The sequence below is a fragment of the Globicephala melas genome, chromosome 11 (assembly GCF_963455315.2).
Source record: "Globicephala melas chromosome 11, mGloMel1.2, whole genome shotgun sequence".
Lineage (NCBI taxonomy): Eukaryota > Metazoa > Chordata > Mammalia > Artiodactyla > Delphinidae > Globicephala > Globicephala melas.
In genome coordinates this window covers 63,654,134-63,882,549 of record NC_083324.2, presented here as the reverse complement: position 1 = coordinate 63,882,549, position 228,416 = coordinate 63,654,134, and the positions used below count along the sequence as shown (strand labels likewise).

General features: G+C 43.9%; 4 protein-coding genes, 1 long non-coding RNA gene and 1 other non-coding gene across 15 annotated transcripts; 4 read left to right on the top strand and 2 right to left on the bottom strand.

Annotated features, from left to right (window-relative positions):
* Positions 1 to 15,649: 15,649 nt before the first annotated feature.
* Positions 15,650 to 15,722, top strand: TRNAG-GCC (transfer RNA glycine (anticodon GCC)). The gene has a single exon. It is a non-coding gene; the product is annotated as a tRNA-Gly (tRNA).
* A 9,954-nt stretch (positions 15,723 to 25,676) lies between these two features.
* On the top strand, positions 25,677 to 31,516 carry RPS10 (ribosomal protein S10). The gene is made up of 6 exons (XM_030871031.2): positions 25,677 to 25,792; positions 26,626 to 26,775; positions 27,003 to 27,174; positions 28,662 to 28,739; positions 30,725 to 30,780; positions 31,423 to 31,516. Exons 2-6 carry the CDS (start codon positions 26,626 to 26,628, stop codon positions 31,462 to 31,464), a joined length of 498 nt encoding a protein of 165 aa, XP_030726891.1. The 5' UTR covers positions 25,677 to 25,792; the 3' UTR covers positions 31,465 to 31,516.
* Positions 31,517 to 50,916: 19,400 nt separating this feature from the next.
* Positions 50,917 to 158,670, top strand: NUDT3 (nudix hydrolase 3). The gene is made up of 5 exons (XM_030871029.2): positions 50,917 to 51,304; positions 107,313 to 107,423; positions 146,060 to 146,104; positions 147,227 to 147,311; positions 150,443 to 158,670. The coding sequence occupies exons 1-5, from the start codon at positions 51,206 to 51,208 to the stop codon at positions 150,619 to 150,621; spliced, it is 519 nt and encodes a 172-aa protein (XP_030726889.1). The 5' UTR covers positions 50,917 to 51,205; the 3' UTR covers positions 150,622 to 158,670.
* On the bottom strand, positions 156,745 to 180,028 carry LOC115860816 (uncharacterized). Its single transcript, XR_004042545.2, has 4 exons — positions 179,905 to 180,028; positions 163,950 to 164,216; positions 163,454 to 163,537; positions 156,745 to 159,370 (listed from the first exon to the last, which is right to left on the bottom strand). It is a non-coding gene; the product is annotated as an uncharacterized lncRNA (long non-coding RNA).
* SMIM29 (small integral membrane protein 29) lies at positions 179,493 to 181,854 on the top strand. Of its 5 annotated transcripts, none has more exons than XM_030871034.2 (5): positions 179,493 to 179,617; positions 180,692 to 180,878; positions 181,073 to 181,098; positions 181,369 to 181,474; positions 181,651 to 181,854. In XM_030871034.2, the coding sequence occupies exons 2-5, from the start codon at positions 180,768 to 180,770 to the stop codon at positions 181,714 to 181,716; spliced, it is 309 nt and encodes a 102-aa protein (XP_030726894.1). In that variant the 5' UTR covers positions 179,493 to 179,617; positions 180,692 to 180,767; the 3' UTR covers positions 181,717 to 181,854. The 5 variants fall into 5 exon arrangements, with proteins under 5 accessions (XP_030726894.1, XP_060163930.1, XP_060163932.1 ...); XM_060307949.1 differs by lacking the exon at positions 181,651 to 181,854 and adding an exon at positions 179,797 to 179,860 and having other exon boundaries at positions 179,599 to 179,617; positions 181,369 to 181,639; XM_060307947.1 differs by lacking the exon at positions 181,651 to 181,854 and having other exon boundaries at positions 181,369 to 181,639.
* Positions 181,855 to 183,039: 1,185 nt separating this feature from the next.
* On the bottom strand, positions 183,040 to 191,425 carry HMGA1 (high mobility group AT-hook 1). 6 transcript variants are annotated; one of them, XM_030871035.2, is made up of 6 exons: positions 191,300 to 191,425; positions 190,944 to 191,057; positions 187,583 to 187,761; positions 185,649 to 185,732; positions 184,950 to 185,000; positions 183,040 to 183,628 (listed from the first exon to the last, which is right to left on the bottom strand). In XM_030871035.2, exons 3-6 carry the CDS (start codon positions 187,715 to 187,717, stop codon positions 183,575 to 183,577), a joined length of 324 nt encoding a protein of 107 aa, XP_030726895.1. In that variant the 5' UTR covers positions 187,718 to 187,761; positions 190,944 to 191,057; positions 191,300 to 191,425; the 3' UTR covers positions 183,040 to 183,574. The 6 variants fall into 6 exon arrangements, with proteins under 6 accessions (XP_030726895.1, XP_030726898.1, XP_030726900.1 ...); XM_030871038.2 differs by having other exon boundaries at positions 187,616 to 187,761; XM_030871040.2 differs by lacking the exon at positions 184,950 to 185,000.
* Between the last annotated feature and the right edge of the window lie 36,991 nt (positions 191,426 to 228,416).

Below are 228,416 nucleotides of genomic sequence, written 5' to 3'. Positions count from 1 at the left end.
ATGAGGAAACTGGGGCACAGAGAGGTGGAAGAGCCTGCCCAGGTCATGCAGGAAGGAAGCAGTGGTGCTTGGTCTGGCCTCACACTGCTGTACTGTCTCACATTCACAGCCAGTCCACGCCCCTCACGGGTATGTGATGAGTGGGCACGCAAGCCCTTTGAAGAGTCGAGTGGCCTGCAAAGTGGGAAATCTTTATTTATCTTGGCTGGGACTGAGTGTATTTCCCCAAGCTGACCCCAACAACAGCTCCCATCCGCGTGCTCAGCCAGGTGGTGGGGTCTGTTTCTCCACCTGCCTTCATTCTGGGTGCCCAGTGACTACTTGAGATGGCAGCTCAAGTGTTGTCCGAGCTCCACCCCCTTGTCTCTCCTTTTGCCCCCATAGTCTGGTGGCACCATCACACCATCTCTGGTCTTGCTGACCATGTGCCCTGCTGCCCCTAAGCCATAAGTCACCACTTTATCGCATCAGTAAGTCAACCAGTGGAGCGGAGGCTGCTTTGTTGGTTATCTGTCTCCCTGGGAATACTGGAAGCTCCTTGGGACTTGGCCTGTCCTCAGTGTGGAGTGGGATGGTTTGGCCCCATCATGTGGGCCCTGGACCCTTCTCCATCCTGCATCATTTCTCTCTCTGTCTAATAAAGTTCCTTGTGATTTTACTCATAGACTAACTAAGACACAAATACAGATTGGTAGCGTTCTATCCAAGCCATACTTCATTTTTTCCTTGATTCCATCTATCGAGGGCCTACTGTGACCCATGAACTGTTCTGGGTGCTGGGAACACCGTCATGAATAAGACAGTCAAAATTCCCACCTTCACGGAACTCACAGTCTGGTAGGAAGATAGATGATAAGCATATACACAAATAAATATAAAATAATGTCAGGTGGTGATAGTGCTATGAAGAATAGCAGGGGTTCAAGAGTTCGAGACGGCATATTCTTTGTAAGGGAGGTCAGTGAATGTTCTGAGAAATCATCAGTACATCAAAACTTGACAAAACTCACATCTGCAAAATTTGATCGGGGAAATTACACTTAGTTGAAATACAGCCACAAAGAAAACTCACAATTGCAAGACCTCTAAACAGTGGAACTTAATATGTACTCTCCCCCAGGAAAAAAAAAAAGGCAATACATCATATGGAATTTTTTAAATGATTAGAAAAGAATGGACCCCAATGACAATAATCTCAGCGTGGTAAAAATCAAAATGGAAAATTTTTTACTGCATGCTATAGAAAATTGCTCGAAAAATGATCTTGTGTTAATACCACTTACTCTGGAAAATATTTTCTCAATGAAAATTGACAATGGAAATAAATCTGTTTAAAATTTTATATAAAAAAAATAAGGTCAGTTGACAAATTCATAGAGACAGAAAGTAGATCAGTGGTTGCCAGGGGATGAGAAGGGGGGTGAAGAGGGAATAACTGCTAAAGGGTATGGGATTTCTTTTTGGGGTGATGGAAGTGTTCTGGAATTTGGCAGTAGTGATGGTTGCACAACATTCTGAATATGCTAAATGCTACTGAATTATATGCTTTAAAATGATGCATTTTATGTTATGTGAATTATCTCATATAATTTATTATGTTAAGTGAATTATATCAGTTAAAAATGGCAAAAACCAGTCAGATTTTTCCCCTACTCTTTTTTAATTAAAAAATGTTTAAAAATATTTTATTGAAGTATATTTCTTGTACAGTAATATTACATGTTACAGGTATAAAATATAATGATTCACAATTTTTAAAGGTTATACTCCATTTATAGTTATTATAAAATATTGGCTATATTCCCCATGTTGTACGATATATCCTTGTAGCTTATTTTACACCTAATAGTTTGTACCTCTTAATCCCCTCCCCGAATATTGCCCCTCCCTCCCCTACTCTCTTGATAGTGTCCTTTGATGCACAAAAGTTTTTAATTTTTTTTTTTTTTTTTTTTTTGGCTGCACCGCGTGGCTTGTGGGATCTCAGTTCCCTGACCAGGGATTGAACCCGGGCCCCAAGCAGTGGAAGTGCCAAGTCTTAACCACTGGGCCACCAGGGAATTCCCAAAAGTTTTTAATTTTGATGAAGTCCAATTTATCTATTTTTTCTTCTGTCGCCTGTGCTTTTGGTGTCATATCCAAGAAATTATTGCCAAATCCAATGTCGTGAAGATTTTCCCCTACGTTTTCTTCTAAGAATTTTCTAGTTTTAGCTCTTATGTTTAGGTCTTTGATGCATTTTGAGTTAATTTTTGTACATGGTGTTAGGTAGGGGTCCAACTTTATTCCTTGGTGTGTGGATATCCAGTTTTCCCAATGCCATTTGTTAAAGAAACTGTCCTTTCCCTATTGCATAGTCTTGGTACCCTTGTCGGAAATCATTTGGCCATATCCACAAGTGTTTATTTCTGGGCTCTCTATTCTGTTCCATTTGTCTCTATGTCTGTCTTAATACCAGTACCGTACCATCTTGATTACTGTTACTTCATAGTATGTTTTGAAATCAGGAAGTGTGAGATCTCCAACTCTGACCTTTTTCAATGTTGTTTTGTCTATTTGGAGTCACTTGAGATTCTATATGAATTTTATGATGAGTTTTTCTATTTCTGTAAAAAACACTATTGGGCTCTTAACAGCGATTGCACTGAATCTGTTTATCATGAAGCCCCTTTTCTTACCTCTTGGAGGCCCCCTGGCCTGTCCAGGAGAAGCCTGCACAGCCTTGGGCCCAGGTAGTCCTAAGCCCTCACCCTGGCCCTGCCACATGCTGGCAGTGTGAGCGTGAGCCTGGGCCCAGGCTGATCCCCCAGGGCTCAGCTTTCCCATCTGAAAAATGGAGCGAACAGCTCAGTTCACTTTGCTGTGTTGTCAGAAGGACTAGCAATACTGTGAGGGCAGAGTCGATGCTCCATAAAATTGCTCTGCTATTCGAGCAGGCACTCCACCTCCTGAAGGGAAGGATTTTTCTCCTGGAAACTTGGGATCTGTACTGGGAAGGAGAGTGTGGCACTTGCTGCAGAAAAGAGTCCCTCTCCCTTCTTTCACTCGTCTCTGCCTCTGGGTTCCTGTCCCAGAGAGCTGAATCTGCAGTAGCCCTAAGGGGAGGGAGGCTGGGCAGGACATAGAGGCGCTGAGCCCCATCAGTTCCCCTCACCCCGCTTTGTTCCCTTCACCCCACCTGCAATGCATCAAGTCAAGGAAGGAGCTGCAGACTCCGGGTCCCTGGGCCTGGACCCCAGGGACTGAGGCACATGTGACTGTGGCCTGGGAGCCGTGTCCTCCTCCTGGCTCTGGTGCCGGATTGGGGGGTGGGCTTAGACCAGGCATCTCCCCACTCTGGGCCTCAGTTCCCTTTGGGCAAAAGGAGGTGCTCGATTTTTGATAATCATGATATATGCATGGATCAAATGCTTTGTGATTATTAACTAATTTAATCCTTACAGCACTCCATCTGTGAGTCCCATTATGCAGATGAGAAAACTAAGGCACAGAGAGGACAAGTCGTTTTTCTAGGGTGGTTTTAGTTGCCCAACAGTTTGATTTCAGGGTCTGTTTTCTTTTCTTTTTTTAAAAAAATTAATTATTTTTGGCTGCGTTGGGTCTTAGTTGCTGTGCGCAGGCTTTCTCTAGTTGCGACGAGCAGGGGCTACTCTTTTTTTTTAAATTTTATTTATTTATTTATTTTTGGCTGTGTTGGGTCTTCGTTTCTGTGCGTGGGCTTTCTCTAGTTGCGGCAAGCGAGGGCCACTCTTCATCGCGGTGCGCGGGCCTCTCACTGTCGCGGCCTCTCTTGTTGCGGAGCACAACCTCCAGATGCGCAGGCTCAGTAGTTGTGGCTCACGGGCCTAGTTGCTCCGCGGCATGTGGGATCTTTCCAGACCAGGCCTCGAACCCGTGTCCACTGCATTGGCAGGCAGATTCTCAACCACTGCACCACCAGGGAAGCCCCGGGGCTACTCTTTGTTGCGGTGTGCTGGCTTATTACTGTGGTGGCTTCCCCTGTGGCAGAGCATGGGCTCTAGGTGCGCGGGCTCAGTAGCTGTGGCTCGCAGCCTCCAGAGTGCAGGCTCAGTAGTTGTGGCTCACGCACTTAGTTGCTCCTCGGCGTATGGGATCTTCCTGGACCAGGGCTTGAACCGGTGTCCCCTGCATTAGCAAGCGGATTCTTAAGCACTGCACCACGAGGGAAGCCCTAGGGCCTGTTTTCTTCACGGCATCTAAGACAAGAAATATTACTGGGCTTAAGAATTGCTTGAGGACTTGTTTAAAAAGCAGCTTCCTGAACCTCTTCTGTAGGGATTATGATTCTAGAGGTCTGGCAAAGCCCAGGAATTTGTCTTTTTTGTTTTTTTAATGTTTGCATTTCCAAATGTAAATGAGTTCCCTTTTTTAAAAAACTTGTGGTAAACACACACACACTCACACACAACATTAAATTTACCATCTTAACTAGTTTTAGTGTACAGTTCAGTCGTATTAAGTATATTTACATTGTTGTGCAATAGATCTTGAGAACTTTTTCATCTTGCAAAACTGAAACTCTTAAAAAAAAAAACAAAACTGAAACTCCATACCCATTAAACGCTAATTCCCCTTCTCCTCTCCCCCAGCTCTTAGCAACCACCATTCTATTTTCTGTTCCTATAATTTTGACTTCAGGTACTTCATATGAGTGGAATCATACAGTATTTGTCCTTTTGTGACTGGTTTATTTTGTTTAGCGTAATGTCCTTGAGGTTCATCTATGTTGTACCATGTGACAGAATTTCCTTTTTAAGGCTGCATGATACTCCATCACATACATACATACATACATACCACTTTCTCTTTATCCTTTCATCCACTGATGGACATGTGGGTTGCTTCCACCTCTTGGCTATTGTGAATAGCTGCAATGAACATGGGTGTACAAACATCTCTTTGAGACCCTACTTTCAATTCTTTGTGGTATATACCCAGAAGTGGGATTGCTGGATTATAGGGTAATTCTATTTTTAATATTTTGAGGGGGCTTCCCTGGTGGCGCAGTGGTTAAGAATCTGCCTGCCAATGCAGGGGACACGTGTTCGATCCCTGGTCCAGGAAGATCCCACATGCCGCAGAGCAACTAAGCCAGTGTGCCACAACTATTGAGCCTGCGTGCCGCAACTACTGAAGCCCGCACACCTAGAGCCAGTGCTCCACAAGGAGAGAAGCCACCGCAATGAGAAGCCCTGGCACTGCAACGAAGAGTAGCCCCCCGCTCGCCGAAACTAGAGAAAGCCCGCGCGCAGCAACGAACACCCAACACAGCCAGAAATAAATAAATAAAATTTATTAAAAAAAAATTTTTTTTTTGAGGAACCTCCATACTGTTTTCCATAGTGGCTGCCCCATTTTACATCACCACCAATAGTGCACCAGGGTTCCCATTTCTCCACGCCCTCACCCACACTCTGTTTTCTGTTGTTTTTTTAAATAGTAACCATCCTAACCGGTGTCAGGTGGTATCTCATGGTGGTTTTGATTTGGAAGCTGACATTTTGTAAAGCTCCCCACGTGATTCCTTGATAGCACCTGGGCTAGCGAGAATCAGAGCTGTAAGGTGTTTCCCAGTTCAAAACAACTCAATGACACCGAGTTTGGGGGGAACAAGCCCCACAAAGGGAGGAGGGAGCACGGAGCTCCCACAGTTCAGGGTGCTCATCCGCGCTCATCTTTGCCCCCTCTGATCCTCCTGACAACAAGAGCCTGCCGGCAAAGATATCTGGGGAGTTCTGGCAGGAGGAACTCCCTGTTTCTGCTTCTTAAGGACGAAAGGCATAGCCTGTGGAATCTGCCTGGAGGCAGAAAGTCAAATCTTCACCTTGAAGGCACAGAAAGACAGCTGGAACGGCTCTCCAATCTGCTAAAATCCACTTCTCTTGCTGAGGACGTGGAACTGCCATATGGCCTCAGCCTTGCCGGCGCTCCGAGCCAGCCGCAGAAAAACGCTGAGGCATCAGAGAGGAAAATGCCCTGCCTTTCGTCCATCACAATGTCAGGGCTCCAGGCGGACTTGTCTCCACACTCAGTCAGTAGGCTCAGCCCCACGCGCGGAGGAGCAGCGAGGTAGGAACAGAATCGTGACTGCTGGAGTGGCCCTTACATGTCGTCAAATCATCTTCCTTCCCTTTCAGCAGCCCCGGCCCTGCAGACCACAAGGAGCTAGTCTGCCAGGCGGCGTGGTCGAGGGAGGGAGCCCAGCCTGGACACTCCAAGGCCGGTGAACCGGGACCGCAGAGCTGCCACGCCGCCCGGGAGCGTTAGCCACGGGGTTGTTCTGCGCCTGCCTCCTGCTTCATCTGGCTCTCCCTGGCCGGCCTCCCGGCTTGATTTACCACCGGCAGGGCCATATGTCCTGCCAGCCCTCGAGGGCCTGTAAGTGACAGGGGTTGAGAGGAAAGGTGAAAGCTAATTCCTTTCCTTTGCACAGCGCTGGCCCCGCGGGAGGAGGGCCCCACCCATCCCCCTGTGCCCCAGAGCCCCAGGTGGAAACTCCATACCGGGTGAAGTTGAACACTGGAATTTCCTTCTGGGGCTGGCGGCCACCCATCCCTCCCTCCCCGCCCCACCCCTTAGTGGCTGGTGCAGGCCTCCGTTGGTCCCAGTCTCCTAAGGGCATCAGCTTGGGCTCCGGTTCAGACCAGCCGGCACCTGCTGCTCCTCCCATGAGGGGTGGGGTCTGTCTCCTTCCCTGGAATCTGGGCGGGTCTTGTGACTTGCTTTGATCAACCGAATGGAATGAGAGTGACCTTTCTCCGATACCTAGCGGCTTCTGCTTCTGCACTCTCTCCCTGGGAAGCCACCACCATGCTTTAAAGAAGCTTACATGACTGAACGCCCAGCCTCCACGTGGGGAAGGAAGGCCACGTGGAGGAAATGCCAGGTGAGGCCTGCTGGACCTTCCAGCCTAGCCCCAGACACCAGCCGAGGGAGTGACCCTAGCTGTGACCAAAAACCACAAACAAGGTTCACAACACAATGGGTGACAAGCTGTCTCCATGAAGCTTAAAATACAGGGGTGAGGACAAAGCAGGGACAGCCAGAAGACTTGCATCTGTGGGGGAAGAAGCAGAAGGAAGCAAGGGGGTATGGTGCAGCATCTGGTGACCTGGAAACAGGAGAACCCCAAAATAAGCAACAGATATTCCTGGTAAAGCACCGTGGCCAGTTTGAGAAGAACAGCTGACACCGGAGTGTGGCTCAGAGCAAGGGGCTTGAAGGGGCTGAGCGGTCGAGGTGCTATAAATTTCTGAAACAGCCCCAAGCCTCCCTGCCCTGTGAGGACAGAACCCCACACTGGAGAGAAACTGCTGCTTGTGGAATAAGATTGAGCTACAGAATAGGGACAACAGAAATGAAAGAAAGAGAAGAGCCAGAAAAAAGTGGATGTGCCAGTGATGAATATATTGCCTCTCAGCTCCAACACCCCTTTTCTTCCTCATAGCGGAGGAGCTCACAAGGAACTGTATACATTTCCTAGTTCTGTCCGCCAGAAAGCTAGACACAGTGATCGACCCAACAGCAATGAGCATCACTAGAGCCCAAAATGTAGTCTTGAAATACCATTTCCTATGAAAAGGAGTCAGGAGAAAAAAAAAAAAGAGAGAGAGAGAGGGAAAAGAAAAGAAAGAAAGAAAAAAGAAATTACAAAATTAAAAAAGAAGACAGGGCTTCTTAGAGAAATGCCTTTTTCAAGTCTGGAGCGGGAAGGTACAAAATACAAGATTAGGCTGGACCACCTTGATGTAGCAGCTAGCAGGAAACTCTCGAAGGCTAATAGGATGTCAAAAGGACTCAGAAGCCAGTTTGAAGAGACTCCCACTGGCCCATGTGAGCTTTAATAAGGATAAGAATTGCAATGGATTCAAATCAATCAAATATGTTTAAATCTGTGGTTCATAATGCTATTAAAAACTAATTGGTCATCTTGATAAGGAGACAATTTATTATCTTGGAAACAGGTAAATAAAAGAAAAGAAATGAATCAGGACTTCCCTGGTGGCTCAGCGGTTAAGAATCTGCCTGCCAATGCAGGGGACACGGGTTCGAGCCCTGGTCCGGGAAGATTCTGCCTGCCGCGGAGCAACTAAGGCTGTGCACCACAACTACTGAGCCTGTGCTCTAGAGCCCGCAAGCCATAACTACTGAGCCTGCATGCCACAACTACTGAAGCCCATGTGCCAAGAGCCCGTGCTCCGCAACAAGAGAAGCCACCGCAATGAGAAGCCCATGCACCACAACAAAGAGTAGCCCCCACTCACCACAACTAGAGACAAGCTTGCATGCAGCAACAAAGACCCAATACAGCCAAAAATAAATAAATGAATAAATTAATTTTAAAAACAAAAGAAATGAATCAAGCATTTATCCTGCCTTCCCAATATGACTTATGCCACTGGGTAACCAAATAACAGATAAGGGGAAGCATCTCTTTATAAAAGTATTGCAACCAGTAAATGAAATAATAGAATTAGGACATCATCATTTTGTCACCCTCTGTGAATTAACTGGTGTAGACATTGAACATCAATGGCTGCTAACATCACAAAAAGAGAGACAGCCAGACACCATGTGCCTCCCAAGGGAAGACCACGTCACCACCTGAAATGTTGCCAAAAGGATCCAACCTGAGTCTGATCAGTCCTCGGGGTCCAGCTGCCCGTTTGCCAGAAATGCAGGTGACAGAGGAGCATGTTGAACTGCACTGTGTGTGCAATCAGCAAAATCTAGACCAAGGGAAACTCTACAGGTCAAACAACCCAGATACTCCAACAAATTAATTGTAAAGGAAAAAACGGGCGGGGGGGGGCATGGAGAGTATGGCCAACATACCCTAACTGACCCCCCCAATGAGTTGTGCCCTTGTGTAATCTCTTCCTCTTGAGTGTGGGTACGACCTGCAACTTGCCCTTAACCAATAGACTATGGCAAAGGTGAGAGGATGGCACCCCCATAAGCATGTTTTGTTATATGACTCCATCTTAGCAGACTGGAAGGGGAGACTCCCCTGTTTGTTTGTTTTTTTTCTTTTTTTTTTTGACGATACCACGCAGCATGCGGAACTTCCCTGACTAGGGATCAAACCCACGCGTCCCCTGCAGTGGAAGCACGGAGTCTCAACCACTGGACCACCAGCGAAGTCCTCCCCTATTAATCTTAAATAAGAAAACATCCAGGCTATGAACAGCCTACAGAGAGGGCCACATGACAAGAAATTTGGGGCAGCTTCTAGAACTTAAGGGCCGTCTCCAGCAATCACTGGGAAGCATCTGGAGCCCACGGTCTTGCAGTTGCAAGGAAATGAGTGCTGCCAACAGCCAGAATGAGCTTAGAAGTGGATTCTTCCCTAGTTGAGTCTCCAGATGAGAATGCAGCCTGACCAACACCTTAACTGCAGCCTGTGAGCCCCTGAGAGGAGGATCCAGCTCAGTGGTGCCCAGGCTTTTGACCCATGGAAGCTGAGAGATAATATATGTGTGGGTTTTTTTGTTTCTTTCTCTTTTTTTTTGGCTGTGCCTCACAGCTTGCGGGATCTTAGTTCCCTGACCAGGGATTGAACCCGGGCCCTCGGCAGTGAAAGCAAGGAGTCTTAACCACTGGACCGTCAGGGAATTCCCTATGTGTGTGTTGTTTTAACCCACTAAATTTGTGATAATTTGTTACACAGCATAGAAAAACGAATACAGAGGGAGAACCTATAGATTAAAAGAGACTTAAAAGACATCAACTTTTTTCTTCTATCTCACTCTTTTTATTTGTGCCCTTTTTTGTGTGTGGATAAACCTTGAGGACATTATGCTAAGTGAAAATAAACCAACCACAGGAGACAAACACGTATGATTCCATTTATATGAGGTACTTAGAGTAGTCAAAAACACAGAAAGTAGACGGTAGTTTTCAGTGGCTGGTTGGAGGGGCAAATGGGAAGTTATTGTTTAATGGGTATAGAGTTTCAGTTTTGTAAGATGAAAAGAGTTCTGGATGGTGGTAATGGTTGCACAACAATATGAATATACTTAATACCATCGAACTATACACTTAAAAATGGTTGAGCTAGTAAATTTTGTGTTGTGTGTATTTTACCACAATTTTTTAAATTAAGGGGAAAATAGATGCAAAAAAACAACATCAAGTGTTTTTCTTATCTCATTCTTTTTCATGTGCACCTTTTTTTCTCTTTTTTCGTTTTTAAGTAGACCTTGTTTTGTAGAGCAGTTTTAGGTGGATAGCAAAATTGAGCAGAAAGTACAGAGAGTTCTCATGTACCCCCTGCCCCTCTCCTCTCAGCTTCCCCCACTATCAAATCCAGTACCATAGTGGTACATTTGCTACAATCAATATTTGTACAGTTTAAAAATTTTTTTATTTTGAACTAATTTTAGACTTAGAGAAAAGTTACAAGAATAAAGAGTTTTCTGATATCTTCACCTTGCTTCCCTTAATATTAATATCTATATAATCGAGAATAGGAAGTTAACATTGGTATAATATTATTCATTAAACTACAGACCTTACTTTTATATGAATTTCCCACTAATGTCCCTTTTTGCTTCCAGGATCTGATCCATGATCCCACATTGCATTTAGTTGTTATTTCTGCTTAGTCTACTTCAATCTGTAAGCTTTCCTCATCTTTTTTTTTTTTTTTTTTTTTTTTGCCACACTGAACGGCTTGTGGGATCTCATTTCCCTAATCAGGAATTGGACCTGGGCCCTTGGCAGTGAAAACACAGAATCCTTACCACTTGACTGCCAGAGAATTCCTTGGAATTTTTTTCTTGAATTTTTTTTTTAATTGAAGTATAGTTGATTTACAATATCATGTTAGTTTCAGGTGTACAGCACAGTGATTCAGATATATCTATCTATCTCTCTCTATATATATCTTTTCCAGATTCTTTTCCCTCTTTTCCCTTATAGGTTATTATAAAATATTGAGCATAGTTCCCTGTGCTATACAGTAGGTCTTTGTTGGTTATCTATTTTTCTTCATCTTTTATGACACAGATCAAAATATTTTTTTAATGAGCAAGCCAAAACAATTTTCTTTTAAAGGATGAATGAAGTTGGAAGACTTATGCTACCTGATTTCAAGTCTATCTATAAAGCAACAGTACCAAGAAAGTGTGCTGTTGGTGTAAGGATAACACTACAGATCAGTGGAAGAGAAAAAAGAGCCCAGAAGTAGAGCCACTGATGTGTGATCTATTAATTTTCAACAAAGCTAATTCAATGCAGAAAGAGTAGTCTTTTCAACAAATGATGCTGGAAGAACTAGATATTCGTTTGAAACAAAAAGAATCTCAATCCTTATACCACACACAAAATTTAATTTGAAGTCGCTCATAGACATAAGTGTAAAAGTTAAAACTAAAAAAATTCACAACGTTCATTGCAGCTCTATTTACAATAGCCAGGACATGGAAGCAACCTAAGTGTCCATCGACAGATGACTGGATAAAGAAGATGTGGCACATATATACAATGGGATATTATTCAGCCATAAAAAGAAACGAAATTGAGTTATTTGTGGTGAGGTGGATGGACCTAGGGTCTGTCATACAGAGTGATGTAAGTCAGAAAGAGAAAAACAAATATCGTATGTTAACACATATATATGGAATCTAAAAAAAAGGTCATGAAGAACCTAGGGGCAGGACAGGAATAAAGATGCAGACATAGAGAATGGACTTGAGGATACGGGGAGGGTGAGGGGTAAGCTGGGACGAAGTGAGAGAGTGGCATGGACATACATACACTACCAAATGTAAAATAGATAGCTAGTGGGAAGCAGCCGCATAGCACAGGGAGATCAGCTCTGTGCTTTGTGTCCACCTAGAGGGGTGGGATAGGGAGGGTGGGAAGGAGACACAAGAGGGAAGAGATATGGGGATATATGTATATGTAGAGCTGATTCACTTTGTTATACAGCGGAAACTAACACACCCTTGTAAAGCAGTTATACTCCAATAAAGATGTTTAAAAAAACCCCAAAAAACTAAAAAAATGGGAATCCCCTGGTGGTCCAGTGGTTAGGACTCTGCGCTTCCACTGCAGGGGGCATGGGTTCTAACTCTGGCCCAGGAACTAAGATCCCACAAGCCATGCCGGGGGTGGAGGGTGGGTACTAAAAAATCTTCTAAAGGAAAACGTAAGAGGATATTCTCGTAAGCTTGGGCTAAGCAAAGATTTCTTAGGACACAAAAAGCACAGGTCACTTAAAAAATTAACAAATTAGTCTATTAATAAATTAACTAATTGAAAACTTCTGGGGATAGCAGCCATCTTGCCTTCCATCAAAGGAGCCCCATCGTGCCCGGGGAAGGAAGACAGAAAATGAAAGAAGCATGTGAAACAGTGTCAGGGATCCAGAAACCCTCTTACCCTCTTCCCGTATTGTGCTTTCCCTAGAGCGCAGGGAATGTTATTCCATCTGTCTTTGCATTGTTTTGTGATATGAGGCTAAAGAGGAGTTGGGTAGTTGTTTGCCGTGTGTATTAGTATCTCTGGAGTGGTATTCAGAGACATTTGTGCCACTTTTATAAACGTAAAAAGTAACCTGATTAAAATAGCTTGATGCTTGTCAATATTAGATGTTCAGATTGAAATTCAATTTAAACAGGCAGAAAAAAGCCCTACATGTTGAACAGTATTCATATTCTTGCATGAATAAAATTATATCTTTGTGTTTAAAAAGAAAGAGAACTTCTGGGAGATTGGGATTGAGATACACACTCCTACACATAAAATAGATAACTAATAAGGACCTACTGTATAGCACAGGGAACTCTACTCAATACTCTGTAATGACCTATATGGGAAAAGAATCTAAAAAAAGAGTGGATAGGGAATTCCTTTGCGGTCCAGTGGTTAGGACTCTGAAGTCTCACTACCAAGGGCCTGGGTTCGATCCCTGGTTGGGGAACTAAAACCCCATGAGCCTCATGGTGCAGCCAAAATAAATAAATTAATTAATTAATTTTAAAAAAAGAGTGGGTATATGTATAACTGATTCACTTTGCTGTATACCTGAAACTAACACAACATTGTAAATCAACTAGACTCCAATAAAATTTATTTTAAAAAAAAGAAAGAAAGAAAGCTTCTAGTCTTCAAAAGCCATTGTTGAGAAAATAAAAAGATAAGCCACAGACTAGGAGAAAATATTCATAATATTTACATATATCTGAAAAAAGGACTGGTATCCAGATTATATAAATAACTCCTACAATTCAATATTAAGAAGCAAAATGATCCAGTTTTTAAAACAGGCAAAAGACTGAACTGTATACTTAAATATGGTTAAGATTGTAAATTTTATGGTGTGTATATTTTACCACAACTGAAAAAAAAAATTTAAATGGGCAGAAGATTTGAAAAAATCTTTCAGAAAAGAGGATATCAAAACATCAGGCCTTAGACCTTAAGTATATACAATGTTTATTTGTCAATCATACCTCATTAAAGCTGGGGGAAAGTTTTTTTTATTTAAAGTAATATTAATAACTGACTTTCTTGAGCACCTGCCATATGCAAGGCACAGCTCCAAACGCATCATTTATACAAACTCTTTGAATCCTTCCCACAACTCCACCAGGTTGGTACTGTTATTTCCAGCAAAGAAATGAAGAAAGCAAGGCACAGAGAGGCTAAGAGGCCCCACAGCTACAAAGTGGCAGAGGTTTGCCAGGCAGTGTAGCTCTCGATTCTGTGCTCTCAATTGCAGAGGTAAAGAGGCTCCAATGGGCAATGGGAGAGGAAACCCTCCCAAGGGAAGTGTGGCTGCCTTGCTTGTCCTGGTGGACTGTGCTGAGGAAGGAGGCCCAGCAGGAAGAGGAAATCGAGATAGACGTTTCAAAACCAAAATGCATCACAAGCTTCATTCATTTCCTAAAGAAATATTTACTGAGGCTCTCCTGTGTGCCAGGCACTGTCCCAAGCTGCTGAGGGTCCAGCCATCAGCACCACAGGCACAAATCCGTGCCTTTGTGGAGCTGAGATTCCAAACCTTCCCATGCCTCAGTTTTTCCAGCTGTAAAATGGGTACTCAAAAATGTATTGGGTTGGCCAAAAAGTTCATTTGGTTTAAATAAAAATAAAAGACACATTTTTCATTTTCACCAAGAATTTTACTGACTAATGTATTCACTAACTGAACAAACTTTTTGGCCAACCCAATAGTTAGGCAGTGAAAAAGAAAACGAGGGAGTATGAGAAATGCTCAGAGAGTTACAGGTGACAATGGATGAACCAGACCTTGACAGCAACATGGATCACCTCTGCAGGCAACAGATCCAACAGGCTGTCAACAGGTGGCATTCCCTGAACTCTGTCTGCAGTTTTTGCCTCCACATTGCTTATTATCAAATAATTCAGGAAAATAATCACGGCAGCCTCAGGCAAGTGAGGTCAGAGGAGCTGCCCCAAACAATGACAGGTAAAGAGGTGGTAGTCGATTAGGGAGAGGTCGTCTGCGGTGTGGTTTGCTCATGTAGAGGGGAGGGTCAGGCTCCATTTAGAGAATATCACACCCTCAGCCCCATGGCAACAGATGTGGGTGACGTGTGTGTGTGTGTGTGTGTGTGTGTGTGTCCGGGAATGTGTCAGCAGCCATCTACCTACAGATCACAAACTTGTATATGCCTTGGGAGCTATAAATGAAAATTCACAGCAGAGATGGCTCTTTCGAGGAGCTTTCCTCTGGAGTGGGAGGAGGTGTCATGCTACAGCATTAGGAAGCTATTCTAGATAGTGTCTATTGAGGACATCTGGTTTACTGTGGTCACAGCCAGGGCCTCACTGTACCTGGGCCCTAAGAGGGTGCCCTCCACTCTGTTCCCTGAGTCACAGAAATAGAGGCCACCATGCTGACCACAGAGGGCACTGCTCCCCAGGACTCCTTCCCTTTCCTCTGTGACCAGGGAGATTTTATTCAAGGCTCTGGAACCTCAAAAGAAAAGGAACTGCAACTAGAAAACCTCTACAAGGTAGTTTATTCATTTCCAATCTGGGGGGACTCCAGGGGGTCTCTGGGGACCTAGACCCTGACTTCCATTCTTCCATCTTTCCAGCAGCCCGCAGGATTTTATAGCTTCGCAAAGTCGGTGGTTCTCAATGTTGGTGGCTTTAAAACTGCTGCTGCCCATACCCGTGTTCACCAGAAAACATGTCGAAGTACATCCTTAGCAGTTTTATTTGTAAATTCTGGAAACCACTTAGGTGGAGGTCCATCAACTGGTAAATGGATGAACAAGTTGTGCTGTAGCTGTACAATGAAATGCCACGCTGCAACCAAAAGGAACAAAATACTGATGCCTGTGACGGGGATTCTCACAGACCTGATGATGAAGAGGGGCGGGTAGCCAGACACAAACCAATACGTACTGTGGTGACATCAGAATAGTGTGTATCTGGGAATGGGGGTGGGGCACTGACCAGAAAGGGAGACTTCTGGAGTACTGGTCATATCCTCTCTCGATCTGAATGGTAGTTAACATGGATTTACACACACACACACATACACACACACATAAAAATACATTGAGTTGTAACCTTAACATTTGTGCACTGTACTGTAAGTATACTACATATCGAGAAAAATTAAAAAGCAAAATACTGGGGGAATTCCCTGGTGGTCCAGTGGTTAGGACTCTGCGCTGCCACTGAAGGGGACCCAGGTTCCATCCCTGGTCAGGGAACTAAGATCCCACAAGTCTCGTGGTGCAGCCAAAAAAAAAAAAAAGACAAAATACTGATGCCTTGGCCCCACCCCCTGTGTCTGACTTAACTCAGTCTGGGGTGTGGCCTGGGTAAATGGATTTTTAAAAGCTTCCCAAAGGGTTCTACTGAGCAGCAGGCATGAGACCAAACCCTGCAAGAGCCAGAGCCCTTCCTCTCACTTTTCTGAACCCTGGGCTCTGGCTCCCTGCCCCTGACCTTGGCCCCAGGAGGAACACCCCATTGCAGAGGGGCAGCCCGAGGTAGCAGGAAAGGCTCCGGGCTCTGCAGACAGAGTCCAGTTCCATCAATTCTTACTTCTGCGACCTTGACCAAGAAGCATCTGTTTCTCTAAGCCTGTTTTTTGTTCATTTGTTTTTTGTTTTTTGGGTTTGTGTGTGTGTGTGTGTCTTTAACACGGGGCAGGTGATAGACCTATATCTCACGCACAATACAGCGCAGGAGTGGTAAAAATGGTGTTGGTCTTGATAACGGTAATCTCTTTAAAATATACATCTGATCCTGTCACGACTGCCTGAAACCTTTCCGTGGCTCTTCATTGCACTTTGAATAAAATCCTACCTCTTCCTGAGGCCACCATGCCTGTCCAGGTTCTCCATGCTCACCATGTCCTGGCCGCTGGCTTGCCTCTCAGTTCAAGCCCTTCTTTGCAGCAGGGCCTTGCACTGGAATTGTTCCTCCTGGTTTTTCTCAACCCAAGCTCTAGGTCACCACGCCCTGATCCTTTTCTTCATAGCTCCCAGTACATAATAGAGGTATTTGTTGCCGGGTGTGGGATCCGAGTGTGTTCTTGCCTCCACTTTTACCCCATCACCTGGCCCAGGGCCAGGTGCCTTGTGCCTCACTGCTGAATGGAATTCAGTGAACTCAAGGGTGCACTGTCATTTGAGAAGTCTTTTCTAAATTTCAGAGGGTATTATTATTCGTCCTCCTTCCTGACTCAGTAACCTCTAATATCCTCTGCTCACCATGAGTTTGCTGTTTACTCCTGAAACATTTAGTATCCCAATCATGTGTGAGACATCATGCTAACTGCTGGAGAGGACAAAGAGAGGAGCAAGTCATGGCCCCTGCCCACGAGAAGGCTCCATCCAGGGCTGGAGACACCACAGGAACCTCATCTGAGGATGAGCTGGGAAGTGCTGCAGTGTCCCTCCACATCCTCTTCTCACTCCACATCCTCTCCAGGTGATCTCAGAGCCTCACAGGGTCTTAGGTGATTCCCTGACCTAATGTAACGCAGCTCTCTCCCACAGGACAAATTCTGAGCTCTTTATCTAAAATCAGCCTGGGGAGCTCTACCCACCACCAGTTCCTCCCATCAGGAAGTTTGCACAAGCCTCTTAGATAGCCTCATCCACCAGAGGACAGACAGCAGAAGCAAGTAGAACTACAATTCTGCAGCCTGTGGAAGGAAAACTACATTCACAGAAAGATAGACAAAATGAAAAGGCAGAGGACTTTGGACCAGATGAAAGAACAAGATAAAACCCCAGAAAAACAACTAAATGAAGTGGAGATAGGCAACCTTCCAGAAAAAGAATTCAGAATAACGATAGTGAAGATGATCCAGGACCTCGGAAAAAGAATGGAGGCAAAGATCGAGAATGCAAGAAATGTTTAACAAAGACCTAGAAGAATTAAAGGAAAAACAAACAGAGATGAATAATATAATAACTGAAATGAAAAATACACTAGAAGGAATCAATAGCAGAATAACTGAGGCAGAAGAATGGATAAGTGACCTGGAAGACAGAATGGTGGAATTCACTGTCACGGAACAGAATAAAGAAAAAAGAATGAAAAGAGGTTAAGACAGCCTAAGAGACCTCTGGGACAACATTAAATGCAACAACGTTCACATTATATGGGTCCCAGAAGGAGAAGAGAGAGAGAAAGGACCCGAGAAAATATTTGAAGAGATTATAGTCAAAAACTTCCCTAACATGGGAAAGGAAATAGCCACCCAAGTCCAGGAAGCACAGAGAGTCCCAGGCAGGATAAACCCAAGGAGAAACACGCTGAGGCACATAGTAATCAAATTGGCAAAAATTAAAGACAAAGAAAAAATTATTGAAAGCAACAAGGGAAAAACGACAAATAGCATACAAGGGAACTCCCATAAGGTTAACAGCTGATTTCTCAGCAGAAAATCTACAAGCCAGAAGGGAGTGGCAGGACATATTTAAAGTGATGAAAGGGAAGAACCTACAACCAAGATTACTCGACCTGGCAAGGATCTCATTCAGATTCCACGGAGAAATCAAAAGCTTAATAGGCAAGCAAAAGCTAAGAGAATTCAGCACCACCAAACCCGCTCTACAACAAATGCTAAAGGAACTTCTCTAAGTGGGAAACACAAGAGAAGAAAAGGACCTACAAAAACAAACCCACAACAATTAAGAAAATGGTAATAAGAACATACATATCAGTAATTACCTTAAACATGAATGGATTAAATGCTCCAACCAAAAGACACAGGCTCACTGAATGGATTCAAAAGCAAGACCCATACATATGCTGTCTACAAGAGACCCACTTCAGACCTAGGGACACATACAGACTGAAAGTGAGGGGATGGAAAAAGATATTCCATGCAAATGGAAATCAAAAGAAAGCTGAAGTAGCAATACTCATAGCAAATAAAATAGACTTTAAAATAAAGAAATTTACAAGAGACAAGGAAGGACACTACATAATGATCAAGGGATCAATCCAAGAAGATATAATGATTATAAATATATATGCACCCAACATAGGAGCACCTCAATACATAAGGCAACTGCTAACAGCTATAAAAGAGGAAATCAACAGTAACACAGTCATACTAGGGGAGTTTAACACCCCACTTTCACCAATGGACAGATCATCCAAAATGAAAATTAATAAGGAAACACAAGCTTTAAATGACACAATAGACCAGATAGATTTAATTGATATTTATAGGACATTCTATCCAAAAACAGGATATTACACTTTCTTCTCAAGTGCACATGGAACATTCTCCAGGATAGATCACACCTTGGGTCACAAATCAAGCCTTGGTAAATTTAAGAAAATTGAAATCATGTCAAGCATCTTTTCTGACCACAATGCTATGAGATTAGAAATCAATTACAGGGAAAAAAAATGAAAAAAACACAAACACATGGAGGCTAAACAATACATTACTGAATAACCAAGAGATCACTGAAGAAATCAAAGAGGAAATCAAAAAATACCTAGAGACAAATTACAGTGAAAACACGACGATCCAAAACCTATGGGATACAGCAAAAGCAGTTTTAACAGGGAAGTTTATAGCAATACAATCCTACCTCAAGAAACAAGAAACATCTCAAGTAAACAATCTAACCTTACACCTAAAGGACCTAGAGAAAGAAGAACAAACAAAACCCCAAGTTAGTAGAAGGAAAGAAATCATAAATATCAGAGCAGAAGTAAGTGAAATAAAAACAAAGAAAACAATAGCAAAGATCAATAAAACTATAAGCTGGTTCTTTGAGAAGATAAACAAAATTGATAAACCATTAGCCAGACACACCAAGAAAAAGAGGGAGAGGACTCAAATCAATAAAATTAGAAATGAAAACGGAGAAGTTACAACAGACACCGCAGAAATACAAAGTATCCTAGGAGACTACTACAAGCAACTCTATGCCAATAAAACGGACAACCTGGAAGAAATGGACAATTCTTAGAAAGGCATAACCTTCCAAGACTGAACCAGGAAGAAACAGAAAATATGAACAGACCAATCACAAGTAATGAAATTGAAACTGTGATTAAAAATCTTCCAACAAACAAAAGTCCAGGACCAGATGGCTTCACAGGTGAATTCTATCAAACATTTAGAGAAGAGCTAACACCCATCCTTCTCAAATGCTTCCAAAAATTGCAGAGGAAGGAAAACTCCCAAACTCATTCTATGAGGCCACCATCACCCTGATACCAAAGCAGACAAACATACTACAAAAAAAGAAAATTACAGACCAATATCACTGATGAATATAGATGCAAAAATCCTCAAATAAAATACAAGCAAACAGAATCCAACAAAACATTAAAGGATCATGGGCTTCCCTGGTGGCGCAGTGATTGAGAGTCTGCCTGCCGATGCAGGGGACACAGGTTCGTGCCCCGGTCCGGGAAGATCGCACGTGCCGCGGAGCGGCTGGGCCCGTGAGCCATGGCCGCTGAGCCTGCGTGTCCGGAGCCTGTGCTCCTCAACGGGAGAGGCTGCAGCGGTGAGAGGCCCGCGTACCGCAAAAAAAAAAAAAAAAAAAAAAAATTAAAGGATCATACACCATAATCAAGTGGGGTTTATCCAAGGGATGCAAGGTTCCTTCAGTATATGCAAATCAATCAATGCGATACACCATATTAACAAATTGAAGAAGAAAAACCATATGATCATCTCAATAGATGCAGAAAAAGCTCTTGAAAAAATTCAACACACATTCATGATAAAAACTCTCCAGAAAGTGGGCATAGAGGGAACCTACCTCAACATAATAAAGGCCATATACGACAAACCCACAGAAAACATCATTCTCAATGGTGAAAAACTGAAACCATTTCCTCTAAAATCAGGATGTCCACTCTTGCCACTATTATTCAACATAGTTTTGGAAGTCCTAGCCACAGAAATCAGAGAAGAAAAAGAAATAAAAGGAATATAAATTGGAAAGAGGAAGTAAAACTGTCACTATTTGCAGATGACATGGTACCATACATAAAGAATCCTAAAGATGCCACTAGAAAACTACTAGAGCTAATCAATGAATTTGGTAAGGTTGCAGGATGCAAAATTAATGCACAGAAATATCTTGCATTCCTATACACTAACAATGAAAGATCAGAATGAGAAATTAAGGAAACAATCCCATTCACCACCGCAACAAAAAGAATAAAATACCTAGGAATAAACCTACCTAGGGAGACAAAAAACCTGTACTCAGAAAACTATAAAACACTGATGAAAGAAATCAAAGACGACACAAACAGATGGAGAGATATACCATGTTCTTGGATTGGAAGAATCAACACTATGAAAATGACTACACTACCCAAAGCAATCTACAGATTCAATGCAATCCTTATCAAATTACCAGTGGCATTTTTTACAGGACTAGAACAAAAAAATCTTAAAATTTTGTATAGAGACACAAAAGACCCCGAATAGCCAAAGCAGTCTTGAGGGAAAAAAATGGAGCTGGAGAAATCAGACTCCCTGACTTCAGACTATACTACAAAGCTACAGTAATCAGGACAATATGGTACCAGCATAAAAACAGAAATATAGATCAATGGAACAGGAGAGAAAGCCCAGAGATAAACCCACGCATCTATGGTCAACTAATCTATGACAAAGGAGGCAAGGATATACAATGGAGAAAAGGCAATCTCTTCAATAAGTGGTGCTGGGAAAACTGGACAGCTACATGTAAAAGAATGAAATTAGAACACTCCCTAACACCATACACAAAAATAAACTCAAAATGGATTAGAGACCTAAATGTAAGACCAGACACTATAAAACTCTTAGAGGAAAACATAGGAAGAACACTCTTTGACATAAATCACAGCAAGATCTTTTTTGATCCACCTCCTAGAGAAATGGAAATAAAAACAAAAATAAACAAATGGGACCTAATGAAACTTAAAAGCTTTTGCACAGCAAAGGAAACCATAAGCAAGGCGAAAAGACAACCCTCTGAATGGGAGAAAATATTTGTAAACGAAACAACCGACAAAGGGTTAATCTTCAAAATATACAAGCAGCTCATGCAGCTCAATATCAGAAACAACAAACAACCCAATCCAAAAATGGGCAGAAGAACTGAATAGACATTTCTCCAGAGAAGATATACAGATTTCCAACAAACACATGAAAGGATGCTCAACATCACTAATTAGAGAAATGCAAATCAAAACTACAATGAGGTATCACTTCACAGTGGTCAGAATGGCCATCACCAAAAAGTCTACAAGGAATAAATGCTGGAGAGGGTGTGGAGATACGGGAACCCTCTTGCACTGTTGGTGGGAATGTAAATTGATACAGCCACTATGGAGAACAGTATGGAGGTTTCTTAAAAAACTAAAAACAGAACTACCATATGACCCAGCAATCCCACTACTGGACATATACCCTGAGAAAACCATAATTCAAAAAGAGACATGTACCCCAATGTTCATTGCAACACTATTTACAATAGCCAGGACATGGAAGCAATCTAAGTGTCCATCCATAGGTGAATGGATAAAGAAGATGTGGCATATATACACAATGGAATATTAGTCAGCCATAAAAAGAAACAAAATTGAGTTATTTGTAGTGAGGTGGGTGGACCTAGAGTTTGTCATACAGAGTGAAGTAAGTCAGAAAGAGGAAAACAAATACCATGTGCTAACACATATATATGGAATCTAAAAAAATAAATAAAAAGGTTCTGATGAACCTAGGGGCAGGACAGGAATAAAGATGCAGAAGTAGAGAACGGACTTGAGGACATGGGGAGGGGGAAGGGTAAGCTGAGATGAAGTGAGAGTAGCATTGACATATATACACTACCAAATGTAAAATAGATAGCTAGTGGGAAGCAGCTGCATAGTACAGGGAGATATAAAAAGAAAAAAAAAAATCATCCTGGGTTTTTTCACCAGTGTGTCTCACAGGCACAAATGCAACAAAATCTAAAACTGAATCCATCTCTCCTAAACAATTTAGTGATATTTCAGATAAAAGCATAGCTTATTGAGGTAATGTTGCTGAGAAACCATCTTACCGTTTGGAGGGAAAATTTTTACACCAGAAGACATTCCAGGAGGATAAAAGATTTATTTTTTAATTAATTAATTAATCAATCTTATTTTTGGCTGCATTGGGTCTTCGTTGCTGTTCACAGGCTGTTCTCTAGTTGCGGCGAGCAGGGGCTACTCTTCGTTGCAGTGCGCGGGCTTCTCATTGCAGTGGCTTCTCTTGCTGCGGAGCCCGGGCTCTAGGTGCATGGGCTCAGTAGTTGTGGCTCTTGGGCTCTAGAGCACAGGCTCAGTAGTTGTGGCACATGGGCTTAGCTGCCCCTCCGCAGGTGGGATCTTCCCAGGCCAGGGCTTGAACCCGTGTCCCCTGCATTTGCAGGCAGATTCTTAACCACTGCACCACCAGGGAAGTCCCTAAAAGATTTAAACATAAACAATTTAGTCATGTAAAGACTTTGAATATTTTTGTAAGTGAACTGGGGAGTCCTTGGAGGATTTTAAGCAGAGGAGTGACATGGTCTGATGTTGTAGCAGGATCACTCTAGCCACAGTAAGGGAAGAGACCTGCGAGACTGTATTTCAGTAAACTGCATCCCAGAGCTGCTGCTGGGAAGTGAGCCATCACCCCTGTGTCTTCCTGCTGGCTGCTTTCAAGGTCTTCTCTTTGTCTCTGATGCCCTGCAAATTCATTATGATATGTTTAGGCATGGATCTGTTTTTATTTATCCAACTTGAGATTTGATGATCTCAGTGACTCTGAAGTGTGTTGTCTTCCAAGAATTCTTGAGGATACTGACAGTGTCTCTTTCCCATATTCTCTATCATTTTCTTATGTGACTTCACATAGACATGTATTAGACTTTCCCTCTCTATCCTTCACACCTCAAATCCTTTCTTTCAACTATCCCATCTCTTTTTTTTCCAGTTATATATATTTTTATTAAAATTTTTTTTACAGAAATATAGTTGATTTACAATATTGTGTAAGTTTCAGATGTACAGCACAGTGATTCAGTTATACATATATACATATATTCTTTTTCAGATTCTTTTCCCTATAGGTTATTATGTAATATTGAGTAGAGTTCCCTGTGCTATACAGTAGGTCCTTGTTGGCTATCTATTTTATACATAGTAGTGTGTATTTGTTAATTCCAGCCTCCTAATTTATTCCTGCCCACACCCACTTATTCCATCTCTTTTAATCTCTGGACTACATTGTGAATGTTCTGTTTTTTCACATCTATCTTCCCTTTCATGATTTTTCTCTTCAAGTGTGTCAGATCTATTGTTTATTCTTTTTTTAAATTGTTTTAAATTTCAATCATTTTAGTTTTCATTACTAGGAATTTTATTGTATTCTTTTCCAGATCTGCTTTACCAGTCCTTAGATTATGTTTTTCCTTCTTCCTTGTTTCTTGTTGTCCAAGATTTTTAAAAAAATTTTCTGTAAACATGTTATGAATACTTATTTTTTAACTTGTGACAGAATACACATAAAATTTACCGTCTTAACCATTTTAAGTGTACATTTCCGTAGCGTTAAGTAATTCACATTGTTGTGCACCCAATCTCCAGAATTCTTTCCATCCTGCAAAACTGCCAAATACTTATTTTTAAACAGTGAAACCACAAAAATACTTGAAGAAACTATAGGTGAATATTTTTAAAATTAATTTATTAATTTATTTATTTTTGGTTGCATTGGGTCTTCATTGGCCCCCGTTGCTGCGCGCGGGCTTTCTCTAGTTGGGACAAGCTGGGGCTATTCTTTGTTGCGGTGCACGGGCTTTTCATTGCGGTGGCTTCTCTTGTTGCAGAGCACAGGCTCTAGAGTGCAGGCTCGGTAGTTGTGGCGCATGGGCTTAGTTGCCCCTCGGCATGTGGAATCTTCCCGGACCAGGGCTCAACCCCACCAGGGCTCAACCCCGTGTCCCCTGCATTGGCAGGCGGATTGTTAACCACTGCACCACCTGGGAAGTCCCTAGGTGAATATTTATATGATATTCAGATGTGGAGTGACTTTTTAAGCATTGTACCAAAGTCTGAAACCATAAAGATTTGAATACAAAGAAATGTGAAAAAAAAGTGAAACTTCTTCGAAATACTATTTAAATTGAACAAATGAAAAAAAAACTGGGAGAAATTCTTGAAAAATATGTGACAAAGGGTTAATAGCTTTAATACACAGAGTAATTTCAAATCAATAAGAAAAAACTTAATAGGACAACAGGTAATGGAAGTGAATTTATAAAAGAAGGAACACAAAAGCCTAAAAAGAAAAACTATTTAACCACAGAAGTAATCAAGAAAAGCAAATCAAAAGAGCAATGAGATTAATATTTCTTATCTATCAGACTGAGAAAAATGAATATCCAATGTCGGCAGGGTTAATAATGAGGAAGTGAGCCTTGTTGATAACAGCTGACCAGAATGTAATTGATAACGCCTTCCAGAAGTCAATGTGGCATGTGTCAAAAACCTAAAAATGTGTACTTTGTTACTCAACAATTACACTGCCAGGACTTTGTCTTAAGGAAAATATTTCAGAAGTGTGCAGGTGTGTGGCATCGTTAGTTATAATAGTGAAAAAATTCTAAAATATATATCCAGTCATAGAGTGTTGATTAAACCATCCATCAGCGGACTACTACGTAGTCATTACAATTGAAGGTATTAATCAACAAGAAGAGATTCATGATGCATTAGTAAATGAAAAAAACAGGTTTCCAAACATCATACCATAACGTACATACAAAACATCCCATTTTTGTTAAAAAATACACTTCCTTTGAGTTTGTAACAATATATACCAAAATGTTAATAGCGATCCTTCGGTTGATGGGATTCTATTTTTATTCTTTTATTATTATTGTTATTGCAGTTATTATTATTTCGTCTGGTTTCTCTTTCCCCCCCTCAAAGAGCATATATTATTTACATAATAATAAGTTAAGTTACCGACGGGAAACAAAAGAAACACGCAGCGACTTTCTAAAGGGCCTGCCCACGCAATAAAAGTGACCATTTATTGATAAAGCACGCAGTGTCAGAAGCCCCCAGCGGCGGTTTCCACGTGCGTTCGTCCTCAAGGACGCCAGGGTTCGCGGTCGCCCGGAGACGCCAGTCCCTCAGGCACCGCCGAGGCCACCTCAGGCAGCGCGCGGGTCCTGACAGGGGGCGGGGCACGGCAGCCCGGAAGAGACGCCGCGCCGCACATACTCCTTCCTTTCCAGCTCCGGTCCCGGACCCAGCAGCCGTCGCGGTTAGTTCTTCGGGAGTTCGGGTTCCATCGGCCCCCATCCTGGCCTTCTCGCCGCCGTAGTCGTTGCTCCTCCCCGGGGTTGTGGCGGAGGCTGCTCGCTCCCGCTCCCCTCCCGTCCATTTTTGAGCAATGAGAGGAGCCAGGGGCGCACTTCGCTGGGTAGTGGGGCCCTGGCAGGCGAAGATTGGCGTCCCGATAGTGGAAGGCGGAGGGGAGAGGAAGATGAAGCTCTTGCGTGGCGGGGAAGATCCGGGCGAGGCTAGGGAGACTGTGCTCCTCTTGCACGCTCTTTTTCGGGGCAGAACCCCGCACCCTGAGTTGCCTCTTTGCCTGGTCATGGAAGTTTAGTTTGGGAGAAGAGTGGTAGGCTGTGAAGGTTTCAGCCCTTTGGTTTGGGGTCAGCGGCCTGTCATGAATCGAGGGCTTTCCTCTGGGTCATTCCCGCGCACCTGAAGGTACCGCCGCGCCCATTCCGCATTAGGTACTGTTGCTGATGGTCCCCAAATAGTCCGAGCGTACAGGGTCTGCTTCCCGTTTTATACCTTTGTTGTGAGTGTGAAAGTCTTGCAGCGAGTATGTACCTCCATCGTTTTATTTTAACGTCCTGGCAATTTCTCACCTGAATCGTGTTTTCGAGGGTGGGGGAGGGAACTAGTCACTGTTGGACTTACGTTAGCGGAGTTTGAATTCTTGTTTTTCATGGTGTGTTTGAGATTTCAGTCCATTGGACAGCGATTTGTGTGTGTGTGTGGTCTTTGGGGGTGATGAACTGGGTTACTGGCCCGTGGCCACACTGCTCAAAAATGCTCTTGATAATCGCTTCCTTCTTGCAGATGTTGATGCCTAAGAAGAACCGGATTGCCATTTATGAACTCCTTTTTAAGGAGGGAGTGATGGTGGCCAAGAAGGACGTCCACATGCCTAAGCACCCCGAGCTGGCAGACAAGAATGTGCCCAATCTTCATGTCATGAAGGCCATGCAGGTAGCGGGGGTGGGGGGGTGGCTGCTGGAGTGGGGTGCAGATGGAGGGATTTTCCGCTGGTGTTCAAGGCAAATCCAAGAAGTCAGGACAGCCAGAGCTGCTTGCTGCCTTGAAGGGCTGTGAGGTAGATACACCGTGAAAATTTGTCTACTGTGAAGTTGAGCTTCCCATTTGCACTGCTTTTCTAGCCTCTAGTTATGTCTTAACCGTGGTTTTCTGTCTTACAGTCTCTCAAATCACGAGGCTACGTGAAAGAACAGTTTGCCTGGAGACATTTCTACTGGTACCTAACCAACGAGGGTATCCAGTATCTCCGGGATTACCTTCACCTGCCCCCTGAAATCGTGCCTGCCACCCTGCGCCGCAGTCGTCCTGAGACTGGCAGGCCGCGGCCCAAAGGTATAGTGCCCACATAATGCCTCTGAAGGCATTCTCTGAAGTTGCTCTTTCTGGGGAGAGAGGTGAAACAGTGGTTTTTTTTTGTGTGGGGCATGGAGGTGGTCTTAGTAATATAACATTGGAATCAACTCTTGAGGGACTCTGACACGCAAGACCTAGGTCAAGTCCTAGAACCTTTAATGGAACTGGACTCAGGTCTTTAGGCAATCCCTAGAAATGGCATTAAACACAGGATATTAGTCTGTGGCAAGATAAATGTGATAGAGTATTACTGAAATTTTCTCCTGAAATTTTTCCAGTAGAGCGAGGTGCTTATACTCCCCAAGAAGTCCAAAGCAAAGCTGTTTACCATGTGAAATAAATGAAGAGTCGTCTAGAGTTTCTTGGCAATGGGAGCAGAAATAATCACGACAGATAGGGGAGAATAGATGTAGAGAGTGCGTGTGTGTATATTAGCAGTGTGCAAGGGGTCTGTGTGGGGAATTACCTTCTGACTCGAGGTCATTGTTGGCTTACAGTTGGCATTTTTCAGGGCTATGGTTCCTTTTCCTTAGGTTTTGAAAAAATTTGTCACTGGAACTTTGTAGAAAGAGCAGTTCATGAGTTTGATGAGGTGAGATGCGGAGATTCCTAAAAACAGATGGTAATCAGACTGTCAGGTTCCCTGGAATGGCACTTCGTGGAGCTCAGGAATCTGCATTTTTTATGAAAGCTCCCTAGGTGGTTAGGCAGGATTACATATCTTTAGAGCAAAGGTTCTTCACTGCATCTTGGAATCTTTGGGGGCATGGGAGTGTTGCCAATGCCATTGTTTGTTCCCACACAGATTCCAGTTTGCCGTAGGTGGGGCCTGGCGTTTATTTACTTTGGCCACGTACTACAGATTCAATCTAAAAAAGTCCATTTTCAAATCATGAACTCTATAGGTAATTTTCCAGCATAACAAGGTAGAGAGAATACTAGATTAACCTTTCAGTGTTCATGAGAATGTTATCCCACAGCCTAGTGAGACGCGAGGAGGAGCTAGAGGATTCTCAGTGGCCTCTGTTTTTATATATTTATATTGGAGGTGGGGCTTGCAGCTTATGGTGCCTCCTTTCCTGTTTGCACAGGAAGTTTTCCATTTCAGAGATGGGTCAGGTTCAAAATTTCGGCTATTCAAATGTTTGTAGAAATGGCTGGATTTCTTAATTTGCCAAGGAATTGGAAAATGTGTGTTTTTGCTGAGAAATACAGAAGAAAGCAAACTTTTTGCAGGTGTACGACATTTTAATTAAGATGTGCGTTTTCCTAGGTCTTAGAGGAGCCAAAACATCAGCGATGGCAGGTTTCTACCTGACTGTTATGGGTGTAGGAGTTCCTGTCCCCATTAACCCATCATAACTAAGTGTTGCCCAGTGAGAATGGAGAGCAGTTCGTTCTTTTGGCCTGAAGGGAACAGAGTTCCCACGTTGCCCTGTGTTCATACTGTGGTTTAATTTGTGTAGGTCTGGAAGGAGAGCGACCTGCAAGACTCACAAGAGGGGAAGCCGACAGAGACACCTACAGACGAAGCGCTGTGCCCTGTGAGTAGCATCATCTGTATCTGGGTATTGAGGTAGAATCTTGGGATTCTACTCTGGCTGGGGCTCGGCCCTTGTAGATGCCAAGGTAACCAGTAAAGATCCTTCGTTTCATCTCAGATCATCTCCAGCTGGAGTCCTTTGTACTTCTTGTCTTATGCAGGGATGGGGATTAGAAGGAAAGCCCTTTGAGCTGGGGACACTGAAGACTTTAGTTGAAGACCTTTAGAGCAAAACTGAAGACTTTTAGGAAAGCAACATGCTTTCTTTGTTTTGTAGTTGTGCTTGAGGGCAGGGCACACTCACATCACCTTTGTTGCTTTTTTATTGCAAAAATAGTGCAAAATCTTATTTTTAAATAGCACATGTTTGCACTGATGGGAACAGCAGACGTCTGTTCATTCAACAGATATATACTGAGTGCCTGTGGTATGCCAGACACAATTCTAGGAACTGGGGGGTTGGTAGTGTACATGAGAGACAAAAGGCCCTTCTCTTGTTGAACTTGCATTTTAGTAGTAGGGGGTGGATAAACAAAAATAAGTATATATCATGTCCATCGTGGGTGCTATGGGGGCAGGGGGTGTGCAGCTTCCAATTGGATTTTTAGGGAAGGTTCTGTCGAAGTGAGATTGAAGCAAACATTTGCAGGAGGTGAGGCTACCTGGAGGAAGAGCATTACAGGCAAAGGTCCTATGGGGAAGGCACCTGACTTGTCTAAACAGAAGATAGTGGGAGAGTCAGATAAGGATGTAGGTCTCATAGTTCTGTGGGCCATGGTATGACTTGGGATTTTACTCTGGAATAAGGTGGGGAGCCATTCAATTTGTTTTAAAGAGACTCTGTCCTTGCTGCAGAAGCAGTTAATTGTGACATAAAAGAAAGGTGTAAAGGGAATTTTTACTAACTTCTACTGCTCTTGCCTTCTACTTGTGGTGCTTGATTCTTCAGGTGTGAGAAGTGAGCGATTAACCTAAATAGCTTATAGGATAGTAGTAAGAAAGATTTCCTCCAGCAAACAGGCTCTCAGTTCAGAGAAAGTTCGTCATCGCTTTTATTAGAAGTCAAACCACACAAGGAGTCAGCCAGAGGATGTGACAGTTGGTCCCCAAGTTGAGGGTGGGGGAGTGAGCATTTCAGGGAGAGATCGGCATGGACAAAGGTACAGAGTTGGGGAGGATACTGTGGCTCTGGTCAAAGGGCCAGGAGGTGAGCAGACAGGAGCCTGTGGTGGGTGTGGTCAGAAATGGGCCAAAGGTGGGCTCCGATTTGAATAAGATTTACTGAAACCGCACTGACTATTAGCCCTGCCCCTCAAATGTGACTTGTAAAATTTCCTAGTGGTCACATTTAAAGCAAATAGAAATGGTTTATGTGGATATTAATTTTTTTTAATCCCAGGGTATTTTGAAATGTTATTTTAATATGTAACCTGTATAAACATTAATGAGATATTTTGCATTCTCTTAAGTCTTGAAATCTGATGGGTAGTTTGCATACATCTCAATTTGGGCTAGTGGCTGACATATAGGACGGAGCAGCACTAGATCTTTCATCTTGTTTGCCACTTTCCCTTGGTCATAATAAAGTTGCTTTTTGCTTCTGTGGGCCCTTCACCTCTTAGTTCCCCCTTCATTGAGCTCCCTCTGAGCTAGGTGCTGGTCTGAAGCATGGAAGTAACTCAGTGATGGGAAGTGCCGTATAGGAAGTGCACATAATCCAGACTTCATGGTCAAGGCAGCCTTCCTGGAGGAGGCAATAGTTTGGGCTGTGAGTTTTGTAAGGTGACTTAAGGAAGGCTGCCCCAGGAGAGGGATGGGGCAGAGGTGGCTCAGAAGATGTCTCCCCACTGCAGGTTGTAATTTACTTGTACTTCATGGTACCTTTGCTGACATGGCTTTTCTTACAAGGTTGGGTTGGGTGACTTGTCCTTGTTCTGTAGTGGATCAGATCATATGATGAATCTAAATCGGTGTTTCTCATTCCAGCTGGTGCCGACAAGAAAGCCGAGGCCGGGGCTGGGTCAGCAACCGAATTCCAGTTTGTAAGTATCCCCTTTTTGCTCTTCATAAGCAGTCACTATTCTGGTCTCAGCCCTTCGGATCTGCATATTCAGAGATGCAGTATAGTGTGGTGGGTCCCACCCCTCTTCCCAAGCACATATTCCAGATAGGTTTTTATATTAAGGCACAGTATGCAAACATCTGTAAATATATAAATTACTGAAACACGTCTCACAGATCAATACTACATGAGGCATAGTGGTATTTTCTAGTTCATTAATGGCCATCATAGGCTCCCTGGATTAGTTTCGTGAAACTAATTAGTTTCAGGGTTGAAACCTGAACACTGGGGATTGAGCAGGCTCTAGACTCCAGATGGTGTGATCTTCGGCAGGTGCCCCTCTGTGCCTGTTACCTCATCTATAAAGTAGTAGCTATCTCAAGATAGTTGTGAGACTAGTTAATCCAAGTAAAGGATTAACCCCGGGGATGGTGTATCACTGTTGGGACAGCAGCTGTCCTGGGCAGCAGGAAATGGGCCTAGGAGGTGAATGTGGCCCCAGAGCCTGTAAGAGGCAGGGCTGGGTTCTCTGAGCCCTTACATATGGGGACCTCTCCAGTGATGATGAGGCCTGCTGCCCGGCATACCACTTAATGCTGATGTCATGTGCTTTCTCTTGCAGAGAGGCGGATTTGGTCGTGGACGTGGTCAGCCACCTCAGTAAAGTTTGGAAGAGATTGTTTTGTGTTGAATAAAGTGTAGCCAGAAAAAATTAATCTTGTGTGCCCTGTTTTGTGCGTTATGTAGCCTGAACAGGACTGGTTTAAGGATCAGAGTGTTAAGTGGGGTAAGAGCGGATTGGTTTTGGGTGTTGTCTTTATCCAGGGTGACATCACTTGTTGCTGTTAGAGCTGCAGTACTTGGCTTTGACCTGGGCCCTCTTTGCTCCAGCATAAGCCTCCCTGTGGGGTCCTGTCCAGTGTGGTTAACCGTTCTGGGAGGTGGTTGGAAAGCTGGGCGTCTTTACCACACCAGTCATGCTGGCTCAGTTGCTATTCTGGACCTGGAATTATTAATCTTCAAAGCTCAGGGTTTTCAAGAATCAGGGAGAAAACATTGCACAAAAACACCCTAAAGGGACTGCCCAGCCTCCCGCCAGGAATACTAGACAACTGGAGGTCTTGCTATACCAGGGCTCCTTGAAAATAGGAAATCCACTGTCCCATTTTCCTGGGGTTTGTCAGTGATGAGCCGGCATACGACATGAGTACATGGGCAAGAACAGTGTTAGTTTTTCTCTTGGTGGGGCCAAGTGTCATGTAAGTATCCAGAGGGGTTTGATGGGACCATTTCTGTGGGCCTGCACTGGAAACACCACCTGCCTGGTGCAGTGCCAGTAAGTGAGCCTTGAAGGTGCAGCCCAGTAAGAGTCCAGGGGCACAAGCCTGCAGGCAAGTTTGCTGGCTGAGATACCAACTTTGACTTGCAGGTCAAACCTGGGCTGCTGATGGTTGCAGTAAATCTGCACTTCCTGCTCAGAGGTCAAAGCTTTTGAGGCAGCAACTCTGGGTCAACCAGCAGGCCCACCAAGGTAAGGAAAGCCAGCAAGATGGATAACTAATAGAAGTGGCTCTTCTTAAGGGGTATGGGGACTTGGGAATAATTTGTGGGGTACCATGGGCCAAGCATTGTATGGAGAAGGCGGATAATTAACCAGGTGAAACTGATAACTGATAAACAATCCTAAACTGCACAGGTGGTTTTGCACTGGTAACCACCTATTTCAGTCCTGACCGGCAGTTGTAATTTAGACCACGAGGTGGCAGCGGACAGCAGCCCTGAATGTGCACTTACACTTAGTCCTGGGAGGTGAGCTTTGTATTCTGAACTGCCAATGAGTAGAAGCTTGCTTTGGCAGAAGGAGGTGGTGTTGGGGGAAGCTGTTTCAGAGCAGCCTTGGCTGCCTTGCCAAAGATTGCTTTATATCCAATTTTTCTGCTGGCTCAAGTGATGTCAAGTGGTTTGCCCGTGTTCACATGCCTTGTGATTGTTTAACCTGGATTCTACTGTGAAATGTTAGCTCTCAGCTTTACTGTTTCCCACCGAGGCCAGCAAGTGAGCAGATGGGTTTCCTCTATAGCCTTGGTGATTTTCTAGCCCTAAAATGTCACTTTTTCAGCTACGGCTCTTTGCCAAACTTTTCCCTCGTGATTTAAATTAGTTGCAGAATGTGTTCTCCAAGATTACCCATGGACTCTGGGAAAACCCAAGGAATCTACAAAGTAGAGTCAGAGCCTACAGATAAAAATACACAGATGGAGGTGGTTCTTGCTGCCTGTCAGCCCCCCTCCCTCCCCCTACCTTGGTAAATTGAATGGCCCCTGCCAATCAATAATCATTGACTAGCTCCTTGGGGATCAATGCTGATAAATGCTCTGGGAAACAGAAGGCTTGAAATTTGCCTTTAAGGACCTAACTGTCCAGTTAGGAAGCAAAACCAAAGCTCTACAATTGGCAAATTCTTAGTCTAGAGTGAAAGGAAATGCAGGGCAGGGGCAGTGAATGAAGGCTGAAGTGACCCAGAGGTGGGGATGTAGAGCAGGGGAGGGGCGAGACCAGTCAGTGTCTTGAAGAGGTTTGATTGGAAAAATAAAACTGTCAGGTGGTGTCTGTGAGGTTATGAAGCAGATGTCAAAAATTAAGGCTTTTTTTTTTAATGAGTTTGGGAAAAACAAATGTTTGCTATTATGAATGCCTGAGAAAGTCACTTGGGGTGGGTGGAGTCCGAGGGGCAGAGAGAGGTCCCCCTGACCACCTGCATGGGCACATCCATCACCGGGCGAAAGCTTTGGAGAAGTTTCGGCCTCTTTTCCAGGGTTGGTTTCCAGGCCCATGAAAGCCTGGCATCTGTGCACCAGCCCCATATATGGCTCACCAGCTAATCCCCACCACCACTACCACCAAAAAACAGGCTCCAAAGGATTTTTAAGGGATTTTGGAAGCTGACAGCTGAAGGTACATTTTACTAATACAAACTTCCCTATATGGACGCAAATCCCCTTTCCCTGAAAAATACGGTCCCCTTACAGGGAGTGCCAATAACAGCTTTAAGTCTCTTGGTGGGGCCAAGTGCCATCTCACAAGTGCCCTGGTTCTTTAGAAGTCCAGATTTTGGTTTGATTAATTTAATAGACCTTTGAGAAGCAGCTACCACATGCCTACGTTAGGTGCTGGGAGACAAAGATGTTTTTGAGAAGAATACATCCTCTAGCCCTGAAGACGTGAGGGCCCACTTGGACCCTCCCTCCACGAGTGCCTGACCAGGCCTCCAGCAGCGCAGTGTGGGTCCTGGGAATTCCCCATCCCTACCCTTGTCTCCAGAAGCCAGGCCTGTTCAGTGAGAACTAAAACACAAGAGGCATGCCTGTGCCCAGACTGTTCTCCAAGCTTTGGGAATGCAGCCTGTAGTAGCCGCACAGCAATGCAGGGTCATGGGCTCCCACCACATCTGCTTTGATGCTGAGCCTCAAAATAGATTTATCAGTTCTTAGACCTGGGAGAAATGAGATGGGAGAAAGGAATCTTGCTGATAGCGCTAACTAGGGCAATTGTTTCAAAGCCCACAGATGAAGCAGACCTGGTTTAACCTGTCCTGGGACCAGGTTTGCCCAAGTTTTCAATGAACGTAAAGCACTCTTGGCTCTCAGAGGATGGATCAGTGACTGAGGTGAGAGATGGCCTTTTGAAAGGTTGGGCTTTCAGGACAAAGTCTCAGCATGTTATGGAAGGAAGCGGGGGTCTGCTGGCGGGTAGGTGACTAGGCTGGGTGTCGGGGCAGGAGTGTAAGACATCCTCCTGACCTGGTCCTCTGTCCTCCACCTTGCCTCGTGCCACCATGAACTTCCCCATAGCCAGTCCAGTGCCCTCCTAAGAGGTCCCCTGCCTCTAGCTTTGCCTTGATTTCAACTACTGTCCCCACCTCAGCCACAGTTATTTTTCAGAAACAGATGTGAACAAGCTACTCCTCATCTTAAAATCCTTCCAAAGTTCCATGTTGCCTTCTAGAGTCTTCTAGAATCTAGACAAATGCCAGGCTCCATGCATGGCCTAACAGTTTCATCTGCCTACCAAAATAAGGCTCCAAGTTCCAGAATCCAGCTACACTGACGCCCTTTCTCAACTTCAGGTTTTTTTGCATGTGGTGTTACACATGTGGGGAAACTCTCCCACCCCCACCGACTCGGGGCTCTTGTTCATTCTTCAGATTAAATATCTCCTCTGAGAAGCCTTTCCTGACGGAACCCACCTGACTGCAAAGCCTGGCTAGGGGTTCCTCCCGTGCGTGCCCGTGGCGTCTCAGCTCTCGCAGGCTGGGTGGGAACTGTTTGGACACTGGTCCATTTTCTCTCTAACACTGAGCCTCGCTCCAGTGGCCTAGCTCAGAGTCTCATAGGTAGTAGCTCCTTTTTTTTTTTTTTTTTTAATATTTATTTATTTATTTATTTTGGCTGTGCAGGTCTTAGTTGCGGCACAGGGGATCTTTAGTTGCGGCATGCGAACTCTTAGTTGCACCATGCATGTGGGATCTATTTCCCTGACCAGGGATTGAACCCAGGCCCCCTGCATTGGGAGCGTGGAGTCTTACCCACTGGACCACCAGGGAAGTCCCTAGTCTTCTTTTTTTTAACTTTTTATTATTTTATATTGGAGTATAGTCGATTAACAATGTTGTGACAGTTTCAGGTGTACAACAAAGTGATCCAGTTATACAATTTCCCATTTAGGTTGTTACATAATATTGAGCAGAGTTCCCTGTGCTATACAGTAGGTCCTTGTTGGTTATCCAGTAGCTCCTTTGTAATTGTTCACTGCATGAATGATGTCCTGGAGGGAGTTATCTCTGAGAAGCCTCCCCCTTCTGTAGAAAGAACACTGGTGGGGAAAACAAAAATCTCTGCAGGAGCCTGAATTGGGAATGCAAAACTGACTGTGACACATCCTGACCGTGGAGGTTCTGCCAGAGTTGGGGAGACAGACCTAGAAACATACACCAAGTGGTAAGTGGTCCAGTGGCTATGGTTGGAATTTAACTGGTGACTTCTGGGGATGAGGAAAGCAAACATTATCAGGAGGAAGTCCTCCCATAGTGGCCACTATGACCTTCTGAGCTGAATCTTACAGTTTGAACTAAAGTAGCATGAGGCAGGCCCAGGTGATGTCTCACAGAGTGACTGGAGAAGCAACCTGGGGCTCCCTTCCCCAAGTCTAGGAGTTTGTATTATTTTTATTCTTTTACTTACTTTCTTTCAGCTCTGTTGAGGTATAATTGACATGTAATAAAATACATATACAGACATACTTCAGAGATATTGCAGGTTCAGTTCCAGACCACTGCAGTAAAGTGAATATTGCAATAAAATGAATCACACGAATTTTTTGGTTTTGCAGTGTATATGAAAGTTATGATATGCTGTTAAGTGTGCAATAGCATTGTGTCTAAAAAACAATGTACATATCTTAATTTAAAAATGCTTGGGACTTCCCTCGTGGAGCAGTGTTTAAGAATCCTCCTGCCAATGCAGGGCACACAGGTTTGAGCCCTGGTCCGGGAAGATCCCACATGCCGCAGAGCAACTAAGCCCGTGCACCACAACTACTGAGCCTGTGCTCTAGAGCCCGCGAGCCACAACTACCGAGCCCGTGTGCCACAACTCCTGAAGCCCGCATGCCTACAGCCCGTGCTTCATGACAAGAGAAGCCACTGCAATGAGAAGCCCGTGCACCACAACGCAGAGTAGCCCCTGCTCGCTGCAACTAGAGAAAGCCCATGCACAGCAACGAAGACCCAACGCAGCCAAAAAAAATTTTTTTTAATTTAAAAAATTTAAAAAAGCTTTATTGCTAAGAAATGCTAACCATCATCTGAGCCTTTAGTGAGTCATAGTAGTAATATCAAAGATCACTGATCACAGAGCACCATAATAAATAATAATAAGAAAGTTTGAAATGTTGCAAGAATTGACAAAATGTGACAAAGACATGAAGTGAGCAAATGCCGTTTGGAAAAATGGCGCTGATAGATTTGCTTGACGCAGGGTTGCCACAAACCTTCAATTTGTAAAAAACGCAGTATCTGTGAAACGCTGTAAAACGAGATATGCCTGTATTTAGAGTGTACAGTCTGATAAATTTTGACATGTATAAGCCCATGAAATCAAGACAATGATTGGTAATCCCTCACCCCATCCCCAGGCTTTCTGCCTGATCTGCTTTCTGTCAGTATAGGTTAGTTTGCGTTTTCTAGAGTTTTATAAAAATGGAATTATACAGTATGCACCCTTTTATAGACTGGCTTCTTAGCAACATCGTTTTAAGATTCATCAGAGTCATTGCGTGTATCAAGTTCCTTTTTGTTGCTAAGTAGTATTCCATTGTATGGATATAGCACAATTTTCAATCCATTTACCTCTTAGTGAGCATTTGGGTTGCTTCCTGTTTTGGGCTATTGTGACTAATGCTACTATGAACATTCACGTTCATTTGTGTGGACATGTATTTTCACTTCTCTTGGGTATATACTTAGGAATGGAATTCCTAAGTATATATTACTATATGGGTCATATAGTAATTCTGTAACATTTTGAGGAATGGCCAAACTTTTCCAAAGTGGAAAGTTTTCTAAAGTGATCTTCCTTGCGGCATGCAGACGCTTAGTTGCGGCATGCAGACGTCTCAGTTGTGGCACGTGGACTTCTCAGTTACAGCACACATGTGAGATCTAGTTCCCTGACCAGGTATCGAACCTGGGCCTCCTGCATCGGGAGTACAGTCTCGCATTTTACATTTTCTGCCAATAGCATGAGTTTCAATTGCTTTCATCTTCATGGGTACTTGGTCTGTTAAGTCTTATTATTTTAGCCAGTCTAATAGGTGTGAGAGTTGGGATTTTATCCTGTAGATTGATAGTAAGCCAATTAACAATATAAAGGTGAGGACTGATGTAGCCAGGAGTGCTGGATGCTTGGCAAACACTTGAATCCCCACTTCAGGAAATTGTAGACTGAATCTGGGTCTGTGCAGTGACCACACTGGGGCACTGAGTGGTCATGGGTAAACCACTCAGTCAATAGTGACCACAATACACATTCAGCCTGCTAACGGGAATAGGGAGGGGGGGAAGTCTATCATTTGATTGCTCAGTTTTAGAAAGAGAAACTAGGACAGAATGAGGGCATTAAGGGGAGAGAAATGAAAGGAATTGTTTAAAAAGTTACAGCCCATAGAAAGCCTGGAGCCCATTTCTATTAAAAGTGCTTTATTGGAAGCCCGTGATAAATGCATGGCACAAATCCAAAAGAACAGCCACTTGAAAAATAAGCCCTGCATGGTTTACTGACATATCAAAGAGGCCATTGTGAGGAGAAAGGCATCTTTAAAAATAAATATTAAATGGGAGAGGATACCCAAGCTGAGGGAATAAAGAGACCTCAAAATGGGGCAAAACTTGTAAAAGCCAGAAATCAAATGACATTAAAAAATTCTGAAGAGTACCAGCAAGAAATGTCAAAGTAAATTGTTCTAGTTTATTTAAGTGCATGAGAAGCAGGAGGTCAGTTTGAGAATATAGGGTCATCAGTTCATTAATGTGCAAAGAGTGTACGAGGGAGGGGAGGGAGGGATGAACAGTCAAATGACTCTGACATCTTGGCCTCCATCGCAGAGATTTTCCCTTCTGTTAAAAAAATATATATATTATGGAAAATTTCAAGAATATATAAGGTAAACATAAGAGTGTAATAAACCACCATATATCCGCCACCGGGCTTCAACAGTCATCAACATTCTGCCACTCTTGTTACATCAATCCCTATACCCACTGCCCTCTTACCCCTAACTTGATTGTTTTTTTGGTTTTTTTGTTTTTTGCGGTACGCGGGCCTGTCACCGTTGTGGTCTCTCCCGTTGTGGAGAACAGGCCCCGGACGCGCAGACTCAGCGGCCATGGCTAACGGGCCCAGCCGCTCCGCGGCATGTGGGATCTTCCCGGACTGGGACACGAACCCATGTCCCCTGTATCGGCAGGCGGACTCTCAACAACTGCGCCACCAGCAAAGCCCAGTTCTCAGTTTTGATAAACATATAGGCGTGTAACCACTGCCACAGCAAAGCTATGGGACTTTTCCATCACCCTAAAAAAGGTCCCCTATGTTCCCCGTGTGTGGTCAGCACTCTGACAATCAGTGTTCTTAGTCTCCATAATTTTGCCTTTTCCAGAATATCAGAAAACTGGAACCATACAGTATGTCCTTTTCCCCCCCCTATTTTTTTACTTATTTATTTTGGCTGTGCCAGGTCTTAGTTGCGACAGGCAATATCTTCCTGCGGCATGCAGGCTATTAGTTGTGGCATGCGAACTCTTAGTTGCAGCATGCATTCGGGATCTAGTTCCCTGACCAGGGATCGAACCCAGGCCTCCTGCACTGGGAGTGTGGAGTCTTACCCACTGGACCACCAGGGAAGTTCCAGTATGTCCGCTTTTGTGTCTGACTTCTTTCGCTCAGCATATGGTTTTTTGTTTTTAATTAATTAATTTATTTATTTATTTATTATTACTGTTTAGCTGCGTTGGGTCTTCATTGCTGTGCGCAGACTTTCTCTAGTTGCAGCGAGTGGGGGCTCTTCGTTGTAGTGCATGCTTCTCACTGCAGAGGCTACTCTTGTTGCGGAGCACGGGCTCTAGTTGTGCAGGCTTCAGTAGTTGTAGCTAGCGGGCTCTAAGCACAGGCTCAGTAGTTGTGGCTCACGGACTTAGTTGCTCCGCGGCACGTGGGATCTTCCTGGACCAGGGATCGAACCCGTGTCCCCTGCATTGGCAGCTGGATTCTTAACCACTGCACCACCAGGGAAGTCCCAGCATATGGTTTTGAGATTGATCCATGATGCTGCCTGACTAAGTAGTTTATTCCTTTCTGTTGCTGAGTAGTATTCCACTATGTGGATGTACTACAGTTTGTCTACCCACCTCATTACAAATAACTCAATTTCATTTCTTTTTATGGCTGAGTAATATTCCACTGTATATATGTGGCACATCTTCTTTATCCATTCATCTGTCGATGGACACTTAGGTTGCTTCCATGTCCTGGCTATTGTAAATAGTGCTTCAGTGAACATTGTGGTACATGACTCTTTTTGAATTATGGTTTTCTCAGGGTATATGCCCAGTAGTGGGATTGCTGTGTTGTATGATAGTTCTATTTTTAGTTTTTTAAGAAACCTCCATACTGTTCTCCATAATGGCTGTATCAATTTACATTCCCACCAACAGTGCAAGAGGGTTCCCGTACCTCCACACCCTCTTCAGCATTTATTGTTTGTAGATTTTTTGATGATGGCCATTGTGACCGTTGTGAAATGTTACCTCATTGTAGTTTTGATTTGCATTTCTCTAATGATTAGTGATGTTGAGCATCCCTTCATGTGTTTGTTCGCAATCTGTATATCTTCCTTGGAGAAATGTCTATTTAGGTCTTCTGCCCATTTTTGGATTGGGTTTTTTGTTCTTTTGATATTGAGCTGCATGAGCTGCTTGTATATTTTGGAGATTAACCCTTTGTCGGTTGCTTCATTTTCAAATATTTTCTCCCATTCTGAGGGTTGTCTTTTCACCTTGCTTATGGTTTCCTTTGCTGTGCAAAAGCTTTTAAGTTTCATTAGGTCCCATTTGTTTATTTTTGTTTTTATTTCCATTACTCTAGGAGGTGGATCAAAAAGGATCTTGCTGTCAAAGAGTGTTCTTCCTATGTTTTCCTCTAAGAGTTTTATAGTGTCTGGCCTTACATTTAGGTCTTTAATCCATTTTGAGTTTATTTTTGTATATGGTGTTAGGGAGTGTTCTAATTTCATTCGTTTACATGTAGCTGTCCAGTTTTCCCAGCACCACTTATTGAAGAGGCTGTCTTTTCTCCATTGTATATCCTTGCCTCCTTTGTCATAGATTAGTTGACCATAGGTGCGTGGGTTTATCTCTGGGCTTTCTATCCTGTTCCATTGATCTATATTTCTGTTTTTGTGCCAGTACCATACTGTCTTGATTACTGTAGCTTTGTAGTATAGTCTGAAGTCAGGGAGCCTGATTCCTCCAGCTGCATTTTTTTTTTCTCAAGATTGCTTTGACTGGGCTTCCCTGGTGGCGTAGTGGTTGGGAGTCCGCCTGCCGATGCGGGGGACACGGGTTCGTGCCCTGGTCCGGGAGGATCCCACATGCTGCGGAGCGGCTGGGCCTGTGAGCCATGGCCGCTGGGCCTGCACGTCTGGAGCCTGTGCTCCACAACGGGGTACCGCAAAAAAAAAAAAAAAAAAAAAAAAGATTGCTTTGGCTATTCGGGGTCTTTTGCGTTTCCTTACAAATTGTGAAATTTTTTGTTCTAGTTCTGTGAAAAATGCCATTGGTAGTTTGATAGGGATTGCATTGAATCTGTAGATTATTTTGGGTAGTATAATCATTTTCACAATGTTGGTTCTTCCAATCCAAGAACATGGTATATCTCTCCATCTGTTTGTATTGTCTTTCATTTCTTTTATCAGTGTCTTATAATTTTCTGCATACAGGTCTTTTGTCTCCTTAGGTAGGTTTATTCCTAGGTATTTTATTCTTTTTGTTGCAGTGGTAAATGGGAGTGTTTCTTTAATTTCTCTTTCAGATTTTTCATCAGTAGTGTATAGGAATGCAAGAGATTTCTGTGCATTAATTTTGTATCCTGCTACTTTACCAAATTCATTGATTAGCTCTAGTAGTTTTCTGGTAGCATCTTTAGGTTTCTCTATGTATAGTATCATGTCATCTGCAAACAATGACAGTTTTACTTCTTTTCCGATTTGGATTCCTTTTATTTCTTTTTCTTCTCTGATTCCTGTGGCTAAAACTTCCAAAACTATGTTGAATAATAATGGTGAGAGTGGGCAACCTTGTCTTGTTCCTGATCTTAGTGGAAATGGTTTCAGTTTTTCACCATTGAGAACGATGTTGACTGTGGGTTTGTCATATATGGCCTTTATTATGTTGAGGTTAGTTCCCTCTCTGCCTACTTTCTGGAGGGTTTTTATCATAAATGGGTGTTGGAGTTTGTCAAAAGCTTTTTCTGCATCTATTGAGATGATCATATGGTTTTTATCCTTCAGTTTGTTAATATGGTGTATCACATTGATTGATTTGCGTATATTGAAGAGTCTGATTTTCTTTATACAGGCATTCGGGGTTCAACTGACCTTGTAATATACAAATCCTAACTCCACCCTTTTGACAAATGGATACAACCATGTAACTCACTTTTCTGAGAAGGAGAAAAGCAGTCCCTGACATCCAGGAACTGGCCTGACCCTTACAGCTAGGCCTTGGCATGTTAGAAGTTGGCCTGGCACTCACAGTTGAGGCCATGTCACTCTCCTGTTGAATATAAACAATGTCATCAAACATCAGCATCAGACAAGGTGACTTTGTGACTCAGAGTTAAAAAACTTTATAATCCTCTCTAAGCACAGACCAAAACAAGTTAACTGTACAAAGCACTAAAATATAAAGCATGCCCCTCTCTCAGATGATATGAGGGACTGCTTCTCTACCAGTTATGTCTTTAGTGATGTTCTCCCTTGTTCTAGGAAAGATTTTTTAAGATACCCAATCATAGAGTTACCCTGCTTCCTGACAGCATCCAATCCAGAACAAAGCCCTGTTTCCTTAAAACCTCCCCCAAATCACCTCAGGCATTTTAAAAATCACCTTTCTGAGATGCTCTATGCTTCTCCATGGTATGTTTTCCATCATTGTAAGGAGCAAAAATCCCAACTTGTTCAACTACAGGTATATGCTTGGTTTTGACCTGGAGGGCACTGACACCCCTATCCGGATGCAGAATATTTCACTTTCCCATAAAATTCTCTTACGTCTCTTCCCAGTTAATGCACCCCCTATCACAGATGGACTTCTATGTTGTTTGGCTGTTACGAATAAAGCAGCTGTGTACATTTTGTACAGGTCCTTTTGTGGACATGTTTTCATTTTTGCTACGTGTGTTAGTTTCCTATTGCTGCTGTAATAAAGTCACACACATTTAGTGGCCTAAAACAACACAAATTTATTATCTTACTGTTCTAGGGGTCAGAAGTCCCAAATGGGTCCACAGGGCTGTGTTCCTCTTGCTGCTTTGGGGAGAATCTGTTTTCTTGCCTTCTCCAGCTTCTGGAACCTAGCAGCATTCCATGACCCCTTCCATCATCTTTTTTTCTTTTTAAATTTATTTTTGGCTGTGTTGGGTCTTCATTGCTGCACGCAGGCTTTCTCTAGTTGTGGTAAGCAGGGCCTACTCTTCGTTGTGGTGCACAGGCTTCTTATTGCGGTGGCTTCTCTTGTTGCAGAGCATGGGCTCTAGGCACATGGGCTTCAGTAGTTGCAGCACATGGGCTCAGTAGTTGTGGCACGCAGGCCCTAGAGTGCTCGGGCTTCAGTAGTTGTGGTGCGCAAGCTCAGTAGCTCCACGGCGTTTGGGATCTTCCCTGACCAGGGATCGAACCCGTGTCCCCTGCATTGGCAGGCAGATTGTTAACCACTGTGCCCCCAGGGAAGTCCCCTTCCAACATCTTAAAGCCAGCATCTTTAAATCTCTCTCCCTCTGACCTCTACTTCTGTCATCACATCTTTTTGTCTGTCTCTGACTCTCCTGTCTCCCTCTTTCCCTTATAAGGACCCGTATGATTACATTGGGCCCACCCAGGTAATGCAGATTAATATCCCCATCTCAAGATCCTTAACTTAATCACATCTGCAAAGTCCCCTTTTCTGTGAAAGGTGATGTATTCATAGATTCTAAGGATTACAACGTGGGCATGACTTTGATTGGGATTGCTTTGAATATACAGATCAATTTGGGGAGAATTAACTTCTTAACGTGCTCAAGTCTTTCAATCCATTAACATGGTATATCTCTCCATTCATTTAGATTTTCTTCAATCTGTCTCAACAGTGTTTTGTAATTTTTAGTGCAAAATCTTTTGTTAAATTTATTCCGGAGTATTCTAATGGTATTTTAAATGGAATTGTTTTTTTAAAATTTTATTTTCTAATTGTTTTCTTCTAGGATATTAAAAATCATTGATTTTTAGCCCTTTAAATTAAAATGTAATGAATATACAATAAAAATGCACAGATTTTAGATATTCAGTTCATTGAGTTTTGACAGTTGCATACTCCTATATAATCACTGCCTAAAACAGGAGATAAAACATTTTTATCCCCCTGGGATGTTTTTTCCTGCCCTTTTCCAGCCAGTTCCTTCCCCAGCATTCCTACAACCACTGTCAGATTACTATCACCACAGATTTGTTTGGTCTGTATTTAGATTTTATAGAACTGTATTTCTATAGTATACACTTTTCAAAATGACTAGCTTCTTTCACTTATAATGTTTTTGGAATTTATCCATATTGTTGCACATATCAGTAATTTATTTTATTGTTGAGTAGTATTCCATTGCACAAATATACCATTATTTATCTATTTTCCTTTTGACATTTGGGCAACTTCCAGCTTGGGGTTATTATGAATAAGGTTGTCATAAACATTCTTTTGTTAAGTTTTTGTGAACATTTGTCTTAACTTCTGTTGGGTAAATGCCTAGGAGTGGAATTGCTGGGTCATAGGCTAGATCTGCCTAACTTAATAAGAATTTTCCAAAAGGTTCTTTGGAGTGGTGTTTCATTGTACAACCAGCACACAACCATTGTATCAGAGTTTCATTTGCTCCACAGCATAGTCAACATTTGCTGTTGTAAGTCTTTTTCATTTTATTCATTCTAATGAGTATCTCATTGTAGTTTTAATTTATAGTTACCTAATAATGATCTTAAACATTTTTCTATGTGCTTGTTGGGCATTTTTGTCTTATTTTGTGAAGCATCTGTTCAATTATATTTTCCATTTTTTAAAATTGGGGTGTTTTTTGTTTTATTGTTGATTTCTGTAAATATAAAAATACATCTTGAATAACAGTCATTTGTTTTTTATATATGATGTCTTGTTTATTATTTTCTTAATGATGTCCTTTGACAAGCAGAAGTTTTAAATTTTGATGATGTCTATTTCTGGGGGGTTTTTTTGATGCTAATTTTTAAAAAATATTTATTTATTTATTTATTTACTTTTGGCTGCATCGGGTCTTAGTTGCGGCATGCAGGATCTTCTGTTGCAGCATGTGGGCTCCTCTCCAGTTGTGGTGCAAGGGCTCTGTAGTTGTGGTGTGCAGGCTTAGTTGCCCTGCGGCATGAGGGATCTTACTTCCCTGACCAGAGATTGAACCCTTGCCCCCTGCAGTGGAAGGGCAGAGTCTTAACCACTGGACCACCAGGAAAGTCCCAATTGTTAGGTTTTCTTGAAATGTCTCTACCTCTGATGGTATTCCATTTCTGAAGCAGACAGGAAAAAAATCCTCGTCAGGTGAGAAGGGCTAGAACCACATAGAGGTAAATGTAGTGACATCAAAGTAGGTGGAGGCATGGGCCAAAACTTGTGACTAGCCCCATGGAAGGGATGAGTAAGCATGTTTGATTCCCTAGCTCTATTAAAAAATTTACCCTCAGGCCTAATGTGGAGCTTGAAATAGATTTATTAGAGCTTTACCCTACAGGACTTTTAGAAAATTGAACATTTTTAGTAGAATGACATATTTGTTAGGATTAATTTATTTGATTTAAATCTATTAGCACCCCTTATCACCTAAGGAAGGGTAGCCACTTCTCAAGAATTATCTCCTTTCCCACTGTTAAGTATACTGTCTGGGACATATGGGCAATGAATGAATGAATGAATTACAGGTCAGGCAACTTCTTTTGTTGTTGTTGTGGTACTTGAGCCTCTCACTGTTGTGGCCTCTCCCGTTGTGGAGCACAGGCTCCGGACGCGCAGGCTCAGTGGCCATGGCTCATGGGCCCAGCCACTCCGCGGCATGTGGGATCTTCCCGGACCGGGGCACGAACCCATGTCCCCTGCATCGGCAGGCGGACTCTCAACCACTGCACCACCAGGGAAGCCCAGGCAACTTTTATTAAAGTTGTGGTAGGTAGCTTCTCATATGGCCCCCAACGATCCTTGCATCCTGCTATTCGTATCTTTGTGTAACCCCCTCCCACATTGAGTCAGGCTGACTTAACGTGATCAGTAGAAAGCTATGGAACCGATAAAGTGTGACTTTCAAGGCTAGGTCATAGAAGGCATTGCAGTTCAGTCTTGGGATATTGTACTGTTCTTTTTGGGAGGAATCCAGCCACCATGGCATGAGGATGCTCAAGCAGCCCGATGGAGAAGTCCACACAGAAAGGTGGACTTCCAACCAGAAGTGGATCCTCCTACTCCAGTCACGCCTTCAGCTGACTGCAGCCCCAGCCAACATCTGACTGCAACCTTATGAGAGACACCACACCAGAACCACTCAGCCAAGCCACTCCAGGATTCTTACCCCATAGAAACCATGAGAAATTAGAAATGATTCATGTTTTAAGCTACTACATTTTGGGGAGCAAAAGGTAACGAATACAAAAGCAAAGATCAGAAACAGAAGGTGCTCCTGGGGGACTTAATGGGATGGACAAGGTAGTCCTGGGAGGCGGGAGGAGTGAGAGGCATGTTAAGGGAGCAGGGTGGAGTAAGGAACCTGTGAAAACCAGTTTTCTGTTTTATTTGCCATTTCATCCAGGATTGGCTCTAAAAAGTTGCTACAGATGATCTCCAAAATGTGTAATCAGGAGAATGCTGTGTGATCTTCATTCAGAAGACTGATTTTAGGTGTGTCATAGGGGATATTCCTATAGACAGGTGAGTGTCATTCCATACTGGGCAAGTGATTGAGCTCTCTACTAAAGGTCAGGTTCTAGAAGGGCAACAGCTGTTCTTCCATTAACAATTTTGTTTTTTGAGATGTGTCTGTGTCAGGTCCTGGGATAACTGCTGAGCAAGATAAGCAATGATAGGTGAGACACAGACCCTGCCTTCAAGAAATCTGAAATATGAGATTGGCAAGAAAACAATGACAACAGTATGTGACAAATAATGTAACAAAGCAGGACAGACCTAGGCCAGTAGGAAGCATAAAGGCAGTTAGGAGGGCTTTTAACCTGCGTTCTGAAGAATATAAATAAATATAATTTGGTCTCTGGGTGGGAGTAGAGGGACAATGGAATGTGTGAGGGTTTTGGAAGACGAGTCCTCCAGACAGCAAGGAAGCATGTTCAAAAACTTGCAAGGCTGTCTGGAGGTTCAAGAAACCATAGTTAGTTCAAAAAAAAAAAAAAAGAAACCACAGGTAGTTCAGAATGACTATAGAGTAAGGTCGGCAGGGGCCAGCTCTTGCAGGGTCTTGTATTTCCTGGTAGAATTTGGATTTTATCTTCTTCAGATCACTGAGGAGCAACTGTAGGTGTTTCTTTTTTTGTTTGTTTGGTTTTTTTTGGCCTTGCCACATGGCTTGAGGGATCTTATTTCCCTGAACAGGGATAGAACCCATGTCCCCTGCAGTGGAAGCGTGGAATCTAACCACTGGACCACCAAGGAATTCCCCAAAATAGACTTTTTTTTCCTTATTTTATTTGTTTATTTTTTGGCCGCACTGCGTGGCTTGCAAATGTAGGTGTTTAATCAAGGCCATGACTTACTCAGATCTTCATTTGGGAAGGATTCCTCTTGCTGCTGTGGGTGAATGGGGCTGAACAGGGCTGGATGGGAGCCAAGAAGAACACTGTTTAAGCAAGAGGGAGAGTCCTAATGAAGTAATGGCAGAGGACAAAGAGGGAAGGGGTTGAGGATGTCCAGAAGGCAGAAGCATTGGAGTTTATTATCAATGGGATGGAAGGTAGGAGTTATATTGACTCCCAGCTTTCTGGCTTAGGCACCTGAAGAGTTACCTTACTCTTTACTATGGTCATAGTGAAACAGGCAACATTTTACATATTAATTTTTTCTTATAGGACTTTCAGAGAAGAATTTAACTGGAATAATGTTAATAAGTGCAATTATTTTATGAATTTAAATCTAGTATTTACCCATTATCTTCCAGGAAAGGGTGCAATTCTTTGGTTAATGTTTCCTTTTTTTTTTTAAATTAATTAATTTTATTTTTGGCTACACTGGGTCTTCGTTGCGGTGCGCGAGCTTCTCATTGCAATGGCTTCTCTTGTTGCAGAGGACAGACTCTAGGTGCACAGGCTTCAGTAGTTGTGGCGTGAGGGCTCAGTAGTTGTGGCACACAGGCTTAGTTGCTCCACGGCATGTGGCACCTTCCTGGACCAGGGCTCGAACCTGTGTCCCCTGCATTGGCAGGAGGATTCTTAACCACTGTGCCACCAGGGAAGTCCTGGTTAATGTTTCCTGAATGAAGAAAAATTAATTATTACTATTAAGGATCTGGGAGCAATCTAGTGAGTTCTTGCAACTAAAGAGGCCCACAAAAGGTGGAGAAGGAATTAGAAACCAACAGAAAACCTCCATCCATCTAGTCAATCAACATTTACTGAGCTCTTATTGTGGACAAAGCCCTGTGCTAGGAGGTGGAGATATCCAGGTAAATGAGACACAGTGCCTGCCTTCAAAGATGTGACAATTTAACTTGCTTATTATCTTTACTCTGGTGTGCTGAAACCTGGAATGCCATTTGCAATTCTGCTCTCTACCTTATGAAAGTGGCAGACGGTATGGTGTAGCTCTCTAGCCACTGGTGTAATTGTACTCATACAACTTTTCTGGGAAGCCTTTGACGAAAAGCAGCAAGAGCCATAAGTGTGTTCCTACCCCCCTTATCCGCCTCTGGGAAATTATCTTGAGGAACTATCTGAGTCAGAGACAAGAATTTATGTGCAGGGATGTTTGTTGCTGTTCTAATGAAACAGAGGATACAACCTAAGCTTCTAACAGGAGGGAAATGGTAAAATTGATGGTTCATCCCTATGATGGACTATTGGGTAGTAATTAGAAATGGTATTTAAAAAAAACCCCTTAATGACATGGAAAAGACCAGAAAAAAAGCAGGATACAAATCTCTACAGAATGTGCTCAAAGATGTCCATAATTTAGGTTTTTTTTTTAAGTCAAGTGTCATTCCCCTCACTTCCCCCCCCATAAGTTAGTTTTTTTTAATTAAAAAAATACTATGGGGACTTCCCTTGTGGTGCAGTGATTAAGAATCTGCCTGCCAATTCAGGGGACATGGGTTTGATCCCTGATCTGGGAAGATCCCACATGCCACGGAGCAACTAAGCCTGTGCGCCACAACTACTGAGCCTGCGCTCTAGATCCCGTGAGCCACAACTACTGAAGCCTGCCCGCCTAGACCCCTTGCTCTGCAACAAGAGAAGCCACCGCAATGAGAAGCCTGCACACTGCAACGAAGAGTAGCTCCTGCTTGCCTCAACGAGAGAAAGCCCACGCGCAGTAACAGAAACCCAGTGCAGCCAAAAATAAATAAAATAAAATAAAAATACTATGTTTTTTTCAAATTTTTGACAGTGGGCATGTTACAGTATTTATACAATCAGAACTTTGGGCTTTATCTTTCTTTTTTTTAAATTAGAGACATATGGCAGAGAAGGCTAGAAAGACAAGCAAAATGACCAAGATTTTTGGAATTCTGTCGCATGAAGATTGACTAAAACTAACTGAAATTCCATATCTTATGTGTCAAGGGCTTAGTGAAATGTCAATAACATTACAGGCATACCTTGAAGATATTGCTGGTTCAGTTCCAGACCATGCAATAAAGCAAATATTGCAATAAAGCAGGTCACAGGAATTTTTGGTTTCCTATAGCATGTGTTTATACTATACTGTAATCTATTAAGTGTGCGATAGCATTATGTCTAAAAAAAATGTATATATCAATTTTAAAATAGTTCATTACTAAAAAATGCTAACCATCTTCTGAGCCTTCAGCAAGTTGTGGTAGTAACTTCAAAGATCACTGCTCATAGGATAATGAAAAAGTTTGAAATATTTCAAGAATTACCAAAATGTGACACAGAGACAAGAAGTGAGCAAATACTGTTGGAAAAATTGCAATTGGATAAAAGTTGCTCAGTGCAGGGTTGCCACAGACCTTCAATTTGTAAAAAACAAAGCAAAGCACAATAAATTGAGGTATGCCTTTAGTTACAATGTATCGAGTGAGTACTATGTGCCAGGTGCAAAGTGAGTTTATTATCTCTATTTTACAGGGGTAAATAAATTATGTAAATGAGATTCCAACCTAGGTTTGTTTGGTTTCAAATCCTGATCTTTTCTGACTATGCTAAATATAAGCAAATTCAAAAAAGGATAATAAGCAATTCACAGACAAATCCTGCACATGATTTTCAGCATGTCCAGGACATCGGCATGGTACTAGGTTTGGTCTGGGCTGCTGAGAACTTTCACAAGTCATACTCCCTTTTCCTTGCTGGAGGGCATCTGGCTGTATATCCTTCCCTGGAGAATCTGTTTGACACCACAATATATCCTCCTCCTTTACTGCCCAAAATGATGATGCCTTATGATTTGCATTGTGTGTACACATACACACACACATACTCTCTCACTCTTTTCTGGCCCTCCTGTATACCTAAAGAGGAAGCATTTGCTTTTTTGCACCAATAAAGGAATGCAGGATAAACATCTGTTCTTTCAATGTACTACATGCCCCAGCCCATAAGACGTCCAGAGCTTCTGGATGTCAATGCACACACACACACCCCCCCGCCCCGTTTCCCTGCAGTGCTTAATCCAGGCATCTCAGGTTGCGCTCTCCGTTGCGTTTAACTGCATCCCACCTTTACCTCTAGATCTTCCCCCTCACCCGCTCCCAAATGGATGGGCAAAGCCAAGGCCCGGGCGCCGTGACCCTGGGCAAATCCTCGCTTCCCCCTCCTCAGCGGAGCTGGGCGGCCCTGTACCCGCATCCCTTTTCCCCCGGCTGTCTTCAAGCGCGCCTCACCGTCCCCACCTCTACGCTATTGGCGTAAAAGCCACCTCCAATCGCGCGGCCCCCTCATTCCATACGCTCGTTTACGCTGCGCGGAATGGGAGGGCGCGATTCCCGAACGCGGCCTGCGCTGCGAGCGCGCGGCCGTCCGGCAGGCCGGCGCGGCTTTACGCCCCTGACGTAGCGCGCCCAAGATGGCGACGCAGTCGTCGTCCGGGGTGGCGGCGGCAGAGGGGGCGGCGGCCGTGGCGGCAACGGCGACGGCAGCCGTGACAGCGGCGACGGTGCGGGGCCTGGGCTGGGGGAAATGAGGCGGCCGCGGCGGGCCAGCGGCGGAGCCGTGTAGCTGAGAAGCGGCACCCCTTCCCTGCTTCCCTTGGCCGAGCCGGGGGCGCGCGCGCGCGCGGCCGTCTGGAGCGGACTCCCCACCCTCGACTCCAGCGACCCGCACCTCACCCCCACCGGGCCCGGAGGATGATGAAGCTCAAGTCGAACCAGACCCGCACCTATGACGGCGACGGCTACAAGAAGCGGGCCGCGTGCCTATGTTTCCGTAGCGAGAGTGAGGAGGAGGTGAGGCGCCGGGCCGGGCGGGCCTGGGGTCCCCGGGGTCGGTGGCCGCCCCGGGCTGGGGCGCGGGGGGCGCGACCGCTGGAGAGGGTTTGCCCGGGCCCCGGGTTGGGCCGCTCCTCTCGGCCCCAATGAAGTTCCGACGGAATTTCCTGAGGCGAGGAAGAGGAGGAAGGAAAGAGGACGGTGGGCGGAGGGGAAGTGTGTCTGATCGTGGCCATGCGGCACGGGCCGGGCGGGCGGGCGGGCGGCTGGGGCACTTCGGAGCGGGCCGCCTGTCACTGGGGAGAGTGGCGGCGGGTAGAAGGCAGTGGGTGGGAAGAGCGTGTGGCTTTCGGTCCAGGCCTGCAGCTTTGGATCCAGAAAGGGCAGCTCCGCACTTGTCAGACCAGCACATGTGTGTAGAGGCCTCCGTGCACGAGGCGCGGGCCGGCCCTTTGTGACAGAGAAAGAGTCCACTTCATTGGCAGGTTGGGGGTTTGCCGAGGGATTATGTGCGTCTGTGAGCCGGAGTGGGGGTGTCTTAGGATTTAGGGCGTTGTGCAAAAGCCAAAGCCAGTTGTTTATTTTACACTGCTCTGGGTAGCCCTTAGGGTGTAGCCTGAGAAGAAAGGACATTTGATTAGATAATCTTTGTGTGTTGAAAATTTTTCATTTTAATTGGGAAGGCCAAAAGCGGTATTTAAGATCTTTGCCCTGACATTCCTCCACTGCCCTATAGGAAGGCCTTTAGGATTAAATTTGCTTGCAGAAGAGAAATGCTTAAAATCAGTTTCTTTTTGCACAGGGTACTTAAAAAAATCTCAGCTCCTCACAGCCGTTTCTGTGGTGATAAAGGGAATTCAGAGAAGGCAAATGTTTTGTAAATCCTCACAGAATAGCTGCTTCGGAAATTCATAAGATGCCTGTGGGAACGCGTTTCTCTCGTGTGTATGGTGGTAAAATGGCAGTTAAACTGGAAACAATAAAGGACAGTGAAATTCAATATGCTGTATTCCGGCATTCAGCAGTGGGCTATCGTGGCAGGCAGGGCTGCAAGTACAGCACATCGTGTTGACATGGGGAGAAAAGAACTTGACCCGTTAGTTATGAAAAGAAGTTGTGATGAAAGACACAGATGGGTTGCCAGAAGTTGCTGTCCAAAGATATTTAGGAGGAAGTGGGAATTTATTGCCTGAAAAAAAAAAACTTAAAAGCACTGTAATTGTGCTGTTGAGAGATTTTGTGTGTTCCCTTTCAGCAAAACAGTAGGAAACTGCATTTGGAAATGTATACTTGTGTCCTAGAATATATTGTAAAAGTCCTCAAAACAGATGCATTGTAATAGCCTGTTAAGCAGGGCCTTGCTGTAAATTATGTACTTGTTTTGGAATATATGCTTGAGTTAAGTAGAATTATTGGCGATGTTTACTGCTCCAGAGGCTTTGTTCTCTTCATTGTCATATCATATTATGGGAAATCAGATGAGATGACAGGCTGTTAACTAGAGGGAAAACTAATTAGCATAATAGCATGTCTTACTATAACACTATGGTTAAATCTGTGAGCACCCCAATTATAAGTAGAAGGGTGTATAATTTACTTGTATGAATGATGCAAGACTTTGTTAAAAAATCACACTAGAAATTGAGAACACATGAGTATTTTGGGTAAGTTGGAAACCCTTTATAGATCATAAGCAAAGTAATGAAGACTTGATTTTCCATTTTCTGTTAAAGTTTTATGTACTGGTACAAGCAGCATCATTGTTAAAACACTTGACTGATCATGGAGTTTGCTGAATTTCTTTTTGAACATTGGTTAATGAGCAGAAGATTGATGCAGATCTTTCATTCAAATTCAGTAGATGTTACAGCTAAAGCCTAGGAAGAATAAGAAAATAATGAAATGGAACCTATTTTAGATTTGTTCAGTTAAGCAAATATGTATTAAGAGCCTATTGTATAGGCTGTTTTGTGTGTTCCTATACAGAATGCTGTATAGGTGCAGCATTCTGTAATGTGGGATTTAAAGATTTACATCCCTCCCTGCCCCCAAAAGTTGAGTAGTTATCGATTGGAACCCTTAATTGGGAGGGATTTTGGACCACAAAATAATCTCTAGGGTGCCATTCAACTCTCAGATTATATAATTGTGTTGGAAGGGAAGTAATTTGTTAGTTCCCGGAGAACTTTTATGTTCTCAATAGTAGTGCTAGAAACTGGAAGTATTAGCTGCCACACATTGTGGGAATGTGAAATTCAAACTCAATAGGACATTCAACCCAATTTTATTTTTTAATGAGCACTAATGGCTTTAATCAAGATAGAATAGGTTACAGAATACTATTAGCATTAATACAACAATAATGTAAGTATGAATAGGACCCTGATTTATAAATTTAGTTAACCAATGTCAGGAAACGTACTTACAATGTAAAGAAAAAGAGATGGAAAGTATTAGCAGATAACAGACCATGAGTCAAACCTTCTAACATTCCATTTTTCCAGCCCCAGAAAATTTTATTTATAGGCCAGCAGTGATAGCAGCTATAATACTGATCCAGGTTAGGGTGTGTGAACATATCCAGCAAGTTTACTGAGCAAGTTTATTGAGCACGCACCAAGTGTCAGGTTCTGTGATACAGTTAAAAGGAGACAGACAGTGAGGGAGCTTAGAGGCTAGTGGGACAGAGTAAACAACATGATGAAAATGAGTTCCCTTTCCTTCAAACCTCTGGCTGCTTTTCCTGTTGATAAGCAAGCATCAACTGAAGGAAAATCCCCCTCCTTAGACGTTTTACTAATTACGGTGACACATTTTGATAAATTAATATCTTTAGGTTGGGGCAATCCTGATAACATTTCTTTTTTTTGTTGTTAAATAAGTTTATTTATTTATTTATGGCTGTGTTGGGTCTTTGTTGCACGGGCTTTCTCTAGTTGTGGCGAGTGGGGGCTACTCTTCGTTGTGGTACATGGGCTTCTCATTGTGGTGGCTTCTCTTGTTGCGGAGCACGGGCTCTAGGCGCGCACGCTTCAGTAGTTGTGGCTCGCGGGCTCTAGAGCGCAGGCTCAGTAGTTGTGGTGCACGGGCTTAGTTGCTCCGCAGCATGTGGGATCTTCCCGGGCCAGGGCTCGAACCCGTGACCCCTGCATTGGCAGGTGGGTTCTTAACCACTACGCCACCAGGGAAGTCCAACTAACATTTCTTACAGTGCTTTGAACCTGATGTACTGTGGACAGTCTCTTGCCCAGCCTCTGTTTTAACCACTTGGTGCCCTGAACACTTGCTTTTACTCTGTAAGCTGCTGGGCCTGACAGGCCCCGGAGCATGTGGCCTGCCAGCCAATCATGTGCTTACAAAGACTCAGTTATATTTATCCCTATATCTGTTTATGTTCGTTGTACTTGTTATTGTAGTTATGCAGTGTAATTAAATATGACGTCAGCTGGTGAAATTTGAGTTCAAAAAGAATGGTTTTGTGAGAAGTGTTTCAAATGCTTTGGAATGGTTTTGTGAAAAGTATTTCAAATGTTTTGGAATAATTTCAAGTCACTAAAAAAATTGCTGCTCAATTAATATGGATTAGTATACTGAAAAAGATGGAGAGGGAAGGAGTCTTAAAAGTCTAGAAGGACTCTGCACATAGATAACTTCATGAATGTTTTCAGGTTTTTCTTTTTTAAAAAATATTTATTTATTTATTTGGTTGCGTTGGGTCTTAGTTGCGGCACGTGGGCTCCTTAGTTGTGGCATGTGAATTCTTAGTCGTGGCATGCATGTGGGATGCAGTTCCTGGACCAGGGATTGAACCTGGGTCCCCTGCATTGGGAGCGCGGAGTCTTAACCACTGTACCACGAGGGAAGTCCCAGGTTTTTTTTTTTCTTCATAGAAACTAAGTTGGGTGATACGACATTCATCTTTGTCATGTTATTCACCTTGGGCCTTCCTAAAGCACTTCCAGTGAAATTTTCCCTCTTCCTCCATTCCTTTCCTTTGGAGCCTCCGTGCTTACAGAAAGTGAGAGATACTAGGGGTGGGATTGCTTGTACTCTGTGTGCCCTCCCTGGACTGGGGGTAGGGGAGGTAACACAGGCATTTTTGACAGTTGGAGTATCTAGCAATGTGCAGTACTCTTAGAAAGTCTGGTGGTACTGACTGTACATTGGATGGCATCACAGTGCCTGGGAAAGTTGAAGTTGCTCCTAAGGGGTCTGTGTTTACTGAGGGAGAAAAGTGAGTACTGATAGGATCATCTCAGTTAGATTTCCCTGTGCATTACAACTGTTTCTAAAAGGAGAGGACAAGTGTCCTTAAAGGTCTTAGTTTTGCTTGTTGAGCTTTTCCATCAGGAGCCCTGCATCTCTTGGCATGGGGCTCCTGGTTCTCATTTTCTCAGATCCTTGAGCTCACTAGGTTGGATGAGAAGATGATTGACATCGAAGATCCTCAGTGAGTGGAGTCTCTGGTGGCCTGAGTGTCAGTAAAAATGCCCAGAGGAGCAGGTGGAAGGACGCCTCTGCTGAGTATACCTTCCCCCGGGCTCTAGAGTGGGGAGTAAGGCTCAGGTGGCAATCCCAGGGGCGAAAACCATGACGAAGGGCTTCTAGTGGATCCCAGGCTGGTTGGGGAGTCATTTTTCAGCATATCTTGGTCGTGTACAGTATTACATTGTTCTAGGATCACCATGTGTGCATGGATCCAGTCATCTGACTGGACACTTCTGATCCTCATTTCTTTAAATCTTTTCTGAGGCTTTGTGTGCGTGCGTGCACACGCGTGCACACACACACACGCCCTTTCCCTTGTGTCTGCCTAATAAATATGGGTTAGTCAGATGTTTTTCCCATTACCTCCTTTTCTACCTACTTCCCAAGATGTGAATTCTGGTCTGAAATTGTACTGCAGTCTTCATTCTTCTTTTCCACTCCTTGCCCCAATCTTTTGCTTTTGGGTGATTCTCATTTCTCAATAAACAGAGTGTTATGTATATACTGGGTGTGAAGCAGTCTATATTCTTTTTCATAAAATAGTACAAAAAGGAAGGGCTCTTGTTCAAGAATGCATTTTTTTAGTCATTCCTTCAGCACACTTTTTTTTCTTTTTTGGCTGCACAGCTTCCGGGGTCTTAGTTCCCCAACCAGCGATGGAACTCGTGCCGCCTGCAGTGGAAGCGTGGCGTCCTAACCACTGGACTGCCAGGGAAGTCCCTCCACTGTACTATTTTAGCCTAACCCATTATTGCCTCTTTCCTGGATTATTGCTTTATCTTCCTAACTTGTCTCCCTGCTTCTGCCCTTACCCCTCTAGTCTTCACTACTACAGCTGGTGGAGTGATTCTTCTGACACAGAAGTCAGGTCATGTCACTCCTCTGCTCCAGTGGTGTTCTGTCTCAGTAAATCCAAAGTCTTAACCATGATCTTCAGCACTCTGGATGGTCTGGTCCCCTGCCATAGCTCTGACCTCATCTCTCACCACTCTCCCTCTTACTCGTCCCTCTCTTCCAGCCCACTGGCTTCTGTGCTGTTTCTCCCCCATATTATCTGCATGGCTCGCTCCTTCACTTTAGGTCTTTGTTTAATTTTCATCTTATCAGACAGGTCTTTAATGATCACCACATATAAGATAACACCAGTCCATTGTGCATCTCTTATGCTTTTTTTCTTGGCATCACATGTCACCATCAAGACATGCTATGTATTCAGCTATATATTGTCTGTTTCCTTTCAAGTGAATGCAAGCTAGTCCCTGAGGATAGGAATTTTTGTCTCTTTTGTCTGTTTTATTCACTTCCGTGTCCTCAGTGGTTAGAACAGTAGTAGATGCTCAATATTATTTGTTGACTGTGTGAATGAATGAATGAACACATAGTCCCTACTTTGAAGAAGCTTGCAGTCTAGTGGAGGAACTGAAAATAACCAAAATATACCGAATGCTAGTGTCTACCAATAATGTGTTGGTATGTAGGTTTCAGAGAAGTCTCCCAGTTCTTTTCTTATTTCCAGTCTTAGTGACAGGGTGTCTGATAATCTTGAGTATCAGCGCATCGAACGTATGTGTGTATTTGGTTGTAAATACTTTCAGAATCTTATTGGATCATCCCATCATAGGGCATTTAGGATTTCTTTCAGATGCTGAACTTGAGAGTCTGTGCCATCTCACAGGATTTGTGTTGGCTAACTGATATAATGTGCTGATCCCCAGCCCTAGTGGTGCAGTACCTGAGGGAAAAGGATTTTCATTTTGCTCATAGCCTGGAACCCTTTATTAATAAGTAAATAAATGCACCAACAGACTACAATCAAGTAGTGGATACTGTTTTAATGACTTGTTGGTAGTGGTTCATAGTCAACAGTGTATGTCAAATCGGTATTCTAAAGTTTAGTTAATATTAACGTAATTAATTTGAAGATGAAGGTTGATAGGGATGCCCATTAAATTTTCCTGTCATTATTGCTTTGTTCTTTATGTAGGTCAGAGTAAGAGAAACACAATGTAAAGTTTATGGGTGCTGAGTCTAAAGCATTTGATTGATGGTGGTTAACGTGAAACAGAACAAAGAAACCATCATAGGCAAAAAAGATAATAAGATGTTATGCGGTTAAAAGAAGAATAAAGAATTGAATTTGGAAATAAGGTTCAAACTTAAAATTTAGTAATAAAACATATGCACCTGAGTTTCTGAGTAAAATCCTCGTAACACCCAAGAAAACTTCTTGAATCCAGTTTGAGAATTTCTGCCTTAAAGTAACATGGGTGCTCGAGTGTTCACAATGTTTTTCCAAGCCTTCTTGAAGCCTTTGCTTCCTCACCCTTTGAATAGGGAAAAGTGTTTATTCTTATATTCATTCATTCATTTACTCATTTGTTCTACAGACTTTTACTGAGTGCCTACTTCCAGGTTTGACACTGTTCTGGGGACACAGTGATGAACAAGGTGGAATGGAAGTCATTGCTTTTGTGAAGCATCTGATATAAATGCCAGGAGACAGTAAATGAGCAAAAATATCAGTGAACTTGATGATTTTAGGCAGTGGCGGGTGCTGAGCAGAAAGTAAGTGTAGGATGTGGCTGAGATTGGTGTGTGGGGGGGAATTGGCAAATTTTGATAGGGTGGTCCCTGAAAGGCAAGGTAGATGGAAGAGCAATTACAGAGGCCCCAAGTGGAGAATGAGCTTGGGAAGGAGGAAGAACTGGAAGCCAGCCAGTATAGCTGGAGATGTTAGAGAGGTGGGAGGGAACCAGATCCTGTGGGGCCTTTGTCACCTTTCCAGTTTTCCTGGCTCTCCTTTACCCCGTTCTGCAAAGCCAGCCAGCAAACAAACCAGTAACATCCCGTGAAACCACCTTCCTTCCTTTGAATATGAGGTGTAAAGTGAATAGGATGGTAAAAGAGTTTATGAGAAAAAGCTGTATTTAAGTAATATCCAGGTGGAGATAAAATAAAGTACTGTAATCTTTTCAAGAGATAAGTCTGAAAGGACACGAAGTAGAGACCCTAAAGTTTCTTTACACTCTTTTCAGGGTAGTTTACTCAGAAAGACTATCTTGAATAGGTAATATATATGCACACACTACAAAATTCAGAAGGTACAAAGGATATGGAGTGAAAGGTAAATCTTCCCACCCGTCTTCTCTAGCCACACCGTTTCTCACCCTCAGTTCTTCTTTCAGAGGTTGTGTGTGTGTGTGTGTGTGTGTGTGTGTGTGTGTGTGTGTGTGTGTAGTAGGCAGTTGCACACAAGTCAGGTAGTTAGCTTATAAAAGTTAGTACTGCAATGCATTGCTAATAAAAGGTTGGAGGACATTTTTTGTTTAATAGAACAAAGGCTTGCCAGTTTTTCCTAGAAATGTATTTGAACCCAGGCCACTCGAGTATGTATGACTTTTCAACACTTACCTAGTTTTACTGAGGGTTTGGTTACCTTAAGTGCCAGGGATTCTTCTAGAGTGGGGAACTGCTGGGAATGGAGTGTGTATGTGTGTGTGTGTGTGTGTGTGTGTGTGTGTGTGTGTGTGTGTGTGTGTGTGTGTGTGTGTGTAGGTTCAGTTCTTGCGAGGCTGGGGATGTGTTGGCAGTGGGCTGTGTGTGTTAGGAGAGTGCTGTCACGGGGAAGCTACTTGCCTTCAAGCTCCTGAAAAGCAGCTGAGCAGTCGTCCGAGTCAGACTGGGTTTACTGATTTCTGAACTCTCATCGTTTAGACTACTCAGAGTTGATTAAGCCATAGTACCTTCCTTCTCAAGGTAATGTATGAGCCTAAATATAGGGTGCTGTTCGCTTTAGCCATGTGCCTTTGTCCCCAACTGTGGAATGGGGAGCAAGTAGAATTCTGAATGGAATTGTGGCTTTTCAGCTCTTCTTGAGACAGGCTGTGAGATAACAGAAAATATATATTGATCTCTGTCCCCGGTTCCTGGCATAGAGCTCCTTAAACCCTTGTAATTTCCTAAGTGACAAGAACAGTTAGGAGTGTCTCTTAATCTAATATTAGTCTTTGACCTCTGTTCCTGACACAGGGCTCCTGAAACTCTTGTAATTTCCTGGGTGATAGGAGTGTCTTTTGTTCTGACGAGGCAACTCTGGGTGGGCACCTGGATGGCTCCTGGATGAGGACTGGTCACTGGAAAGACCAAGCCATGATTAGAAGCTTGGAATTTTCAGCCCTACCCCCCATTCTCTTGAGAAGGGAGATAAGCTGAAAATGGAGTTAATGATTGATCATGCCTATGTAATGAAGCCTCTGTGGGGTTCGGTGAACTTCCAGTGGGCAAACACATCCACACTGGGAGGGTGGTGTACCCAAACTCCATGGGAGCAGAAGCTCCTGCACTTCAGGGTCCTTCCTGACCTCACCCTATGTATCTCTTCATCTAGCTGTTCATCTGTATCCTTTAATAAACTGGTAAATGTAAGCAAGTGTTCCCTGAGTTCTGTGAGCCGCTCTGGCAAATTAATGGAACCCAAGGAGTGGGGGTGATTGGAACTTTCGATCTATAGCTGGTTGGTCAGAAGCACCTGGGCTTGTGACTGGCGTCTGAAGGGGGAGAGGGACAGTCCTGTAGGACTGAGCCCTTAATCTGTGGGATCTTCAGGTAGACACTTCCTCTGGGTAGATAGTGACAAAATTGAGTTAAATTGTAGGACACCCAGCTGGTGTTGCAGAGACTTGCTTGGTGTGGAAAACCCCACACGTATTTGGTAATCAGAAGTCTTAGAAGTCAAGCATTCTTTTTTTTTTTTGGCTGTGTTGGGTCTTTGTTGCTGCGCGCGGGCTTTCTTTAGTTGCCGCGAGCAGGGGCTACTCTTCACTGTGGTGCACAGGCTTCTCATTGCAGTGGCTTCTCTTGTTGTGGAGCGCGGGCTGAGCAGTTCTGGCTCGTGGGCTCTAGAGCACAGGCTCAGTAGTTGTGGCTCATGGGCTTAATTGCTCCGCGGCATGTGGGATCTTCCTGGACCAGGGCTTGAACCCATGTCCCCTGCATTGGCAGGCGGATTCTTAACCTCTGTGCCACCAAGGAAGTCCCAGAAGTGAAGCATTCTGTGTGAGTAGTAAAGGAGACTCACAGGGAAGAAATACACAGCAGGGAAGAACTAGGTTCTTCCCTACTCAAGAAGGAAGAAAACTGGATTTTTTTCCTTCTCATAGACCATGCCTTAAACTTCTTTTCTCTCTCTTCCTAACACTCCCCACAAAGTGCCAACCCAGAGCTGGGTATGGGAGGACTTGAAAGAAAAAGGTCATCACAGTGCAACCTCCTGATTTAATTGGAAGTAAAAACAAATTACTGAATGATACACCTATATTCAAATGTAAGCACCAAAAGTATTTCAGAGCAAACATGAGTGGGTTTTTTCCCTTTTTTTTGGACATCTTATCGTTTATTTATTTTATTATTTTTTAAAATTTATATTTTTGTTTATTATTTTTTTTTGGCTGTGTTGGGTCTTCGTGTTGCACGCAGGCTTTCTCTAGTTGCAGAGAGCGGGGACCACTCTTTGTTGCAGTGCACAGGCTGCTCATAGCGGTGGCTTCTCTTGTTGCGGAGCACGGGCTGTAGGCGTGCAGGCTTCAGTAGTTGTGGCTTACTGGCTCTAGAGCGCAGGCTCAGTAGTTGTGGCGCATGGGCTTAGCTGCTCTGCGGCATGTGGGATCTTCCCGGACCAGGGCTCATACCGGTGTCCCCTGCATTGGCAGGCGGATTCTTAACCACTGCGCCACCAGGGAAGCCCTGACATCTTATTTTTAAATTGTGTTCTGCTGCTGCTTTCTTAGTGTAACCAGATTCGTAGAAACAGTCCACTTTTGGTTAGGTATCTGAGGCAGGGTAAGAGCATGGTTTTTGTGTGCTTTGTCCAAATATACTTTAAAAAATTGGTAAGCAGTGTAGGATGCTTTTTAACTCCTTTTAAAGTGGAAAATTAGTAACTCAAGTGTCATAAAGCATTATCTTATGGGGAGGGTGGGAGGAAGGGTGATGCAGGAGGGAGGAGATGTGGGGACATATGTATATGTATAACTGATTCACTTTGTTATAAAGCAGAAACTGACACACCATTGTAAAGCAATTATACTCTAATAAAGATGTTAAAAAAAGCATTATCTTATGTTGTGGTATTTTGTGAGCACTTCCAAAAGGAGATAAAGACAGTGAATTTCTACTCCATATTAAAAAATTATTACAAAAAGAATAAAAATTTAAAGCAAGTAGAAACAAAATGTTATAAAGAGAAGAAGAGTAACATAAACAAAAAAGAAATGATCCCTTAGGTAGACTTTCTTTGTATACAGTTAGTTGATGTCTTTGTTCATAAAAGGGTAAAGTCCTTTTAAAGAACTGCCTGGAGGGCTTCCCTGGTGGTGCAGTGGTTGAGAGTCCGCCTGCCAGTGCAGGGGACACGGGTTCGTGCCCTGGTCCAGGAAGATCCTACATGCCGCGGAGCGGCTGGGCCCGTGAGCCATGGCCGCTGAGCCTGCGCGTCCGGAGCCTGCGCTCCGCAATGGGAGAGGCCACAACAGTGAGAGGCCCGTGTACCGCAAAAAAAAAAAAAAAAAAGAACTGCCTGGAAAATCTTTTTTGAGTCTGTTATTTAACACTTCTCTCATTTGCTTTATGAGAGCAGCTTAGCAATGATGAACAGAAATGGATGTGAACTTAGACATACAGTGCTTCTACTTCTATAAGAAGGAGGAAGGATGGTGATGTTTCTTTGAATATTTAAGAATCCTAGTAAAATATGCTAAAAGAAAAGTTATATGCTTTTATAAAACACTTTTTATAGTGAGTAGTATGAACTAATATATTTTAAGTAATGGGAACTTTTGATTATTTAATTTTTCATTTTCTTCTTTGCAGAAATGACTCATTTACTAGACTTATATTCAGTCATCATTTACTGAGTGTGTGGAGCCCTGACTCAGGGTTTTTATACCTATCACTGCAATGCTTATTTCTTCCCAGTAGGTTTTGTAGTTTGAGTAGACTGCCTTTAATAATTATAAGACGAGGGACTTCCCTGGTGGTCCAGTGGCTAAGACTCCACGCTCCCAATGCAGGGGGCACGGGTTTGATCCTTGGTCAGGAAATTAGATCCCGAATGCCACAACGAAGATCCCGAGTGCTGCAATTAAGAGCCGGCGCAGCCAATCAATCAATCAATAAAATTAAATAAATAAATAAAATAATAAGACGGAACCTTTATATATATATTTTTTTATTTTTATTTTTTTTGCGGTATGCAGGCCTCTCACTGTTGTGGCCTCTCCCGTTGCGGAGCAACAGGCTCCGGATGCGCAGGCTCAGCGGCCATGGCTCACAGGCCCAGCCGCTCCGCGGCATGTGGGATCTTCCCTGACCAGGGCGCAAACCTGTGTCCCCTGCATCGGCAGGCGGACTCTCAACCACTGTGCGACCAGGGAAGCCCAAGACGGAACCTTTAGATTTCATTGGTAAAATGAGTTAGGAGGTCTCTGTATGTAATAACTATATTTCTGTGGTATTGTCATGGTGTTGACACTGTTTAATAAGGAGCAAGCTTAGTATCATCCTTCAGCCAGGCACTCTGAGTGACTTTTTCTTTCAAAAAGGAATTTTTTTGTTTAGTATAAAAGTAATTGTATCTATAAAGAATACTTCAAACTGAGGGGTTTAAGATGTGTAGAATACAGAATCCGAGCTCTTGAGGAGCTTTAAACTTTTGCAAGATGCAGTTTGGATTATAAAATGTAAAATACAAAAGTGATGGAGAGGAATTTGAAGGAGTCTGTGAAGATGAGATGGAATATTAGGGACAATTTTATGGGGTGTGTGGCACCACACCTAAATGTCTTGGTTGGATTTGAGTAGCTGACAAAGAATATTCCAGGTGGGAGACATGGGGCCAGGTAGGCCATGGAAAGTCAGAGGCCTGGATATATAGCCCTTGAAAGCCTGTTTGTCCTAAAGTGTTGTGAGGACCACAGATTGTTGGCTTGTGGCTGTGTTTGGGTTGCAAGATGATTAAAGAATTTTTTTTTTTTTTTTTTTTTTTGGCAGTACACGGGCCTCTCACTGTTGTGGCCTCTCCCGTTGCGGAGCACAGGCTCCGGATGCGCAGCCTCGGTGGCCATGGCTCACGGGCCCAGCCGCTCCGCGGCATGTGGGATCCTCCTGGACCGGGGCACGAACCCGTGTCCCCTGCATCGGCAGGCATACTCTCAACCACTGCGCCACCAGGGAAGCCCAAGAATTTTAAAAAATTAGTAGCCAACATACTAATATTGAAAAATTTCAAATAAGAAATCTGGTCTTTAGGGTTTTCTTGAAAAATCAGAAGATCCAGCAGCACTGGGCTAGCATTCCTATGTGAGGACTATGGCCAGAGCTGAGTGGTGGCTGCTCTTTGGACTCTCCGCCCCCTTCAGTTGGCCAACAGCCCTTATCCCATTCCCTGTGGTCTCTGTGATACCAGGGCCCAGGGTCAGCTGCCATTTATTGTGGTGGCTGAGATGTTCTTGCCTTCTGAAGGTAGAGTTCAGAGGAAGGTCAAATATTTCTCGTACCCTTGTAAATTTCTCTCAAAAGTGGGAAGATGGAAGATAAAAAAGGCTACATGTTTCAAGAAAAATGGGAGAGTGCTGATTTCTTTGTGGAGATGAAAATATTCTTCTTACCTCTTTACTTTGGAAACATGATGTGTCTCTGTCAGAATAATCTGATGGACTTCAGACACTTATACCCTGCCCAGGCCCCATATGGTGGCATTTGAGTTTTGGTGTCTGTGGTGGTGAAGAGCTTGGGCCCTGGAGTCAGTCAGGGAGGGAGCCCTGGCTCTTACACTCACTAGTCTGTGATCTTGAGCCAATTACTTTACATCTCTACATGTCATTTCCTCCCGTGTAATAATAGTACCTTCCTATTTCATTGTAGTGTGGGAAAATGAAGTGAAATTATTTATTATATAGAACACTTAGTCCAGGGGCTGGCACAAGTTAATATTCAGTGTTAGCTATGTAAATATAAAACCAAGAAAAAGGCAATTTCTACTTCTAACTTGGGGTTGTAGTAAATTGTGATAAGAAAATGGTTTGGGGAGTTTCTGAACCTCAGTTGTTTGTATTTGTTTGTTAATTTAGCTAGTGCTTCTTGAGCTGTAGGCACTGTTCTGTGTTCAGTGAACAAGGCCCCGACCTTCACATTGTTTACAATCTGACAGTGGAGATAGATAAGCCAGCAATTGCAATATAGTGCGGTATTTGGAGTAGAAGATCTTACAGTAAGTTCAGTGATCCTCTGGTTTCATCTTTTGTGGCAATTTTAGTGTTAGAAAAGGTACCAGACAGGGCAGACAGAGTACTTGGTGATGGTGAGCCCTGTTCATAGGAGCATGGCACTGCAAGTGGTCCACCATCTTTCCTTCTTCACTTAGATCATCGTTTATGGAGCAGCTACCATTGATAAGGCAGAAAAAAGGGAAAGAGAAGCCTTTCTCTGGATAAAGAAAGCTCTTATCCTCTGCCTGCCTCCCTGCTCTGCCCCCAGTCTGTGCTGGGAGAGAGAGAAGTTAAGAGGGACAAACCCAACCAATATCTGGGGTGGGGGGAAAGATACTTTTCCTCCTCATCCCCACGGACTTGAAAACAAAAAGCTCAGCAGAGAACCCTACCAGTTTTGAACTTTGGAGCCGCTGCTGGAACCAGGAAAATCTTTCAAAATTTAACTTATTTTTATTTCATGATGTTAATACGATGTACCATTAAAAATTAGTACTTTGTTGCATGTCTAAGAAATAATTTTAAATGCATGAAAGAAAACCAATGTGACAACTTATATTTATTTAAAATAATTCCTGTGGATTGCTTTGCTTTTATAATTAAACTTTTTTTTTTTTTTTAAGTAGAAATACAGTGCTGTGGGAGAAAGAAGAAGGGAGATGAATTCTTCTTGGGTTTGAGAAGGTGTGTGGCTTGGAAGGACTTGGCAGAGAACTTGATCAGGAGACTTGGGGGAGAGTATGCTGCGGTCAGACTGAGCAGAAGAGGCCAAGGGCAGTTGAGGCAATGGCATACACTGGAGAGCCTCTGGAGAAGAGTTTGGGGCTATGGTGCAGGGATTTGGAGTGTACTGAATGATTGATTTTTCTGGCAGAAAATCAGAGAGCATAGAATAATGTTTCTGGAGTCGTTCTGTGAATAACTTTGGAAGTGGGTGCGTCTCTGGAGAGAGGGGTAAGTGTTTATTATTTCTAGGGTCTCTGGCCCACTCTTCCTTCCTCAGAGCATTCTCTGCTTTTTGGAGAAAGCCCCTCTTGGAGAGGAAGAAGAGCCCACTTACCACCCCAGAAACCAAATGGGCCGGTGTGCTAGCTCCCTTCTCTGATGGGCCTGTGTGGGTATAGGATTCAGGCTCCACTAGTTGGCTGCTCAGTGCTTGGAGGCTGGGTTCTGAGGAGGCTACTGGAGGGCGAGTGGAGGGCAATGGCTGTATGCTGACCAGATGTCTGTGTTGTAGACCCAGGCTGTGCCTCTTGCTGCCAGCCCTGGAGTGCCCGTGGTATGGGCCCATCTTCCAAACCTGGCCCTATAGTCCCTGCCACTCCAGTTTTCTGAGCCTTTGATGTTTCTTCCACTACATTCCTTTTGGCTACAGACAGCCAGACTTGGTTTCTGTTCTAGCAACCCAAGAACCCTGTCTAATATACCCCCGGGTCGTTTTTTAAGGTAACCTCCTTACTAATCCAGTGTACCAGACAGATGTCTGTGTCTTGAGTCAGAATTTTCATTTATTTATTTTTCTGGGAGAGCTTTTCCGTTTTATTTATGGAGCAGACTTTAACATCCCCCCTCCCTTTTTTGTGGTAAAAATTTTTTCATGCTAAAGTTTGTAAAATTTAAATGGCCAAAAAATAATCCAGTCAAATTAGAGCAAATGTAACTAACACTGACCTGAACTGATATTTTTATGAAACGCTTACCAGCATCATACCCTCCTACCCTTGATGCTTATGGTTTCTCTTTTTAGAGTTGACCTATAGAATATTTGGGAATGTGTGATTTTTTTTTTTTTTTTTTTTTGCGGTACGCGGGCCTCTCACTGTTGTGGCCTCTCCCGCTGCAGAGCACAGGCTCCAGACGCGCAGACTCAGTGGCCATGGCTCACGGGCCCAGCCGCTCCGCGGCATGTGGGATCTTCCCGGACCGGGGCACAAACCCGTGTCCTCTGCATCGGCAGGCAGACTCTCAACCACTGCGCCACCAGGGAAGCCCCATGAGAATGTGTGAATTTTTAATATTTTAAAACTTATGGGTGTCAAGGTTCAGATAAAAAATGAATTTTAAAAATGCAAGCTTATGAAAACTGTAGGATGCTTCTTTTTTATTTTTTAATAAATTTATTTATTTGCAGCTGCGTTGGGTCTTCATTGCTGCGCACGGGCTTTCTCTAGCTGCAGTGAGCTGGGGCTATTCTTTGTTGTGGTATGCGGGCTTCTCATTGCCATGGCTTCTCTTGTGGAGCACGGGCTCTAGGGCGCGTGGGCTTCAGTAGTTGTGGGTCGTGGGCTCTAGAGTGCAGGCTCAGTAGTTGTGGCACACGGGTCCAGTTGCTTTGCAGCATGTGGGATCTTCCCAGACCAGGGCTCAAACCTGTGTCCCCTGCATTGGCAGGAGGATTCTTAACCACTGCGCCACCAGGGAAGCCCTGTAGGATGCTTCTTAAAATGCACATCGTAACCAAGTTCTATATTGGTTAACAAGAATTTATTGAGTCCTTACTTTATACAAAGCACTATTCTAGGTGCAGTGATGATTTTTAAAACTGTGGACATGTTCCCTAGTCTCCAGGAAGATACTTTTCTAAACTGATGAATTAAATTTCCTTTAGCCATTTCAGTACAGTTGAACATGTGGCTACTGTGGGTCTTGTGTGGGGTCAGATAGAAAAATTGAAAAGGCAAGACTTAACAGTACTTGGAGCAAATAGAAAAATATGTAGGAAATTCCCTGGTGGTCCAGTGGTTAGGACTTGGCGCTTTCACTGCTGGGGCCCAGGTTCAATCCCTGGTTGGGGAACTAAGATCCCACAAGCTGCGAGGTACCTCCAAAAAAAAAAGAGCTGTGTTTTGGAGGTACATCAGGTTGGAGGCAAAATACTGAAAGAGTCAATCTTGGGCTTTAAGAAATGGATGGAATTTAGATAGATAGGAAGGAGGGGAAAGGATATGTTAGGAGAAGGGGGCTCACTATGATTGGGGTTGGGAATGAGCTTGTTGCATGCTCGAGACTGAGCTCCTGAGCCTGGGGTGGGGCTAGTGGTGTGGCAGGGTGAAGGGGGAGGTTTATGGTGTAGAACCTTGATTTCAGAGGATGAGGACTTTGGTTTGATCCCACAGTGGGGAACCATAATTGTCCTTCAAAGGGTTGTTGTGGAAAGGCTTGAGATTGGAATGTAGGATAAACGCTGGGCTTTTCACCACAAGGAACTGTTGGGAGAATGCTACTCTGTGCTAGAATTGAGAGCCATAGCAGCAGGGGAATGAAGTGAAGGACTGAAGTAGGAGGAGTTGCAATCAAAGGAATGGACAGATTTAGTGAAGGATGGTATGTTAAAGATGAAGGGGGGTTTGTTTTTGTTTTTAATATTTATTTATTATTGGCTGTGTCAGGTCCTAGCTGCGGCATGCGGGATCCTTCGCTGTGGTGTGCGGGCTCCAGAGCGTACAGGCTCTCTGGTTGTGGCGCACGGTCTTAGTAGTTGAGGCAAGTGGGCTTAGTTGCCCCGTGGCATGTGGGATCGTAGTTCCCCGATCAGGGATCGAACCTGTGTGCCCTGCATTGGAAGGCAGATTCTCAATCACTGGGCCACCAGGGAAATCCCTGAAGGGGGTTTTGGTTAAAGAGGACTTTAAAATTTTGATCCTGGGTGACAGGAAAAATGGAAATTTAGAAGAGAGGTTGGTTTTGGAGAGAAGATGAGACTTTGGTTTTTGTCATGTCAAATTGGAAGTAATGCAGTGAACTGATGTTGTGGGATTAGAGGAGTGAGAAGTCAAGACTATGGGTAGAGAGTTGAGTGTCAGGGACTTAGATGGGGAGAATGGAGAGTCAGCATAAGAGAAAATGCACAAAGAGAAAAGCTGAGGGCAGGGCCTGAGCCTGGGGCCCCATAGCAGCCAGAGAGGGAGGAGAACATTTCAGAAGGGAATGGTGGGCGATAGTGTCAGACCTAGAGCAGTCAAATAGTGTGAACGTGAGATGGAGTAATGGAATGAACGATGGCTCTCGAAAGCTGTTCCAGTAAAATGGTAAGATGGACTCATAGATTTGGGTTGATTAGGACAGGTTTTAGGAAAGAAATGCACTTTCTACTGAGACTGGAGGGTGGATAAAAGAAAAAAACCTAGGGACCTCCCTGGTGGTCCAGTGGCTAAGACTCTGGACTCCCAATGCAGGGGGCCTGGGCTCGATCCCTGGTCAGGGAACTAGATCCCGCGTGCTGCAATTAAGAGTTTGCATGCTGCAAGTAAAGATCCCGCATGCCGCAGCTAAAGATCCTCCACTCAGCAACAAAGATCCCATGTGCCTCAACTAAAAAGACCCAGTGCGGCCAAATAAAGGAAAAGAAAAAGAAAAGAAAAAAGGAAACAAACCTAGAGCCTGAATTATACTGATGCGAATTTGAGAAAACTCCTTCCAGATGACCCCATCCTTCTGAGAAAGAGAAGTGAAGTATATTTACTGGAAGTGGTCTGGTGATAGGAATTTGAGAGGCAAGAAGTCTGGCAGAGTTGCAGTGGTTTGGTTGGGATTGAAATGATAGTTTCTAAGGTTGGGGGTTGAATGGTATGTATCCTTAGAAACAGTTGTGGGCCTACTGTGTATAGAGCACCATGGAGGGTAAACTATGAGCAGGAGAGACACTTGTAGAACTCTGGTAACTTATAATCTATTGGGCTCAAAAGAGGATAGAGTTGATGGTGTTTAACTTTTGTATGTTTCCTTATCCCTTTTCACATAGGAGCTGGAGAGGGGAAGGGGAACAGTGGAGATGTTCCAAGGTCTGGGACTGATTTGGGAGTATCGTGTAAGATCAGAAGAGTGGGAGGCTTAGAGTCAGTTTTTTCATCTGTGAAATGGGAATAAGTCGTGCCTAATTCCTATAGTTGCTATGAAACCTGAGTGAAGAAAGATAGATAAAGTGCCTCCCGGTCCATCTTGAGCACTCAGGAATTGTTAGCCATTGTTACTAAGGCCTGAATCACAGTGGTCAACAGATAGTTGTAAGTATTGTAAGAAAACCCTTTCCCGAAGGCTTTAGGCTACAGAGGAGTGACTAGTGCTGAATTGGGAAGTTGGAAACAGCGGCAAAGAAGTAAATCTGGGTATTGAAGGGTGAGTAGAATTTTGTTGTCATTACATTAATGCAAATTGTGCAGGCATAAAAAAAGTCAGATCCTGATCATGACAGCCTAACACAGCTGCACAAAGATAGACTTCGGTGTGGACTGTGATCCAAAAATATAGGAACTGGGAAAGAAAGGACTTAATGCATAAATGGAGCTGTGTGGGTTTACTTTGAAAGGGCTTTATATGGATGGAGGTAGGACCTAAGTTTATAGAATCTTTAAATTTGTAGAAGTAAACTAAGACCTGGTCTTTCTAGTCACTTCAGGGAGATAAGGGACCTGAAACCAGAAGGGTGTTCATACCCGTCTACTGTGATATTTCTGGTAAAATAATGTACAGAGGTAGAAAGAATATAAATTTCTTTTGACAGATCCACAAAAGGAGTTAAATGAGTGGAATGGAGAAATTTGAATAAAGATATGTTTCTAAAACTGACTCCCCACACTAGCATTCAAAACAAAACACAACAAAGCAGGTGGAATGAGAGGCTGTGATACAATTATAGGAGCATAATCTGTACCAACTTCAGCAGCATCTGTTGCTCATTGTCACCCTTAGCTGCAGCTGATCATGCATCCGGAGGTAGCATGTGTGTATTGTGGGAAGAAGTTGAATTTATCAGAAACATGGATTTTTTGGGCATATTTTGAATACCAAAGCGAAATATTTTTGAAGGCAGTTTTATTAGTTTTCTTCCATTGTAAAGATATTTCACACTCACTGTAGCAAATGTGGGAAAAACACCCCCTCTTTTGAGCCCACTAAATTATAAATTACCAGAGTTCTAATGTGTCTCTCATAGTTTATTCTCCATGGTGCTCTTCACATAGTAGGCCCACAGTTGTTGTGCGGATAAATACCATTCAACCTCCAAATAATTTCTTCCAAAACATAAGGAGGAAATTCTTTTCTTTAATCATTATGGTTTTTTAGTTTTTATAACTTTGTGATTTATTTAAATACAATTTTATAATCTGTTTTTTCCTGTATAATAAACATTTTTTATAATCTGAACTCTGCATACACATTTTAATGTTTATGTACCCATTGAGTGGATGAAAAATTTACTTAAATGTTCCACTCTTGTTGTAAATGACATTGTTAAATCACAAAAGAAGATAATATTTGGCAACTGTAATAATTATTGGCTTATCTTTCTCCAGTCTCATGAAGTACACATTTTTTTGGAATATGGCAACCAACCATCTTAAAGAATTACCACCCTCCGTTTACCACCCTCTTCCCCTAGTGCTCATTAATAAGAAGCAAATGTGAGATTAGTGAAAAGAGTGGTGGTATTTTACAGGTTTCACAAATCTCTTTAATGTCTGAATTAATTGAAGATAGCTGGGTTTTCATTACTGCATTCAGAATCTTTCAATATAAGTATCTGAAGAAAATTGAGTCTCACACAGAGTATGTAGTGAGTTATTTTGCAGAATGTTCCTTAACTTGTGTCTAATGGTGGTTTCTCATGATTAGATTGAGGTCATGCATTTTTGGCAATAATATCACAGAAGTGATGTGCCCTTGTCATTGCATCATATCAAAGGGTACATGATGGGGACTTCCCTGATGGCACAGTGGTTAAGAATCCACCTGCCAATGCGGGGGACATGGGTTCGATCCCTGGTCTGGGAAGATTCCACATGCTGCAGAGCAACTAAGCCAGTGTGCCACAACTACTGAGCCCACAGGCCACAACTACTGAAGCCCGCGCGCCTAGAGCCCATGCTCTGCAACAAGAGAGGCCACTGCAAGGAAAAGCCCGTGCACCGCAGCGAAGAGTAGCCCCCGCTCGCTGCAACTAGAGAAAGTCTGTGCGCAGCAATGAAGACCCAACACAGCCAAAAATAAATAAATAAATAAAAATAAATCAATAAAAGACAAAACCACCATAAAAAAAAAGGGTACATGATGTCAGTGTGTCTTATTACTGGTGATATTAACCTTGATTGCTTGGTTAAGGTGAGGTCTTTCTGGTTTCTGCACTGTAACATGTTTTTTCTTGTGATGAGAACTTTTAAGATTTACTCTCTTAGAAACTTTCAAATATATAATACAATATTGTTAACTGTAGTCACCATCCTGTACATTACATCCCTAGAACTTATTGATATTTCTCTTAAAACTGAAAGTTTGGGGAGTTCCCTGGTTGCCTAGTGGTTAGCCACGTAGTTCCCTGGTAGCTTTCACTGCTGTGGTCTGGGTTCAATCCCTGGTCGGTGAACCGAGATCCCACAAGCCATGCAGCGTGGCAAAAAAACCCCCCAAAATCCGAAAGTTTGTACCTTTTGACCATGGGCACACCACCCCACCCCCACCTTTGTCAGCCACCAATCTGTTCTCTGTTTTTATGAGTTCAGTTTTTTTAGATTTCACCTATAATCGAGATCATACAGTATTTGTCTCTCTCTGTCTTATTTCACAAAGCATAATTCCCTGAGGTTCCATCAGTGTTACAAAGAGCAGGGTTTCCTTTTAATGGCTGAATAATATTCCATTGTGTGTGGGGGTGTGTATCACATTTTTTTTTCTCGTTCATCCATTCATGGACTCTTAGTTTGTTTCTATGTCTTGGCCATTGTAAATAATGCTGCATTGAACACGGGTGTGCAGGTATCTCTCAAGATAGTGATTTTGTTTGCGTGGGATATATACCCAGAAATGGGATTGTTGGATCATATGGTAGTTCTATCTTTAATTTTTCGAGGAACCTCCATACTGTTTTCCATAGTGGTTAAACCAATTTACATTCCCACCAGCAGTGCACAAAGTTCCCTTTTCTCCATATCCAGTACTTGTTATCTCTTGTCTTTTTAGTGACAGCCATTCTGACAGGTCTGAACTGATATCTCATTGTGGTTTTGACTTGCATTTCCCTGATAATTAGTGATTAGTGATGTTTTCTTGATGATTAGCACCTTTTCACGTACCTGTTGGCCATTTGGATGTCACCTTGAAAAAAATGTTTATTTAGTTCCTCTTCCTGTTTTTAAAATCAGATCTTTTATTGCTGTTGAGTTGTATGACTTCTTTATATATTTTGGATATTACCCCTCATCAGATATATGATTTTTTAAAAATATTTATTTGGCTGCACTGGGTCTTAGTTGTTGCATGCGGGACCTAGTTCCCTGACCAGGGATTGAACCTGGGCCCGCTGCATTAGGAGCGTGGAGTCTTAACCATTGGACCACCAGGGAAGTCCCCAGATACATGATTTACAAGTATTTTCTCCCATTGAATAGATCACCTTTTCATTTTGTTGATGATTTCTTTTGCTGTGCAGAAGCTTTTTAGTTTGATATAGTCCCATTTGTTTATTTTTGCATTTGTTGCCTTTATTTTTGGTATCTAATCTAAAAAATCATCACTAAGATTGATGCGAAGGAGCTACCCCCTATGTTTTCTTCTAGGAGTTTTATGGTTTCAGATCTTATGTTCAAATCTTTAATCCATTTTGAGTTGATTTTTGTGTATGGGGTAAGATGGTAGCCCAGTTTTATTCTTTTGCATGTGGCTCTCCAGTTTTCTCAACACCATTTATTGAAGAGACTATCCTTACCCCATTGTATATTCTTGGCTCCTTTGTCATTAATTGGCCATAAATGCAGGGGTTTATTTCTGTACTTTGTATTCTTTCCTGTTGATCTGTGTCTGTTTTGATGCCAGTACCATATTCTTTTGATTACTATAGCTTTGTAATATAGTTTGAAATTGGAAGCATGATGCCTCCAGCTTTGTTCTTCTTTCTCAAGATTGCTTTGGCTATTTGGTGTCTTTTGTGGTTTCATACACATTTTAGGATTGTTGTTTTCTATTGCTGTGAAAAGTGCCATTGGAATTTTAATAGGCATTGCATTGAATCTGTAGATTGCTTTGGGTAATATGGACATTTTAACAATATTCTTCTAATCCTTGAGCATGGAATAACTGTCCATTTATTTGGGTCTTCTTCAGTTTCTTTCTTTTTTTTTTTTTGGCTGCATTGGTTCTTCATTGCTGCACTCAGGCTTTCTCTAGTTGTGGTGAATGGGGGCTAGTCTTTATTGTGGTGTACAGCCTTCTCATTGCAGTGGCTTCTCTTGTTGCAGAGCACGGGTTCTAGGTGTGTGGGCTTCAGTAGTTGTGGCACACAGACTCAGTAGTTGTGGCTCACAGGCTCTAGAGCGCAGGTTCAGTAGTTGTGCACGGGCTTAGTTGCTCCGTGGCATGTGGGATCTTCCTGGACTAGGGCTTGAACCCATATTCCCTGCATCAGCAGGCGGATTCTTAACCACTGTGCCACCAGAGAAGCCCTTCTTCAGTTTCTTGTAGTTTTTATCTCCTTAGTTAAATTATTCCTAGGTATTTTATTCTTTTTGATGCAATCATAAATGGGATTTTTTTCTTAATTTCTCTTTCTGATAGTTCATTGTTAGTGTATAGAAATGCAACTGATTTTTATCTATTGATTTTGGACCCTACAACTTTACTGAATTTGTTTAACTTTGGTGGATAGAGTGTTCTGTAAGGTCATGTCATCTGCAAATAGTGACAGTTTTTCTTCTTCCTTTCCGACTTGGATGCTTTTTATTTCTTTTTCTTGCCTAATTGCTCTGGCTAGGATTCCCAGTACTATGTTGAAAATAAGTGGTGAGAGTAGACATCCTTGTCTTGTTTCTGATCTTAAAATAAAAGCTTTCAGTTTTTTGGCCTTCAGTATGATGTTATCTGTGAGTTTGTCATATGTGTCCTTTATTATGTTGAGGTATGTTTCCTCTATACCCACTAAGTTGAGCTTTTTTTTTTTTTTTTTTTTTTTTTGCGGTATGCGGGCCTCTCACTGTTGTGGCCTCTCACGTTGTAGAGCACAGGCTCCGGATGCACAGGCTCAGCAGCCATGGCTCACGGGCCCAGCTGCTCCACGGCACGTGGAATCTTCCCGGACCGGGGCACGAACCTGTGTCCCCTGCCTCAGCAGGTGGACTCTCAACCACTGCGCCACCAGGGAAGCCCCTCATTGAGCGTTTTTATCATAAATGATGTTGAATTTTGTCAGAAGCTTTTTCTGCATCTATTGAGATGATTATATAAATTTTTATCCTTCATTTTGTTAATGTGATGTATCGCATTCATCGATATGCAGACGTTGAACTATCCTTGCATCCTTGGAATAAATCCTGCTTAATCACTGTGTATAAAATATTATTTTTTAAAAAACTTTGAGGGACTTCCCTGGCAGTCCAGTGGTTAAGACTCTGCCTTCCAGTGTAGGGGGTGCAGGTTCAATCCCTGGTCAGACAGCTAAGGTCCCACATGCCTTGGGGCCAAAAAACCAGAAAACATAAAACAGTAGCAATATTGTAACAAATTCAATAAAGACTTTTAAAGTGGTCCACATCAAAAAATCTAAAATAAATAAATAGCAGTAAAACAAACAAACAAAACAAAAAAAACTTTGAAATGATTAGCCTCAGAATGGTACCTCAGTAATAATATTAGAAAATGTCATTGCATAAGACACAATAAGGTAAATAATTAACATCATCAAGCCATCATATTTTTGTTTCTTATTTCAGTTTCATCCAGTTTTCTTGGCATAGACTCCTCTTTCATGAATCAGACAACTCCCTGCTATGGTCAGTTTCATCTTTTTCATCATCTTTTGACGTGGATGGTACAGCTGTGGTTTGAGAAATCATGTCTTCTAACCTTCCTTTTTTAAGGAAACAATTCATTTTTAAATCTAAAAAAGTTATTATAGACACATTTTCTTTCATTTGGGAATAAAATGTTGTTACAGGCATAAAATGTTAAAATAGCAGTTTTAGATAAAATTTTAAAATTTAGAAAAGTTTAAAAAATTTAAAAACATTGCAAAATAAAACAAAATGTACTGCTTGTGTTTTTGTGTAGGCATAAGCAAAGCTTCAGAATTGAAGTTATCGATATGTATATTAGACAATATTCAGTTTATAGGAATAGCATGTGTAAGTGATGATAGCTGGTAAGAGTGCAGAACTGAGATGAAACTGAGTTAATCTCTGAAAAACGTATTTGTACCCTAAACCTGTTATCTTAGAAAATTCCAGATAACACAAGACTATACAAGCACACATTCCATTAGTTGTCAGAGTGATGGCATGTAGCCTCTGGAAAACTCCACTGTATACACCTGAGAGAATAAGAGTGGAAAAGGCAGATAACATCTTAGTATTAATATGAAAATAGTACCGGCCCCTCAGAGGCCTGTGGCCCTTCAGGAGTCTTTGAGAACTGCTGCACTAAGTGACTGTAACTGCAGCCGGATGTGAAACTCTGATGGGAGGAAGGGCATTGTTATTAGTCAAGTGCTTTTTTGCCTGGTACTGTGTTAGGAGCTTTACAAGATATAATCTCATTTAATCAAAGTCTTTGTAAGGACTTTGGCAGTGAAATATGAGGATGTGGATCTGGAGTGAGATGGGGAGTCATTAGAGGGTTTTGAGCAGAAGAAGGATATGATCTGAGTTTTTTTTTTTTTTTTTTTTTTGTGGTACACGGGCCTCTCACTGTTGTGGCCTCTCCCGTCGCGGAGCACAGGCTTCGGACACGCAGGCTCAGCGGCCATGGCTCACGGGCCCAGCCGCTCCGCGGCATGTGGGATCTTCCCGGACCGGGGCACGAACCCGTGTCCCCTGCATCGGCAGGCGGACTCTCAACCACTGCGCCACCAGGGAAGCCCATGATCTGAGTTTAAAAGGGGTTTCCCTTCTTTCTGTGTTGAGAATAGCCTATGTCAGCAAAGGGGCAATGATGGGAGCAGAGAGACCAGTTAGGGAGCTGCTACTTTAATCAAAGTAAGAGCTAAGGATTGCTTAGATCAGGATGCTGGCAGAGGAGGTGGTATGAGGTCACAATTGGATTATATTTGAAGGTGAGATTTTGTTAATTGGTTGAGTGTGAAATGGGAGTTGGGTCAAGGATGGCCCTAAGGTTTTTGACCAAAGTAACTGGAAGGGTGGAGCTGCCATTTCCTGGGATGGAGAAGACTACTGAAGGAGCAGGTTTGGGATGGGGAGAAATAGCTGTACATAGAAATTGGTGTTCAGGGGAGAAGTATGGGTTAGAGATATAAATTTGGAAGTTGTCAGCCTGTCAGTGGTATTTTAAGTCACAAGCCTGGACAAGATCACAAAGAGAGTGTAGGTATAGAAGAGAAGACAACTTGAGGACCAAGTCCCTCAGCACTGCATGATTTAGAGGCAAGGAGTTAAAGAAAGAGTAGCACGCAAGGGGGCAACAAAACCAGAAGAGTATGTGTCTTGGAAGCCAAGGAAAGATTGATTCAACGCAGAGTGAATGTCACCATGACAAGGCTACTGATGCGTCAAGTGGGATGAAGATTGAGAGTTGACCATTGGAGGTCATTAATTGGTGACCTTGATAAGGGAATGAAATTCTGTTTGTGGTGGGTTCAGGAGAGAATGGGTAAAGGAGAATATACATCGGTTATTGTAGACAATTTTATTGAATAACTTTCCTATAAAGAGGAGCAGTAGATAGACGGGGGATGTAGAGTCGAGAGGGTTTTGTTTTTTCTTAAGGGAGAAATTAAAGCATGTTTTATGATGATGGAAATGATTTGATCTGGGAGAAAGGTAAAATGTTATGGTGCAGAAGAGGGGGGGAGAATTGTTGGAGCAATGTCCTTAAGTAGGGCAGAGAGACGATCTAATGCACAGGTGGAGGGTTTGATTTTCACCTGGAGCACAGATAGTGCCTCTGTAGTACCAGAAGGAGAGGCAGGGTATGTGGGCGTGGATGTAGGTGGGTAGGTGAATGTAGAGATGGAAACATGTGGGTGTTCTATATTCTCAGCAAAACAAAAACCAAGAGATTGAGGGTGGGGCAATTAAGGGTAATACACAATGTCAAATACAGCTGTGAAAATGGCAAAGAAGCTGCAAAAGGACAGTCTGGGGTAATGTAATATAGCAACAAATTAGCCTACTTGTGAGTTTCACATCTGGTTATCTCAAGTGAATTCTAGGATTAACCATTACAGAACTTCCCATTTTGGTTCAAGGTTCTCACTAAATGAGGTATACTTAAATTTATTTTTTTTTAATTTATTTTATTTTTGGCTGCGTTGGGTCTTCATCGTGGTGCGCAGGCTTCCCATTGCAGTGGCTTCTCTTGTTGCGGAGCACAGGCTCTAGGCGCACAGGCTTCAGTAGTTGTGGCTCGCGGGCTCTAGATTGCAGGCTCAATAGTTGTGGCTCTCAGGCTCTAGAGTGCAGGCTCAGTAGTTGTGGTGCACGGGGCTTAGTTGCTCCGCAGCATGTGGGATCTTTCCGGACCAGGGCTTGAACCCATGTCCCCTGCATTGGCAGGCGGATTCTTATCCACTGTGCTACATGGGAAGCCCTTAAATTTCTTTAAGTTTATTTAAATTTATAACATCTTATCCTCCATGTCAAGGAATATTTTTAAGTGTACTGTCTGATTAGGGTGCAATGTTTTATATGTGCTCCAATGATTAGCTTTCACAGTCAGGTTTTACCCTAGAATTATCCTTGTTTTAATGGTCATATTATAACTTACAGGTTTTTTTATAGGTAATGTATAAAAACGTTAGAAAAATTTATTAATAGGAAATCAAAAGGGTAAAAACAGTTGATTAATCAGGTCTGTTTTATATGCTAATAACACTAATGAAAACAACCATCAGTTATATAAAATATGTTTATTAACTTTTTAAAAAATATTTAAATATTTATTTGGCTGCGCTGGGTCTTAGTTGCTGCTTGCAGGATCTTCGTTGCTGTGTGCAAGATCTTCGTTGGTGGCACGCGGGATCTTTAGTTGCAGGATGCGGGGTCTAGTTCCCTGACCAGGGATGGAACCCGGGCTCCCAGTGCGCGGAGTCTTAATCACTGGACCACCAGGGAAGTCCATAAATGTGTTTATTAACTTTGATATAAAACGCAGATCTGTAAAACCAGTGGCCAAATGATTTCTTTTTTTTTTTTTTGGCCATGCCCCGCAGTTTGTGGGATCTCAGTTCCTGACCAGGGATCGAACCCAGGACACGGCAGTGAAAGCGCCGAATACTAACCACTAGACCACCGGGAACTCCCCCAAATGATTCCTAATGAAGGAAGAAATGCAAACAGATTCATAACTCACATTTTTGTCAAGTCATCCATTCCTAGAACTGTTTAAGGACTTCGCCTAATCAATGATTTTTTTATGCATTTGAAAGTATGTTGCTTAATATTTACTCTTTTGAATGAAATCCAAATTTAGGTTCATTATTAAAGTGTATAATCAAAGTCAAAGCCTTTAAACAGTTAACTTTAGGAGAAGCAGCAAAATAAACAAAAACCAGTGCTGCCTCTTCCATGCTTTTGCAGTTCTTTCTTTGCTCTTGATCCTTAGCATGTCATATATTATCACGGTTTTTTTGTGTTTAAAAATGATGTTGTAGACTGGTGTTATTTCATATGTAAGTTTGAAAAGACAATACATAGATGATTACCCCTTTTTTCTTTTTTCTTTTTTTTTTTTTTTTTGCGGTACGCGGACCTCTCACTGCTGTGGCCTCTCCCGTTGCAAGCACAGGCTCCGGATGCGCAGGCTCAGCGGCCATGGCTCACGGGCCGAGCCGCTCCGCGGCATGTGGGATCTTCCCGGACCGGGGCACGAACCCGTGTCCCCTGTATCGGCAGGCGGACTCTCAACCACTGCGCCACCAGGGAAGCCCCCTTTTTTCTTATTTGGAGAGAATTTTACTGTCTGGCTGAGACCAGGATTTATGGATCTCGTCTTGGTTGGTGTCACCTCTTAAAGGTAGCACAGTGACCATGCTAGGAAAGAGCTGGCTATCCCTGCTGAAGTGATCAGGCTGATCAGCTTACTGTTGCAGTTGTTTCCCTGCCTGCCCCAGCTGTTACATTGTTGTAGGTTGAGTTCTAGTGTCCTTATTAACCTGTTTCTTTTGCATTCTGGATTGATGATCTAGGAGCTTCTTGATAATGATAATTGTCTTGGTTGTGCTCAGGAAGATCACAGCCCTTTCTGCAGAATTGGCACTATATTTTGGACTGAGTAATTCTGAAGCTGGCTGGGGTTAAAGCTCAGACTTCACAGAAAGAGAAAAACAAATATTGTATATTAACGCATATATGTGGAATCTGAAAAAATTGGTGTAGACGATCTTATTTACAAAGCAGAAATAGAGACACAGACCTAGACGTAGACGTACTAGGTATAAAATAGATAACTAATGAGAACTACTGTATACCACAGGGAAGTCTACTCAGTGCTCTGTAGTGAACTAAATGAGAGGGAAATCCAAAAAAGAGGGGATATAGGGACTTCTCTGGTGGTGCAGTGGTTAAGAATCCACCTGCCAATGCAGGGGTCATGGGTTCGAGCCCTGGTCCAGGAAGATCCCACATGCCGCGGAGCAACTAAGCCCATGCACCACAACTACTGACCCTGTGCGCTAGAGCCCGTGAGCCACAACTACTGAAGCCCACGTGCCTAGAGCCTGTGCTCTGCAACAAGAGAAGCCACTGCAATGAGAAGCCCGTGTACTGTAACAAAGAGTAGCCCCTGCTCTCCGCAACTAGAGAAAGCCCGCATGCAGCAACAAAGACCCAACGCAGCCAAAAATAAATAAAATAAAATAATTTAAAAAAACAAGAGGGGATATATGTATACGTATAGCTGATTCACTTTGCTGTACAGTGTAAACTAACACAATATTGTAAAGCAACTATACTCCAATAAAAAAAAAAAAAGCTCAAACTTTACCAGAAGAATCATGTGTACAGGCAAAGCTTTTCCCTGGTACCCTGGGAGTTCAGAACTGGAAGCTGTCATCTAATTCCACCCATAGGCATTATGCTGACAGACAAAGAAATAGAAGACTGATTAAAAAAAAATGTCTATACACATTTTAAGATATGGCAGGCAAATTGTATTGATACAATAAATTTGACACCAAGTTCTCTACCAAAGAAGTTAGCTCTGTGGAGTGATAGACATGAACAGCCTTCTCAAGGGCTCTGATACTTGAGGCTGGTGTAGACACACTGAATGGCTTACTTAAACATTTGGTCAGTGCCACCATGCATACAATTAATTGGCAGTACAGGATACCTAAGTCTTCTAGTAACTACCAGAGGAAGAGCCACAGAAGAGGGATTACTTAATAAGTGGTCTGGTATATGTAAGCATGTTACTCAACATCCAGTAAACACCAGAATGGGACTAATGATAGCAGGGGGAGTTAGTTAAATACAAGGGCAAACATCTGACACCAGTGACAATCAGCAAATGAACACTGTAATAGGCTATTAAGTCTTTCCTTAAAGATGGGCTCCATCTGTCTAAAATTGAAATGCAGCCTTACCTGCAGGAAGAGAATGATCTAGTTTTCAGAAGGTTTCTCCTCTAGCACTGGTTTTATAATTAGCAAATAATAAAGCAGTCTTAACTCTCCTTTCTAGATAAAAAGATAATTTCTGTTAAACTTTTTTTATTTACTGAACTTGGCAAAAAAGTTTTTAAAAATGCATGAAGGTCTTTAAGTACTCTTATTCAGCTTTTGAGTAGACAGTCTTATTCTTATAATTTTAGTAATTATTTATTTAGCTGTGCCGTGCAGCATGCAGGATCTTAGTCCCCTGACCAGGGATTGAACCCATGCCCCCTGTAGTGGAAGCGCGGAGTCTTAACCACTGGACCTCCAGGGATGTCCTGGTAATTACTTAATTTATGAAGAATGGTTGCCTCAAAGAAATTCCTTAAGAGGAATTCTAAAATTTGCTTACTTTCCTGCTCTGGTGTTAGAAGCCAATTTTGTGTTCAAAAATATGATTTAAAAGTATAATGGGACCTCTTTTTTTTTTTTTTAAAGAACCTTCTTAATTCAGATTTATCTACCAGTAATAATGCCAGTTAGCAGTTTGAACAACATATTGTGGAGCTTTCTTGATTCACAGATACATATTTACATAGCATTAGAGTGTTCCCTGTCAGCGGGGTGGGGGGGGTCCTCCCTGTTTAGCCTTACCTGACAAGAGTGATTTGTAGTTAACACGGATTATTTTCATATGAACAAGTACTTGAGGATGTTCACATTTTTTTTTTTTGACTCTACTGTTGATTTACTTCACAGGTCATAGATAGACTAAAGTTAAATTTTTACTTGGTTCCTCAATTATAAATTTGGATTAATGATGTCTGAATTAATTCATGAAGCCTGTGCCAGATGCTTCATGTGCTTTTTTGTCTAGAAGATATTTTGATAAATTTAGTCTCCTTGCTGGCCATTTATTTCTTAGGGTCTTAATGGCCCTGTAGTTCTAAGAAATATTGAATTAATGTTCAGGATGTCACTCTCTAGTTACATGAATTGTTACACTGAATGTTAACATGATAAAATAAAATCATTTAAATCAGATTTAGTTTCTAGCTTTTGTTTTATGCCTGTCTCCTAGAAGTTTTGATAAAATGAAAAGATAAGCCCTTTTAATGTCAATTTACCACATGATACAAAGTAAATGGCCCTGTGATGATGCCTGGAATATATTGCAGAAGGAGTGTTAGTGGTAATCACAAGGGAAGCAGAATGGAGCGAAGTCCTGGGGCCTCTGCTGAAGCATCCCTAAGGGATATCTGCTTGCCAGCCATTTGGAGCAGGAACTGAAAGGAAGTTTCTGGGGTCTGTTAGGGAATTTATCTGCAAGTGTCTTCTAGTCCTTTGATGTTGATTTGGGTGAGGGAGGAGGAGAAGCAACTATGAAGAAGAGTGAGACAAGACCAGGGTGTGGATTTGTGTGGTTATTTTTGGTTGGTAATCATGATACTTCCATCACAGGAATGTTGAGTACTCCAATATCTCAAAGGAAAGACTCTCCAGAGGGAATAAATAAGAACGATTTCTCTGTAGCAACTTGAGGGAAACTGAGACCAAAATAACAAATATTTTTTTATAAATTTAGAATGTGTTTTGTTATAAAAATTTGAAAGCGATTCCCTTGGAAGTCTTAGATAGTAATCATTCAACAACCACTTTTAAAGTGCTGGCTCTCTTCCAGGTCCTGTGCTAAATGCTTAGTATTCACTGATAAGCAAAAATACAGACTCCGCTCTTATGAAGTTTACAGTTAACCACATTCAGAAATATTTGCTCACAAACTGAGGTGACATGGTCTAGGAAAAAGGAACATCAATTAATAGCACCATTTGACAAAAGACCTTGATATGGACATAGTGGGCAGGGGTGTCTCAGGGAGGCTGCCCTGATCTCTGAGTAGGAGTTAATGAAAGCGTTCCAGATAGAGGGAACAGCATGTGCAAACACTCTGTAGTAAGAAGGAGCTTAGAGCAGTTGAAGAATGAAATTAGGCCAGTGCTGCAGAGGTGCAGAGTACAAGCATGAAGTGAGGTAGGTGGGGCCAGACCATGGAATCCTTGTCAGCCATGGTCTTTCTTTGTTTTTTTGGTTGTTCATTATTTTTAAACTTTTTATTGTGGAAAATTTCAAACATATACAGAAGAGAGACACTCAGCGTACTTATCATCTAGCTTTCATCAGTACTTGGTCAATCTTGTTTCATCTGATTATAGTTGTGATTTTAAAAGTAATAGAAGGCATTTGAAGGGTTTTAATAAGAGCAGGAGTAGGTGGGAAACTTGATTTTTGTTTTGAAAGGTAATTTGGACTGCAGAGAGTGAGTAGACTGGAGCGGGGAGAGTACATATATTGGGAGACGAGTTAGGCAGTCACTATAGTAATTCTGTCCAGGTAAATGCCTTGAATCAGGTTAGTGGCAGAGGAGCTGAGAGAAGTGGACAGATTTCAGAGATGTAGAGAGGAAGATCCCAGAATTGGTAACAGGTCGGATATGAGAGGTCAAGGAGAGGGAGAAGTTGACTCTGGTGACTCCTAGGTTTCTGACTTGAATCTAGGATGGCTGAAGGATCCTGAACTTGAAGGATGGTTGGTGGTATCACAGTGTGAAGACCAAGCACAGGAAGAAGGAAGGCAGCCAGTTTCACCATCTTACCAACTCCTTAAACTTCAAATTCTGTGCCTTTCTCCAGGTTACGTGACAGCATGGTTTCTCACACTGAGGCCAAAGAACTAAGCTGAATTGGAACTGTGCTCTCTTAACCCTCTTCAGAGCAAAGGATATGGTCATGTTTGGGTTCAGAGAACATCCCGAAGATGTCTTGTAGAATGGGGCCAGGAAGGCAGCAAAGCAAAGTCTGTCCTAATGGACAGGTGCAAGTAGTCAGAAACATTTTCTTTGGACTTTGAGTAACACTTGCCATGTTCTTTGAGGAGTCATCAATTCTTTAAAATAAACCAGAAAAAAATGTAACACTTTCTAAATATTGTTTCAGGGTCTTATTCAACAATTTCCTTTCTTTTTAATCTTTCAGGTAATAGACTTATAATAAACTGCCTCTAGGAAATCTTGGCTTTGTCTCCAAGATTATGAGTATTACATGTCTTAGCAGAGGCACTTGTGTTAGTCCTTTTAGGGAGAAGTCAGGATTAGTCTCCTGTCTCTGGAGTCTCTACCAGCTAGCTGCTTGTGCTGCTTACGGTTCCTGAGAAGACCCTCTTGGCCCCTGCTCAGCTCATGGCTAGCTGTGATCGTCTGTAGAAATTTTTAAAATCTCTTCACCATCCTGGGGTGGCATGTGATAAACAAATGATTTTAAGTAAAAGATGAATCACTTTAGATCAATTTATTGGTTTTTCTCAGAGAGGTCTTCCCTGGCTCTCTTTAACATAGCTCTCCAAGTCACACACTGTCACATCATGCTCTTTCATCTTCTTCCTAGCACCTATCACTGTCTAATATTACCATATTTCCCCTTTACATGGCTCCCTCCCTTAACACTGAGTCCACGACAGCAGCAGTCTCCTCTGTCTTGCTTACCAGTGTAGCCCAGTGCCTAGACAAGACAAATACACATTCCCAAGAGATAGTTTTTGAATGAATCAGTGAATGTCAATATATATTTCTACCTTTCTCATTCACATAGTTTAAAATAATCACATAAGAGAAGTGATTTGTCAACAGGTAAATTGTTTAGTACTTAATGCATATTAAAACGCACAGTGAGATGTAGCTATGCATTATGGTTTACAAAATAGACAAAAGTTGCTAACATGAAGTTTGGAATTTTTACCATTAAATTAAACTACTAGTTTATTTCATTATTTTAGAATAATTTTATTTCTAACTGATGAAAAATGAGAGATTTCAGGATGCTTTTTGCAAGTACAGTATCTTTCAGTATATAACATTGAAGGTGTGAGTAACCTTTAATTCCCACTAGTAAAAAGTCAAGATGGAGATATTACTCATCATTATATTTTTTCTTTTGCTATTAGCTTTTGAAGTATGGGGACATATTCATGTCACATATAGATTTTGATCCGTTGAATGCAACTTACAGATCTCGTAGAAATAATTTTGAAAGAAATTTACATAAATATATTTATGTTCCTTGTAAACTTACATTTTTATACTAGTGTTCCTTCTCTATCCTGTATTCAACTATAATAGATTCAATGATCTATTATAGGTTGTGACGTGATAATCACTTGTTTTGATAGTATCTCAAAGGATGGGTAGGATTTACATATTGATTTTTTTGTTGTTTAGATTTAGGTGCTGTCATCAATTTCGAAATTGTTGTTAGTAAAAATACATATTTAAAAATATAAGCATTTTTTAAAAAGCTTCTCCAGAAGGGAAACAACAGGTTAAACTCTTGTTGGAAACATTGAAAATGATGCAGGAGTCTTTTCAGTGCTAGAGAACAAAAGGCATGAGCTTCTATGTGAGAGCAAAACCTTAGTTCATTTAAATTTAGTTATATTTGCAGTGACTGACAATAAGGACAACTTAAGAGCTATTACAATTTCCTATGCCAGTCTTGTTTTCTGACTTTTTACAATCATCTAAACATGTTTCTTGATGTCCAACAGAGGTAGATAAAAACAGTCTTCGTAATATTGTAATTTGACAGCAGTAGAAAATACCAGCAGAGAAATTTGTGACCTGAAACAAAGTGTGGTCAAGTTTGAGAACTTAACTCAATCTGGTTAGTTAGCAAATGGATTCCTTGTGTAGCTTCCCAAGGATGAAGCTGGGAACAGATATTGGGAGACAACCAGGAGTCTCTGCCACATTTCTCTTCTTCCTGCTTTCCCTAGGCTGCCACACCATCACCCCCACCCACAAATCAAGCATGGAGGGTAGAGGAAGTTCCTTTTGACTGGAGGCAGGGGTGCAGGGTGAGTAAAGGTGAATGGTGGGAGTGACAGTTGTAACTGTCAAGATGGGTTACAAGGTTCCATCCAGCGCAGCGGCAGAATCAGTGCTGGGCTTTGACTACATGATTTTTTCCTTTGTGAGGATGCCTGTGGAGTAGGAATCATTTTTCTGGCATTTCAAGAGACTGATAGCTAGACTAATTTTGAACTGGACATGTGAAAGTTATAAATGTGCAATTACTAAAAATATGTGCTGATCGGAACTCTCACCTAGTGGTGTTTAATACGTCTATTTTGGGCCCACTTCCCACTGCCAAGACTCCCTAATCTCCCACAACTGCTGAGTTTGCTACCTACCCTTAAATGAGAAGCCTGCTTCCCTCCCTCCTTTTAATGGGCTAGGATAAAAATTCAGTTATTTATCAATGCTGCAGGTGAATGAGGAGTTAAGTCTGCCCTTTGTGTTTTTATTTCCCTTGCTTGTCACTTCTGCTAATATATTTTGCGTAGCTACCTTCCTCTAGTGGAAGTGACTAAAAGCCAGTACTTGTTAACTTGCAAAGGGACCTAAGTAACCCCTTATCCTTCTTGAGGTGAGTGTGTGAATCTGGAGGACTCCCAAGCTCTGCTGGCTTGGAACCGAAGGAACCTTGGCACGCCTGCTAGTGTATAATACAGCCTCACAGATCATAAACCAGTTATAAACGTCTGTTGGCTTTTGGTTACCCAGAAAAGTGGAGAGGAAGATGATATTCTTGCTAGCTTTGAGTGTTGTGATTGTTACTGTATATGCTGAGCATGTTTTGCAAATTTAAACCACTTGCTGTAGAACTGAAGCTGCAACAAGTGTTATTTGCCCTTTATTCAGCTGCAGACTCCCAGGACTCTCACGAGTGTTAGCTAATGGATAGTGCTACAGCCGTCAAATGGAGTCGGGTGTGGAGGAAAGAACATGTTTTTTGTTTGTTTTTTTAATTTTTTTTTATTGGAGTAAAATTGCTTTACAATGTTGTGTTAGTTTCTGCTGTACAATGAAGTGAATCAGCTATATGTATACCTATATCCCCTCCCTCTTGGACCTCCCCCGCTCCGCCGCCATCTAGGTCATAACATAGCACTGAGCTGAGCTCCCTGTGCTATACAGCAGGTTCCCACTAGCTATGTATTTTACACATGGCAGTGTATTTATGTCAAACCTAATCTCCCAATTCGGCCCACCCTCCCCTTCCCCCGCCGTGTCCACATGTCTGTTCTCTACGTCTGCGTTTCTATTCCTGCCCTACAAATAGGTTCATCTGTACCATTTTTCTAGATTCCACATATATGAGTTAATAGACGATATTTGCTTTTCTCTTTCTGGCTTACTTCACTCTGTATGACAGACTCTGGGTCCATCCACATCTCTACAAATGACCCAATTTCGTTCCTTTTTATGGCTGAGTAATATTCCATTATATATATGTATCACATCTTCTTTATCCATTCATCTGTCATTGGACATTTAAGTTGTTTCCATGTCCTGACTATTGTGAATAGTGCTGCAATGAACACTGGGGTACGTGTCCTTTTTTTTTTTTTTTTTTTGGCCGTATGCGGGCCTCTTACTGCTGTGGCCTCTCCCGTTGCGGAGCACAGGCTCCGGACACACAGGCTCAGCGGCCATGGCTCACGGGCCCAGCCGCTCCGCGGCATGTGGGATCTTCCCGGACCGGGGTACAAACCCATGTCCCTTGCATCAGCAGGCGGACTCTCAACCACTGTGCCACCAGGGAAGCCCACATGTGTCCTTTTGAATTATGGTTTTCTCAGGGTATATGCCCAGTTGTGGCATATACTATGGTCATATGATAGTTCTATTTTTAGTTTATTAAGGAACTCCCCATAGTGGCTGTATCAATTTACATTCCCACTAACAGTGCAGAAGGGTTCCCTTTTCTCCACACCCTCTCCAGCACTTATTGTTTGTAGATTTTTTGATGATGGCCATTCTGCCCTGTATGAGGTGATACCTCATTGTAGTTTTGATTTGCATTTCTCTAATAATTAGTGATGTTGAGCATCTTTTCATGTGCCTCTTGACCATCTGTATATCTTCTTTGGTGAAATGTCTATTTAGTTCTTCCGCCCATTTTTTAATTGAATTGTTTGTTTTTTTGATGTTGAGCTCCATGAGCTGTTTGTATATTTTGGAGTTTTATCCTTTGTCAGTTGCTTCATTTGCAAATATTTTCTCCCATTCTGAGGGTTGTCTTTTCATCCTGTTTATGGTTTTCTTTGCTGTGCAAAAGCTTGTAAGTTTCATTAGGTCCCATTTGTTTATTTTTGTTTTTATTTTCATTACTCTAGGAGGTGGGTCAAAAAAGATCTTGCTGTAGTTTGTGTCAAAGAGTGTTTTTCCTCTAAGAGTTCTATAGTATCTGGTCTTACATTTAGGTCTTTAATCCATCTGGAGTTTATTTTTGTGTATGGTGTTAGATAGTGTTCTGATTTCATTCTTTTACATGTAGCTGTCCAGTTTTCCCAGCACCATTTATTGAAGAGGCTTCCTTTTCTCCATTGTATATTCTTGCCTCCTTTGTCAAAGGTAAGGTGACCATATATTTGTGGGTTTATCTCTGGGCTTTCTATCCTGTTACATTGATCTGTATTTCTGTTTTTGTGCCAGTACCACACCGTCTTGATTACTGTAGTCATGTGTGTACTTCAGGTTTGTACCCTCTTGAAACCACAGTTTCTTCAAGTGTAAAATAGAAATATGTCCACTAACACCATCTCATTCCTAGGGTCATTGTGAGAATTAAGTTAGATTATATTTACATGCATAGCACTTGGGACATTCTAAATTGCTATAAAAATGTTAGTTACAACTGTTACTAATAATCCTGTGAGTTCAGATTGAGCCTTTACTAGTCCTTTAAAGGAATCCAGCAATAACTTTTAAAAATATATTCAATACCTTTAAAAAAAATATTTTAATACTTTTTTTTTTTTTTGGCCACACCGCACAGCATGTGGGGTCTTGGTTCCCCAACCAGGGATCACACCCGTGCCCCCTGCAGTGGAAGCAGAGAGTCTTAACCACTGGACCGCCAGGGAAGTCCCTAATACTTTTTTTTTTAATAGACTTTATTTTCTAGAGCAATTTTAGGTTCACAGCAAAACTGAGTGGAAAGTACAGAGTACTCATATATGTCCTCTGCCCCCACGCACTTATAACCTTCCCCACTATCAACATCACCCACCAGAGTGATGCGTGTGTTACGATCAGTGATTCCACATTGATATGTCATTATCACCCAAAGTTCATAGTTTATATTAGGATTCACTTTTGGTGTTGTATGTACATCCTGTGGATTTTGACAAATGTGTAATGACATGTGTCCGTCATTAGAGTATCATACAGAATAGTTTCACTGCCCTAAAAATCTTCCATGCTCTGCCTATTCATCTCTCCCTTCCTGTAGTCCCTGGTAGCCACTGATTTTTTTACCGTCGCCATAGTTTTGCCTTTTCTAAAATGTCATAGTTGGAATCATACAGTATGTAGCTTTTTCAGATTGGCTTCTTTCCTTTAGTAGTATGCATTTAAGGTTCCTCCATGTCTTTTCATGGCTTAATAGTTAGCACTGAATAATATTCCATTGTCTGGATATTTATCCATTAACCTGCTGAAGGACACCTGGTTGCTTCCAAGTTTTGGTAATCATGAATAAAGCTGCTATAAATGTTTGTGTATAGGTTTTTGTATGGACACAAGTTTTCAACCCCTTTGGGTAAACACAAAGGAGCATGATTGCTGAACCCTTTGGTAAGAGTATGTTTAGTTTTGTAAGAAACCACCAAACTGTCTTCCAAAGTAGCTGTACAATTTACATTCCCACCAGCAGTGAATGAGAATTCCTGTTGCTCTGCATTCTTACCAGCCTTTGGTGTTTTCGTGTTCTGGATTTTGGCCATTCTAATAGGTGTGTAACGGTATCGCCTTTTTTTTTTTTTTTTTTTTTTAATTTGCAATTCCCTAATGCCAAATGAGGTTGAGCATCTTTTCATATGTTTATTTACCATCTGTATATCTTCTTTGGTGAGGTGACTGTTCAGGTCTTTTACCTGTTTTTTAATTAGGTTGGTCATTTTCTTATTGTGAGGTTTTTTGGTTTTTGGTGTTTTTTTTTTGCTGTACGTGGGCCTCTCACTGTTGTGACCTCTCCCGTTGCGGAGCACAGGCTCCCGACGCGCAGGCTCAGCGGCCACGGCTCACGGGCCCAGCCGCTCCGCTGCATGTGGGATCTTCCCCGACCAGGGCATTCGCGCATCCCCTGCATCGGCAGGCGGACTCTCAACCACTGCGCCACCAGGGAAGACCTCTTATTGTGAGTTTTAAGAGTTCTTTGTATATTTTGGATAAGTTCTTTATTGGATATGTCTTTTGCAAGTGTTATCTCCCAGTCTGTGCCTTGTCTTCTCATTCTCCTGATATCCGGTAAATTTTTACTTTCTGGGAGAAAGAGTCTAGTTAGTTGAGGTTTTTCTTGGGGTTAAGGGGGGAATAAGAGTTTACTATTTCCCATTCTTACTGGTCAGGCATTCTACCTTCCTTCAGAAGTTAAGTAATTATTAGGACATTCTTTTTTTTTTTTTTTTTTTTTTGCGGTAGGCGGGCCTCTCACTGTTGTGGCCTCTCCCGTTGCGGAGCACAGGCTCCGGACGCACAGGCTCAGCGGCCATGGCTCATGGGCCCAGCCGCTCCGCGGCATGTGGGATCTTCCCGGACCGGGACACGAACCCGTGTCCCCTGCATCAGCAGGCGGACTCTCAACCACTGCGCCACCAGGGAAGCCCTAGGACATTCTTAAAACTAATTTTACCACCTCACACCCACTTTAAGAAAGTGGAAAATAACAAGTCTTAGGATGTGGAGAAATTGGATACCTGTATGCTGTTGATGTGAAAGTAAAACGGTTCAGTCGCTATGGAAATAGTTTGGTGGTTCTTGAAAGTTAAACAGAATTATGTTTGATCCTGCAATTCCACTCCTGGATATATATGGAAAACAATTGAAAACAGGTATTCAAATATTTGTATACAGTGTTCAACACTATTCATGATAGCCAAAGGTAGAAACAACCAAATGTCCATCAATAAATGAATAGATAAAACAATTGTAATATATGCATAAAATGGACTGTTATTAGCCATAAAAAGGAATGAAGTACTGATACATGCTACATTGTGGATGAACCTCAGAAACATGCTGAGTAAATGAAGCCAGACCCTTTGATCACATGTTGTATGATTCCATTTATATGAAATATGCAAAATAGGCAAATCCATAGGTGCAGAAAACAGATTGATGGTTACCAGGGGCTGGAGGTCTGGGGTCTGGAATGAGGAGTAACTAACTGTTTAATGGTTATGAGGTTTTATTTTGGGGTGACAAGAGTGTTTTGGAGCTAGAGGTGGTGGTTTCACAGCATTGTAAATGTACTAAATTCCACCTAATTATTCACTTTAAAATGGTTAATTTTGTTATATGTACTTCACCTCAATTTTTTTAAAAAGCTATTTTTTTAAAAGCAATTTTTTTAAGACTGTAGTAACTTTTTAAAAGTATTCTCTTAAAAATTTTCCTTTTAGAGTGGTCTGTTTTAAATAGCAGTTTATAATTCATTATAATTTCATGGGTAAAAAGGCTTTGTTTTCTGCATACTTCATTGGGTGGGTGTTGTGAGGCCATTTCATTCTCCAAATGCTTTGAAGTATAATTGAGAGACGAATTTAGCATTAAATTGTTAAAGTTTTAGAGGCACTGCAAAAATATGTTCAGAAATGATGCTTTTCCAGAGTAGGGTAGAGTAATTATTGACTTGGCCTTTTGGTGGTTGAAAAAAAGACTGTCAAGGTTAATTTATTTATTTTTTTATTTTTTATTTTTTTGCGGTATGTGGGCCTCTCACTGTTGTGGCCTCTCCCGTTGCGGAGCCCAGGCTCCGGATGCGCAGGCTCAGCAGCCATGGCTCCCGAGCCCAGCCTCTCCGCGGCATGTGGAATCTTCCTGGACCAGGGCACGAACCCGTGTCCCCTGCATCGGCAGGTGGACTCTCAGCCACTGCGCCACCAGGGAAGCCCTAATTTATAATTTTGATATTCTTTACTTTAAGAAAAAGATTTGAGAGAGCTTGCATTAAAAATATATGAAACAGGGACTTCCCCGGCAGTCCAGCGGTTAAGACTCCGCGCTTTCACTGCAGAGGGCGTGGGTTTGATCCCTGGTTGGGGAACTAAGATCCTGCATGCCATGTGGTGTGGCCAAAAAAATTAAAAAAATAATAAATAAAAAATATATGAAACAGATCAGCTAAAAATTAAGAAAGATCTGTGGAAGAGATGTTCCAAGAATGAACAGTTGTCTGCTAAATCTAGTTCTCCCATGCATTAGCTAAAAAGAAAGAAGAAAAGATGATAGGAGTAATGGCTTTTTAATGTCTGATAAAAGAACACATACAAGTTAATATAGAAATAGACTTTTCCTGACATTACATTTTAAGATGCATTATAGAGCAAATTATCATATGTAGGGAATTTGAACATATGATAATGCCTTTAAATGTGGTTTGTACCACAATGAGGTATCACCTCACACCAGTCAGAATGGCCATCATCAAAAAATCTACAAACAATAAATGCTGGAGAGGGTGTGGAGGAAAGGGAACCCTCCTGCACTGTTGGTGGGAATGTAAATTGATACAGCCACTATGGAGAACAGTATGGACGTTCCTTAAAAAACTAAAAATAGAGCTACCATATGACCCAGCAATCCCACTACTGGGCGTATACCCTGAGAAAACCATAATTCAAAAAGAATCATGTACCACAGTGTTCACTGCAGCACTATTTACAATAGCCAGGACATGGAAGCAACCCAAATGTCTATCAACAGATGAATGGATAAAGAAGATGTGGTACCTATATACAATGGAATATTACTCGGCCATAAAATGGAATGAAATTGAGTTATTTGTAGTGAGGTGGTTGGACCCAGAGTCTGTCATACCAAGTGAAGTAAGTCAGGAAGAGAAAAACAAATACCATATGCTAACGCATATATATGGAATTATAAAAAGCGGTACTGATGAACCTAGTAGCAGGGCAGGAATAAAGACGCAGATGTAGAGAATGGACTTGAGGGCACGGGGTTGGGGGGCGGTGGGGAGAAGAAGCTGGGACGAAGTGAGAGAGAGCACTGACATATATACACTACCAAATGTAAAATGGATGGCTAGTGGGAAGCTGCTGCATAGCACAGGGAGATCAGCTCCGTGTTTTGTGACAACCTAGAGGGATGGGATAGGGAGGGTGGGAGGGAGGGGATATGGGGATATATGTATACATATAGCTGATTCACTTTGTTATACAGCAGAAACTAACACAACGTTGTAAAGCATTTATACTCCAATAAAGATGTGAAAAAAAAATGTGGTTCGTAGAAGATTCAGAATTGTTCTTCATTTGGTCATTTATAATGTTTAATGAGCTCTTAAGTTAAATTTACTTTTGAATAGGCAGTACATTTACATGGTTCAAAATTTAAAAGGCACAAGTGGGATACAGTGAAAATTCTCCCTTCCATACTATTCCCCCAGTTACCCAGTTTCTTTCCGCATAAGACAACCTGTGTTATCAGTTTCTTGTGACTCTTACAGTAGTTGTTTAATTATATAAGATTTATTTAGGGCTTTCCTGGTGGCGCAGTGGTTGAGCGTCCGCCTGCCGATGCAGGGGACACGGGTTTGTGCCCCGGTCTGGGAAGATCCCACATGCCGAGGAGCGGCTGGGCCCGTGAGCCATGGCCGCTGAGCCTATGCGACCGGAGCCTGTGCTCCGCAACGGGAGAGGCCACAACAGTGAGAGGCCTGCGCACTGCAAAAAAAAAGATTTATTAATACTCATTTTCTATGGATTTGGAGTAATTAAAACATCTTGGGTCTGTAATAAACCCCCTATGCCTACATTTACTTCTGTCTATTCTGAGTCTTAGAGCACTGGATTGTCTTCAAGTAAAGAACTCTTAGCCAAGAATTCTCAATCTTAATGCAGTTGCTACCTAGTTTTCTTCTGTGATTTCTAGTGATACTCCCCCATCTTCCTTTTTATGTTGTTGTTCTTATTTTATTTACTTAGTTTTTTATAGATCTTTATTGGAGTATAATTGCTTCACAATACCGTGTTAGTTTCTGTTGTACAACAAAGTGAATCAGCCATATGCATACATATATCCCCATGTCCCCTCCTTTTTGAGCCTCCCGCATCTTCCTAAATAGAGTAAATAAAGTGTAATTTGAGGTAAAATGAAAGTTTGACAGTTAAATTTAGTTCAGTTAGGAACACAAAAATTTGTGAAATATAGTACTTGAAATTACATAAAACTGTTTTCCTTTTTAAAACTATCTTTCTATCTTAACTCTTGTATAGTTAAATGTTTGTTTTGTTCCTGGTGCACATGTATATCTGGCCCAGTTTTTGTTCTTATTTTTTGTAAGAACGATAAGCTGGAGTTCACACACATGTGGTCAGAATTGCAAAAGAACAGTTGTTTATGACCTGCCTGCCCCTGCTTATTGCTCTTCTGGCCCCACCATAAGGCCTGCCTTTCCTGTACATCTGGTTGTGTCTATCTATATCTGATCAATATAGTTTAGCTGGGCAAACTATAGCCATGAAATAAACCGTCATGGTTTAGAATACACTGGTGTAAAGTAAAAATTTCTTTTTTGCTTTTAAAAATAATTTCTCTTAGTCCTGTGATTGTGCTTATGTATGGAATTAAGATTATTTTAATAGTAACCTGTAAAAATTTGTTATGACTTCTTTTAAATAATAAGCAATAGGATAGAGTTATATCAGTAACAAAAAACAGTAAACTTAAGAAATGGGCGAGATCTGTGCAAAGGAAACTTTAAAAATGTTATTGAGAGGACTTGAACATAAAGGTAGTTTATGGATGTCAGGAATGCTGTTCCTGTGGCATTGTTTTAATGACCTGAAGAAACTTGAGCATTCTGAATATTTCATTCACTCCGTTTGGCTTTCAGAAATTTCCTAGGGAATAATGCTTGGCATTCTTCTTGCTCAATTATAAAAGTCCGAAATGCTTGTTCTAAAATATTCAAGCTATACACAAGGTTTTAAAGTGAAATGCCTCCTCCTCCTCAGTGCCACCAATTGCACTGTACAGAGGCAACCACTGTTTCTTGGGTGAATGCTTTCAAATGGACGTTTAAATTGAGATTTTAGAAGTTCCCATAATATACGGAAAGTGTAGGAAACTTAAGTTTTCCTGTAGTATCTCAAACTGTTTTTTCCTTTCCCACCTGCTTCTCTCCTGTATTTCTCTCTCTTGAGAAATGGATATCTCTGTCCACCTACTGACCCCAGTTAGAAGCCATAGCCTCTGCATCCCTTTCACGGCGCCCTAATTTCTGTTTAATTACCAGTTCCTATCATTGCTGTCTCCTAAATATGACTTGAATCCACTTGCTGCTCGCCTTCTCCAGGGACGCGGATTACATCCAGCTCCCTTATCCTCTCTAACTGAACTCTGTCCTACCTCCCACCCATCACTCATTCAGCCTCCAGATTCAAGCTTCTGAAACACAGGTGAGATAGCCTTCTTCCTCCTCAGAAACCAAGGAGGATTCCCAGTTGCCTTCAGTTGCCATAACTCTTTGATGTACTTATATGAACTTTTTATACTGGTCTCAGTTAATTTATCAGCTCCTCTGTTGCCCTCTTCTTCCTTCCCATCATGTACCCTTCACCATATCAAACTACTTGAATTTCTCAGCATTCTCTGGATATAATATACTGTTTCCTGCATCTGTGGCTTTGTGTTTGCAGTGCCTCTTGCCTGAACACCTCTCCTTTCTGGGCTCAGTAAATTTCTCCTCTAGGCCCAACTCAAATGTTCCCTCTTGAGAGGTATTCTGGGACCCTCTCAGAATCTTCTTTCCTTCATAATAGTCCTTATCAACATGATGTTGTGGCTGCTTGGGCCCTTCATTAGATCAAGGGTTGGCAAACTTTTTCCATAAAGGATTAGATAGTAAATATTTTTGATCTCTGTGAGGACTGCTCAGCTTTGCCATTGTAGCTTGAAAGTAGCCGTAGACTGTTGGTAAATGAATGAGCATGGCTGTGTTTTGTTTTTTTTTTTTTTAAACATCTTTATTGGAGCATAATTGCTTTACAATGGTATGTTAGTTTCAGCTTCACAACAAAATGAATCAGTTATATATATACATATGTTCCCATATCTCTTCCCGCTTGCGTCACCCTCCCTCCCACCCTCCCTATCCCACCCCTCCAGGCGGTCACACAGCACCGAGCTGATCTCCCTGTGCTATGCGGCTGCTTCCCACTAGCTATCTAGCATGGCTGTGTTTTAATAAACTTTATCTATGGACACTGAAACTTGAATTTCATATCAGGTCACATGTCACAATATTCTTCTTATGATTTTTTTCAACCTTTTGAAAATGTAAAAACCATTCTTAAGTCATGGGCCATACAGAAACAGGTGGTAGGCTAGATTTGACCCAGGGGCCATAGTTTGCATTAGGGGGTGGGCCGTTCAAGGGTAGGCTTTGTATATTTTTGTACATCACCCCCACCCCAACCCCCCATGCCTCAATTCATTTCTAAGCAAGTAATGACTGAATAGCATTTTTTTGTGGAATAAATGCTTAAGTAAAGAATCACTTGAGATATGTAGTTTCTTTTTTTTTCCAATATTTTTTAACTTGAAGTATAGTTGATTTACAATGTTGTGCCAGTCTCTGCTGTGCAGCAAAGTTACTCAGTTATACACATATATATATTCTTTTTTTATGTAGTTTCTAAACAAATGTGAAGATTAATGGAACTTCACATTGAGAATTACTAGTCATTTTTTATATTTATTAATAAACATTTTCAGAAAAGAAAGTGTTAAAAAGTTGCATAATATAGAGGAGCTCGTAGTGCCTCTCTATGTAGAAGACAGCTCTGGCCAGGAAAGATATAATAAGTAAGCAAATAGTCTCTGTTCACAGAAGAGAATAGTGGAAAGTGCTCCAAATTCTTGATTTGAATCAGAGATTAGATTAAAATACCTTCTCCATCCTTTCCTTGTACCTGGCCCGGAGAAAATCATGTCATGGCTTTTACCCAGTGGTGGCTAAGTTTTCAGAAGGTTTTTCATATGCTGCTAGCTACATCATGGATGTAACAGGCTCTCAGTCGTCTGGCTGTCAGTCAGGCCTATAGCCTGTGGTTTGAATCCTGGCTCAGTGCTATCCTTTCTATGTCCTTCACCACATCACCAAATCATCTAAGGCTTGGTTTCCTCATCAGTATAATGGCAAGAATTACATAATGCCTGGTTTGTATGATTGTTTGAAAATTAGGGATAGTATATTAAAAACACATGTAAAACGGCAGCACCTAGCACAAAGTAGGCACTGAATAAATACTACCTGCTGTTGTTTTTGTTTGTTTCCCCCAGTATTAGTCTTTTTTTTGTTGTTGTCTTTTTTTTTTTTTTGTCTTTTTTTTCATTATTTACAAGAGTTGTGGGAGGGAGTTAAGGTTTACAGGAACAACTCAATCATTCCAGTAAGTTATGTTCAGACAGTGTGATCCAGCAACTTTAAGTCTTTGTTTTTATTTTTATATAACCTGCAAATACAGCCAAGTTTACTGGGTTTCTTTTCTTTTTCAAGATTTTTTTTTGATATGGACCATTTTTAAAGTCTTTATTGAATTTATTATAATATTGCTTCTGTTTCATGTTTTGGTTTTTTGGCCGTGAGGCATGTGGGATCTTAGCTCCCCGACCAGGGATTGAACCCTCCCCCCCTGCACTGGAAGGTGAAGTCCTAACCACTGGACTGCCAGGGAAGTCCCTTTACTGGGTTTCTTTAGTCGTCTTTTTAGAAATTAAAAAAGTCATTGAATACCAGGTAATATAAAGTGCTGTGTGTGGTTATCTTAACATTTGGACGTTCATTTGGAAAGACAGGGCAGGACACTCAATCACATAGACCTCTAGCAGTTTACGCCATACCCTGGGATATCTGTTCTTAAAATACCTTGTTCCTCCCAAAGTGAAAACTGTGCAGAATATCTGGTCATATCACAGTCTGTGTACTAGGCAGAGAATTTCCTCTTTTGTTAAATAAACAACCTGATTAGCTAGATAAAATGAAGGGATTTTGTAAACTGTTTATGTCTACTTGTTCCTCCTTTTTAGCAGTATTCTGAGCTCCTGTGTAGGGAAAAAAAATAGCTAAAGGGTAAAATGGCTTTAAAACTCTAAGAACTGAAACTGCTATTGGTTGGCCCTGTGATAATTTATTGATTTAATTTGAACAAGTTATTTCACCTCATACTCAGCATTATTCATCTTTTAGACATTTTATAGGGTCCTTGTGTCCAAGAACTTGTGGCAGCTGTTCTTTAAAACATTCTGTAAAAAATGGTAAATTTGGGGAATTCCCTGGCAGTCCAGTGGTTAGGACTCCACGCTTCCACTGCAAGGGACACGGGTTCGATCCCTGGTTGGAGAGCTAAGATCCCACGAGCCAGAGAACGCAGCCAAAAAAAAAGGTAAATTTATCTGGAATCCAAACAAGTGCAGATAATTATTCACTATTATGGATCTGTTTTTTTAAAGTAATTAATTAATTAATTAATTTTTTGGCTGTGTTGGGTCTTCATTGCTGAGCGTGGGCTTTCTCTAGTTGCGGCAAGCGCGGGCTACTCTTCGTTGCAGTGCGTGAGCTTCTCTTGTTGTGGAGCACGGGCTCTAGGCACGCGGGCTCAGTAGTTGTGGTGCACGGGCTTAGTTGCTCCGCAACATGTAGGATCTTCCCGGACCAGGGCTCGAACCCGTGGCCCCTGCATTGGCAGGAGGATTCTTAACCACTGAGCCACCAGGGAAGTCTTCTTGTTTTTAAGAAGGGACACATAAACGGTTAGAATGGACTTAACTGTAAAAGCAGTTTGCAGAGCATGTCACAGATCTGATAGGGTGCAGCCCTTGTGCCATCTGGGCTACCAGCAGAGCTATCTGGCAGTAATGGCATTGTTAAGGGGCTGTCGAATGCCAGGGGCATTGCGTTGTTGGAAATGAGATTATGTTAGGTGCGTTACTGCCTGCAATTTTCTGGAAATTAGTAATGTGTCTAAGATATATAGCTTGCTAATCAGGATTTTCCATGTTGTAGATTATCACCATAGATAATTGATTTTTTAAGAAAAATATTTCCAGAACTTTAACTTGGAATACCTAGAATATATCTACCCCTACTATTCTGTTGGCAGTTGAGATTGGAAACTTGCTGGACACCACGGGGAGTGGAGGGTAAGTAGGGGGAATGGGGATAACTCCTCCAGCTAGAGCTTTGCAAATGCACATTTTCTCCCTTGTGTTTGTCTCTTGCCCTCTTTTTAGTGCCTGTCCAACATTTATATGATTATCTACTAGAAATATCCGTTAGACATCTTATTGAACTCTCAAATTCATATGTTCGGAGGACAGCTTCCCTGTGGTTCCTTCCTCCCCCCACCCTTCCACATTCTCCTTGGAGGGCAGCTTCACATTGACCTGGCCTACATCCTGTCAGTCACCTGGTCCTGTGGACTTTTCCCTTCTGTATATCTGGAAATCTGTCCCTTCCTTCCAACTCCCACTTTTGTCCTCGTTCTTTCTCTGAATCAACTGCAGAAATGTATTTCTGCAGGTCTGCCCATATCCATCCCAAGTCAGAGTGACCTTTCTAAAACCCAAATTGGGTTATGTCATTTCTTCTGACAACCTCAGTGACTTACCCATTGCCTTCAGGTTTCGATCCAAACTCTTTATAATTGGACCTCTGCCTTTTTGTTCAGCTTCCCTCATTAACCTTGTCTATTTGCTCTCTGCATTCCTTTTTTAAAATAGTTTGTTCCCTCAGTCAATGGTCCATTCTTTCATTTGCTCATCAAACATTTATTGGCCACCTATATGGGTCAGGCACTATGCTTAAGTATGAGGCAATCAACGGAACCAATCCTTAGACCTTTCACTGATCTTTCACACTCTTAATCAGGATCAACTAGGTTATATTGCCGTGACATTTATCCTGAAATCTCACTGTTTTAACACAACAGAGTTTTATTACTTGTGATGATGCTTATCAGTCATGGGTTTTCAGAGGCTCTGCTCCACACAGGAACTCTCTTCCATTAAAGGGGTTCAGGCTTGTAGCTACACCAGCTGGAACTCACAATGTTCTTGGGCACTGTAACAGAGGAGGAAGGAGACTGGATGGGCTTCTCCCTGTCTCAGCCCAAAAGTGACACGTGTCCCTTCTGCTCATATTTCATTACGCAAAACTAGTCAAATGGTCCCACCTAACAGCAAGGGGAGGCTGGGTACCGTAGGCAAGAGCATGCAATATCTAGTGAGCATTGTGGTCTGTAGCACAGTCACTGAAATATAATTGGTCACCTGACTTATTGTCAATCTCATCCATTGAACTTTATTTATTGGCTGAGTTGGGTCTTCGTTGCTGCATGCAGGCTTTCTCTAGTTGCAGCGAGCAGGGGCTATTCTTTGTTGTGGTGCGCGGGCTTCTTATTGCAGTGGCTTCTCTTGGGGAGCACGGGCTCTAGGCACGCGGGCTTCAGTAGTTGCAGCATGCGGGCTCAGTAGTTGTGGCTCACGGGCTCTAGAGCGCAGCCTCAGTAGTTGTGGTGCTTGGGCTTAGTTGCTCCGCGGCATGTGGATCTTCCTGGACCAGGGATCGAACCCACGTCCCCTGCATTGGCAGGCAAATTCTTAACCACTGTGCCACCAGGGAAGTCCCTCATCCGTTGAACTTTAAGTTTCTCAAGAGCTGAGGCTGTATCTGCCGTGCTTTGTATCCTAAGCACAGGGTCATACAGTAGGCTTCTGATGATTTTTTTGTTGAATGAGTGTCCTTGAACTTGGATTCAACTCACGTCACTTCCTTTAAGAAACCTTCCCTTACCATCCCCCTACCACCCCCCCTGCCAACCTGGGTTAGGTGTCTCTTCCCATTGTCATTGTGATATCCTGTGCATACCTCAGCCATAGCACTCCTCACCCTGTATTAGTACTTTTTTTTTTTTTTCTCCTCTGTTCACTAGATAATCAGTTTCTCTAGGTCAGGGACTATGGCTTTCTTTTAGAAATTCATATTTCTAAAAGAAATATGAATTTTATATTCTTTTGAAAATTCGTATTGAACAATTTTAAAGCAATTTTTTAAAACCTAAAAAATAAAACATTGGGCTTCCCTAGTGGTGGGAAGTGGTGGAATCTGGGAAGATTCCACATGCCACAGAGCAGCTAAGCCTGTGCACCACAAGTACTGAGCCTGCGCTCTAGAGCCCGTGAGCCACAACCACTGAGCCCACTGCCACAACTACTGAAGCCCGTGAGCCTAGAGCCTGTGCTCTGCAACAAGAGAAGCCACCGCAACGAGAAGCCCACGCACTGCAACGAAGAGTAGCCCCTGCTCGCTGCAACTAGAGAAAAGCCCGTGCACAGCAACAAAGGCCCAACGCAGCCTAATTAATTAATTAATTAATTAATTACTGAGAATTCCCTGGCGGTCCAGTGGTTATGACTCGGTGCTTTCACTGCAGTGGCCTGGGTTCAATCCCTGGTCGGGGGACTAAGATCTGGCAAGCTGCGTGGTGCAGGCAAAAAAAAGGAAAAGAAAAAAGAAATAAAATATTACTGTTTTAGCTGAAGCCCTTTATGTAAATCTCCCCACATTTCTTTATTTTTTCACTACACCCTTGTCCCTAATCAATATAATGATTTTTCTGTGTCCATGAGGATATTAAGTTGTCCGAGGAGGACCACCTAATGTCATGAATCCAAGAGTTCATATATGGATGGGTGTGTTCTGTGGGTTCGTTTCTCCATCTCTGCAGGGATATCACCTATCTTGATGAAAAGAGCTTCACAAGAGGTCTGATACACTTGGTTGGCTAGTCCCCCAGTTTGATCTGCCTCAAAATTGCAGAGGTTCTAACCTCTGCATCTCCTGTTCCTGGCTCATTGTAATGCCTAATGAATATTTGTTGAATAAATGACAAAATTTTTTTTCTTAGTGTGTCATTTTCAGAATCTCTTAGGAGCTTTGCCATTTATTTCTTTTTAGATAATTTGTATTTAAAAATCAAGCTTCAGAATAAGAATTTACTGACCAGAACACCACTTACTGTTTTGTAAGGTAGGAGGGAGTAAACCCTCTGGCTAAAATAAAGAATATTTTGTTTTGGTTTTTGCAGTAAATTTTCAATGGGTTGTCAAGGAAACTTACTGAGGAGAAGAACTATTTGCTGGTAATAGTGTTTGCTTTGAAGTATGACTACAAAGTAATGCAGCTCTCTTCCTCCAGCTGCAGTGTTATATGTAGTCTTACCTCATATAGTCATGCTTTGAATGTACAAAGCAATAACACTGGCTAGATTTACTCATTAATATTGCACATTTACTGATATTTAGAAATTAAATTATACTCTGTGGTACAAGTTTGCTTTTCTTTGCTTTAGCTTTGAAATGTCCCTTTAAAGGTCTTTCATTTGGACTATAACCTAATTGGATGGCCCTAGTCAGGCTTTGAAGCAAATGGTTAGGTTTAGAATGGCTGGTAAACACTTTGCCAAGAAGTGGGAAATCTCTAGGAAGAAAGACTACATGTTGTTATTTATATAACAAATCAGTGAAGGATTAACCCATTTTTCTACTTTTTCTTCTTGAATCTCCCTTACAGATTAGATAGATATGACTTAAATGCCATTGTCTAGAGAGTCTTTGGAGGACTTTTTAAAAACTTTTTGGCTTGAATTAACAAAGATGGTTATATTTGGGTTTATTTTTCTTTTGATAAGGAATTTTTGAAAATGTAAAATTGGCCACAGTTATCGAGGAGAATGGGTATGGCAGTGATCCCCTTTTTCCTTTATGGAAATGATTTAATATAGTAAAACTAAGGGTAACCTGAGAGGCCACTCCTCTGGAGTGTAGACTCTGAAGAAGATAGTGATGACACTGACTACTTTAGCTTTTAAAAAATTACTGTGATCTTAAAACTAGTTTTATTTTATTGAGCTGAAGTTCACATAACATTAACCATTTTAAAGTAAGTCCGTGGCATTTAGCAACCACCACTTATGTCTAGTTTCAAAACACTTTTCATCATTCCAAAATAAAACCTGTATCCATTAAGCAGTTACTCCCTATTCTTCCCTTCCTCCAGTCCCTGGCAACCACCAATCTCCTTTCTGTCTCTATGGATTTACCTATTCTGCATATTTTATATAAGTGGAATTATACAACATGTGACTTTTTGAGTCTGGCTTTCACTTACCGTAATGTTCTCAAGCGTAACATTTATGTTTTTATGGCTGAAAACTAATCCTTGTATGTATATGCCATGTTTTGTTTATCCATTCATCCATTGTTGGACATTTGAATTATTTCTGCTTTTTAGTTATTGTGAATAATACTTCTAGGAGCATTTGTGTCCAAGTGTTAGGGTACCCGTTTTCAATTCTTTGGGGTATGGCGTATACCTGGGAGTGGAATTGCTAGATCATATGGTAATTTTATGTTTAACTTTTTGAGGAACAGCCTAACTTCCACAGTGCCTAAACTATTTTACATTCCTACCAGCAGTGTATGAAGGTTCCTGTTTCTCTACATTCTTGTCAGTACTTATTATTTAAAAAATTGTAACCATTCTAGTGGGTGTTAAGTGGTATCTCGTGGTGGTTTTACTTTGTACTTCTCTAGTGACTAATGGTGTTGATCATCTTTTCATGTGCCTGTTGGCTATTTGTATGTCTTGTTTGGAGAAATGCTGTTTGTCATTTTGTCCTTGAGCTGTATGAGTTCTTTATATATTTTGGATACTGGACCCTTATCAGATGATTTGCAAATATTTTCTCCCATTCTGTAGGTTGTCTTTTCACATCCTTGATAATGCCCTTCGATGCACAGAAGATTTTAATTTTGATGAAGTCTAATTTATCAAAAATTTTTTGGTTTTGTTTCTCAGGCTTTTGTTGTCATGTCTAAGAATTTGGCCTATGTTACCAAATCCAGGGTCATTAAGATTTACCCCTGTTTATAGTTTTAGCTCTTACGTTTAGGTTGTTGGTCCACTATGAGTTAATTTTTGTATATGGCATGAAGTAGGAGTCCAACAAAGACTCTTATTTAAAAGCATAATTTCATGAAACCTCCACATTGTACTTTTTAAAAATTAATTATTTGGCCGCACCCTGTGGCTTGCGGGCTCTTAGTTCCTCAGCCAGGGATTGAACCCAGGCCATTGCAGTGAAAGTGCCGAGTCCTAACCACTGGACCGCCAGGGAATTCCCTCACATGGTACTTTTAATATCCCTTGATTAAATATATATACACACCAACCTAAAACTACTGTGGATTTTATATTATTTTAAGCTATTCCATGTTCTATTAATCAAAGCAGAGTTTATATATATTTTTTAAAAATAGTGCTTGTAAGTTTAAGACATTATTTTCTCAGTCCATGGGCTATATATTGGTGACTGTATATGGATTCATGGATTTCCTTCTTATATCTTTATTTTTTTTTCGGTACGCGGGCCTCTCACTGTTGTGGCCTCTCCTGTTGCGGAGCACAGGCTCCGGACGCGCAGGCTCAGCGGCCATGGCTCACGGGCACAGCCGCTCCGCGGCGTGTGGGATCCTCCCAGACCGGGGCACGAACCCGTGTCCCCTGCATCGGCAGGCGGACTCTCAACCACTGCGCCACCAGGATGGCCCACCTTCTTATATGTTGTGGTCCCCTCTAAGTCTGCAGATCATAGATTTTGTAGAAGAGCATCAGGAGAATCTATCATGGCAAGAAGAAAAGGGATTAAAGATGAAGAAAAAGGTAGAATTTCCAAGGGCTCATAGTTGCAGAGACCTTAAGTGGGAGAGAGAATACTGGAAGGTAGGTAACTGGAAGTTAGTGGTGGGATCTGTGAGTGCCAGAGAGGAAGGAGTGATTTCTTTCAGGCAACAAAGATGACTGCAGAGTAGAAGTTAAGTGCTGGGGAGTGGAGGGGTGGGTGGGGAATACGGTTTGGAATAGGGCCTGAAGCCCAAAAGACATCATCAGAAAGTGATTGTTTAGGGAGCAATTGAGGATTCCTTTAGTTTTGGAAATAATGCCAACCCAATGCTACCTCCGAATTAGGAGTAAAGCTAACTTTAGTTAACATCTGTCCTAGGGAGGGTTAAGGAAAAGAAACTAAGGAAATTCTAGATTTTATTTCAACCATGACTCCAGTACTGGTTAAGTTTGAATTAGTAACCTATATTCTGTATCAGTATTTTGTGTTTGTTTGGTTTCTTTTCATTTCTTTTTTTAAAATTAATTTTATTGCAGTATAGTTGCTTTACAATGTTGTGTTAATTTCTGCTGTACAGCAAAGTGACTCAGTTATATATATATTCTTTTTCATATTCTTTTTCATTATGGTTTATCACATGATATTGAATATGGTTCTCTGTGCTATACAGTAGGACCTTGTTGTTTATCCATCCTGTATATACTAGTTTTCATCTGCTAGTCCCAAACTCCCAATCCTTCCCTCTGCCACTGCTCCCCCCCACCCTGCCCTTGGCAACCACAAGTCTGTTCTCTGTGTCTGTGAGTCTGTTTCTGTTTCATAGATATGTTCAGTCGTGTCATATTTTAGATTCCACATATAGGTGATATCATACGGTATTTGTCTTTCTTTCTGACTTACTTCGCTAAGTATGATAATCTCTAGGTCCATCCATGTTGCTGCAAATAGCATTATTTCATTCTTTTTTATGGCTGAGTAGTATTCCATTGTATATATATGTACCACCTCTTCTTTATCCATTCATCTGTTGATGGACATTTAGATTGTTTCCTTGTTTTGGCTATTGCAAATAGTGCTGCTGTGAACATAGGGGTGCATGTATCCTTTTGGTTTTGTCTGGGTATATGTCCAGGAGTGGGATTGCTGGATCATATGGCAACACTATTTTTAGTTTTTTGAGGAACCTCCATACTGTTTTCCATAGTGGCTGCACCAATTTACATTCCCACCAACAGTTTAAGAGGGTTCCCTTCTCTCCACATCCTCTCCAGCATTATTATTTGTAGACATTTTAATCATGGCCATTAAATGTCATTTCTTGATAAAGTTTCCTAGTAAAGGAATTCCAGTTTTATCTCAGCTGAAAGAATGACGAAAAGAAATCTTTCTAGTCCTCATGTCAGTGAGAGAGTTAGGTTCTCAGCACATACTTAGAGCTTAGGGTGATGTGTAGTATCGGCCTATGGCCATCTAATGGATCAGGAACTGGGGCACACAGGAGTGAGAACCTTGGAGGGAAAGTTGGGACTGTGGTGCCAACTAGGGCCAAGGCCAGCTCTTCATAGCACTCACAGGCTCATCAGTGACAATCTTTGTTTTTTGTGTTTTTTTGAGTGTCTTTGTCAGCTGTGTGTTCAAAGGGCTTTAGAGAAACGAACAAAGGAGAGGATAGATTGGACAACTGAGTGAGAGTCCGAGGGGGGAACACATAATGGCCACTGATTCAGATGCCCTTCTGCTTTTACTAGGCAGATTGTCTGCTTTTTCATACAGAAATGAAAGCTACTTTTCAAGAAGTGATTTGGAGAGGTATCAACAAAGAATGGATCTTAGGTGTTTTTTTGTGGTGTTTAAACTCTGAATTTGTATGAATGTGTCTTTTTGAGTTTTTAACTACCCATGTGACCTCTGTGACTTTCAGGTGCTACTCGTGAGCAGTAGTCGCCATCCAGACCGATGGATTGTCCCTGGAGGAGGCATGGAGCCCGAGGAGGAGCCAAGTGTGGCAGCAGTCCGTGAAGTCTGTGAGGAGGTGTGCACTGCAAACAAAGGGCATGGCTGTACCTTGTCATCATGAACCTGTCATGTCTGTGTAGTTCATTAATTTATCACCACTCACTGAATGAACAGACTCATGATCACAGAAAGAAAGCACTTAACAGTTACCACATGCCTCCTTGATTAAAGGGGCAGTCAGGTTGTGACATGGTGATGTTTATCAGGCACTCTGTGCAAGGGGAGGGCTCATAGTAGTGACCGTATGTGATTATACCAGACAGGCCTTTGTGATTTCCTATGGATCTCTTCCCACACTGTCTCTGTTACCTGTGGCAGAAGATCAAGAATCAAATAGTTCATCAGCCCATAGAAATAAGAGGAGTAAGCAGTATTGGTATTAATGGCTTATTCTCATTAACCTTTGGGTGAGGAGGAGGCAGCCCTTGTTCTCCTATGCTCCTTGGGTCCTGGCAATAGAGCAGTGGCTAAAGCAATACTTCTGTTAGCCAGAAGTTGTTAATGGTGCACCTTGAGAGACAATAGTATCTTCTTTTTTATTTGGTCACATGATATTCAACATATATATATTGAGTTCTTGGGCCATGCCCAGTATATTTTACTAGATACTCTAGAATAAACAGTCAGAAGTCAAATCTCTTGGTTCCCTTACTTCAAGGGCTTACAATTTCGTTGGGGAAACTGAGAAACAAATTGCAATTCAAAACCAGGAGGAAGGAACTAATGTTTCTCCATAGCCTCTTGTGGCAATACCACGCTCTGCTCTGCTTATGCTAATCTCCTTTAGGAGTCCTAACTCAGTGGTGTAAGTTTTACTACCTCCATTTACTTGCCTTGACTACATAGTGCTTTTTAGATCCATTTCCTTGTTCCAGAAGGGACTTAAGACTGATTCTAAGGACATAAAGTAGAGTTTAGAAAAAGTCTAAATTCTGCATTTCTTTTGGGTCAAGCCCTTGCTGAAGTCTTCTTCGACTAATTTTACTTTGGAATACCCAAGGAATTCTTTCCTTGCTCTGAAGTCCTGCAAACTTGTGTTGACTTGTGCCACTCTCATTTTATCGTATATCTGTGTATCTATAACTAGATTGTAACCTCTAAGGGCAAAGATTATATTGCCCATTTTAAATCCTCCCTTCTTGTGCCTAGTACACAGCTGGGTGAATAGAAAGTAATTAATACATGCTTCTATGACAGATGGAACATAAAAGTCCTGAAGAAATACCCCAATTGGAAATTATCAGAGTTCTTTCTGGAGGATCTTAAAGGTTTGACTATTCAAATAAGTGTGGTAGGGCCAATTGGTGGACCTAAGCTACATAATTTTGATTTCAATCCAGTTGACTTCTGTGAGTTCTGAGGCACCTAAGGCAAAAGTGATGTTTGACAGAGTTATTGCGGCTCTGTGGATTCAGACAGGTTGTTGGAAGACCTGAAATAGACTGATGGTTCTAGAATAGAGAGGAAGGAAAAAATTCAGAGACCTTTGGGCAAAACTTGCTGCCTGGTTTAGAAGTTTTGGGTGAAGTGTGACAGCTTTACCTCTGCAGAGCACATTTGGATTTGGCATCTGTCTCAGGAAAACTTATATCCGTTGTTGTTACTATTGTTTCGTTGAGTGCTACAGTCGAATTGTCCTTGGGTTATATAAGTGCAACTAAGATGTAGAAAACTAGATGATTGCAATAGGAAGTACATGAGGGAGTTGAAAAGGATATAGGGTTACCCTTTTGTTTCCTGGAAATTACATACCATCCTTCAGTAGGTAAAAGGGGGAATAAAGTGGAGAATAAAGTGGAGTTGGGACATGAGAAGGTGAACGATGCAGCACAAATAATTAAAGTATACTTTTCATATGGTCAGTATCTTACCTACCTCCTGTCTTAAAGGGAATCCCAAGCTTGAAATTAAACGCTGCCTGCCATTCTCAGCCCTGAAGAATCCTGCCTGACTTTGAGCAGATTTTTTACTCTCCAGTCAAGAGTCATATCATACCCTGTTCTTTATTCCAGCATTATTGAGAGGATAAAGAATAAGGTACCAAATAAACCAAATATTCGTACAAACACTATAAATTAGAGAAATGTGTCATTATAAAGACAAACATTTCCATGGCTTACATCAAAATAAAATGGAGGGGGTGGCTTTTCTAATTCCACGTCTATCAACGGAGAATAAGACTTGAATCAGAGAGGATGTAGGTAGATGTTTTTTATTACCCTTGAAGGGTAGCTTTTGTAAGCAGAAACCACTGTTCAGGGGTTTATTTAGTTTTCAAAATGTTATGACTTTTTAAAAGCACACATTCAAAAACTTTGTTCTTTCCTAATGCTTGCAGATCTGATTGCTATATTTATAAGCATAGGAGATTTTTAAGGGGCCTTTGGATAATGTCATTTTTAAGGGGCCTTTGGATAATGCTTAGGCCAGTTCATTGAAGACTTTTAGATGTTTCAAATTACATTTATAAATTTAATTAATTTGATTGCTTTTTAAAGAACGTCAGTTGTCTGACTTTTAAAAAATGAAAACCTTATGAGGCTCTTCAGCAAAAAGTCCTGTGAATGTCATGTATTAAACTTATAAATCAGATGAATCTTAAATATTCCCATAGTGTATATAAACTTACTGAGATTTTCAACTTAAAATCACAAGTCAGAAATAAGTTATTCAGTTATACTTTCAAAGTTGAGGTTACCGTCTAATAGGCCAAATTCTTTTAAACATTAGAAAATCATAAAATATGTCTGGTCTCCTTCATCTTTCCTGTTAAATGAGGCCAGGACTCAGGGGTGGCCTGTTAGGAAAGGTCGATCCAGTTCACTGCAGCTCACTCAAGACTATAACTTCACAAGGCTGACTAGCGGTCATGGAATCCACGTGGGTGGTGATGGGTACTGAGTGAGCCATCTGTAGTATCTGGCATACTAGGCTAACTTTGTGCTTCACCCTGAAGGTCTCTTCCTCCATGCAGTCTTCATGATTCCTCCCTGTAGTCTTCATGATTCCTCCCTGCAGACTTGTTCTCCGTATGTGTTTCCATTGCAGTCTGTACTTCTAGCATCGTATTTATCATGTTTTATTCATGTTGCTTGTCTAGTTGTCTTCTGTGCTAGACTTTACACTCTGTGTAGCCAGGTACCATTCTTTCTTGCTCACTGTTGAATCCCCAATGCTTAACACATAACAAGTGCTGAACAAAATAAGTGCTGCAGTTTTTGGCGTGACCGCTAGAGCAGCCACATAAATGCAATTGAGGTAGGCCCTTTTGGGTTGTCAGGAGTAGACATAACATCTACAGGCCCCTCAGTTAATTGAGGGAGAAGAATATGGCAGTATCACAGCAGCTGTCCAGCCAGGCTGTGCAGAACTGGAAACTTAGGTCACAGAGCACAGGCAGGCCTTGCTCGCAGTGGGTGGATGGATGTGGGAACGCACTGTAGCTCAAGAGCCTGGTCACCATACCAGAGGCCCAGCGCCTCTCTTCCACTGTGGAGCGCTGCCTTTCTAATGTCTTCTTAGCCTCCCAGCTTCTGCTTACCACTTTTTTTTTTTTTAATTTATATTATTTATTTATTTTTGGCTGCGTTGGGTCTTCATTGCTGCAAGCGGGGTTTCTCTAGTTGCAGTGAGCGGGGGCTACTCTTCGTGGCGGTGCGCGGGCTTCTCATTGCGGTGGCTTCTCTTGTTGCAGAGCACGGGCTCTAGGTGTGAGGGCCCAGTAGTTGTAGCACGTGGGCTCAGTAGTTGTGGCTCGCAGTCTCTAGAGCGCAGGCTCAGTAGTTGTGGCGCATGGACTTAGTTGCTCCGCGGCATGTGGGGTCTTCCCGGACCAGGGCTCAAACCCATGTCCCCTGCATTGGCAGGCGGATTCTCAACCACTGCACCACCAGGGAAGTCCCAGCTTACTACTTTTTGTTTGGTGTTTTTCCTCCCTTGTGCATCACTAACCTGTCTGTTGACTCACTCTGTCTGTGTATCTCACATTCAGCCTTCCTGAGAGAGGACTTGATGGGTTTTGCCTACTTACAACCTTCAGAGCTGCCAGGCCACATCAGTTTCTAGCCATTTTGAAGATGTCTGCTTTACCTTTGCATCAGTTGCTGATTTCTTATTCCTCTAACTGAGCTCAGAGTGGCAAGGTCATGTGCTATAAAACATGACAGCCTGGGGCTTCCCTGGTGGCTCAGTGGTTGAGAGTCTGCCAGCCCACGCAGGGGACACGGGTTCGTGCCCCAGTCCGGGAAGATCCGACATGCCGCGGAGCGGCTGGGCCCGTGAGCCATGACCGCTGAGCCTGTGCGTCCGGAGCCTGTGCTCCGCAACGGGAGAGGCCACAACAGTGAGAGGCCCATGTACTGCAAAAAAAACCACAAAAAAACCATGACAGCCTGTGCTTAAGTACTGCCTGCAGCAGCTGTACCAATGGTATGTAGTAAAAAGATATTTAATAACACAGGGAAATATTTGTAGCACATTCCTAAGTGATCAAAGCAGGTTATGAAACAATATTTATGATAGAAAACCATTTAGTGGGGAAGAAATATGTGTGTCTATTTGTACAGAAAGAACAGATAACACTACTTGTACACTTACTATGTGCCAAGCTGTGTTTAAGGGTTTTGCATATGTCGCCTCATTTCCTCACCAGATCCAATAAGGTAGGAACTGTTATTATCTACATTTTACAGGTTGAGATTCAATGAGATCAAGTAATTTGTCCTGGCACACCAGGACAAATTGTGCCCAGCTAAATGTGCTCAAATGCTCAAGGTAAGATTTGAATCCAGAACATCTAGTCTTAGCACCCACACTCCTAATGCCTTGAAAGAACGCCCATCAGATGTTCACAGTGGTTATCTTTGGGTTAGCTCTTAGATTATCAAGTTTTCTACATTGAACATATATTTGTTACTATAAAAATTTTCTGTATAAACGTGAATGGAATGAGGTTATTAAGTAGTTTATCATGGCATTGCAGTCCTAGATACCATAAAACTCAACCTGTTCTGAAGCTTTGTTCAACCCAGCTTAAAACTTTTAGCATATTGGCTGAATCTCAGAAACAGATAAATCTGTAGCACTTGAAACATTACCAGTCACATTTAAAGGGCTGAACTTCCGTGGCAGTCCAGTGGTTAAGACTTCACCTTCCAATGCAGGGGGTGCAGTTCTTCCCTAGTCAGGGAGCTAAGATCCCACGTGCCTCTCGGCCAAAAAACCAAAACATAAAACAGAAACAATATTGTAACAAATTCAGTAAAGACTTTAAAAAAGGTCCACATCAAAGAAAAAAAAAACCAAAATCTTTAAAGGGCTGAAATATTCCCTTTTGGAAACTAGCTTCCATTTTTTAGCTGCTTCTAGTTAAAGTCCTATTGTAGTGACCCCTCAAAGGGATGAGGCTTTCTCCCAGGACTGACCATGGGCCTCTCTAGCAAAGGCTAGTATGAGCCAGCCATGTGATGCTCTCTCTGTAATAAAAAAGAAAAGCACTTCTTTGTGAGGTTTTCAGAGCTATTCTTTCTTGCTAATTCAATGGGAAACGTAAAACTGCTGGCTGACAGGGAAGAAGAGACGCTGGATCTGAAACTGTTCTGTCCTCTGTTCAGCTGTTATGTTTCCATTTCTTTCTTCCATTCTGACCTCAGCCAAACCAGGAATGTTATCACAAAGATACAGTACATCTGAAAACAGAAACAGGAAAATATTATGTGCAAACTTCAGCTGCATTCTCTTCAAGGGTGACAAAGATGGGTACCTTCTGCCTTTAGAGAAATGTAGCCAGTGATAACTGAGAGTGTGGCCAAATGCCAGTTCCTTTTATCTGCTGCCTCATGTCTGGACAAGGTCCATATCCATATCCATTTCTAGCATATAAATTATAAAGATTTTGTAGGCAGCCTGATAATTAACCTGTGACATAGGCCTAGCTTTAAGAAAAAAAAAAAAAAAAAAGGAACTTGTTCTCTGACTTCCTCACTTGTGTCCTAATATCACACTTCTGTGCTGCTCCTTTGTCTCCTACCACCTGTTGCTTTGCCACATAAATTCACCATCATGGAAATTTTTTCAAGTCAGTGATGTCACCTTAAACTTCCCTGTACCTTGCTGCCCTCCCTCAAGTTTTTGGGGTTTTTTGTTTTGTTTTGGCCTCACCGCGCAGCTCATGGCTTATATTTCTCCGACTAGGGGTCGAACCTGCACTGCCTGCAGTGGAAGCATGGTGTCTTAACCATTGGACCGCCAGGGGGGGATTCCGTTAAGTTTTTGATACACTGTCTTATGTAAACATTTCACAGCATGTTTGACTGAATTCACCTTCATTTAAGATAGTTTTTTGAACATCTAGATGCTTTAATATAATATCAAGGATCACATTTATACAAGGATCTGAGCCCAGAGCTGCTTCCTGATTATCTCTAGCCTTACTAATCTTATTTATGTCAGCCTATCAAGAATTTATTGTAACCCTTCTTGATCTCATTTGTATTTTCAGATAAGACCAGGGAAAATGCCATAGTGAACTTTATTTTTAAAATCTATATCTTCTTATCCCAATTCCTGTACTATGTGTTCCCTGTCCCTGCAAAAAAAAAAGGTTGTACTCTCTTTTTTATGTAACATAGCAACCAGAAGGCTCCCGTTGGTATCTCAGAACTGTCTCTGACAGGGAAGCAGTGTTTCATGTCTCTTGTTATATGCAAGTAGAACATTTGAAAAGCCTGTGACTACTTGGGAATAATTTGAAATACAGTTTTGTCAGCCTTTTTCTTAGCTCATAGTGTTAGACTCTGTTTGGAGTGGAGAAAAAAGTGAAGGCTCTGGGGCTTCCCTGGTGGCGCAGTGGTTAAGAGTCCGCCTGCCGATGCAGGGGACACAGGTTCGTGCCCCGGTCCGGGAAGATCCCACATGCCACGGAGCGGCTGGGCCCGTGAGCCATGGCCGCTGAGCCTGCGCGTCCGGAGCCTGTGCTCCGCAATGGGAGAGGCCACAACAGTGAGAGGCCCACGTACTGCAAAAAAAAAAAAAAAAAAAAAAAGTGAAGGCTCTGTGTGACTGTGTTGTATTTTCATCTTTACTTTTTGGCCCAGCCTAAACAGTTATGAATGGAAGATGGGGATAGTGTATCACAGAATTTATTAGGGAAATACGTTAATTTTTTTTTTATTTAGAACTTTAACCACAAAATATATAGCATAATATATTAAGAATAATTTCAGTCATTTCAACATGATAAATAAAACAGGGGGAAGTAATGTAGACCAGGGGTCTCCAGCTCATAAACTTGTAGGGAAGCAGTCAGGCAGTTGACGGTGGGTGTAGCTCTGGTAAAGTGGGGAGAGCCTACCCTAGACCAGAGACGGTCCTCTTCAGGCCCAGCCGGTAGTTTTCATGTGGCAGTTAAGACGCAGTGTGACTCTGCTGTTTTAAGAGAAGCATGAAAGCTGGATTTATTTTTTAATATATATATATATTTATAAATTTATTCTATTTTTGGCTGCATTGGGTCTTCGTTGCTACACGCGGGCTTTCTCTACTTGCGGCGAGCGGGGGCCACTCTTTGTTGCAGTGAGCGGTCTTCTCACTGCGGTGGCTTCTCGTTGCGGACCACAGGGTCTAGGCCCGTGGGCTTCAGTAGCTGTGGCTCGCGGGCTGTAGAGCGCAGACTCAGTAGTTGTGGCACACGGGCTTAGTTGCTCCGCGGCATGTGGGATCTTCCCGGACCAGGGCTCGAACCCGTGTGCCCTGCATTGGCAGGGGGATTCTTAACCACTGCACCACCAGGGAAGCCCCAAAAACTGGATTCTTATGTGAGATCTCCTGATCTTTCAACATAAGCAACTAATTTTTTATAATTCGTTTTTAAAATGTCAATCAAATAATATACACATAGTAGATTGAAACAACAGCAGTAGTAGTACTAAAAGGCTCATAATGGAAAACAACCAAAAGATGTGTTCTTAATTAGGTGGATGATCTGTTTTGCAGATTTTTACTTTATTTTGAACTGTAAACTGAGAAGCTCCAAGCTCTTGGAAGAAGGTAGTTTTATTTTTTAGTCTCCTAAATGATAAATGAAGGCAAATAAAGGTTTTTAACCTTGGGAATACTGCATTGTTTAATAGAAATGTTAATATGAGAAAATATATCCAGATGTAAATTACTGTAAATCAAGAGAGATCACAAACCAACCCCATTTGTTTGTTGAAAAGCAGGCTTTATTTAGATAGCATTTTCTGAATTTCTGTTATTTAATTTTTAATTTTAAAAACCACATGAAAATGAATTATTAATAATGATGTACATGTATGTTATATGCACCTATAGATTTATCTTTAAAATTGATTTAAGGGAATTCCCTGGTGGTCCAGTGATTTGAATTCTATGCTTCCACTGCAGGGGACCCAGGTTCGATACCAGCCAGGGAACTAGAACCCCACAAGCCACGTGCCAAAAAATTAATAATAATAAATTTAAAAAATTTTTTTCAAAAGTAGGCAAAGGATTTTTCTGTGGTTGAAATTTTTCAAAATAAAAAGTTCGGAAGAAAATAAGCTTAAACGCTTATCATTTGCCACCTACACTCAAAGTCTTCAGGTGGAAACCACGAAATACAACAATGATGGATGCTACTTTCCCCAAGAAAAATTGTGTTTTTATAAGTACTACCATGTCTTTATTTTTACTTGGTAAAAAGATAGATATTTTTAGCTTCTTTGGTCAAAGCATTATAAAATGTAAGAGTCATGTCTCTTAATGCATTATATTTAATTATCTTATCCTGGTAATTTATTCTTTTTTAAGAATTTAATGGGAAATGTGCCTCAGTGGTAAAACATTTCAGGAAAACCTTTGTTCACCTAACATGGGGATACATGTTTGTGTGTGGCAACATGTTTATTCTGTGGTCCTAGAAAAGCATATACACAGAAATATAGCAAAAGAAGTTAAGAGCTTTTCCTTAGAAAAAGTCATTTTGAATATATAAAATGATCAGGGAAAACATACCATGTCTTAGGTGGAAAACCGCTGGTGTGAGGCCGTTTTATGTTAGAGTACAGATTGAATCCCGCGGATCTCTGGCAAAGGCCCTTAAGTAAATCCGTATTGAATCTCCTGTTTCTGGCAGCTGAGAACTTAGAAAGGGCCTTTCCTCTCAGTTACAGTTCAGGGATGAAAGGAGACCTTGGCATAGACACTGCCTCCAGTGAAGGGCTTGGCTGAGGCAGCTGTGATAATCCCTGTGCTCAGTTTTTGCTCTGTGCTCACATGACCGAGAATGTAATTCAACTCTGGCCCCAGAGCAAGGGAGGCCTCTTTCTCCTTTCAGAGGAGGACTCCTCTCTGCTCCTAGGCTGCCTCGAAATGGTAAATGGCTACTCCTAGGTTACTTCCACGATGACTTCTGGAGTCAACCTTAAAATGATTGAGAATTTTTAGTGACTGTCATTTTGGCTTTTGTAAAAATACTTAATGGATACTCTTGGCTTTATGAAAAGTGTTATTCAAAATGTTATTACATATTTGTGTTACTGACCTTGTTTAAATACACAGGTGCTTTTTTTTAAAGTTTATTATTTATTTATTTTATTTTTGGCTGTGTTGGGTCTTCGTTGCTGCGCACGGGGTTTCTTTAGTTGCGGTGAGTGGGGGCTACCCTTCGTTGCAGTACGTGGGCTTCTCATTACAGTGGCCTCTCTTGTTGCGGAGCACAGGCTCTAGGCGCGTGGGCTTCAGTAGTTGTGGCGTGTGGGCTCAGTTGTTGTGGTGCATGGGCTTAGTTGCTCCGCGGCATGTGGGATCTTCCTGGACCAGGGATTGAACCCGTGTCCCCTGCATTGGCAGGTGGCACTGCACCACCAGGGAAGTCCTACACAACTGTTTTTGACTAGGAATTTCCATTAGAGCTATTTGTAACAATTTTAATATTAAGAATAGAAACAGTATAATCTGAACAGGACTCATTCTGAGGGCTTTTAAGTGCTCACTCTAGCATTTAGTGATGCTATTAGTGTAGCCAGTTTGATTACTTAAGTAATTAAGCTGGTGACTACTTCAGCTCACCATTTCTCTGGTTATAAAAGTAATACATGCTCCTAGCAGAATGAAAAGCCAGACAGTGCAAAGATGATGGTATGTTACCATAGTTCCTTGGCTGATTAGTTTTTCTCCAACTATTTAATTAAGAAATTTTACAAACACGTAAGTAATATTTTAAAAGAGTGAAACAAACACTGTATATCTTCTTCTAGGTATAATATCTGTTGACTTGTTGTATATTTGCTTTATCTCTCTGTGTTTATATCCATACCCTTTTTTTGGCCATTCCATTTGAAAATAAGTTGTAGCTATCATGGCACATTACCTCTAAGTTCTGTTCTTTATTTAGCATGCATCTCTTTAGAATAAGGCCAGTCCCCTACATAACTATATACCATTGTCACACCTAAGAAAATTCATAATAATTCCATAACATCATCTAATATTTACTCCGTATTCAAATGTCCCCAACTATCATGAAATGTCTATTATATCTGTTTGTTTCCTCACACATTACAATTGGAGGTATGTCATTTCAGGCTAAATGATATAGATATATTTATACAATAAATAGAACCATAATCTCAGCCTTTTCACACCCTGCTCACTATGATGCTGACTTTTTAAAAGAGTCCAGGATCATTGTCTGATAGAATGTCTCATATTATGGTTTTGTTTGATTGTTTCTTCCAGGTGTCTTTTAACTTATTTCCTTATCCTCTGTACTTCCAGCAACTTAGTCTAGAGCAGTGTTGTCCAGTGGAATATTCTGAAATGATGGAAGTGTTCTATATCTGCGGTGTTCAGTGTGGTAGCCACTAGCCATATATGCCTATTTAAATGAATGAAAATTAAATAAAATTTAAAATTCAGTTCCTTAGTCATACTAGGCATATTTTAAGTTCAGTAGCTACCTGTGGATAGTGGCTACCATTTTGAATAGCACACGTCTAGAGGCTTGATTAGATTTAGGGTAAGCATTTTTGACAAGTTGCTGCATAGGTGATGTCAAGTACTTCCTAATACTTAATGTCATGAGGCACATAATGTCAGGTTGCCTTGCCATTCGTGATAAAACGTTTGATCAGGTAATAACTGACAGTCTCTCCATTGTAGAAGTACATTTCTCCTTATGTAGCAAAATTGGTAAGTAATCTGTTGAACAGTTCTTCCAGGCTATATGAATCTCTTGTCTCCCAACAACCCAACATTTTTTTTTTTAATTTATTTATTTTTGGCTGTGTTGAGTCTTTGTTGCTACACGCGCGGGCTCTCTCTAGTTGCAGAGAGCAGGGGCTACTCTTCATGGCGGTGCACCAGCTTCTCATCTCAGAAGCTTCTCTTGTTGCGGAGCACGGGCTCTAGGCACACGGGCTTCAGTAGTTGTGGCACGCAGGCTCAGTAGTTGTGGCTTGCGGGCTCTAGAGCGCAGGCTTAGTAGTTGTGGCACACGGGCTTATGTGGCACATGTTGCTCCGCAGCATGTGGGATCTTCCCGGACCAGAGCTTGAACCCGTGTCCCCTGCATTAGCAGGCGGATTCTTAACCACTGAGCCACCAGGGAAGCCCCCAGCAGTCTTTCAACTAACAGTTTTAGCATCTACTGCTGAACCTTACCAAATCAGATAAAAGAGCAGAGACTGAAGAACAGTGATTTTCTAATTCTTTTTTTTTTTTAAGCTGAAATTCTTCTTTAAAAGAAAGCCCTCTTCCTCCTCCCTCCCCACCCCCCTTTTTCCTTATTTTAAATAACCCCACTGGAGTAATGGATTGGTTGGTTAGGACTCCACACTTCCACTGCAGGGACACGCGTTCAGTCCCTGGTCGGGGAACTGAAATCCCATGTGCTGTGTGGCACGGCCAAAAATATATAAATAAATTAAGTCATTGGAGAGAGAATGGTCATATAAGTAAATAAATAAGTAAATAAATAGCCTTGGGGGAACGAAGTTGGACTGGAAGGAAGCCCCTGGGAAATTTTATCTAAATTTTTTTTAGTTTTTTACAACCCCAGAGTCTGGGCAGAAACGTGAAGAGATCAAGCAGTTGAAAAAGTCAGTATTTAAAGTGCTTAATGGCATAGCCATAATCCCCCAAGGAATTCTAAGGGGATATATTTGGGTTCAGAAAGATCAAAATTAGCATTGCTGAAATTTTGTCCTGTATTGTCTTCTTGGGTGCAAGGAAATGAAAGCAAAGCCATCGCTGGGGGCAGATGACAAAGCTTCAGTTACATTTTTTGTTTTTATTTTTGGTTTTTTTTAGGCTTGAGACTTGATCTTGTTCTTCAAAGAATTTTTTTTTTTAATTTAAGTTAGAATGATTGATGAAGATAATGTTATTGGGGCAAGGGATGGTTCACATGGAGATCATCAAGACAGTTTACTGTTTCCAGATGACTAGATTAATCCTTAAAGGAGTATGAATAGAAGTAATCCATGAAGAATCGTCAAATGTGCTAATCTCCCTGAGAACTAAAGAGTATTGCAGTTGGATAGATTTATGTGAACTCTTTTATTGGTGATGCTGACACAGTTGTGTATTTAGAAACAGTTATTGCTGCCTCACAAAACCTAAAACAAGAATAATCATGTTATCTCATAGTTTCTGTGAGACATGAATTCAGACAGCATGCAGCAGGGATGGCTTGTCCATGATGTCTGGCGCCTCAGCGGGAAGAATCAAAGACTGGGAACAGAATACTGTTGAGAAAAAAGCTTGAATAACTTTTTCTACTAGGCTTCCAGGACTCAACACTTTTCTGATTTTTCCCCTCCATCTGAGTTGTCTGCTGATTCCTCCCTGAAGGCTGAATGTCCTGAAGTTCAGTTCTTTGTCTTTTCTTTCCTTGTCTCTCATCTACTCCTTGGTGGTCTCATCCAATCTCAAGGATTTAAATATAGTAGGTGGGTAGTTGGGTTAGTGGGTAGGTAGGTTGGTGGATGGGTGGATGGATGACCCATCCATCCCCAACCACAGCTCTCCTTAACCTGCCTATTTGGTATTTCCATTGGGATGTCCAGTAGGCATCTGAAACTTAAGATGTATAAAACTAAACTTGTGATCCCATTATCTTCTCCCAAGACTGCTGCTCCTCCAGCAGTCTTCTCCATCTCAGTAAATGTCACCTCCATCCTTCCAGTTGCTTAACTCAAAAAACTAAGAGTCATCCCTGATTTCTTTCTTTTCTCACACCTAGTATTTAGTTCATCAGCCAATTCTGTTGGGTCTACCTTCAAAATACATATATGCAGAATCTAACCACTTCTCACTATCTCTGTCCTTACCACCTTGGTCCAAGCCACTATCACCTCTCACCTCAATTCCTCTGCTCCCCCCTGTACTCTTACCCCTTTAAGTTTATTTTCAGCACAGCAGGCAGAATGATCCTATTTTAAAAACCTGGTCAGATGATGTCACTCGAAGGCCTTCTAAGCCTTAGAGTGGCCTGTGATCTGGCTTCCTCTGGCACCTCATCTCTCACTCCTCTCTCTTGATCACTGTGCTTCACCCACCATGGTAGCACCCTTGCTGCTCCTCCAGCAACAGATTTGCTGTTCCTTCTGCCTGTAATCACCGTGGTATATACAGTCTTAGACATTGAATCTAGAGTAGAGAGCCTCCATCCTGCTGGTTTTTCCAAATGGTTTATATAGCAATTGCCCTTTATTGGTGAAGAAATACCATAGTATTGAAGATGGGAAATAAACAGTTTCAAAAAACAGATATAATGTGTTTGTACTATACCCAGCAGGTCTACACATTTCCATCTGTGCCAAATGAAATACCTTTTCCACCTATCTGCCTGCCATTCTTGCTCATTTAGAGCTCTTCCATACTAAACAATCCAGATGAGGTGGCAGTTGTTCATTTCATTTGGCTTGATTTTTCTTTCTCTTTACTCCCTTTTGGGGTTGAGGAGTGACTTGAGGACATAAATGGGCTGTCTAGGATGCCATCTGAACAGCCAGTTTTATCAGTTTAGAGATTTGGTAGGGTTCCATGTCAGGCCCTAGAACAGATATGGTTTTGGTTTCAAAGTAAGTCATAAAAACACTAAAAAGGGCTGAGCTTTTGAAGTAGTTTTTTAGAATGGAGAGGGAGGCAGTTAAAGAAGGGAAGAGTATCATTTTCAACCAAGAGCTCCTCCATGACATGGTTTCACTGAGATTTATGAGAGCTGAAAGAAAGACGATCAACTATTTATGCCTGTATGACCAGCAAAGTTCTGGGTGCGAAACTGAATGAGGACCTTGCTGAGAAGATCTGTAGACAGCGGGTGTGCCTGTCTATGTAAGGACTATGATGTTAAGTGGAATTTATTTTTATAGGGTTATGGAAGCACGTTGTTGAAAAGGACATCAAGAGGTTATCTGGTTTAAATCTACACTTTTAGTCAAGCATAGCTAACATTCAAGCCTTCATTTTTTTTCTTTTGAATATGTATGTTTGAAATATACTAACTCTTGTACATTATCTTAATGAGTTAACCTTTAATGCCATCCAGCAATGAAACAACCACTACACACCTATTAGAATGGCTAAAATTTTTAAATGCATGCCATTCAACAGCAGATGGAGAGTAAGAAATGCAATTGTAGTTTCTTGCTGCTTTCAAATAAACTGTTCATCCCTGTTGAGTGAATTAAATATATGCAGTTTTAAATGTTTCAGAAATAGCAAGATCACCTTTACAGTGATACTTGGCAACATGAAGTTTTTTGTCATTTCAAACTGAAATTGCCAGTTCTGCCTTTAAAATAAAACCTAGATTATTGGTAAGAAAATTGAGGGGCCTATCAGGTAAAGAACACCAGAATCACTTAAAATTGCTAGACCAGCTTCTCTTAAGCCCCTCCTTTTTAAAATTGATCCTCATACTATTTTTTCAGATTCTCAGGTAGTCTAGAGGGCAGATTTATGTAATACACCCTCAGTTATTGCAAACTCAAAAAATTTAAGATTTCTGTTTATATAACAGAAGATTTAAGATTCCGTTTTTAAGATTTAAAATTCCGTTTAAGATTCCGTTTATATAAGATAACGTTTATATAATCTTGCCTGCCCTCCAGAAGGTGTCCTAATTTATTCTCTCAGCAGCAGAGATGAGGAGGGCATTGGTATGGTTGGTAGGTGCACAGACTGCGGAATCAAAAGACCCCTACGTCCAAATCCTGGTGCTGCCGCGTAACTGCGTGGCATTGGCAAATTATTTATCATCTCTAAGCATCGATTTTCTTTTCTGGAACATAGGAATCATGATAATACCTGCTTCATAGGTAGACATTTAGTAAGAACTCAAATACTAGTTGTTATTATTATTGGAAAAGATGAATGATTTGACCTGAATCACACAGCAAAGCATGACTTGACCACTCAGGTGTATTTGATTCCAAAGCCTGTACACATACCAACCATATTAAAGCCCTCATCTCCCCCACTCCCATTCCCGATACCCTCATCAGGAGGATGCTAGTGAGATTATTGAACTATATGAGCATTTTAGGTTGCTTTGAATATATATTTAGGAAAGAAAATTGATTTATATTTTTGGCATTGGGTTTATTTAAATTGTTTTATTGTTGCATTTTTTAAAATGCTCATATGATTGGCAAAAATGCTGCCACCACCACCTTTTAGAGTTTTCTGTAGCATATTTTGTGAAGTGTCAAAAAGATTGAAGTGCAAAGGGGGATACTTTATTTTTCGATTTTAAAATGATTTTTTGTCCTGTAATTTTTCAGGATTGAAAATTTTTCCAGTATTTTATTATAAAAATTTTCAGACATATTGCCACACAGAAAAAATTTTATTATAAACGTCCATATAACTCACTACCTAGATTCTATCTACCATTAGCACTTTACTGTACTTGCTTTATCACTTAACTTACATCTGTTATTGAAACCTTAAGAAATAACCAATACACAACAACAAAAAGTCATTTATATTTCCATCACCTAAAGACAACCTTTGTTAACATTTTAGTAATTTTATACATGCTTACACATCTAAAAATATGTGTATTTCTTTTTAAAAATAATACAGGAATTTAGCCATTTCATTAGCTCATTATATTGTGGACATCCTTTTGTGGTAATAGGCTTACATGTGAATGATTATTTTGAAAGACTATATAATAGTCCATGTTTAAATATACCATAGTTTGCTTGATCATTTTTTGTTGAGCATTTAGTTTGATTGTAATTTTTCATTATTCTAGACTTTATCCTAGTACTTCCAATAAAATGTTGAAGAGGAATCATGGGAGGGGACATCCTTGCCTTGTTCTTGATCTCAGTGGGAAAGCTTTTTTAGATTCTCACCATTCATTTTGATGTTAACTGTAGATTTTTTTTTTTAGATGTTCTTTACCAAGTTTTATCAAGTTCTATTCTTTGTTTACTGAGAGGTTTTTTTTATCATAAATAGGTGAACTTTTTCATGTGGTTTTTCTGCAACTATTCATATGATCATGTGATTTTTCTTCCTTAGCCTGTTGATGTGATGGATTACATTAATTTTTATATGGAACCAGCCTTGCATACATGGGATAAATCCCACTTGCTTGTGGTGTATACTTTTTTTAATATCAGTACATTGTTGGATTCAACTTGCTAACATTTAGTTGAGGATTTTTACATCTGTGTTCATGAGAGATATTACCTATAGTTTTCTTTTCTTGTAATGTCTTTGTCTGGTTTTGGTATTAGGGTAATGATGGCTTCATAGAATGAGTTTGGAAGTATTTTCTCTGCTTCTATCTTCTGGAAGAGATTATAGAGAATTGGTATGATTTCTTCCTTAAATGTTTGGTAGAATTCATCAGTGTACCCATCTGGGCCTGATGCTTTCTGTTTTGGAAGATTATTAATTATTGATTCAATTTCTTTAATAGACATAGGCCTATTTAGGTTGTCCTTTATGTGAGTTTTGGCAGATTGTATCTTTCAAGGGCTTGGTCTGTTTCATCTAGGTTATTGAATTGTGGATATAGTATTCCTTGGTTTATTTTATTCCTTTATTATCCTTTTGATGTCCATGGGATTTGTAGTGATGTCCTCTCTTTAATTTCTGATATTAGTAATTTGTGTCTTCTTTTTTCCTTGGTTTGCCCTGTTAGAAACTTGGTTGTATTGATCTTTCCAAAGAATCAGCTTTTAGTTTTTTTGTTTTTTCTCTATTGATCTTCTGTTTTGAAATTCATTGATTTCTACCAAATTTTATTGCTTATTTTCTTTTGCTTTCTTTGGATTTAATTTGCTCTTCATTTTCTAAAGTGGAAGCTTAGATTATTGGTTTTAGATTTTTTTTTTTTACCTAATATATGCATTCAGTGCTATAAATTTACCTTTAAGCACTGTTACTTGTTGCCTCCCACAAATTTTGGTAAGCTGTGTGTTTATGTTCATTTAATTCAGAGTGTTTTAAAATTTCCCTGCGATTTCTTCTTTGACCTATGTGTTTTTTAGAATTGTGTCGTTTAATTTCCAAGTATTTTGGATTTTCCAGCTACCTTTCCTGTTAAAGATTTCTCACATAATCCCATTGTGACCTGAAAACATATATTGTATGATTTCCATACTTTTTAATTTGTTAAGGTGTCATTTATGGCCCATAATGCTGTCTATCTTGGTGACTGTGCCATGTGAAATTGAGAAGAATGTGTATTCTGCTGTTATTGGATTAAGTAGTCTATAAATATCAATTATATCTGATTGCCTGTCTGCCTGCTGATCTGTCCATTTCTGGTAGAGGAGTGTTGAAGTCACCCAACAGTACTAGTGGATTCATCTGCTTCTCCTTGCAGTTCTGTCAGTTTTTGCCTCACATATTTTGATGCTCTGTTGTTAGATGCATGTACTTTTAAGGATCATTATGCTCTCTTGCTGGAGAATCGACCCCTTATGTAACACTCTTATGAAGCATTATGTAAATACTCTTTATCCTTGATAATTTTCCTTGCTCTGAAATCTGCTCTCTCTGAAATTAATATACTTATGTTTTCCTTAGATTTGTGTTAGCATGGTATATCTTTCTCCATCCCTTTACTTTTAATCTATATGTGTTTTTATATTTAAAGTGGGTTTCTTGGAGACAACAGATTATTTTTTTGTCCCCCCTGACAATCTGTCTTTTAATTGATATATTTAGGCCATTGATGCTTAAAGTGATTATTGATATACTTGAATTAATAGCTACCATGTTTGATACTGTTTTCTATTTGTTACCCTTATTTTTTGTTTCTGTTTTTGTCTTCCACCCTTTTCTGCCTTTTGTGTGTATTATAAAGTTGAGTACTTTAGAATAAATTATTCCATTTTCTCTCCTTTCTTAACATAACAGTTATGCTTCTTTTTTAGTGATTGCCCTAGAGCTTGCAATATACATTTACAAATGATCCAAGTCCACTTTCAAATAACACTATACCACTTTACAGGTTATGCAAGTACCTTATAATACAAAATAGTCCTAATGCTTCCCTCCCCTCCCTTCTGTCGTTGCTGTCATTCATTTCACTTATCCTCATGCATATGTCTGTGCATACATAGTTGAATACAGTGTTGCTGTTATTTTTTTTAATTATTTATTTTTTGACTGTGTCAGGTCTTAGTTGCAACACATGGGATCTTTCGTTGCAGCATTGCCAGCTCTTTGTTGCAATGTGCGGGCTTCTCTCTAGTTGTGACGCCCGTGGGCTCTGTAACTGTGGCACGCTTGCTCTCTAGTTGTGGCATGCTTGCTCTCTAGTTGTGGCACACAGGCTTAGTTGCCCTGCGGCATGTGGGATCTTAGTTCCCCAACCAGAGATCGAACCGGCGTCCCCTGAATTGCAAGATGGATTCTTAACCACTGGACCACCAGGGAAGTCCCGCTGTTATTATTTTTAACAAACTATTGTCTGTTAGCACAATTAAGAGTAAGAAAAATAAAGATTTTATTTTACTTTCTTATTCCATCTCTAATGCTTTTCCTTTCTTTGTGTACATCTGAGTCTCTAATCTCTGTCGTTTTCCTTCTCGCTAAAGAACTTTTAACACTTCTTTCAAGACAGGATCTGTTGGCAACAAGTTCTCTCGACTTTGGTTTGTCTGAGAAAGTCTTTATTTTGTCTTCACTTTAAAGAGTACCTAGGTTGATGGTTTTTTCTTTTCAACATGTTAAAATATTTCACTCCATTCTCTTCTTGTTTGGATGGTTTCTGAGGAGAAGTTGGATATAATTATAAGCTTTGTTCCTCTATAGGTAAGCTGTTTCCCACCCTCCTCTGGCTTCTTTTGAGATTTTTTTTCTTTATGTTTGATTTTCTGCAATTTGAATATAGTATGTCCAGCTAGATATAACTTTTTGTGTATTTATCCTGATTGAGTTTTCTAGATCTGTGGTTTTGTGTCTGACATTGATTTGGGGAAATTCTTAGTCGTTATTGCTTCAGATATTGCTTCTGTTCCTTTGTCTTCTTCTGGTATTGCCATTATACAGTGTTATACTTTTTATAGTTGTCCCACAGTGCTTGGACATTCTGTTCTGTGTGCTTTTTTTCCCCAGTATTTTTTCTCTTTGCATTTCAGTTTTGAAAGTTTCTCTTGACATATCCTCAAGTTCAAGGTTTCTTTTCTCAGCCATGTCTAGTCTGCTAATGAGCCCATCAACGATATTCTTCCTTTCTGTTGACAGTGTGTGTTTGAGCTGTAGCATTACTTTTTTATTCGTTCTTAGAATTTCTCTCTGCTTGTGTTAGCCATTATTTCTTACTTTTTCCTTTAGAATCCTTAGCATATTAATCATGGTTCTTTTTCATGGCCTGATAATTTTAGCATCCCTGTCATATCTAAGTCTGCTTCTGATGCTTTTCTGTGTCTTCAAAATGTGTTTTTTCCTTTTAGTAAGAGTAATTTTTTGTTGAAAGCTGAACGTGATGACTGGATGTAAGGAGCTGTGGTAATAGGCCTTTAGTAGTATAGTGGTAAGTTGTGCATTCTGTAGTCCTGTGATGATTAGGTCTCCGTCTTTCAGTGAGCCTGTGTCCTTGGGCTATGAACTTCAGAAGTGCTTCGTAGTAGTTCCAGCTCCTCGCCCTCCCACCCCCACTTAAGATGGGACAGGATGGATGGTGGGGCTATAATTGGGTATTTCCCTTCTCCCAAGTTGGCTAGACTCTGATAAAACCCCAATAGATTAGGCTCTGGTAAAATAGTTTCTCTTGAAGTCAGCCTTTGTTAAGAGCAAAATGTTACGGAGTATTTAAAAATGGCTATTTTTCTCCTCTCCAGAAGCAGGAGGGGATTTTTGTCCAGTATTCACTATGAAAACCTGGTTAGAGCTCCTGGAGGTAAAACACACAAAAAGCATGGTGGCCCCCCTTGAAGATTTTAGGCTTGTCCTTGAACCTCCAGTGATTGATCAGTTACAGTTTAGGTTTTCTTCCACCCCGCCCCTCACTCCCTTCCCTTGGTGGTTTCTGCTCTGGTAAATTGAGATTCTCTGATTTGGCTGTCTCTCCAATTTGAGGGCAGTGGTTTGCCCTTTGGCTTCACTTTTCTGATAAATCTAAGAATAGTTGTTATTTTTTCAGTTTGTTCAGCTTTTTATTTGTTGTTGTGACAGTGTGGGACCTTCTAAGCTCCTTACATGCTGGACAGAAACTAGAAGTCTCCTTTACATTTAAATAACACATTTGAACAGGTATTTATTTTTCCAACCAGATAAAACAGTCTACTCACACACACACATAACTAGTATCCTTTTATTGCCCAGCTCTCATTTGTTTCAGTTTGTAACTTTGGGTATAGATTATCATTATTAATAAGATATTATTCTTGAAAATACAAAAAGTTATTTGTTACATTGATAACAACCATAACAATAATTATTTAAATTTAAGACCAATAATTTTTATTGCTTTCATTAATCACAGCTTTTTCTTGCTTTGCCTCCAATATATTCTTCTTTCTTGTGTGCTTTTTTTCTCATGCATTATTGGTTGACTAATGACTTATTGGCCAATGATAATGCTCCAGAGCATGCTTTGAGACCTGGTTTCTTGTCTACGTTTGCCCTTGCAATAGATCAAGGAAGCAAACTTGGAATTTCAAAAAATAAAAGTATTGGACTTCCCTGGTGATGCAGTGATTAAGAATCCGCCTGCCAATGCAGGGGACACGGGTCCAAGCTCTGGTCCGGGAAGATCCCACATGCCACGGAGCAACTAAGCTCGTGCGCCACAACAACTGAGCCTGTGCTCTAGAGCCCGCGAGCCATAACTACTGAGCCCATGCTCTGCAACAAGAGGAGCCACCGCAATGAGAAGCCCAAGCACCGCAACAAAGAGTAGCCCCTCCTCAACGCAACCAGAGAAAACCCGCACACAGCAACGAAGACCCAACGCAGCCAAAAATAAATAAATAAATTTATTTAAAAATAATAATAGATAAAAGTATTATCTGTTACTGTAACACCGACCAGGTGGTTCAGTTCAATTGTTTACCTTTGGTGGTGAGTTATAATGAGGACTATAGTCAACCAGTTGGTAATTCTTTTTTTTAATAAATTTATTTATTTTATTATTTTTGGCTGTGTTGGGTCTTCGTTGCTGCTCACGGGCTTTCTCTAGTTGAGGAGAACGGGGGCTATTCTTTTTTTGGGGGGGTGCTATTCTTCATTGCAGTGTGCAGGCTTCTCATTGCGGTAACTTCTCTTGTTGCAGAGCAGGGGCTCTGTGCACACGGGCTTCAGTAGTTGCAGCACGCGGGCTCAATAGTTGTGGCTCGCAGGCTCTAGAGCATAAACTCAGTAGTTGTGGCACACGGGCTTATTTGCTCCGTGGCATGTGGGATCTTCCCAGACCAGGGCTCGAACCTGTGTCCCCTGCATTAGCAGGTGGATTCTGAACCACTGTGCCACCAGGGAAGCCCCAGTTGGTAATTATTTATAAGAAAAATATGAGAGTCATTAAATGTTTGATAAAAATTTTTTTTCTTCACACATGAATGGTTTGCCTAATTACTAGACTCCTTGCATAATCTTTTTCCTCAGGACTCTTGACTTCAGGCATTGGGTGTTATAGAGGAAAAGTCTGGTATCAAAAAAATTTTCACCTATGTAAACACATGAAAACTTTTCTTCTTATTCTTGGAGCAGAGATGTCACTGGAGTATGCCTCCTATTTGGCAAGCCCTTTTGGTATGGAGATTCATATCTTTTCTTCTTCAATTATTACCCCATCTTCATCAGTTTCATTTTTTTCTGCTGAAACTCCTATGACATTATATTCCCTTATCTTTTTTTTAATTTATTTTTAATTTTTATTTATTTTTGGCTGCATTGGGTCTTCATTGCTGAGCACAAGCTTTCTCTAGTTGTGGCGAGCGGGGGCTACTTTTCTTTGCGATGTGCAGGCTTCTCATTGCAGTAGCTTCTCTTGTTGTGGAGCATGGCCTCTGGGTGTGCGGGCTTCAGTAGTTGTGGCATGTGGGCTCAGTAGTTGTGGTGCGCGGCTTAGTTGCTCTGTGGCACGTGGGATCTTCCCAGACCAGGGATCAAACCCATCTCCCCTGCGCTGGCAGGCGGATTCTTAACCACTGCACCACCAGGGAAGTCCCCCTTATCTTTTGTGATAATTTTGATCTCTGCGTTTTTACTCTGTGTGCCGGGAGAATTCTTCAAATTTTGGCCTTCTATATCTCTAGTTTTCTGCTGTATCCGGTTAACCGTTGATTGCCTTTTTAGGGTTATTAGTTTGTTAATAATAATGGTGATGTTATTTAAGAACTGTTTCCTGATTTCACATTGCTCTGTATTTGTGACAGCTTGCCTTTTTTTTTTTTTTTCTAATTGTAACATCTTGAATCTTACTGAATAAGAATTAGTTTTTTCTTGGAATAACCTTGTTTCTTAAATCATCAGATTGGTTCCCTTTTTTTGAACTAGTATCTTTCCATACGTTTAACTTTTCTCTGAGTACTCATTTTTAGAGTGAAGTCTGAGTTTGTTTGGTAGTTAATAACTGAAATAAATGCTTCTGATGATTATGAATCTTCTCCTTAGAAACAGTCTCTTCTTCATGACAATAGCTTCTCCAGCTCATCTGCCTCAGGAGTGACCCATGCTAAACCAGCCTGCCAAGCTCGCTCCTTATAAACTGATTCATCTTACAGGACCCCTGTTCCCCATACCCTACAAGGTTAGAGTTCTGCTGAATGTTTAACCTCTGCTTCATGCATGCAGAGTTTAGTAGGACTGTGTATGTGTGTGTCAGGGGCGTTTACAGGGAGTGTGTCGGGGGCCTGGGCAGAGATTCCTTTACTTTCCTCACAGGTTTCACTTCCTCTTGTTGATGCTTTTCCATTCACTCCACTCTTATCTGCCCAGTAGTTTGCTAAGATTCAGTGTTTCCTTATGTGTTGGTTATTACAGAAGGAAATTAAGACTGAGGGAGTCAAGCATAATAAATACACCTATCCATCTATTAATAGAATGTCTTAAAAGATATTTTTCCCCCTTGAGTTCTAAAATTGTATCAAAATAATATTTGTTCATGGTACATGGCTCAAAAATAAAATAGGGCTGGAAGACTTTGAATGAAAAGAAATATTCCTTAAGTAATTCCCTAAGGAAAAACACCCAGTAGGTAATATCTTATTTCTTGCTTCACACTTTCACTGTCTCACTGTAGGTTTTGCTAAATAGAATTTTTTTATTGCAAATCACTGTTGTGGGCTTCCCTGGTGGCGCAGTGGTTGAGAGTCCGCCTGCCGATGCAGGGGACACGGGTTCGTGCCCCGGTCCGGGAGGATCCCACATGCAGCAGAGCGGCTGGCCCCGTGAGCCATGGCCGCTGAGCCTGCGCGTCCGGAGCCTGTGCTCCGCGGCAGTGAGAGGCCCGTGTATCGAAACAAAAAAATTTTTTTAGAATTATATCTCCTCTTTGCCTTTGCCTAAAAATATTTTTTTAGAATTATATCTCCTCTTTGCCTTTGACTCTGAAGTAATGCTATAAATATTTTTATTTGTTTAAGCTAATCATCTAAGATACTAAATAGGAGTATCTTTCTTTCAATAGATATATCCCCCATCAAAAATAACGCAGGTAGGGCTTCCCTGGTGGCGCAGTGGTTGGGAGTCCGCCTGCCGATGCAGGGGACACGGGTTCGTGCCCTGGTCCGGGGGGATCCCACGTGCCGCGGAGCGGCTGGGCCCGTGAGCCATGGCTGCAGAGCCTGCGCGTCCGGAGCTTGTGCTCCGTGACGGGAGAGGCCACAACAGTGAGAGGCCCGCGTACCGCAAAAAAAATAAAAAAATAACGCAGGTAGGTCATGTGTTTATAAATTGAATCATTTTTATTTCTGATTTATCTTAAACACTAGCAGCTTTTTAAAAGAATCACTTTTTAAATCAAGGAATTGATATTTTATTTATTTTAAGCTTATTAGGAGAACCGAATTTAAAGGTTAGCTCTCTTACTGCAAGTAACTACTCCTAAATTACCTTTCAGCTGTTGTTTTTAAACATTGGAATTTAAAAAAGATATCTTTTTACTCAATTTATCTGCTACATTATCACACATAATTGAATGCTACACATTGATGAATAGTTAATTCAGTGGTCTAATGTGGAGATTAGAATCTGCCCAGTTAGAGACTATAGTACTGTATTTGAGCTGGTTTCTATTGGAAACCTGAGTAGAGACTGAATTACTGGGATAGGAGCCAGTTGCCTTCTGCTAAATGAATTGATTCCAGATGACTCTTCCAAAACAGATGTATTTGCTTTCCCATCCAGCTCCACATTCCAGGAAAGGATTTTTAGTCATCAGGAAGTATATTCCGTTGACTCCAATATAATTCACAGTGGCTTCAGCAAATACTAAGTGCAATCCTTGCCTCTAGAGACTCCTCAGTCTTTAAACTACTAACAGCCACTGGACCTGGACAGGTCTAACTTATCTGGCTAAAGTGCCACTTAACAGCTTCCTCTTAATTCAGTGAACTTACAAACGCAAACTGCCTAGTGCAGAGCTTGCTATACAGGAAGTAAATTCAAGGATTCTCATTCTAACTTATCTCCAAGGGACCCCATGTGGCTCAGTATTAAAGCTAAGTTTCCAGGTTAAATCACAATAAATGTAACTTGATTATATTTAGTTACACTGACTAATTAATAGACACGTACTTAGACTTAAAAAAAAATAAAACTTGCCATATGCTGTTTTCAAACACAGTAATACTGAATGACTAAGAATGAACGGCTGGTAAAAGATATATCAGGCAAATACTAACCATAAGAAAACTGAGATAGTAATTATAATATCAGGCAAAACAGAGTTTAGGTGAAAAACATTAAAGGGACAAGAGGAACATTTAATATTGATAAAAGGAACAATCTGCCAGGACAAGATAGCAGTCATGAACTTGTGTGTACCTGGCAAGCTCTTCATCGGCATAAAGCAAAACTGACAGAGTTATGGGGAAAAGCTGACAAATCTCCAGCCATATTGAAGACTAAAACATCTCATTTAGAAACTGATAGGAAAAGCAGCAAAAAAAGAAAGGATTGAGTAACAATTAATAGGGTTGATCAAATAGCTATATTGAGGAATAATCTTGCATCCGAGAAAGAATATGTAAATTTTTAAGCACACATGAAAGAATTATAAAAAAGTAACCCTATGTTAAGCCATAAAAGAGGTATTAAAAATCCCAGAGCATCCATAATATAGACTATACATACTGTGATATAGTGCAGTAAAATTAGAAATCAATAATAGAGCCAGCTTGATGGAGAAACATACTTAGAAACAGAAGAAAATGTTCTAAATAATCCTTGAGTTAAAGCACAAATCACAAAAACTAGTAAGCAAATAGAGCTGAACAATTATGAAAGTTCATATCATGAAACTTCATATCATGACCTATGGATGCAGCTCATTCACTTTGAGCCCTAGATGATTTTATTAGAAAGCAAAATAGACATTAAATAAACTAAGCAGTCAATTCAAGAAACTAGCATAAAAACAACAGGATACTCTCAAAGGAAGTAAAAGGATGAAAATAACAAGGAAAAGAGCATGAATTAATGGGGGAAAACAGAAATGATCAGCAAAACCAAAAGTGGGTTATTTTTATTTGTCTAATAAAATACACAAACCTCTCACTGAATCCATAAAGGAAACGAGAGAAGGCAACAAATAAGCAATAAAAAAGGAAATAACCACAGATATAATAGAGATTTTTAAATTAAGAGAATGCTATGAAAAGCTGCAAACAAAAAAATTTGAAAACTTCGATAAAAATTTTCTAGGAGAAACTACCCAAATTTACTTAAGAAAAATTAGAAAGCCTATATGTAGATCATTAATCCTTATAGAAATTAAGTGGTAATCGCCAATCTCCCCAGCAAAAAGATTCCAAGATCAGATGAGGTGAATTTTACCAAAACTTCCAAAAATATATATTCTTACCTTAAAGAACTATTCCAGAGAAGGATAACTACACACCTCTTGTAAGGCAAGTATGATCTTGATTCAGCAAGCAGCATACTTTTTCTATAAAGGGCCAGATAATAAATACTTGAGATATAGAAGCCATATGGTCTCTGTCACAAATGTTCAACTCTGCTGTTGTAATGCGAACACCCTCATAGACAATACTTAAATGAATTACCGTGGCTATGTTCCAATAAAACTTCATTTACAAAAACCGATGGAAGGGCAGATTTGGCCTGTGGGCCATAGTTTGCTGACCCCTGATCTTGATACTTAAAAGTAGAAAGAACAGTAAATTCTGAACTATGAACATGGATATGAAAATCCTAAGTAAAATAACAGCAAATAGAATCTAATGCTTTGTCAAAATATCATACAACTGGGTTATCCCAAGGGTACAAGGATAGTTCAGTCTTGGAAAATATGTTTATGTAATTTACTTCAGTAAGAGTTTAAAACAGATAAAATTATCATCTCAGTAAATGAAGAAAAATTATTTATTAAAATTCAGTACCCTTTCATCTTAAAAACTGTCAGCAAACATAAAATAAAAGGAAATTCCTTAACTTGATAGAGTAATAAAACCTACAGCAAACATTATATTTTTGAAATTTTCAAAGCATTCCTATGGCAGACAGGAATAAGACAGTTATGATTGCTATCATGCTGCCATTTGTTATTGAACTGGGGTCCTAGCCACTGCAGTAAGACAAAAATAAAGATTCAAAAGGAAGAAGCAAATTGTCATTATTTGCAGATGGTGTGACCATTAATTATAAAAAAACCAAAGAAACACAACAGAAACTGGTAGAACTAGTAAAAGCATTTAAAAAGGTTACAAGATAAAGGATCAGTATGCAGAAACCAGCAATGTTTCTTTAAACAAGTGACAATCAACTAGAAAATACGCAACTTTAAAAAATATACATTATTCACAATAGCAACAAAACTATACTAAAACTGAAATACCTTGCTGTAGACTAACAGAATGCAGGATCTTTACAATAAAAATAATAAAACTTCATTAAAGGAATTTTAAAAGACCTGAATAAATGGAGAGAGTCTATTCTTGAATGAAAAAACTAAATATTGTAAAGATGTGAGTTTTTCTCGAATTAACACCAAAATTCAAAAATAAAAGTAAACATCCCCGAAGGATTTTTCAAGAGATCTGAAAAACTGATTTTTGAAATTCGCATAGAAGAATAAAGGTGCAAAAATGGCTTTGAAATTTTTGAAAAAGAACAGAGGCAGAGACTACTCTTCCAGGTATTAAGATAAAGCTATATTAGTACACAAATTAACAACTATATTAGTAAAACAAAGTAATATCCATGGGACTCTTCTGGCTACTTGGGAATAAATTCCCAAATTTATTTTGCTGGATCATAGAAAACATACGGGAGACCAACTTTATGCCATGGGGACGGGGACATGTTTCTTAAAAAGACATTAAACACACACACAAAGGAAAAAAGAAGTAAAATCAGCAATGTCTGGTAAAAACATGTTTAGCAAAGGACATTCAAAAGTAACGATAAAAGACAAATGCCAGATTGGGAGAAAATATTTACCACAGAGGATAAGATATAAATAATTTCTGAAGATCATTAAGATGGTCAATGAACACATAAGAAAAATGGATAAAAAGTATGAAATCCCAGACGAAGAAATCTGAATGTTCATTAAACATAGGAAAAGTGCACGATTTCAATTTTAAAATTATGCATTATAATTTTACACTCACTATATTGACCCACAATTTAAAAAAAGCTGATAACAAGCACCAGTGTTAAAGAGGAACAAGAGGTACAAGGTACAAGAACTTGTATACTGCCTCTAAACTTGGAGAATACGTCAGTTAGTTGTTGCTGTAAAACAAACTATCCCAAAATTCATTGGCTTAAAAAGTAAGTATTGGCTTCCCTGGTGGCGCAATGGTTAAGAATCCACCTACCAATGCAGGGGACATGGGTTTGAGCCCTGGTCCGGGAAGATCCCACATGCCACGGAACAACTAAGACCATGTGCCACAACTACTGAGACTGTGCTCTAGAGCCCACGAGCCACAACTACTGAGCCCGTGTGCCACAACTACTGAGCCTTGCTCTAGAGCCCATGCTCCGCCACAAAAGAAGCCACCGCAGTGAGAAACCCATGTACCACAATGAAGAGTAGCCCCCACCCTCCGCAACTAGAGAAAGCCCGCGCACAGCAGCGAAGACCCAATACAGCCAAAAATAAATAAAATAAATTAAATTTTTTTTTAAAAAAGCAAGTATTGCTCACAAGCCCATGGGTCAGCTTCTCGTGTCAGCTGGACTACTCAGTTATCTATAGCCAGCTCTGCGTTGAGTTGGCAGCTGTGCTGATCTTGGCTAGGCTATCTCACTTTGGAGGTCAGCTGGCTGTAGGCTGCTTTGTGATATCCTCAGCTGAGACTGGTCTTTCATCCTTTAGGAGACTAGCTCACATGGCAGTGGCAGAGTTCCAAGAGAAAAAGTGGAAACTGTAAGGCCTCTTGAGGCCAAGACTTGGAACTGGTATACCATCCTCCTGCATTTTGTTGGCCAAAGCAAGTCACAAGGCCAGGGGTGGGAAAATAGATTCTATCTCTTGATAGGAAGAACTGCAAAATTACACTTCAAAGGATATGGGTACAGGGAGTTAGTTCCCTGGTGGTCCAGTGGTTAGGACTCTGCACTTTCACTGCTGAGGGCAGTGAAACTAAACTAAGATCCCACAAGCTGCGCGGCACAGCCGGAAAAAAAAAGGACATGGATACAGGGAGAGAATTGCAGCCATTTCTGCAGCTGATCTACTGCAGAGAGCAACGTGATAATAAGTGGGAAAATTGGAGGTACTTTTACCCTGTGATTCAGAAATTTGACATTTAGTTATAGATCTTGGAGAAACTCCCACACATGGTAAGTAACAAGGATATCTGTGACAGAAGTTCTTTTTTTGGCAATTTTTTTTTTTTTCGTGGTACACGGGCCTCTCACTGCTGTGGCCTCTCCCGTTGCGGAGCACAGGCTCCAGACGCGCAGGCTCAGCGGCCGTGGCTCACGGGCCTAGCCGCTTCGCAGCATATGGGATCTTCCCGGACCGGGGCACGAACCCGTGTCCCCTGCATCGGCAGGCGGACTCTCAACCACTGCACCACCAGGGAAGCCCGGCGATGTTTTTTATAATAGCATGACTAAATGTCTACCAACAAGTGAACAGATTAATAAATTGTGATAAATTCTTAAAATTATTGATCAAGAGTTAGAATGAATTAACTAAAACCACATGTATTAATATAGCTAAAAGTCAGAAACATGATATTGAAGAGGAAAACGTTGCAGACTTTATAATCCTTTTTTTTAATCAAGTAGAGAAACATGCAGGAAATACTATATACCATTACTAGTGGATATATACCTAAGTAGTAGAAGTGTAAAAACATACAGTCGAATGATAAAAACCAAATTTAGGTGAGTAGTAGTTAGTTACTTCTGGCAGGAGGTGGGGAATACACAAGAGGCTTCTGTTGTACTAGTAGTTTTATTTCTTAAGAAAAAAAATGACATAGAATGATACACTACTATTTGACAAAGCTGGTTAGTGACTACCTGACTACCTGAATGTTTATTTTATTATTTTCTTTACTTTTTTGATATTTGAAATGTTTCATTTAAAAAGCAAAACAAAAAACCTTGGGATGGGATTTCAGTGGACTTAAACTGTCTTCTCATCTACTTCCATCTGTCTTCACTGTGATTCTTTCCTTCTATAATTGACAAGTTTGGTGGATACCAGAAAGTTATGTGTATTGAAGACCATATATTTTTGTTCATAGGTTTCCTCATATAGACACTTGCATTAGAGTTGTTCCCCTGAGCTCCTTTTGCACCTGGGCTTACTGCTTTAATAGAGGAAGATTTTATACTACAGCTCCCTGAATGTACAGAATTTTTCTTTTGGGATATGCAGTCTTCCTCAGAGAGCTGCCGTTTAAATCAAGGGAAGTAGCAGGAAGCTTTCAGATACAGGTGCCAGCGTATCTGACTAAAAGTGGCTTTAACATCACTAATTATTTTTCTCACATAAGAGGTCCAGGGGTTGGCCATTACCCTGTTGCTTCAGCAGCTCAGCCGTCAGGACTTTGGTTCACTTCTTATTGATTTTCTAGGCCTTACCCTTATGATCACAAGATGACTGTTGCAGTTCCAAGTTTCAGGTCCCCACCTGACAAGCAAGGAGGTATAGGGTTTCTTTTTGTGCAGCTCTTTTTATCATGATGGGAAATCTTTTTTAGAAGCCTCCAAGAAACGTCCTCTCAGGAACCACTGACCCAGAATTGGGTCATACACAGCACCCCTAAACCTGTCACTGCAGAGGGCAGCAGAACTCCCTATGCAGTTCCAAGTGTGACATAGCTCTCACCTGAACAGAATCTGAGTCTTACTGGTAGCAAGGAGGAAGGGAGAATTCTTGTGGACTAGACAGCCATCTGTGTCTGCCACCATATCCACCTGAGAGTGAAAAAATTGGTTTCAGAAGGTGATGGTCCACTTTATGCCCATCCAAACTAAGCAGCAAAGCCAGGGATCTTTGTGGTAGGAGATCATTTTAGGGGCAGGTTCAAAGGCCCATCACATCAGTGCCTCTGCCTAGACCTCAACTACACACCCCGGGAGACTGCTAGAGGGAAAGAGGGGGTACTGGAGTGTCCCTGATCAGTCCAGCCCTTTACAGATAAATATAGGTTTGGCCAAAAAGTTCGGTTTTTTCTGTAAGATGACTGTAGTAGCACTTAGTTATCTTTAACTTCATTCAAAACAATTTTGTTGGGATTTCCCTGGTGGTCCAGTGGTAAAGAATCTGCCTTGCAATGCAGGGGATGCAGGTTCAATCCCTGGTCAGGGACTTAAGATCCCACATGTCACGGGGCAACTAAGCTCGCGTGCCACAACTACTGAGCTCACGTGCCTCAACTAGAGCCTGTGTGCTGCAAACTACAGAGCCTACATGCTCTGGAACCCGTGTGCCACAACTATAGAGCCCACATGCCCTGGAGCCTGTACGCCATAACTAGAGAAGAGAAAACCCGCACACCACAACTAGAGAGAAGCCCGCGCACCACAATGAAGATCCTGCATGCCTCAACAAAGATGCCATGTGCCGCAACTAAGACCCAGCACAGCCAAAAATAAATAAATAATAAATAAATTGTTTAAAAAAAATTTGTTAGATTGTATTCTGACAGCTGTCATATCAGCGTGCATTTAAAAAAAAACATCGAAATTGGTGAATTTTGTGTAGCCATTTTAATATTGAAGATGGAAGAAAAAAAGCAACATTTCTGGCATATTATGCATTATTATTTCAAGAAAGGTAAAAACACAACTGAAACACAAAAAAAGATTTGTGCAGTGTATGGAGAAGGTGCTGTGACTGATTGAACGTGTCAAAAGTGGTTTGCAAAGTTTCATGCTGGAGATTTCTCGCTGGACGATGCTCCGCAGTCGGGTAGACCAGTTGAAGTTGGTAGTGATCAAATCGAGACATTAACTGAGAACAATCAACGTTATACCATGGGGGAGATAGCCGACATACTCAAAATGCCCAAATCAAGCATTGAAAATCATTTGCACCAGTTTGGTTATGTTAATTGCTTTGATGTTTGGGTTCCACATAAGCTAACTGAAAAAAACCTTCTTGACCATATTTCCACGATTCTCTACCTAAACATAATGAAAACACTCTGTTTTTAAACAAACAAATTTTGATGGGCTTTGAAAAGTGGATACTGTACAATAATGTGGAATGGAAGAGATCTTGGGGCAAGTGAAATGAACCACCAGCAACCACACCAAAAGCCAGTCTTCATCCAAAGAAGGTGATGTGTATATGGTGGGATTGGAAGGGAGTCCTCTATTATAAGCTCCTTCCGGAAAACCAAACGATTAATTTCAACAAGTACTGCTCCCAGTTAGACCAACTGAAAGTGGCACTTGATGAAAAGCATCCGGAATTAGTCAACAGAAAACGCATAATCTTCCATCAGGATAACGCAAGACTGCGTGTTTCTTTGACGACCAGGCAAAAACTGTTACAGCTTGGCTGGGAAGTTCTGATTCATCCACCATATTCACCAGACATTGCACCTTCAGGTTTCTGTTTATTTCGGTCTTTACATAATTCTCTTAATGGAAAAAAATTCAATTCCCTGAAAGACTGTAAAAGGCACGTAGAACAGTTCTTTGCTCAAAAAGATAAAAAGTTTTGGGAAACCCCAATAAAGATGTTAAAAAAAAAAAAAAACGTTTTGGGAAGATAGAATTACAAAGTTGCCTGAAAAATGGCAGAAGGTAGTGGAACAACATGGTGAGTACATTATTCAGTAAAGTTCTTGGTGAGAATGAAAAATGTGTCTTTTATTTTTACTTAAAAACCGAAGGAACTTTTTGGCCAACGCAATACTTCCAATCTCAGTAAAACACCCCGAAAGGAAAAAAGACATTTGTGTTTTTTCCTTTTTAAAAAGTAGCCAGTTACTCAGGTAATTTTTGTCAACTAGACCTCAAGTATTAGAATTGATACTGTATACTTTGAAGTTCAAGAAAGCATTCATCTGCATATGGTTGAATAATGAAGGGTAGTAGATATTTTATTTGGAATTCTTACTACTAGCTAAGATGGGCTTTTAAATAAAGACTTCTCTGGATTAGGGGCTTGTGACAATACAGACAGAAATTGTAACTGCTTTCATATGATTTTTAGAAAAACAGGTCTATACCAGTAACCTGACGGGACCAAACTTACATATACCCTGAATCAAATCTTATCCCCAAATGTCTGAGCCAAATATCTGTCAGATGTGACCCTGACACCTACCCCATCCTGCGTGCAAGAATCATATGAGAGGTAAAAATATCTCTCTCCAGTTGCTTGTGGCAGCATTTGAGAGAGAGCTAGGATATGAAAGTTGGACTGTGGAAGATTGTGAAAAAGTAAAATGGTTACAGTGAACTCTGTCTCAGAGAAACTTTGCCTATGAGGAATCTTCCTCTTATCGGCACTATGGCTTTAAAGAACTGAAATCCATTTTCTTACAAAAGAGGAGCCTCCTCCTAAGAAAATTGCTAAAGCCCAGTTTTAAAAACTGGTAAATATAGGAATATTTCTTTGCTTTTTACCATAGATAATCATTGGTAGAATCACCTTTGATAGAATTCTCCCAAGTAGATCTTTCAAGATAAAACTTGAAAGAAACATTTAAGAAATAAAACTAGTGTTGAGTTCGTGCCCCGGTCTGGGAAGATCCCACATGCCGCGGAGCGGCTGGGCCTGTGAGCCATGGTTGCTGGGCCTGTGAGCCATGGTTGCTGAGCCTGCGCATCCGGAGCCCGTGCTCCGCAACGGGAGAGGCCACAACAGTGAGAGGCCCGCGTACTGCAAAACAGAAAAAAACAAAAACAAACAAAAAACACTAGTGTTGATTAGAAGTGATTAATTAGATTAATTAGAAGTGAAAAGGCCAGTGTATTTCAGTGTACGGATGACAGCATTATTTGATTTACTCTAGACTATAAAAATGCATCTATTTCATTAAGAAAAATGTTTTTATACTTTGCCCAACTGCCTCTGACACAGAGTAAATCATAGATACATGTTGGTGTTGAATGCAGAAATTACTGTAATTAAAAGTTTTAAGTAAATTGTATTGTCATAATATTAAGTTGATTTATGCCTTTAAAATTTGGAGATTATTTCCTTTTCTGCATTTCTGTTTTCTTTTAAGAAAAGTAAATAATTGAACAGTAACTGCTGAAGATAACTTTCTCCACTTTGCAGAAGAGAAATGTGAATGATGTCTTCTGTGAACCTCTATGAATCTTTCCTTGTGCCGCCTCCCCTCTGCCAACCCACCGCGGGCCTCCTTCCCCCAAAGCCTGACGGCTCTATTCCCAGGCCCTGTCAGTGGAGGCCTGTGGCAAGAGCACAGGTGACACATCTCAGGAGCTGATCTGAGCATGTTTGGGCTGCCTAGGATCAGAGTACAGCATTGGCTTTCCAGATGAGGACAGCCTGCCAGCTCGTCCCACTTGTTCAGGCAGCTTCATTGGTTAATTCATGAAGTACAGTCTAGCTAGTCTTAGCTGGCTGTGGAGTGCAATTATTTCTAAAAACATAGAAAAGCAATTTAAATAAGAAAAGGTACACACTTCCATTGAAGTAGACCAAAAGCCACATGGGGAAAAGAATAGATGGGAAAAGAATAGGAAAAGAAATAGGCATGTTGGCAAGAGAAAGGAAAGTAATTCCTTGACAGATAATTAGCAAAAATTAATTTCAAAATAGAGCTCATTTAGGAATCTAGGCCTTTAAATTGGCTTCTGTTGTTTCTATTATTGAATATCTCTAAGGAACTTTTGGAGTACTTATTTTAAATTTTTATTCATTCTGTACAAACTTATTGAGCACCTACTGTCTTTAGAAAGTATATATATATATATATATTTTTTTTTTTTTTTTGCAGTACGCGGGCCTCTCACTGTTGTGGCTTCTCCCCTTGCGGAGCACAGGCTCCGGATGCGCAGGCTCAGTGACCATGGCTCACGGGCCCAGCCGCTCCGCGGCATGTGGGATCTTCGTGGACCGGGGCACGAACCCGTGTCCCCTGCATCGGCAGGCGGACTCTCAACCACTGCGCCACCAGGGAAGCCCAGAAAGTATATTTGCCTTGATTTTTTTTTTTTTTTTTTTTTTACGGTATGCGGGCCTCTCACTGTTGTGGTCTCTCCCGTTGGCGGAGCACAGGCTCCGGACGCGCAGGCTCAGCGGCCACGGCTCGCGGGCCCAGCCGCTCCGCGGCATGTGGGATCTTCCCGGACCAGGGCACGAACCCACGTCCCCTGCATCGGCAGGCGGACTCTCAACAACTGCGCCACCAGGGAAGCCCTGCCTTGATTTTTAATGTATTGTACAAAATAACATGGCAGTTGTAATAGAAAAGAAGTTACTGCATCCCCCAGGCATTTCCAGGGAAATCTTTCCCTCACTTCTCACCCCCTCTACTCCTAGCAGAGACAGATATAAAAGGCAAAAGCTAAAAAGACTGCCTGACTCAAAGCAAAGTGGATACCTCCGTAGATCAGTAACAGAGCAGAATTGCAGAACAGCAGAGGAAAGTTTCAGCCTCCATGGCCTTGCATGGCTGGTGGTTGGAGCCCTTGGAGTAAGGGGGAGGCCAAGTACCCAATGGAAAGGACACCAGGAGCTGAGACTTTTAGAAAGATATGGGCCAACAAGAGGCACATGAAAAGCTGCTCAACATCAATAATTATTAGAGAAATGCAAATCAAAACTACAATGAGGTATCACCTCACACTGGTTAGAATGGGCGTCATCAGAAAATCTGCAAACCACAAATGCTGGAGAGGGTGTGGAGAAAAGGGAACCCTCTTGCACTGTTGGTGGGAATGTAAATTGATACAGTCACTATGGAGAACAGTATGGAGGTTCCTTAAGAAACTAAAAATAGAATTACCATATGACCCAGCAATCCCACTACTGGGCATATACCCTGAGAAAACCATAATTCAAAAAGACACATGTACCCCAGTGTTCATTACACCACTGTTTACAATAGCCAGGACATGGAAGCAACCTAAATGCCCATCGACAGACAAATAGATAAAGATGTGGTACATATATACCAATGGAATAGTACTCAGCCATAAAAAGGAACGAAACTGGGTCATTTGCAGAGACCTGGATGGACGTAGAGACTGTCATACAGAGTGAAGTAAGAGAGAGAAATATCATATATTAATGCATATATGTGGAATCTAGAAAAATGGTACAGCTGAACCCGTTTGCAAGGCAGAAATAGAGACGCAGATATAGAGAACAAATGTATGGACACCAAGGGGGGAAAGCGGGGTGGGGGGGTGATGGTGGGATGAACTGGGAGATTGGGATTGACATATATACACTAATATGTATAAAATAGATAACTAATAAGAATCTGCTGTATAAAAAAAAGATATGGGCCTAGGTAGGGAGAGGATGCAGATGCAGTGCACAGTAAAGGATGGGGCTCTATCTACAGTATTCACTATATGACCTTGAAGCAGGACCCCTAAATTTTCACTTTAAGACCTGGCTCTGGAGAGCCTGGTGAAAGCAGCGTCACAAGTAAGCCCTTCACCAGTTGGAACGTGAATTTACTTCAGGTAAAATGAATTTTATAGCATGACCTGACAAAGAAGTTAAATATTTTCAGAATGTTCAAAACGTAAATAAAGGAATAACTTTTATTTTAAAAGAACAACAACAACAAAAATCATGGAAGGGCTTCCCTGGTGGTGCAGTGGTTAAGAATACACCTGCCAATGCAGGGGACACGGGTTCAAGCCCTGGTCCGGGAAGATCCCATATGTCACGGAGCAGCTAAGCCTGTGTGCCACAACTACTGAGCCTGTGCTCTAGAGCCCGCAAGCCACAACTACTGAGCCCACATGCCACAACTACTGAAGCCCGCACACCTAGAGCCCATGCTCTGCAACGAGAGAAGCCACCACAATGAGAAGCCCGCTCGCTGCAACTAGAGAAAGCCTGCGCGCAGCAACAAAGACCCAACACAGAAATGAATGAATGAATAAATAAATAAATAAATATTTTTTAAATCATGGAAACAGAGCTGTATGTAATGGAAGCAGGTAGATATGTAAAGAACAAGTAAAGATGAAAAAATCAAATAAAAAGTGGACCAGAAATGGATAACTCTAACCAGGATATGGCTGAAAAGAAAATTAGTAAGTTGGAATAGAGTGAAAAAGTCACCTATAATGCCTCAGAAAGACACAGATCTAAAAAAAAATACTAAAGGGCTGATGGGATAAACAGAGTATATACTACAAAGTCCTAATCACTGTGTAAAGTTGCCCCTCTCGCCTAATTCTCTGTCCATCACATGCTCTGTGCATTCCTGTCATAAAACCTATCATTTAGCAGAATTACCAGATCTTTTTTTTTTTTTTTAATTTTTGTCTGTGTTGGGTCTTAGTTGCAGCACACAGGATCTTCGTTGTGGCGTGTGGGCTTCTCTCTAGTTGCAATGTGCAGGCTCTAGAGCGCATGGGCTCTCCAGTTGAGGCATGCGGGCTCAGTTGCCCCTCAGCATGTGGGATCTTAGTTCTGTGACCAGGGATCGAACCTGCATCCCCTGCACTGGAAGGCAGACTCCTAACCACTGGACCATCAGGGAAGTCCCACCAGGTCTATGTTTTTATTGACTTATTCTTTATAAAGCTCCTGCCAGGTGCTGAGCTCTTTTCTAGTCATGCTGGGTACAGACAGCCAAGAACGAGTCAGATAGGGGTCTTGCTCTCATGGACTTTGTGTTCTAGCCTATTCATCACTATACCTCTGGCATCTACACCATTGTCTGGCTCAGATTAGGCATTCAGGGTATATTGGTTCAATCAATGGGTAAATGAAAGAAGTAATTCATACCTCAAAATATCTTTCGTATGGCTATGGCCTTGATTATCTTTCTCTGTTTGGCCAGTTTTGCATTGGTGAGAGAGACAGGGAAGAGATGAGAGGAATTTCTCTCCCTAGAGCATACCCTGCTGTTATCAGTCTGTGACACAGACAACACTCTGGTATGACCCCCACAGACCTGGAGTCCACCTGAGCTGTGTCCTCTCGTTTTTTTACTTCTGTTTTACAAATTGGTCAAGAAGATTCAGAATAAGGGTTTCCCTGGTGGTGCAGTGCTTAAGAATCCTCCTGCCAATGCAGGGGACACGGGTTCGAGCCCTGGTCTGGGAAAATCTCACATGCCGCGGAGCAGCTAAGCCTGTGCGCCACAACTACTGAGCCTGTGCTATAGAGCCCGCAAGCCACAACTACTGAAGCCTGTGCGCCTAGAGCCCACGCACCTCAAGGAAGAGTAGCCCCCGCTCGCTGCAACTAGAGAAGCCCGCACACAGCAACGAAGACCCAACGCAGCCAAAAATAATAAATAAATTTATTTTAAAAAAAAAGAAAAAGAAGATTCAGAATGAGACCAGCCAGCAATGTAAGCAATGTCAATGTATGAATCTTTCTTTTTTATTTTTCAGGCTGGAGTGAAAGGGACATTGGGAAGATTAGTCGGAATTTTTGAGGTAAGTCTGTTAAAATCTTTGGTGCAATTGGTATCAAATTAATAACCACGTATATCTTCACCATGGGCCATTCAGGCTTCCGTAACAAAATACCAGAAATTGAGTGGCTTATAAACAATAGAAATTGATTTCTCATAGCTCTAGAAGCTAGGAAGTCCAAGATCAAGATGCCAGCAGATTCAGTGTCTGGTGAGGACCCACTTCCTGGTTCATAGACAGCGGTTTCTCTCTGTGTTCTCACATGGCAGAAGAGGGAATGTCTCTGGGGTCTCTTTTATAAGAGCACTAATTCTATTCATGAGGGTCTTCTGTCATAACCCAGTCACCTCCCACTGTCCCCTACCTGCTAATACTATTACCTTGGTGGTTAGGATTTCAACATATGAATTGGGGGGGGCGGGGGAGGACATAAACATTGTCCATTGCAGTCTTAATCTAGGAAAGATGCCATCTTTGTTTCACCAAGTTTTCACAACAGTGCAGCACCAGCAGAGAATAACATGCGTTCTTTTTAAAATCCCATAATCTCCTCCAATTAACTAGAATTATTTGTTAGAATTGTTTTTCCCGTGTCTACCTCTCTTCCTCTCCTCCCAAGATGTGAGGAGGGATAGATAAGTGTAAAGGAGACAGAGGAGAAGTGGAAGATAAGTAGCTATAGCACAAGAGACAAACAAGGACATAGTCTGGACTAGAGATTTGGAGAAAGTAGGAAATCAGGGAATAAAGATGAGCAGGGTTAGTAGGAGGAGGGGAGATGTGTGAGGTAATCAGCTTGCTCACATTGATGGGACCCCTGCCCACCACAGTCTCTTCTCTTTCTGGTGTTCTAGCTAGTTAAATTTACCTGGTGCCTTTTTCTCAAGAGGTCCCAAATCCTTTTCTCAGTATTGAGAAGTTGCGCAGAAAAAAGAGGGTAAAGCCTTGGCTTTGGAAGCCCAGGCAAAGAGCTCACCCTCAGATTCAAGTGTGGCATGTTTTAAATAGGCCAGTTGGTGCTATTCCATATCTGATTGTAGGACGATAAAAAGTGAAAGGAATCCTTGGGTCTAAGCTCTCTGGACGTTTACATAATCTCAGCTCTCTAAGGAAAAACTCTCTCTGTCCCTCTTTGCCCTTCAGAACCAGGAGAGGAAGCACAGAACGTATGTCTATGTGCTCATTGTCACAGAAGTGCTGGAAGACTGGGAAGACTCAGTTAACATTGGTAAGTTATCCCCAGATGGCCTCCAAAGAGCTCCCCACAACCGGCCCTGGCCGTGCCGTAGGTCATTACCCACAACCACAAATGAGAGCCTGATAAAGAAAAGAAATAACAGAAGGATGTCCATTTCTGAACTTGTGAAAGGTACTATTTTGAAATGTTTAAGAGGAAGCCAGAGTTGGGTACATAGTCAACATTTAGAAATGCGGCCCATAAAAATAAGACCTGTTGATTCTAAAACCAAATTGGATCCTCCCAAGCAGGTATTGATCAAGGCCTCCGCAATGCTAGGCCCGCTGCTGGCCATGAACCTTAGGCGGGAGCATGGCCGTGGCTGTTCCTTGCAGTGCTTATTCATACTGTTAAGAGAAAACTGTCGGTTTGGTTGTGTGAGCCCCTCCCTCCAGAGCTGTATAGTAGGTGTAGAGTGATGGGAGTAGTTTCCAGTTATATTCATGTTACCCTTCAGGTGCACGTGACTTTCTCCTAAGGAGCCATTTTCTTTGATCTCAGATCACTATTGCATGTATATGTCCTTTTTTTTTGTTTTGGCTGTGTTGGGTCTTTGTTGCTGCACATGGGCTTTCTCTAGTTGAGGCAAGTGGAGGCTACTCTTTGTTGCAGTGTGCGGGCTTCTCATTGCTGTGGCTTCTCTTGTTGCGGAGCACAGGCTCTAGGCGTGTGGGCTCAGTAGTTGTGGTGCATGGACTTAGTTACTCTGTGGCATGTGGGATCTTCCTGGACCAGGGATCGAACCCATCCATGTACCCCGCATTGGCAGGCGGATTCTTAACCACTGCGCCACCAGGGAAGTCTGTATATATGTCTTTTGACCTAAAAATTGAGGTGATTTTAATGGTTGGCTCATGGTTTAATCTTTTAGCTCTGAAGGAAAGTATATTCTAGAAAAGTATAATATTATTATCTTCTGTTGTAAATTGGCAAACAGATATAATTCATTTACCAAAGCCTCTCCCTTTATTGTTAGTATATGCTTTGCCATCATGCCTCTCACATTGTTGATCTGGGCATTTCATAGCTCTTCAGCTTTTAATGGCTTTGTGTTTGGTAAGAATGCAATAAACTTAAGTATAAATAAATTCAGTGTGGGGGGTATTAAAAATAGACTCCTTGACAGCCGGTGCTGGGGCCTGAAAAAGAAACAGAGGTGAGTGGTGTGGCTGGCCCTGTCCTCAGAGTACTCTGTCTGGTGGGAGTCACACACTTGTGATACTAATTTTTAAGGTACCATTGCTCTGTTAATATCCAAACAAGCCTTTCACCTGTACTCCCACTGCTGAGAATTGACTCTAATGAAACAATCTGAATATGGGAATAAGCCTATGAGCCTTCCTTCAGATGAGCCTTTTTCAGATGAAAAATTGGGTCTTAAAATGTACAGGTCAGCAAATGTTAAGTGATCTAAGGTCCATTCATCTGATGGAACGTTAGGCAGTTAAACGCATACTTATGAAAGCTCTACACCATGGGAAAGTGCTTATGAGATCGTGTTGGTGACTGAAAACAGGATACAGAATTGTATATACACTCATTAGAACTACATTAAAATATGAATTTGAAGTGAAAACAAAGATGAGGTACTGGTTTTCACCTAAAGAATTGGCAATGCCAAACAAAAGTTAACAGTGCTGGCAGGAGTGTGGTAAGACTGACATTCCAACACACAAAAGCAGGATTGGGGATCAGTACATCCTTCTGGAAAGCTGTTTGACAGTATCACAAGCCCTCTAGTGTTCAAATTTTTTTTAAGTGTAGCATTATTTATAATAACTAAAATTGCAGACTGTTGATGTCCAATGATAGGGAAATGGTTAAGTGAATGACATTATATCCATGCTAGATATTATGATGTAATGCAGCCATTAAATATCATACTTTTACAACAGAGAAGAATGCTTAAGAAACAATGTGAAGTGGAAAAGAAGCAATAACAACAGTAATAGTAAAGCAAACTCTTACAGCATGTACTCTGTCCCAGGTATTGTTCAAATGCTTTACATATTAGCCCTCACAACAGACTTGTGAGATAGGCATTATTTATTATCTCTATTTTATAGATGAAGAAAGTGGGGCCCAGAGAGGTTCAGTAACTTGCCCAAAGCTGTGCAGCTCATTAGAGCCATTGATGTGATTGGAGCCCAGCATATTAGCTTCAGTGTCCATGTTCCTAACAACAGCACTCCATCAGGGCCTCTGAGGATTCCGAGCACCTTAAAGCATGATCCCAATTATAGTTGCTCAAATAACTGTGTCTTTTTCAAATAAGATGAAAGAAAAGCAAATGCACTAAGGTATTAAGAGTAGTTACTTCTGGTTTATAAGATTACAGGTAATTATCTTATTTATGCTTTCTTCTGTTTTCCCAATTTTAACCAATGATCTTTTGTTATTTTTGTAAGAGAAAAAATAATGGAGGATTTTAAAACATGCATTTGAAAAAAATGTAAATACACTGAAAAGTTAATAATGATTGTGTTGAGATTATATTTTCCTCTTTTTGAGAAAATATTTTCTTTTTTGTAGATATATCACTCTTATACAAAAATTTTAAAATAAATAACTGATTACAAGTCAGCCATCCTGGTAATTCTGGAAGCTGATGCTCATGTCTGTTTCTGCAGGAGATGGGGTTGCTGGCGGGCTTCAGGCACTTATGTACAAGCCAAGGAAGCCCAGAGGCCCCGGAGCTCAAGAGGAAACCACTAGCAGTGGTTCTCTTTAGAGGGCAGGTTTCACACAATGACTTTCAGCTCTTCAGTTTCCAGATTTCTTACCTGTTTTCTGCATTAGATATTTGTGTAATATTTGAAGCATATAAAGTGCTTGCATCACCCTTGTAGGAAAAGAAAATAAGGAAAAATAAACTTACATGTTTTTTAAATGTTGATAACCATCGTGGTCATTTTGTAATGTATAGAAATATCAAATCACTATGTTGTACGCCTGGAACTAACATAGTGTTGTAGGTCAGTTATACTTCAATGTGAAAAAGAAAAGAAAAACACTGATAACCATTGCTTCCATGTTTTTTTCTACATTTTCTCAAAAGTTTTAGGGTCAGAAACCTGCTGCTTTCCTTTTGTACTGATTTCTTTTTCTCTCTGCCTCGACAGGAAGGAAGCGGGAATGGTTTAAAATAGAAGATGCCATAAAAGTGCTGCAGTATCACAAACCGGTGCAAGCATCGTATTTTGAAACGTTGAGGCAAGGCTACTCAGCCAACAATGGCACCCCGCTCGTGGCCACCACTTACTCAGTTTCTGCTCAGAGCTCGATGCCAGGCATCAGATGACTGAAGATTTCCTGTAAGAGAAATGGAAATTGGAAACTAGACTGAAGTGCAGGTCTTCCCTCTCACCCTTGCTCTTTCACCTCTCCTCACAGGCCTCCTCTTTCAAATAAGGCATGATGGGCAGCAGAGAAAGGGTTTATTGATAATGTTGCTGTTTGGTGTTAAGTGATGGGGCTTTTTCTTCTCTTTTTATTGAGGGGGTGGGGGGTGGGTGTGTAATTTGTCAGTACTTTTGTGCATGATCTGTCTCTCCCTTTTCACACCCCTACAATTCTCTAAAGAGGCAAACAGCCTTCCCTCTGCCTTGGATTCTGAAGTGTTCCTGTCTGTTTCATCCCAGCCCTGGCCAGATTTTTTTTTTAATTTTTTTTTTTTTTTTATTAAAAGATACCAATATGAGATGAAATCTTTCAAGAATTTGTCCTGTAATGTGCTGTTAAGTCTGGTAGGCTGGTCACTTTCACTGCAAGATACATTTATCTACACATTATATACTGGGCATATAATATGTAAATAAATGACTTTTAGAAGAGGGATTTAACTGTTTAATTTTTCAAAGTTTTGTTTTTTAAATTCAGGGTGTTTCTGAAGTGGAGAGCCTCACAATTAATTTACTTTTTTGTTTCTGATGCTAGTGGCTAGGTAAAGTTCCCTGTCCTCTCTCTTTTCCCAGTCATTGACTGTAGTTATGTAGGGTATGGGAAGAGTTTAGCTACCTTCATAGTGCTCCCAGGACTCATGGCCTTCTCTTCTCAAAGCTGTGTTTCCATGCCAAGAAAGAAACAGGAAGAAACCTATTTTCTTTTTTATTACCAAGCCAGGAGCAAATGGCCTCAGCTCAGATCTGGAGAAACAATGCTAGAAATTGAATTCCTCCCTACATGTTGACAATAGGGATTTGAACTGGATTCTTGGGATTACTATCTAAAAAACTGGAGCGTCGAGCACTGTTTCTATCCTGCTGGTTTGGAGTTTTTTCCATAATGCTACTTATCGCCGACAAAGGCCTCTCTCCCTGTGCATCCATGCCTTACACTGTGCTGAACTGGATATTGTCCTTGTGCTCTGAAGCATCCAACTATACTTGGCAAGTGCAGCTGTACAGTCCTGTCCCTGTTCTGGGTAACCATGTTACGTTCCTGAAAAGTACACAGGAGGAAAATTCAGATGTTTGCTTGTCTTTGTAATGTTATAGCACTTGTAATTGCACCATGGAGCATGCTCAGAAATATTAAATATGTCTCCCACTGGGATGTGAAAGGTCCATCGTCCGCTGAGAAGTGGTATGGGAGAATGCTTAATCAGTTATTAGAACAGCAACATAATGCATTGGCTCCCTGCAAACTGTCTTGTTGGGTTTTGATACAGGTTTGATGCTGGCTTCATTTGCCAATTGTGTTGTTTAGTCGAGAAGTAGGCAGAAAAGGGTCTTGAGACCGGGGCTGGGGGTGGGGGGCACTGATCAATCCCTGGCTTGGGACAGGAGTTTGTTGCTATACTCTTGGTGGCATCTCCTTTGTCAAAACATAGCCAAGATGTGAAATTAAAATCGTAGTTCTCTTTATTTAAAAATTCTAATAAATACTCAAACTTTGAAAAGCTTTTGCTCTTCCCTCCCACTAAAAGAAATATAGTATCTGGTAGGCCTGTGTCATTTAATGTTCAGTGTTTTAGGGGACATCAGTTGATGAACTTAAATTTTTGCTATCTATTCTCGGTTTGCATCTTCTCTCCCAGTCTTAAAACACGGAGCCAAAAAGCAGTGCCGGCAGTTTCCTTAGGAGACCGCTCTACCTCTGGGAAAGGAATCCTGTCCCTAAGTAAGGGTCCCAGTGGATAGAAAGCACCATGGGATTTGAATCTAAATGCCAACTCACTGTTCATGTGTCCTACTTAAAAACGAACACACTGCTGCTTATTACCTGATTTAGAGCATTCTGAGGTTCTGTGCAAATAAATAAAGGGGACAATAAAATAAGTTCAGCTCAGCACTAAATGGAGTCCCCAAAACAATCTTCAAAATAAATTCTACCTTTATGATACAGATTGAAAGAGCTTTGCAGGAAAATGATTAGTACTCTTGAAACAGGAACTGCATTTGTTAATAGTATTTGTGCAGTTTTTAGTGACCTGAAGATGTTTTCACTGGGCTGGTATAATAATATACTACCCTACAAAGTCCTGTTTGGATGGTTGTTGGCGTCTTTGGGTCAGGAAAGTGAACTGTACCAAGAAGTATTTGTCAGTGACATGAATGGATCCCATTAATGCAGTTAACTGGCGAGGTTGTGCTGATGCTTCCTTAACTGACAAAAGGAGGCTTTGTCCAACACCAGAATTGTTGAAACTGATGCGGTTATCTGTTGCACTGGGATTCTGGTGAGCAGGGGTCGGTGTTTTTCCCTCCCTGGCATCTAAACACCATGGCTATCTCCTGACGTGTAGTCACAGCCCTTTTGTGATACATTACTTAGACACATGGTTGCAGTAACCTTTCTATCTCCCCCAAAGAAAGCAAGGAAAAACAGAGGAAAGCTCAAAGTTTACCCTACTTGCAGAATATTTAGACAACACTGATTTGCCATTAATTCTGCAAGTACTCGCCTTATTCAGGCTTGGCAGAAACAGGTTCCTGTGTTCAGGGCAGATATCGAGTCTCTCTCACAGTGAACGGGCACATCTTAGATTCTGATTATTACCAGAGTGCCCATCAGAGTTCACCATACTCGGGATGGAGAAAGATAGCAATGGCTTTTTTTAAATTAAAATTTGTTTTTGGTTTATAAATTGCAGCCCTTGGGGAAACAACAGTGAGATCATGCCGTTTTTTTGGACCAGGACTGTGTGTGAGTGAGTGAGTGTGTGTGTGTGTTTGTGTGTGTGTGTGTGTGAGAAAGAGAGAGAGAGAGAGAAAGAGAAAGAGGACTACCAGGAGTCGACCACGTTAGGTTTTCTGGTCGCCTCTCAGAACAGTGCAGCCCATGAAAGAGGAGTCTTGATTTTTCTCATGGTAAACAAAACAGGATGGAAAAGTTACTGAACTGACTGTTTTATTTTTACAAGTGTCTGCTGCCCCATCTGCCCTGTGAGGAGAGGGTTTCCTCACTGCTGAGTCTGAGCTGAGGCCATCTGGAGGGATCAGAGAGTGTGGGAGTATCACCCTGCTAAGCCTGAGCAAAGGCCTAGAAGGTGGCTTCGCCACAGGATTTCCGCCCTCTGCATTGCGTTGCCAGTGCTGTGGAAAGTGAGGCACTGGAGGCCTTGCTTCCCGCAGCCTCTGGGGAGCAGAGTGGGTCACTGCCCTCTGAGAGCGTTTGCAGTTTTTTGTACACTGTTGCTACATAGTCAAGTTCCTTCATGGCAGAGAAATATTTTCTGTTTCAGTGTTAGGAGTCAGCCCCTGTAAAGTCTCTTAGACTTGCTTAGAAGAAAAAAAAAGTCACCTTTTTTTTGAGAATTCTAGGAGGAAGAAGTTCCCCATAGAACCATGCTTCCTCCTTCTCCTTCCCCTTTCTCTTCTCCACGTACAGTGCTTATTGGGGGCTTCTTCTAAACCTCTTCAACAGAGGGGAGTAATCGGTCTTCTGATGGACATGGATGTGCGTTTCATACCTTGTACTTAACATATTTGTCATCTCCATCTAGTGCTGTGTTAATATCTTTGTTGATCTCCCCACCTGATCTTTTTTTTTAAACAGCTTAGCCTGAGCCATATTTTTGTTCATTTACAAAAAGGATTTAATAACCACAATGTGATTTTTGCCACAACTGTATAATTTTTAATATTTCTGAAGTGTTCTCTAAGCCCATCCTAGTTGAGAGTGGATTTAGCATTAGAAGAAATACCTGGAGAAATCTCCACAGTGGGATGAATTTTTGCTTAAAGAGAAATGAGAGTCGATAATATAACTCTATATCCTGGTCCCACCTGCATTTCACACCTACATCTTTACAAAAAATAGGAGACATGCGGGATAGTCAACTCAAGCGTTTCTAGGGAGAGGAGATTGTTTAATGGTGATTAAATAATGCAGATGGCTCTTTGAGTTCTTATTCCTGAAGACTCTAAAAGAAGTCAGACCTGAGGCTGTGCAGTTTATACTGCCCAGTTGGGGTGGCAGTCGTTTCTTCTGAGCACTGCTGGGATGGAACCTATTTCCCCAAGGCTCTGCAGCTGTCAACCTTAGTGGCGTCAGCCTTGCTCCATCAGGGCACCCCCCCCCTCACTTGGGGTAGGTGGGAAAGCACCCGAGTCAGCCTCTGCACTCTGGGGTGAGCTTGCAACAGAGACCACACCATCCAGAAGAGCTGTGTATTCCACGTCACCTGACATGTCACCTAAAGCAGTAAGACACTTGAGATTTTCAAGTAAATTGTGAATTGCTAAATACTGCAATCTATAGAATATACTACATCAGGTTGACTTGAGGTCATCACAGGCCCTGGGAACCTCCTTTTAGGCAGACTCTCCTTTGGAAGCCAGGAGCCTTCCACTCCTGTCTCTGAAAAGGCGGCTTCACACTTCGACAATGTTTTTGCATTAGCTTGATAACCTTTCAGGGATGGGTGAAGCCTAATCAGGACATTTAAAAAATGATATCTCTCACCTTCAGAGTAATCCAATAGTTTGTCCTCCTAATCCCCTTAAAAATTAATAAATAAAAAGAGAAATAAAGAATCCCATTTGGTGTTGATTATAACAGACTCCTTGAGCTGAGGCTGGCAGTCACGTGATTTGATGTTGTGTGTCTGCTACGTGAAGCTTTTGAAGTGAAAAGGGCATGTCTCTCCCCTAAATCTTTGTTGATAGTGATGATCTGTGAGCCTGAGCTTGTCCTAGAAAATGAGACTGTCCACCTGGCAAGGGGAGCGCAAAGAAAAGCCTCCTTAACTCAGAATTGAGCACAGCAGGAGGGCCTCTGCGGAAGAAGGAAGTGCTTTTGGCTGAAAAAGCAAGATTAATATCTAGAAGGTGGCGAGTCATTGCTTCTGTTCCTCCAACAATTAGGTTGTTGAATTAAATAGGTTTCCTTCAGTTTACATTCTGAGTTCTTAACCCCAAACAGGGGCCACTAGAACAGCAAAAAAAGGCATTTAACCCCCTGGAGATAGGCTTTAAAAGATACAAAAGCAGCAGCCTTGTCATTTTCCAGGTTCATCACCATTTTGATGTGCTACCCGCCCTTCCACCCCCACTGCAGCCAGGCCAGATGTGAAGATTCTATAAATATTTGAGTTGGGGAACATAAATTCTGGTTCTGGAACAATTACCTACTAAATTGCTCACCATCTGTGGACGTTATCCATGGGATGCGCCTTTCAGGGAACCTTTCACCAATACAGTAAAATCACTCTTCTGGGCTTGAGGCCCTAATCAGGCATTAAGATCAAAATCTTAAGTCTTTGGAACTTCTCAGGAAGAAAGCAAGATACCCATTCCCGATGCTGGGCCTTGAGACTGGACTCCCTGTCTGTACAGTGGGGTGGAGTGGCTCACCTTCAGGAAGTCATTTCTCCAGTAATACTGGAAGTAATACTGATACGAGCCTGGCTTTCTGAACACTTTTGTGCTGAATTGAAAATGTTAACCTAAAGCAATAGATCCATGTAGCCTCTTCTACCTCATTACTGTCCCATTGGAAAAAAACAGCATTTCAGTGTTAAGGCTTGGTCTTAACATAATAGATATGACTTATGCCAGGGAAGATAGAGGCTGATTATGGAGACACCCACAACCGGAATAGATAGGCCTGCTCCACGTAAGGCCTCCACGGGGGCAGGTTGAAGTTAGGTCTTGGAGAGCTTCCAAAGCACTGGGGGGAGGGGAGGACTTCAAGGGCCTTCGCCCAGCCAGCAACTGGCCTGTGCTCCTCCTGAGGACATGAAGGATCCGAGGGAGCTGCAGGCACCTAAGCCACGGTGTGCAGACACAAACCTGCCCTTTTGCCTCCTCCCACGTGACTGAGAGCATTTTTTGCTCAGAATCCAAAGGGATTCTGTCCTCCAAAATCCAGTTTGCTTCAGGTGTTTTGTTCTGCCTCTGAGAACCTCACCCTTGCACTCACCCATTCATGGCCATAGAAGTGCTGCTCAGGGCACAGATTCACGAGGGAGTCCAGGGCCCAGCAGTTGCACAGTGTTGCATTTTGTAGTTAGAAAAACAGTTGGTCCACTCTATTATAAAAGAGACACAGTGTGGGGTGCAGTTTTATAAATGTCAGGTCCGTTTTTATTGTCTCATGGTCTGAAAACATTCAAACTGATTTATAATTGAAGAAAAAGTTGGTGGTTAAAATGAATAAAATGTCAGTTAGTGCATCTATCTTAAAGTTAACTACCAGTGTACACCATGTGTTTAAGGAAGTAGGAGCATTTGAGGATGTTGTAAAAGTAAAGCAGGTATCTCTGGCCTACCCAAGTGTTTCAGAGGGAGGATGTGGAAGCCTGTTAGTAGCATCTTTATATTTGATTTTGTATAAAGAGGCCAGTCTTTATTTCAAGGACCTTTTTCCCACCTACTCAATCACCTTGGTAGGGGATGGGCTCTAAGGAAGAAGCAGTGAGACCCCAGCTCTATTTGCTGAGCTACAGGGTATGATCTCCAAACAGCATGAGGCATATTTGAGGGGTTTCCCAACTCTGCTCACCTCCACTCCACTCATCTACCATCAGCACCAGAAGGGTTAAACTCCCTGGGACCATTCCAGTTCTGAAACAGATGAACTAGAGGTGCTTCTGAACCCTGTCTTCTCAAGTGTATTGCACAGGTGCAGTCTCCCTTTGGCCAAGTTCAACAGGTGTTTCCAGGGAACCCTTTGGATGGAGATAAAGTAGCCAAGATGTATTGAGTTTAACTTTTTCTGAAGGACAAAGTCTTTGTCCCTTTCCCTTCATGTTTTAGCTGAGGCCTAAATGACAAAGTCTCCAGAACTGAGACAGAGCCAGGGGCCCATGTACCCAGGGACCAGTCAGTCCCCTGGGGATCACACAGACTCAAACCAGACTTCAGATTCCACCAGAACTCCACTGCTGTCCCCTTCCATCAGGACCACCCAGAAAAGCAAACAACTTAGCCTTTCCACCCCTAGGTCACCTGGTTCCTTGGTGACCATTCTGCAGAGTGAGAATGGATCACCTGTTTAGGCAGTGTGCTGTATATTTCTAGAAAGGGTAAAAAGTGGAGTGGCCAATGGGCTGAGTACTCATCCTTGGAGAGGGTAGCAGAATAACCCCAGATGAGCTCAACAAAACCCCAGGGAATCCAAGGAAAGGCGCTTGTGTGGGAGGAGGGGTTGGTTATGGTCCCTTAGCCTCTTGCGACCTTTCACAACTGGGGTTTGGAATAACGTCGCCCTTACCCCTATCCAAATGTGCTCCAGGACGTAGGAGCTCCTGACCCAGGGGTGCATGGTCTTGTTTTCCATTTTTTCGTTTGCAAAACAACCTTGCTTGGTATTGTATGGAAAAGCGAGTTTTCCTCCCTGCCCACTTGGAGCCGCCTGCCCAGGCCTGGCTTCTTCCCCAGTCTCTCAGTGCTCTTAGGAGCTGAGGGGAGCAGAATGGGTCCAGAGGAGGTGGAAGGAAACTGAGTTTTCCTGCACCCTTTCTCTAGGAGGCTGTTCTTAGGCTTCCTTCATACCTCTCTTTCCCGTGGGGGCAGGCGGGTTGTGGGGGAGGGCTGAAAAGAAAGTTCAGGTTTGGGTCTGAGACAGGTGCACAGCAGATGCAAGTCCCCCTTTTCCCCCTTTAATAGCCAGCCAGCCGTGTGTAACTGTCCCCTTACTAAAGCATCCCTTCATGTGTGCCGGCAGCAGAGGACAGCAAAGCCCTCCCCCATAGTCTAGCTGGAGCTCTGGTACTATCCCTAAAATCCCACCACCCCTATATCTGACTCCTTTTTGTAAAAACAAATGCTTAAACCTGTGAGTGTGCTGTTCCTTTCTGTGTGTTAATCAGTTTCTTTCCACTTGAACTGTGTGGGAGGGAAGGGCATTGGAACTGTAGGTTGTAATATTGTGCCAACCAATAAAAACCAGTATTTCACACACATCCCTGCTTAGTCTCTGGTTTCTTTCTAAAAGTTTTCTTCGAGTCCTTCTCATCAGTCTTCTTTTGATTTTACCACCACCCTCTGCTGGACTCTTGAGAGTTGCCCCAGAGGTCAGAGGTGGCCGCATGGAAGATTTGCTGTTCAGGGAGTTCAAGTAAGGAATGAAGTGAAGCCCAGGAAGGTAGTGAGAGTCAGTGCCAGGGACCCCCCGGCAGACACCCAGTGCTTCACTAGGAGCCCAGAGGGGCATGAGGGGACAGAGGTGAGCCACATCCAGGACAACAAGGGAGCACAGCAAGGGGTGCTCTCCTGTGTGGAAGCAGAAGTTGGGCCTGGTGGAGTCAGGATGGGCTGGAGCGGCGTTTTGAAGATGCATGCTGGTAGGACTTGCAGGCAGAGAACAGGCAGGGCACCGCCAGGGGGAGAGCAACATGAAGTTAGCTGTGCCCCTCCGGCTGAAGACAGATGACAAGCATTATGGGCTGAAAAATAAAGCATGATGAGGCCAATTTAGGGAAAGCCGCAAAAGCCAGGCCAAGGAGTTTGGCTGCGTACGTGTGAAGTGCTCTTGAGCAGGGCAGTCGTGTAGAATCAGCCATGTTTGAAGAGGAGGCAGGAGAGGTTGGAAAGGAGCCACCTGGAGACTTGTGATGCCAGGCCTTACAGACTCAAGGAGTGGACCTGGGGATGGAGAGAGGGCTGGAGAAGCAAGAATAAAGAGTGTATCACAATCAGATAAACGTGTTCATCCACTGAGGGCCCCGGCCTCTCTGGGACTCTGGTGGCATCACCACTTCGTTCAGCCCCAGGGCAAATTCCCAGTCAACTGGTCAGAGCACCCTTTCCTCCTAAAATTCTGATTCTGCAGGGCTCCTTTATCCCATGATGATCACCGTCCCTTCCTCTATCAAAGGATTCTTTTGCCAGATTTAGTGTGTGTGATGAGGCTGTGAGCTTATGAACGCCGATGCAGGTGCTACATGCAGGAAACCACCAAATGGCCACCTCTAATTGGGATCTGGGGTTCCGGAAACTCTCCGCTCGCCCACATCAGATCATGATGGGCCATTCTAAAGGTGACCCATCCCCATCACATTCACTACATGTTGATTGTTCTTCATTCTCAGGGTAAATGCAAACTTTGGGATTACCTTGCTGCAGCCCAGTCTCCTAATAGTCTGCAGGACTTGTGGCAGGAGGGAGGGCGAGTGGGAGAGAAATCTCAAAAGGCCCCAAAACTTTGAGCATGAGTGACCAGAGGAAATCAGCCCAAAGAACACGAATGCCACCCTGACATTGCTGAAACCAGCACTGGGGACAGTGCTGCGACACGCATTGCACTTCCTACGCCCTTTGTTATTCTGAGGTGGCAGCTTTGACCAACTCAAGCCAGACTGAGTTGGCAGAATTCCTGCCCAAACCCCAGTCAGGCTGGCTCCCATCCTCTCTGGAGACCTGATAACCATCCTGAAGAAACCCTGTTGTTATAAACCATGGACTTGTTTGCTTTGTGGTTTCAAACACATTTGAGGTGTGAAAGGTTTCTTTTATCTCCTTGGTCTTGTGACACCCAGCTAACATCTCAGCATCTGCGATGCAGCCATGAGGCTCCATGTTCTATGGCCTGAATTCCAGCAATGTGCTCAAGCCAGGACATGCAGTCCTCACAGAGGCACCTGCTGGGGTGCCTGGAGGTGGGGTGAGGGGCCGATGGAGAGAGCTTGGGCAGGGGGACCATGGAAGGGTAGGATGAGTAAGGGATTCGGAAAAGGGAGGGAGGATAGGGCAGGCTGCCTGCTATAATAGAAGGTGTGAGCTTTGGAATTAGACCAGGGTTCAGGTCTCCGCTGAGCCGTTGACAAGCTCTGTGATCTTGGGCAAGTTACCATCTGTGTTCCTATTCACTGGGGGAGAAGTCTACTTTGTGGGGTCGTCGTGAGCGTTAAGTAAGTGAAGGAGTGTATGTGATGCCAGAGTTGGTGTGTGATCATTAAATAGTGGCTGTGAGTGAACACCTGTTTGGAAAATGCCAAGGACTGTGCTGAGTTCACTAAATAAGACAAGTCACAACAGACACAATCACAATGCAAAGTGACAAATGCAATAAAAAGAAGGCAGAGAGAGTGACTAACTCCATCCCAGTGGAGCCACCGTCTGAGAGGATTCATGAAGGGTAAAGGAATTCTCGACCAAGGGGACAGCATGTGCAAGGGTGCTGTGCTCGGTTAACAGCGAGTTTGCGGGGGCTGGAACATGATAGCCGTGATGGGGAGGGAGGAGGGAGAGCCAGGAGGTGCCACGGGAAAGGTCAGCTGGGGTCAGGTGGCTTGGCTGGCTGTTTGAACTTTACTCCGCATTTGACTGGGAAGCCAACAAAGGTTTTAAAACAGCAGTGACCACATCGGGTTGGGCATTTGTGGAAGATGATACTACTCTCTCCTGAGTGCTCCTGGGTTGTTGTTCCAGGCCTTTATACCAGGTGGTGTGTTCCCTGCTTTACAATTTCATCTTTGCCATCCTTGTGACACATAGGACCTTTGGTCATCACCTTCGTGATGCTAAAGGAAATGGCAGCCTAGGGAAGCAAACTACTTTTTAAAAGAATTGGAGAAACCAATTCTAAAAATCACAAGGTAGAGTGCCAAGGATGTCTAAGACAGTTTTGAAAAACTACAAGGAAAAACACAGGACTACAGGGAAGTCCTGTGTTCTATCAGTATCAAGACTTTAAAGATAAAGTAACTGAAGCAATGTGATAAATGAGAATAGCTAGATAGAGAAGTGAATTAGGAAACTGAATAGAACAGGGGACCGAGAAACAGACCTATGCGTATGTGGGAATATGGTAAGAGCCAGAGGAGACATGCACCCGAGGGAGGAAAGGATTGGTCCTTCAGTAAATGGTGTTGGAACAATTGGCTAGACAAATGAAAAAAAATAAATTTAGATCCCTACCTCACACCATACAATGAAAATAAACTCGCAAATGTGTAAAATGAGTCATAAAGCTTTTAGAAGAAAATACAGAAGTTAAGTAATACATCCAAGGTCACACAGGTAATAAATGGAAGAACTGTAGTCAAACCCAGGGGGTCTGACTCCAGAACCTGCCTTCTCACCCACTTAGTAGTACTCTCTCCTGGTCACTTCAGAGTGCAAGATGGACCAGAGCAAGCAGAAACTGAAATCAGGGAGGTGGTGAATGAATTTGCATCTGGTCCCCAAACACCTGACATGAAGGGTTGCTGAGGAGGCAGAGGGAGAGACTTCCTCATGTCCTCATGTAATCACCATCACTCAGCCAACAGGTTGGGCACTGCTGAGGTGCCAGCACACTGCCAGGTGTCTGTGAGGGAGATCATCAGGAACTCCACGAATAGGTATTGAGAGTGTATGGGTAGCCATGACACTTAAGTAGGTGTGAAGAGGATAAAAATAAGGGAACAGTGGTGAATCGTTATGTGGTTAGGCCTGGAAGGATTTTAGGGATCATCTAATCCTCTCATTTTACAGATTGGGAAATAGGCACAGTGAGAAGGGACTTTTCACCAGTATTCGAGTTTGGAACCCTGAGCAAAGAATACATATCTCTGGCCATGCTGTAAATAGGCAGCTCTTCTGGCTCTGTGGACATGAAAGTATATCTTTTAATGGTTATCCCATTCTTGGCCACCAAACTCTATCTAAGCCGGTGCCAAGTCTAAACCCACGTCCATCACTTCATCACTCACTCACCATTATTTACTTGGTATTTCTTGTCCCCATCTCCTCCCCCTGCAGCCCCCCTACAGAATCCCAATCCTGAATTCGCCCCTCCTATGCAAGAGCTGAGCCTGCCCAGAGAAAACCATGTCCTGTGGGGTCACTACGGGTTTATGCGTCCCCTCTAGTGGGCCTCCAGTGCCGCCCATCAATGGCTACTGACTGGCACACTGACAAATCCAAAGGCCACTTATCTTCTCCCTGACTTCACTGACCCCTCCCTGCCACCTGCCCCCACCACCACCACAGTGTCCTGGCTACACTTCTGGTTCTCCTCCTACCCATAGCTTTCAGAGTAAAGTTCTAATACCCTAGAGTAGTACCCAATATCTGTTGTGATTTGGCCCCTGCCCACCTCTGCAGACTCATTTCTTCCCACCCACCTTGCCCTTCTTTTCCCCTGGCCTCATAGAACATTTTGCAGTTCTTCAAAGGTACCATGTACCATTGCACTGCTTCACAATTCACATGTGCTGTGCTATTCTTTGGGAAAGATGTCCAAGATTCTCTCCCCTAGGAGGAGCTTAGTGACTCCTGTGCATGCCCCCATTCTGAAGGCCGGGAAATATCTCTGTTCTTTGCATCCAGCTGAGTGGTTCAGAGCAGGTACCTAGGAAATGCAGGTTGGAAGAAGCAAAGAGCCATGGCATTTGGGGATGTCCACAGCACAAAGTATGTCTGCCTAGTGTCACTCTGTTCTCTCAACACACACACACACACACACACACACACACACACACTCACACACACACACACACACACACCCTTCACTTTCCCCCAGACCTGGAAGCAAATGTAGAACTGCCCTCAGGGATGGGGAGAGAGAAGTTTGGAACAGGTGGAGGTGCGGGTAGTTAAGGGTGATATTCAACCAGCGTGGTGCCCACCAACAAATCAGAACAAACACCCTATTGAAGCCTGTCCTCTGAGACACCTTCCCCAGCTTCCTCTTCTTGCCTGGAACTTGGGAGTTAGAGGGAAAGCGGGGAGGAAACCCCCAGTTCCTGCTACTCCGCTTACCTCTCAGCCCAGGATCCTGTGAACTTTCCCAGGTGGAGGGCAGGAGCTAAATGGAAGGGTGGTCACTTTCAGCACAGCCTGTGTCTGAAACAGGCAAGGAAAGCCAAGTTAGGATTCAGACTGGAGAAGGGAGGGGTGGTTATGGGGATTTGCAGTTTGGGGGGTGGAGTCGAGGGAAATTTGTTTTACTTGGAGGGAACTTGATCTGAGGAAATTGAGTGGACCGATTATAACAGCTAATATTTGACTGTGCTTTCCAGTTTACCAAGTACTTTCCCATCAGTTCAGACAATTCCTTGAACACTTACTGCCTGTACAAGGCTAAGGGCTAAGGGCCAGGACACTGACCTTCACATCTACCCTGAGAGGCAGGTACTTTGATCCCCAGCTCACTGTCGATGGAGCTGGAGCCTGGAGGAGACTGAAGGACAAGGGAAAGTAGATTGGGTGTGGGTAAGATTTAGAAGGTGAAGGAAAGCTGCGGGGAAGCAAATACCTTGAAGTCAGGCCTCTGGTGCTGTCAGGGGCTGGCCAGTAGGGACCCCGAAGTGGAGGGAGCCCCAAACCTCCACTCCTCAGGCTGCCAGTGATGTCACAATGGCAGGTGCGGGAACTGTGGGGTCCCTCTCCACCTCAACCCCACTGATCTTTATCCCGGAATGGGGTGAGGGCCGGCTCCACTAGGCAGCGTCTCAGAAGCTCGTTTTCCACTCCTTCCGGAGCAGCCCTCTGCTCCGCCCTCCAGAAAGAGGCCAGTGGGCTTCTGGAAGGTGGAGAAGAACAGCGGAAGTAAAGGTATGGAGGTGGGAAAATGGGATGCATGCAGAAAACCAGGTAACTGCACAAAAATAAATGAGCCAATGTAAGAAAGAGCCAGGAAGAAAATACCCTCTGAAAGTGGGATTATGAGTAATTTAATTTTCTTCTTTGTGACTTTGTATATTTTCCAACTCTTGGTAGTAATTTGTTTTTGCAATCAAAAACAATCAGATTGTTTTGTAATCCCTTACTTTTATGGAGCATGTTATTATTTACCTAATGCTTAAGCCCATAAATTTTTTTTTGGCCATGCCATGCACAGCTTGCAGGATCTTAGTTCCCCGACCAGGGATTGAACCCAGCCCTTGGTAGTGAAAGCGCAGAGTCCTAACCACTGGATCTCCAGAGAATCCCCCATAAATGTAATTTCTTTCAATCAACAATAATCTTATTTATGAGGTGGGCATTATTAGTTACGTTTTGGAGTCAGGGACTCAGGTTCCAAGGTGTTGAGTGACTTAGTTGAAGCCACAAGGATAGCCAGTAGTGCGGTCAGGGCACTTTGGGCCAGCCTGGCAAGGTTGAGCCTGGGCAATGTGATGGTGGCCAACAAGATTCTGCTACAGTCTTGGTTCCTTTTTCTTTGTATGTCTCCCCCTTCCCAATCCCTGGGCATTGGCCTATTGACTCACCTGTCATTAACTCCATTAACTCATTTATAAAATAAATATGCATTGATCCATATTTATTGAGTCATTCTTTACTCATCATATTTTTAAAAACTGTATTGAGGGGCTTCCCTGGTGGTGCAGTGGTTAAGCATCTGCCTGCCAGTGCAGGGGACACGGGTTTGAGCCCTGGTCCAGGAAGATCCCACATGCTGCAGAGCAACTAAGCCCATGCGCCACAACTACTGAGCCTGTGCTCTAGAGTCCGTGAGCCACAACTACTGAGCCCACGTGCCACAGCTTCTGAAGCCCGCGTGCCTAGAGCCTGTGCTCTGCAACAAGAGAAGCCACTGCAACGAAGAGTAGCCCCCCACTCACCGCAACTAGAGAAAGCCCGCATGCAGCAATGAAGACCCAATTCAGCCAAAAATAAATTAATAAAAATAAATTAATTTTAAAAAACTGTATTGAGCTGCAACTAACATAAGCTGCACACATTTAGAGTGTACAGTTTAATACATCTTGACATGTGTGTTCAAATGAAACTCTCATAACCAAGGTAATAGACCTATCCCTCGCCCCCAAAAGTTCCTTTGTGCCTCTTTGTGACCCCTCTCACCTGACCCTCACACATCCTTCTTCAAGTAAACACTAATCTGCTTTCTGTCACTATAGTTTAGTCTGCATTTTCTAGAGTTTCATATAATAGAATCATACATTAGAATTTGTATATATTGCAAGGTATGGATTCAAGGTGATAATTTTTGCATCTAGATAACCAGTTGTTCCAGTACCATTTCCTAAAAAGTCTATTCTATTCTTAGTTTGTTGTGTTTTTGGTTTTGGTTTTTTGTTTTCTTTTGTTTTGGCCACGCCGTGTGGCATGTGGGATCTTAGTCCCCCAACCAGGGATCGAAACCATGTTCCCTGCACTGGGAGCACGGATTCTTTTTTTTTTTTTTTTTTTAATCATGAAAATGTCATTTAATGCAAGTTTCTATCAATATATACCTCCCATGCTTGATTTCCTAATAGTGTATTTTTTTTTAATAAATTTATTTAGGCTGTGTTGGGTCTCCATTTCTGTGTGAGGGCTTTCTCTAGTTGCGGCGAGTGGGGGCCACTCTTCATCGCGGTGCGCGGGCCTCTCATTGTCGCGGCCTCTCCTGTTGCGGAGCACAAGCTGCAGACGCACAGGCCCAGTAGCTGTGGCTCACGGGCCCAGTTGCTCCCCAGCATGTAGGATCTTCCCAGACCAGGGCTCGAACCCGTGTCCCCTGCATTGGCAGGCAGATTCTGAACCATTGCGCCACCAGGGAAGCCCTATAGTGTATTTTTGTTTGTTTTATGAATGTTTGAAGATGTCTTTATCTTCATTCTTTTTTTTAATCATGAAAATATCATTTAATTCAAGTTTCTATCAATATGTACCTGCCATGCTTGATTTCCTAATAGTGTATTTTTGTTTGTTTTGTGAATGTTTGAAGATGTCTTTATTTTATCTTTTTTTTTTTTTTACATCTTTATTGGAGTATAATTGCTTTACAATGGTGTGTTAGTTTCTGCTTTATAACAAAGTGAATCAGCTAGACATATACATATGTTCCCATATCTCTTTCCCCCTGTGTCTCCCTCCCTCCCCCACTCCCTATACCACCCCTCTAGGTGGTCACAAAGCACCGAGCTGGTCTCCCTGTGCTATGTGACTGCTTCCCACTAGCTATCGGTTCTACATTTGGTAGTGTATATATGTCCATGCCACTCTCTCACTTTCTCCCAGCTTACCCTTCCCACTCCCTGTGTCCTCAAGTCCATTCTCTAGGTCTACGTCTTTATTCCTGTCCTGCCCCTAGGTTCTTCAGAACCTTTTTTTTTTTTTTACATTCCATATATATGTGTTAGCATATGGTATTTGTTTTTCTCTTTCTGACTTACTTCACTCTTCACTCTAGGTCCATCCACCTCACTACAAATAACTCAATTTCATTTCTTTTTATGGCTTAGTAATATTGCATTGTATATATGTGCCACATCTTCTTTATCCATTCATCTGTCGATGGACACTTAGGTTGCGTCCATCTCCTGGCTATTGTAAATAGAGCTGCAATGAACATTGTGGTACATTACCTTTTTGAATTATGGTTTACTCAGGGTATATGCCCAGTAGTGGGATTGCTGGGTCGTATGGTAGTTCTATTTTTAGTTTTATAAGGAACCTCCATACTGTTTTCCATAGTGGCTGTATCAATTTACATTCCCACCAACAGTGCAAGAGGGTTCCCCTTTCTCCACACCCTCTCCAGAATTTATTGTTTGTAGATTTTTTGATGATGGCCATTCTGACTGGTGGGAGGTGATACCTCATTGTAGTTTTGATTTGCATTTCTCTAATGATTAGTGATGTTGAGCATTCCTTCATGTGTTTGTTGGCAATCTGTATATCTTCTTTAGAGAAATGTCTATTTGGGTCTTCTGCCCATTTTTGGATTGAGTTGTTTGTTTTTTTGATACTGAGCTGCTTGTAAATTTTGGAGATTAATCCTTTGTCTGTTGCTTCATTTGCAAATATTTTCTCCCATTCTGGGGGTTGTCTTTTCATATTGTTTATGTTTTCCTTTGCTGTGCAAAAGATTTTAAGTTTCATTAGGTCCCATTTGTTTATTTTTGTTTTTATTTCCATTTCTCTAGGAGGTGGGTCAGAAAGGATCTTGTTGTGATTTATGTCATAGAGTGTTCTGCCTATGTTTTCCTCTAAGAGTTTTATAGTGTCTGGCCTTACTTTTAGGTCTTTAATCCATTTTGATTTTATTTTTGTGTATGGTGTTAGGGAGTGTTCTAATTTCATTCTTTTACATGTAGCTGTCCAGTTTTCCCAGCACCACTTATTGAAGGGGCTGTCTTTTCTCCACTGTATATTCTTGCCTCCTTTATCAAAAATAAGGTGACCATATATGCATGGGTTTATCTGGGCTTTCTATCCTGTTCCATTGATCTATATTTCTGTTTTTGTGCCAGTACCATACTGTCTTGATTACTGTAGCTTTGTGGTCTAGTCTGAATTCCGGGAGCCTGATTCCTCCAGCTCCGTTTTTCTTTCTCAAGGTTGCTTTGGCTCTTCGGGGTCTTTTGTGTTTCCATACAAATTGTGAAATTCTTTGTTCTAGTTCTATGAAAAATGCCATTGGTAGTTTGATAGAGATTGCACTGAATCTGTAGATTGCTTTGGGTAATATAGTCATTTTCACAATGTTGATTCTTCCAATCCAAAAACATGGTATATCTTTCCATCTGTTTGTATCATCTTTCATTTCTTTCATCAGTGTCTTATAGTTTTCTGCATACAGGTCTTTTGTCTCCTTAGGTAGGTTTATTCCTAGGTATTTTATTCTTTTTGTTGCAATGGTAAATGGGAGTGTTTCCTTAATTTCTCTTTCAGATTTTTCATCATTAGTGTATAGGAATGCAAGAGATTTCTGTGCATTAATTTTGTATCCTGCTACTTTACCAAATTCATTGATTAGCTCTAGTAGTTTTCTGGTAGCATCTTTAGGATTCTTTATGTATAGTATCATGTCATCTGCAAACAGTGACAGCTTTACTTCTTCTTTTCCCATTTGGATTCCTTTTATTTCTTTTTCTTCTCTGATTGCTGTGGCTAAAACTTCCAAAACTATGTTGAATAATAGTGGTGAGAGTGGACAGTCTTGTCTTGTTCCTGATTTTAGAGGTAACGGTTTCAGTTTTTCACCATTGAGAACGATGTTGACTGAGGGTTTGTCATATATGGCCTTTATCATGTTGAGGTAAGTTCCCTCTCTGCCTACTTTCTGGAGGGTTTTTATCATAAATCGCTGTTGAATTTTGTCAAAAGCTTTTTCTGCATCTATTGAGATGATGATGTGGTTTTTCTCCTTCAATTTGTTAATATGGTCTATCACATTGATTGATTTGCGTATATTGAAGAATCCTTGCATTCCTGGGATAAACCCCACTTGATCATGGTGTATGATTCTTTTAATGTGCTGTTGGATTCTGTTTGTTAGTATTTTGTTGAGGATTTTTGCATCTATGTTCATTAGTGATATTAGCCTGTAGTTTTCTTTCTTTGTGACATCTTTGTCTGGTTTCGGTATCAGGGTGATGGTGGCCTCGTAGAATGAGTTTGGTAGTGTTCTTCCCTCTGCTATATTTTGGAAGAGTTTGAGAAGGATGGGTGTTAGCTCTTCTCTAAATGTTTGATAGAATTCACCTGTGAAGCCATCTGGTCCTGGGCTTTTGTTTGTTGGAAGATTTTTAATCACAGTTTCAACTTCAGTGCTTGTGCTTGGTCTGTTTATATTTTCTATTTCTTCCTTGTTCAGTCTTGGAAGGTTGTGCTTTTCTAAGAATTTGTCCATTTCTTCTAGGTTGTCCATTTTATTGGCATATAGTTTCTTGTAGTAATCTCTCATGATCCTTTGTATTTCTGCAGTATCAGTTGTTACTTCTCTTTTTTCATTTATAATTATTAGAGATTTGAGTCTTCTCCCTTTTTTTCTTGATGAGTCTGGCTAATTGTTTATCAATTTTGTTTATCTTCTCAAAGAACCAGCTTTTAGTTTTATTGATCTTTGCTATTTTTTTCCTTCATTTATTTCTGATCTTATCTTTATGATTTCTTTCCTTCTGCTAACTTTGGGGGTTTTTTTTGTTCTTCTTTCTCTAATTGCTTTAGGTGTAAGGTTAGGTTATTTATTTGAGATGTTTCTTGTTTCTTGAGGTAGGATTGTATTGCTGTAAATTCCCCTCTTAGAACTGCTTTTGCTGCATCCCATAGGTTTTGGGTCATCGTGTTTTCATTGTCATTTGTTTCTAGGTATTTTTTGATTTCCTCTTTGATTTCTTCAGTGATCTCTTGGTTATTTAGTAGTGTATTGTTTAGCCTCCATGTGTTTGTATTTTTTTACAGATTTTTTTCCTGTAATTGATATCTAGTCTGATGGCATTGTGGTCGGAAAAGATACTTGATATGATTTCAATTTTCTTAAATTTACCAAGGCTTGATTTGTGACCCAATATATGATCTATCCTGGAGAATGTTCCATGAGCACTTGAGAAGAAAGTGTATTCTGTTGTTTTTGGATGAATGTCCTGTAAATATCAATTAAGTCCATCTTGTTTAATGTATCATTTAAAGCTTGTGTTTCCTTATTTATTTTCATTTTGGATGATCTGTCCATTGGTGAACGTGGGGTGTTAAAGTCCCCTACTATGATTGTGTTACTGTCAATTTCCCCTTTTCTTGCTGTTAGCATTTGCCTTATGTATTGAGGTGCTCCTATGTTGGGTGCATAAATATTTACAATTGTTATATCTTCTTCTTGGATTGATCCCTTGATCATTATGTAGTGTCCTTCTTTGTCTCTTGTAATAATCTTTATTTTAAAGTCTATCTTGTCTGATATGAGAATTGCTACTCCAGCTTTCTTTTGATTTACATTTGCATGGAATATCTTTTTCCATCCCCTCACTTTTAGTCTGTATGTGTCCCTAGGTCTGAAGTGGGTCTCTTGTAGACAGCATATATATGGGTCTTGTTTTTGTATCCATTCAGCCAGTCTGTGTCTTTTGTTTGGAGCATTTAATCCATTTACATTTAAGGTAGTTATCGATATGTATGTTCCTATTACCATTTTCTTAATTGTTTTGGGTTTGTTATTTTAGGTCTCTTCCTTCTCTTGTGTTTCCTGCCTAGAGAAGTTCCTTTAGCATTTATTGTAAAGTTGATTTGGTGGTGCTGAATTCATTTAGATTTTGCTTGTCTGTAAAGTTTTGAATTTCTCTGTCGAATCTGAATGAGATGCTTGCTGGGTAGAGTAATCTTGGTTGTAGGTTTTTCCCTTTCATCACTTTAAATATGTCCTGCCACACCCTTCTGGCTGCAGAATTTGTGCTGAAAGATCAGCTGTTAGCCTTATAGGGATTCCCTTGTATGTTATTTGTTGTTTTTCCCTTGCTGCTTTTAATATTTTTTCTTTGTATTTAAGTTTTGATAGTTTGATTAATATGTGTCTTGGTGTGTTTCTCCTTGGATTTATCCTGTATGGGACTCTCTGTGCTTCCTGTACTTGATTATTTCCTTTCCCATATTAGGAAAGTTTTCAACTGTAATCTCGTCAAATATTTTCTCAGCCCCTTTCTTTTTCTCTTCTTCTTCTGGGACCCCTATAATTTGAATGTTGGTGTGTTTAATGTTGTCCCAGAGGTCTCTGAGACTGTCCTCAATTCTTTTCATTCTTTTTTATTTGTTCTGCTCTTTGGTAGTTATTTCTACTGTTTTCTCTTCCAGGTCACTTATCTGTTCTTCTGCCTCAGTTATTCTGCTATTGATTCCTTCTAGAGAATTTTAAATTTCATTTATTGTGTTGTTCATCATTGTTTGTTTGCTCTTTAATTCTTCTAGGTACTTGTTAAACATTTCTTGTATTTTCTCCATTCCATTTCTAAGATTTTGGATCATCTTTACTATCATTACTCTGAATTCTTTTTCAGGTAGACTGCCTATTTCCTCTTCATTTGTTTGGTCTGGTGGGTTTTTACCTTGCTTCTTCATCTGCTGTGTGTTTCTCTGTCTCCTCATTTTGCTTAACTTACTGTGTTTGGGGTCTCCTTTTTGCAGGATTCAGGTTCGTAGTTCCCGTTATTTTTGGTTTCTGCCCCTAGTGGCTAACGTTGGTTCAGTAGGTTGTGTAGGCTTCCTGGTGGAGTGGACTGTTGCGCGTTCTGGTGGATGAGGCTGGATCTTGTCTTTCTGGTGGGCAGGACCACGTCCAGTAGTGTGTTTTGGGGTGTCTGTGACCTTATTATGATTTTAGACAGCCTCTCTGCTAATGTGTGGGGTTCTGTTCCTGTCTTGCTAGTTTTTTGGCATAGGGTCTCCAGCAGTGTAGCTTGCTGGTCGTTGAGTGGAGTTGGGTTTTAGTGATGAGATGGAGATCTCTGGGAGAGATTTTGCCATTTGATATTACATGGAGCCATGAGGTCTCTGGGGGACCAATGTCCTGAACTCTGGGAGCACGGATTCTTAACCACTGTGCCACCAGGGAAGCCCTCAGCTGTGTTTTTATCATGAAAGGATGTTGAATTTTTATCAGATGCTTTTCTGCATCTATTGAGTTATGTGGTTGTTTTCCTTTGTCCTGTTAGGGCTGTATGACATTGATTTTCCTATAGTTGAAACACCCCTTCCATTCCTAGGGTAAATCCCATTTGGTCATTGTGTATAATCCTTTTTCATGTGCTATTGGATTTGGTCTGCTAGTATATTATTGAAGATTTTTGTCTATGTTTATAAGGAATATTGATCTATACTTTTCTTATGGAATCTTTCTCTGGTTTTGGTATCAGGATAAATTTGGCCTCAAGGAATGTGTTAGAAAGTGTTCCCCTCCTCTAATTTTTGGTAGAGTTGATGTTAGGATTGATGAATTGGATTGATGTTAATTCTTCTTTAAATGTTTGGTAGAAGTGGCCAGTGAAGACATCTAGTCCTGACTTTTCTTTCTTGGGAGGTTATTGATTCCTGATGTAATCTTCTTGCTTATTACAGGTCTGTTGAGAACGTCTATTTCCTCTTGAATAAGTTTTAATAATTTGCATGTCTTTAGGAATTTGTTGATTCATCCAGATTATCTTGTTTGCATATAATAGTTCATAGTGTTCTCTTATAATCCTTTTAATTTCTGTTTTCATTTCCGGTTTTAGTTATTTTCATCTTCCATTTTTTTAGTCAGTCTAACTAAAGTTTTGCTATCTTTTCAAAGAACCAACTTTTGATTTTGTTGATTCTATTGTTCCCCCCCATTTAATTTATTTGTGCTCTATATTATTTCCTTCCTTCCTTTAGTTTGCCCTACTTTTTCTAGTTCCTTAGGGTTTTTTTTTTTTTAAGCTACTGAACTATTTTATTTTTCTTTATTTTTTTGGCTGCATCGGGTCTTAGTTGCAGCATGCATGATCTTTGTTGAGGCATGTGGGATCTTTTTGTTGTGGCATGCAGGCTTCTCTCTAATTGTGGCATGTGGGATCTCTCTCTAGTTGCAGCGTGCAGGCTCCAGGGTGCATGGGCTCTGTAGTTTACCACATGTGGGCCCTCTCACTGAGGCACACGAGGTCAGTAGTTGTGGCACACAGGCTTAGTTGCCCAGTGGCATGTGGGATCTTACTTCCCTGATCAGGGATCAAACCCATGTCCCCTGCACTGCAAGGTGGATTATTTACCACTGGACCACCAGGGAAGTCCCTCTAATTCCTTAAGGTTTAAAGTTTGGTTGTTTATCTGAGATCTTCTATTAATGTAGGCATTTACAACTGTAAATTTCCCACTGAGTACTGCTTTTACTATATCCCATAAGTTTTTGGTATGTCTCAAAGTATTTTCTATTTCCCTAGTGGTCTTCTTTAATCCACTGTTTTTTTAAGAGTGTGTTGTTTACTTTCTGCATATTTGCTAATTTTCCAGTTTTCCTTCTGCTACTGATTTCTAGATTAATTCCATTGTGGTCAGGGAAGATGCTTTGTATGATTTTAATCCTTTTTAATTTATTGAGAGTTCTTTTATTACCTTACATTTATATTAATAAGAGATATTGATCTGTAGTTTCCTTTTGTGTGTTTGTCTGGCTTTGGTATGAGGGCAATGCTGAGTTAGGAAGTGTTCCTTTTCTTTCAATTTTTTGGAAGAATTTGAGAAGCATTGGTATTAATTCTCCTTTAGATTTTTGGTAGAATTAATCAGTGAAGCCATCTGGTCCTGGTCTTTTCTTTGTTAGGAGGTTTTAAAATGTATTAAAATTTGTTTTGTGGCCTAACATATGATCTGTCCTGGAGAATACTCCACGTGTACTTGAGAACAATGTATATTCTTTAGGACGAGTGTTCTTTATGTCTTTTAGGTCTAGTTGGTTTATAGTGTTTTTCAAGTACTCTATTTCCTTATTGATCTTCTGTATAGGATATTCTTTCCATTATTGAAAGTAAGGTATTGAAGTCTCCAACTATTAGTGTAGAACTGTCAATTTCTCCCTTCAGTTTTGTCAATATTTGCTTCATATATCTTGGGACTGTGTTGTTTGGTGCATATATAATTGTCATGACTTCTTCATGATTTTCCCTTTTTATCAATATAAAATGTCCTCCTTTGTCTCTTGTAAGAGTTTTTGACTTAAAATCTATTTTGTCCAATATTAATATAGCCACCCTAGTCTCTTTTGGTTATTCTTTACATAGAATATCTTTTCCATCCTTTCACTTTCAACTTATTTGTGTCTTTGGGTCTAAAGTGAGTCTCTTGCCAGCAGCATATACTTGGATTGGATCTCTCTCTCTCTCTCTTTTTTTTTTTTTTAACATTTTAAACTGTTTCTAAGTGTACAGTTCAGTGGCATTAAATACACTGTTATGCAAGCATTACTACCATCCATCTCCAAAAAGTTTTTCATCTTCTCAAGCTGAAACCCCGTACCCATTAAACAATAGCTCTTTATTCCCTCCCACCCAGCCCCCCCACCCCAGCCCCTGGCAACTACCATTCTACTTTTTATCTATATGAATTTGACTACTCTAGGTACCTCATATAAGTGAAATCATACCTTATTTGTTCTTTCGTGGCTGGTTTCTTTCACTTAGCATAATGTCTTCAAGGTTCATCCATGTTGTAGGTGTGTCAATATCCCATTGTACATATGTACCATATTTTGTTTATCCATTTACCTGTCGATGGGCACTTGGGTTGCTTCCACATTTTGACTATTGTGGAGAATGATGCTATGTACTTGAGTATACAGATATCTGTCTGAATCCCTGCTTTCCATTCTTTGCAGTATATACCCAAAAGTGTAATTGCTGGATCATATGGTAATTCTATTTTCAATTTTTTGAGGAACCACCATACTGTTTTCTGTAGTGGCTGCACCATTTTATTCACACCAGCAGTACACAAGAGTTCTTTTTTCTCTACATCCTCACCAACATTTGTTATTTTCTGTTTTGTTTTGTTTTAAATAATAGCCATCCTAATGGATATGAAGTGGTATCTCATTGTAGTATGATTTGCATTTCCCTAATAAGTAGTGATGTTGAGCATCTTTTCATGTACTTATTTGGCCATTTGCATGTCTTCTCTGGAGAAATTTTTTTTCAAATCCTGTTAGATCATTTTAAAATCCATTCTGCCTTTTTTTGTGATAGAATATACATAAAATTTACCATTTTAATCATTTTGAAATATACAAATCAGTGGCATTAAATACATTCATAATATTGTGCACCTATCACCAATCTCTGTCTTTTAATTGGTGAGTTTAATCCATTTACATTTAAAGTGATTACTGATATTGAAGGACTTACTTCTGCTATAGTACTGTTTTCTGTGTGTGATATCTTTTTCGTTCCTTAATCCTTCCAGTACTGACTTCTTTTGTGTTTGATTTTTCTCCTAGTATGTACCATTTTGATTTCCTCTTCATTTCCTTTTCTATATATTTCCTACTTGTTTTTGTAGTGGTTACCATGGAGATTATAATTAACATCCTAAGATTAACAGTTGATTTATCATCAGAAACCCCAAAGGCTAGAAACCAGTAGAATCACATATTTAAAGAACTGACAGGAAAACACAAACAAAAACCTGTCAACCGGTAATTCTATATCCAGAAAAATTGTCCTTCACAATTAAGAAGTTCAGACATTCCCCGATTAACAAAAACTAACAGCATTTGTTTAGTAGACCTGCCCTACAAGAAATGCTACAGGGAGTCATTCAGACTGAAACAAAAAGGCACTAGATAAAAGTTCACTGATAAAGGTAAGTACAAGGTAAATATAAAAGCCAGTATTATTGTATTCTGGGTATGTAACTCTTTTCTGATTCTTACATGGTTTAAAAGACAGATGCATAAAACAATAATTATAAATCTATGTTAATACGCATGCAATATATAAAGATGTATTTGTAACAATACCAACTTCAAGGGGGACATAGAATTGAATAGGAGGAATTAATGTATGCTATTGAAGCTTAAATTGAAGCTTAAATTGAAGCTATAAATTTAACCTAGATTCCTATACATTTATCTATTTCTTAGGTGAGCTTTGGTAATTCGTGTCTTTCCATCTATCCTTCATTTCAACTAAGTTATTGAATTTATTGGCAAAAAGTTGTTCCTAATATTCCCTTATTATTCTTTTATTATCTGTAGAAACTGTTGTGATCTTACCTCTTTCATTCCTAATATTGGTGATTTGTATTTTCTCTCTTTTTTCCTGATCAGTCTGGCTACAGGTTTATCAATTTTGTTGATCTTCTCAAGAAGCAGCTTATGGTTTCATTGATTTTCTGTTTTCTATTACATGGATTTCAGCATTGATCTTTGTTATTTTCTTCTGTACACTTTGGTTTCAGGTGGAAGCTGAGGTCGTTGACATATCTTTCTTTTTTTAAATAGATATTTAGTGCTATAGATTTCTCTAACAGAGATGTCCCACAAATTCTGATACACTGCATTTGCATTTTCATTCAGTTCAAAATAATTCCTAATTGATCCAGAGGTGTGTTATTCATTTTCCAAATAGCTGGGAATTTTCCAAGGATCTTTTTGTTATTGATTTCTAATATAATTCCACTGTGATCAGAACACACACTTCGTTATGACTTGAATCCTTTTTAATTTATTGAGACTTGTTTTATGGCCCATAATATGATCTGTCTTGATAAATCTTCTGTGTACACTTAAGAATATGTATTCTGCTAGTGTTAGGTGGAGGATTCTATAAAGGTCAAGTTGGTTGATAGTGTTGTTCTAGTTTACTACATCCTGGCTGATTATTTGCTTGTTTCATCTATTATTCAGAGGGTAGTACTGAAATCTCTGACTAAAACTGTGATTGTTTTTTCTTGGAGCTCTATCCATTTTTGTGTCATGTATTTTGAAGCTTGCTTATTGGGCACATGAACATTTAGAATTGTTATGTCCTCAATTAATCAACCCCTTTGTCATTACAAACTGAACTTTTTTTCATCTCTGGTAATATTCTCTGCTCTGAAATCAACTTTGCCTGATTTTATTATAGCCTTCCCAGCTTTCTTTTGACAAGCATAAACATGGTGTATCTTTTCCCATCTTTTTACTTTTACCCTATTGGAGTCTTTATATTCAGAGTACATTTCTTGTGGGCAACATGTAATTGTGTCTTACTATTTTATCCATTCTGATAATCTCTGCCTTTTAATTGGGTTATTTTATTATTATTATTATTTTGGCCATGCTGTGCAGCATGCAGGATCTTAGTTCCCCGACCAGGGATCAAACCCGTGTCCCCTGCAATGAAAGGATGGAGTCTTAATCACCGGACTGCCAGGGAAGTCCCTTAATTGGGTTGTTTAGACCATTTACTTTTAATGTGATTATTGATATATTTAGGTTTCAGTTTATCATCTTATTTGTTTTCTGGTTGTCTCATCTCTTCTTTGTTACCCTTTTTCTCCCTTATTTTGGATTACTTGAGAGTTTTTAATTCTATTTTATCTCTTTTGTTGACTTATATAAAATAACTTTGTTATTTTAAGGTTTACATTATGTGGATTTAACTTATAACAGTTCATCTCATCACAGGAACAAACCAGGCCTCAAATGCAGTCCCAGAGTGGCTGCCAGAACACAGCTGTCCAAGGAAGAGGGGCCCGCCCATCATCCCATTCTGCCTTACCCTTGGTGATCACACCAAGGGCCTTGGGAAGTCATTACACCACTCAGGGCCTCAGCTTACTCACTGTAAACTGAGGTCGTCCCAGCTGCCCTGCCAACCTTGGAATGGTGTTCTGTCCTAGGAGTAAAGACCCTGTGCCTTTCCACACACTGGCCTAGCTAATGCAATCACTAGGCCTGCTCCAAGGACCACTAGACCCTCTAGATATGTGGTTGGAAGTCCTGAGGATGGGAACAACAGTTGGGTGTGTGGTCAGCCAAGGGGGCTTGGGTCTAAAACATACTACTTGATCCCTACTTCCTTGTAAGGTGAGGGAGGCCCTGCCTGGGGAGGTGCCTCCTTCCTCTGCCCTCAGGTCTAATAGAAGACTCTTATGGGTGGTCTCCCTACTCTCCAGACTCAAAGGCAGAGAATACCCGGAAATCTACCTGGAGCCTTCAGACCCAAGCTTTTCTCTCATTCCTTTCCCTTTATCTGATTCCCCAGTCAGATGGTGGTGTCTGGAGGCAAGAGGCAAGTTCCCACCTGCCCTCTGGTTCCTAATTGGGTCATCTCTGCACCAGACCTGCTCTCATCTAACCACCTCTGGAAGGACTTGAGGAAACTGAGGCCTGACCAGACAAAGTAGCTCAACCACATCCATGCCATTGGCTGTCTCTGGCAAGAATAGGGTGACCCAGGAAATTCCCTGGTGGTCCAGTGGTTAGGACTCCAGGTCCAGTGGCAGGGGGCACGGGTTCGATCCCTGGTGGGGGAACTAAGATCCTGCATGCTGGGCAGCACAGCCAAAAAAAAAAAAAAAAAAAAAGAATAGGGTGACTCACAGCACCCCTGTATCTCCAGTAGCACTTGAGGACCCAGGAGGGCCTCAACCTAGTTCGGCTGCCACAACCTTTATGTTCTTGGGTGTTTTCTATCGCCTGCCAATCTGGAGTTTTCCCAATTGTGTGTGATTCTGGTGACGGAAAGGTAGGTGTGGTACAACACTATACACACACAATTCGAGGTAACTAGATTCACATGCAGTTGTAAGAAATAACAGAGATCCCTTGTACACTTTGCTTAGCTTCCCCCAATGCTAACTTTTGCAAAACTATAGTATAACATCACAACCAGGATACTGACATTGGTAAAACCCACTAATCTTATTCAAATTTCCCCAATAAGTGTGTGACATTTTTAATTGTCAGACGACCGAAGCTTCAACTCAAGCTTACCTACTTGTCAAGTTACCTATGACCCAGAGGAACTTCACCTCGCTGCTCCGTCTGTGCCCTGGAAAACCGGAAAGAGGCTAACAGGGAATTTAAAATTCTGGGCATGCTATGTGCTAGGCTCTACCCATGTCATGGTTTAATCCTTACAGCAGCCTGTTTTACCAATATTAAGAGTGAGGCGCAGAGAGGGTGGCTAGGTGGGTGGACCTGAGGTCCAAGGCTGGGCAGGGGCTACCCCAGGCCTGCCTACACCCTCTGAGCACTGCACAGAGGGCCAGTCTGCGCCGCTAGGAGGTCTAGAGGGCTCAACAAAGCCCTTGCGGGGCTTTGGAGGCCTTGTGGGGCCTGGGCTAAACGTTAGAGCGTGACTGGGCTCCAACCAGAAGTGCGAGTAAAGCGGACGCCAGGCCTCTCCCTGGAATGTGAGCTCCCAAGCGCGGCCGCATAGCAGGGGTCCGCCCCGGGGTACGCCGGGAAGCCGCGCGCGCCCCTCCCCTCTCCGCCCCTCCCCGCTGCGCAGCCCTCGGCTGCCCCCTGCCGTCACAGGGTGGACCCCGCAGCCCAGGCCGTCTCGGCTCGGCGCCGCCAGCACCCCCGGCCTCCGGATTGGCCCCTCCCGAAGCCTCCGGGCCTTCTGCCTGCCGCCATCGGATTGGCTGCACCCTGATACTGTGGCCCCGCCCATTTCCCCGGGTCCTTTGATCACGCGCCTGACGGCTCTTCCGGGGCCCGGGAGCCAACCGAGGGCGTTCCTTTCCGGGCTGCATCGGCGGGAGGTAAGGCTTGGCCGGGTTGGATGGGCTGCAAAGCGCGAGTACAGGTCCACGCCTCGGGGTGTTGGGATGCCAGGAGGCCCGGGCCCCTCTGTGCTCCCCCTAAGTTCCCTTCCCCTGGCCTGAGCCTCCCAGCGCCGTGGCAACTACCTCCCGCTCTCCGTTGCTGGTCCGCATCCTAGGAACGGCCTGTCACCCTCCCTACCTCGGCATGTCCCCTCTACTATGGGACGGGCATGCGACTGGGTAAGCCCGGAGCCTCCACGGGTAGCGGGACGGGTAGTTCATACCTTGCCCTCCGATAGAAGCCCAGGAGAACCGGGGTCAAGGACCTGGGTGTATCTGCGTGCAGCCACCCGTGGACAGTCTCCTTGCATCTGTCATGGGAGCTGACCCTCTCCACTTCCTTCTGTCATTCCAGGCCAGGAGGGGAGGGACCCGGGCGGAGCCCCGAGTGGGGACCAGGGGGCGGTGACATCACCTCGCAGATGCAGTCCAGCCCTGCCCACTTGTGTCCACCCTGGCACATGAGACCGATGGGGGAGACGGTGCCCAGGCTATGCCTGGCGTGACTCCAGGGACAAAGAGGGCATAGGACCTATATAGACCGAAGTGTGGGCACTGGACCCGGGCCGAGATGGTCTCCTTCAGATGCTCCCACCTCACCCCTAGGCTGCAATGCAGGACCCTCATGTTTTAACCTAATATCCCCATTTTGCTCCACTGGATAGCTGCTGGCAGTCCAGTACCCCAGGAGGCTGGGGCAGGAGCTGGGAACCTACATCTAACCTCTCCTCAGGAATTGATATCTGCAAATGTTTGGCCAGCACCTGAGCTGAGCCCCCCCCCCCCCCGATGTGGGGATAGGAGCTGGGCAGGACTCAGGCCCTGGTCTGGGCCTCCCTTTGGTGCCGTTTACACCCAGGACTTGCTGAGAGTCCCTGGAGGGTTAAACCCAGCACATTGACCTGGAAGATCCCTCTTCCCAGTGCCTGACCTAAGTTTTCATATATTACTAGCTCTTGGGGAGGAATCCGGAGCCTGAGTGGAATTGACAACCTCCTTCCTCCTCCCCAGGGAGCCCAGTGGAGGCGCCCTCCCGAGGCAGTACTACTGCCCATGCTGACTACCCAGCCCTCTGGCTGCCGATGTCATGAGTAACACCACAGTGCCCAATGCCCCACAGGCCAGCAGCGACTCCATGGTGGGCTATGTGTTGGGGCCCTTCTTCCTCATCACCCTGGTCGGGGTGGTGGTGGCCGTGGTAAGGAACCCCCCACATACATACATACCTACCCACACCTTTGCGAAGGCAGGGCTGGGTGGGCCTGGTCCAGCCTGCACACAGCATCTCAGCTGTCCTGCTGTTACGGGAGAGGAGGGTGTGGAGGTAAACCCCTGTCACTTGTGGGCCATCCTGGGCTCAGCGGCCTCCACAGTGCTGTGTCTCTGTTACAGGTAATGTATATCCAGAAGAAAAAGCGGTGAGTGTCCCTGCCCCCCCGCACCACCTCCCCCAAATTGTGCTTAAAGTTCTTCCCATAGGATCTGAGATCCCTGCATACATGTAAGATGCTCCTCAGCCATTCAGACACAAACCTGAAATTCCCTGCACTCCCGTTAGGTTTTCCTGCCCAGACATGTCTTGTTAGAGCTCTAGTGTGCCCCTGCCAGGGGGAGTAGAGACAGGGCAGTCAGGTGTCTGAAGAAGGGGAGTGGGTCCCCTGGGCTGAGCCCCCTCCCATGCTCCCCAGGGTGGACCGGCTTCGCCATCACCTGCTCCCTGTGTACAGCTACGACCCTGCTGAGGAGCTGCACGAGGCTGAGCAGGAGCTCCTCTCTGACGTGGGAGACCCCAAGGTGAGCACTCTGGGGACAGCGAGAATCAGCAGAGGTGGGCCTGCTCTATTGATACCCCTGAAGACAGAGCCTGGTTCTGCTCTCAGCCTTCCCCATGTGGGCCGTGGCTAGTGGGGTGCCTCCTCCCAAGTTGTGCTGTGGACTGTGCCCTGTGGTGCGGGTCTCCTCCCCTACAGGTGGTCCATGGCTGGCAGAGTGGCTACCAGCACAAGCGGATGCCCTTGCTGGATGTCAAGACATGACTTGAGCCCCCTGCCCTGCTCTTCAGAACCATGGGGTCCTGGAACATCCAGGGCCCTGCAGCCTGCTGCTTCCCCCAGCTCCCCCTCCCGGGTACTGGGTCTCCATTCCTCCTCCCATCTGTCTCCAGTCCTAAGCCCTGCATAGCAGTCAGCCCCCACTGTCACCTCACTCCCTGCTAGGCCTTCAGTCCTTTGTGGGCTGAGCCTACCAGCCACTCCCAGGAGCTAATGGGAATTTTTCCTTCTGGGGTGGAAGGGTGGCTGGGAGACAGGGTGGAGCTTTGCCCTTCCACAGGCACCACCTTTCTCTAGCCCTCCTTGACTTGGCTTTGGAGCTGTTCCCATGGTGACAGGGCCTAATGTATAATATTCGGTATATATATTTTGTAAATAAAACGTTTTGTGGCTAGGGGTGTAGTTGACTTCTTCAAGAGGGGCTTAAGTTACCTTCCCTGGAGCTGACGCCAATGCTTTTTCTTCTTCCTCCCCCACCCACTACAGCCTTGGTTTCCACCCTTCCCTATTCCAGGCACCCATCACAGAAAGACTCAGTCCAGAAAAGGATATTTTTTTATTCAAGTAACTGCAAATAGGAAACCAGAGGGGGGGCCCCAGGCTGGGACAAATAATGGCTACCTCCTCCCTGACAGAACAGGGGGAGAAGGTGGCCCCTACACCCGACGGTCAACACAGGCCCCCCTCCTTACTCTGCTGCAGCATCCTAGGGGCAGGGCCCCACCTTCCCTGGGACTGGGGTAGTCGGTAACCCAGCCTGCTTTGCCCCAGGCCCCTTCCCCTAAGAGCATCTTGGAGGAGGGGAATGTGGGCAGAACAGGAGGCAATGAGGATGAACATTTGGCGCTGGTAGCAGCAGCAATGACGGATGTCTAAGAATGAAACATTGAACAAAAAACAACACAACTGTCCAGAGGTAGTTTGTGAACAGAGGAAAGATGGAACCAGAACCTTGGGGGTTGGGGAGGAGCAGAAGGATGGGAGTGGGCAAGGCTAGCTCCTTGTTATTAGTGCCCCGAGTGAGGGAAGGAAGGGGAAACCGAGGTCTAGAGTGGAAGCAGACAGGGACAGGGAGTGGCTCTAGCCCGCCTTAAGTGGCTGCCACCGGGAGCCCAGGCCTCCTGGGCCTCACCTGGATAAAGGTGACTTTGCATTTTCATCACTGCACTGGATTCCAGGGTGAGGGCAAGGTAGATTGGAGCCTGCTTAGAGGGGGGAGGGGGCTTAAACCCCTCCTGCCTGCCTTCCTGTGCCCCCAAGGGGGCGGCCCAACCTACTGCAGGGACTAGGCAAGGTGGGAAGGAAGCAAAGGGTGTGCGAGCCACCCCTGGTGAGACACAGCTTGGTTGGGGGCATCTGGGGCCAATCACCCCTCTCCAGTGGCCACACCTGCTGCCGCTAGTACAGTGGGAGTGGGCCATGTCAGAATGAGATGGGGCTTGGGCCCCTTTTTAAGGCCAGGGGAGCCCTCCCAGGCCCCTTAATGGGAAGCCAGAGGGAAGAGTCGGGGATTAGAAGGGACCCCGAAACCAAGAGCCCAGCCAGCAAGGTCCCCACGCTGAGGGAGTGGGGATGCAGCAGCACGGGAGCAGCTCAGTGGGAAGTCAGGTGCGTGGGTCAGGGGTCGCTGGGACCTGAAATCAAAGGAAACTGCTCCCGACCCGGGCCCCCGGGGGCCCTGCGGCGGCGGCTGGTGTGCTGTGTAGTGTGGTGGTGAGGGCGCAGGTGGGTGGCGGTGACACGAGAGCCTGGGGGAAGGGGTGGGGGCAGTGGGAGCGGAGCGGAGCTGTCCAGTCCCAGAAGGAAACTGCTCCTCGGTGAGGGAGCTGGCGGCGCGGCACGGTCACTGCTCCTCCTCTGAGGACTCCTGCGAGATGCCCTCCTCTTCCTCCTTCTCCTGCAGGGTGGGCAGGGCCATCAGCAGGAATGCCAGGCCTGTCCCCCTCCCTCCTCCACCGCCCAGGGGCCAAGCTCGCCCCCAACCCCTCCCCGCACTCCCTGGCTCTCCAGAAGGGGGATGAGTCAGGGCTGAGTGTGTGGGTGACTCAGCAACCTCCACGGCCCAGTTTCATTCATAAAAAAGGAAGAATTTAAAGGGAGGGAAAAAAAACCACACACATGCTGCTCTCACACAGAGCCAGGCCCCCTGGCCCCCAGGCCCATGGCAGGGGTACCTGGCAGAGCTCGGGGCACCACTGAGCTCGAGGAAGCGAGGAAGTGATTGGTTCTCGGGCAGGGGAGGAGAGGAGGCAGCCAGGGAGAGGAAATGAGGAGGGAAGGGGTGGCTGGAGGCTGCATGAGCCCCCCTGGTGGGTGCAGGGGAACCGAGTGGCCTTGGCCTGCAGGGGCAGCTGCTGGGCTGCGGAGCAGTGGCCACAGGCTGACCCCAGGCCAGGGCGGGGAGGAAGGGGAAGTGTGTGCCGCCGGGGCTCACTCACTGGGCGGGAATGTCGGGACACCACACGGGGCCCCCGTGCCAGGCACAAACTCCAAAACAACTTGTTTCCTGTTACTCACTCCTGGGGCCCAGCCAGCACCCAGAGCTCCCCTCACCCGGTGGTGGCTCGAGGAATGAATGCCTCAGGGAAGACAGGTTGGGGACAGTAAAGGGCTGGGAGGGCCCTCACTGCAGTGGACCCCCTGGCAGCATCTCCCGGCTCAACCCGCCTACTTCCATTACCAGCTATCGGGGCCTAGAGATGGACGGCGCCTCCCTGAGGAGGTAGCTCCCTGCGGCATCGCACCTCAACCCCCACCCAACGTGACCCCCTCGCCCACCCGCCTGCCAAGGCCTGAGCTCCTTTGCTGCTCCTTAAACCTCTTCGGCGTTCTCATTTCTATAATGGCAGCGGAGGAGAAACACTAGTAGTTGACCTCCAAGTTCACCCGAGAAGTTCTGAGTCTGTTCTAAAAGCAGAGGAAGGAGAGACAGGGACCACCCCCAGTAGGGCAGCGCAGGGGGTCTGGTCTGGTTTGTACCTGGGACCCCTCAGGTCTCGTGGACACAGCCCTTTAAAAGCCCTGGGCTGGGTGCCAGGAAGCCTAAGCCCTGGACAAGTCCCTTCCCCTCTCCGGGCCTGGGTAAAACATGAAGTCTCACCATTCCTGGCCCTGCAGGTCAGGGAGAGCCATGTTCCTATGCGGGCATAGGATGGGGGCGTCTCCCGCTCTTAACAGCCTCCCCAGAAGAGCCAAGCTGCCGCCACCTGTTCACCTACCAGTTTTTTGGGTCTGCCCCTTGGTTTCCTCCCTGGAGTTGTGGTGGTTTTCTAGATGGTCAGAGAAAAGATCCACTAAGTCAAAGATGTTCCTGACAGTGCCCTGGATGGTGAGGGAGAGCAGGGAGGGGCAGAACTACCTTCCTCTGCTCGGGGCAGCCCAGGACTCTCAGCCCAGCAGGCCCACCCGAGTCCAGCTGGTGATGACTGGCCAGCCACACTGCCCCCCCACCCCAACATACACACACGCCCCCCACTCCCTCCTCCACCCATGACTCAGAGGATATGAGTCGTGTCTTAGAAAAAATAAAATAAAAAACAAAACAACTTCTCTGAAAGGCTGATGCCATTGTAGATCTGGCCTTCCCTGCTTCTCCCCACTCCCTCAGGAGCCCGGGGGGCCTCCGGAAGAAAAGGTGACATTCTCAGCCCAGGAGCTGCCCCTTCGCTCCTCCTAACTCGCCTCTCTCCAGACCAGGAAAGCTGCGGGACAGCTGACTCGATTTCCCCAGTGTCCTGGGCAGGACCAAGGCCCCAGAAGTGAGACCTCAGTCATTGCCCCACTCTCTTCAATTAGCAAAGACACATCATCCCCCATATGCCAGAGAAAAAGAGGGTGCCAAGAATAAGGACAAGCCGGCCCTTTCCCAGACCTCCTATGGCTGCTGTCGTGGGAAGAGGGCCCTCCTCAAGCCTCACCCGGGTCTTGGCAGCGCCCTTGTTTTTGCTCCCCTTCGGTCGGCCCCGAGGTCTCTTAGGCGTTGGCACTTCGCTGGGCTCCTTCTGCAAAGACAGACGGGGCTGTCAGGGACACAGAAGCCACCTGTCCCACCCTTTTCAGGACAGAGCCCTCTGCCCCAGCCCAGCAGAATTAAGTCTGCAAGCCATCCTCCAACTCTGGAATCCACAGGAATCATGGAATCATGGCAGGCAGCCCTTGGGATTCAGGTTCTCCGTCTGAATATCTTTTGCAAAGCCTCTCCCCTTGCTTCCCTATGACAGCGAAATGACAAGAGGCCAGAAGGCCTTTGGGAAGGGTGTCACAGGGGCAGAAAGACACTCTTGGGCAGCTCTGTCATGCCAGCTCGGCCACTGACTAGCTCTAAGGTCTCGGGCAAGACACTTAATGCTTGAGCCTCAGTTTCCCTCATCTGTAAATGGTGACAAGACTTACCTTGTAGTGTGTCACGAAAACTAAATGAAAAACGTACAAGTGTCCAGCACTGGGCTGTGATCATTGCCCACCCCCTCAGATGATGCAGAAGAGGGGAAAGGATCCCCCTTCCCCCTAGAGGGAACCTACAGCCTCTACCTGCAAACCAGACTCCCTTCAGGCTGCCTCCTAGGGAGGAGGAGTTATGTCCAGATCTCGGAACCCCAGAGATCCTTGCCCACTGGTGCCGCTGAAATTTTAATAAGCCCGAGACAGAATAAAAAACTGCTACATAATGCATAGAAGCTGGGCAGCAAAGGCACGTCAGCTATGGTTTCCCAAGGCGGCTGCCTAGGGGCTCTTCATGGTCCAGTAACCCAACACCCCTTCTCTGACCCCCCCACTGACCACAAACTAACAGGCGGCAGGGGTGGGCCTAGGGAATGAGACTAAGAGGATGAGCTCCCCACACACAAACTGTGGGCTCTGAAAGAGGCAGGTGAATTCCACCACCTGTCAGACTCCTCACAGGTCCTGAGGGTCAGTACAGGCCTCTCCACCTACAGATGGGGGGCGGCACCCGGGGCCCGGTGGACACAAGCTGCCTGACGTGTAAACAGCAAGGATCGACCTCAACTGCTTTCCTCTCCTCTGCCCCACGAAAGGGAAGTAATGGGGCTTCACCAACAGCTGCCCCTTACATGGGGATAGATGCCCCTCTGTGAGAGAAACCCAAGATCTCCGCCATGTAACAGGTGGTCCCCACAGCCTGACTGGCCAAGCTCCCTGGGGTGCCCACAGTGCCAGGCTGGCCTTTTAATCCCACGGGACCTCTGTGAGGGGCAGAACCAGGGCTCTCAGTCACTCTGCCACCAACTCCCCAACATTTTAAGCTTCTTGGGCTTCCACTTCCTTTTACAGAGCTGGGGCAAAGCCCAATCCAGGGCCACTCAAGGAGGCCCGTGAACAGGTGCTGGCCCAGAAACTGTTACTGTCCTGGGATGAGGAACTACAGAAACGCACAGTAAGTATTTAGAAACCTTCATAGTAAATTTCACAGTAAATTAACAAAGTACTATCATGTGCAGTGAATATAATAACAAAAAACGCTGGGCTTCCATATGTAAATGTTCACGTTTCTACAATTCATCTTTACTGTTTCATAATGCACTGGTCCACGATGGACTGGAAATAAAGGGTGGGTGGTTTATCACAGTGTATAAGCACTGACTGGCCTGCGTGACTACAGGGTCACTTCTGGCTTGGACTTTCGGGCTCGGGCTCAGGGCTCCCTCGGGCTGCACTTCTCTCCCAGACTCTCAGGCACCAGGGATGCATGTGTGGGGTGCACGGGTGTGTGGGGAGAACACACGTGTACAGGAATGACGCTGCGCCCTGCCAGTCCTGCTTTCACCTGCCAAGACGCCTGGCACCTCCCTAGCCCAAAGAGGTAAACCGAGGCAAAGGTTTGGACACCCACCTGACTCCCTACCAGCGCCGTCCCGGGACTCACCGGAGGCTGCTTGCGCGGCCTGCCCCGCCCTCGCTTCTCAGTGCCGTCCTTTTCCTGCTTGGAGGCCAAGGGCTGGCTGGACTTCGAGCTCGACTCGCTCATCTTCCCTTGTCGTCAGAGCAGGTGGAGGAGCGACGGCTGGGATGCTGGGAGGCGGGAAAAGTTGTTTTAAACAAAACCTCTTGCTTTAACCGCCTCCTACCCCCTCACCACTCCCACCCTCCGAATGCCCGGCAGGAAACTGCCTGCTCCCAGGGGTCCCCGCGATTCCCACCTGGGCCGATGGGGGCATCTGCCCAGCCCAGCTTGCAGCCACAGGGCGGGGCTGGGCCGTTGGGCCTAATCAGCTCCTTATCTCCTCTTCAGAACGGCTCTTTGTCGTCCTGCCAGCCCCACAGGGCCCGGGGCCCAAGGGCCCAGCCAGCCCAGTCCTGCCTGTGGGTAAGGCCGCCCTGGCAACGGTGTGGGTGAGATGGGGGTCCTCACACTGCCAAGGCCCCCTCCCTCCACCAAACTGCCCCTTCCCTTCAAGAGAAAACCAAGCCTGGGTAGCTCGCAGGGAACAAGGGCGGAAAGGTAAGCAGAGAATGAGCCCTGGGCATCTGGCAGCCATAGACATCAATCCCTGGCCCACCTGCCAGAGCCCCACCAGTTCCTTCCGCTGCTGTCTCCCTGGGTAAAAGCCTTGGGGGTTCAAAGATGGGGATGATTTGGGAAGAAGGGCGAAGGGGGTTAAAACCGCAGTGGGTGAGGTGGGAGGAGGAAAAGAAACCCAAAGCTGAAAGGTGAGTCTCCTCTTCCCCCTTGCCCGCCCCCACCCACCTGGAGTCAGATGAGATCTTTCTCTTTGATGCCTCCTTACATGAGGGGCAGGGACTTGTCCAACTGAGAGGGGCCCACGTAACAGATGCTAGCTGACGCCCTGAAGCCCCAACAGGGCTGAGCCTAAAAGCTCCTTGGTCCTTTTCTAGCATCTCCCCTCTCCTTAGAGGCCTGTTTGGGCTTCATCAGCCCTACTAATATAGAATTTACCTGAAACCCCCCTCTGCAAGGAGCATTTGGGAGTCTGTTCCAGAGGCTGAGAAAGGACAGTGAGGGCCCTCGCACCCCCATCCCTGTCCTGCCCGTTATTATCCCCCAGTTACAGATAGAGACGTGTCCTGGGAGGCCTATGGTTCCACACCTCCCTGATAACCAATCCCTGGCTGCCCTTGGCAAAGGGTGGGCCCCAGTGGCGCCACTTCTGAAAGCCCCTCAATTTACAAAATGTGGGTAATGATAAAGCACCTGCCTCACCTACCTCTCCAGACTGCGGCAAGGATGAAACCAGGTAAAAGTTAAAAACGCTTCAACAACAAAAAGCTTCATTCCAGATCAAAATGAGAACTAGAACGTTTGAAAATGACTTTCTTTCCCCTTTTCAGATTCAGACAATTTCCAATTTTAACCCAATGAGAGGAAAGACTGTTTTTGCAAACTTGTGATTGTTAGAGGGCCTGAGGCCCCCGATCCTCTAGTACTGAAATGCTCCAGACGGCGGGACTTTGGTAATTATTCCATTTTATAATATTTCAGACTTGAAGACCCTTTTAAACAAGGTGGTTGGTGATTTATCCTGCTCCATCATTAGTGGCGTGGCCTGCCCTGTAATTGCAGGCAGTGATTAGAATCTTATATTACACCACAGGTCCCCCTTCAAAACTAAACATCACAATTAATCAGCTAAATGAGTGCTGACCTCACATGAGGTTTGCTGGAGGCCCCCTCGGAGAGGTGGTTCCAGTTGGGCAAAGCCAGCCCCTAATCCCATAAAGCCTGGGCCAGCCTGCCTGGGGATCCTGGTGGGTGTCCCTGGTGTTTCCCCCCACCTCTTGCTGCTGGGGACCCTTTAATCCGCTCACCCCAACCCCAGATCCAGGACTCCAGAGAAGGCAAGGCCTGAGGCCCTCTCTGGTGAGACTAACAAATGCTTGTCTCTTCCACCTGTTTCTGAACATCAGAGAGGCCTGGCTTGGCGAAGCCACGTTTAGGGTCCAACTTCAATCCTTCAGCTGGTAATAAGCCCTTTCAGGCCTCAAGCCTGTCTCCTCCACACACTGTGCACGCAGTGTGAGCTCCACAAATGCTGAGGCAATCTGCAGGAATGACTCGAGGAAATCATCCTGGAACCACCTTGTTTTCCCCAAAATAGTAGCCCAGAGAGGGCTGATGAGTTGCCCAAGGTCACAGAGCAAGTTGGCGAGCAGGATGGAGTGGGTTGCTGGCGACCCTTCTAGTCCGCCACTTTCCTTACCCGTCTGGGGGCTGGTAAAATCCCTGTCGTCCCTGCTGCAGACCCGGGGCCCAGGGTGACTCTGCAAGTGTCTGCGCCCGGCGGTTGCAGGTCGGCCGGCGGGACTGGGGGCTAGAGTGCGGGGGGAGGGGCGCAGGCCGCTTTCGCAGGCGCGGGAAACCGGTGCACCCCGATCGCATGCACCGCCACGAGGGTGCACCCGGCCCCACTTCCTGCCAGAGGGGGCACCCAAGCCCGCCTTGGGGCAGGAAACCTGGCGCGCGCGTGGGAGAGGAAGAAAGGCCACCTCCCTCCGCGCCCTCCCCGCAAAATAAAGCCCCAGAAAAAAAAATTGAAACGGGGAGTCAAAGGAACTAGTTCCAACAGAGCCCAGCAAAGCAGAGAAACCAGTTTGTGGGGGCGGAAGGCAAGCCGGGCCCTGGGGGCTGAAGAGGCGCGGGCCGGGCCAGAGGTGGGGTCGGGGTGAAGCCCCAAACCCAGGCCGGCGATTCGGCCTCATCTGCGGAGGGGCGCCAGGAGAAAGGCCGAGCTGGAGTAAGGCCGAATTGCGGGGTTCCTGCCCATCGCCCTCACTTCTAGAACTTCCCCAGGCTGCAGGGGCCACCCGGCCCCCCACTCTCCCCTGTCGCCGCAGCCCGTTCCTCTCCCCGCCCCCCACAACCCAGGCCCGGGCTCGGGCTCGGGCGGGAGCGGCGGCCGCGCGAGGTGCACCGGGCTCCGCCGGGTGCACAACTCGCGCTCGCCGCAGCAGCGCGCCCCCTCCCCCACCGCGCGCTTTCCCCGGGTCCCCGCCCCCCGCAGGGCGCCCGCGGCGCGGGGGAAGGGGTGCTGGTGCCCTCCCCGCGCCGCCGGGCCCCGCCGCCCGCCCCCGCGCCGCGCGGCCCTCCCCCGCCGGCGGCTCGCGCAGCCCCGGCCTGGGAATAAAGCCGGAGGCGCGCGCTGCAGCCCCGGGCTGCTTGCAGGAGGGGCGGCGTGCAGCGGGGGCGCGGGCGCCCCCCTCCGCCGCCGCCGCCGCGGGCCCCGGGGACGACTCACCGCGAGCTCGGCCGCCGGCCTGCGGTGCGCGCTCCGGGCTGCCGGGAGCGACGGTGCTGGGCGCTGAGGACCGGCCTGGCTCCGCCGCCGCCGCCGCTGGTAGCAAATGCGGATCTGAAACCGGGAGAGAGAGCAGAGGCGCTCAGAGACCGCCGCCGCCGCGTGCTCGCCGCCCAGGCCCCCGCGGGGTATTTATATGTCACATCCAGGCGGGGGGACAAAAATATTCCCCCTCCCCCGAAGGATGGCGAGGGGCAGGAAGCTAGGCACGGCCCGTGCGCGGCCTCAATAAATAAATAATTTAATTAAATGATAGATATAAAAAAAAGGAGCCACCGGAGGGGCCGCGAACTCACGCCTTCTTGGAGCCGCGCCAGGGCCAGAAATAGCCCGGGCTCGGAGTCCCAATTAGAGAAGCGCAGCCCCGGCTCAGGGGAGCTTAAAAAGAGCGACCCAGGGGCAGGGGGGACGGGCCCGCCCGCGCCAGCCGTGTCACTGAGGGGGCGGGGCCATGCAAATGAGCCCGGGGATTTAAAAGGGCGGCCGCCCGCCAGCCGCTGCCGCCGCGCGGGTGGGTGTTGAGTGTGGGGAGGGGCAAGCGGTGTCGGGCTTCTGGGGGCGGGCGCACGCGGGAGGCCTGGGCTGAGAACCCGAGGCCACGGCCCACTTCCCACAGTCCCGGCCGGGAGACGTGGGGAGGTGTTTAGAGGGGTCACCAAGGAGTCCTTCGGGGGGGAGAGGGCATCCTTACTGCATGGAATGGGGGTCCCCGGGAGAGTCACCTCTTGGGGCCTTCCGGGTGTGTGGGCTTGGCGCCCGCGGGGCGCGTGGATGTGGGCGGGTGTTGGTGCTTGCGGGGGTCCGTGCGGGCGGCAGGGGTGGAGAGAAACGCGCTGGTTGGAGAATTTCGCGGCCTACCCGCCGCTCCCTTCACCTAGGTACGCGGCCCCTAGATTTTCCCTGGGCGGACAGGTGTCAGCATGTGCATTTCGGTCCCAACCCGCGTGTGGCTGACTGGTGAAATGCAGGTCTTGTGAAATTCAAACGTGAAACTTGTGAAATCCAGGGTTTAAATTTATTAATGGGCCCGAGTGAACCATAATCAAGGTGCAGCCTTCAAGCGAGGCAAACGATTGGCTCCTTTGCAGGTAAACCTGAGGGAGGGGTCATTCCTTTAGGTGACCCGGATGGTGTTTTGGAGACCAGCGATCCCTCGTGGTACCCTGGCCCGTTCCGCTGTGCCTTTTTTTAAAAATAAGAACGCGTTAGCCGGTGGTCGTCTGGAAGCACTTTGAGGGCAGGAACTGGATCTACGCACGCCGTACCCGCCACGCCCGGCGCAACAAAGACTTGTACAAACGAGAAGGAAGCCAAAGTGGGAAGATGGCGGGGAGGGCGGTGGGAGAAGAAAGGGCGCTGTCAGGCGCGCCCTGCAGGCCGGGCCTGCACCTCCCCGCCCCTGGTCCCAGAGGCGGCCTTCCACACCTCCCGTGGTGCAGGGAATTGCAGTGCGGCCCAGTGACACACGGCTGTGACTCATGTTTTTCCTTGCTCCCCTTCTTCCTCCCTGGCCGTTGAAGGCCCCGGCCCGGCCCCCTCTTCAGGGGGCGAGCCGGCGGTGGAGGGGGACGCCAGGAAAACCCTGAGCCCAGCGTGGAGGCGGGGTGGGGAACCAGAGGGGCCGGGCCTCCTAGTTTCAGGAATGTTTCAGGAATGTTTCCGGTGGGGGTGGGGAGCGGGGCTGGGCTGGCGCTCGGGCTGGGGGCAGCACGTGCTCGGCCGGGTGGGGGCGGGGACGCCAGGGCGGGAAGGCGCTGGGGGCCAATCCTGTGGGTTCAAAGAGGAGGGCGCGGGCCTAGGGCCGGCCGGGGCTAAGAGTGGGCCGAGAGGGCGCCCCCAGCGCGCCGGTTCCCCGCCGCGCGCCCAGGTGGAACGTAGTTTCTGAGAAGTCCCCAGGCTGCCCCGGAAGGGGAGAGGAAGTCACCGAAGGGCGGCCTGAAGGGAGAGGAGGGTGGAGGGGGAACGCGAGGGCGAGGCTGGGGGAGGGGCGGCCTGCCCCTTTGTCTGGAGCGGGGGTTGGGGCGGGGTGGAAGGCGCGCTACTCCCTCCGTCTTTGTGCCCTTCCTGCAGAGCGCGCGCGTAGTAGGCCGCGAGTAGGTTTGGCTGGAGGGCCTTGAGTTGCTAGCTCGAGAACCTCTGCAGCGTTGAGTGGAAGAGCGACCCTTAGGCCCTTACCCTACCTGCCTGGGTCACAAGCCCCTGCCAGCAACCCGGGCGCCCACGCCTGGGCCAGGGAGAGCCCACCCAGAGCCTCGCGCCCCTACCCACAGCCTTCCTCAAGGCCGCCCAGGCTTCCAGGCCCGGGCTCTGGGGCTGGCGGCCTTTCTAGGCCCCTCCCTTGGGCGCAGCTAAGCTCGGAGCAGCTCTCCCTGGCCTTGTGAGGCCAGTGGTAGCCCTTGAGAGGGAGGGGAGGTGGGGAAGAGAGAGGGCCTTCCGTCGCGAATGGGCTGTGGGAAACTTGGCCAACTTTTTGGCCCACTTCTAACGAGCCGACTTGATCTTATTTTCCTACTCTTATTTTCCCCTCGTCCTGATTTCTTCACCAACTTGTTTGTTACCTTGTATTATGTCTGTGTATTTTTGTAAGCCACCTCAAACCCTCTGGAAGGAGGCAGGCATAAATTTGTAGGCAAACATATCAATAGTAGCTTGCTTCTCACCCACACCCTTGAAATCCAAATAACTCTACCCACTGACCCCCACCTCCATTCTTTCTGGATTGTAAATGCCCCGAATTGACTTCCTTTTTTTCCTCTTTCAATAAGTATTTATTAAGCAGAAGGGTGAATGACAGGGATAAAGATGAATAAGACATAGTCCTTGCCCCAGCGAATTTCTTGTCTAGAGGAATCAACCAGGAACACACCAGAGAAAGCTGAGTAACAATTGCAGAGATGCCATGAGGAGAAAACATTCAATCATTCATTCATTCTTTATTGTAGGCCTACTGTGTACCAAAAACTAGTTCAAACTCTTAGGGTAAAACAGTGAACAAACTATGAAATGAAAGAGTTTCACTGAAAGAATGAAACAAACAAAAAGAGTTCCCTGCACTCTTGAAACTTGAATTAGGGGGTTATGTGCTTTAAGAGAGACTTGGGTGCTACAGGAGGAGAGAGGATGGGAACTGGCGGGGACGGGCTGGTGTCAGGGAAGTCTGGAGGAGATGGGCTTGGGCAGGCTTTAATGGGATTTGGGTAGGAAGGGGCTGGGTGGATGGCCTCGGGGTGACAGTCTGGGAGACGAGCAGTTCTAGGCCTGGGGCATCAACCCCTTTAGTCAAGGCCTGAGGAAGGAGTCCAGGGAATCAGCCATATCAGGACCAGTCTTCCCCGCAGGACGCATTTTCTTACGTCAGAGTTGGATTATACAGTTTTCACAAGGACAACCCAGTGAACTTCAGTGAACCCCTCAGGAATGTCCAGGGAATGGGGAATTCGGGTCAACTTTATTTTTCAGGACAGCTGAAGGTTAAGCTCATTTTCACTTGGGCTGTTGAAATCCTTCCCAGTGAATGTTAGTTCTTTCCCTGCCTTACTAAGTGGAGTAGCAGGGCCTAGCGATCTCTCAGTTGTGGCTTGGGAATGTGGAGGTTTTGGTAGGTTGGGGTGTCCCTTAGCATTCTGTGGGGATTCGTGTCTCGATTCATCTCTGCAGTCAATATATTTGCTTATCAGTTTACCTCTTGCTTTTGAGTCAACTGTAGCTCTTAGGAGAGTAGAGGAAAAGACCGGAGTGATCATTCCATTTAGTGACTGAGTTAGTCAAGGTTTTCCAGAAGGCATGGGGATGAGAAGTGATGATGTTCTGTGTGTCCAGCCCAACATGGAAGGTAGATGGGAAGAGGTGGGCAGAGGAGGAACAGGAATTATTTAACCTATTGTCCAAACCAGGAAACCTTTTAAAGTAAACCTGTTACTGATGAAAACTATACATACAGAAAATGCACAAATCCTTTGTTCAGTTCAATGCATTTTCATAAAGTGAGCACCCTTGTGTCCCCAACATGCAGATCAAGAGACAGAACATCTCCAGCCTCCCCTTATGTCACCACCGTCCCAACTTCTAATAGCATCCTCTAGTTTCACCTTTCAGGTACATTGTATGGATGGAATCACAGGTTAGGTACTCTTCTGGGTCAGTTTCCTTTATTCAGCGTTTTGCCTGCAATTCATTCATGTCATTGCATGTGGCTGCAGGACGTTCATTCTCATTGCTGCATAGTTACGTGGTGTGAATGTACCACAGTTTAGATATCCATTCTGTTGAAGGACATTTCGATACTTTCTGGTTTGGGGCTGTTACAAATAGTGCTATTGTGAATGTTCTAGTGTCTGTGTTGGTAAGTAGATGTACAAATTTCTGTTGGGTACATGCCTAGGAGAGGAATTCCTGGATCATAGGATATGTATTCCCAGCTATTAGAGACAATCAGAGCACTTAAGAGCAAAAGGAGGTACTATTAATAGTTGTGAATAGACTAGGAACGTGAACCTGACCTGGCCCATTGCAACTGGGGTTGACCAGGACCATATCAACAGGATTGGCCTGGGTAAGCCTGATATAGGGTCACCCTAGTGCACAGTGACCACTCTCCTGGAGAGTCACCCAGCTACTAGTACATCTGGTCATCTGGCAGGATCCATCCTCCGGGCCCTGCTGACCACAGGCTCTGCTGCCAGGAAGCCTGGCAGGGCCAGAGAGGGAGGAGGGCCTTTTCTGCTTCCAACTTTCGAGGGAAAAACTCTCCAATGAAAAGGACGGCCCAGGAGACGGCCACCACTCTGCCCTCCTGCCCTGAGCCAGCAGCCCACCCTGCATGACCCCAGGATACCATGAACTTCATCAGCTACCTACTTCAGGGCTGGAACCCAGGGAAGCCCGGCTCCCCGCCAATCTCGGGGAAAAAACCTGAGGAAAAGGGGAAGTTGAGGAGCACATACTAAATGCTTATGTTCTCTCAGATCCCTCAACCCCCTACCAGGGCAGTAATGCTATTGCCCGCATTCTACAGGTGTTAAAACTGAGACTCAGGGAGGTTAAATAGCTTGGGATTCTGCCACTTTTTCCTCCACTGCTTTTTCTCCCAGACTGGGTAGGCTTGCTTCCTTCTCCCAGCCTGGCAAAGATAGGGGATGTGGCCTTGAACAAGGTAGCTACATTCCCTGTCCTCAGGGGGCTTACTTTGAGTGACCTGGGGAGACAGACCAGTACATGGCTTCATCAGTGTGGTACCGTCTGTGATGGGTGCCTGGGGAGCACAGGGCAGGGGCCTAGGGTGTGGTGGAGCATCCCAGGAGGCCTTGGAACCAGGCGAGGGAGAGAGCAGGGCATCTGACATACAGTGGGCTTGGGGCTGTGACAGATATGGTGGGCTGGCATTTGGCATCTTCCCCACTCCTTTGAAGCTACAGTTTGAGATGTGAATTAGGTTTCCCTTTGAAAGAGTGAAATTTGGAGGGAGGAAGCAAGGGGGCTGTTTTTCGCAGAACATCTGTCATCCAGTCACCAGCTTTGTGAGGGTCTATTGGCAGGAATGGTGGCAGAGGGGCCTCCTGCCCCTGGATCACAGCTCAGCCATGCAGGTGGGGCTTCCTGATTTCCTGCCCCCTGGATCAGGATAGAGGCAGGCAATTCAGTTTGTGTTGTTCCATGAGGCTCAGCCCAGAGTTGGCTCCTCCAGTTCTTCCAGTGGTTTTGTAAGCACCTAATTCCCAGCATTAAATATTAAATCTCTTTCTACCTAAAACGTAAGGCATGTCCCTCCTATGCTAGGAATCCTCCCGGGGCTCCCATCTAAAACAGAGTGAAAACAATTTCCTCACAAAGGCCCTGCAATCTGCATCCCCTCCATCCCTCTCATCTCCTACCTGTTGTTCTGTTTCAGCCACACAAGCCTCCTCGATGTTCCCCAGACCTGCCAGGCATGAGCTCACCTCAGGACCTTCGCATTTGTCATTCCCTCTGCCTGACATGCTCTTCCCCTAGACAACCTCAGGGCCTGCCCTCTCACTGCCTCAGGTCTCTCTGTTCAATATTACTTGTCCATGCTATTTAAAACTGCACATCTCCCCCTACAGTCTCTCACCCACTTTACCATGTTCTTCTTTTTTTTTTCCCCCTGTAACACTTACCAGTTTCTAACATGCTATATAATTAAATTTTCTATTGAACTTTTGAACAATAAAAGTGATATATATTGCATTTTGTGCTGGTTCTCCCCACTGCAAGGCTAGCGCCATGAAGCCAGGAAATGTTATCTTTTGTGTTCACTGGGTATCCCCAGGACCTAGCACAGTATTCAAGCTCACAAAATGTGTTGAATGAAGAATGATTAGCCAAAGTTATCAGCAGAGGCCAAGCCACAGGGCAACAGTTTAGGGATCTGTCCCCAAACTTCAAGGCAAAGAAAAGAGCAAGGAACCCAGCAGTTCACCATGGTAGGGACAGAGTGGCCCAAACTGAGTGGGACAGGGCTTCTGCACCTTACAGAGACACCTGGTTTTTGTCTGAGTCCATCATTATCATGTGATCTGGGCCCAGACTCACTTCCAGCGGTCATTACCTTCGGATTTTATAGTTTGCCACCAATCGTGGGAAACTTTTTTTCTCCTTGGTCTCAGGTTCAGTCAGCAGGAGCTGGCAGCCACCTGACAACCGTCTTGGTCCTTTGGCTGGGGCAGGCTGGCTGGGTTGCTTGTTGGTGTCTGGGCAGTGGTGGCAGCTCAGCGGACTGTGCTTTGGGAGAGTGTAAGGTTTACACTTTGCATGGAACAAAATAGTTTCCCTTTTGTCTAAGGTTCTTTCTGACAATGTCCAGTGGAACAGGCTCTATGGGTAAAATGCCCCCAAACATGTCACATCCTCCCACTCAGGAATGGCTGAAAATACACTTTTTTTTTGGGCCGTGCTGCAGGGATCTTAGTTCCCCAGCCAGGGATGGAACCCAGGCCCCCAGCATTGGGAGCTCGGAATCCTGGGCTGCCAGGGAAGTCCCAGAAAATACACACTTTAATCTTGTGCAGCCTGTGGAAGTCCTGTGCACGTGAGCCGGTGGAAGGAAGTGTTAGAGCAGCGACGGCAGGCCTGTGACCCTGTTCTCTGTGGGCTGGGCTGTGTTCTGGAGTCCTTGAGGCCCTGCGCTGGGTTTGTCTTCCCCGGCCGCATGCCTGCTGGGGTTGTATGTCCACGTCCGCCCGTTAACCAGCTGTGGGACTTGGGAACTCATGTCCTATGGCTTTAGCCACCTGCTCCTACCCACGTCACACTTTGGGAACAGGCCCTAAGGTTTCAGGAGATTCTCATATGGTCTTTGACTTCTGTTTCTCTTGTCTCTATTCCTTGCCTGCTTTGCAAGGGGGGATATGTCCTGGGCCAGGGAAGGGGAACACTGACCCCTGGGGCCTTCAAAAGTGACTGTTCTGCATAACTGGCTGCGGGGAGGCTCCCTCCTGCCCAAGGTCGGGGGTTGGATGAGTCCTGCCTGGTTCCTTCAGCCTCTGCAGGGGGAGGCTGCTCTGAATGGGAGATGTGCCCCGGGTCACACAGTGCCTTGTCCCCTCCAGGCCACTCTGAACCCTCACCCCGAACTTTTCTTAGGGTTGAGAGTCTGGCTCTGGGGGTCTCCATACTGGGAACGCACAGGAGGGGCTGCTGCCTGTCTGATCCAGAAGCACATGGGGCGCCGAGGAGGACTCACAGCCCCACGGGCCACGGGCCAGAGTCGACAGGGAAAGGAAAGCAGGGTGGAGGTCGAAGGGCGGGTGCCTGGGCTGAGGAGGAGGTGGGCTGGGGGTGGGGGGAGGAGCCCACACAAGGCCAGGGATTCGCCGGAATCCTCCAGGGCTTTGTTTGGTTCTTCTGCACACCGCGAGCCTCTCACCAGGCCTAAGGGGGCCTTGGCGCTCAGCAGAAGTTTGCTGAATGGATGGATGAATGAGAGCAAAAGGGGCTGGGGGAGGGGCGGAGGAAGTGGGTAGCTGGGGGAGGGGAGAGGGTGGGGGAGGGGAGGTAGCCACTGGCTGGAGAGCGGAGGAGGAGGGAGGCGGGCAGAGCTGGGCGAGCCTGCTGGTCTAGAATCCGGCCTGGAGGAGATGGCGGCGGGGAGGGGCCCAGCGGCTGCCCTCCCCACCAACGTGGCTTAAAACCTCGTTAGTCCCTGCACCCGGCCTCCAGGCCTCTCACCAACCTCACGAATCCTGGGGGTCATCAGTCCTCTGAGGCCGAGTCCTCACTGTGAATTGAGTAGCCAGCTTCTTTGTTTTCTTACTTTCTTTATTACTTTCCAGCCACTAGGGGGTCGGTGGCCCTTCCCTCTGGGACTAGAATATCTGAGTGGCCCCGTGTGGTGGGCATCTTCAGTCTGTTGGCAAAACCAGGCTTGGACCCTCCCCCCGACTCCCCTCTCCCCACCGTCGCCTTATCTCTGAGGTCTGGATGGCGGGAAATACAGCTACTGGGATCTGGGCAGCTTAGGAGAGTCTGGGGTAGGTCTCTAGGGGTAGAGAGTGAGCCTGTGAGCAGAGAAAACCCAAAAGCTTGCCCTGCAGGCAGCTGCCAGGGACTCCTGCCGGAAGCAGTGGAGCTCGATGTGGGCAGTGCCAGGCAGGAGCTGCTGACAGCCAGGTTTCTGGGTCACCATCCAGGGTGCCCTGCCAGTTCCCAGGCTTTGGGGGTGGAGTGGGGTGAGGGCGGTAGGCATCCCAAGCCCAGACCCTGCTGCCTCCTTTGTCTGGGCTCTTCTAGGCCCTGCTCCCATCCCCCTCTTCCAGCCTTGCTGGGGCCTCAGGAGCACCACAGTCCCCCAGGAACGGGCTGATTGTTGATCTTCAAACTTCCCCTGGGCTTGTGGGTCTGCTGCCCTGGAGGTGGGGTATAAAGGTAATCCAGGACCCCTCCCGCTCTCCCTCCTCCACCCCTGCTCCCTGGGCTCTGCCCACAGTTCCTATGCATCCCTTTTTCTGGCAGTTTTGCTCTTCGTGGCAGGGGTATTTGGGGGCAGGATGGCTTTCGTGGGCAGAAATCCTTCTAGTTTCTAAAGAAGGAAGTCATCTTCCCAGTATGGTAAGGTTGGCACCTGGTGCCCCACCCATCTGGGCACTGCCCTGGTTCAGCTTAAGGTGGTGGCTTGGTTCCCTAGAAGTCTACAATACTTTTCTCCCAAGAACTCAAGTACCCATCACACAGTCAGTGAAATTGAGGTTGAAGTATCTTGCTGTGGCAAGGGGTAGAAATGGATAAAAGATGGAGGGTCTGGGCAGCGGGATTGAGGGCTAGGCTGTCTTTGGTGGCCATTAGGTGTTGGAAGTGGAGGGGATGTGACTGAGATTGGGAGGCTCTGTGCTGGCCACAGCTGCAGACAGCTGGAGGGGGTGGGGACAAAACTAATCTGATGAGTGTGCGTTACTCCAGTCCACACAGGAGGAATCATGGCCCCATTTCATAGGTGAGGAAATCGGGGCTCATCTATGAGGTCAGGAGACTTGCCAAAGCCAGTGGCGGAGCCAGGATTCAGAATATCTGCTGTCTCACTTTTCTGAATCCTGCCCCACCCCACCGGGCTCTCCCCACCCCCTACCCTGCTCTACTTTTTTTTTTAATTCCATAGCCTTTATCTGACATCTAGACTCTGCCTCCCACCTTGCCACTTGGCACAGGTGGTGACCGAGCACTTGAAATGTGGCTAGTCCGAATTTAGATGTGATGGAAATACTATAAAGTCCTCACTGGCTTTCAAAGCCTAAGGGTTTTTTTTTTTAATGTAGAAATACTCAGTTATATTCTGTATATGATAACATTTGGGTGTATTGGATTAATTATTAAAATTAATTTCATGTGTTTCTTTTTACCACTGTAATATCTCACAAAGCATGTGTGCCTCCCATTCTGTTTCTGTTGGACAGTGCTGGTCTAGATTATTTGCTTATGTACTATTTACTGTCTCCCCACCCCACCCCCAGAATGTCAGCTCTTGGAGGGCAGGAGTCGACATTGTTTGCTCACTGTCCTGTTTTGTTCACGGTTGTATTTCAGGTTTTCAGAGCCTGGCACTGGTTTTTATTATAGGTGTTAAGTAAATATTTGTTTAATTGAATGGAGGGGATCCGATTCCAGGTCAGTCTCAGAGGGTTAGGAGGGGAGCCTGAGGGAGGGTATCTTTCATGCCTATAGGACCCCAGGTTGCCTGTCTCCTTCTGCCACCCCACGGAGATCCACAAGGTGATCTGGTCGACCCCCAAGGGGTCCTTCTTGACACCCTGCCCCCCACTGCCTCTGGCTGCAGGTGAGCGATGCTGGAAGCTGGGAGAGGGACTGCCCTGTGGACGGAACAGACCGTAAGGGCCACTGGGACCCTAGTTGCTGGCCCCGGCCTGCCCCCCCACCGCCCCCGGCAGGCAGTGGAGTCCCTGCGCGCCCACCCTCCGGAGCCCCGGGCCGGTCCCTCCCCGTGGTGGGCTGGGGGTGTGTGTGTTGTCGTCTGCGGGGAGAGCGTGGGGGTGTGTCCGGCTCGGGCTCACACAAGGTCACTGTGTCAGAGGCGCGTTCCGAACACTTTCTCTTTCCTTGCGATTCGATTGCGGCTCCGAAAGCCCCTTCCGTAGGGACTTCCCTCCGCGCCTGACTCACGCTGCCTCATGCGTGTGACTCAGGCCGGGCGCCGCGCCAGCCCCGCTCTCCCCGCCCGCCGCAGGGGCGGAGGGACGGCCAGCGACAGGGGGCGGGGCGTGCGGGGACGGGTGCCCGGGCGGAGAGCGGGGGAGACCGACGGTCTGGCAGAGATGGGGGACTGAGGGGCACAGGGGTACCGTCTAGAAGGGAGTGACACAGGAACTGAGGGGATGGATGAAAGTCAGCGGTAGGAGAGGCTGACCGAGGGAGACTGAGCAAATGGGAGGAGAGAGAGAGAAAGTGGAGAAGGACACAGAGACAGGAAAGAGAGAACCGAAAGCCTCCGCGGAGGCCCTGGCAGACCGAAGGTGGGAGGATGGACAAGTGACAAGTGAGAGGAAGGGAGGAGAGAGGAGGGAGACAGGAGCGCGTGCGGGCTGCCGCCCCCGAGTCCTGCTAACACCTGGGGGCCGCCGGCCTGTCCTGGGAGGCTGGGCCGAGGGACCATCGCCTCGGAGCCTTGCGCTTCTCTTGCAGCTCCGCCTTCCCAGCTCTGTGACAGCTGGCACCTGACTTCCTGTCTCTGCGCCTCCATCTTCTCATCCGCGAAGTGGGAGGCGGTGGTGGAGCATAATCCTGTCCGCCGCCCCCACCGCGCCACCCCGTGCTTGTTATTCTCCTTCATCCACCCTCTTACCCTCCCCATCCACCTCTGCTCTGACCTGCTCTTTGCCTGGGAGGCTGACGCTTGGCTGCGTCCCTGGGCCCGCCTCTCGGCTGGCTTTCTGTTGGTCAGTACCCACTCGCAGGAGATCCGAGAGAAGGAGAGAAGCTGGGGTACTCCTTCCTCTGCCCTGGCCCTGCTTTGGCCCCTGGTCTGGCTGCAGCTGTGTCTCTCCATGACCGAAGCTCCAGGAACATTAACATCTGCCCCTTACCCTTTCAGCCTTGGGAGTCACGACTTCCTGACATTGTTGGTCCCAGTGCCACATCACCCCTCTCTGATCCCCTTCACCTGCCAGCACTCCTGTAAAGAGCCCCTCCGCTAAAGCCTCTTGAAGCCCCTGGGTTGGGTCCCCTTTCCTGCCGGGGCCCCGACTGCTGCACTGCAGGGCTAGCACTCAATGAAGCAGCACAGCACTTGGCACCCAGTAAATCATAGCCCTTACCATTATCCTGCACAACATTAAAAAAGCACTCGGGGGCTTCCCTGGTGGCGCAGTGGTTGAGAGTCCGCCTGCCGATGCAGGGGACATGGGTTCGTGCCCCGGTCCGGGAAGATCCCACATGCCGCGGAGCGGCTGGGCCCGTGAGCCTTGGCCGCTGGGCCTGCGCGTCCGGAGCCTGTGCTCCGCAACGGGAGAGGCCACAGCAGTGAGAGGCCCGCGTACCGCTAAAAAAAAAAAAAAAAAAAAGCACTCGGATACCTATTAGCTCTTTAAATCATCACAGTGAGTCTGTGAAACAAAGGTGGGCTAATTAGCTTCGGCGGCTCATGCAGTTGAGAAGCAACACAATAGAATACGAGTAGTGACAGTGGACTGTTTCCTATGGGTGATAGGCCAGGTTAGGAAGGGGGCAGAATAACAATAACAATAGTAGTAGCTAAGATGTAGTAATACTTCCCAAGTGCCAGACACAGTTCTGATATATTATTATTAACTCATTTAATCCTTGCAACAACCCTATGAGGTAGCTGCTCTCCTTACTGCCATTTTACAGTTGTGGTAACTGAGGCACAGAGAGGTTAAGTAACTTTCCAAAGGCCACACAGCAGAGCTGGGCCGGAACACAGTCAGTCTGGATCTAGATCCACCACTCTAAACCTCTCCTAGGTAACCCCTTGGGGAGGGGTAGGCAGGGTGAGCACACCTGCATTCCAGGCTCAGTAGACAGCATGGGCAGAGCATTGGAGGGGAAAGAGCTTTTGCTGCGGGTTTCAGAAATAACCAGCCCGTGCTGTTAGCACCTGGGGGAGAAGGAAGCAGCCTAATTTGACAATGAAAGGAAGTGAATTGGAGCTGATCTTGGGGAATCCACCTGTCAGCCAGGGGCATGGACTTTTTTCTGAAGGTAATAGGGCACCACGGAAGGTTTTGAGCAGATGTGGAACAGGCTGGCATTTTAGAAAGGACTACTTTAAAATGCAAGAGAGACACTGTTTTTTCCCTATCAAATGGCAAAGAGCTTTAAAGTGATAATTCCCGATGCTGTCAACGTTTCAGAGCACTAAGTGCTCTCACATGTACCTGGTGAGAAGCAGTTGGTTTCACCTTTCTGGAAAGCAGCTGAGCCCTGTGTCGTGCTTGAGGAAGGTTCAGCCCTTTGACCTGCCAATCCCATTTCTAGGAATCTTGCCCCTGACATAATTAGAAAAGGGGTCAGGGATTTATGTCCCAGAATCTGAAATTCATTCCATCATTGATAATAATAGTAATTATAATGAAAGGAAACAATATAAATGTCCAACAGGAGGGAATTGCTAAAATAAATTAAGAGTGAAGTATCACAGAATGTTTTATAGCAATTAATATAATTTTTTCAAAGAAAGTAAGTGCATCAGAAATGCTATAGATTTCTAGAACTCTTAGAAGTAATAACTGAGTTCATAGTGGCTGTAGGGTACAAGATTAACACACAAAAATCAATCGTATTTCTATATGATAGCAACGAACAACTGGAAACAGATGAAAAAGACAGTACTATTTATAATCACTTCCAAAAAAAAAAGAAACGACAACAAAAAGAAATACTTGGGTATAAATCTAACAAAACATATGCAGGATGTCTATGCTGAAAACTATAAAATGTTAATGAAAGAAATCACAGAAGATCTAAATACACGGAGAAACATATGTTCATGGATTGGAAGAGTCAACATAGTAAAGACGTCATTTTTCCCCAGACTGATCGAATTTGTTTCCTAGAGCTGCTGTACCAAGGTACCACAAACTGGGTGACTTAAAACAACAAAGATTTGTCTCACAGCTCTGGAGGCTAGAGGTCTGAAATCAAGGTGTCAGCAGGATCATGCTGTTTCTGAAGCCTCCAGGGGAGGATCCGTCCCCGCTTCTTTGAGCTTCTGGTGGTTTACCCACAATCCTTGGTGTCCCTCAGCTGGTAGCTGCAGCACTTAAACATCTGCCTCTGTTGTTATATTGTATTCACCCTGTGTGTCTGTCTCTTCTCTTATAGGGATCTTGGGTTAAGGACCCACCCTACTCCACTATGACCTCATCTTAACTAAGTACATCTACAATGGCCCTATTTCCAAATGAAGTCACATTCTGAGGTGATGTATTGGGCCCAGGTTAGGACTTCAACATATCTTTTTGGGGGACACAATTCATAAAACTGATCTATAGATTTAACACAATTCCAATCAGATCCCAGCAGGAATTCTTGTAGATACAGACGAGCTGATTCTAAAGTTTATATGGAAAGGCTAAGAAACGAGAATAGCTAAAAACAATTTTGAAAAAGAAGAAGAAAGTTGGAGGAATGACATGATCTGATTTTAGGACTTACAACAAGGCTTGCAGTATTAATCAAGAGTGTGAAAAAAAAAAAAAAAGAGTGTGGTGTTGTCAAAGGAATGGACACATAGATCAATGAAACAATAGAGAGCCTAGAAATAGATCCACATAAATATAGCCAATTGATTTTGACAAAGGTGCAGAGCAATTCAATGGAGAAAGGATAGTCTTTCCAACAGATGGTGCTGGAACTACTGGATATCTATATGCAAGAGAAGTGAACCTTGTCCTAAACCTCACACATTATACTAAAATTAAGTCAAAATGAGTTATAGATCTAAATGTAAAATCTAAAACTATGAAACGTCTAGAAGAAAACATAGGAGAAAATCTTCATGACTTGTGGTTAGTCAAAGAGTTCCTAAAACATGACACTAAGACCGAGATCCAGGGCTTCCCTGGTGGCGCAGTGGTTAAGAATCCGCCTGCCAATGTAGGGGACACGGATTCGAGCCCTGGCCCAGGAAGATCCCACATGCCGCGGAGCAACTAAGCCCGTGTGCCACAACTACCGAAGCCTACGCGCCGTGCTCCGCAATAAGAGAAGCCACTGCAATGAGAAGCCCGTGCACCGCAACGAAGACCCAACGCAGCCAAAAATTAAAATAAATTTATAAAAAAAAAAAAAAAACCCGAGATCCATGAAAGAAAATAACTGATAAATTGGACTTTATCAATTTAACAAAAGAATCTCTGAAAGATATTGTTAGAAGAACTAAAAGACAAAAAAATTTAAAAATAAAAAAACTAAAAGACGAGTTATGGGCTGAGACACAATATTTACAAATCATATATTTGACGAAAGACTTGTATCCAGAATTCATTAAAAAGTCTTAAAACTGAGCAGTAAGAAAACGACCAACCATATTTTTTAATTGGAGTATAATTGCTTTACAATGTTGTGTTAATTTCTGCTGTACAATGAAGTGAAGTGAATCAGCTATATGTATACATATATCCCCTCCCTCGTGGACCTCCCACCTCACCCTCATCCCACCCATCTACGTCATCATAGAGGACCGAGCTGAGCTCCCTGTGCTATACAGCAGGTTCCCACTAGCTATGTATTTTACACATGGCAGTGTATTTATGTCAAACCTAATCTCCCAACTCATCCCACCCTCCCCTTCTCCCGCTGTGTCCACACGTCCGTTCTCTACGCCTGCGTCTCTATTCCTGACCTGCAAATAGGTTCATCTGTACCATTTTTCTAGATTCCACATATATGCGTTAATATATGATACTTGTTTTTCTCTTTCTGACTTATTTCATTCTTTATGACGGACTCTAGGTCCATCCACATCTCTACAAATGACCCAGTTTCGTTCCTTTTTATGGCTAATATTCCATTATATATATGTACCACATCTTCTTTATCCATTCATCTGTTGATGGACATTTAGGTTGTTTCCATGTCCTGGCTATTGTAAATAATGCTGCAATGGACATTGTGGTACATGTGACTTTTTTAAAATAGAACTTTACTGGAGTATAATTGCTTCACGATACTGTGTTGGTTTCTGTTGTGCGGCAAAGTGAATCAGTCATATGCATACATATATCCCCATATCCCCTCCTTCTTGAGCCTCCTTCCCACCCTTCCTATCCCACCTCTCTAGGTCATCGCAAAGCAGGAGCTAATCTCCCTGTGCTATGCTGCTGCTTCCCACTAGCTAACTATTTTACATTCGGTAGTGTATATATGTCAATGCTACTCTCACTTCGCCCCAGCTCCCCCCTCCCACTCCCGCCGTGTCCTCAAGTCCATTCTCTATGTCTACGTCTTTATTCCTGCCCTGTCACTGGGTTCATCAGTACCATTTTTTTTAGATTCCATATATGTGTGTTAGCATATGGTATTTGTTTTTCTCTTTCTGACTTACTTCACTCAGTACGACAGACTCTAAGTCCATCCACCTCATTACAAATAACTCAATTTCGTGTCTTTTTATGGCTGAGTAATATTCCATTGTATATATGTGCCACATCTTCTTTATCCATTCATCTGTCGATGGACACAGGTTGCATCCATGTCCTGGCTATTGTAAATAGTGCTGCAATGAACATTGGGGTGCATGTGTCTTTTTGAATTATGGTTTTCTCAGCGTATATGCCCAGTAGTGGGATTGCTGGGTCATATGGTAGTTCTATTTTTAGTTTTTTAACTCCTCCATACTGTTCTCCACAGTGGCTGTATCAATTTACATTCCCACCAACAGTGCAAGAGGGTTCCCTTTTCTCCACACCCCCTCCAGCATTTATTGTTTGTAGATTTTCTGATGATGCCCATTCTGACTGGTGTGAGGTGATACCTCATTGTAGTTTTGATTTGCATTTCTCTAATAATTAGTGATGTTGAGCATCTTTTCATGTGCCTCTCGGCCATCTGTATGTCTTCTTTGGAGAAATGTCTATTTAGGTCTTCCGCCCATTTTTGTTTTGTTTTGTTTTTTAATTAATTAATTTTATTTATTTATTTATGGCTGTGTTGGGTCTTCGTCGCTGTGCGCTGGCTTTCTCTAGTTGCGGCAAGCGGGGGCTACTCTTTGTTGCAGTGTGTGAGTTTCTCATTGCAGTGGCTTCTCTTGTTGTGGAGCACGGGCTCTAGGTGCGTGGACTTCAGTAGTTGTGGCACGTGGGCTCAGTAGTTGTGGCTCGCGGGATGAGCGCAGCCTCAGTAGTTGTGGCACACGGGCTTAGTTGCTCCGTGGCATGTGGGATCTTCCTGGACCAGGTCTCGAACCCATGTCCCCTGCATTGGCAGGTGAGTTCTTAACCACTGTGCCACCAGGGAAGTCCTCCGCCCATTTTCGGATTGGATTGTTTGTTTTTTTGATACTGAGCTACATGACCTGTTTGTATATTTTGGAGATTAATCCTTTGTCCATTGCTTCATTTGAAAATATTTTCTCCCATTCTGAGGGCTATCTTTTCGTCTTGTTTATGGTTTCCTTTATTGTGCAAAAGCTTTTAAGTTTAATTAGGTCCCATTTGTTTATTTTTGTTTTTATTTTCCTTAGTCTACGAGGTGGGTCAAAAAAGATCTTGCTGTGATTTATGTCAAAGAGTGTTTTTCCTGTGTTTTCCTCTAAGTGTCCAGTCTTACATTTAGGTCTTTAATCCATTTTGAGTTTAGTTTTGTGTATGGTGTTAGGTAATGTTCTAATTTCATTCTTTTACATGTAGCTGTCCAGTTTTCCCAGCACCAAGTATTGAAAAGGCTGTCTTCTCTCCATTGTATATTCTTGCCTCCTTTGTCATTAGGTGACCATAGGTGCGTGGGTTTATCTCTGGGCTTTCTATCCTGTACCATTGATCTATATTTCTGTTTTTGTGCCATACCATACTGTGTTGATTACTGTAGCTTTGTAGTATAGTCTTTTAAAAATATCTTTATTGGAGTATAATTGCTTCACAATGTTGTGTCAGTTTCTGCTGTACAACAAAGTGAATCAGCTATATGTATACATACATCCCCATATCCCCTCCTTCTTGAGCCTCCCTTCCACCCTCCCTATCCCACCCCTCTAGGTCGCCACAAAGTATCGAGCTGATCTCCCTGTGCTATGCAGCAGCTTCCCTGTAGTATAGTCTGAAGTCAGGGAACCTGATACCTCCAGCTCTGTTTTTCTTTCTCAAGATTGCTTTGGCTATTTGGGGTATGACCAACCAAATTTAAACAGACAAAAGAGTTGAACAGACACTTCACCCGAGGGTAAATACAGGTGGCAAATAAGCCCATGCAAAGATACTGAATGTCATTAGCCTTTGGGTAAGTGCAAATGAAAACAATGACCCAGCATTCCCACTCCTAGATATTTACCCTAGAGAAACAAAAACTTACATTCACACAAACACCTATACAAGAATGTTGATAGCAGCTCTATTCATAATCACCAAAAACTGGAAGCAACCCAAATTGGAAGATTGGATACATGAACTGTGGTTCACTTAGGGAACTCAGGAGTAAGAAGGAACAAACTCTTGATACAAATAACAACGTGGGTGAAAGAAGCCAGTTTCAAAGGACACATGTCCTTTGAGACTGTACGGTCCAATTTACGTGACATTCTAGAAAAGACAAAAAATGGTGATGAGAACAGATCAGTGGTTCTCAGGGCTAGGGCTTGGGGAAGGTGTGCCTACCTGGGGAGGGCAAGAGGGAGTATATTGGGGATGATGGCACTGTTCGGAATACTGATCATGGTGGTTACATGAGTCTGTACGTGTAAAATTAATAGAAATGCACACCAAAAGAGGTATCTGTTACTGCATGATAATTTGAAAAACCAACTATATACACTTGGGTAACTATGTGATAAAGCAAGCATAGTACACTCTTAATGGGAGAATCTAGTGGTGGATATGGGTGATCACTGAACAATTCTTTTAGATTTGCTGTCTGTGTGAAAATTTTCATAATACAATCTTGGAAAAAAACTATATTCAGAATGATCCTAAGTTTGTTTTTATTATTTATTTATTTACAAATTTATTTATTTATTAATTTTTGGCTGCGTTGGGTCTTCGTTGCTGCACGTGGGCTTTCTCTAGTTGTGGCAAGCGGGGGCTACTCTTTGTTGCGGTGTGCAGGCTTCTCATTGCAGTGGCTTCTCTTGTGGCAGAGCACGGTCTCTAGGTGCGCGGGCTCCAGTAGCTGTGGCTTGTGAGCTCTAGAGCGCAGGCTCAGTAGTTGTGGCACATGGGCTTAGTTGCTCTGCAGCATGTGGGATCTTCCTGGACGAGGGATCGAACCCGTGTCCCCTGCATTGGCAGGCGGATTCTTAACCACTGCGCCACCAGGGAAGCCCCGTAAGTTAGTTTTTAAAGTCTGTCTATCTCTCTCTCTCTCTCTCTCTCTCTATCTATTGGTCTATCTCACATATACAAATATAGGAAGAAGATATCATATCAAAATATTAACAATGGGGATCTCTCTGAAGGGTAAAATTGTGAGTGATTAAAATTATCTTTTTATATAGTTCTGTATTTTTGTATAATGAGCACATATTTATTTTATTTAGGGAGAGTATAGGCTGTATTTTATTTATTTGAAATGTCTTTTTTTTCAATTACGTGTGCAATCCTGGCTTATTGTAAGGTTCGAATGGTACAGAAACCTTATTGTAAGGTTCAAATGGTACCCCACAGGGAAAGTCCCTCGTACTCACTCCCAGCACTGCTAACATTCTGCATATATCCTAAAGGCTAAGTCTTAAATTCAAGTTCATTTTTTTCAGATTATGTCATCTTTAACAACACTAAGCAAGTCAAACAATATTCTATCTTTGTTTCCCATTACTATCACCTAACAATGAAAGTTTTATATTTACAAGGAAAATGGCCTTTATTCTATAGGTTTGAGGCATAGAACCTGAAAAGACGGTGTAATAATTTTTCTTGATTCCAAGAATTGAAACAGGAAAGAGTCTGCTTCCTTGGGTCACTCTTCTTTGTTATTTTAAAAGATATAACCATATGTATTTGTTTTCAATTTCTTTTGTATCTTAGGTCAAAACTGGAATGCTCTTTTGTTCTATGTTTGTGTGCTTCATTGCACCAATAATAAAATAATACCTGCTGAGGAAACTGAGATCAGAGCCAAGAGGGACTGAGGCTCAGGGTCACTTCTGGCACAGCCACCAAGTCCCCGTGACCCCTCTCTGGGCCTCAGTTTTCTATGCTATATTATTTTTATAATGAAGAACAAACAAACAAAAGTAATAATAAAACCCTGTTACTAGGCAGCAGCATGGAGGGTGCTGCAAAGAGTGCTGATTGTCCTGCATGCCTGATCTCCCCTTCTTCCTGAGGACTAAACTTCTATATTTTTAGCAGAGCACATGGTGACCCTCAAAATAGACTGTTTCCTTGCCTTCCTTGTTAGATGTGGTCAATGGAAAATGAGCAAAAAATTTTTAAAGGGAAGGGATGTTTTCTTTTTCTCCAATTACTCCTTTCTAATGACTAGGATGTGGATATGATGGCTGGAGAACAAGCAGCTATTTTAGACCATGAGGAAACTTTGAGAATGAAAGCCATACACCACAGAGCAATCAGATAGAAAAAGGTGGGTTCCTGGCACTGCGGTGCACCATGCTAACTCTCCACTACCTGCCTCTGGACTTCTTGAATGTGACAGAGAAATACACCTCTGTCTAGTAGAATCATTGGTATCTTTTTATATTGAATTATAAATGACATACAATATTATATTAGTTTCTGGTGTACAACATAGTGATTCAATATTTTTATATATTGCGAAATGAACACCACGATAAGTCTAATTACCATCTGTCATCATACAGAGTTATTACAATATTATTGACTATATTCCCTATGTTGTACATTACATCTCAGCCATTTATTTATTTTATAGCTGGAATTTTGTACCTTTTAATCCCCTTCACCTATTTCACCTGTGCCCCCAATTTACCTCCCCTAATCCATTGGTATTTTGGGATTTTGTTATTTGCAGCCATATACACAAAAGGCAGGAGAATCAGTGAGGAGACTGTTTTAGTAATTGAAGGGAGAGACAATGAGGGCCTGAACCGTGGTGGGAAGTAGATTTAAGAGACATTCATCTAGGACGTGCCAAGTTCCCACGTCTGAGGGAGGGACCATTTAAAGGGGGCTGTGGGTTGCATTGAGCTGGAGTTGAGCAGAGAGGTCTGAGCTGGAGGAAGCATGTGGTCAGAGAGGTAAAGATGCCCAAGTCACACAGCCAGGAGGATCCTGAATGCAGTGTGTATTAGTTACCTATTGATGAGTAAGAAGTCACTCCAAAACTTAGCAAGGGGGAGTCAGGGGTCTGGGAGCTGCCTAGCTGGGTGGTTCTAGCTTGGGGTCTGTCATGAGATTGCAGTTAAGACGCTGGCCAGGGCTGCAGTCACCTGAAGGCTTGATGGGGCTGGAGGAGCCATTTCCAAGGCAGCTCATTCACCCGGCTGCTGACCTGTGCTGAGGGCCCACCCTGTGCCCACCCTGTGCTGAAAATTTTACCCAAGTAAAGATGACACCCCTTCTGGGGGCTGAGGAGAGAGACAGTGTAGCACAATGGTGGTCTCTGATAAGTTCCGACAAGGATGGTCAGGATAATTAAGAGACATGCTGTCTACAAGGTATGTGGCCACAGCAAGTGCTCACTAAATGTTAGCTCCTGGTGGGTCTAGGGCCAGAGAGAATGCGATTCACGTCCCAGCTTCGCCACCTAGTAGTTGTGGTGCCTCAGAGTCCTCAGTCCTCAAATGGGATGCTGATATCCTATAAAGTGTTGTCATGAGGACTGAAGAAGGAAATACATGTGAAATACTGAAGCTAGTGCCCGACGTCATAATTGCCCAAATAAAGCTTTATGTTGGTTACTATCCCAGCTCAGAATTCTCCAGGGGCTTGCCCATGCTGCAGCACCAAAGCGACTCAAAGCCTCCTCCATGGAGCCTTGCCAGCTGAATTTCACCCCCGCCCCCAGGACCTGGCCTCTGTCTTCCTGTGCCCCTGTTGCCACCCCCCATGCCACCGCCATGCCCAGCCCTCTGTTCATCTCTTCCCCAAGCCTTTCCTGGCGGGAGCTCCCAGATGGGCCTCACCTGCCCCTGTGCTTTTCAGGGCATGCCCCCACCCCCTTGTTCCCTGTGCCTGGCACGGTGCTGGGCACAGCCTGTGGTGGGGGGACGATCCACATTGCAACAGTTGCTGTGAGGGGCGTGGCTGACTCAGCTGAGATAGAGGCATCCAGGGGGCCGGCTGACGGGGAGCAGGAAGGAGCAGGGGTTGGGAGTGGGGAGGGGGTTCTCTGGAAAGGCCGTGGAGGAAGTAAGCCAGAGGTGAGAGGCAAATAGTAGCCCCACAGCCGTGGGTGGCAGTTGTGGCTTTTTCATCTGCACACTCTAGGTGCTCAAGAGTTGCTTTTAGGGACTTCCCCGGAGGTCCAGTGGTTAAGACTCCGCGCTTCCCCTGCAGGGAGCATGGGTTTGATCCCCGGTTGGGGAACTGAGATCCTACATGCTGCACCGCGTGGCCTAAAATTAAAAAAAAAAAAAAAAAAAAAAGAGTTGCTTTTATAGTTAATTGGAAGGAGGGTCATCTCAGGATTTGAAGGGTGATAAAATCCCTGCCTTTCCCCCAAATACCCTCCATCAGTTTGTTCAAGGTACATGAAAGTTCCCCATGAGAATCGTGTTTGGCTTGAAAGCCAGTGTCCCAGAGGCTCCCGTTGAAATCTGCACCCAGCGTGTTCCATGGGCGGGTTAACGGAGCAGCCCATTAGTCCTGATGACCTGATCTGACAGACCATCTGTCACCCACAGCCTTGAGCTACACTGAAACCACCAAATGTGTCACCCAGCTTTGCTCCTCCTCAGGGTCCCCCCAGCCCCCTGGTGGTCCGGACTCCCTCTGAGTAACCCCAGCCCCCAAGGTTGTACAGACTCCTTCATCAAAACTTAGCCCTCCGAGGGCCGGGCCCTGCTGGGCTTCCCTTGGTGAGGAATGTGAGGCAGAATAAGTTCCCACAGGAAGCTTGAGGGGAGATGGCCCCTGCCTCCATCCCTCTCCTCGATGTACTACCCTAGTAGAAATAAAGGGTCTCTCCCTCGAGCCTTCTCCCATGGAATGCAGGAGCAGCTGTGCTGGGGCAGAGTGAGATGGCATCACAGAGCCGTAGAGCTTGGGACATGAAGGGACCCCAGTGAGCCAACTGGTTCAGTCCTCTGCGGTCAGGCAGGCAAGGTACCAATTCTCCATGGTTTTAGATACAGAAAACCCCTAACTGAGCTATTTTACCCCATCAGCTGGATCAGGCCAGCTCTGTCTCTCATGGAGAAGCACTTCCCACCTGGGCTTTTTTGCACTGGCCGGTCTTACAACACTTCTAAGAGGGAGACAGGTGTATCGTACAGGAGCAAGATTCAGGGTGCCTCAACTTGACACCTCATTCAAATGGCTTCAACAATGAAGATATTTTTGCTGTCTTGTAACAAGGTGATCAAAGGTGAAGTGGTGCCAGTGCTGGTTAATTGAGTGGCTCAACAGCATCATCCAGGGCAGAGGTTGTCTTCAACCTTCATCTCTCTGCCACTGCCAAGGCGTCAGCCATGTTTTTCCTCATGGTCACAAGATGGCTGCCTGTCACCAAGCATCATGCTTAGACATGACAAATGTACAGTCAAAGAAGAGAACTTTCCTGGAAGCTGCCAACAATTCATCTTCATGTCTCAGCAGCCATAATTACACCATTGCTCATTCAAAACCCAATATAAGTGCAATGTTGGGAGGCAATTCTCCATGGGCCTCTCGTGTGTTTGCACATCTCTCAAAGAGGTTTGTGTAGTGAATAGCCTTAAAAAATAGTGTTTTCGGACTTCTCTGGTGGCACAGTGGTTCAGAATCTGCCTGCCAATGCAGGGGACATGAGTTTGATCCCTGGTCCGGGAAGATCCCATGTGCCCCGGAGCAACTAAGCTCGTGCGCTGCAACTACTGAAGCCCGCGCCCTGCAATGAGAGAAGCCACTGCAATGAGAAGCCCGTGCACCGCAACCGAGTAGCTCACGCTCGATGCAACTAGAGAAAGCCCGTGCGCAGCAACAAAGACCAAAGGCAGCCAAAAATAAATAAATAAATAAATTTTAAAAATAGTATTTTCCTCCAGATCAAAGGGCAGATTTGTTGAATTCCTATTTTAAAAGATTCAGGTTCCCTAAGCTCTGGATTCCTCTTCTGTTAACACAGCTCATGTAGTCACATGACCACACCTCACTGCAAAGGGGGCTGGGAAATGTAGTCTTTAGCCAGACAAACATGTGCTCTGTTGAAATTTCCATTTCTACGGAAGAAGGGAGAATAAATATTGGGGCAGCTGGCAGGCTCTGCTATAGCTACTCCAATAAAACTGGGGTTCTTTCAGGGAGGAAAGGTGTCGGAGAAGCGATAATGCCTGCACACTGTGGTTGGTGCCTTGGCCTCATTTTATAGATGAGGAATTGCATTCCCGAGAGGGAGGTGTCAGCTCCAGGTCTGCTGACTCCTGACCTCAGGGGTTCCCATCATTTTCCTGCCTCTGCATCAGTGCAGGTCAGGTTAGGCTGGGAGGCCTCCTCTTTCTCCTCAATTACTCAATTTCCCTGGCTTCCATGAGTCCTCTCCCTCCGCTGTTAATCTGATCTCTGGTCTCTCTTTCTGCCTCTTTCTCCACCTTCCCTTCCCAGCCTATCAATGCTGAGTTCCCAGGCTTAGCCTTCGTATTTGTACCTGTGTGTGTCCATCTGGCCTGTGGCATTAAATAGCATCTTCTCACCAAGACACCCTCACTCCTGTCTGCCTTTCAGACCGTTCTTTGTGCTTTGGACTTGTATATCCAACTGCCCACCAACACCCCCATTTGGGTGTCTTACAAGCACCTCCAACATCACAATCCAAAACTGAACTCATGACATCACCCACAAACTTGCTTCTCTTGCATTCTGGCCAATCTCAGTAACTGTCCCGCCAGCCAGCCGTCTTGGCCTCTTTGCTACCTTCCTCTACTTCTTCCACATCCACTCCGCCTCCATAACCTGTGCCTGGATCATTGTAGGAGCCTCTTCCTGCCTCCCTCAAGCCACCTCAGCTCGCCCCAGCCATTCCTTACCATCTTAAAATGGAGGTATGCTCATACCATTCTTGTTCTCAAAAACTTTAATGGCTCACCATTGCTTTTAGGATAAAGACCAAAATTCTTTTCTAGTGAGGCAGAGGTTCTTGCCCCTCACCCATTATCCATTCTTTTCTTCTTTAGAAAGACAACCCCCTATTTGTAGCTGGGCACTTAAATCCTAGCCAATTGGATGAAGGCTGGTGTTGTGTTCTTATGTGGAGATGGGGTGGGGCTTCCTTTGCCCTGCCTCTTTCCTGCTGACAAGAATGCAGACATGATGGCTGACACTCAGGCAGCCATGTTGGGCCATGAGGAGGAAGCGCCTGCTGAGTCTGGTGGAGCAACAAGACAGATGGGCCTTGTCCCTGACACTGATGCACACATCTGCTTACCTTTGGGCTTTTCGTGTGGGAAACAGAAATAAACTGTGATCTAGTTTAAGTCACTACTTCTGGGTTTTCTCACAGTCCAACCAAATCCCACCCCAGTCACATGGCTCCTGCTGCCTCTGGAGTCTCAGCTTGTGGTCCTTCCCTTTGTTCATTCCACTCTACCCACAATACTGCTGTTGAGTTTCTCTTACACACCAAAGTCTGCCCTGACTCAGGGCCTTTGCACATGTTCTCCTCTCTGCCTGGAGCACCTTTTCCTGGCCTTCCCTTACTGCAGTGACATACCTAGAGTATTCAGTACCCAGAGCAAATAGTTAATTAAAAAAAAAATACCCCTTCTCTATACATTGCTTTCAATAATAATCATGAATCACTATAGTAATTGTGGCCAATAAAACATGCAGTGAAAAATTTCTTTTATTGAGTTTCATATATATAATCATCATGGTAAGAAATAAAGTGAAACAAATATTATAGTAAAAAAAGAAATAAAGGGGTGGGGCCAGGTCTTGGCTTCCAGAAGAGTTCATGCCAAAGAATATTCCCCAGTACCTCCGCCACCTGTGTCCTTGTCCCCAGAGCAAGCCACGGCTGCCCCCCTCCTCCTCAGGAGACCCTCCAAGACCAGCAGGTACTACTGAACGAGTGTGCTTGATCCAGGGAACAGCTGAAGCACTGAATGCCGTTCATGGATTCACTGCAGAAAAAATTCGAGAAATGCCCCCAAATGTGGCCAAGACAGAACCAGTCAGCATTCTATAACCCCAGACCACTGTTAACCCGACTGCATCAAACAAACATTGCTATCTTCCCCAACTACCACCAAGTCCTCTCCGTCGGATCCCATGACCACCTCCAGAGCTAATCAGGTACAGTATCATCCCATCATCTACGCCATACTTTTCATGGTTGATTGTCTGCAGACTGGAGAAAAAATACTGGTGGGTTAAGGACGTATTGGTTCATTCATTCACATATGTGCACCATCATCAGATTCCAAGTAACCTGAGAAAGATATCAATTATTCCTGAAAATTTATATGCACTTTTAGCTTCAGATAACAAAAATATATTCAGATGGTAGTCTACTAGAATTTTGGATTTTCACCTTAAAATTATGAACTTACGGAGTTCTGAGGGTTATTGATTGAGTTGGTGTTTATAATCTCCCTTATTGTTTCTCCCTAGAATTCTTGGTGTATAAGTTAAGAATATCATATATGTAAAAACTAAATGTATAAATATGACTTATTGAGCAAAGGTATATCTTTACATGTGAATGCATTTTTTCTTTGTTTTTTATTTCAGATACGTCTTACTGTGTAACACTTTTAAACTTTTGATGAAAAGCATGTCTAGCAATCTAAAAGTAACTGGAAATTGGTATTTGTGATCATTTTAATGCTGTTTAACAACTCAGGAAATGGTACTTTCTTAGAATTTAATAATAGCCTTTTCTTTGCTGGAGTGGCAAACTTCGCAATCAGAAATATATCTTAGTTTGATCTGATGGTTGTTTTTGTGCTGCATCTTTGTAGGACATTCTGCAAAAATGCAGTTATTTGGGGCACATTTAAGGAAATCATCTAAAATATTCTTTGTAATTCACAGCCTTCCTGTACTTTAACTGACAAATGTTGAAAAATATATTTATTAAAGTGATTAAACACACAAAAAAGAAATAAAAAAGTAATACCTATATCGATGGCAGTAATGAATAACATTACGCTTTCCGCTTACCAACCTTCTGCAAATCTGTCAATGACTTTGTCAAAATTATCTTTGCCTATTCGTGTTTGAGAAATAGCTTATGCAGATTTGTCAATTTATCTTTGATCATAATTGACCAATGAATATTTCTATTAGTTTTTATTTGGAAATGTTTTTTTCTCCCATGAAGCAATAGATACACGAATAGTCAGGGAAAGACTTAAATATAAGGATAACTTTGGCAGAAATTCAGAGAAAATCCATTTTACAATAAATGGGAACCGCAGTCCTGTCCACATCTTTTTCTTCAGGATTGATTCTAGCAGCTTTCAAATATCTTCTCAGTTGAAAAATTTTAAACAAATAAAAACTCCAAATGATCACATAGGACTAGGCTACCAATGTTTATTTCAAACCCACTGTTTAAAAGAAGGACAGTACAACAGGGATTCCAGACACAACTTTCCCCTGAAGTGAACATGAACAATTCTGCGTCCACATGACCACGGGTAGCTGGGTCCCCGTGTGTCGGGCGTGGCGCTGAATGACCGGGAATACTCCCAAGTAACTTCCAAATGGAATACAATGCTCCTTAAAGGATAAGTTATAAAAACGTGCTAATTTGAAACTTACATATATATTATGAAAAGTCATCAGTAACTGAAACAATGGTTGAGGTCTTAAACTTCAGAAGAATTTTGAGGGGAGGGCATTGTTTAGAATTGCTGGTATGCAGTGATAATAAAAAGCAGACCGACTTTTAGTGGTTTCTTACTGTTTTACAGTTTGTTACTGAAGACACCCCCTCTTGCCTGCATCAGGGCTCACGCTCCCACCGCCCCACCCTCAGCATGCCCTCCTTGCTACTGACTCTGTACATGTCCCTCTGAGGCTCTTACCTCAATTACGAGTATATCTGTGTCATGATCTTTATCATCTGTCCCCCACTAGACGGTCTGCTCCATGTGGAGGTCACTGCTCTGCTCACACTTGGGCCCCAGCTCCCGACAGAGTACCCGGCACCTACTAGACCCATAGTACGTATCTGTTGAATAAATGTAGGTGAAGAACCTGGCACACAGTAGGTACTCAATAATAGGTAGCTGCCATTGCTATTATCTGCAGCGCGTCTATAGTCTGAAACGTAATAACCATTTGAATGCCTCCACATTCAAATTGGCAAAATGCTGCCTGAATTTTGTAGCATGAATTTTATCTTCCCCAACAGTCATTCCTTGAGATCAGCAGTCACATCTCGTTCATCTCTGGGGTCCCTTGAACCCCAACAGGGGACCTGGCACTAAACAGGGGTCAATAAATATCCCATAACCAGAGTTTACTGAGCATCCACTACCCCCCGGGAATTTTCTTTCATGTATGTGGTTTCTCCAGGGTGGGTATGAGCACGCTCACTTTACAGATGAGGAAAGTGAGACCCAGAAAGGCTGGATGACTTGCCCAAGATCACAGAGTCAATCAGTGCGGAAGCAGCTTTCATCCACGTCTGCAGGGGCTCCAAAGCCCCTGATCTTTCCAGGACTCCATGCTGCTTCCCGGATGTGGGGTGTGAGGGAGGTGACTCCAGTTAGGGTGGGACTGCGTGGGGATGGGGAGCCTGTCCTTGGCACCCAGCTTCCTCAGGCTGGAGGAGTTTGGGCTTCACGTTAGGCACGGGCCAGGTGCCTAGGCTGGTCAAGCACAGTGGCCAGCACCTGGGTGCTTCCATGGCGTTGAGGCGCCCAGGTGTGAATGGGGAGGCCTGGGGTGGGGGTGGGGTGGCGGACACGAGTTCCAACGCAGGCAAGCTCCCAGCACCCTCCCACCACCAAGAACTGTTTAGCCTGCAAGGCACGGAATCTCTCCAGGCTGTGATCCCTCGCTGGTGATGGGAGCATCCCCATGGAGATTAGAGATACTGACTAAGGCTGGCCCAGGGCTGGGCACAGGGAGAGCTGGGCACAGGAAGTGCTCTGCCGATGGCAATGTCTTCTATTTCTCCTTCGTGTTCTCTTCCAGGCCCCTCCCTTTTACAATCCAGGGGGAGCAAGGTTAACCGCAGTGGGCCTTGCAGGGAGGGGGTGCTGCGCACCTGATGGAGCAGCTCCAGGACCCTGCTAAGGCTGCTGCGGTCCAGCCTCCAGGTCGCTCTGGATCGAAGCGGTCCCTAGGCTCCTTCCACGAGGATGTCCCGGCGGCCGCACAGCTTCCGCCACTGCTCTCCGGCCAGTTGGCCACCAGCCTGCTCCCCTCTGAACGACTGAGCGGGGACTAGGCTACGGCAGTGTGTGACGAGAGAGAGGAACACGAACGTGGCCCGAACGGGTCTGGGTTTGGGCGTCTCGGGCGGTTTCCTGGCGCCACCTCGTGATCGTGTTCGGCGTTGCCGCGCCTGCTCCGAAAGGGGCTGCGGGGAGGGGGCGCAGGGGCTGGGGTCGAGCCAGTTTGGGCTCTTGGGCTGTGTCACTGCGACGAACCCCAAGCCTTGCTCCTGTCTTTTGAGGGAAAACCAAGGCTTGAGGGCCCCTGAGGCCTGTGGCAGCGGGAAAGCTGGGGAAAGAAGCGCTGAGAGGTGTCCAGTCCAGGGAGGCCGAGATGGGGGTGAGGACCCTTCCTGGGGCTCAGGAGGAGAAAATCACCCCAGGCTTTACATTATGGCTCTCTTTACCACGGGCTGAATCCCACGGCCGTTCCAGATGTTCATCTGTGGCCAGACGTGGCAATGGCATCGTCCTCTCACTCCTGATTATTGAGGGCATATGGCGAGAGCTGGGACCGCAGCCCAGGCCCTGACTGTCTGGGACCTGGAAGCCCGAGTGTGACCGTGCAACAGAGAGGAGCTTCCTGGGCCAGCCCTGCTCACCCTGGGGCCTCCGGCTCCCAGGCAGCTGAGGTGTCAGCAATGCAGTGTCTGTCCATTGCCCTGCCCCACCTCCAGGCCAGGCAGCGGGACAGCAGTGCGGGGGACTCTGGGCCCCTTGGGATTCCCCAGGAGGCCCCAGGACCCTCACCATCAATGTCCACGGCTGCTCTGGTCCCTGTTGGAGGGAGAGGGCAGTCTGGGAATGACCCTCAGGAGGGTCACACAGCCAAGATATGGCAGAACTACTGCTCGAACCTAGATCTTCTGGCTCTAAACCCCATGGTCTCTGCTGGACCCTGTGTGATGAGAGGGGTGACCATGTGGGATGTGAATCCAGTAAGAGTATGTGGGGAGCAGGTGAGGAGGTAGGTTTTCCAGCAGGAAACCAGGGACAAATGATCTCCAGGGATCCAGGCAGCGCCAGCAAGCCCTATGGTCAGGTAGGGGGTGCTGAGTCCTTGGGACATTGCTGTCAGGGGAGGGGTGTGTCAGGGAGTTGGGAGTCCAGGCAGGGATGCAAACGGTCTCCTCTCAGTGCCATTCCCCCTGCCCTCCCTGGCATCACTATACAATCATAGCACTCTTTTTTTTTGCTTTTAATGACAAATTTTAAACTATTTGAAGTGCACAGAAAAGTGCAAAAAATGATATAACAATTACCTATAACCCTCCAACAAGTTTATACTGTTTTAAATATTTTGATTTATTTTCTTTTCAGAACACACACACACACACACACACACACACACACACAAATATTTTTTACCCTCGGCCTCTCTCTTTCTTCCTTCCCTGAAGTATTTTTTCACTCCCAAACACATTTAAAAACTTTTATTAAATAGCTACATAGCCATAAACAATATGTGGTATTGTCTTGTGTTTTAAATTCTACATAAATGGTATCATAATATTACATATCATTTTGAAAATTGCTTTATCTCAACATCGTGCTTTTGAGATCTATCAGGGCTGATCTATGCAAATCTAATTCACTCATTGTAACCTCTGTGTGTCTTTTATCCGATGCCGACCACAATTTATGTACCCTCCTGCTGAGAATAGTATTTCATGATTATGATCAACGGGCACAGAGAACCTTCCTGAACACGTCTCCTTGTACACGCACAGAAGAGTTTCTCTGCAGCTGTCAGCTGGAAGTGGAAATTCTGGGTCATAATGTTTACACATCTTCAGCTGTACTAAGTATCGTCAAATCGTTCTCCAAAGTGGTAGCACCAATTCACACTCCCACGAACAAACTATACAACTCGAGTTTCTTTACGGGCTCTGATGAGGCCTATTAATTTTTGTCAATCTGTTGGGTGTGAAATGGTTTTCCATTCTCGTTTGAATTTGCATTTCCCGACTTACTAGTGAGACTAAACAGCTTCTCATGGCTGTGGGTAGCTTCTCTTCTTTCAAAGGTCAATTCAGATCTTTTGTCTATTTTTCTTTTAGGTTATTTATCTTTTTCTTACTGGTATAAAGGAGTTCTGGATATCTTTTGTTAGTGACACTGATTGCAAACATTGTCACACAGCCCTTTTGCCATCTGATCCTGGACAGGGACCGAGGACCAGTGCTGGGATGGATTAGTGATGTCTGCCAGAGGTGTGGGAAAGGAAGCCAGAAGGGCTTTGGGTTAAGACTACGGTACAGAGGCCCAGTTACGAGACTAGGGCCAGTGAGGAGACTCCATTACAGGCACAAGGCCCAGTAGTGAGGCCATGGCAGGTCTGGGCAAGTCAGGTCAGCAGGTGAGGCCCTGGCCCACAAATCAGACCCTCTTAAAATTGTTCTGAGAGACCTCTGAGAAGCCCATGGGGGTTTTGGCCCGGCTAGAATTTCTCTAGTTGAATTGTAGAATATGTGTATCCTTAGTGAGAGACACTGCAGGAGAGAGTCATTACAGACTGTGTGCTCGGCACCCACCTTGGCCCTTGCACATGGCCCCATGGGACCCATGGGACCAGAGGAAACATGCAAACATGAAACTTGTGCCACTCGCTGTGCTTTGAGTACTAGAGTCCTTTGTCTCTGACCCAGGGCGCTCGCATCCTCTGCCAGCATCTGTGAAACTGTGACCAGTTAATTTGTTAGTTTGCAAGTAGGGCAAAACCTCGGATTCTTCTCAGCCTTTCCCGGGGTCCTTATTCATACTATCTGTAGCGGCCCTTTGACATGCCTTGTGGCTGCTCCAGCATTAAAAATTTCTTTTTTAAAATTGTGGGAAAAAATCCGTGTTTTCTATGATAGGGTTCGTTTGGGGTTCTTTACGTGGTCACCATTTGCTTTGCTCGCTATTTCTTCATGCATTTCAGACTCTCCTGTGATCATTTTCCTTCCTTCTGAAGTCCGTCTTCTAGGACTGATAGCGGTATGCGCTCCCAGCTATGTTTTGTTTGGAACTTTTAAACAATTATAAACTATAACACATGTATAGAAAACGCATAAGACAAAAATGGATGGAATGATTATAAAATGGACACTAGACCCCCAGCGTGTTCCTTTTCCAATCGTGTTTCAGGAACTGTCCTTTTATGTTAATCACATCCTTGCTTTTCTTTTTAGTTCTACCTATATCTCTATCAAACTCTTTATTTCCTTGCCTCTCGGTACCATTTGCCAGGTAGTTTGAATATAGCTTGAGCTCACTAATTCTCTCTTCAGCTCTGTCTAATATGCCTTCAATAAGGTTTTTAATTTCAACCATTATATTTTTATTTCTTGAATTCTATTTTATTTATTTATTTATTTAATTTTTAATTTTTTTTTTTTTTTGGCCGCAGCTTGTGGGATCTTAGTTCCCTGACCAGGGGTTGAATCTGCGCCCTTGGCAGTGAAAGCGTGGACTCCTAGCCACTGGACCGCCAGGGAATTCCCTTGAATTCTATTTTAAAATCTGTCTGTTCATTCCTAATTGTCTTTTGTTGAGTGGTTTATTTATAACTGCACCTTTTATTTCTTTAAGTATTTTATAAATATATGTTCTATATTTTGTATATGAAAACCTCCCGTCTTCAGTCCTTTGGGATTTAAACCTGCAGTTCATTTCTTCTACTGACTCACAGACATAGGAACTGCCTCCCATGTGCCGGTGATCTTTAATTGTGAGTTCATTGTTTGTTTAAAATTGGTAGGAGTTTTGTGGGCCTTAGGTGGGCATTGGGGAAGCAGTCCTACAGACAGCATTTGCTTTTCTACTTCTACTAGTACCAGAAGCACCACCGATCTGGGGTTACTTCATCTCACCTTGAATGAGGGACCCGAAGACTGCCCTTTCCCCATCTGGGCTGGCTTGAGCTTCAGTTTCTCAGCAATGGAGGGAAATTTATTAAGCTGCCTGTTGCCCCAGCCCTGCCAGCCCCTGGTCCCTTGTCCAGGTTGGGGTATCCTTGGAGACATCCCTTATCTCTTGTCAGATCAGCCACATGTCAAATAAATATGTTTTTCAGAGTTGGGCTGTTCTCTCAGCCATGTCATTCCTGTAGCAGAAGACCATTTACGTTCTCCAATAATTTCCTTTCTACTTAAACCATCCCGCATGGGTTCAGTTGCTTGCACTAAAGACCAAATATGAGGGTGGGGGTACCTGTGGGAAGGGGGACCCGGCGTCTCATTCCCTGGCTACACATCTGCTTCCTCAGTGGCCAGGCTGATCTTCTCCCATGACCACGGGAGCAGGGGAAAGAGGAGTGGAAAGAGGGCGGGTGGGGCAGTGCCAGGATGCCTGAGTCTCCCTTGGCCCAGCGGACCCCAAGGGAGGGTTAGGGCCATTCTGCTCATCTTCCCCGGGGAAGGGCTGGCCACTGGGCAAGGGACCCTCAGGAACAGCAAAGGTGGGGTGGAGCCTGGGATGGTGGGAGGGGCGGAGCCAGCACTGCCAGCACATCAGGCGCACATCAGGGAGACTTGACACCCCCAAGGAAGTGATGACGGCAGGGGACTTTGAACCCCGGCTCCTCACCTCTCCTCTCCTCCTGCAGGCCCCTTGGCAGGGACTGTGACCGGAAGAAGGGAGTGACCACTGCAAGGTGAGTTTCAGTTGCCGCTGGATGGGACTGGGTTTGTTTGCGTCTGAAAATCACCAGAAAGGCACCGGATGTGCCAAGATGGTGGGACGGGATGGAAGGAGAGGCTGAAGGCTGGATTTGGGGGCAAAAATCAAAGTGTTTTGTGGTAGAGCTCCCCTGAGCTGAGCCGCCTCCGGGCCCAGTGACCAACGCAGCCTCCCTGAGGACACCCATTCTGTGCCCCAGCGGCCGGCTCAGCGGGAGCCCTCGTTGGGGGGCAGCACAAAGAGCCAGGGGTGAGGGGCCCTGGAGCAAGTGGCCCTGCTCTTGCTGGGCACAGCGTGGCCACTGCTGACGTCTGGAGGGGACTCTCCTGGGCCGGCAACCCCACCCAGGAAGCCCCATCCCAGGGGCTGCTAGACTGAATCCCCCGGACACGGGGCCAGATGCCCCCTCCCTCCCTCCTTCTCTAGGACTCAGGCTCAGGCCAGGCTCCGCCGACAGCAAAGGGTCCTGGAGACCCAGAGGAGCGAAGCCCCTGGACCTGGAGCGCAGGCTGAGGCCCCAGCCAGGGCAGAGAGACAAGACGGGGCTCCCCTGGTGGCCCCGAGCCTGGGCCTGGCTGCAGGCCCGGGTCAGAAAGCAGCGGTGTGGGTCGCCTCGGGCCCCAGGGCCCCAGAGAGGGCAAGGCTGGAAGGACCAGGATGAGCCCTGTGCCTGGGACCAGCTGAGGACAGCTGGCCAGAGGGAAGGGGATCCCAGAGGGCCCCCGCCAAAGCCTGGTCTCTACAGTTTACGGCCTCTTTGGTTGGTGAGTTTCCCTTACCATTGCCTTTGTAAGGAAGGCCTTTTAGTTTAAGCCTCCAGCTTGCCGAGTGAATGAAGGTGGGCCCAGGTGTGTCCACCTGGTGGAAAATGCTTCCAAAGACAAACTTTCGGATCCTCAGTTTCCTCCCCTGTAAATGGGGTAATAATATTTACCTGAAGGGGTTGTTGTGAGGGACCGTGAACTTGTGAAAGGGTCTAGCACAGGGCCTGGGCCACAGCAGGTGCTCAGGCAATGGTCAGTTATTATTCGACCTCCCATCACACCTGCCCCAGTTGCCAGCACCTTAATGAAGGAGTGGGTGGAAAGGAGAAATGACCTAAAGGGCTGTCAGAGCGCCCTCTGCTGGCCAAGAGTGGTCAGAGGCCAAGTTGGAAAGTATTCCAAGGCCAGAAGAGGGGCTGCACCCACCTGGGGAGAAACTGATGACAGTCCTCCAGGGCCCAGCGTGGGGGCCAGTGGAGGACAGAGCTGTCCCGTCTACTGTCCTGAGATCCCTCATGGGGAGGAGGGAGCAGCTTCCAGTCCTGTAGATGCATGTGTACATCTGCAACAGCAGGGACAGCCAGCCCCCAAACCTGACACTTGCACTGTGAGCGTCTCCTGACTGCCAACACTCGCTGAGGTGTGGCTGGGGGAAGGGGGCTCTGCGCAGGCCTGGAGCTCCCGGTCGCCTGGTCTCAGGCCTGTGGCTTCCCCTCTCAGCTTGTTTCCTGCCCTGTGGACCAGATTCCGCCCATCCCACTCAGTCCTTTGGAATTACCGTGGTTTACCTTCAGCCTCCCACTCCATCCTTGGCAGCCCCGTGAGAGAGAGGTTTCCACTGCTACCTGACAGCTGCTTTTCAGAGAGGTTAAGTGACTGGGCTGAAGCCAACTTTGTGGTTGAGTCTGGGACCCCAGGTCCCAGCTCCAAGTCCTGTGTTCTTTGCGGGATGGTGGACGGTGGTGGAGATCCTCCTCTCTGCCCACCTTCCACCACCCACCCTGGACTTCAACCCTGCTGAGTCACTCCTCCCAGCTGGTTGGTTTGGCTTTGCCCTCTTTGCTTTGCAAAGGTGAGGACCTGGGCTGGAAGGAGCAGAGACCCCTTCAGCTGGCACAAAGGAGAACTGTGGTGAGCAGCAGGGAGGCACATGGCCAGGCTGCAGCAAGGGAGCTCCTTTCTTCCTCCTTTTTCTCTATGGATGGGGGATTTTCCTCCCCGCTTAGGCCACGGGGCAGTTCATAATATTCAATCCAGGCACATTATGATCTCTTTTTTTCTCTTGTCCAAGATCCTGGGGGGAAACACACACACACACATCAGGCTGAATGTGCACCCACTGCTGTGTGGGGCAGGGGCCAGGCGAGACAGCCCCAAAGTGCCCACCACCATAAGATTCTCTGAGATCTGGAAGATTCCATCCTTGGTGTCTGCCTGACGGCAGCTCCCCCAACCCACACCCCCAGCTTCCTTGATTTACTCGGGTCTGAGCCTGGTTCCTTTCCTCTAAGTCCCCAGGGTATCTTGAGTTACCCTGCTCAGAATCCCCCTTCTCTAGAAATTCCCCCCATAACATGTATAGCAGCCACATTCTTATATGATCTCAAATCCTTGGCCATGGTGATGGGATCCAGGGGAGGCACCTGACTGAGACTGGACCAAGCATATGACTATAACACTGGCCAAAGCCAGCCGGATCCAGGACAAAAGAATAAAGCCCTTCCCTGTGGATTGCTTATAACTGGGACCCAAGGAGTAGTGGTCAATCCTTTTCTCGTGTGGAAAGCAGCACGAATTCAAATTCAGAAACTCTTGAGGCCACGTGGAGAGAACATTTGTGTTTTCTTCCTTCATCCCCAAGTGATAGCCTCCTGATTTTCTTTTGGGAAGTGTCTTCTTCCCTGTGGTCTGATAGGACTGGCAGACAAAGGTGTAGGCCCAGCAACTGGGCTGGACCAATGGGATTCTCTCCTGGGGTTTTGGAGCTTGTGCAGAAATTCACAGGGAGGTGAGGTGGGTGGGGCTCAGCAAGTCCCCAAAAGGAGGATCCCTGAAGCCCCTGCTTCCTGTCCTCCCTGAGACTTGGTTAGTCACTGTTTGTTTTTTTTTCCAATTCTGTAAGCCAGGAGCTTCCAGTAAATTCTGCTTCTCTTTCTGTTCTTCAATGCCCCCACCCCACCACATGCACATTGGAAATTTTCAGAAGTGGCAAAGTTGGAAGAATAGTGCAGTGAAAGTCTTCTTCCCTTCACTTAGGTTCACCACCTGGTAAGATTTTGCCACATTTGTTCACACATGCACAATCAACTTTTTTTTCTTTCTGAATCATTTGCAACAGTTCATCCCTAAATCCTTTTGCAAAGTCCCCTGAGAATGAGGACATCCTCTTCCATAACCACAATACCATGATCACATCTTCCAGTTTTCTGTTGTTGCACAATCACCTCAAAACCTAGAGGCTAAAAACAACAACAATTATTTTATTATCCCTCTTGGGTTTTGTTTTGTTTTTTTAACATAAATAAATTTATTTATTTATTTATTCATGGCTACGTTGGGTCTTCGTTGCTGTGCGCAGGCTTTTCTCTAGTTGTGGCGAGTGGGGTCTACTCTTCATTGTGGTGCGTGGGCTTCTCATTATGGTGGCTTCCCTTGCTGTGGAGCATGGGCTCTAGGCGCACGGGCTTCAGTAGTTGTGGCTCGTGGGCTCTAGAGCACAGGCTCAGTAGTTGTGGTGTACGGGCTTAGGTGCTCTGCAGCATGTGGGATCTTCCCGGACCAGGGCTTGAACCCGTGTCCCCTGCATTGGCAGGCGGCTTCTCAACAACTGCGCTACCAGGGAAGTCC

What these genes read in the sequence shown, in the direction of transcription:
- NUDT3 (XM_030871029.2), top strand. Translation starts at nt 51,206, where the DNA reads ATGATGAAGCTCAAGTCGAACCAGACCCGCACCTATGACGGCGACGGC. An exon ending in GTAGCGAGAGTGAGGAGGAG is followed by an intron (nt 51,305 to 107,312) that starts GTGAGGCGCCGG and finishes TGTGACTTTCAG; the next exon opens with GTGCTACTCGTGAGCAGTAG. An exon ending in GGAAGACTCAGTTAACATTG is followed by an intron (nt 147,312 to 150,442) that starts GTAAGTTATCCC and finishes CTGCCTCGACAG; the next exon opens with GAAGGAAGCGGGAATGGTTT.
- RPS10 (XM_030871031.2), top strand. Translation starts at nt 26,626, where the DNA reads ATGTTGATGCCTAAGAAGAACCGGATTGCCATTTATGAACTCCTTTTT. An exon ending in TGGCAGGCCGCGGCCCAAAG is followed by an intron (nt 27,175 to 28,661) that starts GTATAGTGCCCA and finishes TAATTTGTGTAG; the next exon opens with GTCTGGAAGGAGAGCGACCT. An exon ending in CAGACGAAGCGCTGTGCCCT is followed by an intron (nt 28,740 to 30,724) that starts GTGAGTAGCATC and finishes TTCTCATTCCAG; the next exon opens with CTGGTGCCGACAAGAAAGCC.
- SMIM29 (XM_060307947.1), top strand. Translation starts at nt 180,768, where the DNA reads ATGAGTAACACCACAGTGCCCAATGCCCCACAGGCCAGCAGCGACTCC. An exon ending in TCGGGGTGGTGGTGGCCGTG is followed by an intron (nt 180,879 to 181,072) that starts GTAAGGAACCCC and finishes TCTCTGTTACAG; the next exon opens with GTAATGTATATCCAGAAGAA. An exon ending in TATATCCAGAAGAAAAAGCG is followed by an intron (nt 181,099 to 181,368) that starts GTGAGTGTCCCT and finishes CATGCTCCCCAG; the next exon opens with GGTGGACCGGCTTCGCCATC.
- HMGA1 (XM_030871035.2), bottom strand. Translation starts at nt 187,717, where the DNA reads ATGAGCGAGTCGAGCTCGAAGTCCAGCCAGCCCTTGGCCTCCAAGCAG. An exon ending in AGGGCGCTGCCAAGACCCGG is followed by an intron (nt 185,001 to 185,648) that starts GTGAGGCTTGAG and finishes CTGACCATCTAG; the next exon opens with AAAACCACCACAACTCCAGG. An exon ending in GGGGCAGACCCAAAAAACTG is followed by an intron (nt 183,629 to 184,949) that starts GTAGGTGAACAG and finishes CCCACCCTGCAG; the next exon opens with GAGAAGGAGGAAGAGGAGGG.